Genomic DNA, 243,793 nt, shown 5'->3' on the forward strand with positions numbered 1-243,793 from the left:
ACTTCAATGTATAGTCACATGGAGGGCTATGGGGGAACAATGATTGGAAGAGAGGGGAGCTCAATTAAAAAACCCAACTAAATAAATTTGTGCTAAGGTTGACCTCAGTGCTGAGCCCTTTGTAATGTTCCCTTGTTTTAATAATAAAAATGCTCAGGAGTGGATATTTTACCTGTTAAGGAAACAAAACCCATGTCCTGCTCTATTCCACAATGAGTATGCACCAAGCAACACACCACCTTTACATGAGGGGCTGTGTACACAAGCAGGAATCTCAATGCTTGTGTACTTAAGTGAGAACCTATCCTCAGCTTCCCTCCTGGCTATCTCTCCTTATGTTCAGCATAGATAACAGAGCTTTGTTTTAAGCACTATTCACCTGAGTATGCTTCCTTTATACTTGCCACCTGAATCACAACTTTGTCACACACATACACAATTGTACATCATGCATTCACAGATCCATACCTTTCAAGTATGTCTGCATCTTCTATTTTATGTGTGTAATGTTAGTAATTTATATACTCTTTACACTTTTGTATTTTATTTTTAATAGAACATTATATCTTGGAAATCCTTCTAAATAAAGAAGTGTTAATCTGCTTCTCTTCAGTTAGGCATGCATCATTAAGTAATTGGACTCGTTTCGATCTTTCACCACTATAGAATACTTAAAGGACCACCCTGGGGGGACCCAACCTTGAATGCGACCAAAACAGGTTTATCATCAGTACCCCACATGGTCCTTGGAGTCCACTAAGAGTGGTCCCTGAGCAGAGCCAGAGCTCTGACCACAGCCAGGTATGTGCAGCCAACCATCCCCTGCTCCCAAAAAAGGACGACTTGTGTACACATTTTGCCCTTCTTCATTGTGTAATTGCTGGGTCAAAAGATCTGGCTTTTTTTTTCTTTTTTTGCTTCTTGGGTCACACCTGGCGATGCACAGGGGTTACTCCTGGTTCATGCACTCAGGTATTAACTCCTGGCGGTAATCAGGGGACCATATGGGATGCTGGGAATCAAACCTGGGTCGGCTGCGTGCAAGGCAAACGCCCTACCCACTGTGCTATTGCTCCAGCCCCAAGATCTGGCTATTTTAATGCTGAGAGAACCTACCCAAATGATTTTCGAGTGCCAATGGTATCTCTGGTTAGAGCGAACAAAAATAGAACAAAAGTTCTTGTTCTATTTTCCAGTGATGGTGCATGTGGGGACCACTCCTTGGGGCGGTACGTGGGGTTTTGCTAAGGGACGTGCAGCAGACCATACGGTGAGCTCTCTGTCTGGTTATAGTTTAAGCTTACATTTCTCTTCAGAGAATGAGGTAGAGGAGTGCGATAATTAAAAAAGAAAACCTGAAGTTAGTGCTGGAGGCCTGCAGAGGGACCTCTTACAAGCCTTCAAGGAAAGCCCCAACAGCAAGTAGCTGCCTTAGCACTTGCAGATGGGAAATGCAGATAATCCCCGCCCAGGATCATCTATCCTACCCAGCAACAGCTCCACCAATGAGAAGTACTGCAGTTGGCAAAGATGTTATCACCTCCTCCCCGCTCCCCTCCGCTCTCCTTCCCAGTACCACTCTGCCCCTCTCTGCTTCACCCTATACTTCCCTTAGCTTTTCTCCTCCATGAGCTATCCTCAGAACACCCCTCACTCACCTCACCCTTTTAAGCAACTCCCTTTTTTTTCTCCTAGGAAATCACTTTTCATGGTCTTTTGTGCCATGCATTTTCTATGCAACTCCTCTGACTCTTTTAGAATAAATTCTATCTGACAATACAGTAGTTGGGTATGTTTTATTTCAAGTTTAGAACAATTTTCAAGGAAAAGAGTAATTTATAGTTCCTTTTAATGAAATATATCCACAGACAGTGTGGACCTCAAACAAGTCAGCAATCCCTTGTTTCACCTGCAAAATGTATTTAGAGTGGGACTGCAGTTAAGGGCTGAGTGTATGCAGGTATTACATGCAGGAGGCCCAAGTTTGATCCCTGGCACTGAGCCTAGAGTAGCCCTGAGTACTTCTGGGTGTGGTTCAAAAAAACAGGTCCTTAGAATGCAAACTGAAAAAAAAAAAAGCAAAGTAGTAGGAAGATGGAGTCTGGTGGTGAAGTATGCTTCTGAAGCTGGATATCAGTCTGAAGTATATCACAAAGCAAATCCTGTCACACAGCTTTAGAAAGAAGGGAGATGGCTTTAATTATGGCGGCTAATAGTGCAAGGCAAGCAGGAGCAATGCTCAGATGTGCAAACTTGTTTGTTCTAGAGGACATTTTATTTTTTTTAATTTTATTTGGAGTTGCTCCCAAGCAATGCTCAGGGAGCCTGGGGCCCCTCCTAGTAGCCCTAGGTCAGCAGGGTGAGAGTTTCAATGCAAGGACTCTAGGATGGGGCCCTGCTTGGGAACTGGGGAATACTTCAGGAGTCCAGCAATGTTGGGGTCCCTAGGGTCACACCCAATAATGCTTGGGGGCCTCAGGGCTGTGCCCAGGGAACCTCAGGGTGTTGGATTCCAATGTAGTGTCCACTTGGATGCAAGTCATGTGCTTATCCGTTCTACTCTTTCTCTGCCCCCAGAAAACATTTTATAAGGGTACAAGGAGTTTGAAACTCTTCCATGTTCTCCGTTTTGAAAAAAAAAAAGGGTGTTTCTGAATAAATAGGATGAGGCCTTGAGGTCATCACTTATGATACTGTTTTTAGCACTTATCAGTGGTCACAGGTCTTAGCTCTATTGGTCTCCCTTGACGCAAAAGGCAAGAAGAAAGGGGATGTGTACCCAGATGAAAACCAAACGTCAGAGAACTAATACCTTTTGTGCGGCCCAGCCTGTCCACAGCAGACCAGCTTCACTTCCCAAGAGAACCATCTGGAGGATCCTGGGAGTACAGTGTAGTGGCTTCTTCTTGGTTGGTTTTTGGCAATGTCAATCAGCGACTGCTGTTTGGAAGGGGCAGCACAAGTCTTGCAAGCGCTGCAGGAGGTGACTCCAGGAGGCACAGTCTTTTTAAGCACATACTTGGCTGTAAGAACCATACAAAGCAGCAGGATGTGCAGACTAAACTTGTTTTTTTGTTTTGGATGTACCTGGTGGTACTGAAGAGTTACACACAGTGCATTGTTCAGGTGTTGTGGCTGAGGTGGGGGTTATGCAGTGCCAGGGATTGACTTGGGCCTTCTGCATGTCAACCAGTTCTCCAGGCAAACCCTTCCCATCCTAGTCTAGCTTTGTTGGTTATGGAGTGCTCAGGGTTTATCCTGGCTCTGCTCAGGGATCACTTCTAGCGCGAGTCAAGGGAACATATCAGGTTCTGGGGATCAAACTTTTTTTTTTTTCAGTTTAGTGTACATATTTATTCTTCATTTTAAACTAGGAGCATTACTTTTTTTTAATTTTTATTATATCACCATGTGGAAAGATACACGGTTTTCAGGTTTATGTCTCAGTTATACAATATTCAAACACCATCCCTTCACCAGTGCCCATATTCCACCACCAGAATCCCCAGTATACCCCCGCCCCCCACCCTCCAATGTATAACTGATGAATTTCACTTCATTTTCTCTTTACCTTGATTACGTTCCATATTGTAAAACAAAACTCACTATTGTTGTTGGAGTTTCCCCCCAAGAAAGACAGCCTTACTAAGGAAGCATTTGATAACTGGTTTTCCATTAAAAGATTGTATGTTTTCAGTTTTTAGAAAAGGTCTCGCGGTTGCGCGGTTCGGATGTGTTCCAGTCCCGCAACCCGGAGCCGTGTTAGTTGCTGCTCAGTGTCGCCAGGGCTCCATTTGGAGAAGGTGTCCCAGCTGTACCTCCTCCGTCTGGATGGGGATCAAACTTGGGTTGGCTACGTGCAAGGCGAACATCTTATCTGCTGTATTAGCTCCCAACTAAGCATTTTTGTATGAGGTAGAATCATTCTAATTTTCCCATTCTGGACAATGCTTCAGGGAAATTCGGGGAAATGCTTCAGGGAAATTTATTCTCTAACACAAGTAAAAATGGCTCATCTTCAACAAGGAGGAATGAACCCGGAAGATAGTGTCAAAGGCTGGAGAACATGCTTTGCAACCAGAGTTCTGGGTTTGATACCCAGTATCATACAGCCCTGCTGAACCCTAAGCACTGCTGGGTATGGCCCCAAAAAGTGCAAAAAGTGCAAGTGAGGCATGCACAACAGTGCAAAGAGTCTGCAACAGTAATTTTGTTTGTTTGTTTGATTGTTTTTTAGGTCACAGTGGCAGTACTTAGGATTCACTCCTGGCTCTACACTATTCCTGGCAAGGTACAGGGAAACATATGAGGTATCAGGTATCAAACCCATGCAAGTAACCTATGTGTTCACAAAGGGCAGCGGGGCTCTATCTTTCCCACCGCTTCTCCCACCCCAGGGAGGCTGATGGGAGATGGGCAGGCAAGGAAGGAAGGAGTGCCAGGCTGGCTGGTATCAATTGCAGTTTATTCCAATCTCCATTCCCCTTCTGCTTCTGTCTCTCCACCCCTCAGATCTTACAGTCTTAGTTTATACAGCAATCACATAGGGTGGTAACACAAAGTTGGGTCGGAACATTAGCAAATCAACAAAGAGAGGTAAGACCACTCCTCAAGGACAAAAATCTCATCTAAGGAGATTGCTCCAGATTACTAGGAAATCTGCTTAAGGGTGGGATCCAAACAAGGGTGTGTCGCTTTCTTCTTTCCTCAGTTAGTAATCCACTTAAATAGTTGTAGTAAATCTACTTCTAATATTTCTAGCAATGTCATTCTGTATGAGCACAGTAAGAGATATAAACTTAAAGTTTGGTTCTTCCTGAGGACATCTCACTATACATTCCAGACCACAGTCCTCAGGCCAGGTTAATCTTCTTAACCCCAGCAGGGTCCTAATCTCGTCCTTACTTTTGGATCATGACAGCATTTGTCCATGATCATGGCCTCAACTTATAGTTGAGTATTGGCCTGGCCCATTTCGATGCCAGGGTAGCTCACAGCTTGCCCTGGGTCCTTTCAGTCCCTCGTCGGGACCCCGCTTTTGGGGTGCTAGAAACTAAGGGTAACTGAATCAAGAAAGCAGATGCCCAGGAGTAAATATTATTTACTCAATCAACTCCCAAGTTACAAAGCATAATATTAACTGTCTTCCTGTGTCCATACAGAAAGGACATTGCTTTAAGGTCAACTATGTAAAAGAGAGAAAAGCAATATTTGACTTACAAAACAAGCTCAATGTCCTAGAAGGATCTGATCTTACAAGTTAACAGAATCTGATTAGGGGAAAAGATGATTAACTGATTGGGGAGGAGAGCACAGAGAAGAGTTTACAGATAAACAGATAAATGGGAGTGTCTCCTAAGCTCCCTGTGGCAAGGGGGAAGGACAAACCAATGTTATCCTACAGTACCCCGCTAGCTGTGCTACTACTCTTAGTACTCATTTTATTTTGGTTTGGGGGCCCCACCTATTGCGCAGGGAAATATTTAACAGTTTAGCAAACTTTTTCAAAAGATACAATTTCAAAACAGTAAAAATCCTCAAATTAGGGGCTGGAGCAATAGCATAGCAGGTAGGGCATTTGCCTTGCACGCAGCCAACCCAGGTTTGTTTCCCAGCATCCATATGGTCCCCTGAGCACTGCCAGGAGTGATTCCTGAGTGTAGTACCAGGAGTAACCCCTGTGCATCGCCAGGTGTGACCCAAAAATTAAAAAAAACCCTCAAATTAGGGGCTGGAGGGATAGCACAGTGGGTAGGGCGTTTGCCTTGCACGTGGCTGACCCAGGTTTGATTCCCAGCATCCCATATGGTCCCCTGAGCACCGCCAGGAGTAATTTCTGAGTGCAGATCCAGGAGTAACCCCTGTGCAATGCCAGGTGTTACTGCCCTCCCCCCAAAAAAAAGCAAAAAAAAAAAGCCTCAAATTATTTCAGTGATGTTAAAGGGAATAATTAATTTGGTAAATTCTCACTTTGTTAGAAAGCACTGCACTGTCATAACATTGTTGTTCCATTGTTCATAGATTTGCTTGAGCGGGCACCAGTAACGTCTCCATTGTGAGACTTGTTGTTACTGTTTTTGGCATATTGAATACGCCATGGGTAGCTTGCCAGGTTCTGCTGTGCAGGTGAGATACTCTGGGTAGCTTGTCGGGCTCTACAAGAGGGACAGAGGAATCGAACCCGGGTCAGCCGCATGTAAGACAAACGCCCTACCTGCTGTGCTATAGAAATAGATATTGGAAATTGTTTTGTCTCAAATTCAACTGCAAACATCTCTTTGCTACTTGATTTTGGGTAAGTAGATTTGACAAATTGGCTATTCAGCAAAAATTGTCTTAAAAGAGCTGGAGAGATAGTACAACAGGTAGGGTGCTTGCCTTGAATGGGGCCTTCCCCAGCTTCAATCCCCAGCACCCAGATGGTTTCCTGAGCCCCTCGCGTAGTGATCGCTGAATACAGATCCAGAAGCAAGCACTGAGCACTACGGGTGTGGTCCAGAAAAAAAACAAAAATTAAGTCTCTGGAGACGGGGCGGGCAACAGTGCTAATGACTTCCTGGGTCCAAGGGCTGGTCTCTGCTTCTTCTGGAATTCTGAGAGAACCTGCTTAAACAAGCTCTATCTCCGGGGTCTGTGGAACAGTTCTTCAAGTCTTTCTGGAGAGGCTGGCTTTGCCCTTCCTTCTCTAACCACAACTGGACTTGGTTCGACATCAACCAGACAGTGCATAAGACCATGTTTTGGGATTGTGGCGAGAGGCACAGGCTAACAGGAGGTGAGAAGTTCTAAAAATCAAAGAAGGATGCTCTACAGTGGGCCCTGTGCACAAAGTTCCACCTGAACATACCCTCCTCTGTCCCACCTGGAGAAGTCAGCTTATCCACATCGACACGCCCTTTTCTGTCCTCGCCCTTCTGTCTCACCTGCACACACTTTCCTATGCCAGGGGACAAATGCCTTCTCCAGGTTCCACATTGTGGAACCAGCAGGAGAAGGTCACCGGAAACATAGAGGAGGGACCCTGCCGGGGCTGCAGTCCTCGAGATCTGCACCCCTGGCAGCCGAGTTGATGAGAAGCGCGGGAGAGGGTGCGTGTTGAGCAGTTGAACGACTACCACAGAGACCTGGGTCTTCCTGGATTCCTAGAACGGCTCGCCTCCCCCTCACCCACTTCCGGCCACGCCCCCGAACTCTCAAAGCCTCACCCAGCAGGCATCTGCGGTGGGTGGTGGGCGTCGCCTTGGGAACGAACAGGCCCGGCCGAGGTCGCGGGGCCTCCTGCTCAGGTCGGCGGGGCAATGCCGGCCCTTTTGGTCAGACCACCCAGGCAGGGGGCCCAGGGAGGGTGAGATCCTTCACTTTGGCAACATCCTCGTCCCTCTCTGCTCCCTTTGCCTCACCTTCCCCTTATTTCTACAGCCAAAACTTAGCCGCGGCGGTCACCTGGGCGGGGTCTTCTTGTAGCTCCCCAAGCACTTCCTGCAGCCTCTCGCCTCCATTGTCACCAGATTCCTTTCAGCAAGCCGTGCCCCCTCTCCACGCTGCTCCTGAGGTCCCAGCACAGGCTTAGGGGGTTCAACAGTAGAAACGCAGGCCCTGCTCGGGCCCGAGGAGGGGATCCGGTGCAGAGGGGCGTGCCCTGCTGGGGCGGGGCGGGCCCAGCGCGAAGGACTTGTCCTGTGTGGGGCGGGGGCAGGCTGTGAGAAGAGGGGCGTGACCTGAGCGAAGGGGTAGGCCCAGTGCGAAGAAGGGCGCTGTCCTAAGCGGAGGGCCCTACTCAGAGAAGGAGCTGGCCCAACGCCGATTGGGACTGCGCGGAGGGGCACAGGGCGGTGTCTGGTTTATATAATAAGAGCGTTAATATGAAAGGTGACAGACAGCAGGGGTCAAAGCAGGTAGTGAAGCAGGTAGGGGGCGTTTGACTTGCACGCGGTGCACCCAGGTTCCATCCTGGGCATCTAATTGATCCCCGAGCATCACCAACAGTATTTTAGAGGAGATAATGCCCTCTGCCCTTTCACTCACTCGGTTTCCCAGGTGCTCTGTGGACAGGCACTGTGAAGGCAGAACAAACCAACCTAGTTCCTACTCTAGTTCCTTCATCTGCCATGAAGCAGACACTGCAGGAAGAGACAGTGCAGTGGAGTAGGTGCTTGCCTTGCGCTCAGCCGACCAGAGTTCAATCCCCAACACCCCAGAGGGTCCGCCAAGCCCGTCCAGGAGCCATCTGTGAGTGTAAAGTCAGGAGTAAGTCCTGAGCACCAGTGGGTTGTGGCCCCAAAACAAATATATCCTCACTGAAAATACATGCATTTCCTCATAAACTAAGTATAAACTTGTTTTCCTCATCAATTTCATTTTTTTTTCAATTTCATTTCTTACTGTAGCACTGTCGTCCTGTTGTTCATCGATTTGCTTGAGTGGGCACCAGTAACGTCTCCATTGTGAGACTTGTTACTGTTTTTGGCATATCGAATATGCCATGGGTAGCTTGCCAGGCTCTGCTGTGCAGGCGGGATACTCTCGGTAGCTTGCTGTGCTCTCCGAGAGGGACGGAGGAATCGAACCCTGGTCGGCCGCGTGTAAGACAAATGCCTTACCCGCTGTTTCTAACTACCTAAAATTAATTAGAATCCGTTAACCAAAGACTTGACCTGGAGGTCACAGCAGCTCCACATGTGACAGGCAAAGCCTGACAATATGTGAAAATAAACTGGGAGGTTCACTCACGGAGCCACTTGAGGAACATTCGTGAAAGCTGGCACAGCACAAGCCGAGTGCCATTGGCCCAAAGCACCAGTGCTGTAAATGAAGCCCGGGTTCTGCGAGGGTGGAACTGGCCAGGCGCTCCCCTGGACAGCGGGCACCAACAGCCTTCCTGGGGAATACAACCAGAGACAGCCCACATAGGGCAGCTGGGCCGGGACCTTCCCTGCGCTGGGTTACTTCTCCCTCCTGACCTGCCTCGCAGCTCAGTCCCTGGTCCAGGTCCACTGGGGCGCAAGCCAGCTTCAGCCAGCCGGCCTTGGCCGCCACTGCCAGGTCACGTCCCGCCCCGCGCCGGCCCCACCCCATATTACACCTGCTCCCCTCCGCCTCGCACCGCGCCGGCTCGCCCCGCCCCGCCCCGCCCCGCCCCGCCCGCGCCAGTCGCTCCCCGCCCCGCCCCGGCTCCGGGCCTTGCAGAGCTGCCATTGGCCTTCCGCTCGCTTCCGGACTCTCGCTCACTTCCGCCGCCGCCTAAACCCGCCACTCACTAGCCCGCGAGTCAGGTAGGCGCTGCAGGTACGGGGACTCGTCGCGCGGCGGGCCCGGGCTCGGAGGGCAGTGGCGGCAGCCGGCGGCGCGGCCTGCGGGCTGTGCGGGAAAAGGGCGCGGGCGCCCGAGTTCCCGCCCGCGACGTGAGGGTGAGGCCCCCAGTGGGGTCATCGTGGCCCGAGAGCAGCGGCAGAGGTGTCCCTTCCCGCCGAGTCCCCTCCCCTTGGCTCTGCTGACCCTGACTTGAGACGTTTTGTGCGCCCGCCTCCCGTCCCCTTCCTGGCCTTGGTCGACGAAAGGGGGTTCCTCGGCACGCCCACCTGCGGCGCTCACTCGGCCTCCCGCTCTCCCCACAGGTACGAGCCAGAGCCGAGCCGAGGATCGCAGCATGTCGGCCATGGGCGCGGCCGCACCGTACCTGGCGCACCCGGGCGAGGCGCACGGCGGCCGGGTGAGTTTCCTGGGGTCCCAGCTCCCTCCAGAGGTGGCCGCCCTGGCCCGGCTTCTGGGGGACCTGGACAGGGCCACCTTCCGGAAGTTGCTGAAGCTGGTGGTCAGCGGCCTGCTGGGAGAGGGCTGCCCGGAGGCTGTCCAGCAACTGTTGGCCGCCGGCGACCTGGAGCAGGAGCGTCTGAGAGCGCTGCTGGCGGGTACACACACTCTGCTCCAGCAGGCCCTGCGGCTTCCCCCCACCAGCCTGAAGCCCGAGGCCTTCAGGGAGCAGTTGAAGGAGCTCAGCATCCCACAAGACATGGCCACGGACTTGGCCAGTGTGGTGTTTGGGAGCCAGCGGTCCCTCCTCGACTCGTTGGCCCAGCAGCAGGGCTCTGGGCTGCCCCATGTTGCTGGCCTGCGGTGGCGGGTGGATGTGGCCATCTCCACCAGCGCCCTGGCTCGCTCCTTGCAGCCCAGTGTCCTGATGCAGCTGCAGCTGTCAGATGGGTCAGCGCATCGCTTTGAGGTCTCCACGGCCAAATTCCAGGAGCTGCGGTACAGCGTGGCCCTGGTCCTGAAGGAGATGGCCGACCTGGAGAGGAAGTGTGAGCGCAGACTGCAGGACTGAACCAAGCCCAGCCTCCACTTTGCTATCTTATCGCAGCTCAGCCCACCTGTCCATCTCTTTTTGCTTATAGCTGTGTCCCCTCAATTTTGGAAGTAAAGAAACCCTTGAAAATGTTCTTTCCTGGATGGCCTCAAGCTACACTTCCGTGGCTGTGGGTTTGGTTGCTGGGTGAGGGTCCTGCTGTGTGGAACAGCCTGGGCCATGTACATGGGGAGGCTGTTGAGTGGCCATAGATGGCACCTGAGTGCTCTATTCCATGACCCCAGCATTCTATCTGTCACCTTTGGGAGCAGTGTTCAGGTGTGAAAGGGAGATGGATGCATGAATCCCTCCTGTGGCCCGTGAGTGATGCTGGGGCACAGGATGGGGTTTTTGAGGTTTGTGCTGTCCTTTTGGATTAGGTATGCGATGGGGCTTTCTTGAAGTAGTGAGTCCTGAGCACATGCTCAGAGGAGGCAAGGAAGCAGAGTGACAGTCTTAGGGATTGGGGACCCAAGGCCACATGGCTGCTGAGCAGCCCAGCAAAGAGTTGAGTGGATGGTTTAATGACCCCATGCATACCCCAGGGGACGGGGTCAGAGATGACCAAATGAACATGATTCAGCAGATCATAAAATACTCACTGGCCAGCACTGGGGAGGGCCTCCAGACTTCCTGAGGACCACTTGGGAGGGGCCCAAATGGCTGGAGTTCATGCCTGGCATGCCCAGAGCCCAGCACCTCAGGGCACCTGGGCACTGCCAAGTATGGCCCTAGTGACCCCTGCACTGAGGCCCCAAATTAAAAGGCCTTTAAAAGGGGGTATGGGGTTTGATCACTGGCATACCTCTAAAAAACAAAGAAGGGGACACACTGGATATGGTACAGAGCAGCTGGGAGTCTGGTAGAAAGGCTGCTGCCAGGGTACAGATGTTGGGGCTGCTCCCTAAGTGCATCCTCTGGCATTACTGTGCCCCAGTAGGTGTCTCAGGGTTCTTATCAATGCCCAGGCCACAGGTCTTACAGGAGTAGTTAGGCCCTGCAGCGTCCAGGAGACAACTTCCACCCCAACTCCACCACCCAGAGAGGCTCTCCTACACTGCTTTGTGCTATGGCCCAGCAGGAGCTGCAGTCTGCTTGGAGCCACTTCAGAGACGGCGTGGCCCTCTGGGGAAGGCTCCTGGAAATCTGGGTTCAAGCCAAGAGCAAGGATGCTGGGTGAGGGGCTGGAACAATAGTACAGTGGGTAGGGCGTCCTCGCATGCGGCTGACCCGGATTCAATTCCCAGCATCCCATAAGGTCCCCCAAGCATTGCCATGAGTAATTCCTGAGTGCAGAGCCAGGAGTAACCCCTGTGCATTGCCGGTTGTGACCAAAAAGCTAAAAAAAAAAAAAAAAGAAAAAAGCTAGGTTGAAGGGTCTGATACAGGGGACAGGGGTTTAGATGTAGGACACAGTGTGCTACCTCGCAGCCTCATCTGGAGTGCTCAGGCCTGGCCTCCCTGAGGATGGGCTGGATCTTCTTAGCTGCCTCCACTGCCCTAGAAGACCATGTACAGACCTCGAGACCATGTGTACCTGGTCCTGATAGGCTTCTTGTCTGTGTCAGGAGGGATGTGTAAAAAAAGTATACATTTGAGGGGCTGGAGCGATAGCACAGCGGGTAGGACGTTTGCTTTGCATGCGGCTGATCCGGGTTTGATTCCCAGCATCCCATATGGTCCCCTGAGCACCACCAGGGGTAATTCCTGAGTTCAGAGTCAGGAGTAACCCCTGTGCATTGCTAGGTGTGACCCAAAAAGTAAAAAAATAAAAAATAAATTAAAAAAGTATACATTTGGGCTGGAGCGATAGCACAGCGGGTGGGGTGTTTGCCTTGCACGTAGCCAACCCAAGTTTGATTCCCAGCATCCCATATGGTCCTCTGAGCACCGCCAGGGGTGATTCCTGAGTGCAGAGCCAGGAAGAACTCCTGAGCATCGCTGGGTGTGACCCAAAATGGAAAAAAAAAAAAGGGTACTCCGGGCACCGTCAGAATGTCCATTTCTGGGGTCGCAGCAATAGTACAGCAGGGAGGATGCTTGCCTTGCATATGGCAGCCAAGTTCAATCTCTCGCATCCCATATGGTCCTGCAAGTCCACCAAGAGTAATTCCTAAGTGCAGAGCCAGGAGTAACCAAAGCACTGCAGAGTGTGAGCCACACCCCACTCCCTGCCAACAAAACCACCGGTCCATTTCTTTGCTGAGACCATGTAAACCACCCTGGCATCTTACAGACTCCTTCAACTGTGTCCCAGGAGTAGGGGTGTTTACTAACAGGGTAGAAGGCAATGGCCGGCTGCCTGCCATTGGCGGGGTGCAGGGGTTGTTCTCATGAGGATCGCAGCAATGCCCTGGGTGGGTGGCTGTGCTGATAAAGTAGAAATCATTGGCAGTTGGGCAGGGCCCTTCTCCAGGTGCACACTCACCTGCCAAGGCCCACTTCAGACTGTCCCACAGGCAGTGGGAGTGAGCATGGGTCAGACACTCCCCCGGATGGTCACAACATAGCAGCTCTTGGGACTGTCTCTGCTTCACACTGTTAAAGAGTCCACAGAGCTGTCAGTGGGAAAAGCATTTCATGTGTGAACACTCTCTAGGAGGAACAGAGAAAGGAGAAGCCAGGGGTGGGACTCACAGCCTTACCGTGGGAAATACACGCTTTTTCCCCATGCTGCATCCCTAGTTCGAGTGTGGACATCAACACTTACCATCCAAATCAACCCAAATCTGAGTCCCTCATATCAGGCACCCTAAAGGTCAGGTCACATGCACAGGACCAACAGCCACCGGCATATCCAGCACTGTCCCAGTGAACCTTCATGGCCTGAAGCTTGCCAGTGTCATACCACTAGGGGTGGTGGTGGGTGGGGCACACATGACCTTGTCTTGTGACCCTGTAGGAGGGCAGTAGAGTCCTGTAAGGGCCTAGAGCAGCTGCTGGTCCTAGATTAGGGACACAGAGGTGGGGCTGAAGGCCCTGGGATGGGGCTTCTGTTGTGTAGGGTCATGGCAGCAATGTCTCAGTCCCTACAAGCAGCACAGCCTGGCCTGGAGGCTGGGACACCCTGCTTCCAAGCACATACCTCTGACAGACCATCTGCTGTTGGTGTCCTCAGGAGACCAGCACAGCCCCTGTGCACAGGATCCTGAAGAGGACAGAGCAGCACTTGGGAACTATACATGGGCTCTGGGCAATTCTTGAGGGCAGGTGACTTCATAAGGCGTTCTGTCTAGCTGGCTGGACAGAGAGTACACATACCTCTGTGCAGCCCCAGATGCTTCCACAGGCTTCCCCGGGTTTGGCCTCCCTCCCACTCCAGTGTACACCACTGGCCCTTGGCTGGCTGTTCTACACTGGGCCCTTCTCAAGGCATCAGCAGGGAACACCTGCAGACAAGGTGTGCCCGCCCTGCCAGCTATGAACCTGTGTGGGGTCTGGGGGATGGGGGGGAACCTGAGCCCCACTGCAGTCAAGGGGGTGAAACACACCAGCATATTCATGCCCATGACATACCTCTCTCCAGGGAGTGGCCAGAAGGTTCACAGGCTGCCACCTGTGTGGGAAAGCAGCTTTGGGAACTCCAGTAAGTATGACAACTTGGCCTCTGGGGTGCCCCAGGGTGAACCCTACTGGACACAACATAGGCATTCTCACGTCATTTAATTGTCACTACCCACAACCACCAGATAAACCAACAGGTCTTGGATTTCAGGGGACAGATGACATCCCAGTGTCCCGCCGCATCCTGGGGCCTGCACCTTGTTCCCAAGTCCCTCATAGCAGCCACAGTGGCTGGGCACCCCTATATTCCTGGGCCACTCTAATGTGGGATATGGCTGGACAGGAACTGAGCCACGAATCCGGGCTCACCATGGCTCACAAGAGTTCCTGGAGCCTGAGAACTGTGCTTACTCATGTGGCAGAGTGCAGAGTTCTCACAACTTGTCCTCAGCCTGCGAGGAGTCTCGACCATGAGCTAGGAACTCTGCATGTGAGTCGGCAGAAATGTAGACATTATGGAATGGGAAACTCTGAATTAGCCTTGTCTTTCTTAAGAGAGCAATTCTGAATCTTTCCCAACCTCATTTCTCACCAGTGTGAATGATCCTGTGTGAATCAAGTTAAGGCTGTAGGTTTCTTTACACTAATGCACATTTATAAGGGAAAAAGGCTTATCCCATGTGAATTTTCTGGTGCTGAGTGAGCCTTGAGCTGCGATTGAAAGCTTTGCCACACTCGTTGCACTTATAAGGCCTTTCTCCAGTATGTATTCTTTGATGTATAACAAGGTGAGAACGCCATCGGAATATCTTCTCACATTCATCACATTTATGCAGTTTCCTTACAATGCTAGCTCTTTTTCGGCTCACGTGCATGGGGCCATCCAGGGTGTTTCCATACTCGTGACACCACTGTGCTCTTGTGTGGATCCTCTGGTGCTCGATGAGATAGGAGCTACGACTGAAGGCCTTGCCGCACTCACTGCAGCCATAGGGCTTCACTCCAGCATGGATGATCTGGTGCTGGAACAGGGTGGAGTTCTGACTGAAGGCCTTCCCACACTCGCTGCACTTGTAGGGCCTTTCCCCCGTGTGGACCCTCTGGTGGATGGTGAGCTGTGTGCTCATGCTGAAGGCTTTCCCGCATTCCACACACTCGTAGGGCTTCTCCCCCTTATGAATTCTCTGGTGGTAGATGAGGCTTGAGCTCTGGCTGAAGGCTTTCCCACAGTCACTGCACTCATAGGGCTTCTCTCCAGTGTGAATTCTCTGATGCTGAATTAGGTGTGAGCCCTGGACAAAGCCTTTACCACACACCTCACATTTAAATGGTTTTTCTCCTGTGTGAGTTCTCTGGTGGCGGATCAGGCGTGAGCTACAACCAAATGCTTTAGCGCACTTGTTGCACTTATAGGGCTTCTCTCCTGTGTGCGTCAGCTGGTGCTGGCTAAGGCGAGAAACCCACCGAAAAGCCTTCCCACAGGCATCACACTTGAATGGCTTCTCTGTGGTGTCGACCCTCTGATGGGAGACAAGGCTGGGGCCTTCTGGTGTTCTGAGAACATGTGCCTTCTCCCCTGCATGCATGCGCTGGTGCTGAGCAAGCGTGGAGCTCTGGCTGAAGGCCTTCCCACACTCCTTGCAGGGGTAGGGCCGCTCCCCGGTGTGTGTTCTCTGATGCCTGACAAGCTGTGACTGCTGGCTAAAGGCCTTCCCACACTCGGGACAACTGTAGGGCTGCTCTCCTGTGTGCACCCGCTGGTGGTGGATGAGACTGGAACTCTGCCCAAAGGCTTTCCCACATTCCTCACACGTATACGGCTTCTCTCCCGTGTGGATTCTTTGATGCTGGATCAACTTTGAACTCAGGCGAAAGGCTTTGCCACACTCAATGCATTTGAATGGCTTTTCCCCAGTATGGATCCTCTGGTGCTGGTTCAGTTGGGAACAGAGCCTGAAGACTTTCCCACACTCCTCACACACATAGGGCTTCTCTCCATGGCAGTGGCTCTGGCGTATGCCTTGGAAGCACTGCAACGGTCTCTGGCACTTCTGACACTGGCCTTGTTTCCTCTGTGTGTTACTGCCCTGATGCACCATAATGCCTGCAGTACACCTCACACTTCTGCCACATGCATCACATCTGGGGGTGGCTCCTTCTGCTTGCTCTCCCTCACTTTCATTGGGCTGAGTCAGCTCCTCAGGTCCCTGGGTTTCCTCCTTGGTGAAGGTCTTGCAGAGAGCCATAGTGCCTGTGTTCCCCTGGGCATTCTGGAGGAGGAGGTGCACCCTTCGCCTGGGACTGCTCAGCAGGCCTAACTGGACCTCAGAATCACAGGTGTCTCCAAAACCAGGGCTCTGCGGGAAACCTCGTTGCAGGGTTCTTATCCCTACAACCTGGGATTCTGATCTGAGACTGCCCCTGTCCTCAGAGGCCAGCTCACCGTCAGTTTCAACTGCATAACCTAAAATCAAGAGGAAATAAAAGGCAGGGCTGGAGTGACAGCACAGCGGGACAGGCATTTACCTTGCATGTGGCTGACTATGGTTCCCTGAGCACCACTGGGGAACCTGGAGTACGCCCTGAACACTGCCCAGTGTGGCCCTAAAACAACACAAAAACCAGAAAGAAATAAAATACTCCTTATTTATCTTCTGTGCTAAGTGGGCTAGACCAGGTTGGGGTGTAGATCCTACGTAAGAATGATTTTTTGCTTTTTGGGTCACACCCGGCGATGCACAGGGGTCACTCTTGGCTCTGCACTCAGGAATCACCCCTGGTGGTGCTCAGGGGACCATATGGGATACTGGGAATCGAACCTGGGTTGGCATGTGCAAGGCAAACACCCTACCAGCTGTGCTATCGCACCAGCCCCCAAGAATGAATAGGCTCCTTCCCAGACTGGCTGCTCAGGCAGATAAACCACAGTATGTCACTTGGACAGGTCTCAGATTTCCTTTGTGGGCTGGAGAGACAGTACAACAGGGAGGACGCTAGCCACACAAGTTGCCGACCTGGGTTTGATTCCCCAGCCTCACATAAGGTCAGTATACTGAACACAGCTGGGTTTGAACCAAAAGCAAAGATTTCCTTTGTGTTTTTACTCTGCGTACAACTGGAGGTCAATGTCCTTGGCAGAACTTAAGACCACCCTCCTACAAGGGTGGAGTGGCATGTGCAGTGGCTTATGCCACAGACACCAAGAACTCTACCAGTGAGTGCTAAGCAGGGCGAGGAGTCTGGGACCTTCAATCCAGAAGAGGCAGGCTTGGGCGAACATTGGTCCAGGAATGTGTGTGGGGCAGGTAGAGTGCCAGTGAGGTGAAGACCCACATTAGGAGGGTCTTCTATTAGGCTGGACCTTGGGTAGGGGCGTAGGCTCAAGTCAGTTTTTTCCAGATGCACCAGAGGACTCCTATACTCCTAGTAGATCCTTAGATGCATCTAGGTGGTCACAGCCACTGGCCCCAGGATACCTGCTATTCTACGGAGTCCAATGAAGGTCAGCCTCCTTCCTACGGTGCAACCCTAGATCACTTTTATTAAAGTTAGACATGGCCCTGGTGGCCATCAGCACATGCGGCGCGTCACCAGCCAAATTCTATCCTGCTGTGAGGCCCAGGCCCAGGGTTTTTGCCAGCTCCTGCTCCTCAAGACAGTGTCCTACCCATTAGTCCCGGGAGTGGCAGGGTCCTATTCACACAGCATCTTCTGTGCATAAGGAACTGCTGTTATTCAATTGGGCTTCACAGAAGCAGAACAGCTACCCACAGAGAAGGGCTGTGGTTCACAGAGGTTAAGTACCTCACCTGAGCAGGTCTGTGCCAACAGATGCACACCTTTTGCTCTTGCTGTCCCACCTGTGTCTATCTCCCATCAACCACAACAAATCTACTTCAGCAAGGTGGGATGGCCAATGACTTCCAGACACGTGCTTCCCTATACTTCCTGCACAGCCCTAGTGGTGCCCACTGGCCAGGTGTGAGCTGTTCTGCCTGCTGTATGAGAACGCAGGCCCCCATGACTGCAGCCATGTGGGGCCTGCTGGTTCCAGGCTGCTTTGTCAGGTTCTTACCTCCCTGTGTCCCAGACCCCCACACTCATGCACACCCAGGCCTGCCTCTGCTCCCTATCACATGGCCACTCTCTGCAAGCCCACAACAGAGTCTACATCTCTGTGCTTGAGTACCTCCCCTGACAAAGAGTCTTTCCAAACAGCCAGCCAGGTTCACACAGGCACAACCAAAGCTCAACACTGAAGGTGCGGGCTGGAGTGATAGCACAGCGGGTAGGGTGTTTGACTTGCACGCGGCCAACCCGAGTTCGATTCCCAGCATCCCATGTGGTCCCCTGAGCACTGCCAGGGGTGGTTCCTGAGTGCAGAGCCAGGAGTACCCCTGTGCACCACTGGGTGTGACCTAAAAAAAAAAAAAGCAAAAAAAAAAAAAACCACTGAAGGTGCTTCCTGCAGCTCTGGAGAAACCTAAGTGACCCAGGGGCTGGAGCGATAGCACAGCGGGTAGGGCGTTTGCCTTGCACGCGGCCGACCCGGGTTCGAATCCCAGCATCCCATATGGTCCCCTGAGCACCGCCAGGGGTGATTCCTGAGTGCATGATCCAGGAGTGACCCCTGTGCATCGCCTGGTGTGACCCCAAAAAAGCAAAAAAAAAAAAAAAAAAAAAAAAGAGAAACCTAAGTGACCCAAGCCCCCTGAAAGCACCTTTCCAAAAAAATTTCATGCTACCGAGAGTGGCTGGAGTGATGCTTGACTTATTCCAAGTCAAGTCAAAGGGGAGGGTGCCAACCTGGGTTCCATCCCTGGCACCTCATTCAGTTCCCTAAGCATGCCTCCCCCCGCCCCCGGAGTGATCCTTGGACACAGTACCAAGAGTATGTCCTGAACACTATTGGGTATGCTCCCCATCCCCCAAGAAAGAAGAAATTAGGGCTGGTGAAATAGTACAGCAGGTTTGCTTTGCATGCAGCCAACTTGTGTTTGAGCCCTGGCACTCCACACAGTTCCCAGAGCTGGCCAGGAGTGACCCCAGAACACAGAGCCAGGAGTAAGCCCTGAGCACTACCTGGCATGGCTCCCAAACCAAACCAAACAAGGCTTCAGGAGCATTTACTGCTGTTCCACCTATGCTGAGGACAGGACACCTCACAAGCACCTGCAGTGATCTACGAGGGCATCACACAGACCAATCCCTCCCAATTTTGTAGATTTTGTAATTCACCACCCAAATGAGTTTACTGAGCCCCAAACAGACTTGGGGAGGGGTTGGTGGAGCAACAGTACGGTGGGTCAGACATCTGTCTTGCATGCAGCTGACCCACGTTCCATCTCCAACATCCCAAATTTCTCCCTCCCACCAGGAGAAATTCCTGAGTGCAGAGTTAGGAGTAACCCCTTAGCACCACCAGGTGTGGCCCCAAAAGAAAACAACTAAACAGGCTTGGAGCGGAGGCTGAAGAAAGCACAGCGAGTAGCGTTGCCTGCCTTGCACAAGGCTCACCTGGGTTCAGTTTCTTTACCCCATAGGGTCCCCCAAAACACCTTAAGGAGTAACCCCTGAGCATCCCAACCCCTGAAAAAAGGTCTGTAAAGGCTGAAGTGCATGCACTGCATGCAAGCCTGGGGCCATCTTTAAGTCACAGCAATTTCAATCACTGCTAGGATGGGCCAAAGACTAAAATAAATAAAAAGACCATAACCTCCAAACTTGACTGCTAACTGTACTCACCTAAGACAGCAGCTGTGGGCCTCCTTGGCACCGGAGCTGAAGCCCCAGTTCTCACTCTCCAAGAGGGGCAAGGGCCCCTCCAGGAGCCTGGCCAAGGTACTCCCAACTGCTCCACTGGGGATGGGGACTGTGACAATGGCAATAGCCAGGCTCCGACACTATCTCTGGGCCTAGAAGTTTCTCTGCTAGATGCTGGTTTAAAGCACCACATATCACTCAAGAGGTCACAGCCCTGCTATGCTTAGTCTGAGAACCTCTGGTGACACTTTTCATGTTGCTATTCTAACACCAGGAGGACTGGCAGTATGCAAGATCACTGAACTATCACAGAGGCTAAATTGAGCTGGGCTGGCATGGCTGTTCCTCCCAGGAGTCCCCACCTCCCTGGAACTACCCAAAGGGACCCCCTGTCCTCACAGGAGACAGGGCCTTTGATCACAGAACCAAGGTCAATAAGAATTAGACTGTCAAGCTTCTGGGAGTCTTGTCCACACTTACTCCAAGGAGACTCTTTGGAGCCTGGGAGACATACAGAGGGGATAAGTACAGGATTCACATGTGGGGGGCCCAGGTTCCATCCCTTGGACATGATCTGAGTACCACTGGGAGTAACCCTGATAACTACTGGCTGTGGCCCCAAGCCCGAATATAAACCAACCAACTGAAGAGGTTACCTCGAGTCATGCACAGGGACACACAGTTCTTCCTGCTGGACCTGCTGTGGCCTCAAGGTTCTACTTGCGTCCAGGTAGCCCTGGAGACCACAAGGGCCACAGATATGACTTCGGGACACAGTGAAGAGTGATGTCTTCAGGGAGCTCAGACACGACTGACACAGTGGACACCGTGGCACTTCCCCTCCCCAGTAGGAGCCTTTACTGTAAGGTGGCAGGTGCCCCAAAAACTGAACTTAGAGTTGGAGTAGAAGCCAGAGTCACAGTGGGGCAGAGGGTCCATTGTGTGAAGGACAGGGGGGACACAGCAGAGCCACCAGCAGCAGGAAGAGGTAGAAAGGATCCTCCCATCCAGTGTCCAGAGAGCAAAGCTCAGGCCAAAGAGAGAGCACACAGGGTTAAGGCTCTAGCCTTGCATGTGGCTGGCCTGGGTTCATTCTCTGGTACCACATATGGTCCCTTGAGCCCCATCAGGAGCAATGCAGAGCACAGAACTGAAAGTAAATGGTGAGCACAGCTAACGAAAACAAAACATAACAACAAAAACAGAGAATGAGGTTCTGTCCTGTTTCAGAGCAAGGCCTCTGGGTCTCAGGCCTGGTGATGAGGGAGATACAGTGCAGGGAATCCAACGTGGGGCCCCTCTCACATGCAAGACATCACATTCCAACCCTTCTAGCCATTCTTCCTGGATGTGTCCCTGTAGACTGAATCCACCAATATGTGGTATTTCATTACAATAACACCAGGACAGAACAGTCCGAGAGAGTGATGAGAAGTCAGAGTGACCCAAGGACTTCTAGAGGGAACATCTCAGGAAGACACATGCTCCTGACAGGCTGCTCTGAGCCACACTGCATACCTCCCTCAGATTTGCTATATGTTCCTTGATAACTGGGCTGCAGATATAGCACAGGGATTGGGCACTTGCCTCACATGTGGCTGATCCCCGTTCAATCCCTGGAAATGCACAGGGTCCCTGCACAGAGTCCCAAGCACAGTCAGGCATCATTCGAGCAGAGCCTGAGCAAGACAACCAACTAACCAAAACAAGAGTGTCTATAATAAGGGCTGCAGAGGTAGTACAGGGGGTAGGCGCTTGCCTTGCACACAGCTGATCTGGGTTTGATCTCGGGTATCCCATATGGTTCCCTGAACCCCACCAGAAGTAAATGTGAGTGCAGAACCAAGAGTAAGCCCTGAGCAACATTGGGTGTGACTCCCCTCATTCAGTGCACCCCCCACCCCAGAGTCGGTAATATTAGAAATCAGGAAAAACCTGGATCGAAATAAATGCCATGTTTGCTGAAATACACAGGGCCTCGCTTTTTCATCTCTCAAGACACCCTGACTGGACTTTAGGCAGGACCCTCATGGCATGACACATTCTCTGGCACAAACAAGCCTACCCAGTTATCCCTGAAGTCAACCACTGATGTCCTGCCTCTCAGCCCTTGCCAGGTGCAGATCTGACCCCTCCCCACCAGTTTCTCAGCACCCTCTGCCACAGGCCAGGCCTCACCTGTCTGGGAGGTCCAGGACACTTCTGTGCCTTCCGGTCCCTGGAGGTCAAGTACCCACGGCTCCTGCCCCTGCTCCAGTCGGGAAATCAGCTCAGGCTTGAAGACCAGGATCCCTGCTGTGGGGTGGCGTGAAGGGGATGGGGTTGGCATGGCCAGGGGCACTGTACTGACCTCGGCCCCTGGGTGCCCAGGAGTGAAGGGCCAGGATGAATCTGGGCACAGGCTTCTGAAGGGAATCCCAGGGCTGAGGATCTCAGTGCCTGCCTCTATGGTCCAGTTCCTGAGCAATCCACTCCTAGCCCATTCCTCATAGAGAACCAGGACGCCCCCCCACCAAAGACCCCCAGAGTCTGCAAAGCACAGAAAGCGCTGGTGCAGTAGAGCAGGGGCTCTCCCTCAGGTCATCTGAGCAGGCACCTAGAGTGGGGGCTGCTTAGGGATGATGAAGAAACAGTTTCAAATTTCAAACCACTAGGTGCTAAGAGCCACTCCTCACCCAGTCACTTGAGCCCCATGAGGGAATCCTGACTGCCCCTGATTGCTAGATCTTGCAGCCAATCCAAGGGCATCCACGTACCACAGGCTCCCAGGACATGAAGAGGTAATAGCACTGTCAAGAGAGCCCTATCAATGACTGCCCAACCCAAATCCAAGCATACACCATCCAACAAATCATCACCACTTAAGGCTATAACCCCTTGCAAACAGAATAATGAATTACTAAGCAGCACAGAATTCACTGAATCAAAACTCAGGAGTTTGGGGCTAGAGCGATAGCACAGTGGGTGGGGCATCTGCTTTGCAGGTGGCCGACCCAGGTTCGATTCCCAGCATCCCATATGGACCCCCCAAGCACCACCAGGAGTAATTACTGAGTGCAAAGCCAGGAGTAACCCCTGTGCATTGCCAGGTGTAATCCAAAAAGCTGAAAATAAAAACCACAAAAAACTCATGGATTTAGGGTACCACTAGAATGACTCCTTAACACTGAACCAAGAGAAGCAGTCCCTGATTATCCCAGATATGGCCCCAACAGCACCCACTACCCCCCAGAGGGATCAAGACAGCAATGACCTCCTTCGCAAAATACATCTTGTAGGAATACAAGTTGAGAGAGATAAACATGAAGCACATAGGATCAGGGGAAAGGGGGGGCATGCAACACACAGGAGCTGTGACAGGAAGGACACACAGACACACAAAACAGGAAGGTATCCACCACCTTTGTTTTGGGACCACAAAAGCTCTGACTTCCCAGCTACCTTCTTTTTACTGTCTCAAGTACCCCCAAACTAGGCTCTATTCCTTACAGCTAGCTCAGATAAAGGCAGCTGATCTCTGAAAGTCCACCGACCCTATGAGCACTGCTCAAGTGCCATGCAGTCAGCTGCCTGCCCTGCTCAACATGACTTCTCTGAGGGTGAGTCCTGAACCAAGAGGTGGTGGAAAAGCCCGTGCACACAGCCTCTACCACGAACACAGATGCAGCCTCACCTAGTCCAGCCACGCTGCTGTGGTTCTCCAGCATAACCTCCTTGTAGAGAGCCCTCTGGCCAGGGTCCAGACACTGCCACTCCTCCCTGGAGAAGTGCACAGCCACATCCCCAAACGTCACGGCCTCCTGAAAGGACACACACCAGGAACCCAGGAATCCTTGATTGCCACCCCCCAGCCCTCATGACATGGACTACCATGGATCTCAGGCACATGCACTCCAGGGTGGGTCCCAGTCGGCTCTGGCTGCAGAATGGAAGGGAGGATAGAATGGAGAGGTGGGAGGGTCCAGAGCATAGCTCTCTCCACTTAAGAGCCTGGTCAGTTTCAAGGCCTAGACCTAGTGGGCATAGAAGGTGAGGGCCCTCCCATAGCATGAGAGGCAGAGGTCATCAGCTCCTACCATGAGGCCTAGTGGCCGGGAATCCACACGTCCTGGCTGAGAGACCTGCTGGCAATCATGGAAGGGTCAGAGGTCAGGGGACTGGCACATATCACACACCCCCCCCCCCCCGCTGACTTCCCAGCTAGAGCAGGGAATGCAATCTACTGCTATCCTTCACCTCTGACCTGGAATGTTCTCTGGATGGGACTGAGGTGGCCACAGCGCTCAAGTGTCCTCCTGAAGCTTGGTTCATAGGTTAGTTGTGTGGTGTGTTCAACTCCTTCTAGGAACAGTGCAGGACAACTGCCACATGTGGTGGTGCATGGTGCCACAATGGGGATGCAGCAGGGAACAAGGGTCTGGCCTTCACACAGCACAGCCTAGTGAAGGAAGCAGTGATTAAAAAACCCACACTTGGGGCTGGAGTGATAGTACAGCGGGTGGGGCATTTGCCTTGCTTGCAGCCGACCCGGGTTCAATTCCCAGTATCCCATATGATCTCCTGAGCACCGCCAGGAGTAATTTCTGAGTGCATGAGTCAGGAACCCCTGTGCATCGCCAGGTGTGACCCAAAAAGAAAAAAAAAAAACCACAAAACAAAATTATAGTTTTGGTAGCTGCAAAGTACAAGGCTCCCTGAAAGCATTTAATAGAGAAAATTCTGACTTCGTTGGATGCCTAACTTCCTTGAGAAGCTGACCAGACAGGTAATGGTGGTCAGGAAATCATTCTGGACAGATCAACATGTGCCGGGATGTGGCTGAAGTAGTCAGTGGAACTGGATAGAGTGGGAAGCGGACATGAGGGCTGACGGGCAAGTTTTGCATACTAAAAGCCCAGGTTCAATATTCAGTGCTACTTGCACCCCTGTCCAGCAGAGCACCACCAGCAGTACACACACGCACTGAGCCAGTAGGAGCCCCTGGAGTGCTCCAAAACAAACATTTTCCTGGGCTGGGGATGTCGTTCAGTGCTAGAGTGCTTAATCTTCTAAGTGTGAGGTCCTGAGTTCCATCCCTGGGCAGTAAAGAGCTAAAGGGCTGGAGTGAATGGATATACTAGGCCCTGAGTTTGTTCTCTGCACTGCATGGAACCCTGAGCACCAAAGGTGTGCATCTGATAAGCAGCACCCTATCGCTGAGCCTGAACCCTGAGGACTCAGACCCTAGCTGAGTATAACCCAACAGGTGCACTGTCTGGGAGCCCCCAAAAGACAAAATTCCAGTGTAAAGCAAGTTCATTCCAATGAACTCTCCGATGTGAGCTAAGACGTATTTAACTCACTGCAACTGAGCCTCTCACAGGCAGCCTCCTGGGAAGTCAAACTGAAGAATGGGCTTCCCTAGGGGAGACACAGCTCACCAAGTGTCCTTTGGGTACCTTAGGAAGCAGAACCACTGCCAGGAGATCTTCTCCCGGACCTGGCTACAAGCACAGTCGCGAGGCTGCCAGAATCAAACTGTCCTTTTTTTTGTTTTTGCTTTTTGGGTCACACCCGGTGATGCACAGGGGTCACTCCTGGTTTGGCACTCAGGAATTACCCCTGGCGGTGCTCAGGGAACCATATGGGATGCTGGAAATCGAACCCGGGTCAGCCAAGTGCAAGGCAAACGCCCTACCCGCTGTGCTATCGCTCCAGCCCCTCAAGAGACTGTCCCTTCTGCCACTACGCCCGGATCTTCCAGCCGTAACGACGGAAAACCAGCGTCCTGGGAGAGCAGACACGCAGGAGAAAGAAAGGGGGATCCCCGGGGCAGGTTCAAATACGGCGGGAGGGCCGTGCAGGAGCCCGGCCTCGCGGGCCCGAGACCGTGCCGACCCCCTCCATGCCCCGCGCACCGGCCTCTCGGGCCGCCCGCCCACAACTTTCCCCGCGGAGAGTGCGAGCGGGCCGAGGGGCGAAGGCCAGCTGGAGGCCACTCACCCTCGGCGCGAGGAGCTCGAGGAACAAGAGGACTCAAGCTCCCGAGGGCGGCCGGCGGCGAGACCAAGGGACGCCGTCGGAAGCTGGCCCAGATCCTGGATCCGGCCAGGGCCCGCACACTTCCGGCCGTTCTGGGCGGCCGGGAGGTTCGGCAGTCTCGGTGGTTCCCTGCGGGGCGCGCGCGAGAGGAAAGAGGTGGGGCCTAGGCAGGGGGCGGGCCCGTGATTGGTGAAACGGATCACGGGCGTGTGGGCGGGGCCTTAGCCCGGGGGCGGGGTGTGGGCGGAGCCCAGAGCCGGAACCGAGCCAGAGCTGAGGGACTGAGAGGCCCCCCACAAGGAGTTGGGGCGGGGTCCGGAGCGGATTCGGAGGGGAATGGGCGTGGGAGTCCAGGAAGGCCAGGGCAATCTAGGTAGCTCCGGGATGCGGTAAAGGACGTTCTAAGTTAGGTCCCTGAAGACTGGGGCGGGCGTCGGGGAGGATCGGGACAGAGTCCGGAGTGGCGTGAAGGTCTGGCGTCCCGCTGTGGCCACTCTGATTCTTGTTGGAGGGCCACACACCCGGAGGTGCTAGGGCTTGCTCCCAGCTCTGCGCTGCGAATCTAGACTGCGGAGCCTTCCCAGGCTACCAGGGCCCGGAGCTAGAGCAGCCCTGTGGAAGGAGCAAGTATTCTCTGCATGGGGAGCAGAAATCCTGGCCCAAAGCTTCGGAGTGGCCTTGACCCAAGTGCAGGGTCGAAGTCCAGGGGAGGCGTGTATAGAGGTGAGGCTGGGAGGATCGCAGAAGGGTGTGGGGCCAGTGAAAGGTCTTTTCTTTTTTTGGGGGGGGAGGGTGTTTGGGCCACACTCGACGATGCTCATGGATTACTTCTGGCGGTGTACAGGGCCCATGAGTCGAACCAGGGCCCGCCATGTGCATGGCAAGCGCCCTACCTGCTGCACTATATCTCTGGCTCCTGTCCTGTGGGGTGTGTGGAGGGGGGGAGGCTAGACAGGGCGGAATCCCTGGTGCAGTTCGCCGGGTTGACTGGACGGTGGGGTTCAGAGAAGCAGAAAGGCTCAGGATCCATGTGACACAATGGGGGAGGTACCACCCCCAGCAGAGAGCCTGCACTGAAATCGGGCCGAGGCTACCTCTTGCTGCATTGCCACCTCTCCTGATTTCCAGATGGGTCAGGGGCTTCTATTCTTAGTGTTCTCCCACATTCACGTTCTGACTTGTCTTAAGGCTCATCCGGAAGCCTGTCTTCCCCGATGGCCATAGGACTACAGAAACTCTAAGCAGAACAGCTCTGGGAGGACGCCTGAAACTTCCCGGTGGGCTCCTGTTACTAGGGAATTAGCTAAACTCTTGAGTCCAGCCAGCCCAACTCACGACTTCCCAGAGCCAGATACCACCACCACCACCACGGGAGACCACCACGGGAGACAGGTGGGAGTGCCCTAATGTAGCAAATCTGGCATAAACCAAAGTGGGACGGTGCCAGGGAGAAACAAATAACTGGGGCTAGAGTGCACCTGGGATGTCAGCCCCTGCGCAGGTGCCTCGTCCACCGGGACCTCAGCCTCCCATCACCACAACCCCCGGTACTGCAGCTGTGTAGGGACATAGGAGCATGTATGCACAGGAAGAGTAAATGAGTGTTCCGGGAAGACGCGGTCCTACTTTGCATCTGGAGCCGCGATCCCGCTGGAACGAACCCTGCGTCATCGTGCAGCCACTGTCTATTTGGAAGCAGCAGCTGGCTGCAGCGGCGCCTAGCGCGGCTCAGCTATGGTCCCGCAGGAGTAGTGGTCCGTCTAGAACACGGTCCGGGTGAAAGCGCATTCCGCTGAGAGTAACGGGAATCCCAGTCCCTTTGGAACGACGGCTTGGCTGGAGCTGCGGAAAGACGGTCGAACTGGAAACAGCCCGTGTGTAAACCAAGTCCTCCTGAACACAGTGTGGTGTGGAACCACGGTACGGCTGAAAGTTTGGTCTGGCTTGAGGACTGCAGTGTGCCCTCGAATTGTCGAGCCTTGAAGGAAACCAGATGCACCTGAGGATGATCAACGATGCTGCTCCAAAGAACTTCATAGGTGTTAAGAAGTTCTCCCAACCTCCGATACAAGCTGTAGTGCTTTTAGTGTCATATCAAGAAAATGGGAACCCGGGTCTGCAGCAAGGGCCCAAATGTTGTGCAGAGGCTCGGCGGTGGCACAGCCATACCCGCTCTTGCAGCGAAGTTTCTTGCCCTGTGCCACTGCTGCCCCATTTGTCTTATGGTGGCTGAGGCCACAGGGATGGTCCTCCTCTTCCTGCTGCCCTCCCTCCCAGACCAGACTCCCTGTGCACTTTCACTCTGGCAGTCAGGAAGTATGCAGGAGTCAGACTTGGAGTCTGGCCCATCCCATCACCCTGCATCCAATCTTCTCTCTTGATTTTGGGGTGACACCCAAAGGTGCTCAGGGCTTACCCTGGCAGGGATGGGGGGAATTGTATAATATGCTGGCACCCAACTCGGGCCTGCTGTGTGCAAGTCCAGTGCCCTACCTGCTGTACTATCACTCCAACCCTCCAATCTCCTGTCTCTAACAAGATGCCTCTGTGGGGTCATATGGTGCTCCCTTTCTCTGCAGGACCTGTCTTCTTGAACTGTGTACTTCTCTAACTCCACATAGTGATGGCCTGGTTTCTGTCCCTACCTAATTTGAGCTGCACAGGGCAGGCCAGGTGCTGACAAAGCTTGGTGATGGCTTTGTGTCTGCAGTGTCCCTTGCACTTCTGTGTAGAGACTGGGTGTCTGGATATGCTCCAGCTGCCACAAGTACCAGGAAATAGTGGTTGATAATGGGGAACAGGAGCTGGACAGAAAAGAAGGAGCCAGTTCTTCATGCTGTGGGATCTGACCTCTGTATTAACTTGGGCCTTTGTCTCATAGTCCAATATGGCTCTTTGGTGCCTCTGTTCTCCTAAAGGCTATTGAAATGACGTAGCCAGCCTCCCTTAGAGCTGTCTGCCCTTCTCTGGAGACCATCTATTCCATTTGGCTTGACTCTGCCTGTTGTTTTCCTACAGGGTTTTCTTTTTTTTTTTTTTTTGCTTTTTTGGGTCACACCCAGCGATGCTCAGGGGTTACTCCTGGCTCTGCACTCAGGAATTACTCCTGGCGGTGCTTGGGGGACCATATGGGATGCCGGGGATCGAACCCGGGTCGGGCGCGTGCAAGGCAAACGCCCTACCCGTTGTGCTATCGCTCCGGCCCCTCCTACAGGGTTTTCTTTGTGTCAGAAAGATAATACAGATTCGCTGGTGGTCGCTGCTCGGCTTCTACTTCACTCCCGTTGTGCCTTCTTGGCCTCTGTGCAACCATGTCTGACAAGCCCGATATGGCGGAGATTGAGAAATTCGATAAGTAGAAGTTGAAGAAGACTGAAACGCAAGAGAAGAATCTGCTGCCTTCTAAAGAAACAATTGAACAGGAGAAGCAAGATGGCAAATCATAAAGAGCGGCCACCGCTGAAATGCACTGTACATTCCACAAGCATTGCCTTCTTATTTTAATTTTAGCTGTTTAACTTTGTTAAGATGCAACGAGGTCGGATAAAGTTTAAAAGTTAAATGACTGTGCTGCCCCATTTCACATTTAAGATTTGAGAACTACTGACAACGAGGCGCCTTGCCTCCCCCATCTGTTTGGTTGAAAGGGAACGAACTTGCATGTATGCCGGGGGAAGGAATAGCTGGGCCGGACTCGCTGGGGTACACCTGGTTGGTTCTAAGTGTCCTGCAAGCTGTTTAAAAAAAGTTGAACCTGAGTACCATTTTTTAAAATGGTTTAATTATATTGGAATGCACAATTTTTTAATATGCAAATAAAGTTTTAAAACCAAAAAAAAAAAAGATAATACAAGGTTAAGGTGTTTTGCCTTGCATGTGACTGAGCCTGGCTTGATCCACAGCACCACATGGTCCCTCAAACACCATGGAAGCAATCCCTAACCACAGAGCAAGGAATAGCTCTGACTACTTATGGCCCCAATCCTTCTCCAATACTATTTATTATTTAAAATAAATGTGCTGTGCTTATAAGGTTCAATCTGTCTGGGTGCTCGTTATCACCTTTACTTTCCTAGCTTATCTTCCTTCCCTCAATTTACTCAACTTAAAGAGAACTTGAGAAATTTTAAACTCTATGTGAACACACTCATATATTACCTTAATATTTGCTTTTATTTAGAACAGAAAATATGGACTCTGCCTTGATGAGAAAGCAACTCTAGAAATATTTGAGCCTCTGGAGCCAGGTAGGGAACAGGCCTAGAGGGGGCAGCTCTTGTAGGTTTTTTTTTTTGTTTTTTTTTTTTTTTTTTGCTTTTTGGGTCACACCCGGCGATGCACAGGGGTCACTCCTGGCTCATGCACTCAGGAATCACCCCTGGCGGTGCTCAGGGGACCATATGGGATGCTGGGATTCGAACCCGGGTCGGCCGCGTGCAAGGCAAACGCCCTACCCGCTGTGCTATCACTCCAGCCCCTCTTGTAGGTTTTTGATTGTTGCTTTTTATGGGGGGGGTTGGGCCATATCGAGTGATGTTCAGGGGTTACTCCTGACTCTGAACTCATAAATTACTCCTGGTGGTGCTCTGAGGACTATATGGAATGCTGGAATGGAACCTGGGTTGGCCACATGAGAGGCAAGTGCCCTACCCACTGTACTATCTCTGGTCCCTGTAATTTTGGTTTTCAGGCCACCCTGGGCAGTGTTCAGGACTTACTCCTGGCTCTGTACTCAGGAATCATTCCAGGCAGGGCTCAGAGGACCACACGGGGTGCCAGAGACTGAGCCTGGATCAGCTAGCTGCAAGGCAAGCACCATACCCACTACATTATTGCTTCAGCCCCCGCTATGGAGTCTCTTACTCATAAGAAATAAGGTCAGCCTCAAGGACATCCCCAATAGCACTGGAAAGACCATTCACAAGGAGGAAGTATAATGGAGTAGGAAACGCTGATAGGAGAGATACATTGGGACTTGGCACATTTGCACACTTGCAGGATGTATAGCCAGTATTCCTTTTCCAAAGAAAGGCTTCAGCAGCATTTATTGGCGGGGTGAAGCAAGGGCCACCAGAGGCAATACTTAGTCTGGTAATACAGTCTTAACCATTTGGTACTCAGATCTGATGATGTGGCAAGTGCCAAGACCCATTTGGGCTACACCCTATGGTGCTCAGGGGTCATATGGTGCCAGGTACTGAACTCAGGGCCTATGCAAGGCTTATACTACATCCCTCTGAACTAGATCAGATCCATATTTGCTACACATTACAAATGTGGTTTGTGGGGAAAGTTTTCAGATTATTTGTAACATCTCTATAAAACTTTAGACCAATTGTTGTCTTTAAAGCTGCACTTCTCTGTAGAGTGCCCACTTTAATTTTTTTCTTTTTATTTGCTTTTTGGGTCACACCCGGCGATGCACAGGGGTTATTCTTGGCTCATGCACTCAGGAATCACCCCTGGTGGTGCTTAGAGGACCATATGGGATGCTGGGAATTGAACCCAGGTCAGCCGTGTGCAAGGCAAATGCCCTACCTGCTGTACTATTACTCTAGCCCAAATGCCCACTTTTATGGTATCAATGAAACATGTCTTCTTTGCTTTTGTTTTACTGGGCCACACCTGGCTGTACTGAGAACTTACTCCTGGCTCTGTGTTCAGGGGTCACTCTTGGACCCATGGTGCCAGGGATTGAACCTGGGGCAGCTGCATGCAGAGTAAGCCCCCTACATATTGTACTATTGCCACTATGAGAAAACATTTCTAAGATCCATTATAATCTTGAGGTGTTCATATATGTTTTAGTTGCAAACAGATAAGATCTTATGTGAATTCAGAATAGAACAATAGATAGGATGGAGATAAGCTGGTTGTGCCAACATTCTCACCTGAATTTGGCAAGAAGAGATTGTCTCTCTCCTGAACCTGGTCCCATGCATCAGCGCAGGAAAGCTGTTCACCTTTTACATGGAACTATCCAAATGCTCTTTAATGCAGATCCTATAAATAATCCTGGAAATGCAGCATCTGGCACAGGGTCTAGTGTTGCTATATTATGCATGTGCCCAGGCAGTCCATGCATTTTTTAATATATATTTTTTGTTTTTGTCTTTATTTTTGGGTCACACCAGCAGTGCTCAGAGCTTACTCCTGAGTTCAGAGATCACTCCTGGAGGGCACGGGGGACCATATGGGGTGCTGGATATCAACCCCATATCATCCACGTGCAAGGCAAACGCCCTACCTGCCATGCCGGTTTTGAGCCTGCTCAGGACAAAGATTAAGGGAAAGCACGCTTCAGTGCCCTGGAAAGTGGCACGCGGCTCTGTTCAAGTAATGTGGTTCAGCACGGCGGAGAGCGGCATGGCTGGAAGTGAGGTTCAGCACCACGGAGAGCGGCACACAACACGCTGGGACATGAATTCAGCACTGCGGAGAGCGTCACCCGCTGGTGCTGGGTGTGGGGTTCAGCATCTGGCCAGGTAGCCTTGGGGATGCTGTAGGTGTGGTAGGCAGGAGATCCATCATCCCTCTCATGACCTCCCCCACACCAAGTCTAAATGAGGCAGGCTGGGGGAGCGTACAGATATGGGGACAACACAGGGGCTCCGTGAGTGGTGTCCAACTGACCACCCCTGTGAAGTACAAATCTTGGGGGACAACTTCATACAGCCAGAAAGCCAAAGCCATGCCTTTTGTTTTGAGGTACAGAGATTGAACGCAGGGCCTTACACATAGATAGCGCATTTAGCTATATCCATAGGTCCCCTTTTTGGTGCGGAATGTTAACCTAAGTGTTACAGCAAGTAATGACCAATTCTGGATTCTTATGGATTGCATGTAAGATCTTAGAGCCAGAGTAGGTAGTACACAGTAGGTAGAATGTTTGACTTGCACATGGCAAACCCAGGTTCAATCCCCAACACCCCATAAGGTCCCCTGAGTACTGCCAGGAGTGATCCCTAGGCACAGAGTCAGAAGTAAGTCCTGAGCACCACTAGGTGTGGCCCGAAAACAACAACAACAACAAAACAGTTATTATTATAGAGGTCTTCCTTAACAGCTCTTGTAGATAATGTAGATGTATCTTTATAGACTGTAGCAGGTGCAGAAACAGCAACCCACACATCCTGGACAGCACCCCCAGTTGCTGTCCTACTTCTCCCCCTATACCCCTCATTGCTGGTTGCTTTTTTCCAGACCACCCAACAGTAACCTGGGTTCTATACAGTGACCTGGGCTTATATACATCACATATTCCCTGTTCCTTAGGTTTTTCTGCATTCCAACTGGTTATACCCTATGAAGTAATTCAAAACAACCAACCAGATTGTATATGGAAGTGGGGTGGTTGTCCTTAAGAAGGCCTATAAGATTATTTCATATTGGCTCTGGAACAATAGTACAGAAGGCAGGGCACTTACCTCACATGCAGTGGACCCAGATTTATTTTTTATTTTTATTTTTTTCTTTTTGGGTCACACCCGGCGATGCACAGGGGTTACTTCTGGTTCTACACTCAGGAATTACTCCTGGTGGTGCTCAGGGGACCATATGGGATGCTGGGATTCGAAAGGCCCTACCCGCTGTGCTATTGCTCCAGCCCCTGGACCCAGATTTAATCCCCAGCACCCTATGTGATTTTCCAAAATCCCCAGGAATTAATCCTGAGTAGAGTCAGAAGTAAGCCCACAGCACTGGTAGGTGTGGCTGAAAAAATAAGACAAAAAAGATGATATCATATGTCTTTATGCAAATAAAGTTTTTAGAATGATATTTAATTAGGATTTGTAAAGCAATCTGTTTCTCTTTCATAAGATACCAAGATTCCTGTTTGAACTCAGGGCTCCTGGAGCTGATGGTGAGGAGATGGGAGAAGTTCATACCACTCCTCACCAGAAGACTTTGGGGACTTCTCCCCTATAAGCAGTGCAGGCCACCGAACTGCACCACAGCCCTGGCACATGAAGGCCTGATGAAGGCAAGTCATACCCAATATCCAGGCTGATTGGACTCCTGATGAGTGGCTGGGGTGTGCAGACTCTGACTGAGTCCTGAGCCCTGGTTCACCCAACATTCAAATGTCCCCGTGCCAGCCTCCAGTGTTCAGTCCACGGTCCCTCTTATCACTAAGTAGTAGGAGCTCCTGTGAACAAGATCCCTCGGTCCATCTGATCCAGACACCAGCAAAAACACAAACATGAAGTAACATATCCTAAGATGGAGAGACAGTGGTTAAAGCACTTGCTTGCCTTGTGTCCCCAACTCTGGCACCACATATAACTCTCAAGCACCACCAACGTCACTCCTGAGCACCGCCATCACTGGGTGTGCCCATATCCCCCAAACCCCCAAGAAACAAGCACACAGAGAAATTCCTTTTCTGATCACAAGTTATTCTTTAGAAAGCAGAGGAGTGTGCAAAAAAAACAAAACCCACCCACAATCCCATTTGTTTGGGTGGAGCTGTGTGTCCATCAGTCAGACTCAGCTGGTTAGAAATGAAGCTCCCGCCAGAGCAATATCACAGCAGGTAGGGTGCCCACTATGCACACGGCTGACTTAAGTTTAATTCCTGGCACCCCATCCCATGTGATGCCTTGAGATCTGTCAGGAGTGATCCCTGAGCACAGAGCCAGGAGTAAGCTGGGAGCATTATCAGATATGGTCCCTGCCTGTGTCCACCTGGGACTCAAAGGCCAGGTGGGACTTGTTCTGGCTCAGTCTTCTGCACTGTCCTTCCCTGGGCCACCGCACTGCACCACAGCCCTGACCCTCCCTCCTCAGTCCACAATGGCCGTCTGCAGCAGAGCTCAAGGTGGAGATAGGGACCTTCCAGGATGGAGTCTCTGCCGGGGTCACCTCAGAAGGGAGTCTAAAGGGGAGCACTCCTGGCTGTGTACTTTCTGATGCTGGATAAGGGCCGGCAGCCGGTTGCAGGCTCTCCCACAGGTGTGGCACCTGTATGGCCTCTCACTGCTGTGGAGCCGGTAGTGCTCATTCAACGTGTAGCTCCTGCGGAAAGCCTTGCCACATTCTGTGCATGAGAAGAGCTTCTCTTTGCTGTGTGTCTTCAGGTGCAGAGTAAGGTTTGACTTCCGGCTAAAGGCTCTGCCACATTCCCTGCACTCAAATGGTTTCTCCCCTGTGTGCAGCCTCTGATGCAGGAGCAATAGGGAATGGTGTCTGAAGGCCTTGTGGCACAGAGGGCACTGGTAGCACTTGTTCCCTGCCTGAGTTTTCTGTGCCACAAGCAGCAGAGGGTTTGAATACCTACCATCCTCATGAGGCCTCTCCTTGGGGTGCAGCCTGTAGTGTTTGAGGAGCGAGGACCCTTGGATGAAGCGCTGTCCACACTGCAGGCAGGTGTAGGGCCTCTCCCCACTGTGGATGCGGTGGTGCTCGGTGAGGGTGAACCTGCGGCAGAAGGCCTTCCCGCACTCACTGCACTCAAAGGGCTTCTCCCCTGTGTGGAACTTCCGGTGCTGCTGGAGCTGTGGCTGAAGGCCTTCCCACACTTCTCCTGAGCGTGGACTCTGTGGTGTGCAGTCAGCTGCGTGCTCTGCCGGAAGGCCTTGCCACACTCACCACACTGGTAGGGCTTCTCTTCGGTATGGATCAGCTGGTGTTGCAGCAGGATGGAGCTTTTCTTGAAGGCCCTACTGCACTCAGTGTAGGGTGCACTGGTAGGGCTTGGCCCCTGTGTGCACGACCTGATGCCTAAGCAGCAGTGACCTGTATTTGAACCCCTTGCCACAAGTGCACCTGTACATTGGCTCACCCACAGCATTGGTGGAGGATGGCTCCAGGCCCTGCAGCCCTCCCAGAGCCCTGGGAATGTGCTGGGCTCGATGCCACAGGCCTGGGGCTTGAGGAGCCGCTTATATGACCAGCTCTCAGGACTGCCAGTCACTTCAGGTAACCTGGGGTCCTTCTGGGGAGGCACCCCCAAACCATGCCTAATAAGCCTGCCAACTTAGCAGACCCTCTCCTCGCAGAAGAAACATTGATCCTGGCTTCCATCCTGGAATCTGTATAAACACAAAGTGGAAGAATGACTTAACCTCTAGGTTCACAGAGAGAATGTACTGGACTAGGACAGAATCTTCTACCAGAGAAACAGAAAGGTTTGGAAACTTCTTTCAAGAAGCTTAGCAAAAAAACAAAAACAAAAACAAGAACAAAAACAAAAGAAAGAAGCTTAGCAAGGGACTGGAGTGATAGGACAGCAGATAGGGCACTTGCCTTGCATGTGGCTGATCTGGGTTTGATCCCCAACACCCAATAAGGTGCCCCAAGCCCTGCCAGGAGTAAATCCTGAGCACAGAGCTGCACAGAGCCAGAAGTAATCCCCGAGAAGAGCCAGTGTAACCACCCCACCCCCCAAAAGGCTTAGCAATAATTGGGCGTAAAGGGGCAAGTATAGGAACTGTGGGAGGAGAGCTGTGCATGTAAGCCCCTGCCAGACCCACAGAAGAGGGAGCAGGCTGGCACAGGCCTCCAGAACACAGGAGGCAGCTGGCTTGCTCTACGCCCCCATCTTTGTTCCCTTCTTTCAGAGCATTCACTTAGCAGACATGTCAGCCCCAATGAGCACAACTAGCTCTCTTCCAGACTGTTACAGCCTCAAATTCTGCCCAGGCATTTGTTTGTGAAGGGCTGGGAGTGAGAACAGCTTTAAGGCCTCTATAGGTGGGTCTTCCCTGGTGCCTGCCACCTCACAGACTGGCCTGACCCCTTGGACAACAGAATGGGCACTCATGTGCTTGGGTCCTTGCACAAGTGAATCCTGGGTTAAACCTTGGACCTACATACAAAGCAGTTCACAGGAAATGTGTTTCTGTTGCAAGCAATATGATGTAAAGTATTCCTGCTGAATAAGCTCTGGGTGTTGCATGGAGCTGGGTGCTGGCCAGGCCTTCACTCACACTCACACTCACCTGGACATTGGCTGGTTTTGGTCCCACGCTCCTCGGCCTACTGCAGAATCAAGGCTCCTGGCTCCCTGCCTTGCTCCAGAAGGGAGACCAATGCTGGCTTGCTGGCAAGAAAGCCTACACCAGAGGGAAAGTGGAGTCTGGGCAGCTGGCAGGGAGGAGGATGTCCACTGCCCGGCAGGGCACATGGTGCTTGAAGAAACACCTCATTTCCCAGAAACAAGGCACCAGGTGGTCATGAGAGATGGAGGGGCTCTAGCATTCCCTCCAAACAAGTCAGACTTTGCATTCAGAAAGGAGCCAAGGGGCCAGAAGGACAGCTCTCTATGGTGGAGTGTAAGCTTTACATGCGCGGGGTTTGATCCCCGTACCCCATATGGTCCCCTGAGCGATGCAAGGAGTGATCCCTGAGTGCAGAACTAGGAGTAAGTCCTGGGCACTCCAGGTATGGCTGAAACTCCCCAGGCCACCTCTCCCCTCCCCCACACACCCTAGGAATCAACTCTCTGGCATAGCAAATGGAAGAGACAGCAGAATTGTCTCGGCCCAGTCCCAGGGCCAACCAGAAAGCTCACCCAGAGAAGCCAAGTGCCTGTAGTTCTCCAGCATCACATCTCTGTATGGTGTCCGCTGCTCAGGAAACAGACAACTCCACTCTAGCCTTGTGAAGTACACAGCTACGTCCTCAAAAGCCACAGTTCCCTGCAATTACAAATTCTGTCCTGGCAGGGTCCTGTGTAGCTCTGGGGGCTGACACCTCAGGTGCACCCCCAGTCCAGTGTGGAGGAAACTGCAGTATTTCTGAGGAGGAAGTAGTCCTGCCCCCAGGAAACACCACGGGGTGAGGCTCTCAATACTGGCCTCACTCCTCTGTGCAGACAACTGGAGCATCTGAAAACACAGCTCTTAGCCTCCACTTCTCATGGGTGTGGGTGCTCCTGACTCCTCAGCTCCCAGCAGAGATGGAAAGCAGGGAGAGGCTGCACATCCACAGCAGGATGGAAGCCAAAGATGGGTAAGGAGCCCCCATCCCCCTGTGGTCGGACCCCGTGTATTCCAGGAGACCCAGAGCAGCTTGCTTCTGGAGGATCTGACTGACTGCTATGACCCCATCCCTTAGAGGAGCAAGAGGTGGCCTGATTTTCCTGGAAAGGTGTTCCGAATGGAAAAGCGGGGGCTGGAGAGATAGTAGGCGGGTAGGGAACTTGCCGTGCACACAGCAGAGCCAAGTTCTATCCCAGAATCCCACATGGTCCCCTGGGTAGCACCATGAGTGATTCCTGTGTTCAGAGCCAGAAGTAAACCCTGAGCATTGCCAGATGTAGCTACCCGCCCCCACCCCACTGAAAAGCTGGGCTGGGAGGCAGAGGAAGTGCTCACCTGGGGTCTGAGCACTGGGTATGGCACTTCCATTCCAGGGTCCTGTTAGGAGAGGGGCAGGGGCTAGGGACAGTCTGTGCCTAGTGTACAGATTCCAGGCCTAAGCCCCCATCCACACAGCTGTTTCCAATGTTCAGGACAGCCCAAAACAGGAGTCAGGAAAGGTGGCAACAGCACCTCCCTCACTCCAATGCACATGGCTCCACTCTTCCTTCCCTCCCTCCTGTCCACCCAGGCAGCCTTGTGTGATGACCCTGTAGAAAATGCCACCATCACAGAATCCCCGGCCCTGTTCCATGCTGTCTTTTTCTCCAGCACCTATGTTGCCAGATATGAAGACATATCAATTTACTTGCTTATCCATGTGTCACATAGACAGGACCAAGTCTGGTTATTGCTGCTGTACCCCAGGGACTGAGGGTGGGGTCTATACTCAGCAGGACCAGGGAAAAGGTGAGAGCATCCAATGTGCGGGTGACTGACTCTGCAGAACATCAGAAAACAGTCTGAGCTGGAGAAAGAATACAGGGTAAAGGCACTTGCCTTGCACAGGGCTGACCCATGTTCAATCCCCAGCAGGCAGCATCTGGTTCCCCAAGCAACACTGGTAGTGACCCCCAAGCACAGAGCTAGGAGTGGCCTGAGCACCATGGAGGTGTGGCCCAAAAAAAGCTTAAAAAAAAAAAAGATAAAGAAAACATTCTGGCACCAGAGGGATGGTTCAAAGAGCTGGAGCATATACTTTGCACATTGGAGGCCTTATCTGAGCCCTTGTATTCCCTGGTCCCAGATTACTGCCATTGGGCACTGTAAGGTGTGGCGTCCAAATAAAACAAAGCCTCTTGCCACATCAGAGCAAGTAGGGAAATAAACCTGGCAGCCCACTAACCCTACTTTCTGGATCACAGAACTTTTGGTTCTTCTTTTTTTTTGTTTTTTCTGATCTCTCCAGATTTACTATTAAATGTTCCAAGGATGGAAAAAGCTTTTGTTTTGGGGCCACACTTGCCACACTTGGTAATACTCAGAGCTTATTCCTGGCTCTGAACTCAGGGGACCATATGAGGTTCTGGGAATAGAACCCAGGTGGGTTACATGTAAGGCAAGAAGTATCCTGCACACTAGACCAATGTTCTGGCCTGGAAAACCTTTTTTTTTTTTTTTTGCTAGAAAACTATTGATTTTCCCCCTGCCCCCGTGGGGAGTTTTATTATTATTTAAATTTTTTAAATTGAATTACTGTGATAGACCCTTAGAAAGCTGTTTATGATTAGATTTCAGTCATAGTGTTCCAATACCCATCTCTCCACCAGTGTACATTTCCGAGCACCAGTGTCCCCAGTTTCTCTGTCATCACTCCCCCCACACCCTCCAGCCTGCCTCTATGGCAGACACTTCTCTCTCTCCTTTTGGGCACTGTGGTTTGCAATACAGATACTGAAATGTTATCAGGAATATCCCCTTATTCCTACTTTTGACACACAGTTCTAGTCTAATCATTCTCAACTATTATTGTCATACTGGTCTCGTTTCTAACTTACCTAGCCTTTGGAAAAGGTGTTTCTTTTTTTTGATTTAGGTTTTTGAGGTTGGAGCCACAGTACAGTGGGTAAGGCACTTGCCAGGTTTGATCCCCAGCATCACATATGGTCCCCTGAGCCCACCAGGACTGATTCTTGAATGCAGAATCAGGAGTAACCCCTGAGCAATGCCAGGCATGGTTCCCCGCAAAAAAACAAAAAAATTAAAAAAATAATTTTAGGTTTTTGGACCACACCCAGCTGCACTCTGGGATAATTCCTGGTGGTGCTTGGGCTACCATATAGTGTCAGAGATCGAACCAGAGTTGGCTGTGTGCACGGAAAGTGCCCTTACCTGCTGTACTATCTCTGACGCTCCAAGAAAAGCAATTTAAAACACACGAATAAGTTAGCTGTGGCCTGGAGTTCACATAGCTGCACAGGCGTTGGTCTTGGCTCTCTCTTGAAAGATTCTTTAGCCCCTATAACTGGATAAAAGATCTCTAAGACAGGCTTTTCCTTCTGGCTGGAGCCTTAAGTAGCTACCCACTTGCAGAGTGTGAGAGTGTGGTTCCCTTAAGGGAGTATCTGTAGCTACAGCACAGAGCACCAGGCTGGCGCATCTCCTGCCCAGGTGGAACCCCGAGCCCCTGCAGCGCGGAGAAAACTCCTTTGCGCCCGTGCCTGGCCTACAGGGGCTGATCTGGAGGCTGGGTGGGTCATGGTGCCTGACAGGTCCCTGGTCCCCAGTGCGACACGCTTGTACTGGGCACAGGGCACCTCCCGGAGGGCCCCGCTCGAGAATACGAGCTGCGAAGCTGGGCGGTGCGACCCAGGAGCACCGGTTAGCCCAGAGGCGGAGGGCGCGCCGGGTCTGGCGGACGGACCCCTGCTCGGAGCACGGCAGGGCAGCGGTCGGGAGGCGGGGCGGCTCCGGCACACCCCGGCCCGGCCCGGAACCCTACCCTGCCCGCCGCCGCCGTCCTCGGTTCGCTTACACGTTCAGGGCCCGGCTGCGGCGACACTCCGCGGGGCCGGCCGCGGCCTCCTCGGCCCGGAAGCCTGGAGGGCCGGCGCAGGGCTCGGGGTCGGCACGGAGGGGAGACACCTGTCCGATGGACGGAGCTCCAGGGGAAGGTGTGCGAGCCCAGGGCCGGCCGGCGCTGGGAAGCCGGCCACGCTGTGGCCACGCCGCGGCTGGACCCGCCCTGCCCGGCCCGGAGCCGCCCCAGGCTCAGCAGCAGCGCGAGAACTCAGCCCGCGACCCCCGCGGTCCCCGCCCCGCGGCGAAAGCCCAGCCGCTGACGCCGCCTGCAACGGGGGGAGGAGCGCGGAGAGGAGCGCGGTTCCGGCCCGAGCCCGTCTCGGCCGCCGCTCTAGGAAGTTGGGAGGACCGCGCATTTCGATGGTACCGCCTGGCCTCGGGCTGGAGGCGGGTCATAGAGAAGCTCCAGTGGGCGCACAGGGGTCGTTCACGCTAGACCTCGTGAAACACGCAGACGTTCCACGCAGCACTATTTGGCTACCAGGCTCTGCCGCAGCAACTGCCCTTTCCTACATTTTTCTTTGCCTGTGTGTGTGTGGTTTGGGGCCACACCCGGCGGTGCTCAGGGCTTGCTCCTGGCTCTGCGCTCAGGGATTATTCCTGTCTCCCTGTGTGGTGCCGGGATCCAGCCAGGTTGACTGCAAGGATTCTGTCCTGTTTCTAAGACCCTACACACAGATACCCTACCCCCTTTCAGGATCCACATTCACCTCCAACGCGCAATTTATTCCACTGTCCGGACCTCCACCTTGTCCCTCTGAAATCTCCCCCCACCTCCAGCCAAGCACAAATGGGCGTCTCCGCCCTAGAAGGGGGCCATCAGCACTCAAGTTGGGAGTCGCTCTTTGGGACCTTGTGACCCTGTACAGGTGACTCAATTTCTTCAGGGCGAGACCGCACCCCTCACCCACCACCAAGTCCACAAAGCTATCGTCAGGCTAGAGAGCAGTGTAGGGCAGCGAGCGGACTACAAGTTCCGGCGTGCATAGCGCACCGCCCCGGAAGGAACCGCGGCTCTGGCCCCGCCCCGGAAGATAAGGCGGATCCTAGGCGCCACGGTTCCTCTTTCGGCTTTTCTCTGCTGTAGGTAGGACGTGTTTGTGGCGATGTCCCCTTCGTGCTATCCGTCGCCATCCGCGGCCTGGGTGCCACGAGAGACCTTGGCCGACTTGGGATAGTGTGCCGGGGCAACGGACGGGGTTGGGGCGCGGAGGGGCAGGGGCGCGGAGGCCGGGACCCGGGCGGCGGGACCCGGGCCGCGGGCGCTGACCCAGACTCTCCCGCAGACCGCCGCCATGGGCCGTGTGATCCGCGGGCAGAGGAAGGGCGCCGGCTCGGTCTTCCGCGCGCACGTGAAACATCGCAAGGGTGCCGCCCGGCTGCGCGCCGTGGACTTCGCGGAGCGCCACGGCTACATCAAAGGCATCGTGAAGGTGTGCGGGGCGCCCGCCGGGGCCGGGGGTCGCGCGCCGGCCGGGACCCCCCTGACTCCGTCTCGGCCCGCAGGACATTATCCACGACCCGGGCCGCGGCGCACCTCTCGCCAAGGTGGTCTTCCGGGACCCGTATCGGTTCAAGAAACGGACGGAGCTGTTCATCGCCGCCGAGGGCATCCACACCGGCCAGTTTGTGTACTGCGGCAAGAAGGGTGAGCCCCGAGCCTACCTGGTAGCTCCAGGTCGGCGAAGGAGCCCAAGGTGGGGCCAGACCTGTGGGGGTTGGGGGTCCCAAGTCACATGTCCAGAGAGAACCGAAGGAGGCTTCTTGTCTCGGCATTTGGGTCACTTACTGGAAACGAGTGGGCTGCGTTGCCACATCATCTAGTGGTTAACAGCCGCTTCCCTTCCCTGCAGCTCAGCTCAACATCGGCAATGTGCTCCCAGTGGGCACCATGCCGGAGGGCACCATTGTGTGTTGCCTGGAGGAGAAGCCTGGTGACCGAGGCAAGCTGGCCCGCGCCTCGGGAAACTATGCCACTGTCATCTCTCACAACCCGGAGACCAAGAAGACTCGAGTGAAACTCCCCTCCGGCTCTAAGAAGGTCATTTCCTCAGCAAACAGAGCTGTGGTCGGTGAGTGGCCAACAACGGTGGGTGTAGAATTCTTGTGAGCAGCTGACAGATCTAGACCAGGCTCCCAGGCACCCTGTGTGTGTGGGGGGGTGGGGGGCGCATTTAGTGCCGGGGTTATTTGTGCCTCAATAAAGTACAACACAAGTACAAAACTTGTACTAAGTTGTACTTAGCTTGGTGATGCCTAGCCTAGGAGGGAATTAACCAACTAGAACTTCTTGGGTACTCAGATTTGCCTGTTTTTTCTATGTTCTGGCATAACCTGTACAGCTGTGACTCTTGCTGAGTATCTGACAGCCACTTAAAACTTGATTGGAGAGGGCCAAGATAGTAAAGTGGCTAGGGCGTTTGCCTTGCACATAGCCAATCTTGGGTGGATCCTCCTGCCATTGGTCCCTCACGCTCAACAGGAGTGATCAGTAAATGTCGAGCCAGGAGGTGCCACTGAACACAGTGTGACCCAAAAACCTAAAACAATAAACCCTTGAACGTGTGGTACCAGTGCCAGGGATCAAACCTGGGCTTTTTGTCCATTGAACTATATCGTGATTCTTAGCCATTTTAAAAATTACCAACAGTTTTTGCATTGCACCAGAGGGATGGTATTGTGCCTTGCATGTGGCCAACTCAGGTTCAATCTCCACTCATTATGGTCCCCCAAGCCTGCCAGGAGTGATCCTGAGCACTACTGGTTCTGGGGGCATCCTCTCCAGCTTTTTTTGTTTGTTTTTTCTTTTGGGGTCACACCCGGTGATGCACAGGGGCTACTCCTGGCTCTGCACTCAGGAACCACTCCTGGCAGTGCTTTTAAAGTGTATTTTTTTATTTTTGGGTCACATCTGGCGATGTTCAGGGGACCAGATGGGGTGTCAGAGGTCAAACCCAAGTTGGCCACGTGCAAGGCAAACATCCTACCTACTGTGGTATCACTCTGGCCTTTTTTTTTTTTTTTTTAATTTTTCAATCTGGCTTATTCACTGTACTTGTAATTTTTGTGAAATGTCTGGGAAACTCAGTCCTTCGCTGATTACTGATGGGAGGCTCTCAGAAAATGTATGCATATAAAGTAAAATGGTCTCAGATATAGCAAGTTTGGTCAGATGTATAGGAGCAGCATACAGGGAAAATAGTCCAAGGGGTTGGGGCCCCAGTAAGAATATGGCAGGATAGGCTCTGCCTCATTAGAAAGTCTGCAGTGCTGTGTGTGGTGCTCATTTCCAACAGGTGTGGTGGCTGGAGGTGGTCGTATAGACAAGCCCATCCTGAAGGCCGGACGTGCCTACCATAAATATAAGGCAAAGAGAAATTGTTGGCCCCGTGTGCGGGGTGTTGCCATGAACGTAAGTAGCCCAGAAGTGGGCGGTATATTTGTATGTGGGACCATAATGCTGGGCATAACTTGCTGAAATTGTGCCTACCCTCAGTAAGGGCTTCTGCAGCAGAAAGCTGTGGGTGATGGGACAAGCCAGGCCCCAAACTTTGAGGTTCCCCGCTACCCATGTATTAACGCCAGATTCTTCTTGTAGCCCGTGGAACATCCCTTCGGAGGTGGTAACCACCAGCATATTGGCAAACCCTCTACCATCCGCAGAGATGCCCCTGCTGGTCGCAAAGTGGGTCTCATTGCTGCCCGCCGCACTGGGCGTCTCCGGGGAACGAAAACAGTCCAGGAGAAAGAGAACTAGTGGCTAGAGACTCTATAAATAAAGTTTGTGCTACTACAAAATTGTCTTTTGTCTATGGTGTCAGAAAGGTTGCTGCTGGGATTGTGGGGGAGGTAAAGTCGAACAAGAAGTGAAAAGTGGAAAAGCTGTGGCTGGAGCTATAGTGCAGTGGGTAGGGCATTTGCCTTTCCCACGGCCAACCCAGGTTTAATCTGGGTATCACCTGGGTGTGACCCCAAAAGACCCCCCCCTTGGAAAATAATAGGAAGAGGTCAGGTGTTTTATACCTTGACTCCCGGTTGCCCCTCAATCCCACTAGGTATGAAAAGTCTGTTCATAGGAATGCCAGCATGACAACTATATTGCTTGTCTGGGCCATACCTGGTGTTCAGGGCTCCCAAGGTTGGGTGTGGGGATTCCAGCGATGGTAATGGGTACTGAGATAGAATCCCAGTTGGCTGCTTGTGAGGAAATCGCCCTACCTATGCTATCTTCTGCACCCGTGTGTGCAGGAGAGTGGATGCTGTTGGGTGAATGAATGCTTGTGAAGCTGCCACAAATTGGAGAACTGATAATTACAATGGAGAAGTAATTTCTCAACAAGTGGTACCCACATCCAACCAACTTGGTCTGAAGCAAAGGGCTAGTCAGAGCTGGCAGAATTAGGGTAGATGCCACAGAATTGAAAGTGGAGCCCTGTCTGAGGTTTAGGAAGTTAGAGCTTGGGCCAACTACGGTTTGTAGGAGCTGCAGAGCACTTAGGCAGGATGGGCTCTGGGTGCTACAGGTGGAGGGTGTGCTGTGTGAGTGCTGGTGCTGGTGGGATTAATGATGAAATCTTGCAGCTTTCAGGCACTTAACCATCTACACCCCTCCAACCCTCGCTGTATTTAGTTTTTTTTTGTTAATGTTAACACTTTTTTTGTTCTTCGCTTTTTTGGGTCACACCTGGCGATGGTCAGGGGTTACTCCTGGCTCTGCATTTAGGATTACCCCTGGCGGTGGGTGCTCAGGGGACCATACGGGATGCTGGGAATCGAACCTGGGTCCACCGCGTGCAAGGCAAATGCACTACGCACGGTGCTATCGCTCCAGCCCCCTGCGTTTTTGTTTTTGTTTTTTTCTTTTTTGGGGTCACACCTGGCAATGCACAGGGGCCACTCCTGGCTCTGCACTCAGGAATTACCCCTGGCGGTGCTCAGGGGACCATATGGAATGCTGGGAATCGAACCCGGGTCAGCCGCATGCAAGGCAAACGCCCTACCCGCTGTGCTATCTCTCCAGCCCCTGCGTTTGGTTTTTAACCAAATCCTACCTGCCCTTGGCCATCCTGAGCAATGACCCTGGCTGAGTAGGGGCTCCTGCTGTGTGTATTCAGTGCAGGAGGCCAGCACTACCTTCTGAGATGCCCTGGACCAGGTCGTCTGTGCCATCATCGGGCACTGCTTTGCTCCCAGATAATGTGGTTTGGGACCTTGGTCACAGGACAGGCCACCAGGAAATTTGCTCCAAAAGCACCCAGACATGCAAGGAACCCCTTCCAGCAGAGTGGACGCTGGGCCCTGTTCTCAATGGTTGGGCAGTCCACAGGGTTTTTATGGCCGGCAGAAGGGAGAAAACGGCCTGGCCTGGCGGCAGCACTACACAACCCCTCAATGGGAGGGAGGTTTCCGTCTTCGCGGGCGTTCCAGGGCTCCCGGGTCCTGGCGTCATACCGCACCCTGGTGGTGATACATCCGTATGCCCGTTGGGAGTCGAGCTCCGAGACGCAGACACGCCACACGCCGGGCAGCGGTACCAGGATCAGCGGGTGGGGCTTGCGCTCCCCACCCCCGGCGGGTGACGTCACTTCCTGTCACCGGGGCCTCGCGGAGGTCCGCGGGAAGCCCTCCCGCTCCTGACTCCTCCGCCAGGGAAGTTTCCCGAAGGCTTTTCCCTTCGCTGCCTCGTTTCGCGCTTCTGTGAGGCCCACGCAGGCCTTGATGGTGTCCCGAGCCGGCCGCCCTCCCTATCCCTCACAAAGGGGCCAGCAGATACCCTCCCCCCTAAGGTGGCTCGATCTACACTCAACACACTCTTCCCAGTTCGCTTCCTCAGACACCCCTTGCTGAGACCCGTCTCTTCAGCACACAAAAAAACCGGAGGCGTGTGTTAGGTGCACTTAGATACTCTGATGTGTGTTAGACCATGGCCACAGTCAAAACTCGTTACTTTCCTGTGGTAAGGACAGAGATGTGTCCTCCTCGGCACTGGACGTGTCTTTATGGTAAAGCGTGTGCTCCTGTGTGCAAGAGACCTGACTTCCGGCCCTGCCACTGCAGACGAAACAATCTTGCTTAGCAAACTTTTAGTATGCAATCGCGTATAGACTATGGCTAGGTTGGTATTAGATAGATCTCTAGAACTTAACTTGTAAAACTGATGTTCGTGCTCCATCTCTTTATTTTTCCCATCTCCCAGCCCCAGGCAACCATCATTTTATTCTGCTGATTATTTCAAGATTTCACATATGAGTGATATGGTACAGTGTTGGTGTGTTTATGCCTTCCAGGTCCTTTCACATTGTTGTAAATGGCAGGGTCTCGCCCCCTCTCCCCCAACACCACACCTAGCAACGCTCGGACTACTCCTGGCTCTGCACTCACGAATTACTTCTGGTCTGTGCTTGGGGGAACATTTAGGATACTTGGGATCAAACCCAGGTACACAACATACAGATGGCTGGGGTTTTTCCTTTCTCTTTTTCTTTGTAAATATTTATTTAGGGCTTTTGGTCCATTTCTTACTGGGGCTACCGGTATGCACTGCTGAAGGTGGCTCTCAGAGTTCTCACAAACCCTGTGGTGCCAGGGATCATAACCAGGTCTCTCAAAGCACACAGTACAGCCTATGTGCTTTCACCCCGGCCCCCCCCCCATTTCCTTTTTTTGGTGTGTGCCACACCTGGGGTCTCAGGGAATATTCCTGCCTCCGTGAACAGGAGTGACCCCTGGTGGTGGCAGGAGAACGAGGCAGGGGTGGGGTATGGATAGGTGATACTGGAATTCAAACTATTTGGCAATGTGCAAAGCATGCACCACCTGTACTTTCTCTCCAACCCCACAGACTGTTTCACATTTAACCTTCCTGTGTGTCTTATTTTAGATTACATATGTACAGTTGTGACTTACAGGAGTCTAGTAGATGAATTTAGTCCCTTTATTTCTGTTTGTCCCTACTAGTTTTACATTTTTACCTTTTATGCTTTGTCTTTGCTCTGTGCAGAGTTTCCTCTTCCCCTGCTTCCCCTTTTCACTGCTACATCTGGGGCTGTGCATACACTCAGTTGTGGTGCTCACACTCCTTCTGTTGTGTTCACTCATGTTCATGGTGGGTCTCACTCCTGGCTGTTCTTGATGTCTCTATTGCTGCGGTGCTTGCTGGGATTGTAAACTTCAGGGTTTTTTTTTTTTTTTTTGGCTTTTGGGCTACACCCAGTGGTTCTCTAGGCTTGCTCCTGGCTCTATACTCAGGCCTGGGGGACAAAATGGGATGCCAGAGATGGAGCCAGGTCAACTGCATACAAGGTAAGTAAGTACCTTACCAGCCTGCACCTGTCACTTTTGGTACTCCACCTGGTGTGGTGCTGGGGATCTCAGACAGTATAGCTGCAAGGCTCAAACACAGTGGCCCCAGGACTATGATCCATGTGGTGGGCCAAAACACACAACTAAGTGACTGAATTTTAAGGTTCATGCTAACAAGGCAGGAACTAGTGAGCTATTTCCCAGTCACCACTCCTCCCTTTATTTCTTTTTTGTTTCAGGGTGACACGTGGCAATGTTAGGACTTACTCCTGGCTCAGGGATCACTCCTGGAAACTCCTGGGGACACTCTAGAAACCATATGGGGTGCTGGCACTTAACTAGGTCATCTGCATTTACAACGCAAACGTCCTGTTCACTGCCCTATCTCTCCAGTCCCCCAGTTGTCAGATTTTGTTTTGGGGGTGGGGCCAAACCTGGCATTGCAACTACTCCTGGCTCAGGGATTGCTCCCAGCTGTGCTCAAGGGACCATGAAGTGAGGGGACTGAACTTGGGCCTCCTTCAGTCAAAGCTGCATCAACCCCTTCCTTAGCTGTCTGCTGCTTTAAAATTTTTCCCCCTTAAACTTGAACATGTCTTTTATTGAGCTCAGTACTTCAAACATGTGAGGCAGGTGCTGTACCTTCGAGCTACATTCCTGAATTTAACATATCCCATTCTTTGTTTTTATTTTGGGGCCACACCCAGCAGTGCACAGGCTTACTTTCTGGGGGAGAGGCCCCTGTGCTCAGGTCTTTGTGGTCATGGACTCCCTAAAATATTGGGGATTCCATCACTCCACTAGGCTGTGCTGTTTCCTTTCCTGCAGTCCTGGGCCCAGCCCTGAATTCCTGACACCAGCCCTAGGCCTAATCTCCTTTTCAGGAGCTGGGCTTGTAGACCCCAAGCCCAGGATGATCCCACAACTGAAGCAAGGATGTGAGCCATGTACTCCGCAGTTGTGAGAGAGGTGGTGGCCTGGCCACACCACTAAGTCAATACTGAACAAACATTTGTTGGGGCTCCAGGGGGTTTTGGTGACTCAGAATTTTGGAGAAAGAAGGATCAGGGTCAGCACATGAGTCCCCAAAGTGGTCTCAGCTGAAACCCAGCTAACCGGCCAGCTGTGCTGCATTGGGTTATTATTTTTTTTCGGGGGGCGGGGTGGGTCATAACTAGCTGTGCTCAGGGGCCCGTATGAGGTGCTGGGTATTGAACCCGGGTAGACCAAGTGCCAGGGCCACATCCTGGTATTGTTTTCAGAAACAAGCTGTGCCATGCTATATGTCCCACAACTGACACAGGATGGCCCAGCAAGTCACTTTGTGATCCCAAACTTAGAATAGAAACAGCTACTCCACAGGCTTACGCTCTGTAACAAAGGAAACTCCAGAGACAAGTTTTGCATAGCTGACAAATTCCTGCTTTTGCTAACTGAAAAAATTATATGAAGAGAGGCTGGAGAGATAGTACATGGGGTAGGGTACTTGCCTGGCCCAGGTTCAATTCACCAGCCAGCACTGATCCCGAAGCAGAGTGAGGAGTAAGCACTGAGCACCAATGGGTGCACACCCGAGCCCAGACATTACAACCTTGCATCTTACAACCTTTAGTAACCAAACAGAAGGTGCTGTGCTGTTCTTGGCCTTTCTCAGAGCTTACTGACATCATTTTCTTTCTGTTCATAGTCTTTCGTGACTGACTAAGAGATCTCTTATGAAAATTACTGAACTTTTGCCCACATACATTTATCAGTATTTTTTTATTGAAATGTTTTATCATATCATACACATAAGTAAACTCCACGTGGGCTAAAATATTTTCCAAATAAAAGAAAATTTGAAGAGAACTGACGAATTCTTAATAGTTGTAAGGAAAACTCTTTTTTTCTGCTTTTTGGGTCACACCCAGCAATGCTCAGGGGTTACTCCTGGCTCTGCACTCAGGAATTACCATTGGAGGGGCTGGGGGGCACCATATGGGATGCGGGTAATCGAACCTCGGTCTACCCCGTGCAAGGCAAAATGTCCTACCCGCTGTACTATCGCTCTGGCTCCAGGAAAACACTTTTAAATACCAGAAAGCAAAGATTTATTCTAGGAAGACTTCCAAATAAAAACAAAACAAAACAAAAAAACAAACCAAAAACACACAGCTACAGGCAGAGGCCAGAGAGAAAGGCTATGGGAGCTAACTAGGAAGGTCCCAGCTGAAGCTACTTCCTAAGGCCCAGACACTTTTAAAGGCAGGTCATTAAGTACACTTTACTTAGAAAGGCAGAAAGTCTATTCTACTTTTGAAAGTAGAGTTGACTTTCCAAATTTTGGAAAGAACCCCAATCCTGGGTTACCCGGAGGAGTCAACAATCCCAGTGACCTTCACCTCTGAAAGATCCCAGGCAGTAGGCTCTTCCCACATGATCATTCTATATAATGACCTTTGTTGACTTTCACTGAGACAGAATGGTGAGATCACATGCTGTGCTGAGATGGGTGGGCTCCAATTCTGAACGCAGGCTGAAGCTTCCTTCTGTGAGAAGTTGGACTGGTGCCTGTGGACGTGGTTCTGGCTATGTGAAGGCACACCAGGGTGACCTGTATGCGGCTGCTTGAAGAACACAATCGATGGCTTCTGCGACCTCAGCCATGTCTACATAATGCCTGTGTGGTCTCAAGTCCAGTAAGGTGACAAGACACCTGTAACCCAGGTCCTCTTTGGTGACTGTCAGCAGTCACCTGCTTTGCAGCACACTGTAGTGTTCCTTCCTCTCTGTAGGACCCAGTGGTCTCCACTGCCTAGAGCTTCACTTCAGGGACCCTCAGCCAGGAAGCCCCCCTGAAGGAGCTTCAGGGAGTGAGCTCAGCACTGAGAAAAACAAGAGTTCTCCTGTATCACAATGCACTGCTGGAACTTGCAGGTCAAAACCTAGTGCTTGATTTCCCCCCCCCCAGCAGTTGATAATGTGTATTCATGAGGAAGTAGTTCTCTTTTCAGGCCAGAGTGAGTGCTCAGTGGGCCAGAGTACACGCGGTCTCCCAAGCACTGACAGGAGTGACCAGAGTGTGGGGGCCAGATACATTTCAATTAAGAACAATGGTGCTGGAGGTAGAATGCTGCCCTCAGCCAGGGTCAGTTCTGTCTCCTCCGTGGGAGAAAATTCCTCTCTGGAAAGTCCCTTACAAAGACAATGATTACCATAACTTAAGGCCCTCAGATATGCAAAAACATAAGATAGGCATTTGACCAAAGAACGCAGTTGTTCTCCTTTTAGTGATTACTGGTTCTAAAGCAGTGAATACTGTAGGTGAGGACAATCCAGGAGGCTGGGAGCCCTGACCTCCAGCTTTTTCTCTCTTATTTCTGGCTCTTTTGTCTCTGCTTCAGGTCATTCACTAGAGGCTGATCCCTGACACTCAGAACCCCTGGTTATGGCCCCATCCAAAAAAAATTTGTAGAATTTTTTCCCCCTCTAGGCATTAAGATATTTAGGAGAATCTGAAGTAGATTGAATCACACATCTCTCTGAGTCCTCTGTAGCTGAGTGCTACTAAGATGGCCGATGTAAACTTAGTTGCCAGGATTATTATAACAGAACAAGTAATTTTCAATAATTTTTCTAAATTTACAAATCTGATTAATGACCAGAATGAGAAAATACAAAATCCTTCAAGATTATAAATAGAGATATCAGAGGCAATTAAATGAACTACTGGAATTTAAGAATTTTGCTTAAATACGATGCCTCATGCGGCTGGAGGTATAGCTCAGTGTTAGATCACCTGCCTTGTAATGTGGGTTTTTTTCTGGGGGAGGGGAGAGGGTGCCACATCTGGCTGTGCTCAGACTCATTCCTGGCAAGCTTGGAAAACCATGGGATGCAGAGGATGAAACCCAGGTCAGTGCATGCAAGGCAAACACCCTACCTGCTATACTACTGCCCTGGCACTGTTTATCAGTTTAATTCCTGGTACCACCAAAGACATACACGTATATCTTTAATAATGATTTTGGAAACATCACATTATGTGAAGAGATGTCCATCTGGGGTAGCAGCTTTGAGGTCTGCTCTACATGGAGCTCTTTGCCAACAGGGGCCCCAGAAGGACTCTGGGGCAGAGTTTATATGTTATGAGTGTGAGTTCTGAAAAAAAAAAAACCAACTTTTTTTTTTAACTGAATGTTTACTAAAAAGTCCTTTTGAACAAGGAGCATAAACTTAAAAGCACCAGATTGTTTTCTAAATTTTTGTTTGTTTGTTTGTTTTTGGGTCACACCTGGCAATGCACAGGGGTTACTCCTGGCTCTGCACTCAGGAATTACTCCTGGCGGTGCTCAGGGGACCATATGGGATGCTGGGAATTGAACCCGGGTCGGCTGCGTGCAAGGCAAACGCCCTACCTGCTATGCTATCACTCCAGCCCCGTTTTCTAAATTTTATCTAAAAACATTTTTTTTTTTTTGGGTCTTTGGGCCATTATTTGGTGCTCAGGGATCACTCCTGCCAGGGCTCGGGGGACCATATGCAGTACCATGAATTAAACCAGGGTTAGCCATGTGCAAGGCATGCTCCTTAACCCCTGTACTCTCTCCAGCCCTAGAATTTTCCCTAGACCTTTTTCATAGAAAACATAAAGTTCTGTATAATAAGGTTTTCCAGCCATATTAAATGACATTTGATGTCACTTCTTTGTACCACTTTATGAAATATGAAACAGCCTACCACTTCAGTGCTTAAAAACATTGAACGCAGGGGCTGGAGAGATAGCACAGCGGGTAGGGCGTTTGCCTTGCACGCGGCCGACCCGGGTTCAAATCCCAGCATCCCATATGGTCCCCTGAGCATGGCCAGGGGTAATTCCTGAGTGCAGAGCCAGGAGTAACCCCTGTGCATTGCCAGGTGTGACCCAAAAATAGCAAAAAAAAAAAAACAAAAAAAAAACAAAAAAAAAACATTGAACGCAGTCCAGCATTCTAATGGCAAGTGCAATGGCAAAACTGTATTCTGGAAAGGTATGTCACATTCTAAGAAAAACACTTTATTTTTAGTGAAAAAAGTTTGACGATGACAATAGTCCTGATGCCCCAACTTCCTGGAATTACTTTTAAGACATAACTACCAAACTATCATTCATTAAAATGAGCGAATCATAGCTGTGTTGGGCAAATTTCACGAGAACGGGACTACTCTCCAATACACTTGAGGATACTGAGAAAAATGGGACAGGCATTATCTGAAGTTTTCCCACAGGAATAACATGCTCAGTGCTTCTCTTTGGAGTTGTTTTGTGAGTGAATTATTCAAGTCTTCCTTTCCCATAGGGGTCACAGGAGCTCCCGAGGTTACAGCTTCTTGTGCACCTTCTGGTGCTGGATGAGGTGCCCGTGCTGGTTGAAGGCACGCCCACACTCCCCACACTCGTAAGGCCTCTCGCCCGTGTGGATCCTCTGGTGCTGGATGAGCACTGAGTACTGGCTGAAGGCCTTCCCGCAGCGACTGCACTCATACGGCCTCTCGCCCGTGTGGGTCCTCAAGTGCACGATGAGCGTGGCTTTCAGGCTAAAGGCCTTGTTGCACTGCGAGCACTGGAAGGGCCTCTCACCTGTGTGGATCCTCTCGTGCTGCACCAGGGACCTGCGGGCACTGAAGGCGTGACCACACTCATGGCACACATAGGGCTTCTCGCCAGTGTGCACCCGCTGGTGCTGGATCAGGTGTGAGTGCTGTACGAAGGCCTTCCCGCAGGCGTAGCACCCATATGGCTTCTCCTCGGTGTGGATCCTCTCGTGGTTCATCAAGGTGGAGCGGTGGCTGAACGCCTTGCCGCACTCGCTGCACTCATAGGGCTTCTCCCCGGTGTGCACGTTGTGGTGCTGGATGAGCACGGAGCGATCGCTGAAGGCCCGGCCACACTCGCTGCACGTGTAGGGCTTCTCGCCTGTGTGTACCCGCTGGTGCTGGAGCAGCGTCCTCTTGACGCTGAAGGCCCGGCCACACTCACCACACTCGTGAGGCTTCTCCCCAGTGTGCACGCGCTGGTGGCTCCGCAACACCGTGCTGTGGTTGAAGGCCTTCCCACAGAGGGGGCACACGTAGGGCCGCTCTCCTGTGTGGATCCGCTGGTGCTGGATGAGGTGGGAGAGCTGGGTGAAGGCCTTGCGGCACTCAAGACACTCATGGGGCTTCTCTCCCGTGTGGATCTTGTGATGCTGTGCAAGGTCTGAGCTCACGCGAAAGGCCTTGCCACACTCATTGCACTCATAGGGCTTCTCGCCTGTGTGGATTCTCCGGTGCTTACTCAGCACCGAGCTCTGGCTGAAAGCCTTCCCACACACACTGCACACGTAAGGCTTCTCCCCGGTGTGGGTTCTCTGATGCTGCAGGAGGTGGGAGCTTCGACCAAAGCACTTCCCACACTCCACACACTTGTAAGGTCTCTCCCCACCAGGAACAGGCACGCTCTGGCTCAAGGTCTGCCGTCTAGGGGGGCCCACAGGACTTGGACTCAGACAGAAACTCTGGTCAGGTTCACCACCCTGGGTAGGTGTTTTTCTCAGAATGGTGCATGTCTTTTTTGAAACGACTGGCTCCAGACTCAAGTCTCCATTTTGTTTCTCTCTCTTTTCTGTTCCTGAATCAAATTCAAAGCAAAAACATTAATCCCACTCAAAATGGCTGGAGTACATACTTTGCATGCTGGCTCCTGGGTTTGATTAACTCTGGCACCACACAGGCCCCTGAATGCCATAGGAGCAAACCCCTAAGATGGAGCTAGAAATAGCCACTGAACACTACTGGGTATGGCGCAAAGCGGGGGTTGCTAATGAGGGGTGTCCAGCAACCAAAAACAGTGCCAGGCATGGTTCTAGAGAAGGCACATATCCCAGCTTAAGCGATCTCGCTGCCAAGCACACATGGCCCCATGAAGGGTGTGATAGCCTGCTGCCATCTGCTCTCACATGGCTGCTCCTAGAGGTCATGGGCATGATAGGACCAGATCTGGGACAAGACACCTGACATGCACACAGCCAGTGGGGCAGAACTACTGTGGCGAACACACTGGGAGTGAGATGAGAGAAAGGCCAAGTCTGGCTTAGCAGAGGCCAGAGAGGCCTACTGGGCTGCAGCGAGTGGCAGAGAACATGTGACAGATGGTTTTGCACTAGAGTCAGGGGATCTGTGGGCTGATTGTGTCAGTCAGCCTGTGCGCACAGTGTGTGTGTGTGTGTGTGTGTGTGTGTGTGTGTGTGTGTGTGTGTGTGTGTATGTGTGCATGAGAGAGAGAGAATGCATACATGCAAAAGAACAATCAAATAAATCTTGGAGACTAAGCCACTGGGTATAACAGTAAAAGATACAACCCACAAATAATGCTCCACAGGGAATAAGTATAACTGAGAAGGAGGCTCCACTGAGGGTACCAGGAGGTGCAGTGGCCCAGAGGAAGGAGCATGTCTGCAGGGTGTGTGGCGAAGCCGTTCATGCTTCCCTCTTGAAGTACAGGTCAGCAATCAGGCCCCCTGTGATCCTCCGTGTGCCCGAGGTAAGCCCCAAAGCATGGGAGATCAACCTCACGTGTGTCCTGAAGGCATGGACCACATAAAGTGTTAGAAACCATTTACTTGATTATGTCCCAGAAGAAAAAGCCCAAGGGCAGCAGAGATCCAATATAGAATTCTCCTGTCAAACACGGGCACAGTGGATCTGCGACAGATGCTAAGGGCGACTCCAGGGGAGCAGGTTTATAAATACTAACCCAGAGGTGGCAGGAGGAAATGGGGAGGCTCCCCTTGACTTTCCCACATTCAGGGAGGGGAACCACCACTTGATTCATCTGGGTAAGAACTGGGCTGTCTGGACCAGAGGCAATACAGTGGACAGGGCATCATCCTTGCAAATGGCTCATCTAGATTCAATCCCCAGCACACCACATGGTCCCCTAAGTACAATCAAGTGTGATCCCTAAACACAGTGCTGGGAGTAAGCCCTGGGGACCTCTCTGTGTCACCAAAACAAAACAAAAAGAATTCTGGCTTGCTGTTCAAAGACATTATGACATGTATCTTGCATACTTGTCTCTATTTCTTTTCTTTTAAAATTGAATCACTGTGAATTACAAAGTTACAAAGTTACTCAGGATTGAGTTTCAGTTCTAAAATGTTCTCTCTCCAGCCCCTTTCTCATAATCTTTCTAAGCAAGTCTGGTTCAATAGAAACTACCTTGCTTTACTGAAAAGAACTGGGGGAAGGAAGGGACACACGTGATTCCAAGGAAGAATTCCACCATGCGAGATGACTCAAAGGTGGAAGCATATACTTTGCACCCAGAAGCCCAGCTGCAGTCTCCAGCACCACCTGGGTCCTTACCCCCCAAAACTGCTGGATAACCTCCATTCTCCCCCTCCCAAACCTAGTCACAGCATAACCAACCTACTAAGGAGCAAATATAAAGAGAAAATCTTAGCAGCAGCTAGAGGGGAAAGCAGTACACTAGAACAAGCGTGACCTCTCCCAGACTCAGCATTAGAAACAACCAAGTCACCAGGCAAGAGTTAGAGCTTTAAAGGACCGGAAGAACAGGAAAAGACATGCCAGTTTACAAATCTATACCCAGGGGGCTGGAGTGATAGCACAGTGGGTAGGGCGTTTGCCTTGCACGCAGCCGACCCAGGTTCGAATCCCAGCATCCCATATGGTCTCCTGAGCACCGCCAGGGGTGATTCCTGAGTGCATGAGCCAGGAGTGAGCCCTGTGCATCGCCCTGTGTGACCCAAAAAACAAAAACAAAAACAAAAACAAAAAAAAAAAACAAATCTATACCCAGTAAATTCACTTTCGTAACAGGTAAATTTAAAAAAACAGACAAGATAGTTCACAATTTGGGGCCGGAGCGAGAGTACTGGGGTAAAGCACTTGCTGTGCACTCAGCTTACCAGGGTTTGATTCCTGGCACTGCACACATACAGGTAATAGTCCCCTGACTCCCAGTAGTGATCCCTGAGAGCACAGTCAGGAGTAGACCTGAGCATAGTTGGGTGTGTCCCCGAAACAAAACAATATGGTAAATTCCAGAGCAGTCACTCAACATCCCCATTCTTCATTTTTCTTCTTTTTCCCATTTCTTTTAAAAATTTGGGGTCCGACACAATGATGCTTTGTCTCTCAGGGGTTGCTCCTGGCAGTGCATGGGGTGGGGGGGAGCAACGCAGTGCTAGGCACTAAATCCAGACCTCCTGCATGTACAGCATCCTTCCTACACCGTTGAGCTGTCTCCTCAAATGAACAATAGCTTTTCCTTTTTGTTTTTGGCTGCACGAGGGGGTGATCAGAGCTCTGTGCTCAAGGGACCATATGTGGTATTAGGGATTTACTGTGACCACTTGGATGCAAGGCAGGTGCCTTATCTCTCTAGACCCAAGGATTAACTTTTTTTCCTTTTGTTTTTTGGGTCACACCTGGCAGTGTTCAGGGATCACTCCTGGAGGGCTTGGGGGACCATCTGGGGTGCTGGGGATAGAACCCAGGCTGGTCATGTGTAAGGCAAGTGCCCTACCCTTGTATTATTTCTCTAGCCCTGAGACCCATTTCCTAGTTGAGTCATTCATTACCTTATTATCTACTTCAGGGAACATTATGTTTCATTTACAGGATAGAGCTTACCAAACTCATTTGTTTTTCTGGCTCGTTTACGTCTATATATTTATAAACCTTAGTTTTTGTTTGGGAAAAGGGGGAGGTGTGCTTGGGGAGGGAGGTGTGTAGTCCATACCGAGTTGTTCTCAGGGCTTACCCCTAGTGATGTTTGGGAGACTCTTCGGGGTATGAGGGAATAAACAGAATCAACACCTTAACCCTGTATTATCCCTCTGGCCCCTGATTTAATAATCTGGCCTTAAAATGCCAGTACCTGTGCTGGGTCATGTTTGGTCAATTTCACTTAGCTGTTTTTTTTTTCTAATTATGATTTTTGTGCTTCTATATCATACATTTTGCAGGGATAGGGTGGTGGTGGTAGGTCACACCTGATGTTGCTCTGGGCTTACTCCTGGCTCTATGGAGCATGTGCAAGTGGTGGGGATTTGAACCAGGGTTGGCTGTATGCAAGGCCAGCAAATTACCTCCTGTACTATCTCTCTAGCCCCAATAGATAAGACACTTTTTATTTGACTTTAACCATTTCTGTGCTGAGTTATTTTCCTATTTTTATAAATCCTCTTGAACTCTTCTAAAATAAAATGTGGTTAAGCAACTTAACGATATTATGGTCTTGGCTTTCAACTTTGTCAGGCCAGATCAGAACAGAATTAAAAGCTATTTTCCAGGGCTGGAGCAACAGCACAGCGGGCAGGGCGTTTGCCTTGCATACACCCAACCTGGGTTTGATTCCCAGCATCCCATATGGTCCCCTGAGCACCGCCAGGGGTAATTCCTGAGTGCAGAGCCAGGAGTAACCCCTGTGCATCGCCGGGTGTGATCCAAAACGAAAAAAAAAAGCTATTTTCCAACTACCAAGGCAGGATTCTTTTCAGTATTCCCAGCCAAGCATGAGCACCAATATGCTAGTTACAAATCCTCACCAATATAGGTTAAAATACACTCTTTCACTTATGAGTTTACTGTTCTGTGGGTCAGAATTCTATGCCATGTTGGGTTCTCTGCTCAGAGTATCACAAGGCTGAAATAAAGCATCAGCTAATAGGAACTCTTGTGTGGAGGCTCAGAATAAATCCACTTTTGTGCTAATTATTACAAACTTAACCCCTCATAACTGCAGAAGCAAATAAATGTCTAACTGTGGGATATTGGCAAGAGCCACTCTCACCTTCCTTATATTCAAGTAGATGTGCACTGCATTTCAGGGCTTTAACATAAGCACAAATGGTAAGGGGCAAGGATGGAGGGGCACAAATTCAGAACCATCTCTTTGTTGTTTTGTGGGCCACGTGGCTATGCTCAGGGAATCCTGTGGGACAGAGGTTTAAGCTTGGGCCTCCTGGCTTATGTGCTCCAGACCAGTAAGTGGTCTCCCCAGCCCATGAGCGTCACCTTAAATTCTGGCGTTTCAGGGACTGTTCCCTGTAACTCCCTTTAGGCAACTGTTTATTATAACAGGCCTTAGACTATTTCAGTGCACACACATGCTATTTAGAAAAACAGAATAGGGGGCTGGAGCGATAGCACAGCGGGTAGGGCGTTTGCCTTGCACGTGGCCAACCCAGGTTCGATTCCCAGCATCCCATAGGGTCCCCCGAGCACCGCCAGGAGTAATTCCTGAGTGAATGAGCCAGGAGTAACCCCTGTGCATCACCGGGTGTGACCCAAAAAGCAAAAATAAAAAATAAATAAAATAAAACAAAATGGCTTATTTCATATCTCTTCTAATGGGTTTCTGAATTGTAATTTTTTTCTATCATGAAACATACTCCTGTGCAGATGACTGTATAGTTTATGTGGCCCACTCACAAATACCCTGACGTCATACACACAGGACTGGGAATGCTGAGCACAGTTTTACTTTTTTTTTTTGCCACCCCAGATGCTTAGGGCTTAGTCTTGGCAGGCTCAGAGAACCACACGGGGTGGTGGGAATCGAGTCCTACTCTCTACACTGTCCCTCTAGCCTCACGGGGTTTTAAATCTCAATTAACCACACATTTACACCTCCATAACTTGTTTATCTTTGCCCAGATTTGAGCATCAGGTCTTCTCACTGCTGCACATGTAATATGTGCAACATATGTAATATGTTGTAATTTGTATCTCACATGTAACATGGATGGTGCCTCCAGTGTTTCAGGCTCTTTACTTACCAGTGACTCACAAAGCAGAGAATGTTTTCATGCTCCTTAGTTTTGGTTTTTCTTTTCTATCAGTAACTTGTTAAGCTTTGTGACTGCTTTTCCACATCTCTTTTTATGCTCTTCATATCAATTTATTTATTGTATGGAACATATTGATAAACATAAATGGTATATAATAGGTTCTTCATTAAAAGATCTCATTTCAGGGGCAGGAGTGATAATACAGTGGGTAAGGCACCTACCAATGCATGAAGCCAAGCCCAGTTCAATGCCTTACACCCCACAGGGTTCCCTGAGCACCACTAGAAGTGATTCCTGCATGTAGAATCAGGAGTAAGTCCTGAAGACTGCTGGGTATGGGGCAGAATGATTTCACTGTCAGGGATTGAATATGAATTGTATATATGCCATTTTGGAAATTTTACTATGGGGTCTGGAGATGCATTCCACAATAGTAGCTACCTTGCATGTGAAGAGCCCTAGGTTCAATACCCAGCACCATACACATAAATACACATACACTGCTATATATTATTAAAATAATGAACAAGTCTTAGTTCTTTTTATTAAAGACCCCATAATCATAAAACAAAGCTAGTCAGTCAAATAACTTACTCATTTGCATTGGAAGATATCATTTCTTTCTTTCTTTCTTTTTTTTTTTTTTTGCTCTTTGGGTCACACCTAGCAATGCACAGGGGTTACTCCTGGCTCTGCACTCAGGAACTACCCCTGGCGGTGCTCAGGGGACCATATGGGATGCTGGGATTCAAACCGGGGTCGGCTGCGTGCAAGGCAAACACCCTACCCACTGTGCTATCACTCCAGCCCCAGAAGATATAATTTCTATTTGAAGTTTCTTTTTTTCTTTTTTCTTTTTTTTTTTTTTTGCTTTTTGGGTCACACCCGGCGATGCACAGTGGTTACTCCTGATTCTACACTCAGGAATTACTCCTGGCGGTGCTCAGGGGACCATATGGGATGCTGGGATTCAAACCTGGGTTGGCTACATGCAAGGCAAATGCCCTACCCGCTGTGCTATCGCTCCAGCCCTCTTTTTTGTTGCTTTTTGGGTCACACCCGGCAATGCACAGGGGTCACTCCTGGCTCATGCACTCAGAAATTACCCCTGGCAATGCTCAAGGGACCATATGGGATGCTGGGATTTGAACCCGGGTTGGCCACGTGCAAGGTAAACGCCCTACCCTCTGTGCTATCTGAAGTTTTTTTTAATAGAAGCCTCTGGCCTTAAGCCAGATACAATGAGCAAGATAACTTTATATATTTTTTGGGGGGAAGGGAAATCTCCTAAGCGGTACCCAGGAGAGCCAGGGCTCTTCCCAGTGATTCCTGGCCAGCAGTTTATTCACAGATGACGTGATGGGATGACAACTTGATCATCTATGATATAAAAGCAATACATGATCACCCACATAGACAAGATGCTGTGGTCCTCTGCAGTGGAGGGGTCTGGGGGACTGCCCTGGATTCAAAAGATCCATGAGTCAGGGATGTGGCTCAGCACTAGAGACTCTGCCTTGAATGTGTGAGGCCCTGAGTCGGATTCCTAGCACTGCTCCCCATTAGCAAGTGTGAGCACCTCAAGTGTATGCGACCCAGAAACCACAAACAAGCCTGTGCGACTCTCAGCACTGAAGCAGTAACAACACACACAAGCAAACTTACTCCACGGATGGGATGGACTGTCCTGCTGCACAGAAGCTGTCAAGTGGTCATTTTTGAAGTCATCTGCAAGAGGAACAGAGGATTGAAGTGACAACAAAACATGGAATAGGGCTGGAGAGAGCTCAAGGAGGCCATATGCTCTGCATGCAGGAGGCCCAGCTTTGATCCCTGGTACTGCAGGGTCCCCTGATCACCAGCAGAGAGTTAGAAAAAGCCCCATAGCACCAGCAGGTATAGTTACTCCCTACCCATCCTCCCACCTAAAAAAAAAAAAAAAGGCGAACAGAGCAGAATCGGGAGAGACTTCAGGATTGTCCTATGCTTTGCATGGAAGCCCCAGTTAGAACACCAACACTACATGGCCCCCTAAGCACTGCTGATATAACCACAAAACAGAGAGACAGGAGGCAGAGCTGGGCAGACACACATATAAATCAGCTGTGTGGAGTTGTGGGGATAAGGTTAGATTGCACAGCTCTCGCTTATCCTATGATGCCCTCTGCACTGTCCAGACTGGGAGGCAGCTCCTGCTCTGACTGTTATGCAAAGGCGAAAAGTGACCAGAGACTTTCGTGCAAAAACTTGTCATCTCCAATCTAAAAACTTTAGGAATCCCACAATTACTTTGATAAACTCATCTCTCACAGGTGAGAGCACAATTCTGGGTCTGGTGTGGAGCTGTAGCTGCACATTTGCTAGTCTTCTGCAGCTGCAATCAGTAAGAATTTAAAGTTCCAGGCAGGATTTCTACAGCATGATGCTGTCTTTTTCCATAATCACTACAAAACTGAGTTCCTGATACTACTGTTCTTCATGCAGGCCAGGAAGAGAGAGGCAGTTTTCAATACTTCTGCCTGTTCTACAAAGGCCCTAGAAACCAGGTGGCCAGTGCTACATCTGGATTGAAGGGAGGTCCTGCCTCCAGCCCCCTCCTCACACATCCTAAGGGGGTCTTGTTCTGCTACCCTGCGGAGCGGGCTGAGATTCTCCCAAAGTGCAAATGTCAACTTGTTGCATCGGGATTCTGAACACTGCCTCAGGAATGGATGTACCTATTGTCCCTGGCTAAAAACTGTTTGCTTTTGTTCTAAGTCTATGGGGTGCTCTGCGTTTGAAGGTCTTTCTCGGCAGTGCCCAGGGGACTTATGGTGCCAGGGACTGGATCTGTGGCTCCTACGTGCAAAGCTTGTACTCCAGCTAACTGGGCTAGTTCTGCTGGACTGCCTTTTTTTCTCTTTGTTTTTTTGGGCCACACCTGGCAATGCTCAGAGGTTGCTCATGGCTTTGCACTCAGGGAGTACTCCTGGCAATGTTCGGGGGACCATATGGGATAACGACGATGGAATTTGGACTGGTCACATGCAAGGCAATCACCCTACGGCTGTATCATGTATGGCTCCTGCCCCTCTTTTTCCTTTCTTTTTTGGTAACACTCCCACTAGGCTTAGGGCTAACTCATTTCTGTATGGAGGGATCACTCCTCAAAGGCCTTAGGAGGACCAGAGCAGTGCTGGGAATCAAATGCATGTCAGCTGTCAGCAAGAGTGATATCCATTCTTCACTCCCCTGCCCACTTTTCCCTTTTTAAATTATTTTTTGCTTGCAGGTCACTCCTGGCAGTACTCAGAGGGAAGTGTAGAGCCAGAGATCAAACATGGAGGCTCCTGCATGCAGAGTATGTACCCCAGACCACTGAGATCTATCTATATTTTTGTTTTGTTCCATTTCTTTTTGTCTTGTTTCATTTCTTTTCATTTTGTTTCAGTTTTTGGTCAACACCCTGTGGTGTTCAGGGACTATCCTGGCTGTGGCTGTACTGATCATATGTAGTACACAGCTCAAACTAGGAGAGTCACATTGCAAGTTAAGTGCCTTATCTGCCTCCTATACAATCCCTCTGTGTTGGATATGAACCCTAAGTGTTTTAAACTTCACCAGTGAATTGCCCCTTTTCCACGTCTCAGAGAAACTTATCATGTTCTTGCTAGCATCCCTAATTTAGTTAATCTTTGACCTTTCCTTTATGCTTTGCCTCTCACTGTCAGTTCCCCAACTCAATCTTTATTACTTATTTGAAGTACTGTGTATTTGTACCTGTTTTCCTATTTCCCCTATAGCCTTTTTATATTTTATTATACAGCAATGTTCTTTGGTCAAACAGAGAAAGACCATTAATGCTGTGCTCCTAATGGGAGTTGATTGACTCTGAAATATATCTACTCCTGGGCATAATTATTTGGTCATAATTACTTGACTCAGACTTCAGTTGCTATAGTCCCTAACACCCCAAAAGGGAGGTCCTGCCGTGAGATTGGGATGGACCCGGGGCGAGTGCCAAAGCTACCCCAGCATTGAAATGGGGAGCCTAAATGCATGGTCTTGATGCAAGCTGTTATGACTTAAGAGACAGGACCCCCACGGGGAAGGACAAGCTGAACTGGCCTCAGGACTTAGTCTGGTATTTATGGTAAAAGCCTTGCTTGCTTTCACAGTCCAGAGAACTAAGTGTTGGGATCTTTTTCTCTTACTGTGTTTATCCAAACAACTGCAAGCATTGACAACTTACACAACTAGAGGGAAAGATAAAGGCAATATAGATGTCCCTGGGAGACAGAATATCTCCTTGCTTTAATCTCCCCAAAAGGGAATTTCCTACATTTTATCTATGTAAAAGATCTATGTAAGTTTCCAAATGTCTTAACTATGTAAATGATCAATCACACCTATGTCCTTATCTCAACCCCCCTTCAGATGTTCTATAAGTATACTAGCAGCTCTGCATTAAACAGGCCATTTTCACCACCAGGCTGTGGTCCCGGTTCTCTGTCTCTCTGCCTCTCTGCTGGACAGGCCGGAGTGGGGAGGAGGCTCTGGGCCACCAAACACACTCGAGTGGTGGCGACAGCAGCCCCCTCACACCTCTGGCCCATGTCTTTCTTTTTCATATTTTTCTCTATATAATGATCTTACACAACTTTGTTAATTACCAAATACTTTACATCTCTAATGCTATTGTAAACATTCTTTTTAAAAACCGCACATTTGGGGCCAGAGTGATAGTACAGCAGGCAGGGCATTTGTCTTGAACCCCCAAGCACTGCCAGGAGTGATTCATGAGCACAGAGCCAGGAATAACCTCTGAACATTGCTGGGTATGGCTCAAAAATCCCCAAAGCAAAATAAAACAAAAAACCCAGCCCCCTCCCCCCATGCCTCCTTTAAAAAATCCTTTTAAGATGATAGGTGTTTGGGGCCAGAGTGCTAGTACAGCTGGTAAGCGGAGCTTGCCTTCCATGCAGCTGACCTGAATTCAATCCCTGGCATCCCACATGGTCCCCTGAGTCTGCTAGAAGTAATTCCTGAGTGCAGAGCCAGGAGAAAGTACTGAGAACTTCTGGGTGTGACTCAAAAAAGCAAAGCAAAACATAATCTTTCTGTTTTATACACCTGAAACATGAAATGTTCTGGCCCCAATTCTGTCCCTAATCCCAGACCCCATCCCACCTGCACACAGCCTTTCTATTCCTGCCCACCTCCCCTTCACCAACTAGAGCCTGTCCAACTTGAGGGTTCCTTGGCAGGAGGGCCCAGGTGGACCCTCTCCCCTGCCCACCAGTGCCCAAGCACCTGGACCCACAACCACTCTGCCCTCAGAAGAGCTGCTTCCTCTCACTCACCTGACTGGCTACTGCCTGGGTCCCAGCTGTCCTCGGTTCCTGGCCCATCCCGAACCCATGGCTCTTCCCCTCGTTCCAGCTGGGAGATCACATTGGGCTTGGATCCCGGAAGACCTGCTCAGGGTAGGAAAGCCCTTTAGTTGACACACACCTGCCAGCACTCCCACCCCAGCCTCTGGTCCCACAGAGGTGTAAGAGGCACGACAGAAGATGTCCCGCACTCGGCCGAGGGTCCTACCCAGTGACACCACGTTGCCGTAGGTCTCCATCATCACGTGTCGGTAGAGGCCTCGCTGCGCGGGGCCCAGGCGGTCCCACTCCTCCTGGGTGAGGAGCACAGCCACATCATCAAAGGTCACCTTGGCCTGCAAGGACAGGGGTCACAGGTGGGACATGGTGTTCACAGTGAGGAATGGGTACAGGGATGCTCTGGGAGCAGGACAGGGCGCCAGTATAGGGGCAGGAGTGACACTCAGGCTCTGCCTGGAAGCCCAGTCCTCGGGACTGAACAGGTTTCAGGGGCAGCTCACCTGGGGCCCTGCCGAGAGCGGCAGGAGCCTGACAGCTGCCATGGCCGAGTTGCTGAGGGAATCGAAGACACCTGTGGGCCAAGAGAATGGGGAGATGATGAGGGGACTGGCCTTGGGGATGTCTCTGAACCCCATCAGCTTGATGCTGCAGTCCAGGAGTCATACCAAGTGCTCCCGTTCTTTGGGTGCACTCTAGAGCAGCTGTTCTGGTTCTCAGGGACACTGGGCCAGACCTGTGTCTGCGGAGTCAGCGAGGAAAGGATCCTGCACTCGGCCCTGGAGACTGAGCACTCTCACAAGAGCCACACCATCACCTCACAGGAGGAGGCTGTGCTGGGGCCCATGTGCTTGCAGGAACCCTGCTGCCCAGAACCAGAACCTTGGCTTGGACACACCAAAATACAAGTGGGGCCTGGGGGGCTGTGCCCAGGCCCACCTGCCAACTGGGGCTGAGCAGCTGCCAGAGAGGCTTGGAGAGCAGGTCAACAGCACACATTGGGACCAGTTAAGGTGCCTGTCACTTTCAAACTTCTGTAAATAAAAGACGGAGCCCTGACTCCTGAGATGCTTGGTCCTGTAGTGAACAGCACTGGACTGGGGAGCGCACAGCCAGCAGGTAGGGAGCACCTACAGCCCATTTTCTTTATGAAAAGAAATGTGTTTGTGTGTTTACCCTGCTATGGTGGAACTCCCAGCCTGCACTGCCCCCTCCATCTCCACCACACAAGGCCCACTCCTCTCCAGATTTGTGTCTGCTTCTTTGTAAGTACAAGGAAACTAGAATAGCAACCCAAGTATTTTAAAGGAGCGAATATACTACCACAAAGTTATGATGACTAATATAAACTTTATTTGTATTAGACAAGGAACCCGAAGAATAGCAAAAAATCTGGAGAAGAGACAAGAAAGGAATCCGAAGAATATATTCTTCCATGGCAGATCTTGCAGTCAGTGGGGGGGATCAGCAGCTACCATGTTGTCTGCTCAGGCCTTCTTGGGAGATGTAGGCCCAAGGACAGTGTCACAGCCAATACCAGCACACACAGGTCACACACTCACAAGAGGTTGTGTTGGTGGCAGCAGCAGCCTGAACTACAGAGCACATCACAGCACTCTGACTGTGTAAAGAGTGACCCAGGCCACCAAGAGTGTGTGTACACTTTGGCTCCACCTTTAAGACAAGGTCTTCTGAGGTATCAGGGTGATGGCCAGAATAGTGAAGACAGCACTAGGAGTAGCCTGGCACAGAACCAGATGCTGTGTACTGTGCTCAACCTCAGTCAGGGTAAGCCAAATGCCAGGCTATCCACACCACCCAAGCCTAAATAAAGAACACACGTGTGAAGTGGGGGAAGAGGAAGATTCCTACCTGGGATGTCTAAAAAGGCATATAAAAGCAAAATATTAAGAGCCAGAGACATAGTACAGTAGGCAGGGTGCTTGTGTTACATGTGGTAGACCTGAGTTCAATCCCCAGCACCTCATATAGTTCCTCAGCATCACTGACAGTAAGCCCTAAACACAGCTGGGTATCCCCCAGCTCCCCGCAAAATGTGGGGCTATCTGAGATACTCTTTTCTTACTGTCCATGAAAAGGTCGGTCACAGGGCAGAGAGGGCTCAAGGGCTAGTGTATATGTCATGGGAGGCCCAGGGTTCCATGCTTCCAGCAATGGCACCAATACTGGGGACAGCCTGAGGACTGCTGGTGTGTCCCCAAAATAAAACAGACAAAAAAAAGTCCATCAGAGAGTATATTTGTTGCTATGGTCTTAATGTTTGTATGTCTTTGAATACTATGCGGAAATCCTAACACCTGATGACAGTCTTGGAAAGTATTCAGGTCAAGAGGAGAGTTCTGGGATCTCAGTCACCAGATGAATCACAGTGGAAGTACCCGACCCAGAGAAAGGCCCCTGGACTGTGTGATACTGTGGTCTCAAACAGACAGGCTTCACAGCTATGAAAAATAAATTCCTGTTGCTTATAGCTACCCAGCCCGTGGTGGGTGGTACTGTATATACAGATTAAGACTATTCTGATAAAACTGGACCAAGTGACACTGGCTTTCTATTTTTCTCTACGTGGCTTTGTAAGTAATGTATAGATCTTCTATTTTTTTTTTTTTTTGCTTTTTGGGTCACACCTGGTGATGCACAGGGGTTACTCCTGGCTCTGCACTCAGGAATTACCCCTGGCGGTGCTCAGGGGACCATATGGGATGCTGGGAATTGAACCCGGGTTGGCCGAGTGCAAGGCAAACGCCCTACCTGCTGTGCTATCGCTCCAGCCCCAATGTATAGATCTTCTGGAACGTTTTTTTTTTTTTTTTTGGGGGGTCATACCCGGCGATGCACAGGGGTCACTCCTGGCTCTGCACTCAGGAATTACCCCTGGCGGTGCTCAGGGGACCATATGGGATGCTGGGAATTGAACCCGGGTCGGCCGAGTGCAAGGCAAACGCCCTACCTGCTGTGCTATCGCTCCAGCCCCAATGTATAGATATTCTGGAACGTTTTTTTTTTTTTTGGGGTCATACCCGGCGATGTACAGGAGTCACTCCTGGCTCTGCACTCAGGAATTACCCCTGGCGGTGCTCAGGGGACCATATGGGATGCTGGGAATTGAACCCGGGTCGGCCGCGTGCAAGGCAAACACCCTACCCGCTGTGCCATCACTCCAGCCCCCTGGAACATGTTTTTTATGACTAGCTGTAAAGATATGCTAAACACCTAAGCCTCCCTGGAAATCACTGAGAGTGTGTGTGTGTATGTGTGTGTGTGGGGGAGAATCTGTGTTGTCTCCCACAACAGAGACCAGGTACCAATGACACCCTCTCTTGAGTGCACCACAAAGACCCACCCACCAACTGGCCACATCATTCTTCAGACTCACGAATTTTGTTTCTGGAACTGTCCTCAGGAAATATCCAAACAAAGCCCCAGAGATCAAAAATTATGTTCTCAGAGGCAGTGGTCACTGAAAGAAAACAGGAAGAAAGCCACACAGTAGTAACCCCACTAAGTGAGGTCTGGTTCATAGTCACAGTCCCCAAACAGTACTGCCAGGAGTAATTCCTGAGTGCAGAGCCAGGAGGAACTCCTGTGCATCGCCAGGTGTGACCAAAAAAGCCAAAAAAAAAAAAAAAAGAAAAAGAAAAAGAAAAAAAATAGAAATAGCCAAAAGGCGCATGAAAAAAATGCTCTAAATCACAAGTCATCAGGGAGATGCAAGCCATAACAACAATAAGATATATTATCTCTCCCTCTGCTCCTAAAGACTATGATCGAGAGGTCTTCTAACTCATTTTGGCACCCAGAGCGGCTTCTTGCAGAAATGCATCTAGACTGTGAACTGAGCTAAAATATCAGAAACCCAAAACTGCATGGCCGCTGTTGCGGCCACACGAACTCAAAGTCTTCACTCTCAGCAATGAAAAGAAATTATTAAATGATACCTTTTCAGCAGGCCTGATTGTTGGGGGAAAATTCCAAACAATAATAGTGAGTTCTCTATTGAAATACTGAATGTATTCAAAGTACAGAGAGAATAAAGTGAAGATCATTAGCTACTTAGGTGGGGGGTGGGTAGGAGGGGGATGGGGTTCTTGGTGGTGGAACATGTGCACTGGTGAAGGGATGGGGGTTTAATCAGTATATGACTGAGACTTAAATCTGAAAGCTTTGTGGGGCTGGAGTGATAGCACAGCGGGTAGGGCGTTCCCTTGCACGTGGCCGACCCGGGTTCAAATCCCAGCATCCCATATGGTCCCCTGAGCACGCCAGGGGGTGACTCCTGAGTGCATGAGCCAGGAGTGACCCCTGTGCATTGCTGGGTGTGACCCAAAAAGAAAAAAAAAACAACCAAAAACCTGAAAGCTTTGTAATTTTTTTCACAGTGATTCAATAAAATAAAAACTTAAAAAAAAAAAAAAGATGTATCATCTCATGCCACAGAGACTGTCACATGCCCAAAAGAACAAAAATGTGGACTGCAGTGACAGGACAAGGTGCTTGCTTACACAGAGACAACCCGGGTTTGATCACCATCTCATACGGTCCCCCAAGCAATGCCAGGAATGATCCCTGAGTACAGAGCCAGGAGTAAATCCTGAACTCTATTGGGTGTGGCCCCCAAACCAGAACAAAATAACAAGAACAGTGCTGGCACAGATGCAGGGAGAAAGGGACTCTCATTCATTGCTAACGGGAATGCCAACATGTCCAGCCTTTTTGGAAAAACAGTATGGGTATTTCTCAAAACACAAGAAACTGAGCTTCCATATAACCCAGCAATACCGCTCTGGGAATATACCCCAGGGGCCTAAAAACACAGCATAGAGAAGCCTACTTCACTGCAGTACTATTCACATTAGCCAGAATCTGGAAACAAACGCTGGAGAACAGATGAGTGGAGAAAGAAACTATGATTACAGCCCCACAATGGTACTAGGCAGCAGTTGGGATAAACAAAGTCATGAAATTTGCTCATACACTGGATGGACATGGAGAGTATCAGAAGTGAAATGAGTCAGAGCAAGAGAGACACAGAATGACCATATTCATTTGCAAGATATAAAATACACTGTATGAAAATAATACCCAAAGACAGAAGAAACGAGAGCCAAGAAGTCTGGCCCATGGTAGAAAACTTGCCAGAAAGGGGGACACGGAGGGAGCGCAGCTAGGACTGCTATGACAATGATAGTTGGAAATGATCACTCTGGGCAAAACTGGGTGCTGAGAAGATAAAAAGATATGTATTACACACTTTTAGTAATAGTATTGCAAACCACAGCACCTAAAAGGAAAAATAAAGAGAAGGAAAAGCTGTCTGCATAGAGAGAAGCAGGTTGGGGTGGGGTCAGGAAGGAAACTGGGAACATTGAGGGTGGGAAATAAATGTACATGGTGAAGAGATGGGTGCTAAAACATTATATGGCTGAAATTCAATCATGTACAACTTTGTTGCTATGTAACTCACAGTTTTTTTAAAAAGCAGCTCTCAGAGTCAGAGAGAAAGTACAGTGGGTAAGGTGCTTGTAACACCCAGGTTCGATACCCAGCAGCCCGTATGTCCTCAGTGAAGAGCCAGGAGTAATTTCTTTTTTTTTTTAAAATAATTTATTTATTTTTAATTAGTGAATCACCATGAGGGTACAGTTACAGATTTATACATTATTGTGCTCATGTTTCCCCCATACAAAGTTCGAGAACCCATCCCTTCACCAGTGCCCATTCTCCACCACCAGTATACCCAGCATCCCTCCCACCCTCCCCAGTCCCGTCTCCCCCCCCACCCCACACTGCCACTATGGCAGGGTATTCCCTTTTGTTCTCTCTCTCTGATTAGGTGTTGTGGTTTGCAATAAAGGTGTTGAGTAGAGCCAGGAGTAATTTCTGAGCACCGGCCTGCCCCCCACCCCCCCAAAAAAAGACAAGAGGGAAAATAAAACTAGACCTTTACTAATAAAGTCCAATAAAACCCTCTCCTCCCCCAAGAAAACAGAGCAAAGGCAGAGATAAAAATAGCACAAAAAAACATTAGGTCACTTATACACAGACTGAAACCCTAAGCCAGCCAATAGGTAATGAGACTTAAAGAGTTAAAATTTTGGCTTTTCCATCTTGGAGACATATTCATTCTCTCCCTGTCCCCCCACACTTACAAGTAAATTTCTTTACATAAACAACCTAAAACGTTAAAATTTTAACTTGTATTAAGCAAAAACGAATAAAAGTACAGGTAAATTTTGCTACTTTAGATGAGACGGGCCGTTTTATCCAAAATTCCAAAGGCAGAAAGATCTGCTGTGTGTAATCAAAACCTTATGCACATCAAAGCAACCACAAATTCCAGAAACAGGCCCCAAAGAATTTAATACATGAAAGGGTGGTTTTTCAAATCAATGAAGAGATGAATTATTCAATAGGAAGCGTTAGAAACAGCCTTATGGGGGGGGGGGGGAAGAAAGGGAGCCGCAACAAAAACTCGATTCCCAATTCACCCCACACCAAAATAAATTCCAGATGGACCTAACATTTTACAAGAACCAAAGGTTTTTATGTATTTTTTTAAATTTAAAACTCTTTATATATATATATTTTTTAAAATCTCGAGGAGGGAAAAACCCCTTTTGGATACAGCGCAAAGTCCAAAACTGTTCAGAATATTTGACCATCAAAACTCGCAATTTTCTATCTCAGCACAAGTCAACCTACAAATCAACCTACCTACAATAGGGCAAAACACCGTAACCCGAGTCTAGCGACAATCTGGAGACCATTTCCTTCTTGGTGGAAAAGAACAGGCGCAGAGAGAACACAAAGGACACACAAAGGCTCTAACGCAGTTAGAATTCCAGTCTCAGGATAGCGGGGCTCAAGTTCGGCGCGGAGTCGAAGCGCTCCCCCAGCCCGGGCTCCGCGCCTCCCGACGCCCCAGCTCCGCGCCCCCCGCGCCCACAGCTCCGGCTCCAATCCTCCCGCCCCGGCTCCGCGCCCCCCGCGCTCGCAAGCCCCAGCTTCGAGTGCCCCGCGCCCGCAGCCCCAGCTCCGCGCTCCCCCGCGGCCCCGCTCCCCGACAGCAAAGGCATAGAGAGGCCGACGCTGGACCCCCGATCCCAAGCAGAGGCGAGTTTCACTTTTCCCGTAGGGAAACAATAACGGCGGCGTTGGCCAAGGACTGAGTCGCAGCGCCGGCTGGCAGCCAAGTGCGCGCCCGCTGCTGGGTCTCATTCATTCGCCAAGGGACGCGGAGGGGCGGGCGGGGCCGCGCAGGGACACTCACCGCCTTGGGCCGCCCGTAGCCCGGGGAGACGGCGCGAGGCTGGAGCCCCGAGCCGCACCCCGCCTCCCACGGGCAGTCCCTGTGGACACCCGGCTCTGCTGCCGCGGAGAAGGACCCCGAACGCCGGAGGACGGGGTGTGGCCGAGCCGTAGGGGAAGGCTCACGCAGGGCTCAGGGCTGAACCCAGTCAGGTCCGAGTCGTCAACTGGAGGCGAGGGGTTCGTACGGCATCACGCACCGGAGGAAGACACTCACCGTCCACGCCGCAGTCTCACGCGTTAAGGGGCGGCGGCATGCAGAGCTCTCAGACAAAGGGGTCGCCCCGCCCCGCCCGCGTTCCCGCCAATCGCCGGTGGCCCGGCCTTCCTCTAGCCCCGCCTCCACGGCGTGGAGAACCAATCCAGTAGCACAAACCCCGCAGTCGCTCGTCGGCCTCGCCCCTCCCGCCTACCGCTTCTCTCTTGAGTGACGGCCCTGAAGCCAGCGGTAGGGCTACCGAGAACCAGGGCCGCGGCCTCTGCGGCGCCTAGAGAGGCCACATCCCGTCCAGGCCTTGCACAGGCCTCCAGAGCCCGATAGACTCTTCCGGCGCAGCCCCTGAACCGACCCTATCGCGGCCGCAGCTTCCGGCGCGACAGTGGCGGCGCCTCGCCGTCCAGATGCGCGTGGTCGATGTCCTCCGGATCCGAAAGCGATGGCCGCCCTCTCGTCCTCCTTATGGGCGTTTCCGGCTAGGGGTGGGGCCGTCGGTAGAGCCGCTCAGGCCTGGAGGGGCCGGTGGGAAGCAGGCTGTTCTGGAAATCGGTCCTAGGGGGCAGCCGCGCGGCCGGCCGGCTGGCCTCTGGCCCGCGCTGCACAGCTGCTGGGCTGTGGGGCCGAGGTTAGCAGGGAACGTACTTGTACGTACAGCCCCAGGTGTTGCACGTGGCCACTTCCAGGCTTTGAGGCTACCTCTTTTTCCTAACTGGGGGTCACTCCTTTTTTTTTTTTTTTGCTTTTTGGGTCACACCTGGCGATACACAGGGGTCACTCCTGGCTGTGCACTCAGGAATTACCCCTGGTGGTGCTCAGGGGACCATATGGGATGCTGGGAATCGAACCTGGGTCGGGCCGCGTGCAAGGCAAACGCCCTACCCGCTGTGCTATCTCTCCAGCCCCGGGGGTCACTCCCTTTTTGTGGTGCTTATTTATTACTTGGTTGTGATGGGGCAAGAGACTGCTTAGGGCACTGGGGACAGCCGAAAGTACAACAGCGAGAATCATTCTAAGCAGAGGCATTTGAACTTGTGAGCAGGTGCTTTCAAGGAAGACTTTGTAAGCCTCTGTGCAATTGCTGGGCCTCAGAGATTCCCCTTTTAGCAGTTTTCAGGGATATCCCTTATTCCTGCATTGCTTCTGCTGTAGGTAGGAAGATTGGGGGGGCCCTGGTAATGTACAAGTCTCTGAAACCTGAACCAGACTGAAGGCAGGAAACCTTGACACAAAAGACTTATCTCAGGATCCCAGAAAACTGTTAAGATGCTGAATTCCAGACCAAGTGCTAAGAGGTTGGCTGACCGCAGAGGTGGCCGAATGAATCCCTGGGAGGAGAGGCTCTGGAAAGTCTATTAAAAGATCACCAACTGCTGCAACGCGGCAGGAGAATGCTCCGGACCCGAGACCTGGCCAGCAACACTGTGGATCCAGATGGAGGAGGTGCAGCCACCATACCCTCTCCAGATGGAGCCCCGGCGACACTGAGCAGCAACTAACACGGCTCCGGGATGCGGGACTGGGACAACTCCGGGCCGCAAAACCTTTTCTAAAAACTGAAAACATACAACCTTTTAATGGAAAACTAATTATCAAATGCTTCCTTGGTAGTAGGGCTGTCTTTCTTGGGGGGAAACTCCAACAACAATAGTGAAATTTGTGTTGAAATATGGAACATAATCAAGGTAAAGAGAAAATGAAGTGAAATTCATCAGTTATACACTTGGGGGTGTGGGGGCGGGGGCGGGGGTATACTGGGGTTTTTGGTGGTGGAATATGGGCACTGGTGAATGGATGGTTGTTTGAATATTGTATAACTGAGACATAAAGCTGAGAACTTTGTAACTTTCCACATGGTATTCAATAAAAATTAAAAAAAAATCACCAACTGCTCCCAGTTCTCCCCCTTGGCAACCACCCTAACAACAGACTGGGAAGGGGTAGTTTGGGAAAAGTGTGTATAAACTAACTTCGCCGAGGGATTTGTGTGTGTTGCGAGCCTGTGGTGCCCGAGCATATGCCCCCCATATCTTCCCTCTTGAGACGTGGGCTTTCACGTTGGGGTGTTGTGTGTATGCTGGCTCTCTCTGCTCTGGAGAAGCTGGTCTCACTTAAGCACATAAACTTACCTCTCCTGTTCTATTTCCAATAAACTTGTTATATATTGTTTGTCTCCTAAAATTCTTTTCTGTAAGGGAAAGGTGATAAACTTTCAAAAAAACCTGGATAAGTTTAGGTCTGACTTTACTTTCCTGCAAAAAGCAATTCACTCCAACCTGAGTCCACAGCTCCCCAGAAACTGGGTGCAGGGGTCATGCAGAACAAGAGGACATCAGGTGCAGCTTGAAAGCTGCCAGTAGGGCTGACAGGATGTTAGTATCTGTGCCATACAGTGGCTCATCCCAGACTTTCATCAGCCCCAAAACTCCCAGGTGCTTCCCTGAGTGGCAGAGGTGGGGAGAGAAAAGCCGTAGATATCCTTCTTGAGGCATACCACCTTTCTCCACACTACATAAACCAAGTCCTCTGGCAACACTTCCCTTTGTAAATGCAGGACAGTGTGTTCAGTTAGTTGCTACTGTAGTAGTCAGGGTCTCAGGTTTTTGTCCTCAAACAGTGGAAACTGAATGCAGTGACCAAAAAGCAAATGACAGAATTCAGTAATATAAGGAAAGGCAAAGGAGGGAAAAATGATTGCAGTGAAGGTCCCAGATTATGGGAGGGGTCTCCTAAAGTAGAATTCTGGAGAAAGGCAAAAGCCCTTCCCCGTTTATATCTCTCTTTTTTTCTTTTTTTGGGTCACACCTGGCTCTGCACAGGGGTTACTCCTGGTTCTGCACTCAGGAATTATCCCTGGCGGTGCTCAGGGGACCATATAGGATGCTGGGAATCGAACCCGGGTCAGCCGCGTGCAAGGCAAACGCCCTACCCGCTGTGCTATCACTCCAGCCCCCGTTTATATCTCTTTAACAAAGGTGGTGAGTGCATTTCTTTATTATGTTCCAAGAATGTGGGTGATTAAAAATAGGAGAGAGGGCTGGAGCAATAGTGCAGTGGGTAGGGCTTTTGATTTGCATGCAGCTGGCTCAGGTTCGATCTCTGGCACCCCACATGGTCCCTGAGCACTGCTAGGAGTGATCCCTAAGTGCAGAGTCAGGAGTAAATCTTGAGAATTGCCAGACGTTCCCCCCATAAAACATAACAAACACAAGCCAAACGAACCAAAAAAGGGGGGAGAAGAGCTGGAGAGATAGTACAGCAGGTGAGATGCTGAGATGATTCTGTTCTGGGGTCTGAATCCAGAGGGGCATCAGTAATCCAGGTTATTAGGCACCACCAGTGCCAAGCTCATGACCTTCCATACCAGGAGATTCTCTTGCTTAGGGTCACACCCCTAGTCTCACCTGCCTGTTCCCCTTTGTCCCTATCACTATGGATATTTGGTTTGTCTCTCAACTTTTGCTATTTAAGTATTGCAGGGGCCAGGGAAATAGTACAGGGTAGGGTGCTTGCCTGGCACACGGCTGACCTGGGCTGATCCCCAGCACCACATATGGTCACCCCACCAGGAGGAGTGATCATTGAGCACAGAGACAGGAGTAAGCCTTAACATTGCCAGTTGTGTCCCCTGCCGAAAAATAAAATAAGTACTACAGGGTCTGGAGAAATAGTGCAAGGGTAAGGTACTTACCTTGAATGCGGCTGTTTTTGGCCACAACCCTGGTTTGAATCCTTTGTACCACAAATGACTACTTGAGTACAGCCAGAGGTCACTCCTGAGCACACAGCTAGGAATATCCCCTGTGCACTGATAAGTATGGTGCCAAAACTAACAAAGTAAATATTACAGGAGCCAGAGAGATAGTACAGGGATAAGACTTTTTCCTTTGCACTTGGTAAACCTTAGTTTTGTCCATAGAACTGCCAGGTGTGCTCTAAAGCAAAGAAATAGAAAATAAAAAGCATTTTCAGGGCCAAGAAGATGATTCAAAGGGTTGAAGTGCATGGTTTGGATCTCTGGCATCACATGGTCCCTTAGTACCCCTGAACATACTGGATGAAGCCTCAAACTGAAAAATAATATTCAATATTGCAATGAGATTTTAAAAAATCCCCTGGTTGCAAGAGATAGAATCCAAGGGTTCATACATGCAAAACATAACTCAACTCAAAGCTACAATCCTGGCCCACAATGAGTAATTTTATGTGGATCTTTTCATATTTTTACAAATTTTGGAAAAGGTTTCCAGAAATTGCTTATCCAATAGTCATTTTTAATATTTCCCCTTAATGTTACCTGCTTCCTTTTCCATAGGGTTGAACCATATTGTATTTCCACTGCTGGTATTTTTCACATATCGCGGAACTTTACAAACTAAGTATATTGTCAAATAGTTATAATTTTGTGGATTTATACAAGAAATGACATTGTAGTTTCCTTTTGCATATCTCTCATAGGTGAAGAAGAGCTTTTTTTTTAATGGGGGGGGGTTACTCCTGGCTCTGCACTCAGGAATCACTCTTGGTGGTGCTCAGAGGACCATATGGGATGCCATGGATTGAACCCAGGTTGGCTGTGTGCAAGGCAAACACCTTACCTGCTGTACTATTGCTTTAGTCCATAGAAGAGCATTTTTATACTTATTTTGTTTGATGGCACATATGGTGGGATGAGGGAACTATACCCAGCTTCCTACTCTGATGTCACTCCTGGTCTGGTGTTGCTAGTGACCCAGGTGATGCAAAAATACAAACCACTGAACCATTCTAGAGTCCTTAAGTAAAGGATCTTTTTGCATATTATGGAACATTTTTAACTTATTTGTTCATGAACTTACTTCCCCCTTCATTGTCTCTGACATCTGGGTTTAGAAGTGTACTGTTTATCTTTTTTGTGATATAAATTCATCATATTGGGGCAAGGCGACAGTTCAGTAGTCAGTGTTGAGAACCTTGCATGCAAAGGAACCCAAGTTCAGTTCCTGGCACTGAAATGCTTCCCCCACCATGCAACAGGATGGCAGAGAGGAAGAGACGGGGAAAGGAGAAGGAGAGGTTCCAATCGAAGTATCTTTTGCCATAATATTTGGTCCCTAGTCCTCATTTCCTGAGAAAGCTTAAGAGACATAAAAGTTTAAATGGGTGTTATGGAAAACACAAGTATAGGGGCTCATTTCAGGGAAATTAATATAACCAGAGTTCCCTGATTTGCTGAGATGGGTGAGAGTTAAAGGAGTTCAGTTGTCAGTGGCCAAGGATCTAATCAGCCATATCTAGACAATAACCACCCCTCCACCACCACCAAATAGGGGCATCAGGAGCTTCTAAGTTGGGGTACCAGGATCTGTCACGTGCTACCTTGCTTGACACTAAGCTCCATGAGGACAGAAACTACATATTCCTGACTTTAACATGTCTCCTTCTTCTTTGGAGAGTGGTAGAGGGCACAACTGGCAGTGCTCAGGGGAACAGAGGGGTTGCTGGGGATTGAACTCAGGCTTGCTGTGTGCAAGACAAGCACCTTGTCCACTATAGTACCGCTCTAGACCCTAAGGCTTAATCTTTAATTTGAGCTGGTTTTCTCTGGAGGATTTGTATCCTGGTTGAGACATAGGGGTAACACTAGTAGTGCCACTCAAGGTTATGGTAAAAATTACCTTCCTAATTTTGAACATTAGAGTTCCACCCTATTATTCACTGTATCACTGTCTTCCCATTGTTCATTGATTTACTTGAGCGGGCACTAGTAACATCTCTATTACACTCAGTCCTGAGATTTTAGTAGCCTCTCCTTACTCGTCTTTCCCAACAATTGGAAGCTCTTTCAGGATCAAGGGAACGAGACCTATCGTTACTGCTTTTGGCATATCGAATACCTCACGGGTAGCTTGCCAGGCTCTGCTGTGCGGGCGGGATACTCTTGGTTGCTTGCCAGGCTCTCTGAGAGGTATGTTTATATCTTTTACAGTATTTGGGATATGAATACGCCACGGAGAGCTTGCAAGGCTCTCCCATGAGGGAAATAGACTCTTGGTACCTTGTGAGGTTCTCCAAGAGGGAGAACAAGGCTATTAGAAGTCGCTCGGCTGCTAAGTGGCCACGCGCTTCCGGGAGCTTGGTTTTATAGTCTCTGGATGTTAGCCGTTGGTGGGATTACATGGCGCCAGGGGCAGTTTGTGAGTGTGGCTGCCAAGCTACTGGAAAATGGGGGGTCTGGATGGAGAAGGCTCAGTCCTGATCCGAGCAGGCTTGGAAATCTCAGCCCCGGGACCCGCACACCTGAGTTCCTCTGCTGGTTCCTTTATGTGTGAGGCTCATCTGAATGTGTGGAGAGTGGCCTTGAGCATGGCTGTGGCTGGGTTCCAGAGGTCTTCAACTGTCAAGGCTTTGCTTGTTCGGATGAGCCTCATGCATGAGGGAAACAGCAGAGGAACCCAGGTGTGCGGGACCCAGCGCCATGTAATCCCACCAACGGCCAACATCCAGAGACTATAAGACCAAGCTCCGGAAGAGTGTGATGCAGAGTCTCTTGCCCCCCACTCCTGGCTGTCTTCATGGGGGCCTCTCGGAGGGGATGGGTTGCCTTTTCCTCCCCGCCCCACTCTATTATTATCTCCCCAAAATATGCTCTTTCATGAATGACCACCAGATACATGGAGTGAATCTTTCTTGAGTTAATCATGGCTTTATTCTCAAAAACACAGTTGGTCTGAGGTCACGCACACAATCCAGAGTTGCTTTAATCCTCAATTAAAGGGAGAGCCTCAATCCTATAACTGTACCCCTAAACTCTCGTCCTGCAGACTTAGGTCATTTGAATCCATACTAGAGGCTTCAACTGGCTGCGGGACTGGTCAGTAAGCAAAGCAAGAAGATAGACCCCTGGGTGATGCCACCCTCCCCCCAATTTTGGTTCCGATGTCAAGCCTGACAATGTTAACTCATTCCATAAGCCGAAGCATGCAAGGTTCCCAAGCGGATCTGACATGGTAAGTGGGGAGAATGGTCTGGGCAGATACTGTGCGCCAGACTTGGGAATACCCATGTTAGGTCTCGAGGGGTTTGAACTTCTGCTGGCTCTAGAGGAGGGAACACCAGACTGTCTTATAGGCATGCACAGGAGAGTTGTGTGAGTGGTAACTAAATATTATCAACACAGAGGGCTGACTGCCCATGCCATACCTGGGGAAGACTGAGGTACATCTTCAGAGGTGAGTGTTACCCTCCCTTCTAGGTGCCCAGAGCACACTACCTTCTGGGATAAGTGGTGGAGTTGTATCTTCTTTTCTAAACTTGATGGAGCAGGCAGTTTTGGGTCATATCTGGTGGTAGGCTTTTGATTCTGTCGAGACTGACATGGTCATCGAAGCCCTAGCCAAACAGGGTGTTCAAACTCAGTACATCAGGATCCTCTGTGAGCTGTATTACGGATTCACCACCAGGATCTCACCATTTTACGAGGAAGTGATCATCGATGTTAAGAGAGGGGTTCGGCAAGGTGATACCGTTTTACTGAAACTCTTCAGTGCCACCCTCGAGAATGTCATGTGATAACTGGAATGGGAGTGAAGATAGATGGTCAGCAACTACACCACCTCCACTTCGCTGATGACATCATTCTAATAACACCAAATATCAGCTAAGTGGCACGAATACTGGCCAACTTCGACCGTGAGTGTGGAAAGGTCGGATTACAGCTGAGTCTCATGAAGACAATGTTCATGAGAAATGGACTAATTCCAAACGTTCCATTTGCTCTCAATGAAACAGACATCTCTGAATGTAGCAGTTATGTGTACCTAGAACTCAATCATGTCGAGAACTCAATATGATGAACAACGTGGCACCTGAGCTGCGCAGGAGGAAGAGAGCGGTGTGGAACGCTTTCAAAAGCATCGAAGAAGTTGCCAAGACGATGAAGAACCTCTGGCTCCGGACACATTTTTTCGACTTCACTGTTCTCCCTGCACTAACATACACCTCAGAGACCTGGGCCCTATGAAAACAGGATAAGAATGCTATTCAGGTATCCCAAAGAGGAATTGAAAGAGCTATGCTTGGAGTATCACGTTTCACTCAAGTGAGAGAAGGAATCCAGAGATCCAACCTCTGTCAATGATTGAAGATCAGGGGCGCTGTCTCGTTTGCCAAGGCATCAAAAATCAGATGGGCCGGACAGGTAATGTGATTCAGAGAAGACCGCTGTACTAGAGCTGTTACAGACTGGATTCCACGGGATGTCAAAAGACCGCGTGGCCGCCCACCTAAGAGATGGTCAGACTTCTTCGTCAAAACCCTGAATGAACGGTTTGAGGCTCTTCCTGTTCCTGGAGCAAGCAGATACCATTGGGCTACACTAGCACACAACAGAGACAAATGGAGATGTTACTGGCGCCCGCTTGAACAAATCGAAGACCAACGGGATGACAAGTGATACAAGTGATACAAGTGAAATGCATCTTTATACATTATTTATTCAATAGTGCAGATTTGTAATGTCTCTATGGAAGCATCTTTGAAATCATCTAGAAGACAAAAATTAGTTGTAAAACAATGAAACAGTATTAGCGTTTATTCCATGTAGTTACATTTATTAGAGATCTTTATTTCTGTGTATGGCTTCTACTAATGTCATTTCATCTTTTTTTTTTTTTTTGGTTTTGAAATCATAACCGGCCATGATCAGGGATTACTCCTAATTCTGCTCTGGGATTGCTCCTGGTGGTTTTCAGTGGACCACATGTGGTGCCAGGGATCAAACTGGGGCCATCACATACAAGGGAAACTACCATACATTCTGTTCTAGCCCTCTGGCCCCATCATTTCATCTTTTTGCTTTGTTTTTGGGTGACACCCAGCCGTGCCCTGGGGTCAAACCCAGTTCAGCTGCATGCTGGGTAAGCACGTATTAACTTTCCCACCCCACTCCTTTACTTTGAAGGATGATTCTGCAGATATAGAGTTCTTAGCTTAAAATTTTTTTTTCTCTCAGTACTTTTTTGTTTTGCAGTACTGAGAAATAAACTTAGTATATTTTATATTTCAATTCCACTGCCACATAGCTTCTATGAGCTCTGAAGAGAAATTCTTCATCTTACTGAGATAACTTATACAACTTACAGATGGGTTTCTCTTGGACATGCATTTTCTGCATTTCTTAAACACCTATCTTATGCCAGGGGTTGCTATGGGGGCTCTGTGAAGGCACAGCAGTGACCTCTCTGGGGAGAAAGATCAGAACAAAAGCACCACTGAGGTGGGCAAATGCTTTGGACCAAGGAGCAGTGAAAGACAGAATCCCTAGGGCACTGAAACCATGTCCACAGAAGGGGGCTCAGGAATCCCATCCTGGACAGACTTCAGAATCAGAGTCATTAGGGGCATAGTAGGGTGAAAGAGGCCTTGGCTGCTAGATCATAGTGTCAGTCCATAGGCAGAATAGAGCAGGACTGGTTTCATAAGGGAAGCCTTCACTCCTTCCATAGGCAGTCAATCATTTGCATTATTTATTCAATTCAATATATATTTAAAAGTTCATCAAAGTATCATCATTGTCACCAAATTGGGCAGTCACATGGCCCATAATTAAAAGGATAAAAAAGGATTTAGAGGGCCAGAACAATAAAACAGCAGGTAGGGTACTTGCTCCTTGCATATAGTCCCCAGAGCATGCCAGAAGTGATTCCTGAGCACAGAGCCAGGAGTAAGCCCTGAGCATCTCTGAGTGTGGTGATCCTCTACTACCACTACAAAGGACTTCTTGCCAGACACCTTGTCTGCCATAAACTTCTTCTTTTTCTAAAGTACCTTCCCAGATTAGGCTTGTTTATACAAATAAGTTTTTGTTTTTTTAAACTGTAAGCCCTACCAAATTATGTTCACATTACATCTTGTTTTTTCTTACTGTACCTAAGTAGGCTCTCTGCTCAGGGGAACACCGACTGGATCTGAGGTCCAGGGGAACACAAACTGGATCTGAGATGCACACAGACTAGATCTGAGGTTCATGAAGCACAGCTGGAGCTGAGGTCCACAGAATGCTCCTACCCACCCTTCTCCATAATGCAGGCTCAGAACTTGCAATCGGGTTATACCACACAGTAAAGAAGACTCCACAGAGGCAACCACGGTAATGGGACCTGAAATAATTCAGCTGAGCCCAACTAAGTCGCTCCGCACCTTCAAAGTCTAAGACAGATAGATACAAGGGGCAGTTGTGGAGTCCAAGACGTGCAGATCACGTGAAGGGTTGCGGTCTACAGCCAGGTGCCTTAAAAAAACACGCACTTGCGGGGTCTGAGCAATAGCACAGTGGGGAGAGCGTTTGCCTTGCATGTGGCTGACCTGGGATTGATCTCAGGCATCCCATATGGTTCCCCAATGGGATGTAATCGGGGGAGTAATTCCTGAGTGCAAAGACAGGAGTAGCCCCTGTGCATCGCTGTGTATGACCCCAAAAGGAAAAAAAAAAAAACCCACGCCATTTGGGAGCCACAATGCTAAGGGAAACCTTGAACAGGCGCTAAAGACTCAGACGTTGCATCCACTGGCTGAACAAGGCCTGCGGGTGGCCCCTCATCCTGGAGACCTGCTCCACCCCTTCCCTGCAGGTCCCCCCCCCACCCCGGGACCAGAGGGAGACTTCTCTTAGATGACACTTGACCTCACATGACAGGATTTGGGATAGCCTTGAGATATGACTTGCAGGCCCCTAGACATATCCAAGTTCTTATATATTCAGTCCTTGGCCTGTATACTGGTGTCCTGGTCAACAGAGCACTCCTGAGAGTTTCGAAAGTGGTAGAGGAAGAGGACAGATCTCTGTTTCAGAAGAGGGAGATGTTAAGCTGTTTTTCCAGGCCCTCTCCCAAGCATTTTTTTGTTTTTGTTTTTGATGTTTTTTTCTTTCTGGGTCACAGCTGGCGATGCACAGGGGTTACTCCTGGCTCATGCACTCAGGAATTACTCCTGGCGGTGCTGAGGAGACCATATGGGATGCCGGGGATCGAACCCAGGTCAGCCGCGTGCAAGGCAAACGCTCTACCCACTGTGCTATCGCTCTGGCCCTTCTCCCAAGCATTTTTTGTTTTGTTTTGTTTTGAAGCCATACTGATAGTGTCAGGGCTCTGCACTGGCTCTGAACTCAGGAATTATGCCTGGTGGGGCTTGGATGACCATCCCATATGCTGGGATGCTGGGAATAGAAATGGGAAAATAGCTCAGCTCCGTGCAAGACAAGTGCCCTATCTGTTGTGCTTTCTCTCCTGCATCCCTCTCCCTAGCTTTACTGCAGATTTTTAGGGCCCAGGTAGCATGGTGTTTCCTTGGAGTTCAAGAAAGAGTCTCCTTCCATACTTTTGACACAAAAATTGGGAGAGTAACTGCAGTTCCTGTATCCTCCCATTATACAGATGGCATGCTCAGGACCAGGATCAGACATATACCAGGTTTCTGGATGTGGGTGGTGATGAGTCTCTGTGCCCGGACTTGGCTCAGTCCCCAATCCCATTGCCAGATAGGAAGCCCAAAGGCAAACCCTAGGGAGACCCAGTGAGGTGAACCCAGTGAGATCAGGTTCCTGTGCATTTGCAGCATCACCACCACTGCAGAGGCCCCTCTGAGTAAGGCCTAGACAGCCCCATTCTTTTTTTTTTTTCTTTTTGCTTTTTGGGTCACACCCGGCAATGCACAGGGATTACTCCTGGCTCTGCACTCAGGAATTACTCCTGGTGGTGCTCAGGGGACCATATGGGATGCTGGGAATTGAACCCGGGTTGGCCGCGTGCAAGACAAATGCCCTACCCACTGTGCTATTGCTCCAGCCCCTCTTTTTTTTTAAAAAAAAATATTTTATTAGTGAATCACTGTGAGGTACAGTTACAAACTTACAAACTTTCGTGCTTACATTGCAGTCATACAGAGGTTGAGTGTCCATTCCTCCACCAGTGCCCAGTTTCCACCACCAATGGTCCCAGCATCCCTCCCCCCACCCCCACCCTACCCACCCCCTACCCGACCCTGCCTCTGTCGCAGGGCATTCCCTTTTGCTCTCTCTCTCCTTTGGGGTGTGTAGTTTGCAGTGGAGGTATTAAGTGGCCATGATGTTTGGTCTATAATCTACTTTCAGCCCGCATCTCTCATATCGAATGGGCCCTCCTAGCACCCTTTACTTGGTTGTTCCTTCTCTATCTGAGCTGCCTTTTCCCGCAGCATGCAAGGCCAGACAGCCTCACTCTTCCCCAGAAAGCATGTTCATGTCCTCAAAGCACACAGAAACCTAGAATGAAAAGACGTGTCTTTGCCTGCCTGCCTTGTGTCAGCACTGATTGGAAAGATGGTGTGGAATACATTTCAAGGACTTAACATTGGGGATGGGGCAAGCAATGAAGGCAGGGCTCCATCTTCCCTTTTTTTTTTTTTTTGTTTTTTTGCTTTTTGGGTCACACCTGGCGATGCACAGGGGTTACTCCTGGTTCTACACTCAGGAATTACTCCTGGCGGTGTTCAGGGGACGATATGGAATGCTGGGATTCGAACCTGGGTCGGCCACGTGCAAGGCAAACGCCCTACCCGCTGTGCTATCGCTCCAGCGCCCCCTCTATCTTCCCTCTTAAAGGGAATCATTGAGAGTTCTGCCAAGAAAGGACTGAGATGATACAGAAATATCTCCATGAGGATATCTGGCATCCAGCAGGAAGAAGCTGCTTGATGATCATCACTGGGTCTCTGAGCTTGTCCTGAGGTAAGCAGAATTTAAGGGAAAGAAAAATGAATGTGGTTTGCTGCTAAAGCCCATGTTCTTTCTTGAACACATTTTGCTTGCCTGTTTCCACTCTGGAGAAGCCTGTGTTCTCTCTTGGACACAGTTCTCCAGTTACCTCCCCTCACATCTTTGGAAATAAGTTTCAATAACTACTATCTTGCTTAAAAAAAAAGTAGTACACAATTTAACTGACAGGTCTTCTGTGCCTTACCATTGCAGGATTGAGACCTCACACCTGAGATCTCACAGGCTCTTGGCAGCAGACTCCTAGTTTTTTTATTTTTGTTTTCTGGGACACATCTGGTGGTGCTCAGGGCTTACTCTTATCTCTGTGCTCAGGGATCACTCCCATCAGTTCTTAGGGGACCCTATGTGGTACAGGAATTAAATCCAGTTTGACTGCCTAACGGTCAAGCACCCTACCCACTGTACTATAATTCTACCCAAAATCTCAGTTTTGGATAGCCCAAAGACTCTGGAAAACACATACAAATTGAGCACTCAGTATTCTCTGAGATCATATTGCATTGCTTCCTGTCCCTAGAAGTTCTAGATTAAAAACCAGGTTCCACAATGGATTTTCTTTACTCTCAAGAATAAAACTTTCCTTGACACAATATTGAGGGATGAACTGGGCTTCCTGCTTACAAAGCTTGCACTATTCTTCAGATCCTCTCCCACTCTTTTTATCTGGCCACCTCCTACTCACTTCAGTTTTTTTTTTGGGGGGGAGGGAGCAGGCACACCCTGCAGTGCTCAGAAATTACTCCTGACTCTGTACTCATACCTCACTCGTGGCAGTGCTCAGGAGACCATATGGGATGATGGGGATTGAACCTGGGTAGTTGTATGCAAAGCAAGTGCCCTACCTGCTATTATGGCCCTAGCCCCTCGGTCTTTGTTATGGACTGAGAATTTTCCAAAAAGTTCCAAGAAGTCTCTAACAAGCTTGTTTGCTGACTTGAAGAGCCTTTATTAACCTGCAGGGGTTGCCCAGCCTGAGAACAAGGATCTCAGAGTACTAAACAGGCCTGAATCTGAGTCCAGGCAAAGTTTAAACTATTCTCGGCTGCTAGAGTTCTCCTTGGCACTACCCCTTGACCACCAGAGGTCGCTGGGCATGTAAGGAGTGCCCTGGGTCCCGACTTCTTTAGGAATCTGGCTGTTGTCAGGGGAAGACGACATTTCTAAAAGAATAGCACTGTAGCATTGTCACTGTTGTTCATCGATTTGCTCAATTGGGCACCAGTAACGTCTCCATTGTGAGACTTGTTACTGTTTTTGGTATGTCGAATATGCCACGGGTAGCTTGCCAGGCTCTTGTGTGTGGGATACTCTCGGTACCTTGCTGGGATCTCTGAGAAGGATGGAGGAATCGATTTCTAAGAATAACATAAATTAATTGGCCTTGTTTTGACAGGAGGCAAAGTCTTGAGACGTGGGAAACAAACATCTTTTGGGTGTCAGCAATATTTCAACCTTTGCAGTAAGGTTTGGTTGGACAGTCTGAGGCATTGAGATATGCACATGAAAGAAATACTTTATGGAGGATCACAAACTGCCTCCGGTTTTGTGTTGTGCCCCAGAGCAGGCTGTTCAGCCCCTTTTATTAACTAGCTTAATTTTCTAACCAATGATATTCAGCCACATAGACAAAATATGCAAATTAACTTAAGTCAACGGAAATAGTATCAAAGTCAGTTACATAACCGGAAGCATAGTCAGTTAAAGTAACAGTATCAGAAAAACAATTTTTACATCCAAGCCTAGCTAGGCCTGAGATTATGAGATATTGTACACGAATTCAATGGAGCAATCGATTTCTAAGAATAACATAAATTAATTGGCCTTGTTTTGCCAGGGGTCAAAGTCTTGAGACATGGGAAATAAACATCTTTTGGGTGTCAGCAGTATTTCAACCTTGCCTCTGCCTTAGAGCACAAGGACAGTTCTCCAGCAGCTTTCTAGTCATAACAATATCCTGACTCCCTCCCCATCTTCTCATTAGTGCACATAGGCTTCCCCTCAGCTTCAGCTTCTGTTTAACCATTACTCTTCCTAATAAACTTTGTCAAATTGACTATGAATCTATGGCCCATGTAAGTGGCTTTTTCTCGACCATGTTGCATGTGAGTCTTTGAGCATCCACTGCCATAGACTGACAGATCATGTCCTTGTTCCAGGGGTGCCCATAGTTACAAGATGACTATACCCTACCATATTCTGCTTGGCTACATCAACGAACTTTCTCATTAGCTGAAGCACACGAGCACAGTTTCAGTACAGGAGTCAGGTGTTAAGTGGTTAGCTTTGTTGAGTTACTTGAGGTCTAAAATTTCCTCTTCCTGGAACATGTAGAGAGCAATATATGATATCTATGCAGGTTGAGTTCAGGGTATTTTGGCCTGAGAACGCCTGACTCTGCTTCCCTGGTATCTTTTAGCAACCATTGCTTTTCTGCTAACTTTGGGTCACCTCATCACATATGTAGGTTTCTGTTTAAACTCTATTTATCTAAGCACTCTCTTTATTTCTTTGTTTTGGGTCATAACTGGAGATGGGTTACTCCTGGTTCTGCACTCAGGAATTACTCCTGTCAGTGCTCAGCAGACCATATGGGATGCTGGGGATTGAACCTGGGTGAACGGCATGCAAGGCAAACAGTTCTATCACTGTTGTTCTATCATTCCGGCCCCAGGCATCCAGTTTAAAGATAAAGCTTTCCGGAGATGTTTGTATATTACCCCTGACAGTCACACTTCTAATCTCTTGCTTGGTGTCTACACCAGTGAACTATTACCATCCAGGACTACTTTGAGGATTAAATTAGTTCCTGCTGTGATACTAATGTGAGCAGCATGAACTTTTAAAAATTTTAATCATTACTGCCACTAGTATTATTGCAGAGATTGGAATTTTTAAAGTTGTATCTGTGCTCTTAGTGGATGTTTCGGGGATAAATATATAAATTCTTTTTGGGGCCAGAGAGATAGCTTAAAGGGCTGAGCTCATGTGGGAGTTGGGAGTTTTATCCCTGCACAACACGTTCCACTGACACCATCAGGAGATTCTCCCAGCACAGAGCTGAGCAAAGCTAGGACGATCAATGCTCCTGGCCCACGCCCCCAGGTCCCTCACTGCTCTCCACAGGCCCAGTACGTCCCAGCTGCATTCTACAGCCCTTTCACAGACCTGCCACAACCCGCTTACAGGTCTCTTCTGCCCCCATAGCGCCCCCAACTACAGGCTTGGCGATCCCCACCCGCACAGCTCCCCTCAACGGTGAGCTGCATCTATCCCACGCCCCCTCGTCCAAAGGCTCGCCCGGTCCAGTTCACCCGGCCACCGCTCAGTCCGCGGCTCCGCCCCACGTCCCTTCCGTTCTCCCAACCCTCCAGCCCGCACATCCTTGAGTCTATCAGCTCCCATATTGGTGCCTGCTTCCGTGTTGTCCCTCACTGCCCTCGCCCCTCTGACCACGCCCCACCCCCAGAAGCCCCGCCCCAGGATCGCCCCTCGGCAGGCAGCCCCCCTTTCTACGGAACGCCCTGCCCCCGAACTCCCCTCCCCGGAGCACCGCTCTCCCGGAAGCCCCGCCCCAGACGCCCCGCCCCCGGAACGCCCTGTCTCTCGGAACACCAGCGCTGCTGACGTGCTTCCGGGGAGCCAGTTCGGCCGAGGGCCTAGTCCCTCCGGCGAGTGGTGGGAACTGCGCGTGTGGTGGTGAGCAGTGCTACGGGGCCGCGCGGATGGGGGCGCTGGGGCGCCACCGCTCGGGAGGCACCGCACCTTCCCACTGCGTCCCACATGAAGTCTTCTTCTTGGGGCACCCCCTTGCAGTGACTCGGCCACCGGACACACCACATGGCCGGGGGAGGCGAGGCTGCCGCCAAAAAGAAGAAGAAGACCCGGAGAGAGGCCTGTGGGCCGCAGGGAGGCGAGAAGGCTTCGGGAGAGCAGACCCCAGAGGAAGCCCCCCTCAGCGCGGAGGAGCAGGCAAGGGCGGCCGGCAGCGGGAGTCTGGTCGGGCTTTGCGCGGTGACTGTGGATGGACGGGGGTGGGAGATGGGACGCAGGGATTTGGTGTCCCCGCGGGCCGCCCGGACCGGAGCCGTGGGGTCCTCAGGTTCTCTCACAGTCTCTTCCATTCCGTCTAGGCAGAGCAGCTGGCCCGGGAACTGGCCTGGTGCGTGGAGCAGTTGGAGCTGGGACTGAGGATGCAGAGACCCAGCCCAAAGCAGAGTGAGGGTCCTCCCTGAGGTGGAGAGAACGGTGGCACTTCTGCGACTTGCCCCGCCGCCGGGACGGATGCCTCTACATCCATCCCGGGACTGGGGAGCCGAGGGGAGAGGGCGTACGTAACTAGTCCCCGTTTTTGTCCGCAGAAGAGCAGGCCGCTGCAGCACTCCGAACCCTCCGCAGCGGAAGGACCTCGGTACCCCGCAAGAGGCAGCTGATGCGCTCCTTGTTTGGGGACTACAGGGCGCTCATGGAAGCCCAGCGGCGCGAAGCCTTGCGTTTGCTTAAGGCGGGTGAGAGCTGTGAATGGCTACTTTCGAGCTATCCAGTTCTAGCGGGTAGAGAAAGGACACCGAAGCGACCTGCCTGGGCATTGGGTGTGGGAGGAATGGGCTCAGAAAAGCTCTGAGGCATCAGGAAAGTCTGGGTGGCGGAGTATAGGAAGTAAGGTACTTGGGGGATGCATGCTGCTAAAAGGCTGGGATTTTCGCAGCACGAAGGATTCCTGAAAATTACCAGGGGTCTCTCGAACACAGAGCCGGAAATAGCCCTTGAGCTTCCCACTTTTCCACCTAAAAACTGAAACATGAGACCAGAGGGTAAAGCGCTTTTCTTGCATGCAGGAGACTTTGGTTGCATCCCTGGCATCTCTTTTGGGCCTCTGAGCACCACAGATACTCCTCCATCCCCAAAAGTCTGCCTAGTTTTTGACCTTGGATCTGGAAAGTTAACCCAGTCAGGTTGAGCATATTGTATGCCTGCCTAAGGCCTGGTTTGATTCCCAGCACTGCAGGTTGAACAAGAGCTGGGAGTAACATGCCTAATGACCACAGGGTGTGACCTCTGCCCATCTTGAAAAGGAAAAAGAACATTTGGGATCTTGGGATTGGAGATGCAGAGTTAATTTTTTCTCTGACTCTTAATGCTGTGTCTGTGTATGTGTGGTAATACCAACTTTATAATTTTGGAAAGTAAGTTGTTTAATTTATGTAATTACGTTTAAGTTAGAGTTGTTTGGGTGCATCTAATAGGAACGGTTGCTGATTTCTGACTTTTCTTCCCGTCCCCTACAGCAGCTCATGTGGCCCAGGTGCATCCTGTAGGTGAGGCTGCCAGAAAGAAGAGTGGGAAGGTCTGCCGGCCTCGCCTGGCAGCAGGAGCAAAGGACACCAGTGATATTCTTGATGAAGACTTTAAGTTTAATTTCTTTTAACTCTCTCCTGGCACAGTTCTCACCCAGGTGCTCTGGATGTTTGTCTTAGAGCCCATCCTTGAATGCTCTGCTCTGTGGGGCAGATGTGGATTGGTCTCACCTTTGCTTGTCAGTAAATGGTTGTTGTGTACATTTGAGATGAATCCATTGAGTGTTGTCACACATGCACAAGGGTTTCAGGTTAAATGACCTTTTTGATAGAAGAGGAAAGAACATTTGAAAATCATTTAATAGGGGCTGCAGCAATAGTGTAGCAGTAGGGTGCTTGCCTTGCACGTGTCCAACCCATATTCCATCCCTGGCATCCTATGAAGTCCCCTGAACATTGCCAGGACTAATTCCTGAGTGCAGAGCCAGGAGTAACCCCTGAACCCCTCCTCCCCCGCAAAAAAAAAAAAGTCCAATAAACTGAAATGGGATACTGTGGATTGAACCTGGGTCTGCCATGTGTAAGGCAGGTATCGGGCTTGCTGTACTATTTCCAGTGCCTAAAGCACTCTTAAAATTGATTTCTGTTTTGTTTTGGGGCCACACCTGGTGATGTTCAGGGCTTACTGCTGACTACTCAGAGATCACTTCTGGCTGTGCTTAGGGGAACTTCAAGGGGTGTCATAGATTGAAATGGGTAGCTGCATGTAAGTCAACTGCCTTACCTGCTTCCTATCTCTCTGGCCCCTAAAACGAATATTAAGTGAAAATGAATGAAAGTAGGAAGTAACTTTTGGGGAGTGGGGGATACACCCAGCGATGCTTAGGGGTTACTCCTGGTTCTGCACTCAGGAATTACTCCTGGCAGTGTAAAAAGATTTTAAGAAAGTCTTTGACATTAATGCTTGCAGGCCTTCAGCCTGAGGCTCCTATCTGAGCAGGTGTGATTCTCAGGAAGTCAGGTGACTTCCTGCAGGCAGACAGCCTTTACTCTTAGAAGCACAGAGTATCTTCTTTTTCTTTAATTTTGAAAAATTTTGTGGTTTTGGGGCCACACCCAGTGATGCCCAGGGTTTATTCCTGGTGGTGCACTGGGACCAATATGGGATGTGTGGAATTGAACCCTGGTTGGCTGCATGCAAGTCAAATTCCCTCCCTGCTGTACTTTTGCTCCGACCCCAGGCAGGGAACTTCTTTCCCCAACACTCTTGATTAGAAGTCTGTCTTGAACCTTAGTGGATGATCTCTTTAAACTTTGGATGTTTCAGGACTGGAGAGATAGTACAGCATGTAGGACCCCTGCCTTGCACATGGCCAACCTGGTTCTATCACTGGCATCCTGTAAGATCCTCTGAGCACTGCCAATTCCTGAGTATAGAACCAGGAGTAACCCCTAAGCATCGCTGGGTGTAACCTTCCCCCCCCCCAAAACATGCACACACACACACCTGGATGTTTCAAATCTCATTTTGGTGCTTGGAAGCTACCAGGTCCACATCTGGTGTTCCTGAGAGTAGGGAGAATGTCATGCTGAGAATTGAATTCAGGGGTCTCACATGCCTTGCATGTGCTTTACCACCTGAACTATCTCCTCAGCTCCATAATGATTTTCTTTGTGTGTGTTCAGAGTTTTGGTCATGCCAATGTTTGTATTTAAAATTTTCTATTAAGTCAAAAAAGAAGAGGAAGGGTTAGGAAGACTCAGTGGTAGAGTATATGCCTCATGTGTGAGGCTCTGGTTTTCATCTCTTGCACCAGAAAACTTGATGGCAGATACTAACAAATTTTTTTTTTTTTTTTTTTTTTGCTTTTTGGGTCACAGTGATGCACAGGAGTTACTTTTGGCTCTGCACTCAGAAATTACTCCTGGTGCTCAGGGGATCATATGGGATGCTGGGAATCGAACCCTGGTTGGCCGCGTGCAAGGCAAACACCCTACCCACTGTGCTGTTGCTCCAGCCCCAATACTGACAAATTCTAAGCTGACAGTGTATTTGTCTTCACTGTTAGTTGGGCAGTATTTGTTTCTTGTCCTCTACTTTAAGCAAGATAATGCCCTAATAGAAAATTGTGTTATTTTGGATCAGGGAGATAGCTCAAAGGGGCTAGAGTGCAGGAAGTCTGGTTTGGTCCCCTTGGGTAGCACACCACACCACTTAGTTCCTGAACTAAGGAAGCAACCTCTTAACATTGCTTGTGGGGAGTGGCCACAAAAAAAAATCAGAAATCTAAGTGTTAAGTTTGTCAGTATTGAATCACCATATTCAGGCTTATGTTTCAGTTATACAATATTCAAACACCTATCCCTTCACCAGTGCCCATATTCTACCACCAAAAACCCCAGTATACCTCCCGCCCCGCCCCCCCCAACTGCATAACTGATGAATTTCACTTCATTTTCTCTTTACCTTGATTACATTCCATATTTCAACACAAAACTCGCTATTGTTGTTGGAGTTTTCCCCCCATGAAAGACAGCCCTACTACCAAGGAAGCATTTGATAATTAGTTTTCCATTGCTTAGAATGAAGAGATATGTAGCCCCACTATTCCAGGTACATAACTGTTTTTTTCTTTTCCCTTTTTTTTTCCCTCCTCCTCCCCGTTCTTGCACCTCATAGTATAGTGGACACCACACCGCGTTTCTCCTCGAAAATGGGAAACAGCTGGGAAAGAGGAATATTTTCTCTTTCTCGGTGGCGTGGGGCTATTGTTCAGTTCATAGTCTAGGGAAATAGCTGCTACTTTGATTACCTTCAATATTTAAAAAAAAAAAACTCAGTTATTGTTTGGAGTTTCCCCCCCAAAGTCAGACCTGCTAAAAAGGAACCATTTCACATTGCTGACAAGAGATGTTAAGTTGTGCAGCCACGGCAGCGAGGTTTTGGATTTCTGTATAAAGTCCAGGGAAAATTCTCCCAGAAATTGCATAGCCCAGCTTACAGTCCCAGTGCATTGCTATAAGAAGCTGTTCTGGATGCCAAAATGGATTAGGCCTCTGGAATCAAAGTCTTTAGGCGCAGAGGGTCCATTTCACTCTCAGCAGCTCTGGATTTATCTGTGCTGAGGGTGTGGTGTAACAGCCACTTCCCATGATTCCCTAGGAGCCCCAAAGTGAAAAAAAAGTATACCTCTGGGTTAGGAGTCTTAGAAGGTGGCTCTCGCCACATGGATATTGGCTACCGCCGCCATTTTCCGTGCAGAGAAACAAGGTGGAGAGGAAAGATCCCCGGGCAGCGCAGAGTTGTAGCCCAGCTCGCAGTCCCAATGCATTGCTGCGAGAAGCTGCTCTGGATACCAAAATTGGTTAGGCCTCTGGAATCAAAGTCTTTAGGTGCAGAGGGTTCTCCAAGCACTTTGAATTAAAGCAAAGGCATTTTTACAAGAAAGAAAAATTGTTTACTGGGTTGAAGAGATAGCTCAAAAGTTGAGTACACACTTTTTTTGGTTGTTGTTCATTATGATTTATTACATTCAATTCCCAATTGAACAATTGGTGTCAAATCCCAACACCAATCTCACCACCATTATACTTTCCCATCATCATTAGTTCCAATTTTCCAAATCACCACTTAAGCCTCCAGTAGCAGGCCCTAAATAATTTATTTTGTATTGCTTGTTACGAGTAATTTGCTAAAAATGATCAAAAAAGATTTTCTTAGAGAAAACTTGAAGATTGTATCTCACCCTGGAGCAATTGAACACTTGTATAAGAGATTACTAACATGTTATAGGTTAAGCCTTAGGTGTTAATATTTCAGTCGAGATTCGTTGCCTACTACTTTACATCCCATCTAATGGAGTACACACTTTTCCATGCTGGAGCCTCAGTTTGATTTCTGGTACCACTTGGTCCCCATGAACCCTGAGTACCTCTGTGTGTGGCTTCTTCCATCAAGTTTCTGATTAGTGTGTATGGCATGTTTTCACTTCCTTAGGCCTTTTTGATTATATATAAACTAGTTCTGGGAGAGCTTTTAACTTGTATACATGCCTTGAAGTCCTGGAATAAACTGCGGGGAGACTGGTTTCTCACCAGAGGGCACCATTATACGTTTATACTATTGGAAAATCTCATTTTGTTTGTTGCTGCTTAATTCCAGTAGTCCTGTAACTAGCTGAGTTGTCAGAAAAGAATGTATTCCAGACTCTAAGATACAAAATGCACTACTAAAGAATATTGTGGGTTTTGTAACCGGTTCATAGCAGTTCCTGATCTCTTTCTACTGATGGTGAAGTTCACGATCCGATAGTAGTACAGATCTTGACTCCTCTCAATGCCCTTAATTGGACTGATACATTTCAGTGGATTTGAGGTCAGCCTCAGAAATACATAATACCCTTGAGTGATTCTGGTACAGAGAAGAGTCCTAATGGTATTGTAACAACCATCTCAGTTACATATTTTATTTCTTTGAGAGTTCAAAATACACAACCTTCTGTTATGTTTTCTACTCTGCTAAGTAGAGGGGGTTGAGAGCATGGTACTGCCCCAGTACCTTGGTCCTCATCATTGGAATTTTTGGGGTTCTCTTTAGTCCAGACCTGAATAAAGAACTGGAAGAACAAGACTTCTTGGTCTTTGACTTGTGGGACCGAAGCAGGGCATCAGGTCCTCATGAGCTGACCTGAAATAGGTTATTGTATTGCTTATTAGTTATACTCTTTGTGATTCTATTTATTTATTTATTTTTTGGTTTGGGAGCCACACTTGGAAATGCTCAGGGGTTATTCCTGCACTCAGGAATCACTTGTGGTGGTGCTCCAGGGACCACATGGGTGCCGGGGATCAAACCCTTGTTGGTCACATGCAAGGCAAGTGTTCTACCCACAGTACTACTGTACTATCTTTTCAGCTCCACTCCATGTAGTTCTTACTGAAGCTAAGAGCCTACATGCCTTGAAGTCCTAGAATAAGCTGCAGGTACACTGGTGTCTCACCATAGAGGGCACTTCCCTGCATGATGGCAGCTCCAGGACTTGATCCTCACAGAGGTTTGGAACTGACTTCAAGAAGTAAGGATCTGAGGGCTGGAGTGATAGTACAGCGGGTGGGTTGTTTGCCTTGCATGCAGCTGACCCGGGTTCGATTTCCAGCATCTTATATGGTCCCCTGAGCACTGCCAGGGGTAATTCCTGAGTGTAGAGCCAGGAGTTACCCCTGTGTATTGCCGTGTGTGACCCAAAAAGAAAAAAGGAGTAAGGATCTAAGAAACAAGTCTCTGTGCATTCCTTGCCAAATCAGTTACTCATTCCTTATGTAATTGCACACCCCCCACACACAATTACTTCATTTTTAAAACTTCTCCACTTATTCCTTCTCTGTTACTTCATTTCCTCCTGATGTTTAACCAAACATTAGTATATTATATAGTCACAAACATGGATGTACATACAGAATTGCTATATATCTCTTTTGGGGGTGGGGAGAAAAGGATGTACATACGAAGCTGGGCCCAGAACTTCTGGCTATACACTCAGGGATCACGTCTGGTGAGGCTGGGTGGACCATATGCATTGCCTGGGATCAGACTCCAGTTTTGCTGTACTCCTGCCCATTGTTATTAAATATCTAGTCACATACACTTAATCAATTAGGGCTATGTGCAGGGTAGGGATAGGAATTTGTGGTTAGAGTTAGTATTAGAGGTAGGTTTGAGGGTTAGAGATTAGGGTTATTGGGATAGGTTAGGAGTTTGGGTTTAGGGTTAGAGTTAGGGGATTAATATTAGAAATTAGGGTTAGGGTTAGATATGAGGTTATACCATGGTAGTGAAAATAAACTTTAGGGTGAAGATGATGTTAGCTTTAGGGCAATGGGTAATGGCTCTTGCCTTGCATGTGGCCCACTTAGGTTTGATCCCTAGCACCTTACATGATTCTCTGAGCCAACCAAGAGTGATCTCTGAGTTCAGAGCCAGGAATTACAGAGGGTACGGCACTTGCCTTTCATGTGACCAATCTAGGTTTCATCCCCTACATCCCATATGGTCCCCTACATCCTATATGGTCCCCCGAGCACTGCCAGGAGTAATTCCTGAGTGCAGAGCCAGCAGTACTCCCTGAGGATCACCAGGTGTGACCCCAAAACCACAAAAACCAAACCAAAACAAAAAAAGTAAATTAATTTTTCTAGTCACTGCCTTCAATTATATAGTTGTTGACACCCCCCTTCTTGCTTTTTTGCCTTATTAGGAACTGTTGGGTGGTAAGGAAGATTCTTGGAGCCTTCTTCATCATTGGTCTTTTATAAGCACTTCTATCACCTGTGGACATCTGAGTCCAGGGCACTATGACTGGGACAGATAGGACCACAGTCTTCATGTTGGATTGTCTGGTCTTTCTGAGCATATGGGGGTTTCTTCACTTCCATCTCATTGGGTTTGCAAGAGTTTTATGTATTATTTATTTTTTGCTTTTTGGGTCACACCTGGCTGTGCACAGGGGTTACTCCTGGCTCTGCACTCAGGAATCACCCCTGGCGGTGTTCGGGGGACCACATGGGATGCTGGGAATCGAACCTGGGTTGGCCATGTGCAAGGCAAACACCCTACCCGCTGTGCTATCGCTCCAGCCCCGAGTTTTATTTTTTGTGGGTTCCTATGAAGGGAGATGAGAGCAAAAGTGAGATCCAGCGGGCATGGGGACCACTATAATGATCTCAATTTTGTTTTAAGTTTAATGAGAAAGCTTTGAAGGAATGAATAATAACAGTGTAATTGCTACTGTAATAAGACAACTCTTCTGGGTCAAGTTGGAGAATATAAAAGCAGCAGGGGAAGGAGGCAGAGACCAGGGTACTACTGCTAGGGGAGGTCTGGTGAACAATAATTGTTGCTGTGGTAAGAGGAATGTTGTTGATGTAGCTGGGCGCAGGAGATGTGCTGGGAGTAGTCAGAAGACCTCACTGGGGAACCAGATGTAAAGTGTGAAGGAAGATAGTGAAGGGCCAGACCTAAAAGGCAGCACAGATACCACTGCAGAAAGTGGGAGGATAGCTCGGTGCTCTGTTGGGGACAACAGTGAAAAAAGAAGAAAGTAATAGAATCATGGGGAGATTCTTTCAAAGGTTGGCAGACCTACATCATGTTTCCTGTGTGACTCCAGGAAGCAGATGGAAGAAGTAGAGATTTTTGAGCTCAAGGGAAAATAGATCAGTGAAAAGATGTGTTGGGCAAGCTGGAAAAAGGGCTATTGGAAGGACTAAGGTCAAAGAGATAGTAGAGCAGCAGGACACTTGTCTTGCTCGTGTCTGATTTGTTTCAATCCCTGGCAAAACAGGTGGTCCCTTAAGCACCACTAGGAGTGATTTCCTGAGAACAGAGCCAGGAGTAAGTCCTGAGTATTACCATATGTATCCCACGCGCGTGCCCCCCCCCACTCCGGTGGTCCTCCCCTCAAAAAATAAGGAAAATTACTTGAGAGATTCACAAACAGAATGAGATGGAAGGTGTCAGGCGTTGTAGCTGTTAATAAGGCTGGAGGGTATGTCATTGGAAGAAATAGCAGAAAGTGTTCCCTGATATTAGTACTATTATGTCAAAGCAGTAATGAGGAAATAGACTGGAGGCATGGTCATAGAAAAGGAATAGGCATGCTGAGCATTTAAAGGTCCAAGAGTCTAATTTATCAACAAGTTAGCATTACAGTCCACGCTACAGTCCATGCTACATGTGTGTGTGTGTGTTGTGTGTTGGGGGTTTCTCTCTGTTTGGCACTTCCACCCTATGGGTTTCCTCTGATTCCTACATTTACTATAAGTAGAGTAATTGTGACATCAGAAGGCAATCATCCAATCCTGGTTTTCTGCTTTTCCCTTCACATGTCTTTTCACTCACTTTTATTTGCCTCTTAGCCTTTTCTCATCATTCATGCTGCTGCTTTCTTGCTCCTCACCTGCTCAGAGGTCTGGCATGTTGTACAGTGTATTAACATGCACATATTTCATCATGAAGCTGAATTTTAGATGTCTTCTGGCCCAGGATTTTCAAAATTTTCAACTGGAATGTGTCTCCTGTTAGGAATCCCAATCACCACATCATTTGTTCCTCTCTCCAGAGAGTGGGTGTTACAGGCTGAGCTGTCACCATCTCCAGTGAGGTCCCTGGTAATATCAGCATGGGCAGGCTATCTCTATCTGGGTAGTGAGCACCTGGGGGTTTGTCCGTGAAATGGAAACATCTTTAAACAAACACAGACTGGGTGGCACAGACACCTGGGTTCCTTCTCTGTTAAGTCTGAATGAGGGCTACAGATTCAGCACATTGTACACCTTGCTTCTCAGTCATACTCCATTTTCAAAACTTGCTATGAGCCTTTTGCTAGGATTTGAACTCTGTGGTTACAAGGCAGCTCTTCCAAGGTGTGAGAAGAGGAGGGATGTTCTTTTGAGCAAACCAATGTTATGTTCAATAGTTTCATTTTTTTTGTTTTGTACATACCTGGTAGTGTTCAAGGCTAATTCCTGGTTCTGCACTCAAAGATCACTCCTGGTGGACTTGGGAGGATTTATGGGGTACTGGATATCAAACCCAGGTGAACCACAGGCAAGGCAAGTGCCCTACCCGCTGTACTATGGCTCCAGTCCCATGTTCAGCAGTTGGTTTTCCAAGACTAAAGGTTTTCTGTATTCTTGGCTTTAAAAGAAAAGTCCAGAGGTTTGCACACATCACCAATCTTGCTCTGTATATGTGCTTTCCAAACCACAAGACTTTTGCAACATGCTAATAAGTAGAAAATCTGATATTCGCCTTCTGTGATAGGCTTGATTGAGATAGAAATGAACCTGTTTTTGTATTTACAAGGTCAAAGACTCGCTGAACCTTCCAACTAGACCTCTCACACATGGGTCGAACATATGTGGACTGCAGATGCTGCCAACTGAGGCAGCGACAGTGCTCCCATTTCAGGTGATATGGCTTTAATTTAGCGGAGTAAATAAGGATTTCAGGGGGCTGGAGTGATAGTACAGTGGGTAGGGCATTTGCCTTGCATGCATCCGATCTGGGTTCAATCCCCAGCATGAAGTGAGGAGGTGTACATAGTTATGGTTATTTCTACTGTACTGTTTTTCATCTCTGAGATATATACCGAGAAGAGTTATTGCTGGGTTGAATGGGACTTCAATTTCTAGATTTTTTTTTTTTGCTTTTTGGGTCACACCCAGCGATGCTCAGGGGTTACTCCTGGCTTTGCACTCAGGAATTACTCCTGGCGGTGCTTGGGGGACCAGATGGGATGCCGGGGATCGAACCCGGGTCGGCCGAGTGCAAGGCAAACGCCTTACCCGCTGTGCTATCGCTCCGGCCCCCAATTTCTAGATTTTTGAGAAAAGCCTGTATTGTTTTCCAAAAAGACTGGACAAATTAGCATTTTCACCAGCTCTGATGGAGAGTCCCTTTCCCCCCACATCCATGCCAACACTGGTTGCTTTTGTTCTTTTGGATGTATGCCAGTTTCTGTGATATGAGTTGATATCTCATTATTGTTTTGTTTGCATCTCCCTGATGATTAGTGTTGAAGAGCATTTTTTTCAGGTGCCTTTTGACCATTCAGATTTCTTCTTTGAGGAAGTTTCTGTTTATTTCATCACCCCATTTTCTGATGGGATTGGATGTTTTCTTCTTGTAGAGTTCAACCAGTGCTTTGTACATCCTTGATTTTAACCCCTGATCAGAAGAGTATTGGGTTTTCCATTCTGTAGACTGTCTTTGTACTCTGGTCACTGTTTCTTTTGAGGTGCAGAAGCTTCTTAGTTTAAGATGGTTCCCATTTGTTTATCTCTGTCTCCACTTGCTTGGTCAGTGGTGTTTCATCTTTGAGATATCTCTAGCTTCAATGTTGTGGAGGGTTTTGCTGACCTTTTCTTCAATGTATCTTATGAATTCTGGTCTGATGTTGAGGTCTTTAATCTGTTTTTATCTGACTTTTGTGCATGGTGTTAGGTAGAAGTCTGAGCCCTTTTTTTTTTTTTTTGCATGTAGCTGTCCAGTTTTGCCAGCACCATTTGTTAGAGAGGCTTTCCTTGCTCTACTTTATGTTTTTTGCTTTCTTATCAAAGATTAGATTATCACATGTTTGATGGTGTGTGTAAGGATGTTCAATCCTATTCCATTGGCCTACAGATCTGCTTTTGTTTCAATACCATGCTGTTTTAATTATTACCACTTTGTAGTACAGTTTGAGGTTGGGAAATGTGAAGTCTTTCAGGAGTGTTTTGATCAATTTCTTTGAAGAATGTCATGAGTACCCTTGTAGAGATAGCATTGAATCTGTATAATGCTTTGGGGAATATTGCCATTTTGACAGTATTAATTCTCCCAAGACTGGAGCAATAGCACAGTGGGTAGAGTGTTTGCCTTGCATGCGGCTAACCTGGATTCGATTCCTCCATCCCTCTCAGAGAGCCCGGCAAGTTACCAAGAGAGGGTTGAGTTTCCCTCCCTGATCCAAGCAGAGCCCCAGCAGCTGAAAACCTCCAGAACCCAGCCATAGCCATGCTCAAGGCCACTCTCCACATGCTCAAACGAGCCTCATACATGAAGGAACCATCAGGAATCCAGGTATGCGGAACTGTGGCTGAGATCTCCAAGCCTGCTCGGATTGGGACTGGGCATCCTCCACCCAGATCCCCAGTTTTCCAGTAGCTTGGCAGCTACACCCACACACTACCGCTGGCACTATATAATCTCATCATCGGCCAAGATCTAGAGACTATAAAACAAAGCTCCTGGAAGAGAGCGATGTAGAATCTTGCACGGCAGAGCCTGGCAAGCTACCCATGGCATATTCGATATGCCAAAAACAGTAACAATAATGGGCTTCATTCCCCTGACCCTGAACATGATAGGGACGAATAGAGATGTTACTGGCACCCGCTTGAGCAAATTGATGAGCAATGGGACGACAGTGATACAGTGATACAGTGCCTAACTGCTATGGCAAAAACGTCTAGTACTATATTGAATAGAAGTGGTGAGAGTGGGCATCCTTATCTTGTCCCTGGTATTAGAGGAAAGCCTTTTAGTTTTTCCCCATTGAAGATAATGCTTGACATGGGCTTGTGGTAGATGGCTTTAACTATATTGAGGAAAGTTCCTTCAATTCCCATTTTTACAGCCACATCTTTATTTTGGCATAAAAATCTCTCAGTTGAATATGAGGAAGCCAGTTAGGAATTGCTCTGGGTATATAAGAAGCACCGGCACTTTGCAAATCTTCCTTCACCTTTAATACAAAAATGCTCTTGGACCTGGGAGATAGCTTGATGGGCTGGAGTGGACAGATGCTTTGCATGCGATAGGTCCAGGTCAATTCCTGGAGCACAAGTCCTCTGGACACCACTCTGCAGCACTGAGTAGGAGTTGCTTCTCCCTACTCAGCACTGATGGATGTGGGCCCCCAAACCAAGAGGCACGACAGGACAGAGAAATGTGCTCTGAAAGGATGACTCATAACAGTGAGGTGACCTACAATAACCAGTCTTAGTAGCCTGACTGTAGGATAACATAGCCTCTGATAGTTTAGGTTTATTGGGTTATTCCCATCACAGTGCTCCCATTCCTGTGTTTATTTGTAGCTTCTTTCTTAGTGTTCTGTTGACTTGTAAATATTATTTTTCTCTTCTCCTTGAGTCCTTTGCATAGTTTATTCAGAGCAATGTACTTTTTGTATGGACACAGGAAGACTTAGCAAATGCTATGCTTTTGTAACCTGGGAGTCATTTGACTCTGCATGATATTTTCCTCCTGGGCATCTGTTCTCTCGACCTAAGCCTCAGCTGCCCTTACTTCCTAGCACCCCCAAAAGCAGGGTCCCGATGAGGGACAGGTTGGACCCAGGGCAAGTGGTGAGTTGTTGCTACCCTGGCATCGAGATGGGCCTGGCCAAAGTGCCTAATGTTTAACTATAAGTTAAGAGCTTGGTCATGGACAAATACTGTCATGATCCAAACAGTGATAACTAGATTCGGACCCTGCTAGGGTTAGGAATGATTAATCTGGCCTGAGTGCTGTAGTCTGAGTCTGTGGCAAGATGTTGCCAGGAGAGCTTCCTTGCAAGCCTCAATGTATCTCTTGCTATGTCCATACAAAAATAACTAGTATTCAGATGTGAATAAGTTCTTGGACTAAGGAAAGGAGAAAAACTTTAAGAGGTATTTTACCTGCTGGTAGTCTGGAAGGGATTTCTTATGTTGATTTTGCTACCTGGCTGTGTGTAGCCTAGAGGGCAAGGTGAAGAGAGGCAAGTAGGGGGAGAGATTAGTGAAGAGGGAGAATCCAGAGCTGCGGTAGATCCAGAGAGAGGACGGAGCTAGGAGTGCGGGAGATGAGAAAGATGGAAGATTGAATAAACAGTAACTAGTCAGAAACCACTATACCACCAATGCAGCCTGCCCGCATGGCAGAGCCTGTCATGCTACCCGTGGCATATTCGATATGACAAAAACAGTAACAAATAAGTGTCACAGTGAGAGATGTTACTGGTGCCCGCTTGAACAAATCGATGAGCAATGGGATGACAGTGACAGTCAGCAACCAGCTTGATTCTCGTTCTTCCTTTGCCTGTCCTTGGCCAATGGCTGTCCTGATCCAGCCCATACACAGTGGTTCCAGACCACCAAACGTGGGCGGTGAGACAGAGCTGCCTGAGAGCCGTCAAGTGCACATGCCCCTCGGTGTGCCTTAGGTTTTTGACCTACAGTCCAGTGAGGCAAGGAAGAATTTCAGTTGCAGAAGAAATGGAAAAATGTTACCTAATTGTTATTGGGAATCATGATTCGAGGAGATGGGTGGTAAGTAAGATGAAGTGGTGCACAGGTGAGGTCTGTAAGTTCCCCTGTGCTTCTGCAGGAGCATCAGACCTGAGGTACTAATGGGGGTCAGTGCACACAGAAAATCCCAGCCCTTGCTTCTGGGGTCTTATGGGGGGTTCCTCAGTAGGACCTTCCCAACCGGATCCATTATGAACTATTTCCAGACTCTCCCTTCTCTGGAGAAGGGGAAAGAGCCCCTGAAAATTCACAGCTCCCAGCATGGCTTGGGTATTGGAGTGACAAGTCCCCTTCTCATCAGGAGATGTTCCTGATTGGTGCTCATACCACTTCTGGAAGACAGCAAGTATGATAACGAGTACTTTCTCCTAGGAATTGACCATGGTTTCAGGAGCCCTCTGCAGGGAGTTGGGAGCTTGCTGACTCTTTGCTGTTCTGTCTCATCCTCAAACTGTGCAGATTTGGGCAGGGCTGAGGATAGGACAGCCAGGACTGGTAACGCTCGTGATGGAACACGCTGGGTTCTGGAAACTGGTGAAATGGGCCCGGGTTCCCCTGTTGCTGGGAAGGCAGTTGTGAAAAGCTCCAGCCTTGGCAGACATTGATGGGAGAAAGGGTTTGCGGGGGTGGGTGGTGTCTCAGCAGCGCCCTCTGCCGGTGGCACTTCTCAGTGCAGCGCACCCTGCGGACCACGCCCCGTCCCTCTGCACGCTCCCAGAGGCTGCTTGTGTCTGTGTGTCTGCAGGCCCCTGGCCCACAAGGGTGTCCAGTGCCCCCAGCTCAGATCCGAAGCAGTGATGGCGAAGGCTTGGGGCCGTCTGTACCTGTGCGTGTGCACGGCGGTGGTGCTGGTGTCATTTCTGGCCGGCTTCCTGGTGGGTAAGTGCGACCTTGTGGGGAAGGGGTCGTTCCTGCCACCCACCGAAGCTCTTAAGGACGAGATGGCTCTTCATGTCTGGGGACTTGCCTGCTGTGTTGCAGGGAGTGCCCCATGCAGGGAGGGAGCCAGTCTGGCCTCCTGGAAAGCCCGGGAGAGGCAGCGGCCTTCTGGGGAGGGTCCCAAGAAGCACCACGCAGGCTCTCTATTACATTTCTGGAGATTTAGAACAGCTGGACACCGGTGTGCACGTCCTGTTCTTCCACAGGCTGGTTTACTAAGCCTCTTCAGCAAACAGCCTCCTCGCTACACCATCACGACAGTGTACGATGGAAACTGGTGTCTGAGATGAAAGCAGAAAACATCAAGTCATTTCTTCGGTAAGCTGCTTTGCTAACTTTAGTTAAATACTGTGATTAAAACATTGTGGGTGAGAAGTGTATTAGGACGGGTTATATTTGTGTGGTCACTCTTCTAGTGAAATTAGAAGTCCACATTTATACTAGTTTAAAATAGTAAAATGCTTTTGAGTGTCCCAGGAATAGGTCTTTCTTAACTTCATCTGAAGAAAAGCATTTGGTCTGTGTATGAAGAGAAACAGCAACTCCATGTAACTTTCTTTCACAGTTGAAAGTTATTCTTTGTTCCTCATTGCCAAAGCAGAGCTCCTCTTGCTCAAAATGCCATAAAAAAGCTTCTTCAGGTTTAAACGGATTTATTATTAGCATCCCGAGAAGATGGTGAGCTTGTCCCAAAAAATCCTCTTTCTCTCAGATTGGGGTTTCAAGCTTATTTGGGACAGGCTGGAAAAGTAAGTCAGAGTAAAAAGTGATGGCAGGGTTGTGGGAAGGTGTAATGGTTGTGGGGTTAGTGTTCAAATATTAAATGTAGTCAAATATTATGAATAACTTTATAAAAAACATGATGGCAGGCATGGGAGAGAGGGGTGCAGACTACTCCTCCAGTTGGTCTCATTTGAGGGAAGAATCAGTGGGAGAGATGGGGATTGGATCTGCCTGTCACATGCTGAGATAACAGGAGCCAGATATTTGCCTGTGGTCTGTGCTTGCTCCTTCCTTTTATCTCACTCTGGTTTGGCAGTAAACCATTCTTCCCAGTGCCTGAGGAGAATCCTTAGGGCCTGAGATAGAGCGGAAGGCCACTGGGAGAGGTTCTAGGAAGAACAGATACTGGGAACAAGACAATTGGTTGCTTCAATGCCTGACAGCTTGCATGAGTCTGAATGCTTTTTTTACCTCATATTCTTTTTTTTTTTTTTTGCTTTTTTTTGGGTCACACCTGGTGATGCACAGGGGTTACTCCTGGCTCTACACTCAGGAATTACCCCTGGCTGTGCTCAGGGGACCATATGGGATGCTGGGATTCGAACCTGGGTCGGCTGCGTGCAAGGCAAACGCCCTACCCGCTGTGCTATCGCTCCAGCCCCACCTCATATTCTTTTATAAAGGGTCTGATCATCAACTCTGATTTGGAGAAAAGGGTATTAAAATTTCAGATCCTGTCTGTCACAATCTAAACCTTTAGTCCTTGTTTAAAATGAGAAGGACACAAATAAAGGGCCCAAGTGATAGTACAGGGGTGAAGTACATGTGCCTTGCATGTAGCCAGCCTAGACTCAAATCCTAGCACCACATGGACTCCAGAACAGTAGAGCATTGCAGGGTGTAGTCCTAAAGGCCCCCAAGCAATGCCAAGGAGGCCCTGTAGTTCTCACATCCCAGGGCCAGGAGAGTACCCCAGGACCAGAGAGCACCCCAAGACCGGAGCAGCACTGTTTGCTGAAAATTAATGGAACTGCCCTGGGATCTCCTGGGTAATGTTTGGGAGGCCAAAATATTAAATAAATAAATAAAAAAAAAAACCACAAGTGGGACATAACAAAAGCTGAAGACTAAGGGCAAATGCCACCAGCTCTCAGATCAGACTTTCAGGTTAGTTATTTTGCATTCTGTGAAGGTTAGGATCTTGGTGTTTATTTCTGCGCTCAGACTGTTCCAAGGGAGCCTCATGAGAAAGACACTGCACCCACTGACATAATCTTGTGAGCTCTCTTAAGCAGATTGGAATGTGAAAGTGATTTCTTCCATTTCTTTACCTTTTTTTTTTTTTTTGAAGGTGGGGGATTAAATGCTGTCAAAAGACATGGTTTCTTCCAGGAATGTAAAGATTTTTTTCCCATTAATTCTGTAAATTTGCTTTTTCTACTGAGCCACCCCTTATTAGCCATATACACATTAATGGTTTTATGTTCCTAAGATAGAACTATCTTTTTTTTTTTTTTTGCATTTTGAGTCACACCTGGCGATACACAGGGGTTACTCCTGGCTCTGCACTCAAGAATTACTCCTAGCGGTGCTTGGGGGACCATATGGGATGCCGGGAATTGAACCTGAGTTGGCCCTGTGCAAGGCAAATGCCCTACCCGCTGTGCTATTGCTCCAGTTCGATTGAATTATCCTTTTATCTTTACAAATGCACTTTGTCTTGGTGATAATCTTTCCATTTATGTGTATTTTATTTTATATGAATGGTTATTTCAGTTCTCTTATATCTATTTTCTACATGGAATAATATAGTATATCTTCTTCTATCATTTTACTTTATGTCTGTCCTTTTCATTATCATCAGTGTGCAGAGGGTTCTATTTAAAAATATTTTTTTTCTGATGATCCCAGTGGGGTGGTAACACCTGGCTGTCTTCAGGGCTTACTCCTGCTTCTGTGCTCAGGGATCACTACTGGTAGGGCTCACAGGATCATTTGGGGTGCCAGGGATGGAACCTGGGTCAGCCACGTGCAAGACAAGAACTCATAACCACTGTACTATCATTCTGGCCCAAGAGGATCAGTTTACATTGCTATTTTTGTGCACTTGATAAGCTTGATTAAAGTATGTCTTGTGGGGGCTGGAGCGATAGCACAGTGGGTGGAATGTTTGCCTTGCATGAGACTGACCCAGGTTTGATTCCCAGCATCCCATATGGTCCCCCAAGCACCAGCAGGAGTAATTCCTGAGTGCAGAGCCAGGAGTAACTCCTTAGCATTGCCGGGTGTGACCTAAAGAGCAAAAAAAAAAAAAAAAGTATGTCTTGTCTCAGGGTAGACTGTAGCAATTTACTCTTTTATCTACCCTGGTATCCTGTGCCTTTTTGTTCTGTTAACATGTAAAATGATTTTCTTTTGCTTTTTGGGTCACACCCAGCAATGGTTAGGGGTTACTCCTGGCTCTGCACTCAGGAATTACTTCTGGCAGTGCTCAGGGGACATATAGGATGCTGGGGATGGAATCCTATTGCCTGTGTGCAAATGTTCTACCCTCTGTACCATCACTCTGGCCCTTGATTTTCTTTTTTTGAAACAATTTTTATTGAGGTCTTGGATTTACAACCCTCCTAATCATAATTTCATGCGTACGTCATTCCAGTACCAGACCTATCATCAGACAGCTCACCTCACTTCCCTTCATCAGTACCAGACCTATCACCAGACAGCTCATCTCACTTCCCTTCATCAATACCAGACCTATCACCAGATAGCTCATCTCACTTCTCTTCATCAGTACCAGACCTATCACCAAACAGCTTACTTCCCTTCATCAGTGTCCCTGGACCCTCCAACACCCTCATCGATGCAAACTTAGTTTGATAGACAAATTCTTCAGTTCAGATGAATTTGACCATTTTTTGTTCTCTTACTGTTTTTTCTTCTTTTTTGGGGGAGGATTGTGCCACACCCAACAGTGCTCAGGGCTTACATCTAGGGATAATTTGGGTGTTGGGGGTTGAACCTGTCTGCTGCTAGTTGTGTCCTACTTGTCATACTATTGCTCTGGCTCCTACTGCATTTCTTTTCCCCCTCATTTATGGGAGAGATCTTACACTACTCTCTCTCTCCGTGTGTGTGTGTGTGTGTGTGTGTGTGTAGACTTGTTCTATTTTTGCTTTTATGTTCGTTTAATTTTTGGGTCATACCCAGTGATACTAGGGGTTACTCCTGACTCTGAGCTCAGAAATTACTTGGAGGACCATATGGGATGCTGAGGATTGAACCTGGGTGGACTGTGGCCATGTGCAAGATAAATGCCCTACCTGCTGTATTACTGTTCTAGCTACTTGTCTTCTTTCTTGACGTGTATTTTCCCACATTATTGGATTTGAGATAGCCTTGTTTCCTTATTTTTAAATTGGATCACCGTGAGATACAGTTACAAAGCTTTCCTGTTTGAGTTTCAGTCACACAATGATCGAACACCCAACCCTCCACTAGTGCACATCTTCTACCACCAATGTCCCCAGTATTGCCCCCATGCCACCCCTTCCTCTGCCTCTATGGCAGACAATCTCCCCCATACTCTCTTTTGTATTACTTGTTATGAATAGTACAAGATGTCATGTCACCATGAGAGCAGCCGCACATTCCTGGAATTCTAAAATTTTAGATAATTAGGGTCTGGAGAAATCACTGCAGCAAGCTGCTTGGTTCAGAGATACTTTTGTAAGGGGGTGGGATGAGAAGGACTGAAGGATGATTCATCCCCTATCCCTTGAGGCCTGGAGTTTGCCGTCACTGAACCCACGTACTTGTACTTCTCATTGGGTTCTAGAAGTTGGTGGCCTCTTGGGGGGGAGGTGGAAGGACAACCCCTGCTCCCATCTGAGGTTCCCTGGTGAAGTCGGCCTGGCTTAAGACTGGAGGCATCTCTGCAGCGAGTTGCTCGGTTTGGAGATTCTCTTGTGTGTCTCCTGTTTTCGTCTTAAACAAATTTTTTTTTAATTAAAATTTTATTTTATTTTTTTTAATTAGTGAATCACCGTGAGGTATAGTTACAGACTTAAAACTTTTCGTGCTTGTGTTTCAGTCATACAATGCTCAAGTACCCATCCCTCCACCAGTGCCCATTCTCCACCACTGATGATCCCAGTGTCCCTCCCACCCCCCATCCCATCCCCTCCCGATCCACCCATCTCTGTGGCAGGGCATTCCCTTTTGTTTTCTCTCTCCTTTTGGGTGTTGTGGTTTGCAATAGAGGTATTGAGTGGCCATCCTGTTTGATCTATAGTCTATTTTCAGTGTGTATCTCCCATCCCCAGCTGGTGTTCCCTTCTCTATCTGAGCTGCCTTTTCCTCCAGCATGTGAGGCCTGCTTCCAAGCCATGGAGCCAACCTCCTGGTACTTATCTCTACTATTCTTGGGTGCTAGTCTCCCATTCTGTTACTTTATATTCCACAGATGAGTGCAGTCTTTCCATGTCTGTCTCTCTCTTTCTGACTCACTTCACTCAGCATGATACTTTCCATGTTGATCCACATATATGCAAAGGTCATGACTTCATCTTTTCTAACAGCTGCATAATATTCCATTGTGTAGATGCACCAAAGCCTCTTCAACCAGTCATCTATTCTCGGGCACTCGGGTGTTTTCCAGATTCTGGCCATTGTAAACAGTGCTGCAATGAACATTCGAGTGCAGATGTCATTTTGACTATACTTTTTTGCTTCTCTGGGATATATTCCCAGGAGTGGTATTGCTGGGTCATACAGTAGCTCAATTTCTAATTTTTTGAGAAACATTCTTACTGTTTTCCAAAGGGCTGAACCAGTTGGCATTCCCACCAGCAGTGCAGGAGAATCCCTTTCTCCCCACATCCATGCCAACAGCTGTTGCCTTTGTTTCCTGTTTTCTTCTTTTAAGAAATTAGCAATGCCCACCCCTACCCCTCACAGATTAGTGATTTCAACCTTTTATGGCACCAAAGTTGAAAATTGCTTGACTAGATAGTGTTGGCCTTTGGTGAGAAGTTGACCATTGTTCATATTTTGTCCTTCATTTTCAGGAGTTTTCCTGTATGCTTAGGTATAGGTTCCTTCAACTGTTTTCTGTTCATGGCTCTCTTAAACCTCTGGACTGTACATTTTTATCTTTTACTAATTTAGAAAGAATCACTCATCATTTCTTCTTATTTTCTTCTGCATCATTCTCTTTCTCCTTTTCTGATTGCAGCTAAACTCTAGAATCTAAAAAGAAACACAACTTTGATTGCCCTGACTGTTCTATGATTTGATGTGATATTCTGTTTTATTTTCAGGGATGAACTAGAGTGAGCTAGAGTAATGAGGAAAGAAGCCATGGTTTTTATACAAGTTTGGGCCTTTTTCTGATCAGGGCATACTGGAGACCAGAAAATTGGTACATCTATTTTTAGATTCTTGTTTGGAGACCGAGGAAAAGAATCAGGAGGCAGGGTCAACTGTGTGGTGCAGGGGTATGGTGAAGTCCTCACCTCTGTGTAACTCCGGGTTAGAAGTTTGAGCTGGCACTACCAAATGAAAGGAACTCAGGTTGTAGGGACCATTTGACTGCTCCCCAGCCCTTCCTGTCATTGGCAGACCTTCACCTTCTTTGTGTTTGTAGGACAACTTTTATAATTATAAGAATATTTTCTTGGGGGCTCTGGAGTGATAGTACAGAGGGTAGAACATTTGCCTTGCATGTGGACAACCGGCTTTGGTCCCCAGCACCATATGGCCCTCGAGTCCTCCAGGAATGGTCCTTGAGCAGAGTCAGGAGTAAGCTCTGAGCACAGCTGGGTGTGACCCAAAAACAAACAAACAAAAGTTTTCTGGGGCTAGGATATAACTCAGTGGTAGATTGCTTATCTTGTGTATAAGGCCCTCAGTTCATTTTCTAGCACCTCAAAATAAATAAAAATATTTTATGCTTATTGTAAAAAAACATAAACAGTGAAAACCGAATAACTTTAGCCTTATTTTTCCTATGCATGTAAAATAACTTTTATTTATGAATGCTATGGTGAGATAGTAATACTATAACCTGTGGAAAGGCAAAGTAGCACTGAGGATAAGAGGCTGGATGAATTCTGGTAGGATAATTGCAGAGAGGAGAGGGGATAGGAGTGGGCCAGTGGTGGGGTGATTGCAGAGTGGAGAGGGGGAGGGGGCTGAGGAGGGAGATTCCCATGGTGAGACAAGACTGCTCTGTGGGAATGTCTGTGGCAATCTGAGGTATCATGAAGCCTGAAGGTACCATCAGGCTGCTGCTGTGCTGTTTCTTGAACTTGTCTCATCCTCTCCTCATAAAACATCTCTGCTGTACTCTTCTCTCTTCTGAAATTCCTTTTTATTTTTACTTAATTTTTCCCCCTGAAATTCTTTTCTGTAGTGGAATAACAAGGTCTTAGAGCCCCACAAAGGTTGGGATTGACCTCTCATCCTGCTAAGAGGATCACCTTACTCATCTGAGTGCCAGGATTCCCCAGTCCGGGAGACAGGAATAAGCTTCTTTCTGTGCTGGTCCAAGGGTCTGAGGCCCAGCAGCTCTTGCAGTCTCCCAGATACTGACCTCCCTGGCACTCAAGCTTCTTAGGGTGACAGTGCAAATACTGCAAGGATTGTAAGGGAGGACATGTGGGAAGGTGATGGGAAGGTAGATGCTTTCAGTATTCCTTTTTCTTTGCAGCTGATGTATTCTGGCTGTCCAGTGGCTCTACTGATGGGGTGGGTGGCAAGCTGTTTCCAATGAGAGTGAGAGAGAGACAGAGAGAGAGAGAGAGAGATAGAGACAGAGAAGAGAGAGAGAGAGAGAGGGGGAGAGAGAGGGAGGGAGGGAGAGAGGGAGGGAGGGAGGGTGAGAGAGAGGGCAGGCCAGGGGAGGGAGGGAAAGAGGGAGAAGGAGAGAGGTGCTTAGAAGTACACACTGGTGAAGAGTTAGGTGTTGGGACATTGTATGACTGAAACCCAATCATGAGCAACTTTGTAGCTGTATATCTCAGGGTGATTCAATTTAAAAAGAAAAAAAAAGAAAGAAAAAGTAAAAAAAAATAGTTGGACCAACTGCTCTGAAAATATGTTCTGAAAATAATCAATTTTCAGAACATTGTGTTTGCTGATGAGCCCCCTGGAGGCGCCTTGGCACAGAAGCACCTTTTTCCAAGTTTGTTTACCACGAAATGTGTTCTTTTCTGGGAGCATATGATTTGACAATTGCAGTTATACACACAAGTTTAAAATTGGCTTTACCAGTTATTGGAATAGCCGTTCAATGATTATAAGAGCTTGGCTTTTTAAAAATTTTCTTTGATGTAGAAATAAAAAATGATTTCCTAAAGGGTTACTAAGACATCTAGAATGGTTCATGGAACAACCCTTGGACATGTCTTTAACTCCCACTTGTATTTAATTTTTATTTTAGCTCTTTTACAAAACTCCCTCATCTGGCAGGAACAGAAGAAAATTTGCTGCTTGCCAAAAAAATACAGACACAGTGGAAAAAATTTGGTCTGGATTCAGCAAAGTTGGTTCATTATGATGTTCTTCTCTCTTTCCCAAATGAAACGAAACCCAGCTATGTATCAATCCTGGATGAACATGGAGTGGAGGTAATGTGGAGACCTTTCATCTTAGAATCTCACATGGTTACATGAATTGGAATTTAGGGTCAAGTGAAAATAGAATCTGAGTTAATACTACAATGAGACTCCTATTTTGGGCCAGTTACAAATGTTTCAGAGCCTACTCTGTGTTAGGCACAGTGCTAGGTTCTCAGATAGGAATGAAGATGAGGACAGGTTTCCTTTACTAACTCAGGGAAGACAGACAGTGAAATTGTGACTTCCAATCAATATGGAAGCATAACTGAGAGTATGATTAGGGGTATTTATCTGTACAGAAAAGACTCACTCCATCCAGGCCAAGAGTTTAGGAAGTCTTCCTGACGATTTATATGTTAATCATGAAATATCTTAAGAATTTGCCATGAAAATTCAAGGTAATATATTCTTGACAGAAGAAAAATAATATCAGGAAAGACTTGGAGACACATACAAGCTTAGTATTATTTGGAGAACATAATGATTTTTTGCATCTTAAGAGTGTCAAATGCAAAGAGTGCTGATATTAAAGAATATACAAGGCATGGTGAAGGCTCAATGATCTGGAAAACATGCTTTGCATGTAGGAGGGCTAGATTTGATCCCTGATACTATATGGGAAGTACCCCAAGCAGGAATGTAGCCCCTGACTACCTGTGGGTGTGGTCCAAAAATAAACAGAAAAGATAAACATTATAGATCTTTGGGGTACAGGTAATAGAAAGGCTTTGCTACTATTCCAAGGGGTTTAGAATTCAACTTCAGTCAATTAAAACCATCGGAAGGATAAGACCAAAAGGCATTTTAGATGGTCTGCAGGTCAGACAGCCTGTGAGCAAGCTTAATGCTGGTTTCCAACTCAGAGATTGTAAAGCACTGAATTCAGCAGTTAGCTTGAGGAGGAAAAGGGGTGGATTTTTAAACAGCAGTTAGGAGGCAGGTGAGAAGTGAGTGATTGGCAGGGCTGTGGGGCCATTGGGGGTGGGGGAGGAGGTGAGCATTCAAGGTCACTCCTGGTACTTGCTGTGGGGGGACCACCTAGGGGTGTGTTGGATCAGGAGGGAAAGCAGACCTGGCAGCATGCCTAGAGGGAAGCAAAACAGCTCCACTAGACTGTGTTTATTTGTTTTGTTTTTAGCCTTGAATGAAATTTTTTTTATTTTTGTTTATTTTTATTTAACTTAAAATTTAAATAAAATTTAAATTTTATTTATTTTGTTTTATTTTTATTTAACTTAGATTTGCAGAGTTGTTCACAGTGCATTTGTGTGTGCAGTCACACCACCAATGTGACCATCTCTCCATCAATGTCTCCAGTTTCTCCCCACCCTCCAAGCCTGCTCCCTTAGCAGGCACAAAATAATTTACTCTTATATTGCTTGTTACTAGCATATATCATGCATTGGTGTTGCTAAAGTCATGGCCCAAGGATTTACTCAGCAGTAAGGTAGTTGGACCTTCTGTGTTACTGTTTTCACTCACTGAGCTTCCTGGTCTTCTACTCAGTTTTCCCTTTCTAATTTTCTTGTTTCTTCTGAGCTGTCAGCTTTGTGAAGTTTGGAAACCTTGCACAGCTGCATACACAGTGGCAAGCTTTAGGGACTTTGGAGCTGGGATGATCAACTGCAGGTGTCTCTGGCCTCTTTGCAAGATCAGTCCTGAAACTAGCATGTTCTTTGGCAGCAGTGGAAACTAGATGTGGGTCACTGAAGCACTGGGCCTTTGGCAGGGAGAGGACTGGTCTGTGCCCATCCCATAAAGATTCCAGAGATATGAGGACTGCTGTGTTTGGATGTCTAAATTGACCTTTCCATTAGGTGCTCACAACACAGTCTGGAAAGCTTATTGGCTGTGGGTTAGATTTGGAGGGTCAAAGATCTGTTGCAGAAGGGGAGCACAGAGTGGAGTGAGCAGTGGATGGGGCATAAAATATGGGGAACCATTGCTTAAATGCAGACGAAGGACAGGAAGCTTCTAGAAAGCTAAAAGGGAGATGAGGAGTGTGCCATCTCCAAACTGTGTCTTTGTACTTCATGAGGGCCTAGTCACCAAGTCTGCATTTAGAGATGACTCCACTTTTTTAAAGATGCAGGAATCTCCTGATTGTGGTTGCCAGTAAACTTCATCCAAATATGATATACAATCTGTATTCGAGATGCTTTTTTTTAGGTTTTTAGTTATGGGAAAATGCATTATTTTAAAATAATTATCTGTGAAATTTCTCTCCAATTTCATGTATTTCTATTCTTACTAGATTTTCAAAACATCATACCTGGAACTGCCACCAGATGGATATGAGAATGTTTCAAATATTGCACCTCCATACAATGCCTTCTCGGCCCAGGGCATGCCAGAGGTAAAATTCGATTCTTTAGTCATTAAGTTTCAAAATATTTATTTTATAGAACCATGGTAGAGGACAAAAACTGAAGCAGTCAGGAGGAGGAGCCAGGATGGTTGTGCTTGTGGCACAGTATCCTAAAAACAATTTAAAAATTAAAGAGAAAAGTTTAAGTAGAAGTCAGAGCCTGGAGAAGTGAGTGCCTCTCCTGTATCACTGAAACTGCCAACACACTGTCCATTTGGGTTGGCAGTGGCTCTTGTATGCTTTTCTCTTTTTTCCACAATCTGATTTATTACAGGTGTTCAGAAGAAGTTTATAGATTACACCACAGGTTTTTTTTTTTTTTTTTTTTTTTTTTTTTTGCCACACCAGCGGTGCTCAGCACTTACTTGTGGATCTGCACTCAAGGATCACTCCTGGCTGTGCTTGGAGGACCATATGGGGTACGGGAAATTGAACCTGGGTCTGCCACATGAAAGACAAATGCCTTACCCACTATACTATTGCTCCAGCACCAATCACAGAAACTCTCTCTTTTTTTTTTTTCTTTTTGGGTCACACCTGGCGATGCACAGGGGTTACTCCTGGCTCTGCACTCAGGAATTACTCCTGGCGGTGCTCAGGGGACCATATGGGATGCTGGGAATTGAACCCGGGTTGGCCGTGTACAAGGCAAACGCCCTACCTGCTGTGCTATGGCTCCAGCCCCCACAGAAACTCTTAAATTATTACCATGGTAGAGTTAAACATAGTTGGGATTTATTTATTTATTTGTTTGTTTATTTATTTATGGGTAACACCCAGCAATGCACAAGGGTCACTCCTGGCTCTGCACTCAGGAATTACCCCTGGCAACGCTCAGGAGACATATGGGATGCTGGGAATTGAACCCGGGTTGGCCGCGTGCAAGGCAAACACCCTACCCGCTGTGTTATTGCTCCAGCCCCCATAGTTGGGATTTAAAGAATGATTTTAGGGCCTGGAGAGATAGTATAGGAGTTTAGGCACATGGCCGACCTGGTTTGTATTTGGCACTGAATCTGGTCCCCTGAGTATTGCCAGTATGATCTCTGAGCACAGAGTCAGGAGTAAGCCCTGAGCACAACCACATGTGGTCCCAAATAAAATTTAACAGCAATGAAGAACCCTATGGTTTTATTTATTTTATTTCCTGTGGCCAAGACTACACTGATGATTTATTCATTTAAAACAGAATACCCTGCTTAAAATGTTTTCTATGTTGTTTTTTTCACTTTTTATGATTTTTAAATGATTTTTCCTTTTTATTAATGAATCACCGTGAGGGTACAGATACAGATTTACATATTCTCGTGCTTGTGTTTCAGTCATACACAGCTTGAGTACCCATCACTCCACCAGTGCCCATTCTCCACTAATTGACCCCATCATCCCTCCCTCTCCCCCACCCCACCCCTCCCCACCCTGCCTCTGTAGCAGGGCATTCCCCTTTGCTCTCTCTCTCTCCTTTTGGGTGTTGTGGTAAGCAATGGAGTTATTGGGTGGCCATCATGTTCAGTCTATACTCTGCTTTGAGCACACCTCTCCCATCCCGAGCGGGTCCTCACACCACATTTTATTTGGTGTTTTCTTCTCTATCTGAACTGCCTTTTCCCCCAGCATGGGAGGCCGGCTTCCAAGCCATGGAGCAAACCTGGTACTCATTTATGCTATTTTTGGGTGTTAGTCTCCTATTCTGTTGTTTTATATTCCGCAGATGAGTGCAATTCTTCTGTGTCTGTCTCTCTCTTTCTGGCTCATTTCACTTAGCATGATACTTTCCATGTTGATCCATTTATATGCAAAGTTCATGACTTCGTCTTTTCTGACAGCTGCATAGTATTCCATTGTATAGATATACCAAAGTTTCTTTTTTTCTTTTTCTTTTTCTTTTTGGGTCACACCTGGCGATGCACAGGGGTTACTCCTGGTTCTACATTCAGTAATTACTCCTGGCGGTGCTCAGGGGACCATATGGGATGCTGGGATTCGAACCCGGATTGGCCGCATGCAAGGCAAATGTCCTACCCGCTGTGCTATCGCTCCAGCTCTGATGCACCAAAGTTTCTTTAACCAGTCATTTGTTCTCGGGCACTTGGGTTTTTTTTTTCCAGATTTTGGCTATTGTAAACTGTGCTGTGATGAACATACAAGTGCAGATGTCATTTTGACTGTACCTTTTTGCCTCTCCGGGATTTGAAGTGATATTTTAGAATACTTACTGAATTAGCTTTGATTTGTTCATTCAGCTCCAGCCAGGAGAGGGAACTTTGATGATGTAGATGATAGCATATAATTTTCAGTTTTGTCTTTAGTCACAACAGGATTGTGTTTATTTTTTCCTTTTCTTTACAGGGAGATCTCATATATGTGAATTATGCTCGTACTGAAGATTTTTTCAAACTAGAAAGAGAATTGAACATCAGTTGCACTGGGAAGATAGTGATTGCAAGATATGGGAAAATCTTCAGAGGAAATAAAGTACTGTACTATTTGTACTATTTGTTCTTCTCTAAAAAGAAGATAGGCTTAGTACTATGAATGTTGGTACCCATTTTTATGAAAGTGCTTTAAATATTTGTATACAATGTGGGGATATATGCCCATACATTTTGTGGCATATAGATGCACATCTTGTCTATAAACATGTTGTGTACATATGTACATCATATGACACATATAGGCATATCTTGTGGGGTATATACAAAAATCTTCATATGTATATTCATATATTATATGGTATATATAATCTTGTGCATGTATACACATCTTGTGTAGAGCCAGGAGTAACCCCTGTGCACCGCCAGATGTGACCCAAAAAGAAAAAAAAGACATTTGTATAAACTAAAATATGAAGAGTTCCTCTGATACCCCAGTTCGTTGCCTAGAGATGTCCAATTTTAAAAGCTCTCTTCAGACTTAATTCTGTCAATGGTAGATAAAATAGATCCATATTTATTTATTGTCCATATTTATTTCAAAGACACTTTTGTGTCACCTGACTGTCATGCAGCACCGACTCCTTGGTGCTCCTGAGACAGCAGGGTAAGTACTGCGAGGTGCTGAGGAGGGCAGGAATCGGTCCAGCTTTCTCTAACCTGGTCCTTATTCTTCTTTGCTAGGAGAACCTTTCTATGCCCCCTGTGCCCATGTTTTGTCATGTCTAAAACTTGAATGCTAGTAACAGCTCTAATCCCATAGATCCTTAGTAAGACTCAATGACTCTTTGAAAACACTTAGGATAGTGACTGATACTTAATAATTTCTGTATAGTTGCTCATTAAGCAACTGCCTCATTAATTCAGGTTTGTATTTTTTTTTTTTTGCTTTTTTGGGTCACTTCTGGTGATGCACAGATAATCCTGGCTCTGTGCTCAGGAATTACTCCTGGTGGTGCTCAGGGAACCATATGGTATGCTGGGAATCGAACCCGGGTTGGCCGCCTGCAAGGCAAATACCTGCTGTGCTATTGCTCCAGCCCCGTGCATATTCTATTTCATTGAATCCATCACATTTTAGTTAGCCATGCCTCTGACAAAAGTTTGGCTTGTCATGAAATAACCAGTACCACCACTGTGAACATTCTTTTTTCCTGGGGGCATACTGAGCTGAGCTGTGCTCAGGGCTTACTCCTGGCTATTCACTCAGGGATCACTCCTGATGGGCTCAGGTGACTATAGGGTGCTGGGGATCAAACCCAGGTCGGCTGCATGCAAGGCAAGTGCCCTACCTCTTGTACTATCACTCTGGTACCATAAGTATGAACATATTTGTGTCTATGTACTTTAACACCTATGTGAAGAGAAAATGTTTAAAAGGTATTTGTTTTTTGGCCATCCTGGTGAATCTCAGGGGTCACTGGTGGTTCTGCATTCAGTAATTACTCCTAGTGGTGCTCAGGGGACCAGATGGGATACAAGAGGTTAAACTCAGTTCAGTTTTGTGCAAGGCACCTTCTGTCCTATCGCTTCAGTTCGTTAAAAGGTATTTGTACTTGCTTGCCTTGCTCATGACTGACACAGGTTCTATCCTCAGTTCCCCATAGAGTCCCCAAAACATAGCCAGTAGTGTTCATAAGTGCAGAGCTAGTGGTAACCCCTGAGCACTGCCAGGTGGGACCCCAAAAACAAGAAAACAAAAATCTACACCAAAATCACTTGTATCACTTGTGTCACTTGTATCACTTGTCTTCCCATTGATCTTTGATTTGCTCGAGCGGGTGCCAGTAATGTTTTCATTTGTCCCTGTTGCGTGCTAGTGTAGCCCAGTGATATCTGCTCGCTCCAGGAACAGGAAAAGCCTCAAATCATTCATTCAGGGTTTTTTTTTTTTTTTTTTTTTTTTTTTTTTTTGCTTTTTGGGTCACACCTGGCGATGCACAGGGGTTACTCCTGGCTTTGCACTCAGGAATTACCCCTGGCCGTGCTCAGGGGACCATATGGGATGCTGGGATTTGAACCCGGGTCGGCCGCGTGCAAGGCAAACGCCCTACCCGCTGTGCTATCTCTCCAGCCCCCTCATTCAGGGTTTTGACGAAGAAGTCTGACCATCTCGTTGGTGGGCGGCCATGCGGTCTTTTGATGTCCCGTGGAATCCAGTCAGTAACAGCTCTAGTCCAGCAGTCATCTCTGAATCGCATTACATGTCCGGCCCATCTGATTTTTGATGTCTTGGCAAACGAAAGGGCATCCCTGATTCTTGACCGTCGACAGAGGTCGGAACTCTGGATTCCTTCTCTCACTTGAGTGAGATGTGATACTTCAAGCATAGCTCTTTCAATTCCTCAATTTCTCTTTGGGATACCCGAATAGCGTTCGCATCCTGTTTGCATAGGGCCCGGGTCTCTGAGGCGTACATTAGTGCAGGAAGAACGGTGGAATAGAAAAGATGTGCCCGGAGTCGAAGATCCTTCGTCCTCTTAACCACTTCTTTGACTCTCTTGAAGGCGTTCCATGCTGCTCTGTTTCTCCTGCGCAGTTCTGGCGCCAAGTCATTCCTCATGTTGAATTCTTGACCCAGGTACACATAGTTGCTGCATTCGGAGATGTTCGTTCCATTGAGAGCAAATGGAGCATCAGGGACTGGTTTGTTTTTCATGAGCATCGTCTTATTGAGGTTCAGCTGCAGTCCGACCTTTCCACACTCGGGTCGAAGTTGGCCAGCATTTGTGCCACTTGGCTAATGTTTGGCATTAATGAGAACGATGTCATCAGTGAAGTGGAGGTGATGTAGTTGCTGACCGTCTATCTTCACTCCCATTCCTTCCCATTCCAGTCATCGCATGACGTTCTTGAGGGTGTCACTGAAGAGTTTTGGTGAAATGATATTGCCCTGCCGAACCCCTCTCTATGTCAATGATCACTTCCTTATAGAATGGTGAGATCCTGGTGCTGAATCTGTAATACAGCTTGAGGAGGATCTTGATGTACTGAGTTTGAATGCCCTGTTTGACTAGGGCTTCGATGACTGCTTCAGTCTCAACAGAATGAAAGGCCTTTGTTAAGTCAATGAATGTTAGACAGAGCGGCATCTTGAACTATCACGGAACTTCAATGAGTTTGGTCACTGTGTGGATATGATTGATCATGCTGAATCCTTTTCGGAACCTGGCTTGCTCTCATGGTTGTCCTTCATCTAGTGTTTTGCCTATTCTATTCAGGATGACATGAGTGAACAACATGTAGACGACGGACAGCAGGCAGATTGGGCAATAGTTGCCAATGTCATGGATGTCTCCCTTCTTGTACAACAGAATGGTCTGCTGGCATGGAACCTTGCATTCAGACAGGTAGTGTGTGAAGAGCCGAACCAGTGTATTGATGAGTACTAACGGCAGATTCTTCAGGTGTTTGGGTCTAACCTTTTCTGGACTGGGTGCTGTATGTGTCTTTACTGAAGAAATGGCATATCGAATTTTGGAAGGGAGGACGTTGGGAATGAGATGTACCCCGCCCACACGGCAGAGCCTGGCAAGCTACCCATGTCGTATTCGATATGCCAAAAACAATGGGCCTCATTCACCTGACACTGAAAGAGCCCCTAATATGGCAGTATTAAGAAAGATGGGCAAGGAGAGACTGAAAAACTCTCAGGGATGAACTAGACTGCCAAAACGAAGAAAGACTAAAATGACTGTTTGTACTTTCAACTCACATATGCTGGCATCGGAAGCATCCATTGAGGACCTGATGGTGCAAGTGCAGAAGATCACGTACGATGTCATTGATTTGACTGAAATGTGAAGACATCGATCACATCATGCCATTTTTGACACTGGAGAAGAATTGTTCCTTGGAACATGTGACAACAGAGGTGTTGGTGGCGTTGGTGTCCTTGTCAACATGAACTTAGCCATGAGCATTGATTCATTCGAATGCCTAACAACCCAAATTGGATGATTACACTTGAATAGATGTGGCTCACTGCTGCCAGTTTCTATCTCCATCGTCTACACACCAACCTCCAACTACGATGAAGAAGAAATTGAGAAGTTCTGAATGGAACTGGAGAGGTTCTATAGAGAAGACCACACCTTCTACAAGATTATTGTTGGTGATTTTAATGCCAATATAGGACTGAGAAGGTTGCCTGAACAACTCCACATTGGGACTAGAATGGAACAATCAGGGTGAGAGACTGAGTTCATCATGTTGACCAAGACTATCCATGGTAACTCTCAGTTCCAGAAGGCCGAATCTAAACGCTGGACATGGGAGTCTCCCTGTGGACAGTTCCACAATGAAATTGACCACATCATATTCAATTGAAGGTTTTGCCTGACTGATGTCGCTGTTGTCCCAAAATTCCAAACAGGATCAGACCACCATCTCCTTCGTGCAAAATTCTACTTCACAAAGCGGGGAGAAAGGTCTGCAAAGTTTAAATTTAAGAAAATAACTCCCAGAATGACCACCAACTGGGAGCTCTTTGGCACTATTGCAGCAACGTGGGAAGATGCCGTCCTTGACAACATAGACAAGCAATACGAAAGACTGGTTCAGCAACTCCATGACTGCGCGAAGAATGCCAAGAGTGAGAAAGCCACAAACAGACGCCTGTCTTTGGAAGCTCTTGAGCTCATTCGTCAACGTGGTTTGGCGCGAGTCTTAGGAAACCACAAGCTAATGTCCGAGCTCGAAAAGCTGTGCAAAGAAGAGATAAAGGAAGACCTCAAAGAGAGAAGAGCAGCAGTAGCTGGGAAAAGTATCCGCAACGCTCGCCTGTTCTTTGCCAACTACAAGACCAAGATGACTGCCCCCTGACTTCCTGTTGGATCTATCACATCTTCCAGGAAGGCAATGGAGAGGATTATTCATGACTTCTACTTGGATCTCTTTGACAGCCACGTCCACCTGCCCACATGCCAAATTCCACAGGACACCGAAATATAAAACAAAACAAAACAAAACAGGTATTTTAAAATACTGATTTGGGCCATATTATAAATATATAAAGCACTTGGAATATATAAGTCAATGTAGTACGAAAATTTAATTTTGTAGTTTTAGGGATCATAGAACTATTTAACAGAAGCAAAAACCTCAGAGCAGTATAGAAGAAATCTAACTACTGTGAGAGGAATTATATTGAGGCAAAGCGAACTGTGTAATGTGTGCTAAAAAACAGAGCCTTCATTTCCTTTGCTGTGACTTGCTTTTCTTTTGGTGACTCTGTCAGTCATTTTCTATTTCACATGTGAATTGCACATTGCCTCTACAGGTGAAAAATGCCATGATAGCAGGGGCTACAGGCATCATCTTGTTCTCAGACCCAGCCGACTACTCTGCTCCCGAGGTCCAGCCATATCCCAAAGGATGGAACCTTCCTGGCTCTGCAGTCCAGAGAGGGAACGTGCTCAACCTGAATGGTGCTGGGGATCCACTCACTCCAGGCTATCCGGCTAAAGGTAAAGGATGAGCTGCCACCCCCGACCTGTTTTTTGCAAAAATATTATTTTCCTTCAGAGGAAACAAGTCTCTACAGAATAACAAAAACTGTGTGCATATATATGTGCATATATAAATTTTTTTGGTGTGTGTTTTGGGTCATACTCAGGGGTTACTCCTGGCTCTGCATTCAGAAATTACTCCTGGCGCTGCTCGGGGGACCATATGGGATGCTGGGAATCAAACCCGGGTCGGCCGCGTGCAAGGCAAATGCCCTACCTGCTGTACTATCGCTCCAGCCCCAGTTCCTCTCTTTCTGACTCATTTCACTTAGCATGATACTCTCCATGATCATCCACTTATAAGCAAATTTTTTGACTTTGTCTTTCCTAATGGCTGCATAGTATTCCATTGTGTAGATGTACCAAAGTTTCTCTAACCGTCGTCTATTCTCAGGCATTTGGGTTATTACCAGATTCTGGCTATTGTGAACAGTGCTGCAATGAACATACAGGTTCAGATGTCATTTCTACTGTGCTCTTTTGCACCCTTGGGATATATTCCCAGAAGTGGTGTTGCTGGGTCATATGAAAGCTCAATTCCTAGTTTTTTAAGGAATGCCCTTATTGTTTCCAAAAAGGATGGACCAGTTGGCATTCCTACTAACAATAAAAGAGAGTCCCTTTCTCCCCAAATCTGCACCAGCACTGGTTGCTCTTGTTCTTTTTGGTATGTGCTAGTCTCTGGTGTGAGATGATATCTCATTATTGTTTTGATTTGCATCTCCTGATGATTAGCGATGCAGAGCATTTTTAATGTGCCTTTTGGTATTTGTATTTCTTTTTTTGAGAAAGTTTCTGTTCATTTCTTCTACTCCATTTTTTGATGGGGTTGGAGGGTTTTTTTTTGTGCAATTCTGCTAATGTCTTGGAAATACATATTCTTTTATTTTTGTTTCGTTTTGTTTTTGGCCTAGGGCTGGAGAGATTGCATAGTGGGTAGGGTGTTTGCCTTGTATGTGGCTGACCCGAGTTCGATTCCTCTGCCCCTTTCAGAGAGCCTGTAAAGCTATCGAGAGTATCTCGCCCACACGGCAGAGCCAGACATGCTACCCGTGGCGTATTTGATATGCCAAAAACAGTAACAAAACAAATCTCACAATGGAGATATTACCGGTTTCCGCTCGAACAAATCGGTGAGCAACAGGATGACAGTGACAGTGGCAGTGTTTTTGGCCACAACCAGTAATGATCAGGATTTATTCCTGGCTCTGCACTCAGAAATCACTCCTGGCTGTGCTTGGAGGACTGTATGGGATGCTCTGGATTGAATTGGGTCAGCTTCATGCAAGGCAAGCTCCCTACTCACTGTACTAGAGTTCTTTTTATTTATTTATTTTTGCATTTTTTGGGGGGGTCACATCCAGCAATGCTCAGGGGTTACTCCTGGGACTGCACTTAGGAATTACTCGTGGTGGTGCTTGGGGACTATATGGGATGCCGAGGATTGAATCTGGGTTGGCTGCATGCAAGGCAAACGGTACTATTGCTCTGGCTCCTGTACTATATTCTTGCCCCAGAAATACATATTCTCATTCCTGAAGTAACGTACTCTTGTAGAATCAAAACTTAGTCTTCCTGAATTTTCCAGTGATTTTATCCTTTTCTAGACCATATATTGGCATATTCTAAAATATGTGATTGTGATATGTTTGGTACTCTTTAGTATGTCAGAATCATTTATTTGAGATTCATTTACTCTGATGTCTGTGTCGTTACCTAATTCCTTTTTTTTTTATACTGAATAGTATTCCATTAAATGAGTAAGCTATATTTTGTTGGTTAATGTACTTGTTGATGGACATTTGGACTGTTTTCATTTTGAAGGCTCTTACACATAAAACTGCATCAAACAGTTTTATTCTAGTCTTTATATGCTTTCTTATTTTTCTCTTATTTTTATATTAGAAATAGAATGACCAAAAAAAAAAAAAGAAATAGAATGGCTGGAAAATGCATTTGATATATGTTTAAAAGAACTTCAAATAATTTTCTAAAGCTTTGTAACATTTTATTTATTGTTTTGGTTTGTTTTATTTTTCGACACCTGCAGTACTCAGGGCTTACTCCTCACTATTCTCAGATCACTCTTTGTGGGGCTCAGGGGACTATATAGGGTGCTGAGGAATCAAACCTGGGTTGCACATGCAAGGCAAACAAACAGTCTCCCTGCTGTAATATTGCTCTGGCTCCTTTTGTACCATTTTATGTTCTGGGATATATATGAGTATTCGCTTTGCTGATTGTTGCTAATACTTTGTGTGCCTGTCCCTTTTTTTTATTCTAATAGACTTGTAAGTCTTTCAAGTGACAATTTCTTTTAAAAGTTTTTGTGGCTATTCTAGGTCCTTTTGATGTGAATTTTAGAAGCACCTTATCACTCCCTACTATAAGGCCCCTGAGAGTTAGATTACTAACTCAGGTTGGGCACAAACACTCTTGACTTAGATGTCAGTGGGCCCCACGGTGGCTCATGTGGAGTGTGGAGGAGAAAAATGGTCACTTTCTCCCGATCTACCTCTGCCACCCAGCGTTACTGGGTTCTTGTCTTACCTCTAAGAAAGGAAATTCAGGAGTGAAGTTACACAGTTTTTACTTGGAGGTTTTGAAGGGAAGGAGGGAGAGAAAGTGGGAGAGAGTGGAGAGTAACATGCTCAAGAGAGAACCTGGACTTCTCCAAGGGTGGAGAGAGTCCCTACACACACCTCAGCATTAGACAGGAAAGCATGAAAGTACCCATCTTAAGAGGGGAGATGTGGGAGATGTGCTCGGCCACACGGGCGCAGGCAGAATATGCGTGTGCTTCCTTTGTTCAAGGTGTCCTTTAAAGGGTTTCTTCATCCTGCCTCCACACGGGGCTTCTACTTAGGTAAAAGTCAAGCTAGGGAAGTTACCAGGGGGTTGGGAGCGTCGAGGGTCTTCTTTGAAATTCCTTACCTGACTTTTGTTTCTGCAAGAGTTGGAGGGGGTTGGTCCAGCCTCCTCAGGACTGGCACCAATTCTCCATGAGACCTATTACTTCCCAGGAGATTAACTGCCACTGCCTTGGGAAGGAGCCTTTCCTACCTGCCTGCCTACATCAACCTTACAATTAAGTCCTTTCAGTGTTTCACAGACCATACCACACCGTGTAGATCTTTCCCACACTTGTCTACAAGCTTTTCATAGTCTTAAAATGTAATTTCCATTTCTTAATTGCAGGCCACTGTAAGTAATATGTTTTTGTTTTTTGTTTTTTGGGTCACACCTGGTGATTCTCAGGGGACCCATATGAGATGCCAATAAGCTTATGCAGGGCAAGCACCCTACCTGCAGTACTGTGACTCTGGCTTTACTAATCATTGACTTTGTGAAAATTTTTGAATTTTTGTTTTTAGGCCACGCTTGGTTGGGATGCTCAGGGCTTACTCCTGCCTCTATGCTTAGGGATAAATCCTGCTGGGCTTGGGGGATCATATGGGGTACCGGGAATTTAATCTAGGTCTGCAGTGTGCAAGGCAGACACTCTACCCACTGTACATCACTCCGGCCCCAACATTTTTAAATTTTAAATTTTGTATATAATTTTAAATATTGCAAATGTACAATAGTAATAAAAGAAACTTCTTTATAAGCTCTTGCTCAGATGCACCCATTTTATGTCATGCATTTGTCTTTTTCAGAGTACACCTTTCGGCTTGGTGTGGAGGAAGGATTGGGGATCCCACAAATCCCTGTACATCCCATTGGATATAATGATGCAGAAATATTATTACGGTATAATTTTCCAGTTGTATATGAATTAAGATTTCTGTACTATGTCGTTTTCTAAATTAGTTTATCTAAAATGAAATTAATTTAGCTATATTAAATATAAATCTTCAGGGACAGGATAAATAGAATAGATAGTACTTCCAGGTGTGGCTCCCAAATAAAAACAACAAAATATTAAAATCTTTAACCATATTACCTAAACCATAACAATTTTTTAAAAGTTAAAGTTTTTTTTTTTTTCTTTTTGGGTCACACCTGGTGATGCACAGGGGATACAACTGGCTCTGCACTCAGGAATTACTTCTGGTGGTGCTTGGAGGACCATATGGGATGCTGGGGATAGAACCCGGGTCAGCCGCGTGCAATGCAAACGCCCTACCCACTGTGTTATTGCTCCAGTCCCAAAAGTAAAGTTTTGTATGAAAATAGATCTTGGAAGAAGAAATAGTAAGAACAGTTCATTGATAAATAATAAGGAAGGATTATTTTGTTTACTGCAAGTGAAGGCTCAACAGAAAATTATGACCAAAGATACAAATACTGATTTTGGGGGTTGGGCTTTCTTAAATATTTCAAAAGTCTTATTGGGTCAGTGCTGTGACTCGGTGGGAGAACACTTCCTCTGGAGTGTGGGCCCAGGACTGTGGCTTAGTGGAGAGTACTTTCCCTGGATTGTGGGCCTGGAGCTGTGACTTAGCAGAAGAGCAATTCCCCTGTAGCACTTCCCCTTTGAAAAAGAATGTAAATGGGTAATTGTGTAATGTCCAGGCAGCTGGGGAAAGCCCTGGTGGCTCTCTTTCTCTCTCTCTCTCTCTCTCTCTCTCTCTCTCTCTCTCTCTCTCTCTCTCGCTGCCTGGGTTAGGTGGTTTTGGGCTGCTTCCCTCACCTGGGATGGCCAATGTCAAGGGCAGATGAAGGAGAAAATGAGGCCACTGGGCTGATTGATGATCAGTTGCCATTTATTCCATTCTCCCCACACGGCTGTTCTAGTCTCACTAAGATCCACATTCTAGTCTCACACTGCCCCTCAGTCCCGTCTCCTCCTGTCTCTCCTGCTCATCTCTCCGCCTCCCTCTCTCTCTAGTCTCTCCATGAGGCAGCTCCTATGTACTTCCCTACATTATTCTCCCTTTTGTCCCCCTTCCTAGTCTCCATGCTCCATCTTGCTTCCCTGGTCTCTCTAGTCTCTCTCCAACTCCCCCGCATTTGGGGTTAGTACAATCAACCTATCAAAGCCCTTCCTGATCTCAGATCAGGCTCAAGGAAGAAAATACCACCTAGGGGTTTTTATCCTTTCCTTAGTCCAATAACTTAATTAACATCTTAATTCTACTTCTTAATATTAGTTATTTTGTATGGACACAGTAAGAGATACACTGAGCTTTTGGGTGGTTCTCCTGGGAACATCTCACTATAGATCTCGGATTACAGTGTTCAGGCCAGATTAATCTTTCCTAATCTTAGCAAGGTCCAAATCTAGTTATTAATTTTTTGGATCATGACAGAATTTGTCCATGATCATGCTCTTAACTTATAGTTAAGTATTATAGCGCTTAGCCTGGCCCATTTAGCTTGCCCTGGGTCCATCCAGTCCCTCGTCGGGACTCTGCTTTTGGGGTCCTAGGAAGTAAGGGCAACTGAGGCTTAAGTGGAGAGAAGAGATGCCCAGGGGTGAATATCATTCAGAGTCATTTAACTCCCAAGTTACAAAAGCATAGCATTAACTGTCTTCCTGTGACTATACAAAAAGGACATTGCTCTGAATTAGCTATGCAAAGGACTTAAGGAGAAGAGAAAAACAGTATTTACAAGTTAACAGGTCTGTTTAGGAGATAAAGGTAATTAACCAGTTGGGGAAGTAGAGCACAAAGAAAGGATTACAAGTAAACACAGAGGAATGGGAGCACTGTGATGGGAGTAACCCAATAAACCTAAGCTCCCTGTGGCAAGGTGGAAAGGACAAACCAATGTTATCCTATAAGTAATCTGATAATGGCCATCGCTTATTAGATGTGAACTTGGACTGATTACTTAATTTTTCTCTGTGTTAGTTTCCTTCTCTATAAATGAGAATAGAAATAGTTTCTTGTTGTTAGTGTTATGAGAGATAGATGATACCTTATAAAATATTTAATAATAGTACATTAAAAAGCTCAGTGCATATTCTTTGTTTTATGTCTTTGGGCCACACCCAGTGATACTCAGGGATTACTCCTGGCCCTACACTCAGGAATCACTCTGGTGGTGCTTAGGAGACCATATGGGATGCTGGGATACCAGGCAAAAGCCTTCTGCACTAGCTCTCAGTGCATATTCTTTAATGTCTCTTGGTTCAGCATTGTAATTTCTTCTGCTCAGTCTTTTCCTGTTATTTTCACTTGTTTTACAGCCACATGGGTGGATCTGCCCCACCTGATGAGAGCTGGAAGGGAGGTTTGAATGTGGCCTATAACATTGGTCCTGGCTTCACAGGGCACGGTTTACTCAGGTAATTGTGCTTTACCTTTATAACCTGAGATTGTATATGTATGAAAAAATAGGTCAAGGTGACTATTTCGCAAGGTATAATTTGCTCATTTTTCTTTTTTTTTTTTTGTAGCTAAACATGGATCATTTTATATCACTTTAGAAGCACTCAGAATGATTGCTGTATTGAATTCTTGTAGTGGTGATCACGTTTATTTCATTAAGTGCCAAACATTACTTCCAAGCTACAAATTCAACAGTTTCAGTTCACTTGTTGCCTAAAATATTTTTTTTCTTTTTGGGAATAACCCAATAAACCTAAGCTCCCTGTGGCAAGGTGGAAAGGGCAAACCAATGTTATCCTATAAGTAATCTGATGATGGCCATCACTTATTAGATGTGAACTTGAACTGATTACTTAATTTTTCAGTTGGCAATGCACAGGGGTTACTCCTGGCTCTGTGCTCCTGTGCTCAGGAATTACTCCTGGCAGTGCTTGGGGGTTTCATATGGGATGCTGGGAATTGAACCCGGGTCAGGCACATGCAAGGCAAATAAATGCCCTATCCGCTGTGCTATTTCTCCAGCCCCTTGCCTAAAATTTTAAAGCAGATTTTTATGCAACTTTGGACAATAACAAGTGGGTTTCCTTAAGGCAAGGAGGAAAGAAGAGAAAAGTGGTCAGTTATAATGCACCACTTCTGTTGGGGGGTCAGTTGGGTTACTGTGGTGAGTGTGTCACCAGGTAATACTCAGTGTACTTACCCTGCTGAGGATTGTGATGAACACATGAGAGCAGTGGTGTAGAGGGGAATGATGACAGGATTGTTCAAGGGCAGAAGGGCATTTCAACATGATGAGTTGTTAGCTCAGACATCTTATTGGGACTTCTTAAGAGGATTTTGAAATGTAAGGCCATGATCTCATTCAAATAGAAAAAAAAAACAACCATGTGGGACCAGGGATATAGCTCAACAGTATGGAGTCCATGCCTTGTTTGTGCTAGGGCAGAGTTTGAATCCTGACACCATATGCCTCTCCTCGACCCCTAGCACTCCTTGGGGGGACCTGGAGCTCTCCCCACAGCATTGCTAGATTCGAGATGTAGTTACCCGCATTGAATTGCTAAGCCTGGTTGGCCAAGTATTGTTTGGAGTATCCATTGGAGTATCCCTGAGCACTGATTTAGAGATAAAAAAGGAGTATGGTGAAAGATTTTATTAAATTCATTACTAAGTCAAAGAATCAAAGGAGTTGAAACTTTTTCAAGGGGACTAGAGTGATATTACAGCAAGTAAGGTGCTTACTTTGCATGTGGCTGACTTGATTTCAATCTCTAGCACCTTGTATGATCCCTGAGCCCCACCCAGAATGATTCCTAAGTCCAGAGCTAGGAGTAACCCCTGAGCCCCACTGGGTGTGGTCCCCAAACAGAATTAAAAAAAAAGAAAAAAAACAGCAGCCTAGTTCATGGAACAATTCTAAGACCTCTAAAAATTGCTGGTGTGAGCACACCTAATAGTGGGTCTGATTTCTTCCACATCCTGCTGAAAGGAATCCCTGAGAAGGCCAACTTGTGCTTTTCAGTGAATGGGAAGGAAGGGCAACGCCACTATGTTCCTCAAGTGAGCTTTTGTCTCTGCTGAGTTTGAAGGACTTGAGTTGGCCTGTGATAGGTAGAGGGGACTAATGTGGGTCTGGGTATTCTTGTTTTCCCCTTTTAGAACTACATTAAATCATATCACAGCTGCTTATTGAGCAGTTCCTGTACATAAGGCATCTCTGGGTGCTGGGGATTCAGCAGCATGGAGCAAGCAAACCCTCCTGCTCTGTTCATCTTACATTCTACTTAAGTTTATTTGATTTTGGGTCCATACATGGCTAATTACTTGTGGGGTCACTTTCTAGTGGATGGAACCTGGGTATGTAACACATGTGCTTGAGCCCCTTGAACTATCTCTGCAGCTGAGACTTCAATTTATTTGGAATATGATGTGTTTGAAGCGATGGAAGGACAGATATCCTTTTAGGGACTTTTGGAATCAATGATGCTAAAAACTAGAATGGCACAGCATTAAAGATATCGAATAACATCTTTCAGAATCTCAGCAGATATCCTTTGTTTCTACATTTAGGTTAACTAGATTTGGGGTGGAAGAGACAGGTGGAAGAGACAGTGGTAGAGCACATGCCTTGCATTTATGAAGGTTTGGGTTTGATCTTTGGTACCACAAAAAATAAATAGATGATTTTTTTCTCATTCATCATTGTCACATCATTATTTTAAGGTAATTTTTTTTTCCCTGCTTGGACCATATATAGCAGTGCTATGGCATTACTCTTGGCTCTATACTCATAGGTTATTCTTGGTGGTGCTCAGAGAACAGTGTGTAGGTGCTAGGGATGAAAGTGCAGTCAGCCCATTCCAGTGTTTTAACCCCTGTATTATCTCTTTGGCTCTGTAACTTTTTTTTTCTTTTTTGGGTCACCTGGCGATGCACAGGGGTTACTCCTGGCTCTACACTCAGGAATCACCCCTGGCAGTGCTCAGGGGACCCTATGGGATGCTGGGAATCAAACCCGTGTCGGCCGCATGCAAGGCACACGCCCTACCCGCTGTGCTATTGCTCCAGCCCCGGCTCTGTAACTTTTTAATTAAAAAAAAAAATATTCCCTTTCTGTTTTCTCAGTTGATGTTGTATGGTGACCTGAGAGGGGCCAAGCTCAGCTGAGTCATGGTCCAGCTGATTATTTGGTTGGGGAGGGTGATGCTCACACAGTCAGATTGTACTCTCGCTGTGGTGCTCACTCATGGCCATTTTGCTCCCACACACCTCAGTGCAGTGCCTCCAGAAATTGCTCATGGGTGTACTGGTGGTGGAGAATGGGCACTGTTGAAGGGATGGGTTCTTAAACTTTGTATGGGGGAAACATGAGCACAAAAATGTATAAATCTGTAACTGTACCCTCATGGTGATTTACTAATTAAAAATAAATAAATTAAAAAAAAAGAAATGAGAGAATTTGCAAAAACTTGAAAAACAAAAAACCTGAGGCTGTAGGCAAAGCAAGTGCCCTTCCTGCATTACTGCACTCTAGCCCCAAACTACATACATATTTTGACAGCTAATCAATTCTTCCTTTGGAAATTGCTCAAAGATTAGAAATAGCTGAGAATCCTGGTCCCCCCTACCGCCCCGATAAAGTAATTTTATTCCTTTGTAAGGAGGTTATGAGGGACCATAGAGGCACAACATGTCCCCATACTATTTATATATTCACACACATATAGCACTGTTGTCCCGTTGTTCATTGATTTGCTCGAGTGGGCACCAGTAACGTCTCCATTGTGAGACTTGCTGTTACTGTTTTTGGCATATCAAATATGCTCTGCCGTGCAGGCGGGATACTCTCAGTAGCTTGCCGGGTTCTCCGACAGGGATGGAGGAATTGAACCCGGGTCGGTCACATGCAAGGCAAACACCCTACTGCTGTGCTATTGCTCCAGATCCACATGTATGTTTATATAATATTTTCGTTTTTTGGGATCAAGCTCAGGGCCTTATGCATTCAGGACAAATGTTGTACTGCTGAACTGCATTATATCCCCATCCCTGTCATGCTATTTTAAATTGATGAAATGTAAGTGGTGTTTTCTCTCCTGCCTGGACTTGATTTTCCGTTGCATGGTAAATTATAATTCATGAACAAATAATTAAAAATGTGGCTCTTTAAAAACAAACAGAAAAGAAACATAAAAAAACTAGGGAAGGAAGCTAAGCTTGCCTTGTAGGCGACAACTTCAGTTTCATCCTCAGCACTGGATATGGTTCTCCCAAAGACCCTCAAGGGTGATCCCTGAACACAGAGTAAGCCCTGAGCACTTCCAGGTATGGCCCAAAAAGTAATTAAAAAAAAAAAGCAAAATAAAATAAAAGTCTGGTCCTAGTGGGAATTGACAGTGATGTCTTATGGAAGTTTCATATCTTCCTTATTTTGTAATTAAATTAGGTGTATTTAAATTTTGTAGCATGACACGGGAAGGGAGATGCGTGCTGAAAGTAGACTAGAGACTGAACAGGATGACCACTCAATACCCTTATTTGGAACCACAACACCCAAAAGGAAAGAGAGATATCAAATTGGAAAGCCCTGCTACAGAGGCAGGGTGGGGTGGGGGGGATGGAACTGGGGGTGGGTGGGAGGGATATTGGGTTCATGGGTGGTGGAGAATGGACACTGGTGGAGGGATTGTCTCTTAAACATTGCATGAGGGAAAAACAAGCACGAAAATGTGTGAATCTGTAACTGTACCCTCACTGTGACTCACTAATTAAAAAATAAATAAATTAAAAAAATTTTGTAGCATGAATGTCAAAGAGACTTTAAACTATATTATTAGTTATGTAAGGAAGGAGTAAAGTAAAATGTTGATACTATTTTTATTTATTTTTAGCTTTTTTTGGGTCACACTTGGCAATACACAGGGGTTTGTCTTGGCTCATGCACTCATGAATTACTCCTGGCGGTGCTTGGGGGACTATATGGGATGCTGGGAATCAAACCCAGGTCAGCCATGTATAAGGCAAATGCCCTACTCACTGTGCTATTGCGCCAGCCCCTGACATTATTTTAAAAGAGTTGACTTTAAGTCAGTGTCGAAGTACATAGGAGTAAAATGTCCTGATGTCAAAACTTGTTGATTAACAATGTTAAAATGGGGGCTGGAGCATTAGTACAGCAGGTAGGGTGTTTGCCTCACATGCGGCCAACCTGGGTTCTATCCCCCAGCATGGTCCCCCAGCACCACCAGGAGTAATTCCTGAGTGCAGAACCAGGAATAATACCTGAGCATTGCTGGGTGTGACCCAAAAAGAAATAAAAATTGAAATGATTGAATTTAGGAATTCATGTGCCATATGTTTTTTTTTCACTTTTGACAATTTTTTAAAAAAAATTATTTATTTTTAATTTGTGAATCACCATGAGGGTACAGTTACAGATTTATACATTTTTGTGCTCATGTTACCCCCATACAAAGTTTGAGAACCCATCCCTTCACCATTGCCCATTCTCCACCACCGGTACACCCAACATCCCTCCTACCCTCCCCAATCCCATCTCCCCCCACCCCACCCTGCCACTGTGGCAGGGCATTTCCTTTTGTTCTCTCTCTTTCATTAGGTGTTGCGGTTCTCAATAGAGGTGTTGAGTGGCCACTGTGTTCAGTCTCTAGTCCACATTCAGCCCGCATCACCCTTCCCCCGCATGGCCTCCGACCTCTTTATACTTGGTGATCCCTTCTCTGAGTTGCCCTCTCCCCAGAATGTGAGGCCAGCTTCCAAGCCATGGAGTCAACCTCCTGGTACTTATTTCTACTATTTTTCTATTCTTGGGTGTTATTCTCCTACTCTGTTATTCTATATTCCATAGATGAGTGCAATCTTTCTATGTCTGTCTTTATCTTTCTGACTCACTTCACTTAGCATGATACTTTCCATGCCGATACACTTATACGCAAATTTCATGACCTCCTTTTTTCTAACAGCTGCATAGTATTCCATTGTATAGATGTACCAAAGTTTCTTCAACCAGTCATCTGTTCTAGGGCACTCGGGTTTTTTCCAGATTCTGGCTATTGTAAACAGTGCTGCAATGAACATATAAATGCAGATGTCATTTCGACTATACTTTTTAGCTTCTCTGGGATATATTCCCAGCAGTGGTATTGCTGGGTCAAATGGGAGCTCAATATCTAATTTTTTGAGAATCGTCCATATTGTTTTCCAAAAGGGCTGAACCAGTTGGCATTCCAACCAGCAGTGTAGAAGGGTCCCTTTCTCCCCACATCCTCTCCAATAGCGGTTGCTTTTGCTCTTTTGGATGTGTGCTAGTCTCTGTGGTGTGAGGTGGTATCTCATGGTTGTTTTGATCTGCATCTCCCTGATGATTAGTGATGTGAAACACTTTTTCATGTGCCTTTTGGCCATTCGTATCTCTTCCTTGGTAAAGTTTCTGTTCATTTCTTCACCCCATTTTCTGATGGGGTTGGATGTTTTCTTCTTGTAGAGTTCAACCAGTGCTTCATATACCATTGATATCAACTCCTTATCTGATGGGTATTGTGTGAATATCCTTTCCCATTCTGTAGAAAGTCTTTGTATTCTGGTCACTGTATCTTTTGCGGTGCAGAAGCTTTTTAGTTTAATGTAGTCCCATTTGTTGATCTCTGTTTTTACTAGATTGCTTAGTTCTGTGTCACCTTTGAAGATACCTTTATCTTCAATATCATGGAGGGTTTTGCCGACCTTGTCTTCAATGAACCTTATGGTTTGTGGTCTGATGTTGAGGTCGTTAATCCATTTTGATCTGACTTTTGTGCATGGTGTCAGGTCGAGGTCTAAGCCCATTCTTTTGCATGTGGTTGTCCAGTTGTGCCAGCACCATTTGTTAAAGAGGCTTTCCTTGCTCCACTTCACATCTCTTGCTCCCTTATCAAAGATTAGATGATCATACATTTGGGGTTGTGTGTAGGGATATTCCACCCTGTTCCATTGGTCTGCGGCTCTGCCTTTGTTCCAGTACCATGCTGTTTTAATTGTTACTGCTTTGTAATAAAGTTTGAGGTTGGGGAGGGTGATGCCTCCCATCGTCTTTTTTCCCAAGAATTGTTTTAGCTATCCGTGGGCATTTGTTGTTCCATATGAATTTTAGGATTGCTCGATCCATTTCTTTGAAGAATGTCATGGGTATCCTTATAGGGATCGCGTTGAATCTGTATAATGCTTTGGGGAGTATTGCCATTTTGACAACATTGATTCTCCCTATCCACGAGCAGGGTATATGTTTCCATTTCCTCATGTCCTCTCTTATTTCATGGAGTAGCGTTTTATAGTTTTCTCTCAAGAGGTCTTTTACTTCCTTGGTTAAGCTGATTCCGAGGTACTTGATTTTCTGGGGCACGATTGTGAGTGGGATTGCTTTTTTCATGTCCCTTTCCTCTGCCTCATTGTTTGTGTATAGGAAGGCCATGGATATTTGGGTATTGATTTTGTAGCCTGCAACGTTACTGTATAAGTCTATTGTTTCTAAGAGTTTCTTAGTAGAGGCTTTAGGCTTCTCTAGATATAGTATCATATCGTCTGCAAATAGTGAGAGTTTGATTTTTTCCTTTCCTATCTGGATGCCCTTAATCTCTTTTTCTTGTCTAATAGCTATCGCAAGTACTTCCAGTACTATATTGAAGAGGAGTGGTGAGAGTGGGCATCTTTGTCATGTACCTGATCTTAGAGGAAAGGCCCTTAACTTTTCCCCATTAAGGATAATGCTTGCCATAGGCTTGTGGTAGATGGCTTCGACTATCTTGAGGAAAGTTCCTCCAAACCCCATTTTGGTGAGGGTTTTCATCATGAAAGGATGTTGAATCTTGTCAAATGCTTTCTCTGCATCTATTGATATGATCATATGGTTTTTATCTTTACTTTTGTTGATATTATGAATTATGTTGGTTGATTTCTGAATATTAAACCATCCTTGCATCCCCGGGATGAATCCCACTTGGTCGTGATGTATGATCTTTTTGATGAGTTGTTGGATCCTATTTGCTAATATTTTGTTGAGAATCTTCGCATCGGTGTTCATCAGGGATATTGGTCTGTAATTTTCTTTTTTAGTGGTGTCTTTGTTTGCTTTTGGTATTAGGGAGATGTATGCTTCATAGAAACTGTTTGGGAGAGTTCCTTTTTTTTCAATTTCCTGGAAAAGTTTGAGGAGAACTGGCTACAGGTCTTCTTGAAACGTTTGGAAGAATTCACCGGTGAAACCATCTGGGCCAGGGCTTTTGTTTTTGGGGAGATTTTTGATTACAGTTTCAATTTCCTTAATACTAATGGGTCTATTCAGGTATTCCAAGTCTTCTTTGTTCAGTCTTGGGAGATTGTAGGAGTCAAGGAATTCATCCATTTATTTTAGGTTCTCCTGTTTTGTGGCATACAGACTTTCAAAGTAGTCTCTAATGATCTTTTGTATCTCACTGGTTTCTGTCATGATGTCCCCCTTTTCATTTCTGATTCGATTTATTAGGGCTCTCTCTCTTTCTTTCTTTGTGAGTCTTGTTAGCGGTTTGTCAATCTTATTTATTTTCTCGAAGAACCAGCTCTTTGTTTCATTGATCTTTCGGATTGTTTTTTTTTGGTTTCGATGTCATTAATTTCTGCTCTAATTTTTATTATTTCTTTCCTTCGGTCTGGTTTGGGTTCCTTTTTCTGGTCCTTTTCTAAGGTCTTGAGTCGTGAAGTCAAGCTATCTTTGTGGGCCCTTTCTTCCTTCCTGAGGAATGCTTGGAGAGCTGTAAATTTTCCCCTTAACACGGCTTTAGCTGTGTCCCATAGGATTTGGTAGCTCATGTCTTCATTCTCATTTGTTTCTAAGTACCTTTTGATTTCTTCCTTGATTTCCTCCCTGACCCACTCATTGTTCAACAATGAATTGTTTAATTTCCAGGTGTTTGATTTGGTTCTCCGTGTCAGTGAGTGGTTGGCTTCTATCTTCAGCGCATCGTGGTCTGAAAAGATGGTTGATACAATTTCTATTTTTCCTATTCTATCGAGGTATGTTCTGGGGCCCAGTACATGGTCTATTTTAGAAAATGTTCCATGTGCACTGGAAAAGAATGTGTATTCTTTCTTTTTGGGGTGTAAAGCCCTGTATAGGTCTATTAGGCCTCTCTCTTCAATTTCTTCTTTCAGAGTCAGTGTTTCGTTGTTGAGTTTTGTTCTTGTCGATCTATCTAGAGGCGATAAGGCCGTATTGAATTCTCCGACTACTATTGTGCTGTTAGTGATGTCCTCTTTGAAGTCTGTTAGGAGTTGTTTTAAATATTTAGCCGGTTGTTCATTAGGAGCGTATACGTTTAAGAGTGTGATTTCTTCCTGTTGTACATATCCCTTGATAAATAGAAAATGACCTTCGCTGTCCCTTTTAATCTTTTTCAACCTGAAGTCTATGTTGTCAGATACCAGAATGGCCACTCCACCTTTTTTAAGGGAGTTGTTTGCTTGCAGGATTGTTTTCCATCCTTTGACTTTGAGTCTATGTTTACACTCTGTTTGTTCAGGTGTGTTTCTTGCAGGCAGCAGGATGTTGGGTTTAATTTCCGGATCCATTTTGCCACTCTGTGTCTCTTGATGGGTGAATTTAGGCCGTTGACATTGAGAGAGATTATTGTGATAGGGTTTTGTGTCATATTTCTGTGGCATTTGTTGTTTTTATGGGGCTCCTCCTTGTCTTACAGTAGCCCCTTTAGACCTTCTTTCAAGTTTGGTTTTGAGTCTATGAAGTTCCTGAGCTGTTGTTTATCTGAGAAATAGTGTATGGTTCCTTCGAGTTTGAGTGAGAGTTTAGCCGGATAAAGTATTCTTGGTGAGGAGGCATTCATTTCGTTGAGTTTTTTCACTATGTCCCACCATTGTCTTCGGGCTCGGAGGGTTTCCTCTGACAGATCTGCTGTAAATCTGAGGGGTGCTCCTTTGTATGTGATTTCCTTCTTTGACCTTGCTGCTTGCAGAATTGTGTCTCTATCCATAGCATCCGTCATTCTGACTATGATATGCCTTGGAGTCTTTTTATTTGGGTCTCTTTTTGCTGGTACTCTTTGGACTCCTTGGATCTTGATGCCTGCCTTCTCCAGCTCTGGGAATTTCTTAGCAATGATGTCTTTGACTGTGTGTTTTTCATTGGGGTTACTTCCCTGTGGTTCTGGTACTCCAATGATTCTTATGTTGTTCCTCTTGAAGTCATCCCCCAGGGCTCTGATTCGCTCGATAGCCATTTTGAGGTCTTTGGCCATGATTTGTTGTTGTCTATAAGCTTTCTGCAGCTCATCTTCCAGGTTGCTGATTCTGTCTTCGGCTGTAGTCATTCTACTGTTAGAATGTAGGGCATCTAGTGAGATTTTTAATTCATTTACCGATTCCTTTATTTGTGTGATTTCCGTTCGTAGGTTTGAGACTTCTGCTCTCATTTCTTCCTGCATTTTCTTGGTAGACCATTGCAGTGCTTCATTCTTCTCCTCCCTTAACTTATTGGATGTCAGTTCCATGGTTGCTTGGAGTAGGTCGACTCTCCTCCAGATTTCCTCTCTGAATTGTTTATCTGAGAGGTCGTAGATGTGAGTAGCCCCTGTTGATGTTTCTGGAATCTTTTCTTTTCCCTCTCTTCGTGGAGGGATTTTCGCTGCTTCTTCATATTGTTACGGTAGTATAGAGTTGGAACTTTGTAGTTATCTATTCCTGTTCCCTCTTACTGAGGAAAGGAGGGCTCTGATTGTGCTAAACTTTGCTTATTTACTGACAGCTTTTATAGTGTCAAACTAAGCTAATGGATATTTTGCATGAGTGGTTGAGATGGCTAACGTGATTTTCAAAGAAATAGACAATAACTATTGCGCTGAGGTAACAAAGAATAACTGCGGCTGTGTTACAGGAGGCCATGCCCACTTTGAGACCACGCCCACTAAGATACAGGCCACGCCCCCAGTGTCTTCCTGTTAGAGAGCCAGGCGGGAAGACCCCAGGCGGCGTGAACGGGGGATGGGAGGGCGTGGCCGAGGGTCGCTGACGGTACCTGGGTGGGTGGGCCGCAGTTTCACTTTTGAATATTTTTATAATAAATATGTAAGCAAACTGTTAAGACACTTATATATGAAGTAATTTATTTATTTTTAAGTTTTAGGAAGGTTAGAATGAATGTTCATAACACTAATAAAATAACAAGGATTTACAATGTTATTGGAATGATCAGAGGATCCGTGGAACCTGGTAAGTCAGTGAAAGGCTTTTTTTTTTTTTTTTGCTTTTTAGATCACACCCTGCGATGCTCAGCTGTTACTCCTGGCTCTGTACTCAGGAATTACTCCTGGCAGTGTTGGGGTGACCATATGGGGTGTCGGGAATCGAACCTGGGTTGGCTGCGTGCAGGGCAAATGTACCACTGTACTACCGCTCCAGCCCCTGGTATTAACCTTTGTATAGAAAAGAGGAATGTGATTTTAAGGCATGAATTTCACATCTTTGAACACATTCTTTGCAGATAGATACGTCATTCTGGGGGGACACCGAGATTCCTGGGTGTTTGGGGCCATTGACCCAACCAGTGGAACAGCTGCTCTGCATGAGATTGTCCAGAGCTTTGGAAAGCTGCTGAGAAGAGGTAGAAACAGCTTCTCTGGTGGAGGATCACAGAAGTGATGTGACTAGTTCCTTTATTGTGGGCTGTGTTATAATTGTGTATTCACAATGATTACAGGCTGGAGGCCTAGGAGGACCATCATTTTTGCCAGCTGGGATGCAGAGGAATTTGGACTTCTGGGTTCTACAGAATGGGCTGAGGTGAGTTCTGACAGAAGATGAACCTTCTCACCCAACAGAGAACAAATGGTCTGTGTGCTCTCAGGGATCATTGTCACTCCACCACCTAATGTAGTTTTAGTGTGGAGACAGACCTTGAAGAATTATTAAGAAATATTTTTTCCTTTCACATTAAGTTGGTCAAACAAAATAAGCTCAGAAAATAATCAAAACTGGAAATCAGTTTTTGACAAGTGACTAAACAGGTCAAGATACTCTTTTTTTGTCTTTTTTTTTTTTTTTATTGAATCACCGTGAGAACAGTTAGAAAGCTTTCAGATTTAAGTCTCAGTCATACAATGATCAAACACCCATCCATTCACCAGTGCACATGTTCCACCACCAAGAACACCAGTATACTCCCCATCCACCCCCCACCCTGCCTGTGTGGCAGATGATTTTCACTTTACTCTCTCTTAACTTTGATTACATTCAATTTTCGACAGAAAACCCACTATTATTATTTGGAAATTTTCCCCAACAATCAGACCTGCTGAAAAGGCATCATTAGATAATTTGTTTTCTATTGCTGATTATGAAGCGCATATGATGTTGCATGGCCGCAACAGTGGCCACACGATTTTGGAATTCTGGTATTTTAGTAATTAAGTCCAGAGGTATTTCTGCCAGCAGCCACTGTGTTTCAAGATTGGTTTGTGTGCCTCTGGGATCATGGCTGTTCAGGGGCAGAGGAGCCGTTCCTGAGTGCTTTTTTTGTGTATCAGGAAAGGTCCCACGGCTGCATAAGTGGCTGGACAGTTTGGAGAAATAATCCTGGTCCCCACATACTGGAGCCATGTTTGTAGAAGCTCATGGTCACTGGGATTCCATCTGGAGAAGGCGAGGAGACTGCACCTGCTCCATCTGGGGCACCCTGGTGTTAATGGCTCAGTTTGAGGTCCGGAGCATTCTCCAGTGTTGTAGTTCCCGCTGGCCAGGATTCTTTACTGCTGAGTGCAGCAAGGTGGCGCCGGGGGCAGGTTGAGGGCGTGACTTCCAGGGTCAGGGGCAGGCTGGAAGCCGGGATAGAACTGCCTGGTTCCATTGTCCCCATGCGGTTTGGAGAAATAATCATGGTCCCCACATACCGGGGCCATGTTTCTAGAAGCTCATGGTTGCTGGGATTCCATCTGGAGAAGGCGTTAATATACTCTTTTTTTTTTTTTTTGGTTTTTGGGTCACACCCGGCAATGCACAGGGGATACTCCTGGCTGGCTCTTCACTCAGGAATTACCCCTGGCGGAGCTCAGGGGACCATATGGGATGCTGGGATTAGAACCCGGGTCGGCTGCGTGCAAGGCAAACGCCCTACCCGCTGTGCTATCACTCCAGCCCCAAAGGTGTTAATATACTCTTACAGCTATTTTTCAAGTATGCAATTCAAGAAAACTCAAGGTGCTCTGTTAAGATAATTGTACTTTAATGCTGGTTTCACATGGACATATTCCACTTGCAGTTTTACTGTTCTTGAGATAGAGGTGCTGATAAGTACTCTTCATGAGTCAATGGAATTGTTTCAGTAAGTAACCCTTCTGCCTTTACAACCTCAGAGACTGAGTTTATGGTGACTGGTCTTCCTGCTCTGAGCCTGTGTCCCCAGTTACCCTTTCAGTTCCCTTTCCCTCTATCTGGTGACTGAGTTCTTGTGTACAGGTGAGCACCTACTTTCTTCCAGAGCAGCTGTGCCCGATCCTCTTTCTGCACTAGCCTCTTCTGTAATTCCAGATTCCACAGAATGGCTGAAACACATCACATATTGTTTACTATTGTTTACCACTGTGTCAAGCTTTTAGAATACTTTCCTCCTATTGTTTTCCCTTTTGCTTTAAATTTTTTTATTTACATTTATTTTTTTAATTGAATCGCAGTGATATACACATTTCCAAAGTTGTTCATGGTTGGGTTTCAGTCACATAATATCCCTTCACCAGTGTACTTTTCCCACCATCAATGGTTCCAGTTTCCCTCCTGCCTACCCTGTTCCTCCTCCTGCCACTATGGGAGGCACTTCTCTCTCTCTCTTCTTCTCTCTCTCTCTTTCTCTCTCTTTCTGTGAGTCTGTTGTGAGAAGGATCCCATAAGCAACTGGTCTGTGTGGGCAGGTGCAGTGCAGAGGCCAAGGGCCTCAGTGTCCATGAGCTGCCTAGCCTTCAGTGCTTCTCTCTGTGTTCTGAAAAGGCAGTGAGAGATAGGGAAGGGTCATCAGTGTGTGCTCCTCCCTGTGCTAGTCCTCCTGCACTTCCTTTCATCTGTATGTGGAGAGAGAACCTCATCTGTTCTGATTCTCATTTAAAAACTATATTGACTTGGCTTTCCAATCTCGGTTGGTCTTAAACTTCAATCTTTTTATTGTTTATTTTTATTTGTTTTTTGCTTTTTGGGTCACACCCGGCGATGCTCAGGGGTTATTCCTGGTTCTGCACTCAGGAATTACTCCTGGCAGTACTTGGGGAACCATATGGGATGCTGGGGATCGGACCCAGGTCAGTTGCATGCAAGGCAAATGCCCTACCTGTTGTGCTATCACTCTGGCCCCTTCAATCTTTTTAAAGATGGATAGGGATGCTTTTTGAGGAATCACAGTTTTCCTAGTCTTCCAGCAGGTTTTCAGAATAACTCACATATTGAAGGTCTCAGGATTTGGGAACCTCACCAATTCATGTTTTTGCAGTGCGCTGAGGAACTACACTTGGAAACTATTTTTTCCAAAGAGAGACAGCATCATTATATAATTTTTTCTTGTTTTAAAGACCTTCATGCTATTTGTCAGCCAGTTTTGAGTAATTTCTCAGAAATTGTGGTCATAGACATAATTACTTGATTTATGAGGGTATTGCAGTCTATTTTTATTAATTAAATTAATTTTCACTAAATTGATTTTATTTTGCTTATATTCATAGTTATGGATACTGTGAATTAAGTAGCAACTTTGCTTTATCCATAGGAAAATGCAAAAATACTCCAGGAGAGAAGCATTGCTTATATTAACTCAGATTCATCTATAGAAGGTAACTTTTATCCCTCTATTTTACGCCTTACTTGAAGATTTTCAGAGCTTACTCCTGACTCTGCTTAGGAATAACTCCTGTTAGGCTCGGGGTACTGTATGAGAGTACAGTACTGGGCATTGAACCTGGGTTGACCACATGCAGTTTAAGCACCCTATCCGCTGTACTATTTCTCCAGCCCCAGAGAAGAATGTAATTTTTATTTCAGACTATTATGAACAATATATGATATTTTATTTTATTTATTTTTATTATTATTATTTTTTGGCTTTTTGGGTCACACCTGGCAATGATCAGGGCTGACTCCTGGCTCTGCACTCAGGAATCACTCCTGGCAGTGCTCGGGGGACCATATGGGATGCTGGGAATCGAACCTGGGTCGGCCGCATGCAAGGCAAACGCCCTACCCGCTGTACTATTGCTCTAGCCCCCAATATATGATATTTTAAAGTCTATGAATTCAAACTTATAAACTAAGACTATACTCTTTTGGTGATATACCTCAGCATACCCTCATTTTACCAACATACAACAGAGAAAATTATGATTCAAATAAATCAATATGGGCCAGAATGATTACTCAGATACACAGAGCACATGATCCTCTGAGCACAGAGCTGGGACCAGGCTCTGCTTGGTATGGTCAAGAAATCAAAAAGAAAAAAAGAAATTGATAGTATTCATAATTAAACAATGGTTCCTTATTTAGTATATTACCATCTGTCTATCTTAAATTACTACTTAGTATGAACTCTAGTACCATCCATATTCTTTCTGCAGGTATACTAAAAATTTTTCTTTTTTTTTTTTTTGTGGGTGGGTTTTGGACTATACCTTGTGGTACTCAGGACTGGCTCCTGGCTCTGTGCTCAGAATCAGTTCTGGTGGTTCTCGGAGGTCCATATGTGATATCAGGGATCAAAGCCAGGTTTGCTGTATTTAAGACAAGCACTCTACTTGCTACACTATTGCTCTGGCCCAGAGATACTGAAGTTTGTTCAATATCTAAATTGTATCACTTGTCATCCTGTGGCTCATTGATTTGCTCAAGTGGGTGCCAGTAACATCTTCATTTGTTCCTGTCCTGTGCTAGTGTAGCCCAGTGGCTTCTGCTTGTGCCAGGAACACGGAAGAGCCTCTAACCGTTCATTCAGGGTCTTGATGAAGAAGTCTGACCATCTCGTAGGTGGGCAGCCAGGCATTCTTTTGATGTCCCGTGGAATCCAGTCAGTAACAGCTGTAGTCCAGTGGTTGTCTCCAAATGGCCGTCTACACACAACATTCAAGTACGATGAAGAAGAAATTGAGAAGTTCTACATGGAGCTGGAGAAGTTCTATAAGGAAGACTGTTCCTTCTACAAGGTCATTGTCGGTGATTTTAATGCTAAGATAGGACTGAGAAGGTTGCCTTAAGAACTCCACATCGGGACCCATGGCCTAGAATGGAACGAACAGGGTGAGAGACTGAGTTCATCATGTTGACCAAAACCATCCATGGTAACTCACAGCTTCAGAAGGCCAAATCTAAATATTGGACATGGGTGGACAGTTCCACAATGAAATTGACCACATCATATTCAGCTGATGTTTCTGCCTGATCGATGTCAATGTTGTCCCAAAATTCCAAATGGGATCAGACCACCGTCTCCTTCGTGCAAAATTCTACTTCACAGAGCGGGAAGAAAGGGCTGCAAAGTTTAAGAACAGAATTCCCAGAACGACCACCAAATGGGAGCTCTTTGGTACTATTGCAGCAATATGTGAAGATACCATAGTTGACAGCATCGATGAGGAATACAATCGACTGGTTCAGCACCTCCATGATTGTGGGAGGAATGCCAAGATCAAGAAAGCCACAAAAAGGTGAATGTCTTCGGAAACTCTAAAGCTCATTTACCAACGTGGTTTGGCGCAAGCCTCAGGCAATCACAAGCTAACATCTGAGCTTGTGAAGCTTGGCTGAGAAGTGATAAAGGAAGACCTCAAAGAGAGAGGAGCAGCAGTGTTGGCTGATGCAGAAGCCAGGAAAAGTTTTTGCAATGCCAGCCTATCCTTAAGATGACATCCTGATGGATCTGTCACATCTTCCAGAAGGGCAATGAAAAAGGTTATCTACAACTTCTACTTGTATCTCTTTGATAGCCACATCCACCTGCCCACATACCAAGTTCCACAGGATGGATATGTCATTCTCAGCATTCTCCCTTCTGAAATCTGACAAGCCATTTTGTTGGTAAAGAAGCATACAGCACCTGGTCCAGACAAGGTTAGAACTGAGCACCTAAAGAATCTGCCACCAGTACTCATCAATACACTGGCTTGGCACTTCACACACTACTGTCTGAATACAAGGTTCCATCCCAGTGGAAAACCAGCAGGACCGTTCTGTTGTACAAGAAGGGAGACATCCACGACATCAGCAACTATCGCCTGATCTGCCTGTTGTCTGTTGTATACAAGTTATTCACGTGAATCATCCTGAATAGGACTGGCAGAACACTAGATAAAGGACCTAACCATGCGAGCAAGCTTGGTTCTGAAAAGGATTCAGCACGATCGACCACATCCACATGGTGACCAAGGTCATTGAGGTTTTGTGAGAGTTCAAGATGCTGTTCTAACATTCATTGATTTAAAGGCCTTTGATTTTGTTGAGACTGAAGCGGTAATTGAAACTCTAGCCAAACGGGGCGTTCAAACTCAGTACATCAGGATTCTTTCTGAGCTGTATTACAGATTTACCACCAGATCTAACCATTCTAAAAAGAAGTGATTATTGATGTAAAGAGAGGGGTTTGGCAGGGCGATACCATTTCACTGAAACTCTTCAGTGCCACTGTTGAGAACGTCATGCAAAGACTGGAATGGGAAGGAGTGGGAGTTAAGATAGATATTTGGCAACTATACCACCTCTGCTTCGCTGATGACATCATTCTAATGCTACCAAATATTAGCCAAGTGGCACGAATGTTGGCCGACTTCAACTGTGAGCGTGGAAATGTCAGACTGCAGCTGAATCTCATGAAGACAATGTTCATGAGAAATGGATTAGTTCCTGACGTTCCATTTACTCGCAATGGAATGAACATCTCCAAATGCAGCGGTTATGTGTAACTAGGTTGAGAACTCAACATAATGAATGACCTGGCACCTGAGCTGCACAGGAGGAAAAGAGTGGCGTGGAATGCATCAAAAAAGTTATTAAGAAGATAAAGAACCACCAGCTCCAGGCATATCTTTTTGACCCCATGGTTCTTCCTGTACTAATATATACCTCAGAGACCTGGGCCCTATGAAAACGGGATAAGAACGCTATTGGGGTATGCCAAAGAGGAATCAAAAGAGCTATGCTTGAAATATCACGTTTCACCCAAGTGAGAGAAGGAATCTGGAATTCTGACCTCTGTTGATGATCTAAATTGTAGTATCTAAAATATCTAAAACATTTCAGAAGAAAAGTGTTAAGAGTATTTCCGACAGATATTCCTCCTGTATGTTTCGGAACAAACATGAAGGAAGATGGCAGCCACTTTAGAGTCTGACCTGTGGCTGCTGTGTCTCCGAGCTTTTTATTGATAATAATAGTGCCTAGGTCAGCATGGACTTGTTGGCTGCCAATGTGTTCAAATCTAGCATTGACTGTTGTGGGGAATCAATCTGGTCCCTTTGCCACTTTATTTGCCAAAGTTCCGACAGGCTCTGACTGAGGGTTCTGTAGCACCCACACAACCCTGTCCTGCACAGCCTAAGAACAGCTCTGAGCCCCTCAGTTCCCTGCAATCAGTGCTTTTATGGGAAGTCCAGAAGCCCATTGTGCCTTGTTTAGACATTTAAAAAAATTTTTTCCATGTAGGCATGTGGGCTGGAGCGATAGCACAGTGGTAGGGCGTTCGCCTTTCACATGGCCGACCCACGTTCGATTCCTCTGCCCCTCTCGGAGAGCCCGGTAAGTTGCCAAGAGTATCACGCCCGCACGGCAGAGCCTGGCAAGCTACCTGTGGCATATTGGATATGCCAAAAACAGTAACAAATAAGTCTCACAGTGAGAGACGTTACTGGTGCCCGCTTCAACAAATCGATGAGCAACGGGATGACAGTGACAGTGATGTAGGCAGAACTCTCCATGACATTGAAGCTAAAAGCATCTTTAAGGATGAAACAGCACTGACCATGCAAGTGGAAGCAAACATAAACAAATGGGACTACATCAAACTAAGAAGCTTCTGCACTTCAAAAGAAACAGTGACCAAAATACAGAAAGAGCCCACAGAATTGGAAATAATATTTACCCAATATCCATCTGATAAGGGATTAATATCCAGGATATACAAGGCACTAGTAGAATTGTATAAGAAAAAAACCTCCAACCCCATCAAAAAATGGGGAGAAGAAATGAACAGAAATTTTCTCAAAAAAGAAATACAAATGGCCAAAAGGCATGTGAAAAAATGCTTCACATCGCTAGTCATCAGAGAGATGCAAATCAAAACATCAATGAGATATCATCTCACACCACAGAGAGTGGCACAAATTCAAAAGAACAAAAGCAACCAGTGTTGGCATGGATGTAGGGAGAAAGGGACACTTTCACTGTTGGTGGGAATGTCGACTGGTCCAGCCTTTCTGGAAAACAATATAGACATTTGTTCAAAAACTAGAAATTGAGTTTCCATATGACCCCGCAATACCACTTCTGGGAATATATCCCGAGGATGCGTAAAGGCACAGTAGAAGTGACATCTGTACATATATATTCATTGCAGCATTGTTCACAATAGCCAAAATCTGGAATATAAAGTCATGAAATTTGCTTATAAATGGATAAACATGGAGAGTATCATGCTAAGTGAAATGAGTCAGAAAGAGAGGGACAGACATAGAAGGACTGCACTAATTTGTGGCATATAGAATAACATCACAGGAGGCTGACACCCAAGGACAGTAGATATAAGGGCCAGGAGGATTGCTCCATAGCTGGAAGACTGCTTCATGAGTGGAGGGGAGAAGGCAGATGGAATAGAGAAGGGATCACTAAGAAAATGATGGCTGGAGGAGTCAGTCGGGATGGGAGATGCGTGCTGAAAGTAGATAATGGACCAAACATGATGTCTATTGCAAGCCATAATGCCCAGTGTCTATTGCTAGCCATAATGCCCAAAAGTAGAGAGAGATATGTGGAATATTGTCTGCCATGGAGGCAGGAGGAGGGTTGGAAAAGGGGGTATACCCGGGATATTGGTGGTGTGTAGGATGACATTACTTTGTCCTTTCCCTCCTTGCCACAAGTAGCTTGTCCCGGTTTTCCCCGGAGTTTAGGCTTACCCCAGTCACATCCATCAAGGTGTTCCCGAATCTCTCCCATCCCTTTGTTTAGCTATAATCACTTCTCCATGCTCTCTTCCCCAAAAGAGTTAATCCACGGCTTTTCCTTAATCTGACTCTGCTAATTTGCAAGGTCAGACCTTCCTAGGATACTGAATTTATATTATATAAGTTAATATTGCCTTTCTCCTCTTCTTGTGCCTTTTGAATAATTTACTTTAAAGCTATGTCTGTTTTATATAGACACAAGAAGACAATATTATGTTTTTATAACTTGGGAATTAATTGGCCTCGAATATTATTCCCTCCCGGGCATCTGCTTTCTCCACTTAAGCCTCAGTTGCCCTCAGTTCCTAGCACCCCAAAGTAGGGTCCCCGACGTGGGACGGGAAGGATCCAGGGCAAGCGGTGAGTTATGTGCTACCCTGGCATTGAGATGGGCCTGGCCAAAGTGCCTAATTCTTAACTATAAGTTAAGAGCTTGATCATAGACAAATGCTGTCATGATCCAATAGTAATTATGAGACTGGGACCCTGCTAGGGATAGGAAAGACTGATCTGGCCTGAGCACTGTAGTCTGAGATTGACTACAGGATTGCCCCAGGAGAGCAATTCTATAAGCTTTAATGCATCTCTTATTGTGTCCATACAAAATAATTAATATTATGAATTCTTATATGTTTCCTGGCTGAGGAGAAGAGAAACACATTCATGGGACTCTGCCCTTGGGTGGATCCTCCTGCTGAAAGAGAATTAAGTCCTAGGAGAAGCATCCCCTAAGGAAAAAGAACCTTGCCCTATTGATGGGGACCACACCTATGTGTACGCCCCAACCCCCTCATGCTGTGGAGATTTAACTACGCTGTAAGAGTGGGTTTGGGGGCCAGATCCACGGGGGCCAGATCCAGAGATCCTGAGAGAGACCGAAAGCCGGGAGAGAAGCAGGGAGAGAGAATGAAATAAACTGATCAAGCAACCAGTTTGGCCTTCTTCCTTCCGTCGCCTGCCCTCAACCGACAGCACACACAGCAGTTCTGGGGCACCGAACGCGGGTGGTGAGACAGAGCTGCCCGGAGAGCCCGCGAGTGCATGCGCCCTTCGGCGAGCCTTAGTTTTTTACAGTGGTGGGGAATGTGCACTGGTGGAGGGGTGGGTGTTTGATCATTGTGAGATTGTAACCCAAATATGAAAGCTTGTAACTATCTCATGGTGATTCAATAAAATAAAATAAAATAAAATAAAACACACCTTTTTTCCTTTCCCTCTTTTTCTCCAGCTTTTGGGCCACACCCTGCAGTGCTTATGGGTTAGTCCTGGCTCTAGGCTCAGGAATTACTCCTGGCAGTGCTTGGGGGACCTTATGGGATGCCAGTAATCGAACCTGGGTCGGTTGCATGCAAGGCAAGCATCCACTCCATTATCTCTCCAGCCCCTGTTTATACATTTTCTAAAAGTTAGAATCAATGGGGCTGGAGCAATAGCACAGCGGGTAGGGCGTTTGTCTTGCACGCGGCCAACCCGGGTCCAATTCCCAGCATCCCATATGGTCCCCCGAGCACCGCCAGGAGTAATTCCTGAGTGCAAGAGCCAGGAGTTACCCCTGTGCATCGCCGGGTGTGACCCAAAAAGCAAAAAAAAAAAAAAGTTAGAATCAAGCACAAATTAGAATGTTTTTTGTTTGTTTGTTTGTTTTGGGTCACACCTGGTGGTGCTCAGGGCTTACTCATCACTCTGTGCTCAGAGATCACTTCTGGCAGTGCTTGAGGTGATGTGGTGCTTGTGGTGCCCAGATATAGTGGGTCAGACTTGTGCAAGGCAAGTGCCCTACCAGCTATACTGTTTATCTGGTCCCTGTAATGTTGTTTTAAAGTATAGAACAATGCTATGTGCTTGATTTTTTTTTTCAGGTAACTATACTCTCAGAGTTGACTGCACACCCCTTCTCTATCAATTGATTTATCAGCTGACGAAAGAGGTACATCATAAACCTGTCTTTACATTTTCTGCTGGATTGGTAAAGGAATAGTGTTTGTTTGCTTAATGGCATTCATTTTTGAAATGGTGACATCTGTGTCTTATTTGTATAAGTTAGAACAAAGTTGGTAATATACTGTGTAATGAATATGAAGACAGTAATGTTAGTTTCTCTGCTTCAATATATATTATTATTTTAGTTGTTGTTTTTGTTTTTTGGGCCACATCTGGCAATGTTCAGGGCTTACTCCCAGCTCTGTGCTCAGGAATCACTACTGGAAGTGATTGGGGGATCATATACGATGCTGGGCATTGAACCTTGTTGGCTGCATGCAAAGCAAATACCCTACCCACTGTACTATTGCTCTGGCCCTTTTAATAGATCTTGCTAATAAATGTGTAGGTTTTTTTTAATTTAGTGAATCACCGTTAGTACAATTACAGACTTATAAACTTTTGTGTTTATGTTTCACTCATATATTGAATATCCATCCCTCCACCAGTGCCTGTTCACCACCAATTTCCCAATATCCCTCCTGCCAACTCGACCTCATTTCCCCCTAACCCCCCGCCTCTGTGGCAGGCGCATCATTCCCTTTTACTCTCTCTCTCCTTTTGGGTGTTGTTACTTGCAATACAGATATTAAGTGGCCATCATGATTGGTCTATAGTCTACTTTCAGCACCTATTTCCCATCCCGAGCGGGCTCTCCTTCTCTATCTGAGCTGCCTTTTACCCCGGTGTGTGAATCCGGCTTCCAAGCCATGGAGAAATTCTCCTGGTCCTTATCTCTACTTTCCTAGGGTGTTAGTTTTCCATTATATTACTTTATTGTTGCAACAATGTTGCAGTTTTACTTGACAGTCTGAGGCATTTCACTAGCAGAAGAAATATACTTTTTTTATATTTCTTGTGAATGTCTCCGGAGGTTTTTTGTTATGGCCTGCCGGAGAGCAGCCTGTTCAACCTCCTTTTATTTAGTAGGTTAATGTACTAACCAATGATATTCAGCCACATAGGCCGAATATGCAAATTAACTTAGCCAACGGAAACAGTAACAAAGTCAGCTAAAGTAACAGTAACAATAACAGAAACCATAGTTTATATCCAGGCCTGGCTAGGCCTGAGATTATGGGATGTTGTATACCAACATTTCCCCCTTTTTTGTTTAAAATGACTAGTAATAAACAATACAAACATTTTCACAAATCTTTCCAGTAATACCTCAAGAAAATCTTAAGAAAATCTAACCTTATTTTACAGAAATTGCTTTTCATTTTACAATACAGAATTTACATATACAGAGTTTACACACATTAAGCAATATTTCAGTTCCAGTCCTGGTTCAGAGACATTTGTCAACGAAGATCAATTAGTCTCTAAACAAAAACAACACTTTCATGCCATTTCTGGATGAACTTCACAGTCCAGGTTTTTCCACAATCAGTAACTGCTGAAGCACTCCTGTTATCAGATTCTTCTCTCATGGACAAAGAAGAATCACCGGCATCCATAAGTAAAATTAGAAACTTCCTCCTTCTCAAACTTCATAGATGTCCCGATAAAATATGCTTGGAATATCATCCAGTCTTACATAATAAACCTGTTATCTCTTAAAATAAACCAATATCTTTTGAACCTATTTTATATACAATTATTTCAATTATCTTTTAACAGCTCATTTAATAGTTCTTATACTTTATATATTTTAAATCATGAACCTTTGGGGCTGGAGTGATAGCATAGCGGGTAGGGCATTTGCCTTGCACGCGGCCGACCCGGGTTCAAATCCCAGCATCCCATATGGTCCCCTGAGCACCGCCAGGAGTAATTCCTGAGTGCAGAGCCAGGAGTAACCCCTGTGCATCGCCGGGTGTGACCCAAAAAGAAAAAAAATCGCGAACCTTTTATATCAATCTTTAACAGTTTTCACTTTGGTTTCATGCTCTAATTTTACAACTCTTAATAAGCTCCAAAAAACACTCACATTTAAAAAAAATTTTTGGAGTAGGATTGCCACTTCTGATTTCAATCTGACTTCAATATTTAAGCACTTAACACAGACAGACATACAGAAAGACAACAAAATCACATGCATGTGCATTCATACATACCTGATCCTGATTCTGACCCTCTAGTTTTGTTCCATCCTCAAAGGTCATAACCAAAGTAGGCTTATCATCAGTAATCTTTTTTGCCCAAAATATTTCTGTATTAGTGCTTCCAAAATCACCCTTTCCTTTCATTCCTGTATTTTTTCTTAGTATACACGGAAGCAAAAGCAGTTGAGCAATACTGCTTTTAATACCCTTTTAATATTCTAATATCCGCTTGGACCGTGACTATAATTGAGATTTCATTCACAAAATCACTGTCAATGAGTCCCACTTTTACATTAACACCTCGAACAGTCATACTACTTCTCCCTAAGATCAATCCTGCTGTTCCTTTTGGAGGGGGGGGCCATAAACATTAGTTGGAATTTTATAAATTTTATGAGGAGTCAGAAACAAATCCTGTAAAACTGAAATATCAGCTGCTACACTTCCCTCTGTTGCTCTTACAAAGTCAGTGTAGGACAGTTTATTGCTAATGCCTTTTGGTTTATTGATTGTTATCATGGTAGGGGATGAAGAACTCTTTGTCTTAATTTTAGATTTTATTGAAGATTTCCCGTATTGTTGAAGGGGTCCCGGGTCGAGCCCTGACTCCCGTTTCCTGATGGCTCGTTATCTTTTCTAATTTTTTCTCTTTTGCAATGGCATTCACTGGGCCAATGCTTCCCCTTCCTATATTTTCTACAGACACCTGGTTCTTTTCTCATTCTAGAGCTAATATTTGTATAATTTCGTCTGAGATGTCCCAAAGCTCCAAAGCTGTAACATTTTATCTGGTTTACACTTTTAAAAGCAGCAGCTTCTATTTGTGCCTGATGGGTTGGTGTTCCCACTTCCCTATATACTTTAATAAAATCATCCAGAGAGTTTTTTCCCATTAGCTTAGCAGTTTGAATTGCCTTTTGGCAGTCTGCTGTAGCATTTTCAACCGCTAAAGTTGGCATAAACATTTCACGAAGGCCTTCATCAGGTATAGCCTTTTCAAGAGAGTCTTGGAATCTGGCAATAAAATCTGTGTAAAGTTCATTTGCTTCCTGAAAGATTTTTGTGAATGACATAGTACATTTTGCAGAGGTCTCAAGATAACGCCATGCCTTTAGACAGGTCTTATTGACAGCTTCTAAAATGTATGCCTCTAAACGGACTTGTTCTCCCACTAAAGCCCACTTGCCAGTGCCTAAAATCTGGTTCACAGTGTTATCAACTTGTTTTGGTGTTTTAATTCTAGCAAATTTCTCAGCCTCTTCTCTCCACCAGGATTTAAATTGTACATATTGAGAATTTTCTAACACTGCCTTTGCAAGAGTTTGCCAATCAAACGGAATTACAGTATTAGCTTCTGCAAAATTTTCTAGAAGGGCTAGCACATAGTTAGAAGTACCACCATAGGTGGTCACAACTTGCTTACGTGAGGAAAGAAACTTAAAAGGAACAGGCTCATATTCCCCTGCCTGTCTTTTTCTTTGTATACCAGGATTACAAACAATTGGAAAAGTCATAAACTGAGCAGGCTGTTGACTCAACTTTGCTTTATATAAAGGAGCTTCATATTTTTGCATCAGAGAATGCAACTCAGGAGTAAGCTTAAAATGGCAACACAGAGATTCCTCTTCCCTATTCTTATATAATTGAGGGGAAGGAACTGCCAAAGGGTCCGGATCAGTGGTACCCTGTACAGCAGGCATTATCCTTCTTTCAGAAGGGTGGTGCATCTCAAGGTACTTCATTTGTCTAATTAATTTATCTAATTTTTCATTAACTTTTCTCAACTCTTGGGAGTTTACATCCTCTTTTAAAACCGAATTTTCTGTGTCTGACTTGACGCTGTCAGACTCAGACCAGGCAGGTGAATCATCAGTTTGATATGATTCACCAAATAAGACAGATGCTGTTGGTTTAGCACAACATTTTGGTAATATCAAAGATTCTTCCCCACTTTTCTCCTCTAACACAGGAGTTTCCCTGTAAGTTGCCTTAGAATTTGATGAATTAGTGGAGTCGTATGAGAAGACGAAAGAGTTGATGAATTAGTGGAGAGAGCCATATGAGAAGATGAGAGAGAAGGCTCCTCATACTCAAAGTCAAACTGTGAAAAATTCAGGGCAGCAGTAATACAATTATACGCCCTCCATTCCTTTGCTGGGATCAAATCTCCATTTTTCTGTGCATAACACAGTTCTCTCCCTATTTTTACCCATAAATCTAGATTGAATTTTTCTATATTTTTTGGCTTAAAGCAATGACAATACTTTTGTATCCTCTCAAGGAGGCATCTTATTATCTGTTCCTTTAAAGGCAGACCAGCTGCTTCTGTTAGAGAGTTCAAAGTGTCAACATAGGCATCCTGCTGAAAAGTTACAGAATTGCCCATTGCCCCTTTTAATTTTTCTTCCTTTATTTATTCTTTATTTCTTTTCTCCCTTTCTTCTTTTCCCTTTCTTTCTTCCTGCCTATCTTTCTTTCTCCCTTTCTCTTTTTCTTCTTCCTTCCTTATCTCCTTATCTATATTTCTTTTCTCCCTTTCTTTCTTTTTTCTTCTTCCTTCCTTATCTATATTTCTTCTTTCTCGCTTTCTCTTTTTCTTCTTCCTTCCTTATCTATATTTCTTCTTTCTCCCTTTCTTTCTCTTTTTCTTCTTCCTTCCTATTTCTTTACTTCTTCCTTTCTTTCTATTTATATTTCTTCTTTCTCCATTTCTTTCTCTTTTTCTTCTTCCTTCCTTATCTATATTTCTTCTTTCTCCCTTTCTCTTTTTCTTCTTCCTTCCTTTCCATTTCTTTACTTCCTCCCTTTCTTTCTATCTATATTTCTTCTTTCTCCCTTTCTTTCTCTTTATCTTCTTCCTTCCTTTCCATTTCTTTATTTCATTCCTTTCTTTCTATCTATATTTCTTCTTTCTCCCTTTCTTTCTCTTTTTCTTTTTCCTTCCTATCTCTTTACTTCCTTTCATTTCTTTCTATCTATATTTCTTTCTTTCTATCTACAGTTCTTCTTTCTTTCTTTCTTCCTTCCTTCCTTCCTTTCTTTCTTTCTTTCTTTCTTTCTTTCTTTCTTTCTTTCTTTCTTTCTTTCTTTCTTTCTTTCTTTCTTTCTTTCTTTCTTTCTCCTTTTCTTCTTTCTTTTTCTCTATATTTCTTCTTTGTCCCTTTCTCCTTTTCTTCTTCCCTCTTTTTCTTCTTTCTATCTATATTTCTTTATTCCCTTTCTCTTTTTCTTCTTCCTCCTTTCTATCTATATTTCTTTATTCCCTTTCTCTTTTTCTTCTTTCCTCCCCTTCTTTCTATCTCTATTTCTTTATCCCCTTTCTTTTCTCTTTTTCTTCTTTCCTTCCTTTCTCTCTATCTGTATTTCTTCTTTGTCCCTTTCTCCTTTTCTTCTTCCCTCTTTTTCTTCTTTCTTTCTTAATTCCCTATCTTTGTCTCTCCCCTTTCTCTATTTCTTCTGTTCGGAGCCTTTATCTTCGAGCCCCACGTTGGGCGCCATATGTTGCAACAATGTTGCAGTTTTACTTGACAGTCTGAGGCATTTCACTAGCAGAAGAAATATACTTTTTTTGGGAGGATCATATGACTGTCTCCGGAGGTTTTTCGTTATGGCCTGCCGGAGAGAAGCCTGTTCAACCTCCTTTTATTTAGTAGGTTAATGTACTAATCAATGATATTCAGCCACATAGGCCGAATATGCAAATTAACATAGCCAACGGAAACAGTAACAAAGTCAGCTAAAGTAACAGTAACAATAACAGAAACCATAGTTTACATCCAGGCCTGGCTAGGCCTGAGATTATGGGATATTGTATACCAACACTTTATATACCACAAATGAGTGCAGTCCTTCTATGTCTGTCCCTCTCTTTCTGACTCATTTCACTAAGCATGATACTCTCCATGTTGATCCACCTATAAGCAAATTTCATGATTTCATCTTTAATAACAGCTGCATAGTATTCCATTGTGTAGATGTACAAAAGTTTCTTTAACCAGTCAACTGTCCTCAGGCACTCAGGTTTTTTCCCCAGATTCTGGCTATTGTAAACAGTGCTGTGATGAACATACAAGTGCAGATGTCATTTCTACTATACTTTTTTGCATCTCCAGGATATATTCCCAGAAGTGGTATTGCTGGGTCAGATGGGAGTCAATCTCTAATTTTTTGAGAAGCATCCATACTATTTCCCAAAAGGGATGAGCCAGTTGGCATTCCCAACAGTAGTGCAGGAGAGTCCCATTCTCCCCACATTGACGCCAACACCGGTTGCTTTTGTTCTTATGGATGTATGCCAGTCTCTGTAGTGTGAGCTGATATCTCATTGTTGTTTTGGGCTGCATCTCCCTGATGATTAGTTATGAAGAACATTTTTTCATGGGCCTTTTGGCAATTAGGATTTTTTCTTTGAGAAAGTTTCTGTTCATTTCATCGCCCCATTTTCTTTTGGGGTGGGATGTTTTCTTCCTGTAGAGTTCCACCAGTGTTTTATATATCCTTGATATCAACCCCTTATCAGATGGGTATCACTGTATCACTGTCATCCTGTTGTTCATTGATTTACTCGAGTGGGCACCAGTAATGTCTCCGTTAGTCCCAGCCCTGAGATTTTAGCAGATTCTCCTTACTCATTTTTCCCAAAAATTGGAGGCTCTTTTCAGGGTCAGGGGAATGAGACCTGTTATTGTTACTGTATTTGGCGTATCAAATATGCCACAGAGAGCTTGCCAGTCTTTTCTGTGCATCAGATGGGTATTGGGCGAATATCCTTTCCCATTCTGTAGACTGTCTTTGTATTCCGGTCACTGTTTCTTTTGAGGTACAGAAGCTTTTTAGTTTAAATAGTCCCATTTGTTTATCTCTGTTTTTACTTGCTTGGTCAGTGGCATGTCATCTTTGAAGATACCCTTAGCTTCAATGTCGTGGAGGGTTTTGCCGACTTTGTCTTCATTGTACCTTATGGATTCTGGTCTGATGTTGAGGTCTTTAATCCATTTTGATCTGACTTTTGTGCATGGTGTTAAGGAGAGGTCTGAGTCCATTATTTTTTTGCATGTAGCTGTCCAGTTTTGCCAGCACGATTTGTGAGAGGCTTTGCTTGCTTCACTTCACATTTCTTGCTCCTTTATCAAAGATTAGATGATCATATATTTGAGAGTGTGTGTAAGATTATTCCATCCTGTTCCATTGGTCTGCGGCTCTGCCTTTGTTCCAGTACCATGCTGTTTTAATTATTACCACTTTGTAGTAGAGTTTGAGGTTGGGGAAGGAGATGCCTCCTATCTTCCTTTTCCCAAGAATTGCTTTAGCTATTTGTGGGGGTTTATTGTTCCATATGAATTTCAGGAGTGTTTGATCCATTTCTTTGAAGAATGTCATGGGTATTCTTATAGAAATCACATTGAATTTGTATAATTCTCTGCGAACTATTGCTATTTTGACAATGTTAATCCTCCTAATCCAAGAGCAAGCCACTTTCACAAATGGTGCTGGCAAAACTGGATAGCTACATGCAAAAAAATAATGGACTCAGACATCTCCTTAACACCATGCACAAAAGTCAAGTGTTTTTGCGTATTGATTTTGTAGCCTGCAACTTTACTGTATAAGTCTGTTGTTTCTAAGAGTTTCTTAGTAGAGGCTTTGGGCTCCTCTAGATATAGTATCATATCATCTGCAAATAGTGAGAGTTTGATTTCTTCCTTTCCTATCTGGATGCCCTTGATCTCTTTTTCTTGTCTAACAGCTATCGCAAGTACTTCCAGTACTATATTGAAGAGAAGTGGTGAGAGTGGGCATCCTTGTCTTGTGCCTGATCTTAGAGGAAAGGCCCTTAGTTTTTCTCCATTGTGAATAATGCTTGCCGTAGGCTTGTGGTAGATGGCTTCGACTATCTTGAGGAAAGTTCCTCCAAAACCCATTTTGGTGAGAGTTTTCATCATAAACGGATGTTGAATCTTGTCGAATGCTTTCTCTGCATCTATTGATATGATCATATGGTTTTTATCTTTACTTTTGTTGATATGATGGATTATGTTGATTGATTTCCGGATGTTAAACCATCCTTGCATCCCCGGGATGAATCCCACTTGGTCATGGTGTATGATCTTCTTGATGAGTTGTTGGATCCTATTTGTTAGTATTTTGTTGAGGATCTTCGCATCGGTGTTCATCAGGGATATTGGTCTATAATTTTCTTTCTTAGTGGTGTCTTTGTTTGCTTTTGGTATTAGGGCGATGTGTGCTTCATAGAAACTATTTGGGAGAGTTCCTGTTTTTTCAATTTCCTGGAAAAGCTTGAGGAAAATTGGCAACAGGTCTTCTTGGAATGTTTGAAAGAGTTCACCAGTGAATCCATCTGGGCCTGGGCTTTTGCTTTTGGGGAGATTTTTTATTACAGTTTCAATTTCCTTAATATTAATGGGTCTATTCAAGTATTCCAAGTCTTCTTTGTTCAGACTTGGGAGATTGTAGGAGTCATGGCTTTCCTATATACAAACAATGAGGCAGAGGAAAGGGACACGAAAAAAGCAATCCCATTCACAATCGTGCCCCAGAAAATCAAGTACCTCGGAATCAGCTTAACCAAGGATGTAAAAGACCTCTACAAAGAAAACTATAAAACGCTACTCCATGAAATAAAAGAAGACATGAGAAAATGGAAACATATACCTTGCTCATGGATAGGGAGAATCAATATTGTCAAAATGACAATACTCCCCAAAGCATTATACAGATTCAACGCGATCCCTATAAGTATACCCATGACATTCTTCAAAGAAATGGATCAAGCAATCCTAAAATTCATATGGAACAACAAATGCCCACGGATAGCTAAAACCATTCTTGGGAAAAAGACGATGGGAGGCATCACCCTCCCCAACCTCAAACTTTACTACAAAGCAGTAACAATTAAAACAGCATGGTACTGGAACAAAGGCAGAGCCATAGACCAATGGAACAGGGTGGAATATCCCTACATACAACCCCAAATGTATGATCATCTAATCTTTGATAAGGGAGCAAGAGATGTGAAGTGGAACAAGGAAAGTCTCTTCAACAAATGGTGCTGGAACAACTGGACAACCACATGCAAAAAAATGGGCTTAGACCTTGACCTGATACCATGCACAAAAGTCAGATCAAAATGGATTAAAGACCTCAACATTCGACCACAAACCATAAGGTACATTGAAGACAAGGTCGGCAAAACCCTCCATGATATTGAAGATAAAGGTATCTTCAAAGGTGACACAGAACTAAGCAATCTAGTAAAAACAGAGATCAACAAATGGGACTACATTAAACTAAAAAGCTTCTGCACCGCAAAAGATACAGTGACCAGAATCCAAAGACTATCCACAGAATGGGAAAGGATATTTACACAATACCCATCAGATAAGGGGTTGATATCAATGGTATATAAAGCACTGGTTGAACTCTACAAGAAGAAAACATCCAACCCCATCAAAAAATGGGGCGAAGAAATGAACAGAAACTTTACCAAGGAAGAAATACGAATGGCCAAAAGGCACATGAAAAAGTGCTCTACATCACTAATCATCAGAGAGATGCAGATCAAAACAACCACGAGATACCACCTCACACCATAGAGACTAGCACACATCCAAAAGAACAAAAGCAACCGCTGTTGGAGAGGATGTGGGGAGAAAGGGACCCTTCTACACTGCTGGTGGGAATGCCGACTGGTTCAGCCCTTCTGGAAAAGAATATGGTCGATTCTCAAAAAATTAGAGGTTGAGCTCCCATTTGACCCAGCAATACCACTGCTGGGAATATATCCCAGAGAGGCAAAAAAGTATAATCGAAACAACATCTGCACATGTATGTTCATCGCAGCACTGTTTACAATAGCCAGAATCTGGAAAAAACCCGAGTGCCCTAGAACGGATGACTGGTTGAGGAAACTTTGGTACATCTATACAATGGAATACTATGCAGCTGTTAGAAAAAAGGAGGTCATGATTTTTTTTTTAAATTTTATTGAATCACCATGTGGAGGGTTACATAGTTCTCAGGATTATGTCGGTTATACAATTCTCAAACACCCTTCCCTTCACCAGTGCCCATCTTCCATCACCAACCCCCCCAGTATACCTGCCGCCCCCTCCCACCTCCCCAGTCCCCACCCTTGTACGTGATAAGTTTCACTTCGTTTACGCCTTATCTCGATTACATTCCATGTTTCAACACACAACTCACTACCGTTGTTGGGGTTTCCCCCAAAAAAGAAAAGCAGTCCTATTGCCAAGGAGGCATTTGATAGTTCTCCACTGCTAAGAATATAGAGATATTAAGTCCCGCTGTTTGTTACATAACTTTTCTTTTTCCCCCTTGCCCTGCGCCACCGAGTTCACGCCTGTTTAGTAATCGCCATGCTGCCTGACAAGGGAAAAAAAACCAAAAAGGATGGTTATTTACCGTCATCAGCAGGCGTGGGGCTCTGGCTTAGTTGATAGACTAGTAGAGTGTCTGCAAGCAGTTTCTGGAACCGAAGGTCTTGCGCTGGTATCGGCTCCGGCTCGAGATTCCACCAGCGTCCCACTGTTCCATGTACATAATTTTTCCCCTTATATCCCATTCCCACGCCAGCAGGTCTGTTTGCTTAATGGACATCACACTGTAGTTGACGACACGCCGTGTTTCTTCCCGAGAAAGAAGGATATTTCTTCTCAGCCGGCATGGGGATATGGCTTAGTTCAGTCTAGAGAGATGGCTACCACTTTGATTGCCTTCAATATTTCAGCAACAGACTTACTATTCTTGTTAGGATCTCCCACAAAAGTCCGACCCATTAAAAAGGAACCATTACATATTGTTGATGCTAAGATGACATTAGGTCGCGCGGCCGCAGCTGCGGCCGCACGGTTTTGGGTTTCTGTATAAAGTCCAGGGAAAGTACAACCAGAAATAACATCACTACAAACTTTTACCCTTTTCTGGTGCTCATAAGATGGAGAAACCTAGAGAGAGGCTCGGCGTCTCCATTTTGCGCTCAGGAAAACCGCGGACCCTGCGCTGTGCTCAGGAGGAAGGAGTTGAGAGAGAGAGGGGTTAAAAGAATTGGGGGATGCCCGGTTCCCACTGTTTCAGCGCGCCGTGGGGTCTCTGGTCCCATGCCGGAATTAGTTCAGTGGGCTGCTTGGAGTCCAAGGGCGCTTCCTTGGGCTCTTCCATCATGCTCGCTCCACAGCAGGGTCCAAAGGGCATGAATTTTTTAATTAAGTGGATGGGCATGAAAAGTTTCATGCTGAGTGAAATGAGTCAGAAAGAGAGAGACAGACATAGAAAGATTGCACTCATCTAGGGTATATAGAATAACAGAGTGGGAGACTAACACCCAAGAATTGTAGAAATAAGTACTAGGAGGTTGACTGCATGGCTTGGAGGCTGGCCTCACATTCTGGGGAAAGGGCAACTCAGAGAAGGGATCACCAACTATAATGTAGTCGAAGGCCATGTGGGGGAAGGGAGTTGCGGGCTGAATGAGGGCTAGAGACTGAGCACAGTGGCCACTCAACACCTTTATTGCAAACCACAACAGCTAATTAGAGAGAGAGAACAGAAGGGAATGCCCTGCCACAGTGGCAGGGTGGGGTGGGGGGAGATGGGATTGGGGAGGGTGGGAGGGATGCTGGGTTTACTGGTGGTGGAGAATGGGCACTGGTGAAGGGATGGGTTCCCGAACTTTGTATGAGGGAAGCATAAGCACAAAAGTGTATAAATCTGTAAATGTGCCCTCATGGTGATTCACTAATTAAAAATAAATAAATTAATTAAAAAAAAAGTCAAGTGTTTTGAGGTGATAGGTAATGTTCAAGTATCTAACTATTATTGTGTTGCTCCCAATGTTCTCCTTAAAATCTATTAACAGTTGAGCTGGAGCGATAGTAAAATGGGTAGGGTGTTTGTCTTGCATGTGGCCAACCCGGGTTTGATTCCCAGCATCCAATATGATCCCCCAGAGCACCGCCAGGAGTTAGTCCTAAGTGCAAAGGCAAGACTAACCTCTGTGCATCGCTGGGTGTGACCCCAAAAGCAAAAAAAAATCTATTAACAGTTGTTTTAAGTATTTAGCTAATCCTTCGTTAGGTGCGTATGTTTAGGAGTTTGATTTCTTCTGCTGTACATATTCCCTTGATTATTAAAAAATGGCCTTAGCTATCCCTTCTAATCTTTCAACCCAAAATCTATGTTGTCGGGTACTAATATCGCCACCCTGGCTTTTTTTTTCTTTTTGGGTCACATCCAGCGATGCACAGGGGTTACTCCTGGCTCATGCACTCAATAATTACTCCTGTAGGTGCTCAGGGGACCATATGGGATGCTGGGAATCGAACCCGGGTTGGCTGCGTGCAAGGCAAATGCCCTACCTGCTGTGCTATCGCTCCAGCCTGGCTTTTTTGATGGAGTTGTTTGCTTGCAGGATTGTTTTCCATCCTTTGACTTTGAGTCTGTGTTTGCTCTGACAGTTCAGATGTGTGTCTTGTAGGCAGCAGAATATTGGGTTCAGTTTTCTAATCTATTTTGCCACTCTGTGTCTCTTGATAGGTGCATTTAGACCATTGACATTGAGGGAGATTATTGTCATGAGGTTATGTGCCATCTCTCTGTAGGGGTTTGTTGTGCTTGTAGGGGTTTTTCTTGTCCTCCAGTAACCCGTTTAGTACTTGTTTTAAGATTGATTTTGAGTCTATGAAGTTCCTGAGCTGTTGTTTATCCATGAAATACTGTATCGTTCCTTCGAGTTTGAGTGAGACTTTAGCCGAATAAAGTATTCTTGGTGAGGCATTAATTTCATTGGGTATTTTCACTATATCCCACCATTGTCTTTGGGCTTGGAGGGCTTATTCTGATAGCTCTGCTGTAAATGTAAGGGGTGCTCCTTTGTATGAGATCTTCTTCTTTGACCTTGCTGCTTGCAGTATTGTGTTTCTGTCCATGGCATCCATCATTTTAAGTATGATATCTCTTGGAGTCTTTTTATTAGGGTCTCTTTTGGTTGGCACCCTTCAGGCTCCTTGAATCTGGATGCCTGCATTCTTCAGCTCTGGGAACTTCTCAGCAATGATATCTTTTTTTTTTCCAGCAATGATATCTTTAACTGAAGTTTTTTCATTAGAGTTGTCTCCCTGTCCTTCTGGTACTCTGATGATTCTAATGTTGTTTCTCTTGGATTCATCCCCTAGGTCTCGGATTCGCCATAGATCTCTCTCTCTCTCTTTTTTGGCTTTTTTGGTCACACCCATCAATGCACAGGGGTTACTCCTGGCTTTGCACTCAGGAATTACTCCTGGTGGTGCTCAGGGATGCTGGGAATAGAACTCGGGTCAGCCATGTGCAAGGCAAATGCCCTACCTGCTGTGCTATTGCTCCAGCTCCTCTAGATCTTTTTAAGGTCTTTTCCCATTGTTTGTTGTTGCCTGTAAGCTTTCTGCAGCTCATCTTCAAGCTCACTTATTCTATCTTTGGTAGTCATTCTACTGTTGACTGCACCCAGTGATTTCTTTATTTCATCTACCGAATCTTTTATTTGTGACACTTCTGTTTGTAGCTTTCTTATTTCTGCTCTCATTTCTTCCTGTATTTTCTTGGCTGTCCATTCCATTGTTTTTTTCATGTCCTCCCTTAATTTACTGGATGTCTGTTCCACCTTTTCTTTGAGTTCATTGAACATCTTCAACATTTTATCTCTGAATTCTTTATTGGAGTGCCGCGGCCCGCGTGGCCAACTTGAACTTCGGCCGGAGAGAGGGAATGAGAGTTGAGTGGGCTAGGGAGGACTGCATGCAATATGCGGCATACAGCAAGTTTATTGAAATCCAAGCAGGTTTATATAGTCTTATTTTAGCAATGATCAGCAGGTTACATAAGTGGCATAAGTATTATTAATCAAGTGGTGCAAGCAACTTTACTTTTGCCAATATTACTTGTTTTTTTGGTTCCTTCTCTCAGCCTTGAGAAACATGGGAAAGCAGATGTGGCCTTGAGCATGGCCATGGCAGACGCGAGCCAATCCTCCCTTCAGCCTCCTCTCGAGTCCAGCTGCCAGAGCATGGTGGCCCTTCAACTTTTCTCACGAGGCAGGTCGCCAGACCATGGTGGCCCTTCGGCTGCCTGTCAAGGTCAGCTGTCAGGGGAGGACTCGCCCTCACGCCAAGTTTCTCCATACCCATTCCCGTTTACAGGAACTAAGGTAGGGAGTGCATAGGCCCCTTCCTCACCCAGTCCCTGTTTATAGGGACAGAGGCAGGGGGTGCCTAGGCCCGTCCCCAACATTGGAGAGATCATATTTTTGGGTAACCATGGTTGAGGCTTCTGGCGTATTTTCTTCATCTTTTCTTTATAGTGAGGTATTTGTTGTTTCTTTATGTTGTTTTGGTAGTATGGAGTGGGACCTAAATAACTGCAGCCATCCTCCTTGGAAGCCACGCCCACTCACGGAGGCCATGCCAACTGCCACAGAGGCCACGGTCCTACCGTGGAGGTCACTCCTCTGGTAGCACTGTAGGTCCTGAGGGATGCTAGGAGGTGCTGCTATTGCGGTTCTGGGTTGGAGTGTGCGCAGGAGAACATGTCTCATGCGGGGACGTCTGCAAACCTGATGGAGGGAGGTGGTGGCGCTGAAAGCGTGCTGCTGGCCTGTGCGTTGTTGCTGGGAGGTGCTGCTGTCTAACGTACATTATTATGATTGTTAGGATTTATATGTTTATCTGGAAGAGGCTTTTTTTCTTTTTTGGGTCATACCTGGCGATGCTAAGGGCATACTACTGGCTCTGCACTCAGGGATCACGCCTGCCAGGGGTCAGGGTACCATATAGGATGCCAGGGATTGAACCTGGATTGGCAGTGTGCATGGCAAGTGCCCTACACAATGTACTATTACTCCAGCCTGTGGAAGAGGCATTTGATATAAGAGCATGGAACTGAAATGAAAAACTCTATTTTAAACACTGCCTAGATTACACATTCATTCAAGTGTTTATGAAGTGGTTAGTAAGTCTCAGGGTTATAAAATGAAGTCTAGCAGTAGCAGCAGTAAAAAAGTAGCATCGAGAGATAAGCCAGTGGGTAGAGGCTTGCCTTGCATGCAGCTGACCCGGGTTCTATCCTCTGCTCCCTATATTGTCTTCCAAGCCCATCAGGAGTAATTCCTGAGCACAACCCAGGAGTAACTCCTGAGCATTGCTGGGTGTGGCCCTAAAACAAACAAACAAACAAACAAAAACTCAACTGATTAGTCTCTAAAATTCATAGCACCATAGCACTGACTTCCAGGTGTTCATCGACTTGCTTGAGGGGGCACCAGTAACATCTTCATTGTGAGACTTGTTGTTACTGTTTTTGGCATATTGAATGCACCATGGGTAGCTTGCCAGGCTCTGCCTTGTGGGCGGGATACTCTCAGTATCTTGCCAGGCTCTCCGAGATAGATGGAGGAATCAAACCCAGGTTGGCGGTGTGCAAGGCAAATGCCCTACCCACTATGCTATCGCTCCAGCCAAAAAACAGTAACAAGTCTCACAATGGAGATTACTGGTGTCTGCTTGAGCAAATTGGTGAACAACGGGACGACAGTGCTACAGTGCTAAAATTCATATACTGAAAAATAAGTAGATAGAATTTGTATATTATATTGATTTGATACTTGTTTACTTAAATTGTTCCATGTTGTAGAATTTAGTTTTAGGAATGTTTCTTTCAAGTATTATCATTTCTCTTCTTTTTTTTTTCCTTTGGTATCAAACTCGTTTAGCAAGAAACTAGTTCTCCTGAGCGAGCATCTTTTGTTCCCATATAGCTCTCCCACCAGATTGGGCAGGTTCTGCTTGTGATTCTCTTGTTGAAATGACTCATAAAAGCCTCTTATCAGGGGCTGGAGTAATAGTGCCATAGATAGCAAGCTTTCCCTGTACATGGCCAATCCAGGTTCAATCCCTGGTACTCCATATAGTCCTCTGAGCATTGCCAGGGCTCTAAAATCAAAGATTCTCCCTAACTCACCTGGCTTTCAATACAGTACTTACATTCACAATCTCAAGTATGACATCATGACCTATATCTGCTGCCTGAGGCAACCTTAACAATCTTTTTGAATAAAAATCAAGTAAATATTATTACTTTGTTAGCAGGTATCATATTATTTACAATATTATTGCTGTTATCACATGACTTCCCACTTAAAGAGATCTAAACTATCAAAATTTTAAGTGATGACATTGGTTAAATATTTGAAAATCTGTTAAGAGGGTTACCATGATCAGCAAGATTATCTTTCTTTCTTTCTTTCTTTCTTTCTTTCTTTCTTTCTTTCTTTCTTTCTTTCTTTCTTTCTTTCTTTCTTTCTTTCTTTCTTTCTTTCTTTCTTTCTTTCTTCCGATTTTTTTCTTTGCTTTTTGGGTCACACCTGGCGATGCACAGGGGTTACTCCTGGCTTTTATTCTCAGGAATTACTCCTGGCGGTGCTCAGGGGACCATATGGGATATTGGGAATTGAACACGGCCTACCCTCTGTACTATCACTCCAGACCCCACCTTTCTTTCTTAATTTTTTAAATGAATCACCTTGAGTTACAGTTACAGACTTACAAACTTTTGTGATTATGTTTCAGTCATACAATGATTGAACACCCATTCCCTCCACCAGTGCCCATTCTCCACCACCAATGTTCCCAGTATCCCTCCCGCCACCCCTACCCCTTCCCATCCCCTGCCTCTGTGGCAGGCACATTCCTCTCTCTCTTCTTTTGGGTGTTATGATTTGCAATACAGGTACTAAGTGGCCATCATATTTGGTCCATAGTCTACTTTCAGCATGCACCTCCCATTCTGGGTGAGCCTTTCAACCATCATTTACTTAGTGGTCCCTTCTTTATCTCAGCTGCCCTTTGCCCCAGCATGTAACACTGGCTTTCAAGCCGTGGAGTGATCCTCTTGGCCCTTTTCTCTATTATTCTTTGGTAGTAGTCTCTTGCCTGGCTGTCTTCACTGGGGCCCCTCGGAGGGGGTGGGTGGAGTTTCCCTCCCCACCCCGAGCAGAGCCCTGGCAGCCAAAGACTTCCAGAACCCAGCCACAGCCATGCTCAAGGCCACTCTACACACATCAGACAAGGAACTGGCAGAGGAACCCAGATGTGTGGGACCTGGGGCTGAGATTTCCAAGTCTGCTCAGATCAGGACTGGGCCTCTTCTGCCCAGTCCCCCATTTTCCAGTAGTTAGGCAGTCACACCCAGAAACTACCCGGTGCTGTGTAATCCCATCAATGGCCAACATCTAGAGACTATAAGACCAAGCTCCTGGAAGCATGCGGCTGCATAGTGGCTGGGCAACATCTTATAGCCTAGTTCTCCCTCTTGGAGAGCCTGGCAAGCTACCGAGAGTTTCCTGCCCACATGGAAGAGCCTGGCAGGCTCCTCGTGGCGTATTCATATGCCAAAAATAGTAATAATGATGCATCTCATTCCCCTGACCCTGAAAGAGCCTCCAATGCAGCACCATTGGGAAGGATGAGTAAAGAGAGACTTCTAACATCTCAGGGCTAGGACAAATAGAGACATTACTGAGACCGTTAGAAAAAAATCAATGATCAATAGGATGGTGAAGATGATGATGATGATGATGAGTCTCCTTTTATGTTACTTCATATTCTACAAAATGCGTGTAGTCATTCTATGTCTGTCTGTCTCTTTCTGAGTCATTTCACATATCATGATACTCTACATGTCCATCCACTTATATGCAGATTTCATGATTTCATCTTATCTAACAGTGATCAGCAAGAGTTTTTATTTGATCAACAGGAAATTTTATCTTTAATACACAGAAAAATCCCTAATTAGCAGGCATCACAAATGAACAAGAATTTGGACTTTGTTATTTGCAAAAACATATTTTCATGTAAATAAACATCATACCTACATGTATTGTCACTATCCCATGGTGACAATCATAGTAAATTTACTTTTTTTTTTCTTTCTGGATCACACCCGGTAATGCACAGGGGTTACTCCTGGCTCTGTACTCAGGAATTACTCCTGGTGGTGCTTAAGGGATGCTCAGAATCGAACCCGGGTTGGCCACATGCAAGGCTAATGCCCTACCCATTGTGCTATCATTCCCGCCCCTAAATTTACTTCTTAATAATATTTCTAGTCATTTTATATAAAAGTAGTACCAGATATAGACTTTTATCTATACCCTAGATTAAGCTTAAAATAGTCTCTCTGAACTCATGGTAAAGGATGGCTCTTCCTAGGTACATCTTGCTTTATTTCCCAGACTACAGTCCTCAGGGCAGGTTAGTTTTTCCTAACCCCAACAGGGTCCTTATTCAGTTACTTCTTTTTGGCTTGTGCCAGAGTGTGTTCCATGACTGTATTCTGAACCTATTATACTTCTTTTTTTTTTTTTTTTGCTTTTTGGGTCACACCTGGCGGTGCACAGGGGTTACTCCTGGCTCTGCACTCAGGAATTACTCCTGGCGGTGCTCAGGGGACCATATGGGATGCTGGGAATCGAACCCGGGTCGGCAGCGTGCAAGGCAAACGCCCTACCTGCTGTGCTATTGCTCCAGCCCCTATTATACTTCTTATGGTGCTATGTCCTCATATCGAAACCAAGATAGCTTATGGCTTGCCTTGGACCCACCTTTGGGGTATAAGGAACTAAGGTCAATTGAAGGGCAACTGAGGCCTAAGTCAAGTAAATATGATGGATACCCAGAAGTAAATACTATTCAGTCAGTTTATTCCCATGTTATAAAAGCATAGCAATAACTGTCTTTCTGTGTCTATACAAAAAGGACATTGCTCTAAAATAAGGGGCATAAAGGGCATAAAGGAATGAGAAAAACAACATTTCACTTACATATACAAAATCCAGAACCATTGTAACGTTTGACTTTATAAATTGCCATGTCTGATTTAGAGACTTTTTTTCTCTTTTTTTCCCTGCTTTTTGGTTCACACCCAGGGATACTCAGGTATTACTCCTAATTCTGCACTCAGGAATTACTCCTGGCATTGCTGGAGGGACCATATAGAATGCCAGGATCGAACTCTGTTCTGCCTGTCTGCCGCATGCAAGCAAATGTCCTACATGCTGTACTATCGTTCTGGACCAGATTTGGAGATATTTCTGAATAATAGATAGGAGAAGAACACAAAAGAAAGGTTAAAGATAAACACAGGATTAGGAGTGTCTTGATTAGACAGGGTGTGTTCCAGGAGCACTATAGTGGGTGTAATTCAGTTAACTTAAACTCACTTCGAGAGGAGGAAGGACAACTCAATGTTAAACCTAAAATGTTTGGATCTGTAATCCAACATACGTACATTTAGTTAGAACTAGAAGCTGAAGTCAGCTCACCCAGTTTCTACTGGCATAGATTTTGTTGCTTCTCTTCCAATTCCCTGGCATTTGATATTTTTTTTCCAGATTGCTAGCCCTGATGACGGCTTTGAGAATAAATCCCTTTATGAAAGCTGGTTGGAAAAGGACCCTTCATTGGAAAATGGAAATCTCCCTAGGTAAGTCACTTTGCTTATGCTTCCCACTTGGAGAATGAATTTTTAATCCCATTTGCCCCTGTTTCTCCGGATATGCAGTTCTTAGATGATTCACCAATTTAAGAAAAACAAGGTGGTCAAGATCTTCTGCTGATCAGTCAGAATAAACCGGTCTACTAGCCTGTAAGAGAGGAAGTAGTTCTGCAAATTTTAGCTATTTTGCTACAATATGTTATTGAAAAGGATCCATTCATTAATAATTAATAAGACATCAAATGGTAATGACATAAAGGTTGAATATATTATTTACTGCTAAGTTATGAAGGGGCATTACCAAGCAGCTATAATTATGTCTTATAGACTTTATGTAACTATTCTGTTCATTTAGCAGCAACTTTCTTGAATTTATCTTTTTTTTCTATTTCACTACTGTTTCTGAAATCAACAAATGATGGTAATGTTTATAGCTTCATTTAATATTGCAGATAAATCGTGAAAATTTAAAGGTTTCTATTACAAAAGTTATTGTGCATATTTGAAAATATCAGAATGGGGCCGAAGAGATAGTGCAGTGGGTAGGGTGCTTTGCTTTGCATGCATCCAACCTGGATTCAGTTCTGGCATCCAACTAGTTCCCTGAGCATCACCAGGAGTAATTCTTGAGTGCAGAGCAGGAGTAACCCCTGAGCATCACCAGGTGTGACCCATAAACCAAGAACTAAACCCCAAACCAAATCCAGACAAACCAAAAAAAGACCACAAAAATAAAGAAAAAATTTTTATAGTTTGTAAGTATGTATTTTCTTTTTTTCTCTTGCTTGCTTGCTTGCTTTTGGGCCACACCCAGTATTGCTCAGGGCTTATTCTTGGCTTTGTGCTCAGGGCTCACTCCTGGTGCTGGAGATTGAACCTGAGTCAGTTGTGTGCAAGGCAGGCATCTTATCCTCTGTGCTATCTCTCTAGCCCCTGTTGACAGTGTCTTAATTATATGGAAATAAATGTGTTGTAATGGGTCAGGGAAATAACTCAATGATTTGATCATATCCTTTCCATGAAGGAGGCCCGGGTTCCATCCCTAGCACTGCATGTTTCCCGAGCACTACTGAGAGTGACCCTGAGCACAGAGCAGGGAGTAACCTTCAAGTAATGCCAGGTGGGGACCAAAATTAAATGCAACAATACAAAATGAATCAAATGGAATATCACAATTGAATTTATTTCTGAAATGAAATAAGACACATTTAGAGGCTGGGGACTTGCACTTGCTTTTGCATGCAGTCAATTCTAGTTTGTTACAGAACAACCCAAGGTGCCCCAAGCACTGCCAGGAGTGAATCCTGAGCACAGAGTGAGGAGTAACTATTGAGTACTGACAGTGAAGTCCCCCTCAAATAAGGCACATTTAGATTCATTGTTAAATAGCCATTCAGGGACCATGTGTTCTTAGTTGTATTTCCCGCCAAACAAATACATAAGTGCTAATGACAAGGTAGTCAGCCCCTGTCCTCAGCTGTTGTCTTGGTGCACTGCCTTGGTGTATAGCAGGTGAAGGGAATGTGTCTTTGGATTCCTTTCCCCAGTTCCAAAACTGCATGCAATTCCTTGATACTCTTGCATTGGGACTTGTAATCCCATTGATGTCTTTTCATTTGTTTACGCATTTATTTCTTCATTCTGTACAGAATCAACAAACTGGGATCTGGTAGTGATTTTGAAGCTTACTTTCAGAGACTTGGAATTGCTTCAGGCCGAGTTCGCTACACTAAGAACCGGGTAAGCCCTTCACTTCTCAGTAGGCCACATTCTTTTCATCAGAGTCACCAGAGGACATGTGGTAAACCAGGGAGGAATATTCACAAAGGTTATTTGTGTATCTTCATTGCTTTGCTTTCTGTAAGGATAGCTGACAGAGCAAAGCCAGCCACTTAGCTTCTTATCAGCAGTAAGTAGTTCTCATCCTTTGCCTGATAGGGGTTTGTTTGAAATCTCTTTCTTCTAGATTTGTAGGCACTAGTATAATTTTTTGTTTGTTTGTTTTTGTTTTTGAGCCCATTCAGCAGTGCTCAAGGCTTAGTCCTGGCTATACACCCAGAAATTATTCCTGTTAGGCTTGGGGGACCATATGGGATTGAACCTGGGCCAGCCACATACAAGGCAAGTGCCCTACCTGCTGTATTATCTTTCTAGCCCCCCCCTGATGTACTTTTCTTCTTCTTCTTCTTTTTTTTTTCTTTTTGGGTCACACCCGGTGATGCACAGGGGTCACTCCTGGCTCCTGCACTCAGGAATCACCCCTGGCGGTGCTCAGGGGACCATATGGGATGCTGGGATTCTAACCCGGGTCGGCCGCGTGCAAGGCAAACGCCCTACCTGCTGTGCTATCGTTCCAGCCCCTGTACTTTTCTTCTTGATTAGGCTAAGATCCTTGGTCTATAGCTCCTCTTCACATCCTCACTTGTGCCAACTTCCTACTCTGGGGCCTGGGTTGAGGCTGGAACTTGTTTTTGGTAGCACCCAGGGCTTACTCCTGGCTCTCTGCTCAGGTATCACTCCTGGTGGGCTTGGGGGAACCATATGGAATGCAAGGGATTGAATTTAGATCCCCTGCATGCAAGCAACTCCCTGCCTGCTGTATTATTGCTCAGACCCTGTTTTTGTTTGTCTTATCCTTCTTTCTGTTCTGCAGTGACTAGTTTGCACTACTGTCATCCAAGTGATATGCAAGAACTTGGATATGTCAAAACAAACTATGTTTTAAATTATGTCATGAACCAAACTGAAAATTATATCAGTGAATTCGGTCTTTTCAGGTTTTAATAATGTTTACTCATAAATGAATATAGCAACATCTTGTCAGGATACATATACCTTACAGATTGACTCTGCAGAGTACAACTCACAAAGAAGTGAGTATATCAGCTCCAGAACAACCCAGAATTCAGGTATCAGTCTCTGCAGAGACTTATCAACCTAAGACATGAAAGAGACACTTTGCCATTTGTAAGAATGCCTCAGTTTCATGCCATCATCAGCTTGAAGAATTTGTATCTGGTTTCCAACACAGTGAAAGATAGAGAATTAGATATAAAAGAAGAAAATAAGGGTACCTTCATGGGTAATATGTAAAGTGGTAATAATAATACCTTGTAGCAAAGTAACAAACAGGTAAAAGCTAAAACTAGGATATTTTTAGAAGACCTAAGACGTAAAATAAACATTTATATAAAGGGTTTTGGGAGATAGATCAATGGTCAGGGATGCACTTGTCAGTACCCATGTTCAAACCTTGGTACCTCACATTTTCCCACTCAAGCACTATCAGCTGTGGCCCTGGTGAGCTCTAGTGCTGCAGAGCCCAAGCAGCTCTGCACAACTTTGGGCCAAGCAAAGAACAACCCAGCCTTATTGGCTTCATATTGCTGAGAGAGACCCCCAGGTACCCTGAGCATTGGTACTGCATGGAAGTTCCCCTCCCCCCAAAAAAAGTTATTGTGTGTGTATTTATGTATTCTTGTGTACTACCAGCATGAAATAATTTGTTTATAATGGTAGCCCTTACATATATAATAAAAATTAAATGGCATTTGGCTAAACACTGGGAAGAAAGCAAAGTATTTAACTTTATTTATTATTGGTTTTTTGGTCACAACTTGTGATGCTCAGGGGCTACTCCTGGCTCTTCACTCAGAAATTACCCCTGGTGGTGCTTGTGGGGTCATATGGGATGCTGGGGCAAATCCAGGTTGGCCACATTTAGGGCAAGCACTTTACCAATGTACTGTCTTTCCAACCTCAAAGAAGCTAAGTGTTTAAATATATAATACTGCTACAGAGATACTTGGACTAGAGTATTTCACTCCTAATTCTTTAATGATCTGAGACTCATCTGGGGCTATACTGATAATATAGACAGTAGGGTGTCTGTTGTGCACAGGGGTCAACCTGAACTCCATCTTCAGCACCACATATGATCCCTTGAGTCTGAGTGCAGAGCCAGGAATAATACCTGAATACTGCTGGTCATGACCCCCAAACTAATAAAAAACTCAATAAAAATTTAAAAATCAGTGAGCATTTTGTGTTTTAGTCAAATTTTACCCTTTATTTGGTTCATTGTGATAAAACTCTGCCATATTTTTAATTTTTGCAGTATTTTTGTTATATAAAGTGTTATAATTTGAATATTTAATGCTTATCTGTACTTAACCACTATTCTCTCTCTCTTCCCCTTTTTTTAGAAAGCAGATAAGTACAGCAGCTACCCAGTATATCATACAATCTATGAGACATTTGAATTGGTAGAGAATTTTTATGACCCCACGTTTAAAAAACAGCTTGCTGTTGCTCAGTTACGAGGAGCATTGGTTTATGAACTTGCAGACTCTAAAGTAATTCCTTTCAATATTCAAGACTATGCAAAAGCTTTGAAAAACTATGTTATCAGTATCAACAATTTATCCAAGAAACATGAGCAGCAATTGAGAGACCATGGAGTATCATTTGGTAAGAACTGACATATTTTAAAATTGATAAGTAAGAACTTTAAGATACAATTTCCCACCATTATCAGTACATACTGCTGTATTCTAGAATCCATTCTTGCCTAAATAAGTGATTGTGACACCTAGAAAAGCACTTTAAAGAACCTGTGAAGGCCTGCATCTTGCTTTGTATGCTGGAGGCATAAGTCTGATCGCTGCCACCACATGGCTCCCCTAAGCACTTCTGGAAGCCTACCCTGAATACAGAGCTAGAAGAAACTTCTAAGCACTACTGGGCATCATAAAAAATGAAAATTATAAGTAAATATATACTTAAAAAACACCTATTAAAGTGGCTTGGAGGTGCGGGGGGTAAAGCAATGGTACAGTGGATAGGGCACTTGTCTTGCATGTGGCTGACCTGGGTTGATCCCCAGCGTCCTTTATGGTTCCCTGAGCACTACCAGGACTAATTCCTGAGTGCAGAGGCAGGAATAAGCTCTGAGTATTTCTGGGTGTGGCCCCCAAACCAAAAACAGAACAAAAAAACCAAACGGACAAAAAACAAGCAATAAAAAATATTAAAAAAAATTAAAAAATATTTAAAAAATATTTTTCTAATTTTATTTAAACACCATGGTTTACAAAGTTGTTTCAGACCTTCACTGTTCCAGTACCAACCCTACCACCAGTGTGGCCTTCCTGATGGAGGCAGGCTTTGATCCCCAGCACCCTGTGGTTTCTTCTTTCTTTCTTTCTTTCTTTCTTTCTTTCTTTCTTTCTTTCTTTCTTTCTTTCTTTCTTTCTTTCTTTCTTTCTTTCTTTCTTTCTTTCTTTCTTTCTTTCTTTCTTTTTTTTTTTTTGCTTTTCAGGTCACACCTGGCAATGCACAGGGGTTACTCCTGGCGGTGCTCGGGGACCATATGGGATGCTGGGAATCGAACCCGGGTCGGCCGCATGCAAGGCAAACGCCCTACCCTCTGTGCTATTTATTGCTCCAGCCCCCGCCCCTGTGGTTTCTTGGGCACTACTAAGAGCAACCGCAGACCATCCCACCCCACAAAAAGGAAACAAATGAAAATTAACAGCAAATTGTGTAATATTTAAAGGATGAAACAATTTTTGTTAAAGTTGGTTATACATCCTTTATTTTTATTTTAGTTTAAATGGTTATTTTTTTTCTTTTCCAGTCACACCTGACAATGCATAGGGGTTACTCCTAGCTCTGCACCCAGGAATTACTCTGGCAGTGCTCGGGGGACCGTATGGGATGCTGGGAATCGAACCTGGGTGGGCCATGTGCAAGGCAAACGCCTTACCCGCTATGCTATCACTCCAGCCCCTTTCTTCTTTTTAGTTTATTTTTTTAAATTTTTAAAAATTTATTTATTAGTGAGTCACAGTGAGGGTACAGTTACAGATTTATACATTTTCGTGCTCGTGTTTCCCTCATACAAAGTTCGAGAACCCATCCCTTCACCAGTGCCCATTCTCCACCACAAATAAACCCAGCATCCCTCCCACCCCCCCAATCACATCTCCCCCCACCCCACCCTGCCACTGTGGCAGGGTATTCCCTTTTGTTATCTCTCTCTAATTAGGTGTTGTGGTTTGCAATAAAGGTGTTGAGTGGCTATTGTGTTCAGTCTCTAGTCTACATTCAGCACGCATCACTCTTCCCCCGAGTGGCCTCCAACCACATTTTACTTGGTGTTCCCTTCTCTATCTGAGTTGCCCTCTCCCCAGAATGTGAGGCCAGCTTCCAAGCCATGGAGTCAACCTCCTGGTACTTATTTCTACTATTCTTGAGTGTTAGTCTCCTACTCTGTTATTCTATATTCCACAGATGAGTGCAATATTTCTATGTCTATCTGTCTTTTTCTGACTCATTTCACTTAGCACGATACTTTCCATGTTGATCCACTTATATGCAAAGTTCATAACCTAATTTTTTTCTAACAGTTGCATAGTATTCCATTGTACAGATGTACCAAAGTTTCTTCAACCAGTCATCTGTTCTAGGGCACTCGGGTTTTTTCCAGATTCTGGCTATTGTAAATAGCGCTGCAATGAACATATGAGTGCAGATGTCATTTTGATTATACTTTTTTGCTTCTCTGGGATATATTCCCAGCAGTGGTATTGCTGGGTCAGATGGGAGCTCAATTTCTAATTTTTTAAGAATCGTCCATATTGTTTTCCAAAAGGGCTGAACCAGTTGGCATTCCCACCAGCAGTGAAGAAGGGTCCCTTTCTCCCCACATCCTCTCCAATAGCGGTTGCTTTTGTTCTTTTGGATGTGTGCCAGTCTCTGTGGTGTGAGGTGGTATCTCATGGTTGTTTTGATCTGCATCTCCCTGATGATTAGTGATATGGAGCACTTTTTCATGTGCCTTTTGGCCATTCATATCTCTTCCTTGGGAAAGTTTCTGTTCATTTCTTCACCCCATTTTCTGATGGGGTTGGGTGTTTTCTTCTTGTAGAGTTCATCCAGTGCTTTATATACCCTTGAAATCAACCCCTTATCTGATGGATATTGGGTGAATATCCTTTCCCATTCTGTAGAAAGTCTTTGTATTCTGGTCACTGTATCTTTTGCGGTGCAGAAGCTTTTTATTTTTTTATTTTATTTTATTTTATTTTTTGCTTTTTGGGTCACACCCAGCGATGCTCAGGGGTTACTCCTGGCTTTGCACTCAAGAATTACTCCTGGCAGTGCTTGGGGGACCATATGGGATGCCGGGGATTGAACCCGGGTCGGCCGCGTGCAAGGCAAATGCCCTACCCGCTGTGCTATCGCTCCGGCCCCAGCTTTTTAGTTTAATGTAGTCCCATTTGTTGATCTCTGTTTCCACTTGGTTGACCAGTTGCATGTCATCTTTGAAGATACCTTTATCTTCAATATCGTGGAGGGTTTTGCCGACCTTGTCTTCAATGTACCTTATGGTTTGTGGTCTGATGTTGAGGTCTTTAATCCATTTTGATCTGACTTTTGTGCATGGTGTCAGGTCAAGGTCTAAGCCCATCTTTTGCATGTGGTTGTCCAGTTGTGCCAGCACCATTTGTTAAAGAGGCTTTCCTTGCTCCACTTCACATTTCTTGCTCCCTTATCAAAGATTAGATGATCATACATTTGGGGTTGTGTGTAGGGATATTCCACCCTGTTCCATTGGTCTGCGGCTCTGCCTTTGTTCCAGTACCATGCTGTTTTAATTGTTACTGCTTTGTAATAAAGTTTGAGGTTGGGGAGGGTGATGCCTCCCATCATCTTTTTCCCAAGAATTGTTTTAGCTATCCGTGGGCGTTTGTTGTTCCATATGAATTTTATGATTGCTTGATCCATTTCCTTGAAGAATGTCATGGGTATCCTTATAGGGATCGCGTTGAATCTGTATAATGCTTTGGGAAGTATTGCCATTTTTTTTTCTTTTTGGGTCACACCCGGTGATGCACAGGGGTCACTCCTGGCTCATGCACTCAGGAATCACCCCTGGCGGTGCTCAGGGGACCATATGGGACGCTGGGATTCTAACTTGGGTCGGCCGCGTGCAAGGCAAACGCCCTACCCGCTGTGCTATCGCTCCAGCCCCAGTATTGCCATTTTGACAATATTAATTCTCCCTATCCATGAACAGGGTATATGTTACCATTTCCTCATGTCCTCTTTTATCTCATGGAGTAGCGTTTTATAGTTTTCTTTGTAGAGGTCTTTTACTTTCTTGTTTAAGATGATTCCGAGGTACTTGATTTTCTGGGGCATGATTGTGAATGGGATTGCTTTTTTCATGTCCCTTTCCTCTGCCTCATTGTGTATAGGAAGGCCATGGATTTTTGGGTATTGATTTTGTAGCCTGCAACTTTACTGTGTAAGTCTATTATTTCTAAGAGTTTCTTAGTAGAGGCTTTAGGCTTCTCTAGATATAGTATCATATCATCTGCGAATAGTGAGAGTTTGATTTTTTCCTTTCCTATCTGGATGCCCATAATCTCTTTTTCTTGTCTAACAGCTATCGCAAGTACTTCCAGTACTATATTGAAGAGAAGTGGTGAGAGTGGGCATCCTTGTCTTGTGCCTGACCTTAGAGGAAAGGCCCTTAGTTTTTCCCCATTGAGGATAATGCTTGCAGTAGGCTTGTGGTAGATGGCTTTGACTATCTTGAGGAAAGTTCCTCCAAAACCCATTTTGGTGAGGGTTTTCATCATGAAAGGATGTTGAATCTTGTCAAATGCTTTCTCTGCATCTATTGATATGATCATATGGTTTTTCCTATTTCCTGGAAAAGCTTGAGGAGAACTGGCAACAGGTCTTCTTTAAATGTTTGGAAGAATTCGCCAGTAAATCCATTTGGACCTGGGCTTTTGTTTTTGGGGAGATTTTTGATTACATTTTCAATTTCCTTAATACTTATGGGTCTATTCAGGTATTCCAAGTCTTCTTTGTTCAGTCTTGGGAGATTGTAGGAATCAAGGAATTCATCCATTTCTTATAGGTTCTCTTGTTTCGTGGCATACAGGCTTTCTAAGTAGTCTCTGACGATCTTTTGAATTTCGTTGGTTTCTGTTGTGATGTCCCCCTTTTCATTTCTGATTCGGTTTATTAGGGTTCTCTCTCTTTCTTGTGAGTCTTGCTAGTGGTTTGTCAATCTTATTTATTTTCTCAAAGAACCAGCTCTTGGTTTAATTGACCTTTCGGATTGTTTTCTGGGTTTCCATGTCGTTAATTTCTGCTCTAATTTTTATTATTTCTTTCCTTCGGTCTGGTTTGGGTTCCTTTTTCTGGTCCTTTTCTAAGGTCTTGAGCTGTGAAGTCAAGCTATCTATGTGGGCCCTTTCTTCCTTCCTAAGGAATGCTTGCAGAGCTATAAATTTTCCTCTTAACACAGCTTTAGCTGCGTCCCATAGGTTTTTGTAGCTTGTGTCTTCATTCTCATTTGTTTCGAGGTATCTCTTGATTTCTTCCTTGATTTCCTTCCTGACCCACTTATTGTTCAACATTGAGCTATTTAATTTCCAGGTGTTTGATTCTCTGCGTCTGTGTGTGATTAGCTTTTATCTTCAGTGCGTCATGGTCTGAGAAGATAGTTGATACAATTTCTATTTTTCTGATTTTATTGAGGCATGTTTTGTGACCCAGTACATGGTCTATTTTGGAGAATGTTCCATGTGCACTGGAAAAGAATGTGTATTCTTCCTTTTTGGGGTGTAAAGCCTTGTGTAGCTCTATTAGGCCTCTCTCTTCTATTTCTTCCTTCAGAGTCCTTGTTTCCTTGCTGAGTTTTGTTCTTGTTGATCTATCCAGAGGTGGCAGGGCAGTGTTGAAGTCTCCAACTACTATTGTGCTGTTAGCGATGTCCTCCTTAAAGTCTGTTAGGAGTTGTTTTAAGTATTTAGCCGGTCTCTCATTAGGTGCATATACGTTTAAGAGTGTGATTTCTTCCTGTTGCACATATCCCTTGATAAATAGGAAGTGACCTTCGTTGTCCCTCCTAATCTTTTTCAACCTGAAATCTATGTTGTCGGATACTAGCATTGCCCCCCCAGCTTTTTTGAGGGAGTTGTTTGCTTGCAGGATTGTTTTCCACCCTTTGACTTTGAGTCTGTGTTTGCCCTGACTGTTCAGATGTGTTTCTTGCAGGCAGCAGAATGTTGGGTTTAGTTTCCGAATCCATTTTGCCACTCTATGTCTCTTAATTGGTGCATTTAGGCCATTGACATTGAGAGAGATTATTGTCATGGGGTTTTGTATCATCTTTCTGTTGGGTTTGTTGTTCTTGTGGGGTTCTTCCTTGACTTACAATAGCCCCTTTATTCCTTATTTTAAGTTTGGTTTTGAGTCTATGAAGTTCCTTAGCTGTTGTTTATCTGAGAAATAGTGTATGGTTCCTTCAAGTTTGAGTGAGACTTTAGCCGGATAAAGTATTCTTGGTGATGCGTTCATTTCGTTGAGTTTTTTCACTATGTCCCACCATTGTCTTCGGGCTCGGAGGGTTTCCTCTGATAGGTCTGCTGTAAATCTGAGAGATGCTCCATTGTATGTGGTTTCCTTCTTTGACCTTGCTGCTTGCAGAATTGTGTCTCTATCCACTGCATCCGTCATTTTGACTATAATATGCCTTGGAGTCTTTTTATTCGGGTCTCTTTTTGCTGGTACTCTTTGGACTCCTTGGATCTGGATGCCTGCCTTCTCCAGCTCTGGGAATTTCTTGGCAATGATGTCTTTGACTGTGTTTTTTTTCATTGGGATTACTTCCCTGTGGTTCTGGTACTCCAATGATTCTTATGTTGTTCCTCTTGAAGTCATCCCCAAGGACTCTGATTCTCTCTATAGCCATTTTGAGGTCTTTTGCCATTATTTGTTGTTGTCTATAAGCTTTCTGCAGCTCATCTTCAAGGTCACTGATTCTGTCTTCGGCTGTAGTCATTCTATTGTTGATGGCACCTACTGAGATTTTTAATTCATCTACCGACTCCTTTATTTGTGTGACTTCTGTTTGTAGCTTTGTGACATCTGTTTGTAGCTTTGAAATTTCTGATCTCATTTCTTCTTGCATTTTCTTGGTTGACCGTTCCAAAGCATCGTTTATCTCCTCCCTTAATTTATTGGATGTCTGTTCCATGGTTGCTTTGAGTACATCGACTCTCTTCAAGATTTCTTCTCTGAATTCTTTTTCTGAGAGGTCCAGTATGTGGGTGGACCCTTTGGAGGTTTCTGGAATCTTTTCTTCATATTCTCTTCGTGGAGGGGATTTTCTTCCACAACAATATCCCTTTCATATTGTTGTGGAAGTCTAGAGTTTTAGCCTTGTAGTTGTCTATCCCTATTCCTTCTTTCTGCGGGGGGGTGGATTCTGTTAGTGCTAAGTTAATGTTGGAGTCTTTGTTCCAATTCCAGAATACTTCCTTATTCTCAGACTCTCCTCTTGGTTTATGTGGGGCCTTTAGTGATGACTTAAGGCTATGCTGTCTTTACGAGGAGTTTGTGGAGATTCTATTGTCCACTGACAGCTTTGTGAAGTTCAACTCAGCTAAAGGACTATTTTTGCAAAAAATGATTTAGATGGCCAGGGTGATTGTCAAAGAAACAGGTTATAGAGTATGTAATGTAAGAAAAATGAAAGCTGTGGCCATTCCGGCAAGTGGCCACGCCCCCTTGAGGCCACACCCCCTGAACTACAGGCCACGCCCCCAGTAATCTCTTGGGGGACAGGGCGGGGTAGGCGGGTTGGAGAGTGCCCCTTGGGTAGGTAGGCGGAGTCCTGATCCTCTTTGTCAGTACCTGATTGGGAGTTCCGGCGTTACAGAGGAGCAGAGAGGCGCCTCCATGCAGCGCAGGGAGGTGTGGGGGGGGTTGGGGGGGTTCCCCGGGAGCCCCTGCAGCCCGGGAACCGATGGGAGAGTCTCTTCTTTTTAGTTTAACTTTGCAATTCTCAGGACTTTCTTCTGGCTTTGCACTCAGAGATCATTTCTGGCAGTCTTGAGGACCTAGGTCAGCTGTGTTCATGGCAAATACCCTATCCGTTGTGCTGTTGTTTTTGGCCCCTTTAAAATATTTTAGATGTCAGTGGCTGAAGGGATAGTAGTACACTGGTCCATTCCTCTACGGACTTAATCTGACACACTAATCCCTTTCACCTTTTAAAACTCTCCATCTTAATTGCTGCCACTCCATTAGCTTTAAACATATTGACATCTCCTATCCTTAAGACATCATTTCTGCCTGATATGTCCTAATTCCTTCACAATCTAACTTCATTTATTTCTAGAAAAAATGCAGTTCTCTCAGGAAAAAAATTATAGGTATGATCCCCAGGGCTTGGTGCTCCTCAGGAATTTTTTTGATCACACCCAGCATTGCTCAGGACTTAGTCCTGGCTCTGTGCTCAGGGATCACTCCTGTCAGTCTTTGGGAACCTTATGGGGTCCTAGGGATTGAACTCAAGTCTGTTGCATGCAAAACAAGCCCCCTACTAGTTTTACTATTGCTCTGGCCCCAAGAAATGTGGTTATGAAGGTATGGTGGTTGGGTGGAGGACTGGGTAGTCAGTACCATCTGTCCCAGACTTCACATTCCACTGCCTGCCTTAAGTCCTCCTATTCTTGCCCTGTGACACATTTCTGTTCTTACCTGTTTTGACTTATGTGCATACTTGAAAATGTTCTTCTTGTTTATTTATGGATTTTGGGTCACAACCGTCAACGCTGGAGGCTATTCCCAATTCTGTGCTTGGGGATTGCTCCTGGAAGCGCGAAAGAAGAAGCTGAGTCTCTTGAAGGCAAGGCACTCAATTCAGCCATCTCTCCTCCCTGCATGTATGACACTCAATTCAACTGTCTCTTTTGCCATAGAAAGAATAGTGCTTATTCTTAGCTCTCAGGTATTAGAATTTTTGTTTGTAAGTGGTTTAAAAAATGCAGCAGCAATAATTTAAGTGTAAGTTAACTCTGTACTGATTTGCTAACTCTGTGCCCCTTTACAAATCCTGTGTCTAGAGGTATAAGTGCTTTATCACTTATGTAAATATGATGAATATCATATTCTCTTCATTATGGCATTAATATAAGAATAAAATCAAGGGATGCCCTAGAACAGATGACTGGTTGAAGAAACTTTGGTACATCTATACAATGGAATACTATGCATATGTTAGGAAAAATGAGGTCATGAATTTTGCATATAAGTGGATCAGCATGGAAAGTATCATGCTAAGTGAAATGAGTCAGAAAGAGACAGACAGACATAGAAAGATTGCACTCATCTGTGGAATATAGAATAACAGAGTAGGAGGCTAACACCCAAGAATGGTAGAAATAAGTTCCAGGAGGTTGATTCCATGGCTTGGAGGCTGGCCTCACATTCTGGAGAGAGGGCAACTCAGAGAAGGGAACACCAAGTAAAATGTGGTCAGAGGCCATGCGGGGGGAAGATTGATGCGTGCTGAATGTAGACTAGAGACCGAACATAATGGCCACTCAACACCTTTATTGCAGACCACAACACCTAATTAGAGAGAGAGAACAAAAGGGAATACCCTGCCACAGTGGCAGGGTGCGGTGTGGGGAGATGGGACTGGGGAGGTGGGAGGGATGGTGGGTCTACTGGTGGTGGAGAGTGGGCACTGGTGAAGGGATGGGTTCTCGAGCTTTGTATGAGGGAAACATGAGCACAAAAATGTATAAATCTGTAACTGTACCCTCACGGTGATTCACTAATTAAAAATAAATAAATTTAAAAAAAAAGAATAAAATCAAGGGGCCGGAGCGATAGCACAGCGGGTAGGGCATTTGCCTTGCATGCGACTGACCCGGGTTTCGATTCCTCCGTCCCTCTTGGAGAGCCTGGCAAACTATCAAGGGTTTCCCGCCCGAACGGCAGAGCCTGGCAAGCTCCCCGTGGCATATTTGATATGCCTAAAACAGTAACAACAAGTCTCACAATAGAGATGTTACTGGTTCCCGCTCAAGCAAATCATTGAACAACAGGACGACAGTGCTACAACAGTGCTACAGTGATAACTGTTATATCTGTTCCCAGTGTATCGCTTATGATTATCCTGATAAATACCTATGGATTGCATGAAAAATTCTGTGTTTCTGATAAGGCAGACATTTAAAAATTATTGCTTATGTCCTAGACTGTTGAAAATTATTTCCTGGAACATTGGTGGAGGAGAATGGGCACTGGTGGAGGGATGGGTTATTGATCACTGTATGACTGAAATGCAAACACAAAAGTTCATAAGTTTGTAACTGTACCTCACGGTGATTCACTAATAAAAAATTAAAAAAAGAAAAAGAAAATTATTTCCTGGGACTGGAGCAATAGTGCAGCAGATTAGGGCATTTCTTGCACATGACTGACCCAGAGTCAATTCCCAACACTATATATGGTCCCTGGAACCCATCAAGAGTGATCCCCAAGTAATATTGCCTGCCATGGAGGCAGGGGAAGGGTGGGAAAGGGGGGTATACTGGGGATATTGGTGGTGGGTAATGTGCACCGGTGGAGGGATGGGTGTTTGATCATTGTGTGATTGTAACCCAAACATAGCTTGTAACTATCTCATGATGATTCAAGAAAATTAAAAAAAGAAGAAGACGGAGAAAAAAGAGTGATCCCCAAGTGTAGAGCCAGGAGTAACTTCACTTGGTCTGCAAAGTGGCAGATGGGGACACTTTGTATTTTTGTTCTGCTTGGTCGTTCTGGAACAAGGAGGGCAGGAAGGGGAATCTCTGAGCTATGAAGGCTGTGCTGATCACTTCATTTTCCGTTTTTTCTATTTAAAAAAAAAGATTCCTTGTTTTCGGCTGTGAAAAACTTCTCAGAAGCTGCCTCTGATTTTCATAGAAGACTTATGCAAGTTGATCTTAATAAGTAAGTATCAAATATAAGCTGAACTGTTTGGAAAGTTATTCAATTACTCGAGTGGGCTATGTACAGTGACATGAGTATTCAACTTTAAATCATTGCTCCTTCAATTATTATCTGCAAGCCAGCATTGAGTAGCATTGTCTGAAGGACACTGTCCAGCAGAACTTCCTTAGTACTTGAACAAGATTGGATGGTTTGTCTTCATAGTCAAGTTTAAGAAGGATGAATCTCATTAGGACACTAAAAAGAAAAAATCCCTATCAGAGCCCAAGAGGCATCTCTTAAAAAATCTACATGCAAAGATTTCTGACTTTAGCTAGTATCTTACAGCTCTATAGATTTAAATGCATTTGTAGTGTATTTCACTACACCCCCATTGCTTATATTATCTGTTTAAAAATCTTTCTTCTGTTGTCTGCATTTCGTTTACTCTGTTGCCACTTTTAGGTTGGTCAGTATTTAAAAAGTTATACATAGGTGTAGGATAACATGGGGTTTGTCCTTTTAGCCTTGCTTTAGGGAACTTAGTTTACTGTAGAGCAATGTCCTTTCTGTATGGACACAGGAAGACAATAATATGCTTTGTAACTTGGGAGCTGATTGACTCCAATAATATTTACTCTCGGGCATCTGCTTTCTCAACTCAGTTGCCCTTAAGTTCCTAACACCCCAAAAGCAGGGTCCCGACGAGGGACGGAATGGACCCAGGGCAAGCTGTGAGCTACCCTGGCATCGAAATGGGCCAGGCCAAAGCACCACAATACTCAACTATAAATTGAGAGCATGGTCATAGACAAATGCTGTCATGATCCAAAAGACTAGGACCCTGCTGGGGTTAGGAAGACTAACTTGGCCTCAGGACTGTGGTCTGGAATATATAGTGAGATGTCCTCAGGAAGAACCAAACTTTAAGTCTGATATATCTCTTACTGTGCTCATACAGAATGACATTGCTAGAAATATTAGAAGTAAATTTACTATAATTATTTAAGCAGATTACTAGCTCACACCCTGACACACCCTTGTTTGGACTCCACCCTTGAGTGGATCTCCTTAGATGAGATTTCCTTAGATGAGATTTTGTTAATCTCCTCAAGAAATGATCTTACTCTTCTTTGTTGATTTGTTAATGTTCAACCCACCTTTGTGCTACTGCCCTATGTCATCTGCTATATAAACTAAGACAGTGGGGGCATTGATGAGAGACAGAAGAAGACAGGGGAGACAGAAGAAGAAGACAGAAGAGACAGAGAAGGAGACACACGAGAGGACACAGGAGAAGAACAGAGAAGGGCCAGATCCACAGATCCAGATAGAGCAGATAGAGATCCAGAGCCGGAGAGAAGCAGAGAGAGAGAGAGAGAGAGAGAGAGAGAGAATGAAATAAACTGATCGACCAACAAGTTTGGCCTTCTTCCTTCTGTTGCCTGCTCTTGACCAATAGCCACACACAACAGTGCTCTCCAGAGCACTGAACATGGGCCGTGAGACAGAGCCGCCCGGAGAGCCCTCGAGTGCACACGCCCTTCGGTGTGCCTTAGTTTTTTACACATAGGGGCCTAGGAAATAGCTCAAGTGATGGGGCACATGTCTGCTAGCAGTGCCATGTGGTCTGTTGGCCCCTGACATTTCCTTCTTTCAGGCTTTCAGCACCAAATTTTCAGGCTTGAATTGATAGAAGTCCCCCTCCTGCTGTCTGTAGCCCCTCTTTAAAAAGTTAATCAAGCCACTGACCCACAGTTCAGTTCGGGTCACATTTCTTTTTTCCAGGTCCCGTCAGTTTAAGTGTTCTCCCTTACCACACTGGCAGAAGATTGTGCCATTTTGTTGTTCTTGTTTTGTTTTTAGTACTGGGGATTAAGTCTTAAGTCTCATGTACACAAGGCATGAACTTTACTGTGAAAAGTTATTTTTAGGGGTAGGTACTTCTCTCCCTGGCCTTGTAAAAAATTCAGGAAACTTAACTAGCATCCCACACAGACTTTGGGTAGCTCATAACGCACACAAAAGTTTCAGCTCATGCAGCAGCCTCCCATTCTTTAAAATTTTTTTTGTTTTGTTTTTGGGCCACACACAGTGGTACTCAGGCTTTACTCCTGGCTCTACACTCACGGATCCTGGTGGGCTCAGGGGGTCTGTATGCGGAACCACAAATCAAACCTGGGTCTTCTGTGTGCAAGCAAGTGCCCTACCCTCTGTTCTCTCTCTCCGGACCTGCCTCCTGCCCTTCTTTCAGATCCTACAGTTTCTTCTCATTCTTTATGATCCAGCTTTTATTCTGCCTTTTCATCCTCAGACCAACCAAACAGCTTATTGACAATTTTTAAAAATTGAATCACCATGAGATATACTATATATAAAAAGTTGTTCACGATCAAGTCTCAGTCATACAATGTTCTAACACCCATTCCTTCACCAGCACACATTTCCCTCCACCAGTGTCCCCAGTTTCCCTTCCACGGGCCTTTCCCCACCCCACACCCACAGTCGGCTTCCTAGGCAGACACTCTGCCCAACCCCTCATTTTTCTTCTTGGCACTGTGGTTTGTAATACTGTTCCTGGAAGGGTTTAATGTATCTCACTTTGCCTCCTTTTATACTCAGTTTGTGTCCGGAATGATCATTTCCAACTATCATTGTCGTAGTGGTCCCTTCTCTGTCCAAACTGTTCTCCTTCCCCTTGGTGACAAGCTTTTACACTGGGCCAGTCCTCCTGTCCCTTGTTTCTACTGCCTTTGTTTCCAGATTCTGGCTATTGTGAGCAATGCTGCAATGAACATAGGAGTGCAGATGGCTTTCCTTTCTGTTTTTGGTCCATACTGGGGTATATTCCCAGGAATATACCCCTGCTTTGGGCCCCTTTTGTTAGTCATTTTCCAGTTTTGCAGTCAAGTTACTTATGTGGGTCCTTTTTCCTTCCTGATGAATGCTTGCAATAACAGTGAACACCCCTCTTAACACCATTTTTGCTATATCCTATATGTTCTGATAGATAGTATTCTCATTCTCGTTTGTTTCCATGAAAATTTCAATTTCCCCTTAACTTCTCTGACCCACTGGTTGTTCAGTCACTGTCACTGTCACTGTCATCCTGTTGCTCATCAATTCGCTTGAGCGGGCACCAGTAATGTCTCCATCGTGAGACTTGTCGTTACTGTTTTTGGCATATTGAATACGCCACAGATGGCTTGCCAGGCTCTGCCATGTGGGTGAGATACTCTCGGTAGCTTGCCGGGCTCTCAGAGAGAGGTGGAGGAATCAAACCCGTAATGAGCTATTTAATTTCCAGGTGTTTGAGTTGTTTCTCCATTTCTGTTTGTGATTAACTTCTACTTGAAGTGCATCATGGTCTGAGAAGATAGTTGATATGATTTGCTCTTGACTTTTGAAGGTATGTTTTGTGTCCTAGCATGTGGTCTGTCTTAGAGAATGCCCCATGTACATTGGAGAAGAATGTGGTGTATTCAGCCTTTTGAGGATGAAAGGATATATATATATATATATATATATACACACACACACACACACACAAACAGACACACACATATAGGGCCCCTCTCTTCTATTTCATCCCACAGATAAAGTATTTCCTTGCTGAACTTTTGTCTAGTTGATCTATAAAGCAGTGACAAAGTGGTGTTGAAATCTCAAGTTACTATTGTGCTGCTATCTCTGGCTTTCTTCAAGTCTATTAGTTGTCTTAAGTATTTTGCTGATCTGTCATTAGGTGCATATACGTTTAGAAGTGTGAGTTCTTCCTGATGTACTGATTTCTTGATCATTAAGAAATGACCTTTGCTGGGGGCTGGAGCAATAGCACAGCGGGTAGGGCATTTGCCTTGCACGCGGCTGACCCAGGTTCGATTCCCAGCATCCCATATGGTCCCCTGAGCACCGCCAGGAGTGATTCCTGAGTGCAGAGCCAGGTGTAACCCCTATGCATCGCCAGGTGTGACCCAAAAAGCAAACAAACAAACAAAAAAACCGACCTTTGCTATCTCTTATAACCTTCTTCAGCTTGAAGTCTATGTTGTCTGAGAGTAGCATGGTCAAATCGGATTTTTTGAGGGGTTTGTTTGCTTGAAGAATTGTTTTTCCAGCTTTTGACTTTGAGTCTATATTTGCTCTTACTGTTCAAATGTATTTCTTGCAGGCAGCAGAGTGTTGGATTCAATTTTTTTATCCATCCTGCCACTCTGTGGCTCTTAGTTGGTGCATTTAGCCCATTGCTATTGAGAGAAATTATTGCTATAGGGTTTTGTGCCATCTTTCTGCAGGAGTTTGGCATGTTTGTGGGGCTTGTCTTTTCCTAAAGTAACTCGTTTAGTTCTTCTTTTAACAATGGTTTTTGAGTCTCTGAAGTTACCGAATTGTTATCTGTGAAGTTGTGTATTGTACCTTCAAATCTGAATGAGAATCTGACTGAGTAAAATATTCTTGGTGAGGCATTCATTTAATTGAGTTTTTTTTTTCACTATATTCCACCACTGTCTTTGGGCCCAGAGGTTTTCATCTGATAATTGTACTGTAAATCTTAAGGATGCATTTTGTAAGTAATTTCCTTCTTTGATGTTGCTTCTTTCAGTACTCTATCTCTGTCTATGGTTCTCATCATTCTGATTAATATGTCTAGGAGTATTTTTATTTAGATTTCTTTGAGCTGTACCCTTTGGGCCTCCTGGATCTGTATGCATGCACTTTTCAGCTCTGGGAACTTCTCAGCAATGATGGCTTTGACTGTTGCTTATGATTCTTTTGTTGTTCCTCTGGAATCATCCCAAAATTCTCTTGTGACCTGTTGGTTTGTTTTGAGGCTCTTTTCCATCTTCTGCTGTTGTATGGAAATTTTCTGCACCTTATCTTGGAACTCACTGGTTCTGTCCTTAGCAGCTGTTCTTATGCTACTGAGGCTCTCCAGTGAGTTTTTCATTCCATCTACCAGGTTTTTCAGATCTGCTGTCTCTGTTTGTATTTTACTCACTTTTGCTCACACATCCTCTTGTTTTTCATTAGCTATGTATTCCATTGTTTCTTTGAACTCCTTATATATCTTCAATAATTCCATTCTAAACTCCTTATCAGAAAGGTTTTATAGCTCATTTTTACTAGTTAAGTCATCCAGGCTAGCATCTTCACTCACTAATCTGGTGAGTTTCTGTGTTTCTTTACCATTGTGACCTTTATAGTTTGGAGTTGTTTCCTGTGTTTTATTTTTATGGTTAGGTGCCTGCAGTTCAGATGCTTTTGTATGTTTACGGTGAGCTAAGGAGAGGTGAGGAAATGATTGGCTGTGGAGCAAAGCAGAGCAGCCATGCTCTTTGCGGGCAGGGTGCAATCCTGACCTGGTGGGCAAAATGGCACTCCTGAGTACAATCCAGAGCCCCGGATGCTTGACCTTCCTTCAGTTTACATAGTCAGTTATTATTGAGAACAACTTGATGGAACATTCTTCCTTTAACAGAAACCTGGATTTTCCTAGAAAGAATAAAAGTTTTTTTGAGTGCTTGCTGATCAGTCTGTGATCTTAAACCATTTCCCAGTGGATGTCTGTAATCATAAATATTAGTTATGTGGAGCTTACTATATAAATCAGTATCTGTGTATGCATGTTGTTATTGTCATATTAGTTATAGAAGCTTGTTCTCCAATACTTCATCCCTACTGAATATGAATATAGATATTTATTCCCTGGCAATGATTCTGATGGTTCATTTTGTGTTAAAAGCCCCATTGCAGTGAGAATCATGAATGATCAATTGATGTTCCTGGAACGAGCATTCATCGACCCCCTTGGCTTACCAGGGAGACAGTTCTACAGGTAAGGAAGCAACAGATGTGCCACTGAAGTCTGAAATGATTGGGGGCATGGAAGCTGAATATGTACAGAAAGATAAAATGGTGGATTAGATCTAAAAGTTATCTAATATTAGAAAAATCTTGTTATGTTATTCATTACATTGCTACCCATATAAATGGGAAATTGTCATGAAAAAAAATACCCTAGGGACTGGAGTGATAGTACAGCAGGGAGGTCCCTTGCTTTGCATGTAACCTGACTTGGGTTCAATCCTCAGCACCCCATATGGTCTCCCAAGCCCACTAGGAGCAATCCCTAAGTGCAGAGCCAGGAATAAGCTCCAAGCACCACCCTTTTTTTTTTTATATTTTTATTTTAGCACCATGTGGAAAGTTACAAAGTTCTCAGGTTTATGTATCAGTTATACAATATTCAAACACCATCCCTTCACCAGTGCCCACATTCCACCACCAAAATCCCCAGTATACCCCGCACCCACGCCCCCCACCCCTAACTGTATAACTGATGAATTTCACTTCATTTTCTCTTTACCTTGATTACGTTCCATATTTCAACACAAAACTCACTATTGTTGTTGGAGTTTCCCCCCAAGAAAGACAGCCCTACTGAGGAAGCATTTGATAATTAGTTTTCCATTAAAAGACTGTATGTTTTCAGTTTCTAGAAAAGGTCGCGCGGCCGCTAATGTGGCCGTGTGGTTCGAATGTGTCCCAGTCCCGCATCTGGGAGCTGTGTTAGTTGCTGCTCAGTGTTGCCGGGGCTCCATCTGGAGAAGATGTGCTGGCTGTACCTCCTCTGTCTGGATCCCCGGTGTTGCTGGCCCCGATTCGGGTCCAGATCATTGTCCGGGCCACATTGCTCACCAGAACGCCTAGCTGCTTCTCTGTTGAATGTGGCAAAATGGCGCCGAGGGTGGGTCGAGGGCGTGACTTCCGGTGGCCGGGACCACTTGGAGGCTGGGCTGGTGCTGCCCCACTCCAGTGCCCCCCACCCCGAAGCTCGGATGTGTCCCAGTCCCACATCTGGGAGCCATGTTAGTTGCTGCTCAGTGTTGCTGGGGCTCCATCTGGAGAAGGTGTGCTGGCTGTACCTCCTCCATCTGGATCCCCGGTGTTGCTGGCCCCGATTCGGGTCCGGAGCATTGTCCGGGTCGCGTTCCTCACCAGAACGCCTAGCTGCTTCTGTGTTGAATGTGGCAAGATGGCGCTGAGCAAGCACCACCCTTTTTGTAACAAAATCTAAGAATGTGAAAGTCTATATAATTTTACCATCTACACAGATCCTTTCTGTAAATTCTCAGAGGAGCAGTCATCCAGTGATGGGAAATTTAATGTATCATGTTCCCTCCATTCCACTTACAAAGGGTCTATTTCAGGGGGGCCAGAGAGATAGTACAGTGGGTAAGGTGTTTGCCTTGTACATGTCCATTTGGGATTGATCCCCAGTATCCCAAATGGTCACCTGAGCTCACCAGGAATGATTCCTGAGCACAGTCAGGAATAAGCCCAGAGCATGGCATGTGTAGCCAGTCTCCATGTTCCCATCACCCAAAAAAGGTCCTGTTTCCATGTCCCGCATCATCTTAAAAAGGTCCACTTCAAGAAAGAAATCTTCATAATGCCCATTTACCTGTTTTAAAATTCAGGGCCATGACTGGTGGCATGAGTAGATTCTAAGTTTATTTATTTACAATCCATAATACATCCTTAAATGAGGGAAAGATTTTCTCTAGTCTGGGAGGCAGGAGGATTTCCTGTTACATCTCTAGGACCCCCCTGCACCTTAACAACCCCCGTAGGGTCATCGACATATAACTTGCACACTGCTACCACTCTGTGCTTTTCTTGAACCTTCCTGTGTGCAGTTAGTATGGAGAGGAAAACTAAAAGTGCATCATAGTCCCACCTTCTGGAAAACAGAAGACTCCTAAATATCAGCCTGTTTATCCTTTAACATCAAAGTCAACTAGTCTATGGCACACATCCAAAAGAACAAAAGCAACCAGTGTTGGTGTGGATGTGGGGAGAAAGGGACCCTTCTACTCTGTTGTTGGGAATGCAACTGGTTCAGCCCTTTTGGAAAGCAGTATGAACGCTTCTCAAAAAATTAGAAATTGAGCTTCCATTTGACTCAGCAAATGGTATACCACTCAGAAGTGGTATACTTCTGGCAATATATCCCAGAGAGGCAAAAAAAATTAGTAGAAGTGACATTTGCACTTGTATGTTCATTGCAGCACTGAACATACTATTACAATAGCCAGAATCTGGAAAAATGACTGGTTAAAGAAACTTTGGTACACCTGCACAATGGAATACTATGCAGCTGTCAGAAAAGATGAAGTCCTGAACTTTGCATATAAGTGAATTAACATGGAAAGTATCATGCTAAATGAAATGAGTCAGAAAGAGAGAGACAGACATAGAAAGATTGCACTCATGTGTGGAATATAAAGTAACAGAATGGGAGACTAACACCCAATAATAGTAGAGATAAATATCAGGAGGTTTGCTCCATGGCTTGGAAGCAGCCTCACATGCTGGGGGAAAAGGCAGCTCAGAGAGAGAAGGGAACACCAAGTAAAGTGTGGTTGGAGAACCCACTCAGGATGGGAGATGTGTGCTGAAAGTAGACTATAGATCAAACATGATGGTCACTCAATACCTCTATTGCAAATCACAACACCCAAAAGGAGAGAGAGAACAAAAGGGAATTCCCTGCCACAGAGGTGGGGTGGGATGGGGGGAAATGGGGTGGGGGTGGGAGGGATACTAGGATCATTGGTGGTGGAGAATGGGCACTGGTGGAGGGATGGGTACTCGAGCATTATATGACTGAAACACAAGCACAGAAGTGTGTGAATCTGTAACTGTACCTTTCGGTGATTCACTAATAAAAAATTTTTAAAAAAATCAAAGTCAACTAGTCTAAATAGGAAGGAGCCTCTCTACTTCCAGTATGGCAGCAAAGGCTCTGCTCATCAAACTGAAAAATTGTGATATACAGTATTACAGAATAAAATAGCTATTTTCCATCAACCATACCTGAAGACATGTAATATTGCAGTTTATAATATAAAGAACTATCTTGTATTCTCCTGTGTAATCACTGGGCGGCTAGGGAAACCCACGGCTCTCTCTCAAAGACTGCATTCAGTGGTGTCACGCCGCTCCCCCACCCAGGATGGCCAATGGTCAGACGAAGAAGGAAACGAGGACCAGGCTGGTTTGTGATCAGTTGCCATTTTTTCCATTCTCCCCATGCGCCTACTCCTGCATTCTTCCCCTACATTCTTCTCCCCCTGTCCCTCCTACTAATCGCTCCACACTCTGACTCTTGCCCTGATTTCTCTCTCATCTCTCACCAACTCCCCAGCATTGGGGGTAGCACAAGCAGCATATCAAAAGCCTTTCTGATCTCCAATCAGGCTCAAAGGCGGAGATACCACCTAGGGATTTGTAAAAAATTACAAAGGCGCATGTGCTCATGGGAAGGGGAGATGATGTGTGTGTCGTATTGTGTTGTCCGCAGGCTCTAGGGGACGTTCTCTCTCACACACGCACTGCTCACATTCGGTGTTCTTGAGCCGCTGTGTATGGACTGGATCAGGATGGCTCCTCCTTGTGTTCTGCTGTGTGTGCTGCGGTGCTCTCTTCTGTCTGTCTTCCTATCTTCATCTCTGTCTCTGTAGTCTCTCTTCTGGTCTCTTCCAACCTCTCTCTGTCTCTGTCTCTGCTTCTGTGTCTTCTCTCTTGCCTCTGTCTTCTCTCTGATTCTTCTTACTGTGTCTTCCTCTGTCTGTGTCCTACTGCCCCTTCTTCTGTCTCTGCTGTCTCCTTCGCTTCTGTGTCTTCCCTTGCTTCTGTGTTTCTAATTCCTTCAACAGCAAACCTTTCTCTCTACCATTGTCTCCAGTTTCCCTTTTGCCCCCAGCCTGCTATTAGGCTAGGCACTTTATATCTACTTTCAGCTTTCCCTCTTCTCCACCAATGTCATATTGTACCCTTTCCTGACCTATTCACCCTCCACTCCCCAGTTGCAAGCTCCATACTCTAAACTAGTTCTCTTACTCATTTCTGTTGCCTTTGGGCATTTGTTATTTCCACACTATGTTTCTTTATATCTTGCCTATAAGAGGGATCATTCTGTTTCTGTACCTCTCCCTCTAGTTAACTTCACTCATCTTGATACTGTCCAGATCCATCCTTGTAGTTTAAACTGCGTGATTGCATTCTGTCTTGTGACTGAGTAGTGTTCCATTGTGTATACATACCATAGTTTCTTTATCTAATCATTTGTTCTTGGGCACTGGGATTGTTTACAGATTTTGGCTATTATGAACAGTGCTGCAGTGAACATAGGAGTGCAAATGTCTTTTCTGCATTGTGCTTTTGGGCCCCTGGAGTGTATAACAAGAAGTGGAATTGCTAGGTTGTATGGAAGCTGAGTTCCTAGTTTTTTTTTTTTTTTTTTTTTGCTTTTTGGGTCACACCCAGCGATGCTCAGGGGTTACTCCTGGCTTTGCACTCAGGAATTACTCCTGGCAGTGCTTGGGGGACCATATGGGATGCCGGGGATCGAACCCAGGTCGGCCGCGTGCAAAGCAAATGCCCTACCCGCTGTGCTATTGCTCCGGCCCCTGAGTTCCTAGTTTTTTGAGGAATGACCATATTCTTTTCCAAAAAGGCGAGACCAGTGGACATTCCTACCAGTAGTGTAAATGATGATTCATTTCCCCTTTCATCCATCCCAACAGTGGTTGCTTGTAGGCAGAGATTTTGCAGTGAGGTTATTAATGAATGATTGTAAAAATCCTCAAAGACTATATTTATATGTAAAATTAAGAACAATAGGGGCTGGAGAGATAGTACAGTGGGTAAGGCTGCTTGCCCTGCACACTCCTGACATAGATTTGATCACTGGCATTCCATATGCTCCCCCAAGAGCCACCAGGAGTCATTCTTGAGTGCAGAGCAGGAGTAAATTCTGAGCATCACTGGGTGTGCCCCCCAAAATAAACCAGCCCCCCCAAACAAACAATAGGTTATGATGTAGATAAATCTAAATGGTTAACTATTTCTCCCTGATCATTTATAGTGTATATTAAGTTCCATATTGTATAATACAATAGATTTATATCTTGAACAAGCTCTAGGATTTGACTGCTGCTCCTAATCTTGCTATTTGTCTAATAAAATATGTACCTTTTAGGAAGGCAGGATTTCACCCTTTTATTGACAGAGACTAGCATGTTCTGAGCTACTAGTAAATGGCATATATTCCTTCTAGATTATAAAGCATCTTTGTGGGCAACCTATCTATGAACACTTTACATTTGTGGAATGATCTTTATTATTCTTACCATTTATAGTATTTAGGATGCAATTTTTTTGGGGGTCACACCCAGCGGTGCACAGGGGTTACTCCTGGCTCATGCACTCAGGAATCACTCCTGGCAGTGCTCCGGGAACCATATGGGATGCTGGGAATCGAACCCGGTTGGCCACGTGCAAGGCAAACGCCCTATCCGCTGTGCTATTGCTCCAGCCCCTAGGATGCAATTTTAAAAATATACGTATATATTTTCCTTTTGGGTCACACCCAGCACTGCACAACGGTTTCTCCTGGCTCTGCACTCAGGAATTACTCCTGGTGGTGCTCCGGGGACCATATGGGATGCTGGGAATCAAACCCGAGTCGGCCGCGTGCAAGGCAAATGCCCTACCCACTGCTATTCTCCACCCCCTTAAAATATTTTAAAATAATTTTTAATTAATGAATCACCATGAGGTACAGTTGCAAACTTTCATGCTTGCGTTTCTGTCATACAGTGATTAAGTACCCATCCCTTCACCATTGCCCATTCACCACCACCAATGGTTCCAGCATCTGTCCCACCACCCTCACCCCATCCCCTCCACCGCACACTGCCTCATGGCAGGGCATTCCCTTTTGCTCTCTCTCTCTCCTTTTGGGTGTTGTGGTTTGCAATAGAGGTATTAAGTGGCCATCATGTTCAGGTTATATTCTACTTTCAGCACGCATCTCCAATCCTGAGCAAGCCCTCCTAGCACCGTTTATTTGGTGTTCCCTTCTCTATCTGAGCTGCCTTTTCTTCCAGCATGTGAGTCTGGCTTCCAAGCTGTGGAGCAATCCTCCTGGTACTTATCCCTACTATTCTTGGGTGTTAGTCTTCCATTCTCTTACTTTATATTCCACAAATAAGTGCAGTCTTTCTATTTCTGTCCCTCTCTTTCTGATTCGTTTCACTTAACATGATACTTTTCATGTTGATCCACATATACAAATTTCATGACTTCATCTTTTTAACAGCTGCATAGTATTCCATTGTGTAGATGTACCAAAGTTTCTTTGACCAGTCATCTGTTCTCGGGCACTCGGTTTTTTTCCAGGTTCTGGCTATTGTAAATAGTGCTACAATGAAAACATAGAAGTGCAGATGTCATTTCTACTATATATTTTTCGCCTTTCTGGGATATATTCCCAGAAGTGGTATTGCTGGGTCAAATGAGAGCTCAATTTCTAAGGTTTTGAGAAGCGTCCATATTGTTTTCCAAAAGGGCTTACCCAGTCGGCATTCCCACTGACTGGGAATGAGAGCCCCTTTCTCCCCACATCCACGCCAACACTGGTTGCTTTTGTCCTTTTGGCTGTGGGCCAGTCTTTGTGGTGTGAGATGGTATCTCATTATAGTTTTGATCTGCATCTCCCTGTTGATTAGTGATGAAGAGCAATTTTTCATGTGCCTTTTGGCCATTCGGATTTCTTATTTGATAAAGTTTCTATTCACTTCATTGCCCCATTTTCTGATGGGGTTGGGTGTTTTCTTCTTGTGGAGTTCCACGAGTGCCTTGTAAATCCTTGATTTCAACCCCTTATCAGATGGGTATTGGGTGAATATCTTTCCCATTCTGTAGGTTGTCTTCGTATTCTGGTCACTGTCTCTCTCTTTTTTTTCTTTTTGGGTCATACCTGGCGGTGTACAGGGGTTACTTCTGGCTCTTCGGTCAGAAATTACTCCTGGCGGTGCTCGGGGACCATATGGGATGCTGGGAATCAAACTCGGGTTGGCCGCGTGCAAGGCAAATGCCCTACCCGCTGTGTTATTGCTCCAGCCCCGTCACTGTATCTTTTGAGGTGCAGAAGCTTCTCAGTTTAAGATAGTCCCTTTTTTTTAAAAAAAAATCTATTTCCACTTGCTTGGTTAGTGGAGTGTCATCTTTAAGCTTCAATATCATGGAGGGATTTGCCAGTTTTGTTTTTGATGTACCTGTTGGATTCTGGTCTGATGTTGAGGTCTTTAATCCATTTTGATCTGACTTTTATGCATGGTGTTAGGGAGAGATCTGAGCCCATTTGTTTGCATGTACTGTCCAGTTTTGCCAGCACCATTTGTTAAAGAGGTTTTCCTTGCTTGACTTCACATTTTTTGCTCCCTTATTGAATATTAGATGATCATATATTTGAGCTGTGTTTAAGGATATTCCATCCTGTTCCATTGGTCTGTGACTCTGCCTTTGTTCCAGTACCATGCTGTTTTAATTATTATCACTTTGTAGTAGAGTTTGAGGTTGGAAAAGGTGATGCCTCCCATCTTCTTTTCCCCCAGAATTGCTTTAGCTATTCGTGGGGGTTTGTTGTTCCATATGAATTTCAGGAGTGTTTGATCCATTTATTTGAAGAATGTCATAGGATCACATTGAATCTGTATAATGCTTTGGGGAGTATTGCCATTTTGACAATGTTAATCCTCCCAATCCATGAGCAGGGGAAATGTTTTCATTTCCTCGTGGCCTCTTTAATTTTGAGAAGTAGGGTTTTGTAGTTTTCTTTGTACAGGTCTTTTACCTCCTTAGTTTAGCTGATTCCAAGGTACTTGATTTTCTGAGGCATGACTGTGAACGGGATTGCTTTTTTCATGTCACTTTCTTATCTCATTATTTGTGTATAGTAAAGCCATAGACTTTTGGGTATTTCTTTTATAGCCTGCGACTTTACTATACAAATCTATTGTTTCTAGGAGTTTCTTGGTAGAGGTTTTAAGGTTCTTTAAATATAGTATCATATCATCTGTGTATTCGAGAGCTTGATTTCTTTCTTTCCTATCTGGATGCCCTTGATATCTTTTTCTTGCCTAACCACTATTGCAAGTACTTCCAGTACTATATTGAACAGAAATGGTGAGAGTGGGCATCCTTTTCTTGTTCCTAATCTTAGAGGGAAGGCTATTAGTTTTTCCCCATTGAGGATAACACTTGCCATAGGTTTGTGGTAGATGGCTTTGACTATATTGAGGAAAGTTCCTTCAATACTCATTTTAGTGAGATTTTTCATCATAAATGGGTGCTGGATCTTGTCAAATACTTTCTCTGCATCTATTTATATGTTCTCTGGTTTTTATCTTTTCTTTATTGATATGATGGATTATCTTGATTGATTTCTGGATGTTAAACCATCCTTGCATCCCTGGGATGAATCTCACTGGGTCGTGGTATGTGATGTTTTTTTTTTCTTTTCTTTTTTCTTTTTGGGTCACACCCAGCGATGCACAGGGGTTACTCCTGGCTCTTCACGTAGGAATTACTCATGGCAGTGCTCGGGGGACCATATTGGATGCTGGGATTTGAACCTGGGTCGGCCGCGTACAAGGCAAACACCCTACCCACTGTGCTATCACTCCAGCCCCCAGTATATGATGTTTTTGATGAGTTATTGGATTCTATTTGCTAAATATTTTGTTGAGGACCTTTGCATCCATGTTCATCAGGGATATCCCCCTGTAGTGTTCTTTTTTGTGGTGTCTTTGTTTTCTTTTGGTATTTGGGAGATATGTGCCTCATAGAAACTGTTTGGGAGGGTTTCTGTTTCTTCAACTTCCTGGAAGAGCTTGAGAAGAACTGGCAATAGGTCCTCTGTAAATGTTTGGAGGAATTCACTTGTGAATCCATCTGTACCTGGGCTTTAGTATTTGGGAAGACTTTTGATTACAGTTTCAATTTCCTTGATAGTAATAGGTCTATTCAGGCTTTCCAAATCTTCTTGGTTCGGCCTTTGGAGATGATAGGAATCCAGGAATTTATCCATTTCTTCTAGGTTCTCTTATTTTGTGGCATATGGACTTTCAAAGTAGTCTCTGAAGAGCTTTTGAATTTCTTTGGTTTCTGTTGTGATTCTCCCCTTTTCATATCTGATTCAGTTTATTAGGGTTCTGTTTCACTCTTTCTTTGTGAGTCTTGCTAGTGGTTTATCAATCTTGTTTATTTTCTCTAAGAACTAGCTCTTGGTTTTATTGATCTTTTGGATTGTTTTTTGGCTTTCCATGTCGTTAATTTCTGCTCTAAGTTTTGTTATTTCTTTCCTTCTGCCCGGTTTGGGCTCCTTTTGTTGGTACTTTTCTAAGATCTTGAGCTGTGAAGTGAAGTTATTTATGTCGGCCCTTTCTTCTTTCCTGAGGAATGCTTGCAGAGCTATAAATTTTCCCCTTCACGCGGATTTTGCTGTATCACATAAGTTCTGGTAACTCCTGCCTTCATTTTCATTTGTTTCCATGTATCTTTTGATTTCTTCCTTGATTTTCTTCCTGAGCCACTTATTGTTCAACATTGAGTCATTTAATTTACAGGTGTTTGATTTGGTTCTCCACATCTGTGCGTGATTAACTTCTATCTTCAGTGCATCATGGTCTGAAAAGATAGTTGATACAATTTCTATCTTCCTGATTCTACTGAGGGTGTTTTGTGACCCAGCACATGGTCTATTTGGAAAGTGTTCCGTTTGCACTGGAGAAGAATGTGTATTCTTTCTTTTTGGGATGTAAAGCTCTGTGTAGATCTATTAGCCCTCTGTATTCTATTTCTTCCTTCACGACCAGTGTTTCCTTGCTGAGTTTTATTCTTGTTGATCTATTTAGAGGTGACAAGGCAGTATTGAAGTCTCCAAATACTATTGTGCTGCTAGCAATGTCCTCCTTAAAAATCTGTTTTTTAAGTAAGAAGTTTTTTTAAAGTATTTAGCTGGTCCCTCATTAGGTGTGTATACGTTTAGGAGTATGATTTTTTCCTGCTATATATATCCCTTGATTAATAAAAATGGCCTTCACTGTCCCTTCATTCTTTTTTCAACCTGAAGTCTATATTGTTGGGTATTAGCATTGCCACCCTGGCTTTTTTGAAGGAGTTGTTTGCTTACAGGATTGTTTTCCATCCTTTGACTTTGAGTCTGTGTTTGCTCTGACTGTTCAGATGTGTTTCTTGTAGGCGGCAGAAAGTTGGGTTCAGTTTCTGAATCCATTTTGCCACTCTGTGTCTCTTGATTGGTGCATTTAGACCACTGACACTGAGGGAGATTATTGTCATGGGGTTTTGTGCTATCTTTCTGTAGGGGTTTGTTGTGCTTGTAGGGGTTTCTCTTGTCTTACAGTAGCCCCATAGTCCTTCTTTTAAGTTTAGGTTTTTAATCTATGAAGTTCCTGAGCTGTTGATTATCCATGAAATACTGTATCATTCCTTGGAGTTTAAGTGAGAGTTGAACTGGATAAAGAATTCTTGATGAGGCGTTCATTTCATTGTTTTTTTTCTCTATATCCCACCATTGTCTTTGCACCTGGAGGGTTTCCTCTGATAGGTCTGCTGTAAATCTAAGGGGTGCTCTTTTGTATGTGATTTCCTTCTTTGACCTTGCTACTTGTAGTATTGTGTCTCTGTCCGTGGCACCCATCATTCTGACTATGATGTGCCTTGGAGTGTTTTTTTATATTAGGGTCTCTTTTAGCTAGCACCCTTCGGGCTCTTTGGATCTGGATTCTTGCATTCTCCAGCTCTGGGAACTTTTTGGCAATGATATCTTTAACTGTGGCTTTTTTGGGAGGTTGCCTCCCTGTCCTTCTGGCACTCCGATGATTTTAATGTTGTCCGTCTTGAGTTCGTCCCCTAGGACTCCGATTTACCCTAGAGCTCTTTTGAGGTCTTTTCCCATTTTTTGTTGTTGCCTGTAAGCTTTCTCAGTTCATCTTCAAGCTCAGTGATTCTGTCTTTGGCTGTAGCCATTCTACTGTTGAGGGCACCTACTGAGTTTTTATTTATTTATTTATTTATTTATTTTAACTTTTTATTAAATCACCATGTGGAAGGTTACAAAGTTCTCAGGTTTATATGTCAGTTATACAATATTCAAACACCCATCCCTTCACCAGTGCCCATATTCCACCACCAAAAACCCCAGTATACCCCCCGCCCCCACCCCCTACACCCTACTGTATAACTAATGAATTTCACTTCATTTTTTCTTTACCTTGATTACATTCCATAATTCAACACAAAACTCACTATAGTTGTTGGGGTTTCCACCCAAGAGAGACAGACCTACTACCTTTGATAATTAGTTTTTCATTGCTGGAAATGAAGAGATATGTAGCCACTGCTACAAGTACATAACTCTCTCTTTTGTTTTTCCTTTTTCCTTTTCCCATTTTTTTCTTTTTCCCTCTCATTCCCCTTCCCGCGCGCCTCATAGTATGGTATACGCCATGCTGCGTTGGCCAGCGTGGGCTTTTGCTTAGTTCACAGTCCAGAGAGGTGGCTGCTACATTAATAACCTTCAATATTTCAACAAAAACTTACTGTTATTATTTGGAGTTTCCCCCCCAAGTCAGACCTATTCAAAAGGAACCATTTCACATTGCTGACAATTATAAATGTTAAGTCGCGTGGACGTGGAAGAGTCCGCGCGGTTTTGGATTTCTGTATAAAGTCCAGGGAAAATTCTGCCAGAAATCGCATAGCACAGCTCACAGTCCCAGTGCATTGCTATAAGAAGTCTCTGGAATCAAAGTCTTTAGGCGCAGAGGGTCCGCTTCACGCTCAGCGGCTCCGGATTTATCTGGGCCGAGGGTGTGCCGGTTACACCCCCTTCCCATGAGTTCCTGGGAGCCCCAAAAGTAAAAACCGAATACCTCTGGGTTTGGAGTCTCAGAAGATGGCGCCTGCCACGTGGGTGCTGCCAGCCCGCCGCTTTCCATGCAGGAAGACAGGGTGGGGAGGAAAAAAATCCACCCCCTGGCAGTACAGAGTTGTAGCCCAGTTCGCAGTCCCAGTGCATTGCTATCGGATGCTGTGCTGGATGCCTGAATGTGTTAGATCTCTGGAATCAAAGTCTTTAGGCGCAGAGGGTCCGATTCATGCTCAGCGGCTCCGGATTTATCTGGGCCGAGGGCGTACTGAGTTTTTATTTAATCTACCAAATTCTTTATTTGTGAAAGTTCTGTTTGCAGCTTTCTTATATCTGCTCTCATTTCTTCCTGTATTTTGTTGGCTGTCCATTCCACTGTTTCTTTCATGTCCTCTTTTAATTTATTCGATGTCCATTCCAGCGTTTCTTTGAATTCATTGAACATCTTTAACATTTTATCTTTGAATTCTTTATCAGAGAGATCGTATTTGTGGGTAACCCCTTTCAGGCTTCTGGACACTTTTCATTATCCTTCCCTCGTGGTGGGGATTTGCACTGTTTCTTCATGTTGTTGTGGTAGTATGGAGGTGGGACCTTCCAGTTTACTATCAGTATTCCCCTCTCTCTGCGAGAAAGGATTCTGGGTGAGCTCAGTTGGTGGTGGTTACCTTTTCCCCCTCTAGAGTTCCATCTTCCTCTCAGGTGCTCCTCTGTGGCTCATGTGAGGCTTCTAGTGAAGCTTCAGAGGATGTATTCTTTTTATATTGGACTTGTACAGTTTCTTGTGTCCACCGGTATTATGGTGCAGTTGGAATAGGCTGGTGAACCATTGGCCTAATGTGTTAGATATGGCCAGGATTTTCTCCACAGAGTTAGGTGAATGGAGATTGAGATGTGAGTCCAGAGTTCTGGGAAAGGGGAAAAAACTTTTGCCCCACAGGAGGCAATGCCCCCTGATGTGGAGGACACGTCCCCTGGTGAGGAGGCCACAACCCAGCCTGGGCTGCATGGTCACCCACCTGCAGGACAAGCTGGTAGCTTTGGGACGGCGGGAACTTGGGGCTGGAAGCCGGTTCCAGACAGTAGGAATGTAATTTTTTTTTCAATTTTCATACATTTTATTTTCATAAAGTAGTTCACAATAGTTCATTACAGATAATATTCAAACACCCACCCAACCAGCAAGCATCTTCCGACCACAATAAGAGGGAAGTTTGTAAAGCTTGTTGATTTCATTCTGGGGCCCTTTAAACCCTTAGAGAATACAAGCAAGTTTGTTAAACCCAAACACATGTGTTCTGCTTTAGGTACATCAATGGGTAGAGTATAAGAGGTTACACAACTGCATTTGCGGCCGCGCTCCAGAAAATACTGTGTCACTCTCTTCTGGGAGTTTTGTTTTGTAGTCTCTGGATCTTGGCTGTTGATGAAATTACATGGCATGGGAGGGGGGCAATTTGTGGGTGTGACTGCCAAGCTACTGGAAAACTGGAGATCTGGGTGGGTGGAGGAAGCCCAGACCTGATCCGAGCAGGCTAGATCTCAGCCCCATGGGTCCTGAATACCTGGGTTCCTCTGCTGGTTCCTTCATGCATGAGGCTTGTCTGAATGTGTGGAGGATGGCCTTGAGTGTGGCTGAGGCTGGGTTCTTCTTGGGGTGGGGAGGAAAACTCAACCTGCCCCCCGCTCCGAGGGGGCCCGGTGAAGACAGCCTGCAATAGGGGCAGGAGATTCTGACAGAAATGCAAAATTTTTAATATCTCTAAAGCGTGCAAGTCTATAAGTCCACAGTGATGATGTGATGACAATTGTTGCACACAATTTATCAGAATACACTAACTAGGGGCTGGAGCAGTAGTATGGTAGATAGGGCATTTGCCTTGCACTTGGGTTTGATTACCAAAATTCTTGTGGTTTTCTGAGTAATTCCTGAATACAGTAATTCCTGAATACAGTAATTCCTGACTGTATTCAGGAATTACTCCTGAGCCTTGCTGGGTTGTGGCCTGAGGGGGATTAAAAAAAAAAGAAGAATATGCCAAATTCCAAGTACTTGTATTGTAAAATGATTCATGAGACATGTCTTAATAAATACACATTGTCATCTCTTTGTTTAATCTTTTATCATTTCATGAGGATCTCTGTCAATGACTATAGGAGTCATCTTAGAAGAAATGGCACATTTTTCTATGTGCCATTAGAAAAAAGCACATAAATCAAGAAAAATTTTGTTTAATATATTTACTTAATACATATTTATATATAAATATGTATAGATAAGGGAGGATTAGGGTGGGGCCAGCTAATGTAGATAAGGATTAGGGTGGGGCCAGCTACTGTAGATAAGGGAGGAGTAGGGAGGGGGCCAGCTACTGTAGATAAGGGAGGAGTTGGAAGGTTCACCCGACCTCAATGGCTCACTGCCTCATTGTAGCAAGGCGGTGGCCACAGTGCCAACTTGTGAAGAGCGAACCAATAGGTGTTGCCCAGAAATGCAGGTAGGTGCAGTGCTGGACTCCTTGCATCGACTGTGTCTATCTGGCCAGTACTTCTGTACGTGAGCAGCACGTCATGCACAAAGTGTGTGGCGTGTTCGTTAGTGTGCAGATAGTTACAACATGCCACCTGCACGGCAGAGCCTGGCAAGATGGCTTATTTGATATGCCAAAAACAATAACAAAAATGGGCCTCGTTCCCCTGACCCTGGAAGAGCCCCCAGTGCAGCAGCATTGAGAAGGACAAACAAGGAGAGGCTGCTAAAATCTCAGGGCCGAACTAGGCTGCCAAAACAAAGAAGGACTAAATGACTGTCTGCACTTTTAAATTTTAATGCACATACACTGGCATCAGAAGCATCCACCGAGGACCTAACGGTCAAGTACAGAAGATCATGTATGACGCCATTGGATTGACCGAGATGAGAAGACATCGATCACATCACGCCGTTTTCGACACTGGAAAAGAACTGTTCCTTGGAACATGCAACAGTAGAGACATTGTTGGTGTTCGTGTCCTCATCATCATGAACTTGGCCATTTGCATTGATTCATTTGAATACCTAACAACCCGAATCAGACGCTTACTTTTGAATAGATGTTGCTCATTGCCAACAGTTTCCATCTTCGTCGTCTACACACCAACATTCAACTACGAGTAAGAAGAAATTAAGAAGTTCTGCATGGAGCTGGATCTTGTTGATAGCCATGTACACCTTCCCACATACCAAATCCTGCCGGATGGATATGTCATTCCCAGTGTTCTCCCTTCCAAAATCCGACATGCCGTATTGTCGGTAAAGAAGCATACAGCACCTGGTCCAGACAATGTCAGACCCAAACACCTGAAGAATCTGCTGCCAGTACTCATCAATACACTGGCTCGGCTCTTCACATGCTATCTGTCTGAATGCAAGGTTCTGTTCCAATGGAAAACCAGCAGGACTGTTCTGTTGTACAAGAAGGGAGACATCCACGACATCAGCAACTATTGCCCAATCTGCCTGTTTTCCGTCATCTACAAGTTATTCACTCAAATGATCCTGAATAGGACTGGCAGAACACTAGATAAAGGACATCTATGCAAGCAAGCCAGGTTCCGAAAAGGATTCAGCACGATCGACCATATCCACATGGTGACCAAGGTCATTGAGGTTTCGTGAGAGTTCAAGATGCCACTGTCTAGCATTCATTGATTTAAAGAAGGCCTTTGATTCTGTTGAGACTGAAGTGGTCATCAAAGCCCTATCCAAACAGGGCATTCAAACTCAGTACATCAGGATCCTCCATGAGTTGTATTACGGATTCAGCACCAGGATCTCACCATTCTACAAGGAAGTGATCATCAGCATAAAGAGAGGGGTTCTACAGGACATACCATTTCACCGAAACTCTTCAGTACCACCCTCGAGAACGTCATGCGACGACTGGAATGGAAAGGAATGGGAGTGAAGATAGATGGTCGGCAACTATACCACCTCCACTTCACTGATGACATCGTTCTAATAACACCAAATATCAGTGAAGCGGCTTGAATGCTGGCCAACTTCGACCATGAGTGTGGAAAGGTCGGACTGCAGCTGAACCTCATGAAGACAATGTTCATGAGAAATGGACTAGTTCCTGATGTTCCATTTGCTCTCAACATAACGAACATTTCTGAATGCAACAGTTATTTATACCTAGGTTGAGAACACAACATGATGAATAACCTGCCACCTGAGCTGCGCAGGAGGAAAAGAGCGGCATGTAACGCCTACAGGAGTGTTGAAGAAGTTAAGAGGATGAAGGACCTCCGGCTACGGGCACATCTTTTTTTTTTAAATTTATTTTAAATTAGTGAATCACCGTGAGGGTACAGTTACAGATTTATACACTTTTGTGCTCATGTTTCCCTCATACAAAGTTTGAGAACCCATCCCTTCACCAGTGCCCATTCTCCACCACTGGTAAACCCAGCATCCCTCCTACACTCCCCAATCCCATTTCTCCCCATGGGCACATCTTTTTGACTCCACTGTTCTTCCTGCACTAACATATGCCTCAGAGACCTGGGCCCTATGAGATCGCTATCCAGGTACCTCAAAGAGAAATCGAAAGAGCTATGCTTGGAATATCACGTTTCACTCAAGTGAGAGAAGGAATACAGAGTTCCCACCTCCGTTGACGATCAATAATCAGGGACACCGTCTCATTCGTAAAGGTGGGCAAGAGACGTAATGCCATTTAGAGATGACCACTGGACTAGAGAGCTGTTACCAACTGGATTCCACGGGATGTCAAAAGAACACCTGACCGCCCACCTATGAGATGGTCAGACTTCTTCGTCAAAACCTGAATGAGGGAGATGGGTGCTGAAAATAGGCTATAAATTGAACATGATGGCAACTCAATACCTCTATTGCAAACCACAACACCCAAATGGAGAGAGAGAACTAAAGGGAATGCCCTGCCACAGAGGCGGGGTGGAGTGGGGGGATGGGATTGGGGGATGGGACAGATGCTGGGACTATTGGTTGTGGAGAATTGGCACTGGTGAAGTGATGGGTTCTCGAGCATTGTATGACTGAAACACAAACACGAAAATATGTAAATTGTACCCTAACGGTGATTCACTGAAAAAAAAAAACACCCTGAACGAACGGTTTGAGGCTCTTTGTGTTCCTGGAGCGAGCAGACACCATTAGGCTACACTACCACGTGACAGGGACGAATGGAGACGTTACTGGCGCCCGCTTGAGCAAATCAATGAGCCACGGGATGACAAGTGATACAAGTGATAAATATTTATCTTTATCTTTATATATTATATATACACTTAGAGTTAAATAAAGTGTTATATATTTGTATATACACTCTTTTAATCTTATCCTTACTTTGTTTTTGTTAGACACATCATCTTTGCTCCAAGTAGCCACAACAAATATGCTGGAGAATCATTTCCTGGGATTTATGATGCTATGTTTGATATTGAAAATAAAGCAGACCCTCATTCAGCCTGGAAAGAAGTAAAGAAACACATTTCTATTGCAACGTTCACCATCCAAGCAGCTGCAGGAACTCTGAAAGAAATATAATAGGAGGCTTCTGCCAAAGGGTAGGCAATAAAAAGAGATTAATCCCTTTTTCTTTTTCGTAATTCATTAAGACAGCATTCTAAAAATCTTGCTTTTGTGTCATGTTTTGTTTTTAGATTTTCATTTTGTTCTCCCGAATAGAGGTTTTTGACTTTTTAAAAATTCCTAACTTCAGCACTAAAAATGTTAATTCAATAAAAAATGAATTGTAAGTGTGGCCACAAGAGTGAAAGAAATGGAAAATGCCCTAAAATGAAATACGGTAAAGAACCTGAACTCTACTGGTAGGAATAAAATGGTACAACCTTTTGGTAAAGAGTTTGGCAGCTTCTTACAAAGCAAAACATGTTGGGGTTGGAGACAGTACAGGGAATAAAGGATTTGTTTGAGCTGAGCCATGTTTTATCCTCAGCATTGTGTATGGTCCCACAAACACGCACAGAGCCAGGAGTGAGACCTGAACACCTCTGGAAGTGGCTTCAAACCCCAAAAAATTAACAAAGGAAATAAACATATGCATATTGACTCATAAAATATACTTCCTGAAATTAAGAGAAGCTAAGACATGACCATAAAAGATATTTTTGCTCATCATTGCAACAGCTCAGTGGAAACATCCATTCAGTTTATTTATGTTTGAATGGATACTGTGGTATAGCTTCACAGTGATTCTACTCAACAAGAAAACAAATTCCTAAGGTCTAGGAACAATGCTTACTCATGCTTTGCATGACCTGGGCCCTGAGTTCAATTTCCAGCACCAAATTATCTTCTAGAGCACACCCAGTTTTAGTGCTATAGACACTTGAGCACCACTGGGCCTGAGCCTGGGCTCAGCGGAGTAACACCAGAAGTGATCTTAAAGTTCCTGATTACTCTTTGGAATTCTCCCCCCCCCCCCGCCAAAGTCTGAATACAGCACAGAAGTGGGGATGGAAAAACTACACATACAGGGCACACTGATAGAAACTTAGGGCTTGAAGAGTCCATAGACAGGGATTCTCCAAAAGAAGGCTAGAGATCCAGAACACTTGGTGCAAAGAGCAGAGACCACCAGAAATGTGACCGGAATTAAAGGCTTAGGGATAGGGCATGGATTAGGATAAGGTTTGCCTATGGTCAAAGTTGAAAATGAAAGTATTAGGGTGAATGATAAAATTAGGGTAACTGGTAGGGTTAAGCTTATGCTAGGGTAAGGGTTAGTTATCATGGATAGAGTTAGGATTACAGTTCAGGTTAAGGTTAGGGTTTTGGTTTGTGTTGTCAGGTCCTGGCTAATCAACTCCAACAAACTGGAGTATGATCCCCCCAAGCCGCTGGACTTACTCCCTATAGGAGAGGAAGTGGGAAGGGCAGAAGCCTCTGCCCTGCCCCTTTGCGCACCACAGACTCCCTGCCACCACCGAGAAAGAACCACGCAGAGAGGGGAAAGCTGGAGGTCAGGCAGCTCTCATTTTATTATCTCTCACACAGGGTATTTATACATGAACTTCAGGGCAGCCTACATGCATATCGCGCACACCTGGTTATCATGTTCATCACGTATGCCTCGTCGAGCTTATTACAGATGTTAGCTAATGATTTATATTTCCCGCTGTCAAGGCTGGGTGTGTTAGCTCAGGAAAGTGATGACTGTCAGGTCCCTCATCCAGTTATCTCCTCAACCAGAGTGACTTTCTGGGTGGAGTGCTGGCACAAGGCCCTGGGTCTCTGTGAATAGAGCCTGCTCCTGTTTCTAGGGGCAGGGGATCTGGCCAGGATCTCAGGCTGGCTGCTGAGATCCCAACATTGTGTACATTCACAAGTAAATTGTGGGGGGCTGCTGCTGTGACATGGGTGTGTATTTGAGTTCGGTGGCCCAGAGCTGCCTCCCCACCTCTCCACCTCTGCAGGGCTTCCCAATGGAGAGACAGAGAGACAGGGGACCACAGTCTGACAGTGAAAATGGCCTGTTTAATGCAGAGCTGCTAGCATACTTATAGAACATCTGAAGGGGGGGGGTTGTTGAGGAAGGACATAGGTGTGTTGGTCATTTACATAGATAAACATTTGCAGAGGAAATTCTCTTGGGGAGATCAACTCAAGAAGACACTCTGTCTTCAAGGGACATCTGCATATGTTGGACACTTTTATCTTTCCCTCTAGTTGTATAAGTTATCAATACTTGCAGTTGTTTGGATAAACGCAGTAAGAGACAAAGATCCCAACACTTTGTTCTCTGGGATGAGAGCAAGCAAGGCTTTTAACACTTAGTTCTCTGGGCTTTGAGAGCAAGCAAGGCTTTTACCATAAATCTCAGACTAAGTCCTCAGGCCAGTTTAGCTTGTCCTTCCCCATGGGAGTCTTGTCTCTTAAATTGTAAGTTTGCATCAAGACCAGGCATTTATGCTTTCTAGAAAGTCCCATTTTGATGTAGCTTTGCCACTCGCCCCAGGTCCATCCTAGTCCCACAGTGGAACCTCCCTTTTGCGGTGTTAGGAACTACAGCAACTGAAGCCTGAGTCAAGTAATTATGACCAATTAATTATGTCCAGGAGCAGATTTATTTCAGAGTCAATGAATTCCTAAATATTAGGAGCACAGCATTAATGGTCTTTCTGTTTTTTTTTAATAAAAATTTTATTTTATTAAATCACCGTGTGGAAGATTACAATGCTTTCAGGCTTAGGTCTCAGTTATACAATGCTGAAACAACAATCCCTTCACCAGTGCCCATATACCACCACCACCAAAAAAAAAAAAACCCACACAGTACACCTCCCATCCCGCCCCCCCCACCCCCTACCTTGTAACTGATAAGTTTCATTTTACATTCTGTTTACTTTGGTTACATTCAATATTTCAACACAAACCTCACTATTGTTGTTAGGAGTACCCCACTAGATACAGACCTACTGTGAAGACAAATAAGGTCGTGCGGCCGCTACTGTGGCTGCGCGGTTTTGAATTTCTGTACTTTGACACAAAGTCCAGGGAGATTTCTTCCAGTTATTGGATCATTGCAGGCTTGAAAACCCAATCTGTGGTTGTCTTAATATGGCGGACACCACGCCCTTCATCCCCGGAGAGAAAGAGGCGAGAGAGAGAGAGAAATACCTTTCCCCTCCTGGGCGGGCACGGGGCCGAGGCTTAGTTCTCAGGCTGGAGACATTCTGCAAGGAGTTGCCCATGCCGAAAGAGGTTTTCTTGGTCTGGATTCACGCTTGTGCAGCTGCGGAGAGGCCGCACATGTGTGCGGCCCCCGGGATCACATCTCGGCGGTGGGAGGGGCCGGTGCCTCCCACCTTCCCAAGAGCACCCTCGTGTCCTTTTGCTGCAGTTTTTGTCGCAAATCCCATCTGTGGTCGTCTTAATATGGCGGACACCGCGCCCTTCATCCCCGGAGAGAGAGAGGCGAGAGAGAGAAATACCTTTCCCCTCCTGGGCGGGCACGGGGCTGAGGCTTAGTTCTCAGGCTGGAGACATTCTGCGAGGAGCTGCCCATGCCGAAAGAGGTTTTCTTGGTCTGGATTCACGCTTGTGCAGCTGCGGAGAGGCTGCACATGCGTGCGGCCCCCGGGATCACATCTCGGCGGTGGGAGAGGTCTTTCTGTTTTAATCAAAGAACTTTGCTCTATAGTAAAATATAAAAAGGGTATAGGGGAAATAGATAAGCAGGTACAAATCTACAGCACTTCAAATACAAAGCAGTACAAATAAAAGTTTAGAATTATCAGAAAGTTTTGGCTTACAAGTAATCAAGATTGACTTGGGGAACTGTGACAATGAGAGGTAAAATACAAGGGAAAGGTTAAAGATAAACTTTAAGTTAGGGATGTGTTAGGGTCTGGTGTTGATAATTTCCTCCTCTCCAAACCCGCACAAAGAATTCAGCCAGTGATGTAACACACAAGCGGAGTTTATTAAGCCAGCTAGCTGGGGTCAATCTTCTAGGCACGCAGTCGCAAGGAAGACCCTGAGCAAGGGAAAAGCTGCTAGTTTTAGTTTTTGCTTACATCATAGCCCCCGCTTACAAATTCAAACAGAAATATAAGTGAAAATAGAAAGTTTCATTACTCATCTCAAATAGTACAAACAGACAGTTACAGATAGGTGATCTAGACATGTTTTCAGAACATTCTGGCAGCTACCCACCCTGCTTGTGTCTGGGTGGCTTCTATAGACAGTGAATAGCGGTTATGAAACTATTTGCCAAGGCTGAGTTTCTAGCCCAGTTGTCCTTCCCTTGCATATGGCAAGGGGGGAGAAGTGGGGTTTTAAGAAAAACAAAAAGGTTTAAGTAAAACAAAACATGAAGCAGGAACCAGGCATGATGGAGTTGCTCCTGCCCTGCTCCATGCCCAACAGATACTAACAAGAGCATGTTAAACTTCTCTGGGAGGAAGAAAAGAGCAATTTGCTGATGAAGCCTAAAGCACTTAGGGTTAATACCCAACACAAAGGAAAGGTTGAAGATAGACTTTAACCAAATTAGGGATATTAGCAAGGGCTTGGTAAGCTCTCTGGGAGGAGGAAAGGGGCAATTTACCAATGAAGCCTAAATGTTGGCTATGGTTGAAGTTGAAAGCAAAAGCATTAGGGTAATTGATAATATTGTGGCCAGGAATATTACCTGATACTACATATCATTACAGAATATTGTTACAGAATAACATTACAGAATGTTCTGTAATGCCAAATATCATTACAGAATTTTGTTATTCTGTAGATGCTTTCTCTATCACTTGTATCACTTTTCTTCCCATCGATCTTCGATTTGCTCGAATGGGCGCCAGTAATGTCTTCATTTGTCCCTGTCGCATGCTAGTGTAGCCCAATGATATCTGCTTGCTCCAGGAACAGGAAAAGCCTCAAATCTTTCATTCAGGGTTTTGACGAAGAAGTCTGACCATCTCGTTGGTGGGCGGCCACACGGTCTTTTGACATCCTGTGGAATCCAGTCAGTAACAGCTCTAGTCCAGCGGTCATCTCTGAATCGCATTACATGTCTTGGCCATCTAATTTTTGATGTCTTGGCAAACAAGACAGCGTCCCTGATTTTTGACCGTTGACAGAGGTCGAAACTCTGGATTCCTTCTCTCACTTGAGTGAGACATGATACTCCTAGCACAGCTGTTTTGATTCCCCTTTGGGATACCCGAATAGTATTCTCATCCTGTTTGCGTAGGGCCCAGGTCTCTGAAGTGTACGTTAGTGCAGGAAGAATAGTGGAATCAAAAAGATGTGCCCAGAGTCGGAGGTCCTTCGTCCTCTTAACCACTTCTTCGACGCTCTTGTAGGCATTCCACGCTGCTCTCTTCCTCCTGCGCAATTCTGGCGCCAAGTCGTTCCTCATGTTGAGTTCTTGACCCAGGTACACATAGCTGCTGCATTTGGAGATGTTCGTTCCATTGAGAGCAAATGGAGCATCAGAGACTGATTTATTTTTCATGAGCATCATCTTGTTGAGGTTTAGTTGCAGTCTGACCTTTCCACACTCGTGGTTGAAGTCAGCCAGCATTTGTGCCGTTTGGCTAATGTTTGGTGTTATGAAAACGATGTCATCAGTGAAGTGGAGGTGGTGTAGTTGCCAACCGTTTATCTTCACTCCCATTCCTCCCATTCCAGTCATCGCATGATGTTCTCGAGGGTGGCACTAAAGAGTTTCAGTGAAATGGCATCACCCTGCCAAACCCCTGTCTTTATGTCAATGACCTCCAAAAGAGATCCGAGTAGAAGTCGTGAATAATCCTCTCCATTGCCTTTCTGGAAGATGTGATAGATCCATCAGGATGTCGGAGGGAAGTCATCTTGGTCTTGTAGTTGGCGAAGGACAGGCCAGCATTGCAAATACTTTTCCTGGCTTCTGCCGCATCAGCCAACACTGCTGCTCTTCTCTCTTCGAGGTCTTCCTTTATTGCTTCTCTGCACAGCTTTGTGAGCTTGGACGTTAGCTTGTGGTTGCCTGAGACTCACGCCAAATCACGTTGACAAATGAGCTTGAGAGTTTCCAAAGACAGGCATCTGTTTGTGGCTTTCTCACTCGGCATTCTTCTCGCAGTTATGGAGGTGCTGAACCAGTCGATCGTATTCCTTGTCTATGTTGTCAAGGACAGCATCTTCCCACGTTGCCGCAATAGTGCCAAAGAGCTCCCAGTTGATGGTCATTCTGGGAGTTCTTTTCTTAAACTTAAACTTTGCAGACCTTTCTCCCCACTCTGTGAAGTAGAATTTTGCACGAAGGAGACAGTGATCTGATCCCGTTTGGAATTTTGGGACAATAACAACATCAGTCAGGCAAAACCTTCAATTGAATATGATGTGGTCAATTTCATTGTGGAACTGTCCACCGGGAGACTCCCATGTCCAGTGTTTAGATTCGGCCTTCTGGAACTGTGAGTTACCACAGTTCTTGATCTTGGTCGACATGATGAGCTCAGACAGTCTCTTACCCTCATTGTTCCATTCTAGTCCCAATATGGAGTTCTTCGGGTGACCTTCTCAGTCCTAGCTTGGCATTAAAATCACCAACAATGATCCTGTAGAAGGTGTGGTCTTTATAGGACCTCCAGTTCCATGTAGAAGTTCTCAATTTCTTCTTCATCATAGTTGGATGGTGCGTACACAACAAAGATAGAAACTGCCAGCAGTGAGCCACATCTATTCCAGTGTAATAGTCCGATTTGGGTTGTTAGGCATTCGAATGAATCAGTGCTCATGACTAAGTTTGTGTTGACAAGGACACCAACGCACCGACACCTCTGTTGTCGCATGTTCCGAGGAAAAATTCTTCTCCAGTGTTGAAAATGGCATGATGTGATCGATGTCTTCTCATTTCAGTCAGACCAATGACGTTGTACTTGATCTTCTGCGCTTGCACCATCAGGTCCTCAATGCTTCCAATGCCAGTGTACGTGCATTGTAAGTATAGGCAGTCATTTTAGCCTTTCTTCATTTTGGCAGTCTAGTTCATCTCTGAGAGTTTTTCAGCCTCTCCTTGCTCATCCTTCTTAATGCTGCCGTATTTGGGCTCTTTCAGTGTCAGGTGAATGAGGCCCATTGTTGTTACTGTTTTTGGCTTATTGAATATGCCATGGGTAGCTTGTCAGGGTCTCCGAGAGGGATGGAGGCTTTTAGGGCAGCCTCCAATCACCCTTAGAGGTGTTCCCTTAGAGCTGCTCCAATGCAAAGCAGCGGCGTGTTCCGAAGAGCGGCCTGGAGTGTGGTGGTGGCTGGTTAGTGGAGGTTTATGCTTTCTCTATGAACTATCTTTTCAAGGGAAAATAGTATTTTTTGCAATAACTAGGTAATATTCTAGTTGGTTTGAAATATGGAAATAACCTTGGGTAAGATTTGTCTTTAGGTTCTTGGAGGTTTTGGGTGTTAATCTTTTCGTTGTTAAGTGTATAGAGATTTTATTTCTGGGGTTTTTGGGTCCGGTGTTGTCCATGTTTTCATTCTGTTTGGATTCCAGTTTGTTTTACTTCCAGTCCTGTGCTGTTTCTGGTTCTGTGTAGGTTCTTGTTCTGTGCTGCTGCCAGTTCTCTGTTGGTTCTGTGCAGGTTCTGGTTTGTTTTGGTTATGCTTTGTTCTGATTCTGTGTGAGTTTCCAAGAAAAAGCGTGGGGAAATTGGAGGGACTCGAGTGTTCGGTGTCTAAGAGCTGTTCCCCTGGCTGGCCCATGGCAATGGATGGATGGAGGGTGAGGGGAACGGAGAAACTGGTCCTGGGCCTGAGGCTTTTTGGTAGTCAGTTTATTTCTCTTTCCTCCCAAGCATAGTTTGACATCTCCCCTTACAGCACAAACACAGTTGTAGTTTTGGTCGTGGTCCCAGTCATCATAGTTCCATCATTGTAGTCTCCTCATAGACTTTAAAGTTTTCTCTTTTGTTATATCTTCTTCCTCATCTCATCATAGACTCATAGTCCTCTACTTCCAGTCATTGTCGTCATCTTTCTGGTCCTCCTCCTAGTCCTCACAGACTCTCTAGTCCTCCAAGACCTCAAAGTCACAAAGTCTCCAAACTCTCAGTTCTCATCCTCCCTTCTTTCCCCTCACAGCATACTTATATAGAAATCATGAAAGGTCAGGGTACACATAGGTGGGGTTGAACATTGTCATAACAACAAACAGAAGAAAAGCCATTCTTTTAGGAGATTAACTCAAGGACAAAATATCGTCTGAGGGTTCAGAACTCTAGATAACTAGGAGATCTGCTGAAGGGCGGGATTCCATCCAGTGTGTATTGCTTTATCCTTTCCTCAGCTAGTAACCCATTTAAACAGTCATAGTAAATTATTTCTTATAATATTTCCAGTTATTTTTTATGAACACAGTAAGAGATTTTTATTTATTTATTTTTAATTTTTTGGTAGTAAATGTTCTCATATTTTATTTATTTTTATTTTTTTAATTAAATTTATTTATTTTTAATTAGTGAATCACCGTGAGGGTACAGTTACAGACTTATACATTTTTGTGCTCATGTTTCCCTCATACAAAGTTTGAGAACCCATCCCTTCACCAGTGCCTATTCTCCACCACCAGTAAACCCAGCATCCCTCCTACCCTCCCCAATCCTATCTCCCCCCGCCCCACCCTGCCACTGAGAGGGCAACGCAGAGAAGGGATCACTAAGTATAATGTGGTCGGAGGCCATGCAGGGGAAGGGTGATGTGGGCTGAATGCAGACTAGAGACTGAACACAGTGGCCGCTCAACACCTTTATTACAAACCACAACACCTAATTAGAGAGAGAGAACAAAAGGGATTTTTTTATTTTATTGAATCACCATGTGGAAAGTTACAAAGTTCTCAGGCTTATGTCTCAGTTATACAATATTCAAACACCCATCCCTTCACCAGTGCCCATATTCCACCACCAAAAAACCCCAGTATACCTACCGTCCCCACCCCCCACCCCCAATTGCGTAACTTATGAATTTCACTTCATTTTCTCTTTACCTTGATTACATTCCATATTTCAACACAAAACTCACTATTGTTGTTGGAGTTTCCCCCCAAGAAAGACAGCCCTACTACCAAGGAAGCATTTGATAATTAGTTTTCCATTGCTTAGAATGAAGAGATATGTAGTCCCACTGCTCCAAGTACATAACTCTTTTTTTTATTTTCCCTTTTTTTTCTCATCTCCTTACCCGTGCCTCATAATATGGTGGACGCCACGCTGCGTTTCTCCCCCAAAATGGGAAACAACTGGGAAAGAGGGATATTTCCTCTTCTCGGCCAGCGTGGGGCTATGGCTTAGTTCACAGTCTAGAGAAATGGCTGCTACTTTGATTACATTCAATATTTCAACAAAAAACTCACTGTTATTGTTTGGAGTTTTCCCCCAAAGTCAGACCTGCTAAAAAGGAAACGTTTCACATTGCTGACAATTAAGAGAAGTTAAGTCACGCAGCCGTGGCAGTGGCCAGGCAGTTTTGGATTTCTGTATAAAGTCCAGGGAAAAATTCTGCCAGAAATTGCATAGCCCAGCTCACAGTCCTAGTGCATTGCTGTAGGAAGCCACTCTGGGTGCCAAAATGGGTTAGAAGACCTCTGGAGTCAAAGTCTTTAGGAGCAGAGGGTTTGTTTTGTGCTCAGCAGCTCCGGATTTATGTGGGCCAAGGGCGTGTTGGTAATGCCCACTTCCCATGGCTGCCTATGAGCCACAAACTATAAAAGCGTATACCTCTGGGTTAGGAGTCTTAGAAGGTGGCTCTTGCCACATGGATATTGCTGCTGCCACCATTTTCCATGCAGAAAAACAGGGTGGAGAGGAAAAACCCATCCTCGGGCAGCGCGGAGTTGTAGCCCAGCTCACAGCCCCAGTGCATTGCTGTAGGAAGCTGCTCTGGATGCCAAAATTGGTTAGAAGACCTCTGGAATCAAAGTCTTTAGGAGCAGAGGGTCCATTTTGTGCTCAGCAGCTCTGGATTTATCTGGGCCAAGGGCGTGCCAGTAACACCCACTTCCCATGGTTGCCTATGAGCCACAAACTGTAAAAACTGTATACCTCTGGGTTAGGAGTCTTAGAAGGTGGCTATCCAGCATGTGGATATTGCTGATGCCGCCATTTTCTGTGCAGAATAAACAGGGTAGAGAGGAAAAATCCATCCCTGGGCAGCGCGGAGTTGTAGCCCAGCTCACAGTCCCAGTGCATTGCTGTAGGAAGCTGCTCTGGATGCCAAAATGGGGTAGAAGACCTCTGGAATCAAAGTTTTTAGGAGCATAGGGTCCAGTAAGAGATATATTAAGCTTAAAGGTTGGCTCTTCCTGGAAATATCTCACTATATATTCCAGACCACAGTCCTCAGGCCAAGTTAGTCTTTCCTAACCCCAGCAGAGTCCTTATTCAGTTCTTTCTTTTTGGGTCATGACAGAGTTTGTTTCATGACATGCTCTTAACTTATCATACTTACGGTGTTTAGCTTGTCTCTTTTTGATGCCAGGGTATATTACAACTTGACTGGGTCCATCCAGTCCCTTCATCAGGACCCTTCTTTTGGGGGTGTTAGTGTTTGACACAGAGCGAGGCAGGAGCAACTCCATCATGCCTGGTTCCTGCTTCACATTTTATTTTACTTAAACCTTTTTGTTTTATTTTTGTTTCTCCCCCCTGTCCATATGCAAGGGAAGGACAACTGGGCTAGAAACTCAGCCTTGGCAAATAGTTTCATAACCGCTATTCACTGTCTATAGAAGCCACCCAGACACAAGCAGGGTGGGTAGCTGCCAGAATGTTCTGAAAACATGTCTAGATAACCTATCTGTAACTGTCTGTTTGTACTGTTTGAGATGAGTAATGAAACTTTCAATTTTCACTTATATTTCTGTTTGAATTTGTAAGCGGGGGCTATGATGTAAGCAAAAACTATAAAACTAGAAGCTTTTCTGCATTCTGAAAGTAGACTACAGACCGAACATGATAGCCACTTAATACCTCTATTACAAATTATAGCATCCAACAGGAGAGAGGACAAAAGGGAATGCCCTGCCGCAGAGACGGGGGGAGGGGTGGTGGGAGGAATACTGGGAACATTGGTGGAGGAGAATGGGAACTGGTGGAGGGATGTAAACAAAATGCAAACATGAAAGTTCATAAGTTTGTAACTATACCTCACGGTGATTCACTAATAAAAATTAAAAAAAAAAACCCTAGCAGTTTTTCCCTTGCTCAATGTTTTGCTTGGTCCTGTGTGCCTAGAAGCTTGACCCCAGCTATCTGGCTTAATAAATTCCTCTTGTGTGTTACATTACTGGCTGAACTCTGTGTGGGTTTGGAGAGGGGGAAATTATCGACTCCAGACCCTAACATCAGGAAGTAAGGGAAACTGAGGCTTAAGTCAGATAAATATGATGGATCCCCAGGAGTAAATATTATTTCAGAGACAATTAATTCCCATGTTACAAAGCATAGCATGAACTGTCTTCCTGTGTCTATACAAAAAGGACATTGCTAAACCATGCAAGTGACATAAAGGAACGAGAAAAGCCATATAGGATTATTAGTGCTTGGTGGAATTGGATGTACTTCAGGGGCACGGTTATGGGAGTAGCTCAATAAACGTAAGCTCCCTGCAGGAGGAGCAAGGACAACCCAATGTTATCCAACAGTTCTGGTTTTATTTTGCTCCAGTTTTGTGATAATTCTGGTTCTGTGTTGGTTTCTGTTCTATTTTGTTTTCATTTTTTTCTGGTTCTAGTGTGCCAGTTCCAGTTCTGTTTTGTTTCTGTGGTTCTGCTTTTGGTTCTTTGCTGTTCCATTTCTGTGTTGGTTCTGTTTTGTTTTGGTTTCATGTTCTGTTTTGTTCTGATTCTGGTTCTTTGCTTGTTCTGTTTTGTTTTGGTTTCATGTTGGTTCTGTTCTGTTCTGTTTCCAGATCTTTGCTAGTTCTGTTTTGTTGTGGTTTCATGTTGGTTCTGTTTCTTTCTGGTTCCAGTTCTTTGCTGATTCTGATCTGGTTCTGTTATATATTTTTTTTCAGGTTCCAGTTCTTTGCTTTTACTGGTTCTTTGCTGGTTCCAGTTCTGTGCTACTTCTAGGTCTGTGTTGGTTCCATTTTGTTCTCTTTCTGATTTTTTTGTGGTTCAGGTTGTGCTGTTTCAATTTCTCTGTTGGTTCTGATGTAGTGCTCCTTCCAGTTCCTTGTTGATTCTGGTTTGTTTTGGTTCAAGTTCTGTGCTTGTTCTGGTTTTATGTTGGTTCTGTTGCTGTGTGGTTCTGGTTCTGTGCTGGTTTTGGTTTGTGCCAGTTCCAGTACTTTTTGTTTCTGCTCTGTGTTCGGTCCAGTGTTATGTCACTTTAAGATCTATGGTTGCCCCAAAGTGGAGAGAGAGTATTGGGAATATTGTCTGCCATGGAGGCAGGGGGAGGGTGGGAAAGGGGGGATATACCGGGGATATTGGTGGTGGGGAATGTGCACTGGTGGAGGGATTGGTGTTTGATCATTGTGAGGTTTCCAGGTTGATCCACTTCTATGCAAAGTTCATGACTTCATCTTTTCTAACAGCTACAAAGTATTCCATAGTACAGATGTACCAAAGTTTCTTTAACCAGTCATCTGTTTTTGGGCACTCTGTTTTTTTTTTAAATTTTTTTTATTGAGTCACCATGTGGAAAGTTACAAAGTTTTCAGGTTTAAGCCTCAGTTATACAATGCTCGTGCACTCATCCCTTCACCAGTGCACATATTCCACCACCAAGAATCACAGTACAGCTCCATCCCGCCCCCCCCACATCCCTAGCCCCCCACGCTCCCCCTGCCTGTGTAACTGATAAATTTCACTTTACTTTAACTTTACTTTGATTATTCAGTATTTCAACAAAACTCACTATTATTGTTTAGAGTTTCTCCCCCATAAAGTTGGACCTGCTGAAAAGGAAGCATTTGATCATTTGTTTTCCATTGCTGAGAATGAAAAGAGATATGAGGTTGAGTGGCCGCACTAGTAGCCGCACGGTTTTGTATTTCTGTATTTTAGTATTTTAGTCCAGAGAAATATCTGCCAGAAATTGCATCATTGCAAACTTGTACTTCTCAGCTATTTTATATTCCACATATGAGTGCAATCTTTCTATGTCTGTCTCTTTCTTTCTGACTCATTTCACTCAACATGATACTTTCCATGTTGATCCACTTATATGCAAATTTCATGACTTCATGTTTTCTGACAGCTACATAGTATTCCATTGTGTAGATGTACCAGAGTTTCTTTAACCAGTCATCTGTTTTGGGGCACTCTGTTTTTTTCCAGATTGTGGCTATTGTAAACAGTGCTGCAATGAACATAGAAATGCAGATGTCATCTCTACTATACCTTTTTGCCTCTCCGGGATATATTCCCAGGAGTGGTATTGCTGGGTCAAATGGAAGCTCAATTTCTAATTTTTTGAGAATTGTCCACATTGTTTTCCAAAAGGGCTGAATGAGTCGGCATTCCCACCAGCAGTGAAGGAGAATCCCTTTCTCCCCACATCCACGCCAACACCAGTTGCTTTTGTTCTTTTGGGTGTGGGCCAGTCTCTGTCGTGTGAAATGATATCTCATTGTTGTTTTATTTTTATTTTTTATTTTTACAAGCCAATTGTTTATTTTATTCCATGACCTCTTTACAATAAATTTCAGCACCATTAATGGCTTAAGTCACATTATTGATTATGGGAATATGTATGTCATTAATCTTCCACTGCCCTATTACATTTTATTTTATTTTTTTTTTAACTTTTGAATACATTTATTGTCAGTCAATATGATTACAATCACTTCATAGTAATAAATAATTATAATCTAGACAAGTTCCTCCTAATGATGAAACATAAGTATTGGAATAGAGAAGCTGATAACTTCTGAGAGCTCATCTATTGATTTTATCACAAAACAACATGAAAAGATTGAAAAAATAATTGCACTTAGTTAAGTAAAAATGAAAACATTGTGTGAACTATCGATACTTATACTGATTGCTTTTCAACAGATCTCATTTAGTATGTATTGCTGAGCACTTAGAATCAGTAAATGTAATTTTTTATTTAGCACAGCAGCTTATTCTCTTTTTTTTCCTTCTTTAGTTTTAAAGCAACATGTGGCTGTGCTTAGGACCTACTCCTGGCTCTGTGCTTCAGGAATTACTCCTGGCAGTCTCTGAAGACCATATAGGATGCCAAGGATCAAACCAGATGCATTTAAGATAAAGACCTTATCTACTGCACTATCTCAAAGCGTGCTCCCTCCACTATAGTTCACTTGGACTCAACAAAATGTAGATCTCAAGTTGCTGTTATAATTAAGCAGAGAAAATGAAGAAATTTTAAACAAAACCTTCATAAGTCTTTTTTTTAAGTGTCATTGATAAAAAATTCCTAATCATCTTTAGTATATTTCAAATACAGACATTGGCAAACAAACATACCCATTTATTAATAATCTTAACTTACTTTCTAGATGCGGACAATGACACACCTATGTAGGGACTGATAAAATAGCCATTATATTTTTTGGACCACACAAGTATTCATGGGTATATACTTCATCTGGCTATTGAAGCCAGTTAAGTGCTCTGGGGTCCAGTGGTGCCTGGGAGCCATCAAGCCACTGACAGGTCCTGTCAGTGTCAGGACCTCTAGAGTCAAAGAGATTAAACTGGGGCTTTGTGTTTGCACTTCAGAACTGTGAACAATCTTCCCTGTATCATAAAATGATGTATCACACCAATAGAAGGCTTGTGTACATATGCCACCTGAGACAACTGTGAAAATATAAAAAGATAAATGCAAAAAAATTAATAAATCTTAAAAATTTAAATGATTTTTTTTGAAAAATTATATATGTTTATATTTTTCTAACGGAACCTAAATTGTCTTGAGTTTTAAAAATTTTTGTTAATTTTATTTTTATTTCTTTATTTTATTTTTTTAAATTTAAATTTATTTATTTTAATTAGTGAATCACCGTGAGGGTACAGTTACAGATGTAAACACTTTTGTGCTTATGCTTCCTTCATACAAAGTTTGGGAACCCATCCCTTCACCAGTGCCCATTCTCCACCACCAGTAAACCCAGCATCCCTCCCACCTCCCCAATCCCATCTCCCCCCACCCCACCCTGCCACTGTGGCAGGGCATTCCCTTCTGTTCTCTCTCTCTAATTAGCTGTTGTGTTTTGCAATAAAGGTATGAGTGGCCACTGTGCTCAGTCTCTAACCCTCATTCAGCCCGCAATTCCCTTCCCCCACATGGCCTTCGACTGCATTAAAGTTGGTGATCCCTTCTATGAGTTGCCCTTTCCCCAGAATGTGAGGCCAGCCTCCAAGCCATGCAGTCAACCTCCTGGTACTTATTTCTACAATTCTTGGGTGTTAGTCTCCCACTCTGTTATTCTATATACCATAGATGTGTGCAATCTTTCTATGTCTGTCTCTCTCTTTCTGACTCATTTCACTCAGCATGAAACTTTTCATGCCCATCCACTTAAATACAAAATTCATGACCTCCTTTTTTCTGACAGCTGCATAGTATTCCATTGTATATATGTACCAAAGTTTCCTCAACCAGTCATCCGTTCTAGGGCATTCGGGTTTTTTCCAGATTCTGGCTATTGTAAACAATGCTGCAATGAACATATAAATGCAGATGTCATTTCGACTATACTTTTTAGCTTCTCTGGGATATATTCCCAGCAGTGGTATTGCTGGGTCAAATGGGAGCTCAATATCTAATTTTTTGAGAATTGTCCATATTGTTTTCCAGAAGGGCCGAACCAGTCGGCATTCCCACCAGCAGTGTAGAAGGGTCCCTTTCTCCCCACATCCTCTCCAATAGCGGTTGCTTTTGTTCTTTTGGATGTGTGCTAGTCTCTGTGGTGTGAGGTGGTATCTCATGGTTGTTTTGATCTGCATCTCTCTGATGATTAGTGATGTGGAGCACTTTTTCATGTGCCTTTTGGCCATTCGTATCTCTTCCTTGGTAAAGTTTCTGTTCATTTCTTCGCCCCATTTTTTGATGGGGTTGGATGTTTTCTTCTTGTAGAGTTCAACCAGTGCTTTATATACCATTGATATTAACCCCTTATCTGATGGGTATTGTGTAAATATCCTTTCCCATTCTGTGGATAGTCTTTGTATTCTGGTCACTGTATCTTTTGTGGTGCAGAAGCTTTTTAGTTTAACGTAGTCCCATTTGTTGATCTCTGGTTTTACTAGATTGCTTAGTTCCGTGTCATCTTTGAAGATACCTTTATCTTCAATATCGTGGAGGGTTTTGCCGACCTTGTCTTCAATGTACCTTATGGTTTGTGGTCGAATGTTGAGGTCTTTAATCCATTTTGATCTGACTTTTGTGCATGGTGTCAGGTCGAGGTCTAAGCCCATTTTTTTGCATGTGGTTGTCCAGTTGTGCCAGCACCATTTGTTAAAGAGACTTTCCTTGCTCCACTTCACATCTCTTGCTCCCTTATCAAAGATTAGATGATCATACATTTGGGGTTGTGTGTAGGGATATTCCACCCTGTTCCATTGGTCTGCGGCTCTGCCTTTGTTCCAGTACCATGCTGTTTTAATTGTTACTGCTTTGTAGTAAAGTTTGAGGTTGGGGAGGGTGATGCCTCCCATCAGCTTTTTCCCAAGAATTGTTTTAGCTATCCTTGGACGTTAGTTGTTCCATATGAATTTTAAGATTGCTTGATCCATTTCTTTGAAGAATGTCATGGGTATCCTTATAGGGATCGCGTTGAATCTATATAATGCTTTGGGGAGTATTGCCATTTTGACAACATTGGTTCTCCCTATCCACGAGCAGGGTATATGTTTCCATTTCCTCATGTCTTCTTTGATTTCATGGAGTAGCGTTTTGTAGTTTTCTTTGTAGAGGTCTTTTACTTCCTTGGTTAAGCTGATTCCGAGGTACTTGATTTTCTGGGGCACGATTGTGAGTGGGATTGCTTTTTTCATGACCCTTTCTTCTGTCTCATTGTTTGCATATATGAAGGCCAAGTGTTTTTGCGTATTGATTTTGTAGCCTGCAACGTTACTGTACAAATCTATTGTTTCTAAGAGTTTCTTAGTAGAGGCTTTAGGCTTCTCTAGATATAGTATCATATCGTCTACAAATAGTGAGAGTTTGATTTCTTCCTTTCCTATCTGGATGCCCTTAATCTCTTTTTCTTGTCTAATAGTTATCGCATGTACTTCCAGTACTATATTGAAGAGGAGTGGTGAAAGTGGGCATCCTTGTCTTGTGCCTGATCTGAGAGGAAAGGCCTTTAGTTTTTCCCCGTTGAGGATAATGCTTGCTGTAGGCTTGTGATAGATGGCTTCGACTATCTTGAGGAAAGTTCCTCCAAACCCCATTTTGGTGAGAGTTTTCATCATAAACGGATGTTGGATCTTGTCAAATACTTTCTCTGCATCTATTGATATGATCATATGGGTTTTATCTTTACTTTTGTTGATATTATGAATTATGTTGATTGATTTCCGAATGTTAAACCATCCTTGCATCCCCGGGATGAATCCCACTTGGTCGTGATGTATGATCTTTTTGATGAGTTGTTGGATCCTATTTGCTAGTATTTTGTTGAGGATCTTCGCATCGGTGTTCATCAGGGATATTGGTCTGTAATTTTCTTTCTTAGTGGTGTCTTTGTTTGCTTTTGGTATTAGGGAGATGTGTGCTTCATAGAAACTGTTTGGGAGAGTTCCTGTTTTTTCAATTTCCTGGAAAAGTTTGAGGAAAACAGGCAACAGGTCTTCTTTAAATGTTTGGAAGAATTCGCCAGTGAAACCATCTGGGCCAGGGCTTTTGTTTTTGGGGAGGTTTTTGATTACAGTTTCAATTTCCTTAACATTGATGGGTCTATTCAGGTATTCCAAGTCTTCTTTGTTCAGTCTTGGGAGATTGTAGGAATCGAGGAATCCATCCATTTCTTTTAGGTTCTCCTGTTTTGTGGCATATAGACTTTCGAAGTAGTCTCTAATGATCTTTTGAATCTCACTGGTTTCTGTTATGATGTCTCCCTTTTCATTTCTGATTCGATTTATTAGGGTTCTCTCTCTTTCTTTCTTTGTGAGTCTTGCTAGCGGTTTATCAATCTTATTTATTTTCTCGAAGAACCAGCTCTTTGTTTCATTGATCTTTCGGATTGTCTTTTTGTTTTCCATGTCATTAATTTCTGCTCTAATTTTTATTATTTCTATCCTTCGATCTGGTTTGGGTTCCTTTTTCTGGTCCTTTCCTAAGGTCTTGAGTCGTGAAGTCAAGCTGTCTATGTGGGCCCTTTCTTCCATCCTGAGGAATGCTTGGAGAGCTATAAATTTTCCCCTTATGGGACGCTTTAGCTGCGTCCCATAGGTTTTGGCAGCTCGTGTCTTCATTCTCATTTGTTTCTAAGTATTTTTTGATTTCTTCCTTGATTTCCTTCCTGACCCACTCATTGTTCAAAATTGAATTGTTTAATTTCCAAGTGTTTGATTTGATTCTCCGTGTCGGTGAGTGGTTAGCTTCTATCTTCAGCGCATCGTGGTCTGAGAAGATGGTTGATACAATTTCTATTTTTCCGATTCTATTGAGGTATGTTCTGGGGCCCAGTACATGGTCTATTTTAGAAAATGTTCCATGTGCACTGGAAAAGAATGCGTATTCCTTCTTTTTGGGGTGTAAGGCCCTGTATAGGTCTATTAGGCCTCTCTCTTCAATTTCTTCTTTCAGAGTCAGTGTTTCCTTGTTGAGTTTTGTTCTTGTCGATCTATCTAGAGGCAATTAGGCCGTATTGAAGTCTCCGACTACTATTGTGCTGTTAGTGATGTCCTCTTTGAAGTCTGTTAGGAGTTGTTTTAAATATTTAGCTGGTCGCTCATTAAGTGCATATATGTTTAAGAGTGTGATTTCTTCCTGTTGTACATATCCCTTGATAAACAGAAAATGACCTTCGCTATCCCTTTTAATCTTTTTCAACCTGAAATCTATGTTGTCGGATATTAGGATGGCCACTCCAGCTTTTTTAAGGGGGTTGTTTGCTTGCAGGATTGTTTTCCATCCTTTGACTTTGAGTCTATGTTTACTGTTTGTTCAGGTGAGTTTCTTGCAGGCAACAGAATGTTGGGTTTAATTTCCGGATCCATTTTGCCACTCTGTGTCTCTTGATAGGTGCATCTCTCGTTGACATTGAGAGAGATTATTGTGATGGGGTTTTGTGTCATCTTTCTGTGGGATTTGTTGTTCTTATGGGGCTCCTACTTGTCTCACAGTAGCCCCTTTAGACCTTCTTTCAAGTTTGGTTTTGAGTCTATGAAGTTCCTGAGCTGTTGTTTGTCCGAGAAGTAGTGTATGTTTCGTTCGAGTTTGAGTGAGAGTTTAGCTGGATAAAGTATTCTAGGTGAGGCATTCATTTCATTGAGTTTTTTCACTATGTCCCACCATTGTCTTTGGGTTCGGAGGGTTTCCTCTGACAGGTCTGCTGTAAATCTGAGGGGTGCTCCTTTGTATGTGATTTCCTTCTTTGACCTTGCTGCTTGCAGAATTGTGTCTCTATTCATAGCATCCATCATTCTGACTATGATATGCCTTGGAGTCTTTTTATTTGGGTCTCTTTTTGCTGGTACTCTTCGGACTCCTTGTATCTGGATGCCTGCCTTCTCCAGTTCTGGGAATTTCTTAGCAATGATGTCTTGGGGCCGGAGCGATAGCACAGCGGGTAGGGCGTTTGCCTTGCACGCGGCCGACCCAGGTTCGATCCCCGGCATCCCATATGGTCCCCCGAGCACCGCCAGGAGTAATTCCTGAGTGCAGAGCCAGGAGTAACCCCTGAGCATCGCTGGGTGTGACCCAAAAAGCAAAAAAAAAAAAAAAAAAGCAATGATGTCTTTGACTGTGTTTTTTTCATTGGGGTTACTTCCCTGTGGTTCTGGTACTCCACTGATTCTTATGTTGTTCCTCTTGAAGTCATCCCCCAGGGCTCTGATTCGTTCTATAGCCATTTTGAGGTCTTTGGCCATGATTTGTTGTTGTCTATAAGCTTTCTGTAGCTCATCTTCAAGGTCACTGATTCTGTCTTCGGCTGTAGTCATTCTACTGTTGAGGCCATCTAATGAGATTTTTAGTTCATCTACTGATTCCTTTATTTGTGTGACTTCCGTTCGTAGGTTTGAAATTTCTGCTCTCATTTCTTCCTGCATTTTCTTGGTAGACCGTTGCAGTGCTTCATTCATCTCCTCCCGTAACTTATTGGATGTCTGTTCCATGGTTGCTTGTAATAGGTCGACTCTCCTCCAGATTTCCTCTCTGAATTGTTTATCTGAGAGGTCGTAGATGTGAGTAGCCCCTGATGATGTTTCTGGAATCTTTTCATTTCCTTCTCTTGGTGGAGGGGATTTTCGCTGCTTCTTCATCTTGATATGGAAGTGTATAGTCAGAGCTTTGTGGTTCTTTATTCTTGTTCCCTCTTGTTGTGGGAAGGAGGGTTTCTGTTTGTGCTAAGCTTCCCTTATTCAGTAATAGGTTGTATAAAGTTAGACTAAGCTAGTGGGTATTTTGCATAGGTGATTGAGATGATTAAAGTGATTTTCAAAGAAATAGACAATACCTATTGTGCTAAGGTCAGAGATAATATCTGTGGAGATAATATCTTCAGCCGCGTTAGCGTTGGCCACTCCGACAGAAGGCCACGCCCACTTTGAGACCACGCCCACTGAAATACAGGCCACGCCTCCAGAATCTTCCTGGCGGGGTCGCAGTTTCTCGCAGGTCCGCGCAGCGCAGGGAAGTGTTTCCTCACCTGTTCAAGACGCGGGAGATGGGGCGGCGCTGGTCTGGATTGGCCGCCGCGGCAAGGTGGAAGAGGATGCAGAGAAGCCCAAGCTGGCAGGAAGCCACCTTGGGGGACAGTTCTCATTGTTGTTTTAATCTGCATCTCCAGGATGATTAGTGATGTGGAGCATTTTCTCATGTGTCCTTTAGCCATTCGGATTTGTTCTTTGAGAAAATTTCTGTTCATTTCCACCACCTATTTTCTGATGGGGTTGGATATTTTATTCTTGTACAGTTCAACCAGTACCTTGTATATCCCTGATATCAACCCCTTATCAGATGGGTTATCAGATTACTATCCTTTATCACTCTGTACACTGTCTTTGTCTTCTGGTCACTGTATTTTTTTTTTTTTTGCTTTTTGGGTCACACCTGGCGATGCACAGGGGTCACTCCTGGCTCATGCACTCAGGAATCACTCCTGGCGGTGCTCAGGGGACCATATGGGATGCTGGGATTCGAACCTAGGTCAGACGCGTGCAAGGCAAACGTGCTATCACTCCAGCCCTGGTCACTGTATCTTTTGAGGTGAGAAGCTTCTCAGTTTAAGGTAGTTTCATTTGTTTATCTCTGTTTCCACTTGCTTGGCCTTTAGAGATTTCTTTAGCTTCAATGTCGTGGAGGGTTTTGCTGACTTTGCCTTCAATGTACCTGATGGATTGTGGTCTAATGTTGAGGTCTTTAATCCATTTTGATCTGACTTTTGTACATGCTGTTAGGTGTAAGTCTGAGCCCATTTTTTTTGCATGTAGCTGTCCAGTGTTGCCAGCACCATTTGTTAAAGAGGCTTTCTTTGCTCCACTTCATATTTCTTGCTTCCTTATCAAAGATTAGATGATCATATGTTTGAGGGTGTGTGTCGGGATATTCAACCCTGTTCAATTTCTCTGCAGCTGTGCTTCTGTTCCAGTACCATGCTGTTTTAATCTTTACCGCTTTGTAGTAGAGTTTGAGGTTGGGGAAGGTGATGCCTCCCATCTTCTTTTCCCCCAGAATTGATTTGGCTATTTTGGGGAGCTTATTGTTCCATATGAATTTCAGAAGTGTTTGCTCCATTTCTTTGAAGAATGTCATGGGTATCCTTATAGGGATTGCATTGAATTTGTATAATGCTTTGGGGAGTATTGCCATTTTGACAATATTAATTCTCCCAATTCATGAGCAGGGGATATGTTTCCATTTCCTCGTGTCCTCTTTTATTTCTTGAAGTAGCGTTTTATAGTTTTCTTTGTACAGGTTCTTTACCTCCTTAGGTAAGCTGATTCCAAGGTACTTGATTTTCTGGGGCATGATTGTGCAGGGGATTGCTTTTTTCTGTTTTCTTTTTCTTTCTCTATTATTTTTTTTTTTGGCTTTTTGGGTCACACCCGGCAGTGCTCAGGGCTGACTCCTGGCTCTGCACTCAGGAATCGCACCGCCAGCAGTGCTCAGGGCTGACTCCTGGCTCTGCACTCAGGAATCACTCCTGGCGGTGCTCAGGGGACCATATGGGATGCTGGGAATTGAACCCGGGTTGGCTGCATGCAAGGCAAACGCCCTACCCGCTGTGCTATCACTCCAGCCTCGGGATTGCTTTTCACTTATCCCTTTCTTCTCTCTGATTATTTGCGTATAAGAAGGCCATGGACTTTTTTTTTTCTTTTTGGATCACACCCGGTGATGCACAGGGGTTACTCCTGGCTCTGCACTCAGGAATTACCCCGGGCGGTGCTCAGGGGACCATATGGGAAGCTGGGAATCGAACCCGGGTCGGCCGCGTGCAAGGCAAACGCCCTACCCACTGTGCAATTGCTCCAGTCCCAAGAAGGCCATGGACTTTTGGGTATTGATATTGTAGCCTGCAATTTTGCTATACAAGTCTATTGTCTCTAGAAGTTTCTTGGTAGAGGTTTTAGGGTTCTCTATAGTAACATATCATCTGAGAATAGTGAGAGCTTGATTTCTTCCTTTCCTCTCTGAATGCCCTTGCTTTTTCTTGCCTAATCGCTATTGCAAGTTCTTTCAGTACTGTTTTGAACAGAAGTGGTGAGAGTGGGCATCCTTGTCTCATTCCTGATCTTAGAGGGAAGGCTCTTAGTTTTTTCCCATTGAGGATTATACTTGCCATAGGCTTGTGGTAGATGGCTTTGACTATATTGAGAAAAGTCCCTTCTATACCCATTTTGGTGAGAGTTTTCATCATAAATGGGTGCTGGATTTTGTCACATGCTTTCTCTGCATCTATTGATATAATTATATGATTTTTACCTCTTCTTTTGTTGATATGATGTATTAAGTTGATTGATTTCCAAATGTTATACCATCCTTGCATCCTCGGGATGTATCCCACTTGGTCGTGGTGTATGATGTTTTTGATGATTTGTTGGATTCTATTTGCTAATATTTTGTTGAGGATCTATGCATCTGTGTTAATCAGGGATATCGGCCTGTAGTTTTCTTTTTTAGTGGTGTCTTTGTTTGCTTTTGGTATTAGGGAGATATGCATCTCATAGAAACTGTTTGGGAGAGTTTCTGTTTCTTCAGTTTCCTGGAAAAGCTTGAGACGAACTGGCAATAGGTCTTCTGGACCTGGGGTTTTGTTTTTTGGAAGACTTTTGATTACAGTTTCAATTTCTTTTATATTAATAAGTATTCAGGTATTCCAGATATTCTGGTTCAACTTTGGGAGATGATAAGAATCCAGGAATTTATCTATTTCTTCTAGGTTCTCTTGTTTCGTGGCATACAGACTTTTGAATTTCTTTGGTTTCTGTTGTGATCTTTTGAATTTCTTTGGTTTCTGTTGTGATGTCCTCCTTTCCATTTCTGATTCAGTTTATTAAGGTTCTCTCTCTCTTTCTTTGTGAGTCTTGTTATTGGTTTATCAATCTTATTTATTTTCTCAAAGAACCAGCTCTTGGTTTCACTGATCTTTCCGGGGTTTTTTTTTGTTGTTTTTTGGGTTTTTTTGGTTTCCATGTCATTTTCTGCTCTAAGTTTTGTTATTTCTTTCCTTCTGCCTCTTTTGGGCTCCTTTTGTTGGTCTTTTTCTAAGATCGTGAGCTGTGAAGTCAAGTTATCTATGTATGCCCTTTCCTCCTTCCTGAGGAATGCTTGTAGAGCTATAAATTTTCCCCTTAAAACGGCTTTAGCTGCATCCCATAGGTTCTGGTGACTCGTGTCTTCATTCTACATTTTTCCATGTATTTTTAAAAAATCTCTTCCTTGATTTCCTTCCTAACCCACTTGTTGTTCAACATTGAGTTGTTTAATTTCCAGGTGTTTTGATTTGGTTCTCCGTGTCTGTGCGTGATTAACTTCTATCTTCAGTGTACCATGGTCTGAAAAGATAGTTGATACAATTTCTATCATGCTATTCTATTGAGGTATGTTTTGTAACCCAGCATGTGGTCTATTTTGGAGAATGTTCCATGTGCACTGGAAAAAATGTGTATTCTTTCCTCTTGGGATGTGAAGCCCTGTATAGATCTATTAGCCCTCTCTATTCTATCTCTTCCTTCAAAGCCAGTGTTTAATTGCTGAGTTTTAATCTTGTTGATCTATCTAGAGGTGACAGGACAGTGTTGAAGTCTCCAACTACTATTGTGTTGCTAGCAATGTCGTCCTTAAAATCTGTTAGCAGGTATTTTAAATATTTAGCTGATCCCTCATTAGGTGCATACACATTAGAAAGTAACCAGGAGACATCTTTAGAATTATGATTTCTACGAAAACACTTTTTAAGGATTAAAACAGTCACAGATCACCATGAAACAGTAAGGATTTCACACTTGTGTACAAAGTTCTCTGAGGAACAGGATTAGGTTGATATCGTAAATCCCAGTCTAAGTCCTCAGGCCAATTCAGTCATGGGTGTCCTGTGTCACTGACTTCTCCTTGAGATCCCGTGTCGCTGACTCTTCCTCAGATTTCCTTGTGACTTCCAGCTGAGATCTGTTTGGAACTGAAGTTTGGAGGGTTGTGGAGTCTCAGGTGGTTTGGGGTCTGAAACAGGAGGATGAAGTTTACTCCAGATGAGGCCGTAGTAGGACCCAGAGTACATTAGTTGGTGTCGCTGTCTCTGTCACTGTCATCCCGTTGCTCATCGATTTGTTCGAGCAGGCACCAGTAACGGCTCTCATTGTGAGACTTATTGTTACTGTTTTTGGCATATCCAATATGCCACAGGTAGCTTGCCAGGCTTGCCATGCTCATCTGTTAGAATATAAGCATAGACTTTTCCTCCTACAAGGAGGTTTTCCACTATTTATTTTATTTATTTATTTTTATTTATTTATTTTTGCTTTTTGGGTCACGCCTGGCGATGCACAGAGGTTACTCCTGGCTTTGCACTCAGGAAGTACCCCTGGCGGTGCTCAGGGGACCATATGGGATGCTGGGATTCGAACCCGGGTCGGCCGTGTGCAAGGCAAACGCCCTACCCGCTGTGCTATTGCCCCAGCCCCTCTTTTATTTTTTTCATTAAAATTGGCTGAAGCTTGTAAGCTAAAGAAGCCTTGCATTCTCTGAACTCTTATTTCACTTTAGTTTTTTGCTCTAGTTCTGTAGTTTTTCCTAGATAGTACAGATACTGGAATTCAAAAGAATTTCAACTATTAATAACTATTAATGTTTCTCCAATAAGAAAATTAGATTGAAAATTTCAATTTCTTTGTAGGCGTGCCACATTCTGATAAGAAATCTTTGTTTAAACCTGATCTAACAAGTTCCAAAAATACCTAGACCTTTTAAATTGCTGGGCTTCATATCAGTCTGCCGTCTCTTGATTTTGTTTTCCCAGATCTAAGAATTACTGACTTCCAACTAGCTCTAATATTCGAGTGTTCCACACAAACAGGCAGACAGACAGACAATAAACTGACTAAAAAACACCTCATGTAGAAGTGCACACATGTGAAGTTGATCAATTTATCTGAACCTTCAAAAATGGCAGGGAGAAAATGGGTAGACTGAGAAAGGAAGGGGCAGTCCCCAGGGCAAAGTTAAGCCCTGTCGGCCGATTGGGAACATTGCTCCCCCATTTCTCAGCCTGATCAAACAGTTTCCTGCTTGTTAAAAATGGATCAAGAAAGCGCTTTTGTTGATATAAACTGGCAAAACTTTTTCAAAGTTATTGAAACCTAAGGTAGTCAGATATTAGCCTTTTAATTTCTTGGTCAAGGCTAGTTCTGAGGCAGGGAGCTAGTGTTTTCTTATCAGACATGGGGATGGGCTGCCTTAGTGACACACTTCTTTGTTTCTGATATCAAACAGTTAATCATATGAACCTGCATTTTCCACTTCCCTGAGGTCTTTCAGATCAAAAACACAGGGGTGTTCCAGGGTGCTCTTGCCCAGGTAACCGGGACCACCCATTTGCAACCCTGCTTAGCCAGAAAGGGTTCTTCAGTTGCCCCTGTGCCGGTGGTCTGGGGCTCTGAAGCCCCCACACCCCTGCCTTGCTGTTCCCAGTCACCTCTCCACACAGCTCTGACACCCTGATCTTGCCCAGGTAACCGGGACTCCCCATTAGCAACCCTGCCCAGCCAGAAAGATTTCTTCAGTTGCCGCCCGCCCCCCGCCAGAGGTCTGGGGCCCTGAAAGCCCCACCCCCTCCTGCCTTGCTGCTCTCAGTCACCTCACTGCGCTGCCCTGAAACCCTGCTCTTGCCCAGGTAACCAGGACTCCCCATTTGCAACTGTGCCCAGCCAGAAAGAGTTCTTCGGTCGCCCCTCTGCCTGAGGTCAGGGTCTCTGAAGCCCCCATCTCCCGCCTTGGTGCTCTCAGTCACCTCTCTGCGCCTACCTGGCCCCCTGCTCTTGCCAGGTTAACCGGGAATCCCCATTTGCAACCCTGCCCAGCCAGTAAGAGTTCTTCAGTCGCCCCCGTATGAGGTCTGGGGTTCTGAAGCCCCCTCCTCCCCGACTTGCTGCTCTCAGTCAAGTCTCCATGCTACCCTGACCCGCTGCTTTCTAAACCTGGGACTCCCCATTTGCAACTCTGCCAAGTGAGGAAGAGCTCTTTGGTCGCCTCCCCACCTGAGATCTGGGGCTCTGAAGCCCCCAGCCCCCTGCCTTGCTGCTCTCAGTCACCTCTCCGTGCGGCCCTCACCCCCTGCTCTTGCCCAGGTAGCCGGGACTCCCCATTCGCAACCCTGCCCAGCCAGAAAGAGTTCTTCTGTCACCACTCTGCCCGAGGTCTGGGGCTCTGAAGCCCCCACTCCCCACTTTGCTGCTCTCAGTCACCTCTCTGTGTGGGTGTGTCCTTATGTCAGGGGGCGTGGTCTCAAAAGGGGCGTGGCCTCCTTCTAAAGTGGCGGCCACTCATGCGCATTGCACTGAGGTCACAATTGATATAACCTTATTTCTTTGAAGAATTCCCTGGCCATCTCAGTCACTATATGCTAATGTCAACTAGCCTATCCTATCCTAATTTCACAAAAACTGTAAGTGAACACAAGAAGCTGCACAAAATTCCTTTGTAAAGAGATCATAGCCTCACATCTTCAATAGAGGCCCCACACAAGCTAAGGAAGAGAGCCTGAGAGTAAGGCCCATAATGACATGAGGAAACAGCGAAAATCCCCACCACCAGGAGAGAAGGACGAGAGGTTCTCAGAAACCTCAACAGGGACTACCCACAAATACAACCTCCTCTCAGATAAAGAATTCAGAGAGGAAATCGTGAAGATGGTTGACAAACTCAAAGCAACTATGGAACAAATATCCAATAAATTAAGGGAGGATATGGACGCAGCATTGGAATGGTCCACCAGATAACACAGGAAGAAATGAGAGCAGAAATTTCAAAGCTACAAAGAGAAGTGACACAATTAAAGGAATCAGTAGACGAAATAAAAAACTCAGTAGGAGCCCTCAATAATAGAATGGCTACAGCCGAAGACAGAATCAGTGAGCTTGGAGATCAGCTGCAGAAAGCTTATAGGCAAAAACAAATAATGGCAAAAGACCTCAAAATGGCTCTAGAGTGAATTAGAGTCCTAGGGGATGTCTTCAAGAGAAACAACATAAGAATCATTGGAGTACCAGAAGCACAGGGAACCAACCCCAATGAAAAAACCACAGTTAAAGACATCATTGCTAAGAAATTCCTAGAGCTAGAGAATGCGGGCATCCAGATCCAAGGAGCCTGAAGGATGCCATCTAAAAAGGACCCAAATAAAAAATCCCCAAGGTATATCATAGTCAGAATGATAGATGCCGTGGATAGAGACACAATACTGCAAGTAGCAAGATCAAAGAAGGAAATCATATACAGAGGAGCACCCCTTAGATTCACAGCAGACCTATCAGAGGAAACCTTCCAAGCCCAAAGACAATGGTGGGATATAGTGAAAAAACTCAATGAAATGAACGCCTCACCAAGAATACTTTACCCGGCTAAACTCTCAGTTAAACTTGAAGGAACCTTATGCTATTTCACGGAGAAACAACAGCTCAGGAACTTCATAGACTCAAGACCAAACTTAAAAGAAGGACTAAAGGGCTACTATAAGACAAGGAAAAGGAAAAACCCTACAAGAACAACAAACCTTACAGAAAGATGGCACAAAATCCCATGACAATAATTTCTCTTAATGTCAATGGTTTAAATGCACCAATCAAGAGGTACAGAGTGGCAAAATGGATCCAGAACTAAACCCAACTTTCTGCTGCCTACAAGAAACACATCTGAATAGCCAGAACAAACACAGACTCAAAGTCAAAGGATGGAAAACAATTCTGCAAGCAAACAACTCCCTATAAAAAAGCTGGAGTGGCCATACTAGTATCCGACAACATAGATTTCAGGCTGAAAAAAATCAGAAGGGACAGCAAAAGTCATTTTCTATTCATCAAGGGATATATACAACAGAAAGAAATCACACTCAAACATATACGCACCTAATGAGCGACTAGCTAAATACTTAAAAGAACTCCTAACAGAATTTAAGGGGGACATCACTAGCACCACGATAGTAGTTGGAGAATTCAACACTGCCTTATTACCGCTGGATAGATCAACAAGAACAAAACTCAACAAGGAAACAATGGCTCTGAAGGATGAAATGGAGGAGACAGGGCTAATAAACCTATACAGGGCTTTACACCCCAAAAAGAAAGAATACACATTCTTTTCCAGTGCACATGGAACATTTTCCAAAATAGACCACATTCTGTGTCACAAAACATACCTTAATAGAATTGAGAAGATAGAAATTGTATCAACTATCTTTTCAGACCATGATGCGCTGAAGATAGAAGTTAATCACACACAGATGCGGAGAACCAAATCAAACACTTGGAAATTAAACAACTCACTGTTGAACAATGAGTGGGTCAGGAAGGAAATCAAGGAAGAAATCAAAAGATACCTCGAAACAAATGAAAATGAAGACACAAAATACCAGAACCTATGGGACGCAGCTAAAGCTGTGTTAAGGGGAAAATTTATAGCTCTTCAAGCATTCCTCAGGAAGCAAGAAAGAGCCTACATAGATAGTTTGGCTTTGCAGCTCAAGATCTTAGAAAAGGACAAGCAAAAGGAACCCAAACCAGATTGAAGGAAAGAACTAATAAAACTTAGAGCAAAAATAACGACATGTAAACCCAAAAAGCAATCCAAAAGATCAATGAAACAAAGAGCTGGTTCTGCAAGAAGATAAATAAGATTGAAAAACCACTAGCAAGACTCACAAAGAAAGAGAGAGAGAGAACTGTAATAAACCGAATCAGAAATCAAAAGGGGGACATCACAACAGAAACCAATAAAATTTAAAACATCATCAGAGACTACTTAGAAAATCTGTATGCCACAGAAACAAGAGAACCTAAAAGAAATGGATAAATTCCTGGATTCCTACTATCTCCCAAGACTGAACCAAGAAGACTTGGAATACATGAGCAGACCCATTAATATAAAGGAAATTGAAACTGTATTCAAAAGTCTTCCCCAAAACAAAAGCCCAGGCCCATATGGTTTCACTAGCGAATTCTTCCAAACATTTAAAGAGGACCTGTTGCCAGTTCTCCTCAAGCTTTTCCAGGAAATCGAGAGAACGAACTCTCCCAAACAGTTCCTATGAAGCACATATTGCCTAATACCAAAAGCAAACAAAGACACTGCTAACAAGGAAAACTACAGGCCATTATCCCTGATGAACATGGATGCGAAGATCCTCAACAAAATACTAGCAAATAGAATCCAACAACTCATCAAAAAGATCATACATCACTACCAAGCCGGATTCATCCCTAGGATGCAAGGATGGTTTAACATTCAGAAATCAATCAACATAATCCATCACATCAACAAAAGTAAAAATAAAAACCATATGATCATTTCAATAGATGCAGAGAAAGTATTTGACAAGATCCAACATCTATTTATGATGAAAACTCTCATCAAAATGGGTTTAGAAGGAACTTTCATTAAGAGAGTCAAAGCCACCTACCACAGATCTGAGGTAAGCATTATCCTCAATGGAGAAAAACTAAGGGCCTTTCCTCTAAGAACAAGGACAAGAAAAGGATGCCCACTCTCACCACTCCTGTTCAACATAGTACTGGAAGTACTTGCAGTAACAATTAGGCAAGAAAAAGTCACTAAGGGCATCCATATAGGAAAGGAAGAAATCAAGCTCTCACTATTCGCAAATGACATGATTCTATACCTGGATAATCCTAAAACCTCTACTAGGAAACTCCTAGAAACAATAGACATGTACAGTAAAGTTTCAGGCTATAAAATCAATACCCCAAAATCCATCGCCTTCCTATATGCAAACAGTGAGACAGAGGAAAGAGACCAAAAAAACCCAACACAATGCCATTCACAACTGTGCCCCAGAAAATCAAGTATCTTGGAATCAGCCTAACTAAAGAGGTTAAGTATCTTTACAAAGAAAACTACAAAAGCCTACTCCATGAAATAAAAGAAGACACAAGGAAATGGAAACATATTCCCTGCTCATGGTTAGGAAGATTTAACATTGTCAAAATGGCAATACTCCCTTAAAGCACTATACAGATTCAATACGATCCCTATAAGGATACCCATAAAATTCTTCAAAGAAATTGATCAATTAATCCTGAAATTCATATGGAACAACAAATGCCCACAAATAGCTAAAGCAATTCTTGGGAAAAAGACAATGAGAGGCATCACCCTCCTCAACCTCAAACTCTACTACAAAGCGGTAACAATTAAAATAGCATGATACTGGAACAAAGGCAGAGCCACAGACCAATGGAACAGGGTGGAATATCCCTACACACTACTGCAATTGTTTGAACATCTAATCTTTGATAAGGGAGCAAGAAATGTGAAGTGGAGCAACGAAAGCCTCTTTAACAAATGGTGTTGGCAAAACTGGACAGCCACATGGAAAAAAATGGGCTCAGATCTCCACCTATCACCATGTAAAAAAGTCAGATCAAAATGGATTAAAGACCTCAGCATCAGGCCACAATCCATAAGGTACATTGAAGACAAGGTCGGGAAAACCCTCCACAACATTGAAGCCAGCGGTATCTTCAAAGATGACACGCCACTGGCCAAGCAAGTGAAAACAGATAAATAAATGGGACTATCTTAAACTAAGAAGCTTCTGTACCTCAAAACAAACAGTGACCAAAGTTCAAAGACACCTACAGAATGGGAAAGGATATTTACCCAATACCCATCTGATAAGGGGTTGGTATCAAGGATATACAAGGCACTAGCTGAACTCCATAAGAAGAAAACTGCCAACCCAATCAAAAAATGGGATGATGAAATGAACAGAAACTTTCCCAAAGAAGAAATTCGAATGGCTGAGAGGTACAATGAGAAAATGCTCTACATCACTAATTATTAGGGAGATGCAAGGGAGATGAAGATCAAAACAACAATGAGATATCATCTCACACCTCAGAGACTGGCCCACATCCAAAAAAACCAAAACAGCCGGTATTGGTGTGGATGTGGGGAGAAAGGGACTCTCCTTCACTGCTGGTGGGAATGCTGACTGGGTCAGCCCTTTGGGAAAACAATATGGACAATTCTCAAAAAAACTAGAAATTAAGCTCCCAACTTGACCCAGCAATACCACTCCTGGGAATATACTCCGGAGAGGCAAAAAGGTATGGTAGAAATGACATCTGCATTTCTATGTTCATTGCAGCACTATTTATAATAGCCAAAATATGGAAAAACCGGAGTGCCCCAAAACAGATGACTGGTTAAAGAATCATTGGTACATCTACACAATGGAATACTATGCAGCTGTTAGAAAAGATGAAGTCATGAAATTTGCCTATAAGTGGATCAACATGGAGAGCATCATGTTGAGTGAAATGACTCAGAAAGAAGGAGACATAGAAATATCGCACTCATATATGGAATATAAAGTAGCAGAATGAGACACTAACACCCAAGGGTAGTAGAGATTAGAACCAGGAGATCTGCCACACAGATTGGAAACTGGCCTCATATGCTGGGGGTAAAGGCAGCAGAGACAGAGAAGGGAACACCTAGTCAAGAATATTGGAAGGACCCACTCGGGTTGAAAGCTGCGTACCAAAAGTGAACTATACACCGAACATGATGGCCACTCAATACCTCTATTGCAAACTACAACATCCAACAGGAGAGAGAACAAAATGGAATGCCCTGCCACAGAGGCAGGATGGGGTGGTGGGGGTTGGGGTGGGGGTGGTGGGAGGGATACTGGGAACATTGGTGGAGGAGAATGGGCACTGGTGGAGGGATGTAAACCAAATACAAACATGAAAGTTCATAAGTTTGTAACTGTACCCCACAGTGATTTACTAATAAAAATTAAAAAATATCACTGTATCACTGTCATCACATTGCTCATCAATTTGCTCGAGCGGACACCAGTAATGTCTCCATTGTGAGACTTGTTACTGTTTTTGGTATATCGAATATGCCACGGGTAGCTTGCCAGGCTCTGCCGTGTGGGCGAGATACTCTCAGTAGCTTGCTGGGCTCTCCGAGAGGGGCAGAGGAACAAAACCTGGGTTGGCTGCATGCAAGGCAAACACCCTACTACTGAGCTATTGCCCCAGCCCCTGTCAAGAATTTTTTGATCAAAAATTAAGGGAAATAAAATGGAAAAAAATGAAAACATTGATAAACAAATTTATTGACTTATCAGGTGCTTTATTTCATATGATGAAGCCTATACTTTTTTGGGGGTGGGGCACACCTGGCAATGTTCAGGGGTTAGTCCTGGGTCTGCACTCAGGAATCATCTCTTGCAGTGCTCAGGGATCATATGGGATATCAGGGACCAAACCCGGGTCTGCTGTATGCCAGGGAAAACACCCTATCTGCTGTACAATCGCTCAAGCCCCATCTATCTTTTTTATACCCTGAATTTTAGTTTGGAAATTTCAAAGATATACAATAAAATACCTAGCTTTAGCAGGTACAAGTTTTTGTTTTATCCATGCTGTGCACTTGGAGCATATTCTAGACAGCAGATAATTCCATCCACAAATATCTGACCTTCTCTAAAAGATACTTGTATTCACTTTCAATCATGTAAGAAGATGTTATATTGATTGAACAGCGCAGCAGTAACAGTTTTAAACCAAAATAGGTGTTCAGCAAGAAACTAAAATCACTTTTAGATATTATTTATGTACCGATAGTTCTGGTTTGGTTTGGGGCTCTGTCGGGTGGTGGTGGGGGATTGAACCTGGGTCAGCTAGCTATGTGTGAGCAAACACCCTGCCTGTTGTCCTGCATCTCCAGGCTCTCGATTACCCTTTCTATTCCTGGGCTGATATTTTTCCCCTTGAAATTCTGTCTTCATATTTTGACTTCCTTTCTGTGGATTTTATTCCTTTCTCTGTACAAGGGGGCAGAAGAAGGAAGAGCAAAGTAGAATTTAAATGAATCCAGTTTGAAGTTCATTTTCATTCATCAGTCACTAAACATTTTTTGAGTAACTTTTCAGAGTGACTTCTGAAACAATTTATAATGCCCTTTCACTTTTTTACAGTAATAACTGGATATTTCTAGGGGGAGTTAAATTATAATCTTTAAAAACGCATTTCCAGAGATCAGACCAATAGTACAATGGGTAGTATTGTACTAATGGGTAGGGCATGCAGCCTTGCATGAAGCTGACCTAGACAGGTTCCATCCCTAGCACCCCATATGGTCCCCCAAGCACTACTAAGAGTGATTTCTGAGCTCAGAGTTAGGAGTAAGCCCTATGTAGTGCTGGGAATGGCCCCAAAACAAAAATAACAAGTAAATGATTTCCCAAGCACTATCGAGTATTCAACTTTCTCAGTTAATAATTTGGGCTTCAGGGCCAGGGACATATCTCAACGGGCTGGAGTGCATGCTTTCACACAGAAGTTCCAGATTCTATTCCTGCACTACAGGGACCTTTAAGAACCTGCCAGGAAATACCCCCCGAACACTTAGCCCAGAATAACTTCTGAGATTTAAGCGTATATGTAGTTTGAAAGTTATAGGTTTGAAAGCTCTTTTTGAAATTTATCATCAGCTGCTTGGGTTTGGGTTGATGGTAGGCCTGTGCTCCAGGACCCTTCATAGTGCCCATGCCAGAGCAGCCTGCGGCCCTGCACCATTGCCTGGCCCTCCCAGTGGACAGCAGGCGCTGAAGCAGGTCACAGAGTACAAATTAGGGGCAGCGTTTTTGAGTAATAGTGCCTGGTGACACTGGAAGACAAATATGCTTGATGTTTACATATTTAGATATTGATCATTTTCAGGGAGCCATTCTATGCAATAACCCTTTATCACTTGAACCACATTTTTATTTTAATGATGTCTTATTTGAATACACAAAATGTAGTGTGATTTAATGATAGTTTTTGTTTGTTTTGTTCACACACCTGGTGGTATTCAGGGCTTATTCCTGTCTCTGTGCTCAGGGATCACTCCTGGCAGGCCTAGGGGAACATATGGGGCGAGGGGATTGATCCCGGCTAGGCTGCATGCAAGATAAGAGCCCTATCCACTGTGCTATCACTCCAGCCTCTGATTCAGTGATAATTTGTAGAAATAACTTGTTGAAAATAAATTACTATTAGCTAAATGTCTATTTGAATTCTTAAATGTCTTTTTAAAGTATTGGTTTGACATTCATTAGTGAAGTTCTTAATGGCTATTCTCTAATTTTCTGTGATATAATTTGTATATTGATTCCACCGTCCTTCTCGGAGA

General features: G+C 45.4%; 7 protein-coding genes, 1 non-coding gene and 1 pseudogene across 26 annotated transcripts; 6 read left to right on the forward strand and 3 right to left on the reverse strand.

Annotated features, from left to right (window-relative positions):
* The first annotated feature begins 9,163 nt into the window (after positions 1-9,163).
* Positions 9,164-10,436, forward strand: COMMD5 (COMM domain containing 5). 3 transcript variants are annotated; one of them, XM_055125881.1, is made up of 2 exons: positions 9,164-9,272; positions 9,615-10,436. In XM_055125881.1, the coding sequence occupies exon 2, from the start codon at positions 9,647-9,649 to the stop codon at positions 10,319-10,321; it is 675 nt and encodes a 224-aa protein (XP_054981856.1). In that variant the 5' UTR covers positions 9,164-9,272; positions 9,615-9,646; the 3' UTR covers positions 10,322-10,436. The 3 variants fall into 3 exon arrangements, with proteins under 3 accessions (XP_054981856.1, XP_054981857.1, XP_054981855.1); XM_055125882.1 differs by having other exon boundaries at positions 9,219-9,285; XM_055125880.1 differs by lacking the exon at positions 9,164-9,272 and adding an exon at positions 9,276-9,407.
* Positions 10,437-13,988: 3,552 nt separating this feature from the next.
* Positions 13,989-25,737, reverse strand: ZNF7 (zinc finger protein 7). 6 transcript variants are annotated; one of them, XM_055125857.1, is made up of 6 exons: positions 25,592-25,737; positions 23,853-24,047; positions 23,686-23,733; positions 23,283-23,409; positions 21,788-21,904; positions 13,989-16,310 (listed from the first exon to the last, which is right to left on the reverse strand). In XM_055125857.1, the coding sequence occupies exons 3-6, from the start codon at positions 23,686-23,688 to the stop codon at positions 14,518-14,520; spliced, it is 2,040 nt and encodes a 679-aa protein (XP_054981832.1). In that variant the 5' UTR covers positions 23,689-23,733; positions 23,853-24,047; positions 25,592-25,737; the 3' UTR covers positions 13,989-14,517. The 6 variants fall into 6 exon arrangements, with proteins under 6 accessions (XP_054981832.1, XP_054981834.1, XP_054981831.1 ...); XM_055125859.1 differs by having other exon boundaries at positions 23,283-23,368; positions 23,686-23,730; positions 25,592-25,736; XM_055125856.1 differs by having other exon boundaries at positions 23,686-23,730; positions 25,592-25,736.
* A 165-nt stretch (positions 25,738-25,902) lies between these two features.
* On the forward strand, positions 25,903-29,642 carry LOC129401996 (thymosin beta-4-like; annotated as a pseudogene).
* Positions 29,643-33,384: 3,742 nt separating this feature from the next.
* Positions 33,385-39,471, reverse strand: ZNF517 (zinc finger protein 517). Its single transcript, XM_055125878.1, is given in 6 exon segments — positions 33,385-35,123; positions 35,126-35,306; positions 35,308-35,664; positions 36,574-36,687; positions 37,146-37,272; positions 37,951-39,471. Coding segments are annotated over 3 exon segments (912 nt in total). The 5' UTR covers positions 35,407-35,664; positions 36,574-36,687; positions 37,146-37,272; positions 37,951-39,471; the 3' UTR covers positions 33,385-34,491.
* A 2,051-nt stretch (positions 39,472-41,522) lies between these two features.
* RPL8 (ribosomal protein L8) lies at positions 41,523-44,313 on the forward strand. 2 transcript variants are annotated; one of them, XM_004618657.3, is made up of 6 exons: positions 41,523-41,602; positions 41,802-41,948; positions 42,022-42,163; positions 42,369-42,587; positions 43,812-43,927; positions 44,114-44,313. In XM_004618657.3, the coding sequence occupies exons 2-6, from the start codon at positions 41,811-41,813 to the stop codon at positions 44,270-44,272; spliced, it is 774 nt and encodes a 257-aa protein (XP_004618714.1). In that variant the 5' UTR covers positions 41,523-41,602; positions 41,802-41,810; the 3' UTR covers positions 44,273-44,313. The 2 variants fall into 2 exon arrangements, with proteins under 2 accessions (XP_004618714.1, XP_054981854.1); XM_055125879.1 differs by having other exon boundaries at positions 41,581-41,598.
* Positions 44,314-52,739: 8,426 nt separating this feature from the next.
* On the reverse strand, positions 52,740-74,270 carry ZNF250 (zinc finger protein 250). 4 transcript variants are annotated; one of them, XM_055125867.1, is made up of 6 exons: positions 72,904-74,270; positions 65,509-65,579; positions 65,217-65,343; positions 64,979-65,092; positions 61,302-61,364; positions 52,740-54,445 (listed from the first exon to the last, which is right to left on the reverse strand). In XM_055125867.1, the coding sequence occupies exons 2-6, from the start codon at positions 65,548-65,550 to the stop codon at positions 53,157-53,159; spliced, it is 1,635 nt and encodes a 544-aa protein (XP_054981842.1). In that variant the 5' UTR covers positions 65,551-65,579; positions 72,904-74,270; the 3' UTR covers positions 52,740-53,156. The 4 variants fall into 4 exon arrangements, with proteins under 4 accessions (XP_054981842.1, XP_054981841.1, XP_054981843.1 ...); XM_055125866.1 differs by lacking the exon at positions 72,904-74,270 and adding an exon at positions 72,297-72,599; XM_055125868.1 differs by lacking the exon at positions 72,904-74,270 and adding an exon at positions 72,552-72,579.
* A 14,626-nt stretch (positions 74,271-88,896) lies between these two features.
* Positions 88,897-90,900, forward strand: C2H8orf33 (chromosome 2 C8orf33 homolog). 4 transcript variants are annotated; one of them, XM_004618727.2, is made up of 5 exons: positions 88,897-89,034; positions 89,152-89,307; positions 89,469-89,553; positions 89,697-89,843; positions 90,624-90,900. In XM_004618727.2, exons 2-5 carry the CDS (start codon positions 89,176-89,178, stop codon positions 90,761-90,763), a joined length of 504 nt encoding a protein of 167 aa, XP_004618784.1. In that variant the 5' UTR covers positions 88,897-89,034; positions 89,152-89,175; the 3' UTR covers positions 90,764-90,900. The 4 variants fall into 4 exon arrangements, with proteins under 4 accessions (XP_004618784.1, XP_054985261.1, XP_054985262.1 ...); XM_055129286.1 differs by having other exon boundaries at positions 90,627-90,900; XM_055129287.1 differs by having other exon boundaries at positions 89,697-89,839; positions 90,624-90,760.
* A 143-nt stretch (positions 90,901-91,043) lies between these two features.
* Positions 91,044-223,705, forward strand: NAALAD2 (N-acetylated alpha-linked acidic dipeptidase 2). 5 transcript variants are annotated; one of them, XM_055129278.1, is made up of 22 exons: positions 91,044-99,600; positions 101,094-101,253; positions 104,209-104,342; positions 104,609-104,720; positions 112,570-112,756; positions 115,002-115,103; positions 117,465-117,590; positions 122,829-123,015; positions 126,717-126,810; positions 129,197-129,295; positions 139,999-140,090; positions 140,362-140,481; positions 140,578-140,660; positions 143,623-143,686; positions 150,916-150,983; positions 170,543-170,634; positions 172,296-172,386; positions 174,852-175,116; positions 185,385-185,466; positions 191,189-191,281; positions 208,634-208,840; positions 222,875-223,702. In XM_055129278.1, exons 3-21 carry the CDS (start codon positions 104,261-104,263, stop codon positions 208,818-208,820), a joined length of 2,226 nt encoding a protein of 741 aa, XP_054985253.1. In that variant the 5' UTR covers positions 91,044-99,600; positions 101,094-101,253; positions 104,209-104,260; the 3' UTR covers positions 208,821-208,840; positions 222,875-223,702. The 5 variants fall into 5 exon arrangements, with proteins under 5 accessions (XP_054985253.1, XP_054985251.1, XP_054985252.1 ...); XM_055129276.1 differs by lacking the exon at positions 101,094-101,253; XM_055129279.1 differs by lacking the exon at positions 91,044-99,600 and having other exon boundaries at positions 99,635-101,253.
* A 19,407-nt stretch (positions 223,706-243,112) lies between these two features.
* Positions 243,113-243,244, forward strand: LOC129403025 (small nucleolar RNA SNORA42/SNORA80 family). The gene has a single exon (XR_008629015.1). It is a non-coding gene; the product is annotated as a small nucleolar RNA SNORA42/SNORA80 family (small nucleolar RNA).
* Positions 243,245-243,793: the final 549 nt, after the last annotated feature.

The sequence above is a fragment of the Sorex araneus genome, chromosome 2, assembly GCF_027595985.1.
Source record: "Sorex araneus isolate mSorAra2 chromosome 2, mSorAra2.pri, whole genome shotgun sequence".
Classification (NCBI taxonomy): domain Eukaryota; kingdom Metazoa; phylum Chordata; class Mammalia; order Eulipotyphla; family Soricidae; genus Sorex; species Sorex araneus.

What these genes read in the sequence shown, in the direction of transcription:
- COMMD5 (XM_055125881.1), top strand. Translation starts at nt 9,647, where the DNA reads ATGTCGGCCATGGGCGCGGCCGCACCGTACCTGGCGCACCCGGGCGAG.
- ZNF7 (XM_055125857.1), bottom strand. An exon ending in CAGCAGCGTGGCTGGACTAG is followed by an intron (nt 21,905 to 23,282) that starts GTGAGGCTGCAT and finishes GCCACCCCACAG; the next exon opens with CAGGGATCCTGGTCTTCAAG. An exon ending in GTCCTGGACCTCCCAGACAG is followed by an intron (nt 16,311 to 21,787) that starts GTGAGGCCTGGC and finishes TCTTGATTTTAG; the next exon opens with GTTATGCAGTTGAAACTGAC.
- RPL8 (XM_004618657.3), top strand. Translation starts at nt 41,811, where the DNA reads ATGGGCCGTGTGATCCGCGGGCAGAGGAAGGGCGCCGGCTCGGTCTTC. An exon ending in AGCAAACAGAGCTGTGGTCG is followed by an intron (nt 42,588 to 43,811) that starts GTGAGTGGCCAA and finishes CATTTCCAACAG; the next exon opens with GTGTGGTGGCTGGAGGTGGT. An exon ending in TGCGGGGTGTTGCCATGAAC is followed by an intron (nt 43,928 to 44,113) that starts GTAAGTAGCCCA and finishes TTCTTCTTGTAG; the next exon opens with CCCGTGGAACATCCCTTCGG.
- ZNF250 (XM_055125867.1), bottom strand. Translation starts at nt 65,550, where the DNA reads ATGGCAGCTGTCAGGCTCCTGCCGCTCTCGGCAGGGCCCCAG. An exon ending in CGCTCTCGGCAGGGCCCCAG is followed by an intron (nt 65,344 to 65,508) that starts GTGAGCTGCCCC and finishes CTGTCCTTGCAG; the next exon opens with GCCAAGGTGACCTTTGATGA. An exon ending in CGGCAACGTGGTGTCACTGG is followed by an intron (nt 65,093 to 65,216) that starts GTAGGACCCTCG and finishes TACCCTGAGCAG; the next exon opens with GTCTTCCGGGATCCAAGCCC.
- C2H8orf33 (XM_004618727.2), top strand. Translation starts at nt 89,176, where the DNA reads ATGGCCGGGGGAGGCGAGGCTGCCGCCAAAAAGAAGAAGAAGACCCGG. An exon ending in CCCTCAGCGCGGAGGAGCAG is followed by an intron (nt 89,308 to 89,468) that starts GCAAGGGCGGCC and finishes CATTCCGTCTAG; the next exon opens with GCAGAGCAGCTGGCCCGGGA. An exon ending in CTTGCGTTTGCTTAAGGCGG is followed by an intron (nt 89,844 to 90,623) that starts GTGAGAGCTGTG and finishes CGTCCCCTACAG; the next exon opens with CAGCTCATGTGGCCCAGGTG.
- NAALAD2 (XM_055129276.1), top strand. Translation starts at nt 99,536, where the DNA reads ATGGGTCGAACATATGTGGACTGCAGATGCTGCCAACTGAGGCAGCGA. An exon ending in GTTCTACAGAATGGGCTGAG is followed by an intron (nt 140,661 to 143,622) that starts GTGAGTTCTGAC and finishes CTTTATCCATAG; the next exon opens with GAAAATGCAAAAATACTCCA. An exon ending in CTCAGATTCATCTATAGAAG is followed by an intron (nt 143,687 to 150,915) that starts GTAACTTTTATC and finishes TTTTTTTTTCAG; the next exon opens with GTAACTATACTCTCAGAGTT.